Source organism: Apteryx mantelli, chromosome Z, assembly GCF_036417845.1.
Source record: "Apteryx mantelli isolate bAptMan1 chromosome Z, bAptMan1.hap1, whole genome shotgun sequence".
Lineage (NCBI taxonomy): Eukaryota > Metazoa > Chordata > Aves > Apterygiformes > Apterygidae > Apteryx > Apteryx mantelli.
In genome coordinates, this window is record NC_090020.1 from 86,419,043 (window position 1) to 86,707,400 (window position 288,358).

The window sequence follows — 288,358 nt, forward strand, 5'->3', positions numbered from 1 at the left end:
TTGCACAGACAAGCTTGCATTAGGCAATCAAACTTTTATACCCCCCCAAATCTGAGTAGATTAGGAATTAAAACATTGTCATCCAGATAGCCTTAAAGTAGATCTTTGAGAATATAGGTTGGTGGAGACTTAGGCAAGATAATTTCTGGTTGTGCCTATGTTTTAAGATCTGCTTGGCTCCCGCTGGCCTGGGCCCTATGCTGTTATGAGGGCACAGCCCAAGCTCCAATTAACTTCACTGAGTTTTGGATCAAACCCAAAAGCCGGAGCCGTCAGCTCCACTGACAGCAAGGGCCAACCCGCCTGCTTCAAAGGCACCGTGCTCCCAACCTCCATCCCGATTCCCAGTTTCTTTGCAGCATGATATTTCATCCTTTTTTTTTTTTTTTGGCAATTGTCTGTAATTTTCTTGTTATCGCTCACTCCAGAAGAAAACTCCCCGTTAATGCTTTCTGCAACCCCCAGGACACGGATGCTGGGGGAGAAGTGCCAGCCTGGCTGCACAGGGTCCTGGCCAAAGTGTTGCTCCTCCACCAAACTGACGTGAGCTTGAGCCACAGCAAAACCTCTCGCAGGCAAGGAGCTACCTAATGCTTTTCACGTGTTCCCAGGCTGTTCTTGGCGGGGGGGGAAGGAAGAAAAATACATTGCAAAGCACTGCATTATCCCCCTCCTCACACTCCCACCCCTGGAATTTGTGGTTTCTTTAACTAGATCTTTTTTCTCCACATATCCCACATGGTCGCCAGTGCTGTGATACATCTGTATGAGAATGTGTTAGTCATATTCAGCTTTTAATTACATGATATGGTATAATGCTATTCATATCCCAAGAGAGTTGTTCTTTCTACTATAAATATAGTCTCTTACATGTCTCATTTATGAAGCAATTTCTGGAGTAAAATGGTTGGAAATATCCTTGCTTATGCTATGTTTTTATGCCCACAAAAACTTCATATGATTGTAGGAGTGTCAATGTTTGATGTCAAATAGTTTTGATAAATCTCTTGAAAAGAATACTCAGTTTTTTCAGAAAACTTCTTGTGACGTGATGCGTTTGTGTGGGACTGTTCTTCGTGCAGATCCACCAACCATCAACCGAGAGAAGTGCAGTTTAGTCAAAGAGTGATTATAATTACCTTAAGCCATGACTACTGAAGAATGTTTGTTAGGCACTTTCTTTCACACATATTATCTAAAAATAAATTTAGAAAAGACGCCAAGCACAGCCAGAACAGTAGCTGTGGACAAGCAGCGTTTTAGTAAGTAACCAGACCCCCCAAAAGCGCCTTCTCTCCTCTTGGACAAAAGCCCTTTGTGCAAACAATTTTAGAAATATGCCCGTGACCTGGACACTCATGGTACGTGGGAATGGAAACCCAGCAGCCGCGGGGCATATTTTTGGTTTTGCAGACAAGCACAAAAACCAGTGCCACCCTAATTGTTCGTGCCCCTAAAGCTCTGTGTTAAAGCGTTATTAAATAAGAGATTTCATGTTCACAGCACTGGATCCAGACCTCTGGTTATATTCAGTTGGTAAAAAGTGAATCAGAGGCAGACATGTCCGGTCAAGCTCACTACTGGTTCCAATATTTCTCTGCTGAAATCAAGGGATTTGACCCAGAAGTATCTGGTATAAAGACTGAAGATTACATACTATAATCCCACCCTTGCATGTCTGTAGAGGACTGCTCATAGTCTGGAATTAGCCACTGGTCAAATCCTCATGAAAATTAACTTGGATTTCTAAATATACGTAAATAAAAAAAATCATATTTCTATATATATCCTCTTTCTAATATATTCCTGAACATAAAATACGAAGTGCATAATCAAAAAGAAATTTGCTGCTTTTGCTCCCCGACCCAGGCAAGTTTCTGGCTGCGAAGAACAGCAGTGATTTAGAAACCTCAACAGTTTCCTGCTCTGCTTGCATCTTCCTTCGGACTTCTTTGGCTGTAAAATAGGCCTTCAAACTGGGACTTCATTACAACTCCTGGCTAACACCACGTATGGCCTAGAAAAAAGCCCTGGCCACTCGCTGCCTGGCTCAGGTACAGCCGATCTCAAGGAAGGCTGGAAGTAAGGAACGAGAGATCTTCGTGACTTCAAAGGACACCACTGAGGACAAGAGGTTTTATGTCCCCAAATAGTTGATCATTTGACTTCATTCCTTTCTTTCCCTATGTTGCTTTTGGGGTAATTTCTGACAAGTATTGTCAATTTGTAATTATCTGTTAGTGTGAATGGCTGAAGCACACCCAGACAACACCACAAACTGCTGACAATGCATACATCTTCCCTTCAGAGGAACAGGCAGACACCAGTGCGGGTATTTTAAGTGACATTTAATAACATTTTCTATTTAAAATCCAACAGAAACAAAATTTTAAAGAACTTTTTTCCAGAGCTGATTGAAAAATTGCAAAAATTTGACAGACTTTTCAGAGTATTTTAAATTTAGAAAAAAAAAAACACTCCCAAATGTTCATCAAAACATTCCAAAAAACTATCCAAATTAACAGAGCTTTAATATTTGTGCAAACAGTGATGGGAGACACTTTGCTTTTAATAGAGATGATCACGTTCCTGTTTCATTTGAACTTTTGTTGTTCTTTAACTCCAGCAAGTCAGCCCTTATTCAAAAAGGACTGGATTTATGTTCTCAGGTCATTATACAACTTTCTTAGCTACTAGTTTCTAGCTATTTTGGTTAGTAGTTTCTCTAATCATTTTGCCACATGATCAAAATCAATTTACATCACGCCTGGGACATCACCAGGACGCAGTACACTTTTCATCTGAAGAAAAGCAGGCTTTTATTTAACCAGATGGCTTTGCAGAGACCTATGACTTAAGTGTGGAAACCTCCACGTGAGGAGGAAAAATGCTGCCATATCCATGCCTTAGAGGATAAAGCTGCAGAACGTGTCCAGGGTTGGGCTTCATCCCACCAAAACGCAGCGGTCTCAGAGGCAGGGGCTGGGACCAGCGAGCTGACCAGGCCTCCACCAGACCACGCCAAGCAATGGACCCCCAAGGAAATTTGTCTCGGATGTTGAATTTTGGACGGGACAAAGGATCCTTGGAAGGTGTCTGTATCTCCCCATTGACTCTGGAGACACCCTAGATGTGCTCATTTGTGCATAAGAGAAGGTAGGAGGTCGAACCTCCCACGTTCTGGCTGTAATCAGGTCATGGTGCTTCTAGCAGGTGGCCTGGCCATGGTCGTGGGTGACCGACCATGAATTATGCAAGAACTTCACGATACAGAAAGGAATACAACCCAGATGCTCAGTCTCCCACTTGCCCCCCTCATTTGGCACTGTGCATGCTCTAAATTACTCACTAGAAAGGAAGAAAAGATGTAGTTATGTAGAGAGCTATCCTTCTGATTTATATAGCTCTATCTTTGTGCCGGAAGTGCACTCTGTCAAAACCGGCCTGATAACACAGAGTGTGTCCAGTACGGCTGAGATAGCACAGGTCTGCGCCCTGATGAAAGCTCTCCTGAGGAGCAGCATCCCCGTTCAGAGAAAATCGGCTCCACGCCCAAAGGGTGAAATGTCTCAGGACCTGGGCAAAGCCGGATGATAAAGCGCTTCACCGCACTGCATACGGCCAGACACTTGTGCAGAGCAAAATGCACCGAGTGCAAGCTGGAGGGTGCTTAGAAAGCTTTGATTTCTCCCCATGGACAGACCACATGCTGGTGCCGTGCTTTGTGTAGCTTCGTCACCATATTATGTACAGAGCTGCCGGAAACCTACCCTAATTTGTACCAGACCCTAATGGCTGTAGATAGCGAGGACTGAGACAACAGGGCAACACCGCTCTTCACAGCCCTTTCCTTATTCCTCATGCTCTTCCTATTTAACAGGGATAACAGGCTGAACAAATTTTGGGTGATCTTGCACCAGGTCTGTGATGCACCTGCCAGATCCCCTTCCACAGGGCCAGTTGGGCAGAGTCGGAGACCTCAAGCGTCAGCACCGGTGCAGGGTGACTATGCCAAGCCAGGAAAGGGGTCTCCATGATAACCCAGTGCTCCGAGTCAACAGTCTCTTCCATGCTGTAATTTGTGTTGCTACTTTATATAGGTGTGTATGAGATGAGACTCCAGATGTAAGCTGGACAAATCTCTGAGCTCTAAGAACTAAACACAGGGAACAGATTTAGATAAAACAAGAACAAGCTGGGGTATTGAGCCAGAAGTTAAGACAAATGTAAGACAAACCCTTTGAATCCAGTTCTGACTCCCTCGTAAAACCCCCACTGAAATCAATGGATGTTTCGGACGGACCGTTTGTTTCCCATTAGGTTTAATTGTTGTTGAAGTTGCTGTACTCTTTGATTCCAGTGAGGACAAGAAGCAGAAGTCCTCAGTGCTGCACAGAAAGTTGTGGACAGGCTGGGGCTGCCTGGCGGTGCTGAGCCCACCAGCCTCCCGAAGCTCCCTGAGTCCTGCTCATTGGGAACGAGCCATGCATAGACTGCCAGCAAACACCTACAGGCACGCCAGCGTGGTGTGCACATCACACCTCGCTCTCTCTGCTTTAAATCAGCCCACATAATTTATGGCTTCTTCGGCTTTTTTGACCATTTTAAAAAACAGCTTGGAGAAAATTAAACATTTGGGGTTGTGGATGAAAGCAAAATCTGCTAGATAGTTTAGGACAGACTCATCTCTAGGGCTAGGAAGATTTACTCTTTGAACTGTGAATGAAGTAGTTTGGTATTAGCAGTGTGTTTTTAGCAGCTGCTTTTATTCTGAGCCTGAGCCAAGTCCCTCGGTTTTGTCCTGGGGTAACTCTTTTGACTTTAAGAGCGCTCTTCTGAACTCGCAGTGCTGGCAAATGGCAGGATCTGGTTCTGCCATTAATGACTGTGTTTGGCCCTAAACCATGAAGATTTTTTAAAAATTTACTTTGAACCTCCCTCTAAATTAGCAGGATGTAACTAAAGGGCATTTTTGTCCATACCGATTACTACAAAAATGGTCTTTTTCTGGAGGGAATGATGAAAGTGAGCTTAAAGTCTGTTGAACAACAGCTCCAGATACTCTAATTCATTAAGAGCTAAATAAGGAGCTCCAGCTCTTGGGCCAAATTTTGGCCCCCTTGGTTGTCCTCTTCCTGCAGCAGTCGCTGCCACTTCCCCTCCTCTCCTGCCCTCGTGGCCCATCCGTCTCTACTGCTCTTGCTGTCTGTCTAGCACCCCACATCGCCACTTATTTCTTCCAGCTCCTTTTGCATGACCCTCTACTGAGGTTTCTTGCCTGCACACTTCCCCAGTAATCCATCACATTGTAATGCTATTATTTGGTTTCTCCTGTCCTAGCCTTCCCAACCCATTTTACCTTTTCTTGCTCTATCTTTCAAATAGCATTTCTCTCCTACCCATGCGCTGTTCCCATTTACTCTCTGCATATCTCCTGCCCATCAGCCTTCTCAGCTGATTTCAGCCCCTAGCGCTCTCCACACAACCTTCTTCATTACCTCTGATCATGTCAGCACCAGTGACAGTGACCGGGTCAACTCTTGCACAGAGCATGTCTTGCCCTTGCACCTTCAGCTGCTGTTCAACTGCTCCCCTCCATCTGGACTTAATCTTTACAAACTGGTGCTCTCTGTTGGATCTCACAGCTGCTGATTTCTGATCCCTCGCTGGCCTTCATCTAGGCTCTTTAATATAGGGCATCAGCTTCCTACAACCCCTTTCAGTGACTCCTCCTTGACATACTGCAGGCATAGAGGAAGGGGCTGAAAGAAGAAGAAAATTTTAAAAACTCTTAAGAGACTCTTTCCCTCTGACAAACCCCACATTTCATGCTGCTCCACGCTTGCCTCTGCTGCATCTTTGCCTCTCTGGCCACCCCATGCCCTGCTTCATCCAAATGTAGTGATATTCCCTTCTTTCCCCACCTTCTGTAGGGCGTCTTGGAAAGAAATGCACGAATGTGCCTGACTCCAGCCATTACAGATCCATGCTCTCCTCCATGCTTGTCTCCCTCAACCCCTGGAAGAGTTTGCCCAGTCCATCACCCATCCCCGATGACAACCAGGTATGAACTTTATGTGGTTAAGATATTGATGCACCACCCTTTCTACCGATGCAAATTTTGGAATAAGTGGAAATCTTCTAGCCTGATGCCTTCCCTATTTTTCATTTCCTGAGTTGTTTTAAGAACTTGCACCTGTGTAATAACCGAATACTAGGTTAAAATTAATACCAGCCTTTCAGGAGGTTGCTTGACCCACCCTGACTTTAAATGCAATCTTCGAATGGATAAATTTTAGACCTTAACACATATTTTCTCCCTTGGAAATATGCCATGTGTTTCTGACACATGTGAAAATACTGAATGAAAATTAAAAATAAATAAACCTTCACCATTATCAGACTTCCTTAAAAGAGTATTTCCCAGTAAGCAAAAAGGAGACAGGGACAGGGGTAAAAGGATGGGGAGGAGAGAGAAGAGACTGAAATGATAATGCATTGAACATCCATGAACCTCAAATCAATTTTTATTACTGAGTCACAGTACAAATTGCACTGGTGGAATGAAAAACCCTAAATGCATTCCTGTTAAAATGAACGTGATGGAAAAGAAGATGTGAAGATGATTCTGCAATCTCAAAAGTCAGCGTGAAACTTCACTGGGAGCAGAGTGTGGACCATTATGAATTCAGTGCTTAATCTTTCGATGAACATGCTCCATGGGTTAAAAAGAACTGTACTTCATGAAAAAGAAACTCTTGGAGTGCTCTGAAATGCTCATCCGCTCATAATGCAAAGATTCGTGTTTGAAATAGAAAGATCATTCCATTAAAAGAGAGGGGATTGCAAATGGCGTTAATCTATTAGATATTCTGACAGCTTGCGACCACCAGGGCACGTAATCATGACCGATGGCAAACATCCTGGATTGCACCTAAACAGTACTCCCCCTTCCAGGAAAGCCACAGGACGCACAACTCTTCTGTGCTTGGTCATTAACCAGAGCTGGGATGAGTGACCTTTACGGACCTGTCAGACACTGAGGAGCGGCGCCTGCCCTGGTGGTGCGCGGGGAGAGACAGCTGGGCTCCATCAGCAGCTTGCTTTGTCCGTGACAGGCAAAGGCTAGCCAGAAGCAGAAGGTGTGTGTGGGCTTGGCCTCTCCACCACGGGGCCTGGGAAGCCCCCAAGAGTGGCAGCCAGCCAACTGCATGAGGACACCAAGAGAAGGAGAAAGGAAGTTGTTAGGTCATCCATGCAAACCCAAATATCCCCAAAGGGAGGCAGATGAAGAAACTTCCTTATTTTGTCCTTCATTGTTGTTTGTTTTTTGTTTTTTTTTCTCAAGTTTTCTAAAGAATGAGAAGTGAAAGAAGCCCGTGCTCTGCCTGCACCGGGGCCGACCAGCTCCAGCCAGCTCCAACAATCAGCGAGACAACACCGAGCTGCCAAGCGGGCTGTGGGAAGCGGCGCGGGAAGCGCGAGGGGAAGAGGCTCAGCTGGAGCATCTGCCCCTGCTTCGGCTCCCCAGCCAAGGGCTCCGTGAGGAACCCACCGCGGGTGACCCCGGCACGGAAGGGTGACTCGCTGACGGGAGCTGCTCCTCAGAGAGTGCACGGCTGCTTTCTTAAAATAGCTCCTTTGTAGCATGCAGCAACGGAGCCTACCAGATCTGCCTGAATTAACTCAAAAGCCACTGCCTCCCGAATACGCAGATTATAGCTGCCCTGCTCCAAAACAGGGCTCACTGAAGCTGCTGTAATTGGATGTGTCTAGGAGATGTCTCTTTCTGACCATGTATCTGATCAATTTATACTGCTCAGCACATGATAGCACCAAGCCCTGGCAGTGGGTTTCCAGATTTTTGGCTTACCTCCATCACAAAGCACCGGTTTGATTGGATGAGCCTATTTAAAAAGAGCTAGAATGACTAAACACAAATTAGAACTAGTATGATATAATTTCTGTTGCTAACGGTGCATCAGAAGGATGCGGGAAGAGGCTTGCTCAACACACAGGAAGGAATGTCTCTGAGAAATTAGTCAGCAGCAGCAAAATGAATACACAGTTTTCTCAATAAAAGCTGACTGCTTATTTACCCATCTGGGATGAATTTATATGCTTTGTGCAGAGGAATGAGCAGCAAGGGCCTGATTGGAGCCTGCATTCCTATGCAATATGTCTAATTTAGCTTTCTATATTGGTTTGTCCTCATGGTCGGAGAAAGAGCTTGAAGGTAGAGATACTGCGGCACAGCAGACACGGAGCTTTTCATCAAACCAAGGGAATCGGGTGCGAAGGAAAGGTGGTGGCGGGCTGAACCCGCTGTGACATGTTTCACGAGGGGAATCGGCTTCAGGTGACAGCTGTGGCCAGCTGTGGCAGCAAAGGCGCTCAGGGAAGGCATCATGGAGGGGCTGCAGGAGAGGGTGCCAGGAGCCAGCACGGCCGCAGGATCCGGGGAACAGGGCAGCTGGAGCAGCTGGTTCTGCCTTCACGATCGTGTCACTCCTTGCCCAGAGACACCTGAGCTTTAGAGATAGAAATCCTGCAAGTCTTTGCTCAACAAGTCTCTCCAGGGCCGGACACCTGGGTTGGCACTTGTTGTACGCAGGTCCTGTATACTTTGCTCAAGCTCCTCTTAAGTTTTTGCAGTAGTTTCCCCACAGAAGATTAAAACCTGAATTTTTTTAGCTAGGAACAATGATGACAAATATCTAGGCCCATTTTTCTAAGCAGACATAACCAGAATTCTGACGTTGTGCTGGAAAAATGTTCCCTTCCCTGGTGGCTCATTGCCTGCTTGCCTTTGGTCCGTCACAGCTCTAGGTCCTACAAAGTTTTGTTTCCTCAGTTCGTGTCTGAACCAGTTTGTGTTCAAACCAATGCCTTACTGCCCAAAGGCATCACTGCAAGGTCTAGCAGGAATAAAATAATCATTAAAAAAGTGCAGGGGAGAGAAGAAAGCCTGAAGAAGCTAGTGAAGTCCTTGGCTTTTGGTTGTTTTATTAATTCCTCTCATAGAAAGGTCTCAGAGGCAATAAAAATGAAAGACCAGATGAGTTGTCTGAAAACAGAGATAAAACTATTGGAAACACTTTGTATAAGTCTCCAGGTTAGTTTTTAAATTGCCCTAAAAACCACAGTGAGATTTTTATTTAAAAACAAATAAAACTGGTCTATAAGCAGCTGAATGTGCCATTTTTTTTTTATCTTTACAAATAGGCTGGCTTTCTTACTAACCGTCTCAGGAGCAAATAGTTATTTATTAAGTACCACTCATAATCCCTGTCACCCAGTCCTGACTGCTGAATAAATTGTAAAGGAGATGTTGCATTTCGGTTTGCTCCATCACGAGTACCACGGCATTTAGTAATATTAACCCCTCCTCCCAATCTGATTTTTACACCCTCAACCCAACATGTTCGGTTAGGCTGCAGCTGTTGAATACCAGCTCTGAGGTTCGGTGAGCAGTATTTCCAGTGCCGGGGTGGATTCGAGCAGGTACTGCCAATGACGAGGGTTGGGGCTGCAAGCACGAATAACCGGCTGTGGCCACCGGGCTGCTCCTGGCAGCCCCTCAGCTGGTGCAAGTTATCCTACCTCCACTGACTTCAAAGATTTGCGACTTCAATGGAGCTATGACGGTCTCCAGCCATCGCGAATCTGCCTCCAATTATGCCGGGCCTGATGCTGCAATATCCTGAGCTTCCTCAAAGCTGACCGGCTTCCGACTGACAACATCCAACAGGGTTTGGGACTGACACGGGGGACTGGCCCCGGTGCCGCAGCCCCGTGCAGCCCGCGGGAACCTGCACGGCCTCTGAACCCACCTTCTTCCCAAGTGCTGAACTGCTTGCAAAAGCAATATTAATTTTTATTTTACTTTTAGTGCAACTCTTTTAATCTGAACCACATTTTTGCAAACAAGCCGCCACATAGTTGCTGTGTTTTTCCTGAAATAAATCCTGCGCGCCAGACCCTCCTCGGATGTAACTCGCTGCGGCTCTCGCAGTGGAAGCGATCTGGCCCGGTTTACCCCCGGCGGAGCATGCAGCCCTTTGTGTTGCGCCCTCCGCAAAAACTCTGCCCCAGCTCCGCTGGGAAAAGCATGCTTTTTTGCTGATGAGCGCAGTTTTTCCAAATATTATCATTGCTGTGACAGCAAATAAGTGGTTCAGATATGCAGGCAGCTTGCATTGCTTTAATTTAGCTTCTCAGCCTCATGATAAGGTGGAGACCTTTCCTTTTCCTAAAGAAAAATGGATAATCTTGCCTCCATCTCTGTCCCTCGAGGCAATTAGATTTGGACCGGGGCAGCAGAGCGAGAGCTGGGCTCACCATCCTGCAGGCATCTACGTGCAGCGTTATACTTGTGCTTAATGATATTGTCTGTATTACCGGGCGCTTTTACAGCTGTTCAGTGCAAAGAGGCCACATCTTGCCCTTAAGGAGGTTTGTTCACATTGCTTAAAAACAATATCAGTTGGAGCCGGAGGCGCGGGAAGCCCAGCGGGGTTTGCACACTTGACACGGCCTCTTTGAGGATTTAAACAATCTTGTTTATCCTTATTATTGTGCTCCAAATCTGATAGTCTTATTGCTCAGCTAAAATAAGTTCGACTGAGAGCAGATAACATTGGCTCAGCGGTCTTGCATTTTGTTTCAGGTAATCTCTGATTAATTTTAATGATCTTTGGGTTCCCTTTATTCCACATTATTCAGGAATTGCACATAATCTTTGCATCTAAGTGTGGCTCTGTTGCCTTTAATCCACTCTGATATTTTCATCTTCGCTTGACTTCCTCCACAGCCTACCAAAAGGTTTTATTTCCATGTGCTTGCTCTCTCGCTCTCTCTCTCTCTCTCTCTCTTTTTTTTTTCAATTGGCACTGCAATGATCTTAACATACATTGTGAATTTATGATGGTTTTAGAGATTGAAGGCTAAATCCTGCTCACCTTTCATTCCCTGAAGCAGGGACTGGCATGGGATCACCCACGGTGTGGTGGGCCCAACACGTTTATGCTTGGGAAGAGGGGTCTCCCAGTGCCGTAATGCGGCGTCACACTAATCCACTCTCAGTTGCACCAAGACCAGGTGATATTTGCTAATTACACACATTTAACGTGCAGCTGAGAGGAAGGGTGCCGCTATACTGGGTGAACGCATGGCATGAACCAGCCCAGGGGACCTACAAGCACCGGCCGTGGGTGTAACTGCAACAGGGAAAGGGTCTGATATTCCTCCAGTTGTTTTTTTTTCCCTGAGGGGCCATTATTTTCCCTATTTAAGCTTAACGGCCTACTCTGAAGATCATTTTCTCTACAGCTGCCCCCGATTATTTAATTTACCTGCAATGTATTGAACATCCATCGCCTTGAGTATGCCTTGAAGCGCCAGCTCCCGGGAGACATGGCAAACCCAAGGCAGGCAGCCCTCGCTCCGCGCAACGGGCCACCAGCCCCGCGGGCTGCCGGAGGGAAATAGCATTGCCCAGAAACGTCTTTGAATGTGGTCTGTGAGGAAGCTGGAAAAGAGTTTATGAGCTTTCTCAGCTAAGGGCAATCTGAGTCATTTGTCACATCGAGTCGCACAAGGAGAAAGCATGATTGTGATTTCTCTCCGTGCCCATTCTCAACAGAGGCCCTCGGCATCTGCTCGTGGCACCACGTTGGGCCACGTGGCTTTTAGCTTGCAAGCTCTTGGGGCTTTGCAACCCCTGGGGCCAACTCCCTTGTGCAAAATGGAAGCAAAACGCACCAATTTCCTCAGAAAGCAGCTGGGAGGATAATGCTTGAAGATGCCCCAATGCTGTGGCCACAGGCACCCCGCAGGACTGGTGGTGGCCAGAGCTGCCAGGACAGGCTGATGGCCTGGGCTGGCCCCCAGCACCAAACCCCACCGTGCAGCAATGCCCCGGCCTGCCAAAATGTCCTTATTCCAGAGATACGCATTGGAAACCAGAAACATGAACTGGAAACCAGAGACACGCACTGGAAACCAGAGACACGCTGCAAACCAGAGATGGAAACCGTTGGTGCTGGTCCCATCCCCGATGAAGGTCCACCAACCCTTCCTGCGCAGGGAGCAATCACTGCTGTTCACTGAGCAAGGGAGAAGGTTTCGGTGCTCAGCTGCACTGATGGAGACCGTGGCATGGTGCTGTGCTGCTTTGGCTGGACGGCTTGATGGCCACAATTCTTACAAATACGGTTCTTCCCTGCGGATTACGGGTTATTAAGCCACGCTCCGGTTGGTGTGCCCCAGATCAGCAGCGCGCCAGGAGCGCCGTTCCCGGGGCTGGGCCACAAGGCAAGTTGGCACCTGGTTGCTTGGGGCCACCATCATCTTCCTCGGCTTCTGCAGGGAGGCCAGGGGGCTTTCCGGCGTCTTCCTCATATTTTGACAAAGTGAAAAACAACAGCGACAGAGTAGTTCTGGCCTATTTCAGATGATTTAATCCTCTTTAGCCGCCTTCAACTCTCAGGCTTACGGTTATTTAGTGCATTTCGGTAAGTATCTGAGCGCGCGCGAGCACATCTGTACCCAGGTTTTTCGGGAAGGCTCACGTTGTGCTTATCTGGGGGCACGTTTGGGCTTGGTGCCTCTGAACGGGAGGAACGGAAGGGAGCTTGCCCCGCTCCTTTCCATGCGCTCTGCGTTTTGCTGGAGACCCTGAACGCCTGACGGCAGGAAATCTCCTCCAGGGCTGTCACTCTTTCAGGTTGCAACTCGGGGTTAACGCTCGCTGGGTTCCTGGGAAAACCCCAGGAATGCACGTTCGCAGGGGAGGCGCTGAGGTGTCTCCGGATCCGCAGCAAAAGCCCCGCTGAGGCTTTCCCTGCCCCACGGCAAAGCCTTTTCCCCACGGCGTGGGCTGAGGACCCGTTTCCAAGGCGGCTGTAGGATTTCTGTTATAAATCACCATATTGGCTTAGCGGCGTAAAGAAGATAAACGATCTCTATCTCAGGCTACAGCAAAGGTATTTAGCGCTCCTGGAGCGAGGCCAGCGCTGCGAATGCGTGAGCCCCCAGCCGCCGCCGGGGTGCCTGGCCCCATCTCCCCGGGAAAAGCGGCCTTTGAGAAAAGCAGGGCAGAACATTTCCGGCGTTTCTTGCCCAGAAACGCTGTTTATGGCAAGAGAAAGCGCTCGGCGCAGGCAGCTGGACGGGGTTTCTCGCCGGGGCCAGGCGGGACGAGCTGCCGGGGCCCCAGCAGCCCCCGGCGCCCGCGTGCCCGCTGAGTCCTGCCCGGGACCGATCTGCTTGTCAGCCAGGAAAGCTCTCAGTTTCCCTCCACTGAGGGGAAGAGAAAAGTCTTGCAGACAAGACAAGCGATTTGCCACCCCCTTCCGTCGGAATTAAGAGATATTGGAGATCAAGAAACGTCGTTAACTGGGGAATGACCGCTAGCACTGACATCTCCCCAGCTGCCCCCAGTCCCATCCCCGGCCCTGTCCTCATCCCCATCTCCATCCCCATCCCTGTCCCCTTCCCTGTCCCCATCCACCATCCTCGTCCCTGTCCCCTTCCCCATCCCTGTCCCCATCCCCATCCCCATCCCCATCCCCAACTCTGTCTCCGTCCCCATCCCATCCCCATCCCTGTCCCTGTCCTCTTCTCCTTCCCCATTCCCTTCCCTGTCCCCATCTCCATCCCCATCCCAATTCCCTTCCCTGTCCCCATCCCCATGCCCATCCCCGTTCCTGTCCCTGTCCCCATCCTTGTCCCTGTCCCTATCCCCATTCCCATCTCCATCCCGGGCGGAGGCGCCGCCCCAACGCGGCTCTGCTGCTTTCGCCCACGTCCTTCGCTCCCCTGTGGTGGCCGCGGGGGCTTGGCGAGGAGCCCTCTGTGCCGCCGGAGCAGCCTTCGGGCGGCATGACGGAAGGGAAGCGTGACGGGGACGGCTGCCGAGGGCACCGCACGGCCTGGGCGCGTGGTGCAAGGCACTCGGCACGAATTTACCGGCTACCAACGCAATTGCAGCGCAACTGCATGGGAGACCACGCCGGCTTTCCCGGAGCCGTCAGCTGGCGGGGCTGGGGGCAATTCCTCACCCAACCTGCATCTCCATGGAAAAGAGGAGAAGGAAAACTATTCCTCCTCCTAGTCTTCAGCCTTTGCATTTTAGAGGCTCGTCTTCGGGGTGGACGGCACCCGCAGCAAAAGGCAAACGGAGGAGGCGCGTCCGGCCTCGGCGGGAGGCACCAAGCAGCCGCAAGCAGCAGCGGATCAGCTTGGGAAGAGCCGCCGCACCGCCTGGGAAGCTGAACACCACGGCAGCGGTAGCGCCGGCCCCTGCGGCTAAAGCGGGGAAAGACCTAGGAGAGCAGATGTGAGGGAAATTCTGTTAAACCCGGCTCGACCCGTAGCATTTGCAAAGACCGAACCGCGTGGTTCAGTAGCGATAAAATGCCGCGGAAAGGTAAAAAGTGCAGCGATGAACCGAAACGCCGTCCACGTGCAAAACTTGAACGTTGCCATCGGTCAAAGATCTTTGGAGAAGTCAGGCGCACGTCGCGTACGGCTGATTAAAGCACGTCCCCGCGTTTCGTTACCGACGGCCGCGAGCGGATGGACGGGCCCCCGGCTCCCTCCTCCGGGCGACCACGGCGGCAGCCGGCGCGCTGCTGCGGCGACACCGCGGGCGCAGGGACCGTCGGAAAGACCCCAAACGCAGCGCCGAGGAGAGATAATAACTCCTAGGTGCAGATCCGCGGCGGGTTTTAAACACACCCCGCGGGTGCTAGAGAAACGCTGCCTGCAGCCAGCCCCTGCGCCGGGCAGAAGCGAAGAGTTAAAAATAAAGCGTAAATGCAACAAAATCGTGACCGCGGCTCGCGCCACGCGGCTCGCAAGCATTAGGCATCGCGGGGCTTCGTGCCAGCTCTAACCACGGGTAGCAGCAGGGAAAGAGCTGCTGCCTGCTGCAGATGCCGCCTGTCTGGAGGCGCCCGGCTTCCCGGGAACCGGGAACCTTTTCCCGCAGGGCCGCTCGGACAACCTCCCTTCCTCGCTCTGTGAAGCGCCGTGCATCCTTCCAGCGGTTTGGGCTGCTCCGGGGCGAAATACGGGCGTTTCGCTTACGCAGCAGAACAAAACCGACACGATCGTGAGCATGAAAATGATCCTTTTTCCGGCGCTTTCTCCCACCGCGCTCCGGGTTTGCCAGAGCTTTGCGAGCATCAGCGTAAAGGGGGGGGGGGGGGGGAGGCAGGAGCCGGGCTGGCACTAAAGCCCCCGGGTCCCGCGATGCGGCCAGAGCCGGCGCCGGGACGCCTCGAAGGAGACAAAAAGTGCCGGAAACGGTTTATAAAAATGGCACATTTATTGCTACAGAACGGTCATGTACATGACGGCATCGAATAACTACAGATGAGAAACAGGTAATGGCCTACACCAAGCTGTGGTTGTTTGTTTGCAGATCTTCTCGAAGGAACTCCAGCACACAACCTGTTTGGACACTTCTACAAATCAGAAATACACCAAAAACATGAAAAAATCGAGGCACTCAGCCACACATTGAAAACAAGGTGTAACTGTTTATCTTTTTTTTTTTTTGATCTTTTTCCCTTTTTTTCGTTTTTTTCCTGTTTTTTTTTTTCCGCTTTTTACTGCTGCAGCTATGTGTATAGTCGCAAAAATTTCCCCGTTGCGACCTACAACTAAAAAAAAAAAAGCTACCATACAGTTTCATCTCAATAACACATGGTAAAATAACATCTTTTAAATAGTAAAATAAAGTAACAAACTTTTACTCAGAATGATTCCAAAAATCTACAAAGAAGAAATATTCAGAATCTGACAATTTTTTTTTTCCGTAATATTCATGGTATAAAAGGATTGCTCCTGTGAAAAATAAGCCAAATATATTTTTTATTTTTAAATTTAGTTTTTTTTTTCCTACTAGGGTGTACTACAGTCTATTTTATAGCAAAAAGAGCACTAGACAAACGAAGCTTTATAACAAAAAGCCAGGCACTGATACATGGTAAATCTCTGCTTTTTTTTTTTCTTATCTTCACTTAATTGCATCACAAGTAACAAGAATGAAAAAGGCCACAGTTCATATATTTTCACCATTACATAAGTCTATAATACTTGAAATGAGTATGGTCAAACCAGCACTGCACAAATATGAATCAACTTCAAGTCCCATGAGAAAGAACATGTTTTTAAAAAACAAACAAACAAAACAAAAACAGAACGAAAAGGTAGGGCCCCCCAAAGGCCCTGGTGCCCCTTTGTGTTGGAATTCATCATATTCCACCTTTAGGTTTTTTTTTCCAGTCAACCAGTGGACTAATTTTTTCTTTTTCTTTTTTTTTGTTTTTTTTCTCTCTTTGTGGTTTTTTTCCCTTTTTTTTTTCTTTTTTTTGTGCTTGTTTCCGCTGAAATCTCTTCATTCCTGGCAATACACTGTATTGTTCACTTTTGGACACGGACCATATCTGCCTATTGGATACGAAGATGAAGCCCTCCTCTCCCTGACCGCCCCTTTTCACTGCCTTTCCCCCCAACCCCTGAAAAAAACTAAAAAAAAAAAAAAAAACCCTAAAAAAAAAAAGCAATCGGAAGACTGAATCAGTACAAGTTGCATCACTGGTAGGACTGACAGTTGTATAAACATTAGTGTTCCTTGCAGCTACACAGAAGACAAATGGTAAAAAAGTCCTAGGTGAACAGATTCCCTATTCAGCATATTCATAAATTACTTGAATGTGGAGGTGGATCGTTTCTTAAAAAGCTGCTATTTCCGTATTTATTTCTGAAAGAGTTTCTTAGCCCGGTTTATTACCACGTAACACAGCTTTCTAAAACCCTCGTTATTTTAACTAAGTATCACCACCAGCTAAATCACCCTTGACAAAGCCAGCTCGAGATGCACGTACCTTACCTGGTTTGGGAAATAATGGAAAAAGTAAGGATTGCACGCTTGCTTTTTTTTTTAAAAAAAATCCTCCCTCGTCTAGAATGGAAAGAGAACAGGATCCTCAGCGCTTAAACCCGGCAAGGACGAATGCTTATCTCGCAGAAACTAGGAGTTTTACGCCTAGGTGGGACACACACCGTGCGATCCGCTCGCTGCACGGCGCCAAGCCCATCGGAGCGGCCGGACGCAGGCTGCAGTGCCCGCCCAATTTAAGGGAAAGCAGGATGCGAACGGAACAATAAGAGCTTTTCTCCTTAAAAAGTCCGTAAACTAAAACTTGCCGTTTATTTTCTGTCCACAGATTGGTTTAAATAAACATGAAGTTGGTCTTATAATTTTTTTTTTACATCGTTTATATCAGAAGCACGGTTCTTAAAATCGCCAGGACTCAAAGGGCTGCTCTCAGCTCCCTACAGTGAGCGTGGGGTGCCCGGGTACAGACCGAAACTCAGTATCATCCACTGCGGTACAAATTTCCTGAAAAAAAAGATATGGCTTGTTCATTGTCATTTTACTCTTAATACCATACACAGTAACAACACATATGGTACTGATAAACAGAAACCTTCATCCTGCTGAGGATACCAGCACTCAGAAACATTAGCTGTCATTAACACTGGGTGGAATTAACCTTTATTACACCCATTTTCATATAAACCAGGCCTGCTAAAAGTCCAGCATTTAAAACGTAATATGCATTTATAATTCTGAATTAAACCTTAGTGTATTCTCCTCTCCTGCATTTTTCTAGTGGTTTAATCCACCTCCACATTTGAGAAACTTATCAACAAATCAAAACATTTTAAGTTTTATCGCTACTGAACATATTTACAGTTTTCAGCACGCACACAGCTAATCAAAATGTTTATGGGTATGTAGAAGGTGATCACATGGTAACTATCATATTTGTTCTTTACGTTTTCAGAAACAAACATAAAATTCAGATTCTTGTATCTCACTATTTCATTTAAATGAGACTTTTTTTCAACCACACAGATTTTTATAAACAAAAAACTGATACAATGTATTAAAACACATAATAACAAGAGTCTACATGTAAAAATATAACTTTTACATACACAATTTCAAAATAATGATACGTTTGCCATTTGTTGCATAAAATTTACAAATGTATTTTTCATTACTATATAACTGGCAAAACAGGAGAACAGATGGAACATTTAGACCGTTTGATGGATTTATGGCATTTATTCAGTGTTGATAGGTGGAAAATCTACTTGAACAGGGAGATTTTATTTTAAATACATGCCAGGTTTGTGTGGCTGTAAAAATAGAAACTGGAATTCGAGACAAAAGGATGCTGACAAATACTTAACTAGGAGCACTATCTGTTAATTGTACTGTACACCAAAGTCAATCGTTATTAAGATTCACTATGGAAGTTGGTTCAATTGTGCCCAGACTTCAAAGCTAGTTATCTGATGAGTTGCTGTGCCATAGTTTGATCTATGTTACTATTAAATATGTTAAGTAAAAACTTCATTCATACTGGCCAGAGAAATACTGTACTACCACCCCTCCTCAAGAAAGTGCAACTTAATGCTTTAGGACTCATAAGGCTTGTTGTAATGCTGCATGATGACCGAAATTGGCATTTTTACAAAGAAAGGAGGAGGCAGCAAGTGGTCTACACTTAAATAATCCACTTAAAAACAAGAGAAGAACAAAACAAAACAAAAAAAGTCGATCAAATCTGTCACACTACTTGCAATTTTCCCACTGGATGTTCTTCCTCTCCCCCCGCCCCGCCACCCTCCCGCCACCCCCCCCCCCCTGCCCCCAAAATCTGACCATGTATTCAGAAACGCCTCACTGCACACTATTTAGGCTACACACATAGGTAACACTTTAATCGGTTTGTTAAATCACAGCCACTTTGATTATGTTATGTTTCTGATGATATAAACATTGGAAGGCACAGTGGTAACATTGTAGCATTCTAACCTTGTACCTCTGAAAATCCCAGAAAAGGGTCAACGAGAGCAACATTACGATTCGGACAAACTCCTTTTGCCAAGTCTCGGTAACGTTGCCTGTAGTATCTACACATGACGTGACTTTTTTAAGTCCTGTGTTCCCAAAAGACTGAAGAAACAACTCTCTACTTATTTATGAATGAGAAGCAACGTCAGGGTCAGCGTTTCATCCTGCACTACCCCTCCAGAGACAGAGTTGGCACTACAGGTTACAATAACAAAAACAGGGGAGAGGGACAGAAATAAGACAAAAAAATCCTTATTTACAGTAAAATCTTCTTTTTAAAAAAGTTAATCAGTACTATTTTTTTACAGGAGCAAAAAAGTCTGAAACAAATGAACAAAAGCTTACCATATTCACTAAATTTTTAATATATATTTATATATATATTTATATATATATATTTGTCATAGGTCTATAAGATCCATCTGTTCCTCCTACCCTAAGGAATGGCTAATGTCATCACTTCAGTTTTCATTAGGACGTTTGCTGGTTTTGTAAATATCTGGGCAGCAAAGCTTCCCTTTTAATATCCAGTAAGTATAAACACTAGCTGTCTAGCACACCAACAAAAACGCTCATTTTTTTTCTTCAGAAGTACACTTTTTCATTATTGCAAGTTTACAATTTTAAATTAAATATTTTTTTCAGACTTACAAATTAATTATATTTTTTTTTTTCCAAAAGAAGTTTAGGCACAAATGCATTGTCCCACAGTGTGGAGAAGATTGCCATTCAGTCTCTCGGCTGTGCACTTACAGCTCGCAACATACTGCTTTAAACATTCTGAATGATATGTTAAAGAGAGTCGTCCCTCAAGTTGCACTTTTTGTGTTTTTGTTTTTTTTCTCGCTTTTAATAATCGGGAATGCTGAAATCTCTTGCGTCTGTGATTCTTAACTACTCAGACTTGTCTTATATTACAAAAAAGGGGTTAAGGAGAAGTGTTTATGTGGGTTTAAGATAATACAGCTGTTAAGGAAGTGGTCTCTTGTTTAAATGAAGAAATGTGGCAACTTGGACCTGCGAAAGAAGCAAAAAAAAAAGGTCGCGTCAGTCAAGGATAGTTGAACACGCATGACTAGATCTGCTTTAAACAAATGAGCCGAACGCGGCCTCGGCAATCGAGCGTGCTCGCACGACAACTCAGGAACCAACCGCTTAAGGGTGGGTCTGTTACCGCTACCGAATTCACGCTTGGTCCCAGCCCTGGCTCCGAGGAACCGCGAGGAGGAGGAGGAGGAGGAGGAGGAGGAGGAGGAGGAGGAGGAGGAGGAAGAGGAGGTCCTACACACTAGCTTTGCCTCAGCCCACTGTAACGCGCTGGGTGTTTGGGAGCAGGCTGCTAGCACCTGGGCGCCGCCGGAAACCAACTTGCCTTTTTTACATCTGTCCCATGTGATTGGATGCATCTCCCATCCCGGGGTGGGGTCCCGCCAGGGAAAGCGGAGGAGGATCTGAAGATACTTTCTCTTCTTCCCTTCTTTTCAGACACGCCGCTTTAGGGTTCAGATTTCTTTCTGTTGAATTGGAGCAAAAGGCAATTTCAAATATTCACATTTTTACACCAAACCAATCTGCCGGTTGCACGTGCATTTAAAAACAATTAATGCATCGGTTACTTGTGGCCGTCTCGGTGCAAGAACTTAGAGGGCCAGAATGGATGGTAGAGCTTGGTCAGGCCACGTGCTGAACCGCACCGAGCGCACCTCAGCGCGCAAGCTCTGCAAATGCCTCCACGCTTGTGCTTTGCTAAGGAGCAGCCACCGCTTCGCACTGAACTTGGATCTTTCTAAAGAACGCAAAACGCACTGACGACGTCGAACGGCGACACGGGAAGCGCGGGGCCGCAAAGGCAGACGAGCACCTCACCGTGACTCCGGGTGCTCAGATCCAGCAGGGAGATGCCCCTGCCCCGTGTCCGCGTAACGCGGCGAGCGTGTCGGGTCTCTGAGACTCACACTGCCTTCGAGCGTGCATGGCTGCCCAGCACCCTGGTGTCCCGGCTGGGCTCTAAGGCAAGTCGGCCTCTTCGCCCCTCCAAGAGCCCAGCAGCAGCCGCGCCATGGCGCAAGCTTCTGCGTGGGGAGGAGGAGGCGTTTCTCAGACCCTCCTCGGCCCCATCTAGGGCTCCGGCGGTGTCTTGCATGCCATGAGAGCAGCCCGGACACCAAGTGTTAGCATTGCCTCCCTCCCTCCCTGGACTGATGGATTAATACGAAGGGAAGGGCTGGGAAAAACTCATCTCCAACAGCCATGGGACCTCATCAACCTTGGGTGCCCTCAGCACGGGCAAGGTGCCCAGCTACCTTCCAGCGCGAGAGCTTAGGGCTCGCCTCTCTCCTTGGGATAGGGGGCCACCAGCCAGGCGTTTCCAAATTCACAAAGGTGTGTTTCGTACGGCCGCAAACCAGGAGGAATTTGAGGAGCCCGGCTGGGACACTGACCTCTGACTTGCTGCTCTAAGCTGAGGATGACAGCCACAGCCTGGTGTAAAATCAGGAGCTTGGTCTGGGGCTTGTCGCTCTTCAGATGGAGTTGCACCATCCGGCCCAACTCCTTGAAAGCCTCGTTGATGTCGCGCACGCGCAGGCGCTCGCGAGCGTTGTTGGCCATTCTCCTCTCCTTTTCTCTCTCGGCCTTCTGCTCGGGTGTCAGGTCTTCGTCGTCGTTATTGCTGGGAAACAAAAGGAATACATCATTTTCTAATGATGTGGAAAACAAGCGATGCAAAGATTTTAAACAGACTTCACCCAAAAGCACAGCTGCAATTCACGACCAGATACCTTCTGAGTAATTCTAACTTGCCGCTTTTCTTCTGCCAAACCTCTGTGTAAAATTCACTGCCCTTAAATTTTGCACTGAGTAAAACTCCTGGGTTTGTAATGAAGCTTTACAATCTGCAAGGCAGGACAGCTTCACTTCTGATATTTAAAAGAAGCAAAAATGTAGCTTTTTTTTTTTATTAAATATTTTTTCATGGCCAGTGCTGCAAAATTTTAATCACGACAAATATGTCATGACATATTCTCTGAATTCCACCTTGTTCTGAACAACGATGGAGCGTGTCCATTTTGAATTAAAATAAACAGCATTCCAGACACTCCTAATATTCAATATTCTTCTGTAACAAACAGAAACATTGTGACTAGGAGATCTATTTAGCTCAAATCCTATAGCTATTGTATATGGTCCTTTGGATAAAGGAGGCCTCAGAAGACTGTCCTAGGCGACACAGACGAGGACTGGGAGGGAGGTCAAAATGAAAATACTAAAATATAGGGAAGCTACAGTGCGCATGTAAAGGCTCTCGTACAGCTGCAAGACCAGGGCAGAACAGGATCACGCAGCAACCTACGGTTATTTTTACCCTCCATTCCAAAGAGCATATTGGCAGCTAGTAGCATTTTTCCCACCGTCCTTGTTGCCTCTGGGTTCACTCTGGAGACCCACGGGCTTTATGCTTTTATCCCTGCTGTTTGGGCTTCTTCCATTAAGGACGTTAGCAGGCAAATCTCATGGACGCTGGGACCGCATCAATTAAGTTTCTAAGCCAGGAGGACAGCCGTGCATGTGCATACGTCCCCTTTAGCAGACTGTCACACCGGTTTCAGAACAAACATTCTCCACCCTCAGGACTGCGAGGGTGAGGGGACCCACCGCTCTCCGCGGGGACGGCCGTGGAAAGCCACCAGAGCTGCCCTGGGAAGCGCCCACACAGAGCACGGGGCAGCGAAACGCCCGCGGGCAAACAGCCACAGGAGTAATTTACAGCTGCAAAGAGCCCTACACTTAACTTCCACCTCCTTTCTGCAGCAAAACTGCTTTCCATCCAGACAAAGTGATGATTTTAAATTGAAAACATATTAACTAGTGAGTCACTGGCACTATATAATTTGAATTGGTTATGCAAATACAGTAATAAATTTTCAGCAGCCCTAACAACATGAACGTAGACATATAACTAAATATCAGGAGTAACCTTTTAAAGCTGCAAGCATGTTAAAAGCAAAAATGTTAGCCTACAAAAGCTTCAAAGCACATATAAATATGCATAAGTGACACCATATTTGTTAAATTAACTAGAACTACGATCAGCTTACATCAGCGTAAAGGTGCTTTCTTCTTACCATATCATACATGGACATGAAAGCCTCACTTATACATATGGTTATTTCAACACATTTATTGAGAGACAGTCTCAAGTGTCATATATTTTCTCCAATCATAAGAGACGTGAATGTAATTAACGTTTTAAAAATCAGTGAGTGCAGGCCTGCGAGTTCTGAAGTCTCAGCCTTTTCTCTGGAGGAAAATGTCTGCACAGCACAACTCAGATGTTTCTTATCTTGTCTCTATTTTTATACAGAGAACCAGGGGTGGAAGGAGAAAAGGCAGAATTAAATTTCCAGTCGGTTTTTAAAAACACCCCAGAAAACGAAGCAGGATTGTGCCTGGATTTCAGCTTTCTTGGCATTTTTGTTATGTAGTTTGGGACTCAACTGAGGATGAAAGGTATCTGCACTCCTGAGCTCCACCTCAGGTCCTAAGGTGAAATTCAGGTCAGAGAAGTGAAATTCAGGCCAAGAAGGACAGCAGAAAAGCCCGTCCTTCGTTCAGGTGGTGAGTGTTTGCAGTGTCCATGGACATCACTCAGGTTCACCAAGGACATGAGTTCCTGGATGATAAAACCCAACTGTGACTTCACTAGTACCTTCCAAAAACTTTTAAAGAATATGCAGAGCAAACTTTGTCCCCCTGGCAGTCCAAAAACATTCATGCATTTCACAGCCACCACCATCTCCAAGGAAGAGAGAAATCTACTGCCGTTCCTAGGACTTGGATACAACAGAAGGCCCATCTTCTTCCAGAAGATACAGAAGGGGCCAAATCCTTAGCTGCTATAACAAGGCCACTAAATCCTCCAATTGATCCTAGGAACTCCAGAGATTTACAGAAATTGAGGATCGGCTGTAACGAATTTATTTCAAAGGCAAAAGAAAAGAATACAGTTTGTTAGTTCAGGTGTAGATGTGATCAACTCTTAGGCACATTTTGAAAAGGTGGAAATATATACTGTATTCCAGTTTGCAAGCATAGGCAGAGAGGAATAACAGCCTAATAAATCCATTTTAGGGTAATGCAATTTCTTTACAGATTGAGGAGAACTTGCTCAGTGTCCAAATCTGTGAATTGTCCAAATTTGAGGAAGTCCTGGAGTACAAGTATCAGAAATGTACTTAGTACTGCCAGAATAATCATTATGTTCCACTTAGGCTGTGGTTTTACCTGCCAGGAAAAAAACTCATAGTTTCTTCCTGTTCTGTTCACTTCATCGAAATCCAGTAAAGGAATTAAATGAAGCGACACTATTATATACTGTTACCTAGATCTTGACCTAGTAATTGATTTGATATCCTTCTTGTCATCCTCTAGTTTCTTGTCCTCAGAAGACTTTGTGTCCTGGAGGTTTTCATCTCCCTCGTCATCGGACTTGATTTCGGAGCTACCTGAAGAGACGCTCTGCCCTTGCAGTCCGGTTGGCATGCCTAGGAGGAAGCACACGGGTGAGCCGTAAGGCAACGCTTCAGCAAGAGTTTGCACCAATTTGGTCTGCGTCCTCCGCAAACGGTGCCCGCAGGAGGGCCGGTGCCGCTGCCTGCCGCTCTCAGCAGCGCGGGCCCCGCCGATGGCCGCAGGGGGAAGTGCAGAGGACGCAGCTGCTGAAAGCGGTTCTCAGCTGCGGCTTTGAGGTTTAATTCTCCTCCGTAATCTTTTGGAAGAGACGGGGGCTCACCGTCTACAAAACATCAGCTAAACTGCACTGAGAACTGTAATCACAGAAACCACACGTCTTGTGCTCTGACCGAGGACCCAGTGCAAGCATTAACCATCATCCCCAGCTTCTGCACGCAAGGATTTAGGAAGAAAGTAAGGCTTTGAACTCCTATAGCAAATTTCATCCCTACATCTGAGAGAGCTCTGCGCATTCACGACCTGTTAGCCGATAAGATTATCGGCATTTTACAAAACGGGCAGCGAGCTTGTGATCTCGTCTGGCCTCACATTGCCGGCCAGTAGCTGACCATGGAAGAGGACACGGGACGCCTAGCTGCTAGTCCTCTTCAACCACTGGATAGCTTTTCCTTCATGTTAAAAAAAAATCTTTAATATGTCACTGCCATAAAATAATCAAAATACCTTAGCTGCCAAGAATGAGCAAGACCTTGTGAGACATCATAATAGAAATCAGGGATTCTTCTTCCCACATTTTAACTGCGAGACTATCAGGCTCTAGGAGGGAAGATAAACCCTAGCTGGCCTCCAGGTTCAGACAGCGTCGCACCTGCGTGATGCTTTCTACCTGCTGCTCGCGGCAATCCCGGTATCAGACCTCCCCGCCCGGAGACTGGTCGCTCGTGCACCTCTAACAGTCGGAGCGCTTCCGAAAGGCGAGCGGGATGAGCGGACAACCCCCGGCGGGCTCTGCCCCCAGACCCCCCCCGTTACTCACCCCTGTAGGGATCCTGGGGTGGGTTGAGGTCCGGGGAGGTGGCGGACTGGACGGGCAGCTGGGGGACCGGGACCTGGTTTGGCACGAGCGAGTGGCTGCCGCGCAGACTGACGCCGTCCTCGCGGTGGGCGCCGACCTGCAGGAGAGAGGCCACGGTGAGGGTCGCCCCGGCGCGGGGTGGGGGGTCCCCGCCGGCGGCTCCTTCCCCGCCGCGCTGCGCTAGAGGGCGCAGACGGACCGCGGCGCCCGCGCTCGGCGCCGGGGAAGGGAGGAAGACGCCGAGGCGCTCGGCGAGCAACGAGCCCGGCAGAGGAGCTCAGGCAGGTAAAACGTCAAAGCGTCTCCCGGGGTGCTGCAGCGGAGCGCGCTGATCCGCACCCATCTGTCTTCTATCATGTCCGCCAACAGATCTGACAATTATCTTAATGCCCATATGCTTAATTGTGGGCTTCTCAATTCCCCCATTGCTAGCGGAAATCCTGCAGGAATTTCAATTTGGCATTCGACTTTCATTTCGGGGGATGAGATTCTCAGGCCTGCCATTTCTTCCCCGCAATGCCAGCTAAGCCTCTGACAGCGGCAGCTAGAGCAGCATGTGCCACACGCAGCCCCTACCCAGGGCAAGCGCAGCAAAACGTCACCTGCCTTTTGCAAAGCGCGGAGCCCCCCCCCCCCCCCAAATCAGCGCCCGCTGCATTTCGCTAACCGCAGAGCTGCAAACCCGCAGGGGCGCCCGCCCGGCCAACGCCACGGCGCCGGGCAATGCACCGACGAAGGCTTTATTAAACGCTCTGGTAACGCCATCATCTCACTGACAGCGCGGGCACAACGGAAATACAGCCGCCACTTCCATGCACCTTGCTCACAGGCACGCTTCGCGAATCGGGGTCGTCACGGCGTTAAATAAAAGAGACCACGGAGGAGAGTTGAGTGTCTGAAGAGCCGAACTGTCAGAAGTTGCAGTAGGCTTTGAAATAAAAACGCCCAGAGTGGATAACAGGGGAATGGCGGAGAGCTGCCGCTCGGGTTTCTGCATTTCAGACACGACTCGCTGACGATCGGTGCTGTGAGTGGTATATACAATACGTCTACGTAAAATTTAGTGCTCGTTCTGGACTTTCTCAGGTGTACGTCTCCCATAACACTCAAGGAAAGTGTGCTTCCATAGAGGATAAACTCAGCAGAGAACTGTAAATCTCTCTTTATTCTCAAAAAGTTATCATAAGTACTTGTGCAGATAAAAAGATTGAGGAATGTTTCTAATCAGACTTACAAGATAATATAGTATAATTGTTAGCAGCGAGTCAAGACCGCAGTAAGAAAGATAAAAGGGAATCCTGCCAAAGGGAACTTGAGAAAATCTTTTACTACTAGACAAAACGCAAATAACCAAAAGCAAGTGTAAAACAGGAGAGACAAAAACTCTCTCCTTGTTGAGACACTTTAATTTTAAAAACATGACATACTAAGAAAAGACTGGAACTAACATTATTTGGTTGTAAGAAAGAATAGCTGTTCAGAGATATGTTTAGAGCTCTGCAGTTCTACTTCCTTAAATCTCAAAGATTCAAATGATAAAACGTAATGAAAATCATGATGACATTCTTCTGAGAAGTATTATTTAGCATCATCTACAAAGGAAAAAATACCAGTGAAACAGGCTTTCCTTCTGCACCCTCAGAGATATTCAGCTCAACTGGATATGACCCTGGGCAACCTGATCTAACTTCGAAGTTGGATCTGACTTCAAAGCTGTCCCACTTTGAGCAGGGGTTTCATCCAGATGACCTCCAGAAGTCCCTTCCAATCTAAGTTTTTCTACAATACTATGAAGGATGAAAACCATCAAATTTTGAGGTAGATGAAGACAAAGAAACATATGATACCACTTCTGTTTGGGAAACAACCACTACTCCTCAAGCAGAACTCCTGAGAGCAACTGGAAGTTGTCAGGGGACTTTCTCAGATGTAACATCTCTCCCCGAGTCCCTCCCTTTTCCTGCGCGTCTCCCTGGGCTCCTTCCAGAACCAGCGCAGAAGGACAGACAGACCCCTCTGGAAGGGGACTGGGAACGCCCCGTCTCGCTCCTGCGCCTTCAGGAGACGCCCACCACCTCCTGCGACCGTGCAGGGGACTTGGGAGACCAGCCACCTCCGTAGAGGGCCACAGGAGATGCCTCTCGTTGGGTGGCCCAGCTTGAAGATGGACAATCTTCAAGTTCCTGGATATCTGGGTTATTTGGCCTGAGCTCTCATCTCTCTTGTTTCATCCTGCACAAAAGCTGAGGTGGTAAAAACAACTGAAAGCTAATGATTTTCAAGATTTTTAAACTGAGACGTTGAACTCGGATGCAAAAAAGATAATACTACTGACATAAGGTTTTAATTACATTTTTAAAATGGGTTCCAATAATAAAAACTTTCCTCACACTTCTCTTCCTGTCGTTTCTCAAGAGATCTGGAAGATAATCACAACTGAATGCTAAATACTACCAGTCCGTATTTTCTCTTTTACAACCTACAACATTACAAATCTTGTTTGTTGAGATTTGTAACTACCATTTTTTTCCTGAAAAATGGCAAATTTCAAGCTTGTTTAGTGAACAAATCTGTCCTATGGCCATCCTTAAACTAGGGAAAAACCAGTTCCTATCCACCGTGATTTATTTTGAGCAAGACATTTTTCCCTCTCGGTGAGTGGGAGTAAGGTTTTCTGCTTAGATGTGATCTAACTTCAGGCTGGGGAATTTGCTTCACCCACAGCCCTTTGTGCGCTGCAGCGGACACAGTTTTGCTCCAGAACGTGGATCCTTTCTAACTCTCCCTACAAAAATGCCGTAATGCAACTGTCGCTCCAGAGCTTATTTCTCTGGATAATTTATTTCTACAATTACAATCACTTGCAAGAAGATTCAGGTAGCAAAATCACTTAGATATAATTTTTTATGCTTAAACAATATATTTTTGGAGATACAGAAGTCTGCCAACTACAAGCTCCATCAGGCTACAGGTCTGTTTGTGCGTGTGCAACTGATGGCTATTATGGGTAAGTTTGCCCTCAGACTTTCCCTGAAAATGGGCTGCTCATTTACTTTTCTCTTTTAAACACGATCAGCTGTTTTCACAACACCACCAGGAGCTCAGTACCTTTAGGACCACGACCACGCTGCCAAGCTCAGCTGAAAATGCCCACGTGAGTTACCAGGTATCATGATGGAGATGAGGAGCCAGACAAGGCCCTGGTGTTGGGTCTGATCTTCTCAAGAAGAAGAAAACCTGGTTGTTCTAAGCATTTCTGTCAATGAAATTTCATTGCACCAGTGGAAAAAGCAAAATTAAGCCAACACACCCACTAGAAGCACTGCAGCCTCACGGTGCTCGGTCTGATGAGCTGCATGCCAACACACCACCAGCCACCATCGCGGTGAGAGGACCAGGGGCTACAACCTCCTCCACCAGGCCACCGCTACGCACGACCACGCAGATGTCCGGTGAGTCCGGAGCGAACCCTGGTACCACCAGCCCCGCTTGGAAGGGCTGGGAAACGCTCGCGGACGATAAGGGACGGTACAAAAATGCTGTATTTTCTGCTCCTCCCTAACCAGCAAGCCATGCCGGTGTTTTGTCTATTATATAAACAACAGTTTCGCCCGGAGGTAGAGTGAAGATATGAATCATTCCCCCTAGCCCAGGAGTGTAGATGTATAAATAATACTTATCTTTAGAGAATCAAACTCACTTTGAAGTTCTAGTAATATTTTATTTATTTCCATCTCTTTAAACAGCCCCCTACTGCAACACTCAGCAGATTGGAGGGGAAAAAAACAACAAAAACCCGACCCCCAAAACAGGCACTGGAGGTATAGATGGGCTCTAAGGTTGGGGTGTGCTTCTCTGTCTTTACCTCCTCTTTGAAATCATAATCTCCCACATGCATGTACACGTGCAAGCACACACGTGCATGCTCCTGTGCAAAGTACAGTGGGCTTGAGGTAATTCAGGCAAGGGGAAAAACCATGAGAAGCCCTAATCTTGGGTTATTCTGGCTATTAAAGGCTAAAAAAGCCTCTGGAAGACAAAAAAATACAAGTACAGAGAAGGATGATCCCACGGACAGGGAGTAAGCAATGATCAAAATCAGTCTACGGGACTTTGTAGGTCTCTTTGGAGGCATTTACATACTAGGTTGGCAGAGAGCAGGAAAACCTGGCCACTGTTTGAATTTGTATTTGTGTTAGTCTTTTATGGCATTTTGAAAACTTTGAGAGCTGAAAGAAGGCTGGACCTTGTCTTCTCCTAAGTTTGCACTTTAATTTGTATACACAGTAACAGACATTCAGTATAAATGAGAGGCTTTTCAGGCTATGCTAATTCGTATGCATTTCAGGTTATCTATACAATCTATGTAGTCACCATGGATGGGAAGTGGTTTTAAAAACTACTTTAAAATTAATTCTTAAATATTCAGCATTTCCTGCGACAGATGTGTATCTGTAATCAATACAGACACACAAAAGAAGCTAAGACTTTCAGAAATATATTCCGTAAGGAGCACGAAGTGGGGAATAGCTGCATTTTGTTAAGTCACCAAACCTCCAGGTGATCCACCCGTTCCGCGGGTCCACATGGGTACGTGAAGGCACGCAACACTTCTCCATTTCCATTTTAGCATATTTACAGTAGAAAACGATGCCAATGGATGGCAAACTTGAGTATTGCTACTCAGCAAATAAAGGCCTATTTTAGTCCTTGCTAAAGAGCTAGGGAACGGGAACGTGTCAGAAGTTACAAATCGCCATTCGCATCCCCGGCTCAGAACGCGCCATGGGAGAAGGCAGCCCAACGTCTTTCCTCGGCCTTCGCGGCACGGAGCGGCCACCACCAGCGGGCCATCACACGTGGCGGGTACGTGCGAACGGGGTCCTCGTTAAACCTGACAAGGAAACCCCCCCCCGTTTAGAGCCTGCGGCAGCCAATGGGCAACGAAGATTCATTCACGGTTTTGGGCCGTTTCCAAGAAGTGAAAGGGTTTTTCTTTCTCTTTGAAAAACTAACTGTTCTGCTGTCTTTAAGACACTTATTTCCTCAATGTCAAAACGCATAGCATTGAGTTTGGCAGTTATCCAGTTCTTATTAATATTACCTCCAGAGATAAATGCCTCCAGAGCAGGCTGTTGGCCTGAGCCGCTCTTCAGTTATTTCAAGCACAAATGCATGGGAAAGCAGTGACTTTCGAAAGTGGATGATGGGGCAGGCCCTGGAAAGGACATGTGACACACTAACTTCACCTTTTTTTACAGAATAATTAAAGCATTTTTCTGCAAGAGGACAGTTTCCCTGGCTCCCTGTTGCATACGTGTAAGTCACCTCTTGAGGAGTAAAATGATGCTTTCCAAATACTCCTCCCAAAAAAGCAGCTGCCCAAACCATCAGTTATAATTAGAAGCAAAAACGAAGTATGGGGGCAGGAGGACGCAGAGAAAGGAAACGGGTTACCTACGCCGCATCGCCTATTTGTGCATGCCAGAGCACATGCGGGCTCCCAGGTCAATGCAGGTAGGTGAGGGAGAAACTCGTTTCTTCAGTAAACATGAAGAGAAAAGTTGATGTGGCTGCATGGTAATTAGACACCTATTGACACAGTGAACTGTTTTGGTGTCCTTAAATTGTAATCTCCCCATGAAATATCAATTGTACCCGACAGCCCCGAAGCGCTGCATTTAATTTTGAACCATCCTGAATTATCTATGTATCTCTTCATTGTGGCTATGAAGACGGTACCTTTTATTCTCCGAAGCAAGAAAAGCCACCATTTGACCCAGAAGTGAATCTTGAGAAGTGGTAAGAAACGGTCATACAAATGTTTCTGTTATTGCTCACAGATGGGCATCCGAAGCGCGTGACCTGTAAGGAGCAGCCATAAGCTGTAAAAACTGGGGAAAGGTCTCTGACGAAGGTGTGAGCACTGCACCCCTTTCCCTACGGTTAACTCCTCTCATACTGAGAGGCGGCCTTCATCCAAATTATTAACTTCCTAAATGCAAAGATAAAAAGGAAAAACCAACAACTAGTGTCAAATGCTCCCTGGATGGCAGTTTCCAGCTACAGTTAGGAAGAGCTTATTCCTAACTCGCTAATACAACGAACAAATGCAACAAGCAACGCGCTTTGGACTTTTAAAAATGATGACCTTGTGTCATCTAATTAGACAAATAAAAACATGAGCAAGAAAGTTGTAAGGTGATGCATGTTAACATGTGTTCAATATTGTCAAAATTTATAAGTCTGACAGAAAGCAGATTTGTGCAAAGCCCTTATAAACCTCTACTGCTATATTAAAAAGGGAACAGCACAGGGCACTTTGAAACAAATGGTCTCTCACTGTATGTGTGTATTATTCGTCCAAATTATTCACTCTTATTTAACTGCACTGAAGTCTTTCATCTCCATGCTATACAATAATAGTTTCCATATGACCGGTGGCTCAGCTATAAATAAGATCAAAAGCAAAAGAAAGGATTTAATAAAAAAAAAAAAAAAAGACATTAAGAGTGGCATTAAATCAGGAAAAAAGCAAAGTTCATTTCTTTTCCTACAGAAAAAAAGTCGTGCTGAGTACTAAGCAGCTCTCCAAATATCTTAAGAAAAGGCATTTCGCGAGCCAGTCGTATGCAAAAGCCATTTAAACACAGCTGAAAGTGGCAAAGCTGAACTTCAGTATTAAAAAAGGAGGAGGAAACCAAAAAAAAAAAAAGGGGGAAAAAGGAAAGTGCCACGTCTCAAGCAGAGGCAGGTCGGGGCAGCCCAGCGCCGCGGCGGGAACCGCGGCATCGCTCCGCGCTCAGCCCCAACCCTGCGAGCGCTGCGGAAGGAAGTCTGACTTGGCATTAAGCATTTGCTCGACGTGGAGAGCCAGCTTCCCAAACAGACTTTTTTCCAGCGCTGCAAAAATTAGGAGGTTGGTCCCTGCTCCCTGCCGGACGAACGGCCGGCAACGATCGGAGTTTTGCGGCTCGTTTCGGGCTCGTCCGGGTGCCGCCGCCCTGAGCCACCCGCGTCGGCGCCCACCGCTCCGCTCTGCTCTGCTCCCCTCCCGTGCCCCTAACCGGCAGCTCTCCCGCGCTCCGGAAGGAACTTTACGGAAGCACTTTAAGGGAAATGAACCAATTGCAACCTATTACGGAGAGAAGTGGGTCGCCGCGGCCATTGAAGCAAAGTCAGTGCAATAACCCTCGTGATTTCTTTCCAGCAGGGATGATTATTCCTTCAAGCGTTGGCTAAATCCGGCGATGTAAAGGGCTCTAAAGTGCACGATTAGGAATATTAACTGTTCCCCGTTTAACTGTTCGAGAGGGACCACGCTGCAGACCAGCAGCCGCTGCATCCCACCGGGATGCCGCGCTCCGGATTACCGGGGACCTGCACCCGGAGAGGCGGACCCGGCTCTCCCGAAGGCGGCCGCCGCGCGGGGACCGTACCCTGCAAAAAAAGAAAGGTGCCATCTACACACCCGCCAGTGGTTCCTCTCCCGGTCGAAATGTACCTTACAGCTCGAAAATAATCGAAAAATATGATAAAGGCTGTAATTGCACGGCATTAGGAATGTCAGCCAATTAGGCAGAAAATGGGGCTGTATAAAAATCTTATACTGGTGCTTGCTACATTAGATTTCATTCCAGTAAGGTCATTTTGTCCTTCCCCCCCCCCCCCCCCCCAATTTATATTATACCTGTTAACTAAAAGCCACGGTCAAACAAAACAAAGAACAGATGCAAAAGCTACAACTGTGATAAAAATTAAGACGAGAGAAAGATAATAAGAAAAAACAGCAAAAGCCAAATTTTGTCTTTTAAATAATGCCAAGTTGCTTGACTCTTTTTGTTTATGTATGAATGACATAACCGAATTACTTCATGAGCTGCTACTTTAATTCCTAGGGGTGGAAAATTCCATAAGTTAATTTAATGTGGATGTAAAAAAAATATACACGAACACGCTCTCTTCCTGTGGGCCCTCACGTGAAGCATGCAGGCAAGCTCATGGCCTTCTAAGCACTATCTTGGAAATAATGCACACCAGTTTGGGTTTTATAATGGTTTTAATCAATCCCTCCATGCACTGCTACAAAAGGAACATGTGTCTTCTAAGGCTCCTGTGTAAAAGTTGGCATTTAAATGCTGCTTTCTACAATTTAATTTAAAATGTTACTATAAAATCCCTGCAATCTACACAACCTCTGGAATAACAGGAACTACTGAAAACCAGGAAATTCACAGTTAAAGCTGCAAATACAAGCTCAGCTCATGCCCTTGAGAGATGGAGATGGGAAGGAGCAAGGAAACGACCCCAACCCCGAGCTTTCTCTCCGGACGCGCAAGGTGTGAGCTTCTGCCACAAGGGCCTTTCCAGACCCACGGATATCACGAACAGCTTTGGGACCAAAAGCTACATCGTCCTCATTCCCAAGCCATCCCTGCATCTTCGCAGCCAGCTCACTCAAATTTCTTTATGGGGGCACAGGGCTGTTCTGCGGTTGCTCTACAAGCTTCACCCGCGGCTTCCCGACCCTCCCCAGGGAGCATCCGGCCACTTCCAGTGCGGAGGCGACGGACGCAGCGGGGCCGAGGCTCGTCCTGGACTGGTATCAAATATACACCGTATTTGTGAACGGCGCGAATCAGCGCGCGTCGGGTTGCTAATATCGGGGGAGAAATTAGAAACGGGGGCATCGGCAAATTCCAGGGGCCTGCTAAAAACTAGTAATTAAAAATAAAAATTAGTAGAGCTGACGTGCTCTCCTTATCGGGCCATTAATAAAAAAGCGACAATATAAAATAAGAAGCCCCTCGTAAGAAAGCTTGCTGCAGAAAACAGCCCATGCAGCGACTAAAACCTTGCTCTTAGCTACGCAGCTGTAAATCTGGACTAATTCCATGAAAATCAGGGGACTTAATTCACATTTTCAGCAGCAGAGCGGAGGGCGGCGGCGGCATCTGACCAAGCCTCACGTTATTTTTGCCCAGGGAGCAGCAGCTCCGCGTCCGCGGTGCAGCAGGCAGCGGCGGCGGCGGCTGTCCTGGAGGAAGCGCGGCGGGACGGCGGCGCAGCCTCTCACCCCGGTCTCGCGGCGCGAAGGTGTGCGGTGGGCACGGAGACTCCCACCAGCACATTCTGTACAAGTTTCCGGCCCATACCTCCCACTGCTACTTTATTTACTGCAGCTGGCCAAAGTTTTATAGCCTGTTTCATGTATTAAAATTCAAATGTGGAAAACATTACCAGTATCCTCCTTGATTTTTTTTTCTTTTTCTTTTTTTTTTTTAAATTTTTTTCCCCCCTTCAACTTCCTTTTCAGCGTGGAATGTATCAAATGGTCAAAGGCTAACTTAAGACTGACTCTACTCAAAAACTATTTCCTTTGTTCTTGTGTTTTCACTTCAAAATTCGTACCAGTTTTCCAAAAGAAATGATCAGGCCCGACTCCTTCGCACAAGTCGCAGTTTCAGACAGTGAGTAATGCTGGTTGGGAACGCAGCAGACTCCGGTTTTTCAGAGCAACGCGCCCGCCTTGTTCGCAGAAGCGGCACGGCTCTCGGAGCAGCCTATCTTCCGCTCGGATCCTCCCGCTCAATGAGCTCTGCTCGACTGTATCCTTATCTCACACACTCCGGAAGGGAAGGAAACAGGAGCTCGTCTTCCAAACAGGAACGATAAGGCTCCGCCACCCCCCGCGCTTCCCCATCGAAACACGTGAACTTCAGAAAAAACGAGTGCCTACCTATTCCCAAAAATACGAACGCGTTTTTCAGACGCATGAGACGATCGCTCTAATTTTTCATTGTTGCTGGGTTTTTGTTTAAATCTAACTTCACCTACATCTGGCATTTAAGCGAGGAGCACATATTTATGGAACAAACTGTCTCTGAAGTGATGCCCTGGGTGCATGTTGCATCAGTTTAACATATGCAAAGCGAACAAAGCTACAAAAATTAAACTCTTTTCTCTTGATTGAGAGCAGATATGCAGAAACAGTTGTAAGTCACAGATCTGGCTTTTAATAAAGCCAGATTTCTTCATTAAAAGCAGTATTGTTTAAACACTGGAGGAAAAAATAGCTTTGCACAAACTAAAATCTTAGATTATATGTATCCCAAGTGTATTTAACATATTACCTGAGGCCAAGCTAAATTACAATCTAGAATTTCCTTTTGTGAATTCTCAGCAACTGCCACAGAGAGCAAAACAATGTCTGGTTCATGCTAATTTTATTGGGGAAGGGGAGAGGAGATGGATTTAACCGAGCTGCTGAAAAAGCATCTTTCTACCTCTCGGAGCCCTCTCGCCAGACCATTTCCAGTTAACACTTAGCAGGTTTTGCATCTACAGATGACACAAGCTCATTTGTGGCTTTTAACGATATTTCACCCACGACAGAGTCACTTTTATTAACATTTAATTTAATGAGGAGCAGAGCCTCTCACAAGGCTGCCCCAGTGAAAAAAAAACCCCTTTTTCTAGCTTCTCAGGTACTTAATTTCAACAGCTAATATTACATTTTAGCAACTTGTAGCCACAGAAACTATTTCATTCTTGCCTGGTTTACCAACTACAGTCTGGAAGAGAGACCGGTTTGGTGAAGAACACGGGGTATTTGCCAGCCAGACCTTTGCTCCCAGGGAGCGAGCAGGAGATGGGTGGGATACTCGGATTCCCACCGGCGACGGCAGGCCTCGGGCGCCGAGGTCGGAAACGGCAAGGCAACCTCGCTGGGAGCCGGGGATGGCGGGAGGCGCGGGAAAGCCCTCCGGCGCCCACGCGGGACGAGACGCCCGGGAGTGTCGCGCGAGGGCCCGGGAACCGCTGTGCTGCACGCGAGCCGAGGTCTCAGCGATGCCAGGAGGCTAATTATTTTCTGATCACCTAAGCGCAGATCACGACAGCGCCCGGCGCTGGGGCATCCCAGCGTGCGCGGCGCGCCGGCGGAGGAGGCAATTACGAAGTAATTGGCCACCAGAAGAAGCGTCTTCCTTCCCCCAGTAGTCGCCTCACACTTTGCCATCAAAGTTTTCCTTTCTCCCCCCCCCCCCCTTCTCCTTGTGAAAAAAGGAGGAATCCTGTCTGAATCCTGTCAAGTAAAACGCTAAATGTTTGCATTTTCCATATGATGCCTAATCCTATTTGGAATGCTTCTGAACATTTGGCCTTGATTACATCTTGGAGCAGTGAACTTCACAGGTCATTGTGCGTTGAATAAAAAGTATTCCTTTTTGTCAGGTTCGCTGAATGTCCCCTTGTTCTTTAATTATAAGGAAGGATGAATAGGAGAGCTAGATCTACCTTTTCTATGCTATCTATTATTCCGCATACCTCTATTATGTCTCCTCTTATTCATCTCCTTTCTAAACAAAATCACCGCAATCTGTTCAATCTCTCTTCACAGGAAAATCTTTCCATGCTTGCAATCATCTTTGGTGCTTGCCGCTGAATTCCTTCTAATTTGACTAAACTTTTTGGAGATAGAAAAAACAAAACAGAACACACAACTCCAGGTAAGGATAAATACATACATACATATATATATGTGTGTGTATATATATACACATATACATACATATATATGGAATACATTGGCATTCTATCAGTTCTGGTGTCCTTTCTCATGTGCTTTTTCAATTCAAAGGGCTTTTTTGTTTTGTTTTGGGGTGTTTTTTTTTAATGATTCTTGCACACTGAAGAGAAATTTCCATGCGACTCTCTAGCAGAGGCACATGCTTTCTTCCTGAATTGTTTAGAGCCCAATATGTATATGGTTAATTGAAATTCTTTCTTCTAATCTGCGCTGCCTTGCCCTTAGACTGTGGGATGAGAAGGGGATCAAGCCTAGTCCTCCTACAACGCCACATGGCAGCGAACTGGCCACGGATCTGTCATGTCCCTTTCTATTTCCACATACTTTCCTCCCGTCTTAATTAACCCAAATAGTTTGAACCATCTGAAAATACTGCCAGATAAATCATTGTTCCCTTTTTCCATTCCACATATGAGTAAGCAACATTATTCCTAGAATTAAATTTTAAAGTATCAAAATTATTGCCTTTTAATCTTGTGGAAAACTGAACATTTAATCCCACTCTGCACATATGTACCTTCACTTTCTAACCTAGAACTGCAGTTTCTCGCTTCGTGTGCGACAGTTGCTTTTGCATTAACTTCTTCTGAGGGACATTGTTTAAGGTTTCTATACATTCGAATGCATTTCATTAGCCGCTTCTCCAGTACTTATTATTTTGGTAACATATTTAAAAGATTAATAGATTGGAGAGACATGATTTTCCCCTGCAAGAAAGCAAGCAACTGCGAAGTATTTCCTTTCCAAAGTGCACAACGCTTGTTACGAAGATGTGAACAGTATATATATACCATACGGTAAAAGCAGAGATTCCAACAGCAAATTACGGAGCTGACTCCTTTTGTCACAGCGACATGCTGACGTGACACACGATTTACTCCGGTGGCAGTGACGGACCGGGAGCTCGGTAATGCCAGCGAGCACTGCTGAGTGCGCGGGAAGGGTGCAGGAGCAGGCTGCTGTGCACCGGGCTCCTTCGCGCTATGCGAGGGTCATTTAATCCCGCGTGAAACTCAAGCCGCAGTGAGCACACGCCGCTCTGAACCACCTTCTCTCCCCGGATTTAAGCGCATGCTTAAAATAAGCACAGGGCCCGCTTCTGGAACCCCATCCAGACCTGCGTGCCAGAATTGGGTCTTCTGCTACGAAGTGCACCCAGACCCCCGGTGCAACAGCCACCTTGCACACGAGGCGCCGTGCAAATGCAAGGGAACATCTCCCTCCCTAGGAGCATGCACAGGCCTAGGCATCTCCTTACACACCCAGGCGTGTCCTTGCACGCCCAGGCATCTCCTTGCACGCCCAGGAGTCTCCTTGCAAGCCCAGGCGTCTCCTTGCAAACCCAGGTGTCTCTTTGCATGCCCAGGTGTCTCCTTGCATGCCTAGGCATCTCCTTGCACACCCAGGCATCTCCTTGCACACCTAGGCATCTCCTTGCACACCCAGGCGTCTCCTTGCACACAAGGCGTCTCCTTGAATGCCTGTCTCCTTGCATGCCTAGGCATCTCCTTGCACACCTAGGTGTCTCCTTGCACGCCCAGGCGTCTCCTTGAACGCCTGTCTCCTTGCATGCCCAGGCATCTCCTTGCACACCTAAGTGTCTCCTTGCATGCCCAGGTGTCTCCTTGCACGCCTAGGTGTCTCCCTGCACACAAGGCGTCTCCTTGCACACCTAGGCGTCTCTTTGCACACAAGGCATCTCCTTGCATGCCCAGGCATCTCCTTGCACGCCCAGGCATCTCCTTGCACACAAAGCGTCTCCTTGCACACCTAGGTGTCTCCTTGCACACAAGGCGTCTCCTTGCACGCCCAGGCGTCTCCTTGCACGCCCGCACGTACCCCCCTTGCTCCCTCGGCTGCGGGCACGAGCGCGGCGCTTACCATGAGCGAGTGCCGATTGGCCGAGAGCAAGCCGGTGCCGTAGCCGGAGCCGAGACCTCCCATCGCTCCATTGTGCGCCGGCCCTATTAATCCGTGCATGTCGCCATGGCTCCCGGGCATGGCGGTGGACGGCCCCACGGCGTGGTTCCGCAGCACATGAATAGCGTCGTCCAGCCGCTCCAAGCGGTCCTCAATCCGGCTTTGCTGTTTGTTTGGGGAGAAACAAATCAAGGGGAGCGTCAGCGAGCGCGGAGGGCCATTTCGCCTGCGGGACGGAGCGCGCGCGCGTGCACGCAGGCACGCACGCGCGCGGATTAGGTGTGCCGCGGGTGCACGCGCGCGTGAGCGAGCCTCCCCCGTGCCCCGTGCCCCGTGCTGCTTTTCCACCCCCCATGGAGTCAAGAGCGGGTTCTGCTTCCTTAGGGACGTGTTTCGAGCTCGCGCTGGGGGGCGCGGGAGAGCGTGGTTAACACAAGTACGGCTTTGATTTTCATGGGCAAAACAGGTTCAATGATTCCTCATGAACTTAATCATTACAGTACATATGTTGCCCTCTGTGTCTTTGAAAAGTTTTAGTGATACTTAAAAAAATAAAAATAAAAAAAAATAAAAAAATAAAAAGGAGAAGGAGTAAAGAAACGAATACACCTCTAATTTTCATCAGTCTCTGACCGGGATTTTCCTCCCCCCGTCTAATTGCACACAAAGAGAAAAAGAGAAACTACCAGCTTGTAGGGTCCATCTCCACCCTTTGATTTCTCTCGTCCCTACAGGTACGCATCCTCAAGCCACTTTCGACGTATCATCGGTAAAAGCAGCAATAAATATGCTTCCTTAACTCAACAACCCAGGGCCCGCAGGGAACGTGGAAGCAGCTAGAGAGTGGAGAGGTCCTGGCCCGGCGGTGGCCGCCTTCTCCCAAGCCTCCCCCTCTGCTCCGGTGCAAATCGCTCAGCACCAAAGCCCAAATAAACCTTCCGCCACTCCCCGCAGGGCAAAAGGCTGCTATCCGGCTCCTTCTCGAATTAGCCTAAAAGCCCATCCGTATATATATATATACATATATATATAGCCCTGGTGATGACTTTGAAGAAACCTGATCGCTGCTCTGCTGAGTTACTTCCTTCCAATATCGCGTCTCTGCTAAGCCCCAAAAGCCCAGAGTCATGGTGTTGGCGAGGCGAAGAAGAGGAGAGGCAGCGGGCTGAGAAGAAATCGTGATTTCTACCCAGGCCTTCACACCGCCTTTCGCGCAAGGAGCCCAAAGCACTTTACACGAGCAAGGATGGGTGCCTGCGTCTTACGGGCGCGGGAGATTATCAGCTGAAGGAGCCGCGGCCTCGGCAGGAAGGATGGGGCAGAGCATGTCCCCGCGTGCCCCACCGCTGCCCTTGGCCCTCTCACCCCGAACCTGACCGTTTGGCTCCTCCGCGGCACACGGAAGGGGAAAGGGAAACAGGGCCGCCCCGAACCACCGGGAGCTTCAGCTGCAGAAACTCATTGGTCTCTTCAGCACATCTCTTAGCAAAACCACTCCAAAACCACTCTCCAAAAGCAACATAACGAAAAAAATCCCCCAAACCCTCCACCAGGCAGGTAACCTAGAAAATACCACAGTCAATCCTTGTTGGGGCAGAAAGACTGGTCCATACTAAGTCCTCACTCGGGCAAAATCCTAATCCAGCAGGATTTCTGCATCACTTGCTAGCAGGGGGGTCAAATGCTGTGCTCTCAGGAACTACCTGCTTGCTTGCTTTTTCAATATTAAGAAACTTTTAGACCTCAGCACTCTTTACTTTACACCCAACAAAATGCCAGGTGTTTTACACCAATTATTGAAAACTCCCAGACTCGCAAGCGAGACACGCAACAAACTGAGAGGACTGAGACGGCGGATACCGGATCCTTTAAAATCCCGCCTGTTTGTCCCAGCGAGCTAGACCTAAGGTGCTTTCGGCCAGCTTCAACTCTTACTGCATCCTTCCATTAAAAAAGATAACAAATCGTATTGACATCCTTTTAATCCTCCCTGTCATGCGAGCATTTATTCCTCGCTCAGCCCCTGACAATGCGCCCGGCAAGTTTACCCCGTCGCGCTTTCACACATGCCAGAGACGACTCCAAATCGTCGCTGACACGACACGTCTCTCCGGCGCTCGCTCGCCGAGCAAACGGAGCTGACTGACAAGGCGCCCGCGCCGCCCTGCCCAGCGGCTGCCGGGGCTTCCTGCTCAGCCTCGCCCTCCCGTACGCTCCATCTGCCCGCCTGCTCTCCGTGCCCTCCTCCCGCATCCGCTCTTCCCCCTCTGCGCTAGAGCGCGGGGCGCCCGCGGTACCCGACCGAGGGCAGGGCAAGCAAAACGAAAACCTGTGTGAGAAGAATGGATGAGAAATGGAAAGAACAGCAAGTAAAATACTGAGGCAGAGGAGGTCACTAATCAAAACATACCAAAGAGTGTAAGGGACCTTCATAATTGGGAGATGATGACGCTTGACCTCCATTTCTAGACCAAACAGCTGTGCCTGCTAATAGTAAAATTGGAATTACCATTAGAACTATGCAAACAAAAATGTCTTTCAAACTTTTTGGACAGTTTTGTAGACATGTAAATGCCGTATTCCAGATAGACTATAGAGCAGACATATGGAGAACTTCCAAAATACACACGGATGAAAAAAAAAGGGATTTTTGTAGCAAAGCACGTAGATGCAGGCCACAAAGTTCCCCCAGGCTGCTGCTCGGCATAGAGGATTTCATTGATTCAGCAGCTGTACCTGCGAGAGGCTCCAGCAGAAGGAAATGTCTCCCTGGCAAAGAGAAGGAGTGCTTTCCAGCAGTGCCGAGAGTGGACCGCCGGGCTGCTACGCCGCTCCGGCACATACTAGCCCATTATCCTCACTTGGCTTCAAGACATATTCAGTGCCACTGATCACGTCATTCAGTCACCAAATTTACAAAAATCTTAAAAAAAGAAATAAGTAGAAACACCGCACACAACATTCAGTTATACCCTGATAAGGTTTGCACTCTCTTAGGGGAGGTTATTTTGTTTGGCCCGTTCAGAATTCAAAGGGTCTAGCAGAAAAAATTCTGGTTTATATCCACTGCTCCAAATCTCTCTCTGCTGCGGGAATAAAAGGTCTCTTGGTCTTCAGCAATATTTTCTAAAGAAAAAATTTGCCCTCGTGAAAGAGGCAAGGCAAACATGGGGAAAGACGTCTTTTCAAGTATTTTCCCAACAGCTCTTATTTATAGCACAATGATGAGACAATTTATAGTGTTCTTTTTTTAAAATAAATGATCTTCTGGATGATCTTATAAAACAAGGTTAAGAATTTGGGAGGGAAATATTAGGATCTTAATGTCTGAATTGAGTGGCATTTGCTTGGACTGAGATAGGCCAGGGTGGAACTCATGGCAGTCTTTTTTAGGCTCTCTGTATGATTTTTTTCTCTTGTGAAAGTCAAAATTATGTTAATGCTAATTAAAACTTAAATCTTCTCCTTTCTGGTCCCCATGGACTTTTTATTTGAGATTTTGTGACAGCACTGAATGGAGCAATGAACAGCAATCTTTACTTTGGAAATAATTTTTAACTAGCCCTTGACGTCCTTGAGGGAAAAATGCCTTGCATGCTAAACACTTTTAGTTCTTCTCTAAATGGATGTATATTCCTTATTTTTATTTGACACTTGGCTCTTTCTATTTATCCAGCAAAACTTGTAGAAAGTAATGCAGCCCAAATTACTTAGCGCAGTATTTTCCTCCTCAGCTTGGATCCTTTTATTGGAAACCACGGCAAGGCATCGCTAAGAGAGCTGCAGCTCGCGGTGCCAGGGCACTGCTTAAGCTCAGGGATTGAGTTCAGACAAAATGTACAGGCAGAATGTCATTTTCTGCAGCGTGGGAATCCCTCCCTCCGTGGCACCTGCTCCGGGTCCCCTGCTAGCTACGGCTTTGGAGGAGGTGGAGATGCTTGTTGAATTAATTTAAGCACAACCGTTACATGCTCCTTCACGGCAAGGTGACCGTGCGGGACCTAAGTGTGGTGGCCCTCCCTCCTGGACCTCTTCCCACGGAGGCTGGGCAACCTTCTAGCTCTCATTTCTCCTTCCAGATCGCTTTCATATGTTGTCAGCTAGCACAAGCTTCACTCCCACCAATCCTTCCAAAAAGATCTCATCGCTTGAAGACTATTATTAGGTTTATGCCTCTGAGGTGGTGATACCATTTTAAAAGTTGAGGAGCACCGGAGCTCTCTCCACCTCAGTCGTACTGCTCGCCTCTCTTGGGAAACGAGATGGGGGTCCTGCCTCTTCCACGAATTAATGGCATTGCCCTACAGGAACACAACCTCAGCTGCCTTTTGAGATTTCCAAGTGAGCTTAATGTGATCCAGGGGCTCTTGGGCAAAGAGGAGGAGACCACAGGATGTTTGGTTAGCTCACGAAGTAGACCTAGCCTTAAAGAGGGAAGAGGAAGCGGACAGGCCGTATCCAAGAAGTCAACGCATGTCGCGTGGGTCGGTTATGCCGGGAGGAGAAGCTTAACACTCTAGCTGGAAAAATCTCAGTATGTTCAGAAAAACTTTCAAAATACTCGACGCTCATGAGAACTACCCTGGGCCTCTGGATCTTTTCAGTTCAGGTTTTTATTAGTACGACTGGGTTTAGTTAAAATATGCAATTATTTTAGAGAAAGTATGTGATAAATTAATTAGATTCACGGGGTCTCGGTTCGTCCAGAGACACATACATTTTTTTGGATCCAATTCTAACAGGCCCTGCGAGAGAACGGGGGAAGCGTCCGAGGACTGCCGTAAAAGTGCTCGGCGATGACGCTCACCTGGAGGCACGGCCTCGGAGCGGGGACGCGGCGGCGGTGGCTCCTGCACACCCGGCCGCCCCGCGGGGCCCAGCCGCAAGATCCCGAGGGCGCTGCAGGAAGCCGCAGCGAGGACGCATAAAAACACCGCTTTCCAGCGGTAACTGCATCCACCTGAGGGGTGTAACAACCTTCTCTCTGCGTTGGCCAAAAACACAGCTTTTAGAAAATCTCTCTGCAAGAACAATCAGCCACCTGCGGGTGTTTTACAGCAATAAGGAAATAGCCTGATGCTACTGGCTGGATGTTCATCTCACACCCAGTACCGTAGGAGTTCATTTAAGCATCTCCTACCAAAAATACGTTGAAATGTTCAGTAAAATAGAATTGTAACAACAATACCTGAGAGAGAAGGGGGAGAACCAACAGGAGTTGAAGGATTTGATGAAAAGCTGTTGTTGGTGTGATCTGGAGAATAGATCTTTAAAAGATGATAAAGAATTAATCTAAAGCCATCACAAACTGATGCAGAAAGAAATATGGAATTCTTATGCATTCAGTTCATTTAAATGAAAGCAGGACAGGTTAAAAAGCCTCTTATTTAAATATTAATATTTTTATAAAGACAACACGGTATTAGATGTAGGAAGCTAGACAACAGAATCCTTTTAACTGAGACATCTCGATGGAAACGGACACTAGGCAATTAAGCGATGGTTTCGGGCTGGCACACGGATATGCTACTGTACGTAGACACATTTGTATTTCATGGACCGCTTTACAGATGAGTGTCATCGAACAAAGCCTTAGAGCGCTTCTCAAAATTGCTTTTTTTTTTTTTTGGTTGTTTGTTTGTTTGTTTACGCTGAGATCCCCTAACGGCCAAAACAAAGCAAAGGGAAGGGAGACGGCCGCCCTGGCACAGCGGGCGGCTGGCGGCAGCGCGCACCGCGGATCTGCCCACTCGTCGGGTGCACAAGCCCGGCTGTGCCACGCGGGCGGGCGATGGGCGGCCGGCCGTGCAGCGCCGGTGCCTCCGCCGCGAGCCCGCCGGCCAGGCCGTCTGTCAGGGCACCACTCAAAAGTGGATTCTGTACTGTATCAGGTATTTCAGGCAAACTGGAGTCTTAACTTTTTTTTTGTCTTTTTCAATGAAGCATCGGAAGAATATGCAAAAAAAAAATTGACTCTCATGAGAACTCAATGGAACCCACTCTGCCCAGAAAATAACTATAGTGGTCCTTATTAAAAGCCAGGCGATGCCAGCAATCACCGCAGCGAGAGCTGGGATGCGCAGGACTCCCCTCCGCCGGGGGCTGCGTCCCGCTTTCCCGTGTACGGTAAGAGATGGTAACCACTGGCTTTTTAACAGCAACCACAGCAACTGAAGAGGTGGAAACTACCATGAAAAATACAGCATCTGGAGGCAAAGGAAACTCAAAACGAATCCTGCTTGCAGATCGCTCGGTAGTACAAAAATAATCCTGCTGTTGATTTTTTATTTTTTTTTTCAAACCTCCCTCATCTTAGTAGATGAAGCGTGTGAGAGACTGAAAGACATGGCTCATTGTCACTCAGTGAACGTGAACAGCCTAAGATTTCCAGTCTTTTCCTTTCTATTCTGCCACAAAATTAAGTCTAAAACTTTTTAAGCACCATTTTGCACTGATCGTTAAATATTTCAATTGGCAGTAACTCAAAACGGATGACCTCTGAGATCAGATCTCTCCTGTTTGCTGTTCATCTTCTTAAATTCCAGGCGTCCAATTCTGATTAAAGTTCACACTTTGAAAATGGTAAACGTGTATTCCAAAGTAAATATTTCCTTACAGAGGCAAGTGCTTTCCCCAGCGCATCACCAGTCTGCGAGCTGCCTGCTGCCCCACTTCCTCTGTTTGCTGAAAAACAAAAGACTGAATGTAAAAACAGACAGAAAGACAACACAGATTTCTATTCCTGGTCCACTTACTCATAATTTAATTGCATTTTAATGCTAATTACATCAAATTAATTGTTAATTACCATTAATTTGTTTGCCAAGGTAGATATCAAACATATTCATGTTCCATTTTTGCAGATAAAATACAAACTTGACATCCTGCTTTTTAAAAATATATTGCATATTTGATAGTACTTGGCCATATGGCTTTATTTTTTCTAAATGAAAGGTTGCTAATAGTAGAAGATGCTCAAAGGTATGAAAAATATGCAAGTTCATAACTAGACAAGCCTGCTGTAATCTGAAGCCTGGTGTGCAGAAATGGTTGCCTTCCCTCATGCCTGACCCATGCTCATATTCGGTGCCAATCAAAGGTTGCTGTGTTTGTATTTTAAGATATTCTAACTTAACTCTTCAACAAGAGCTTTCTCCTTCAAAAACTCGAAGGCACTTTTGTTACAAGGGCAACATTTCACATTTAATATGTCAAAAACTACTGGAGAGGAACATTATAAAGGTGGCAGAGATGAACCCTCTAGAGCTAGGAATGACAGAATTTGGTCTGCCTGCGGAGCTTGATTTCTCTTTCTTCTGTGTCTGTATTACAAGCTAGTTATTAACTACATGATCACTTACTATTTTTCCATGCAACCCTAGCCTCACTCACTGCAAAGCAAAGACAAAGGGCAATTAATAAGCAGCTACTCAGTATTTTGTTTTCTTCTCATTCACCCTGTGGCCCTAGTCCCTTCTGTACTTTTCAAAACGCGTTTTATAGACATTATCAATTTCCATATAGACTTTCCAAAGTGTTCCTTCTAACTGTATTTAAACATTTTATAAATATTTAATTTAATGATTTTTCACCATCTCAGATGATGGGATTGCACCTTTGATATGAGAAATTGAAGGAAAGAAAAATTAGGGTGAAACATTTCACCAATTTCTCACCCTCAAGTAATAGGATTGCAACTTTTCCATTCATACGAGAAACTGAAGGAAAGAAAAATTAGGGCGAAACATTCCACCAATTTCTCACCCTCAGATGATAGGATTGCAACTTCTCCATTCAGATGAGAAATTGAAGGAAAGAAAAATTAGGGCGAAACATTCCACCAATTTTATTTTTCCAGAATACTCAGCATCTATATATCCATTTATAAACTAAAAGCATAGCTTTGACTGACTGCTGTGAGTGATCAATACTTCTGCTTTGGTCCCGAAGGACCATAAGTCAGGCAACTAGAAAATGAGAAACAAACAGTAACCACCCAGGAAAGGTCTGGATTAATATCTTATCTGGTATCATACAGGAATGCCATGGCTAAAGCAGGAACAGGAATTTGCACCTAGGGTGGTTTCACCTGTTTTAATCACCGTTTCTCTCTCTCAAGCCCCTGCTCTGCTCCCTACGTGCTTTCCACGCGCTGCAGCATGGGCAAGAGGTCCTACACGCGCCCGACACCACCAGGGCAAACCCACCCTCCGCTCTGCTTACAGAATGACACGGAACAGGACTTTCCTTCTACTCCTTGTTTACAGCATGCATGGCATAAAATTTAAGAAAAGGAAAAACTTTACATTTAACTTGGCTACATAAAACTCTGACCTTTCAGTGTTTCTCCTACACCAGAATCCTTTATAAAGGCCTTTTCAAATTACTTTAATCCCAAACTTTTCGACAAAGTTCGTATAGTGTGGTTTGCTCATTGTCTTGCTTGCTCCTGTTTTTCATTTCCTTCAGTTATACTTTTACTATTACTATTGTACATTTGGAAAAAAGCTTATATGCCAATGATAATGTTTATTTGTTAGCTTAGTTTGAAATTAGGTCTTTGAGATATATCAAGTTTAGGATTTGCTAAACTGAGCCACTGTGGAAAACACAAAGTTATTACCCCCCCAACAGTAACCAAGAAATGCAAAGGCAAAGAAACAGAATATGCGGTGTCAGTTAGACAGGCAACTTATCAGACTAATTTAATGTTGCAAATTCTAAGCTAAAGGTTTGCGACTTGAATAATATGAGGCAGACGTCCAGAAATTGAGTTACTCGGTTCTAAAGTGAACAGAGAATCTAAATGTAAATCATGGTTTGTTTGTTTTTTTTCCTTTTTCTAAGTGACTTTAACTACATTACTCTAAAATTAAGACCTGCATTTGTCTGTCTGAAGACTGGGAGATGAGCTCTACAAGTCCTGCGGGAGCAGAAAACACAGGCACTACAGAGCCATGCCGCATGTGCTGTTATAAGCCTCTGACAGCGCTTAGCTGGGCCATGTCTTAAGATTAGTTACTGCTAAGAACAAAGGAATTCTTCAGATACACTGAATATTAAACTTTTCATGAAAGACTTTGAAGACAAATTAATACAGTAGGCCTGGAAAGCATACAAAGAAGAGGCACGAGGACGGGCCGAAGTATGCGAAGTTTCCATTCGAGGAGAAGCTCTTCGCTGAGAAAGGGATGACGAGGAATACAGCGGAGAGGTTTATGGCAGTGTGAGTAACATGGGGACGTCAAGCTGTGCATGATTATTCATGCTGCTCGCCATATTCAAAGAAAAAAAGGCATTTTTTCCCTCGGTGTCCAGTCAAATGGGGAAACTTGCTGCTTTAAGGTATGTGGAGACCAAACATACAAACAGATCAAAAAAGAACTGGAGAAATTCATGGGGAAAAGTCCATCAGTGGCAATTAAACATCAGCATCCAGATGCAGCTTCAGCTCGGGATGGCTCTGAACTGCGACAGTCAGAGCCGGGAGGAAACGCCAGGGGACGGATGGCCGCGCACACGCTTTCCTCCTCGCTGCTCTGCAAACCTCCCGCTGACGGCAGAGTGCTGGCCCCCCGGAGCCACCACCATTTTTATCGTTATGTCGCGAGAGGCAGCAGAGAAAATGGACAAGTGAGGGTAGCTAAGACACTTTCCACTTGAAAGACCAAGTCAAACACCCCCTGACGTAGATCTTTGAGACAGACTGCTAAAAGTGTTCATGTCTGGAGAATAACCAGGATACTTAAACACAGCTAACTTCTATGTATGTTTTCATTTCTTGCACCACTGATTGATCGTTTTATATGTAAACTGTAATGTAAAGGGCATGACCGAAAACTGCAGGTGCCTAGGAAAACCCCATAATTGCAAGAGGAATAGAAAAATATGGGCTTAAGAAGAGACACAGCAAGGACTGCCTACTGCAGGAGCCCAAAGATTTTGGAAGCAACAGGACAAAACTAATTTGTTATCCTGAGACTACCTAAATAGAGAATGGACCTCAAATATAGGAAAAGATAATACACAATATCACTACAGAAAAAGGCACCATACCATGCTGTTTTACATAGGGAATGACTACGGAATATTATCAAGTGTTTCTATTTATATCTAACAGTTGTTGGTCCGTCATTTCACTAGTGACTTCAATGAAACACTATTTAAATACAACTAGTGATATACTGCAGGTCGAGCAGAGATAGGCTTAGTTCTGTAAAGCATCACTGGCATCCAGAATACCACCCAGAACGGAAGAAAATTGATACGAAAAACAAGAAAGTATATTTGGACTATGCTGTGAACTGAATCGTGAAGACAAATGTAGTTTCTCAAAGCACGTCCGTGCCGACTCGACTCGTAATGCACATGTCCCTCAACCTGTTCTGCGCAGGAGGCAGGGGACGCGCCCCACGTGAAGAAGGATTGCAGAACAGACCAGCTGGCATCAGATCTGTCATCCCGCACCAGAGAGGGATACGATGAAATCTGCGGACACTGCTCCTAACAGCAGCCCCATAAATCTTGCAGGCAGGGGCACTCGCAAGGTAAGCTGTGGCAGCGCGCGAAACCCCAGCTGAATGAGCTGTGAAATAGCTTGGAGGGTCAGCACGGTGAGGTCTCAGACAGTCTAAGACCTCTTCCCGTCGCTTCTGGATAAAGGTGATCCTCAGTTTTTTTCCACAAAAATTTCAAATGCAGACTAGATACTGATCTTAAATAAATAAAAGGCTTTTTTTTTCCCCCAACCAAAATGTGCTTTTCCACTTCATTTTAGGCTTTTGGAAGAAAACCAGAAGATGTGCTGGTCGAGTAAGATGGATGATCTTAGGCAAATATTTAGTGCAACTTAAATGTAGGAACAAAAAATATTTTAAAAGAGCAACTTTTAAAAGCTAATAGTAGAAAGTTTTTCCAGCCCATCAGAACTAGGGACCAAGATACGGAGCTGGAAGGACCTGCAGATGAGCAAGATGCAACATGAAAATTCAAGGATAAAAGGTCACAGAAGAAATGCTAAGCAGACCATTTTCATCCTTTTTCATCAGCCTTGTCCATGGGACAAGTGATTTTTTACAAGGGATTAGTCAGAAAAATTGTCTCCAGCTGAAGTGTCAATGTAAAGGCTTTAAAATATACAAATAAAAAGAAAAACCAAAAAAAGAGCCAAATGATACTTCTAAAAGTTCTCAAATACAAAACTGTCTAACTTCTAATTGCACTGTGAAACCTATTGCTTAGTCCAACCTAGTACTGAAGTAAAGAAGGTGGAAAATATGACACCAATACTGAAAACAAGCTCTGTGAGTCCAAAGAGCCATGAAATTTGCTTTCTGGAGGGAAGTCACGTCTTGCAAATCTAAAGTCTTTCAAAAGGATGATGAGCACATTGATACAAGTGATCCAGTAAATATAATGTACTTGCACTCCCAGGAAGCTTGCAGCAAAATCCCCTCACAAAGGCTCTCAGATGCACTAAATTGTCTTCAGATAACAGGGAAGGGAAGATATTTCTACAGATTAAAAAATCATTAAGAGAGAGAAAAGGGTAGGAACTAACGGTTAGCTTTATAATGGAGGAATATCGCCAGCAAAACCCCAGTGCACAGATCTATACTGTTCAGCATACTCAGGTACGGCCTGAAAAAAGTGATGTATACTGAGGCTGTGATATTTGTTGAGGATAAAAATATATTCAGGATAACAAAATATAAAGTTACCCATGACGAGCAGCTCCTGCAACACTAACTTGCTGGGCAGTAAATGTCATACACAGAGCAGTGTTGACAAATACAGGGTAACAAACACGGACAAAACAAAGCCTTACGCTATAAATACGCATGGGTGGGCTCTCCGCTACCTAATAAGCACTCCAGAAAGAAATCCAGGGGCTACAGTGAATAATCCACTGAGAACATCAGCTTACTGTTAAGTAGCAGACCCCCCCCACACACACATGCTCCAAAATTAGTGTAAAAAGAAGAGACAAAACAAAACATTATGGCACTATATGCACTTATGGCACACCTATATTTTGAATACAGAGCAAAGATCTGGTAAGTCCTTCAAAAAAAGGGGCATCAAGGTCTACAGAATAGAAAAAGTGAAAAGAAGACAGAAAACCAGAGCCTTGGGATGGGCTCTGTCAGAGGAAGAACCAAATAAACAAGGGTTCTCCAGCTTGGGAAAGGGACAACGTCAGCGGGATACGATACAGGCTCCAAAATCACGATTAATGTGGAGGAGAGGCTATTTGCCGCTCATGACAGCACGAGACCGAGTGAGAACCACGTAAGATCCTGAGCAAGCAGATTCAACAAGAGGCAGAAGGAGGTTCCTTGGCACACGTGCCGAATTTAACTGCGCCAGGCAGGCGAGGAGCTCTCAGACATGACCAGGCAGCAGGTCCTGCACAAGAACAGGGCACACCAAGGAAGCTGGGAAGAGCTGGCTTCGGAGCAGAGACCAGCAGGCAATTCTTGGTGCACGGGGTCGTTGACTTGTGGGATGCCTCTCCAAGCAATGCTGTGGATGCTGCAAGTTTATGCACTTCCAAGGAGGGACTGGATCAGCTCATGGAAAAGAATGAGTTCAAGGTTCTCAAATACCCAGAACTGCACCCAGCTCAGGCAGCTCCTGAGTGGGAAATGGCTAGGAAAATACCATATATGCTTGCCCCATTTTTATATTCCTTCCGAGGAAATCCTTACCGGCTGCTGAAGACAGGACCGTGGGGTAGACGAGCTTTTGGTCTTAACACGGACAGATGTTTTTAAGTTCTTTTGCAAAACATTCCGAACAACTTAGCGCAAGGAATGCTATGAAACCCAGTCAAATTTGGAAGGGGACAGTTTATCCAAAACATTTCCGGACTGGGCTTAACTGAGTGAAGTAGTCAAACCCAGGCTTCAAGAAAGGTTTCAATTAATTAATTAATGATGGACAAAGGTTCGAGGCAAGAACCAGGGAACACTCGGTGAAACTTGCAGGACAACAAATTAAAACAGATAAATAAAGTACATCTTCACACATCAGGTAGCAAGCTTGCAGCAACTGCTTGCAAACAGCAATTTGGAAGCAGGCAATAGCAGCAGGTCCAGAAAGGGATTAGACAAACTCAGGGAGAGCAGGTCCACAGACAGACACTTGAAGAAGTAGGCAGGAATGCACCCTCTAGCCTCACTAACACAAAAATTCTGGATGCTGGGGCAGTCCGAAGGGAGCACACGACAGAAATGGCCAGGATGACATTTTGACACTGTCAAAAGCAGAATGCTAAGCTAGACGGACCACTGATCTGATGCAGTAAGGCATTTCTTACATACTTATGGTAGCTCTTAATTTCCTCAAGTTGGTCTGAATACAGATATTATCTATATACTACAACTAACTACACACATATAAGCCTGAACAACGATTTCCAGGCTTTCAGAGGGCAGCTCTCCACTGACACAGTGCGTCAGCAAATTTTGGTGGGCCACAACAGAGAGAGCGAGCTTGGAAACAGGATTCCTCTGCTGTAAAACAGGATTTGAAAACGCATCACAGGAGCTGCTACTTCTACTTCTGAGCTACTCTCCCACTCACAAAACTATTAATGTGCTGAAGACATCATGAAAGACTGTAACCTTGTGATGGATCGATTCTAACTATGCTGAAGAGCATGTTTACTGTTACACTTAATCTCCTAAAACTTTCTCAGCATGTTTCTGTGAAGAGCAATTCTGCATTGGAAGGAAAACAGACAGAATGATAAAGTATGCTTTTTTCACATCCTACTGGTGGGATTCTGATTGTAAATCTTAGATTATTGAATAAACTTCCAGGAATCTGTGTCTCAACCAGTATAATTATATCTAGCAAAGTAGCTGCTGTAACTGATAGGTTGGAGCCATCTATTAGAGAATTCCAGACAGACTTTTTATAGTTTAAATTCTAGTACAAACTCATGCTGTTCTGATGGAATACTGCTTTCTAGAACAGCAGACTGGAAATTATGTTTCTATGTAAAGAATAGTGGAAAAACTTGCACCATCTTGGTATTCCATAGCTGGTGATCTTTCCAAATTATGAGGAACTGGCACTGCTGGATAAAAGTCATATTCTTCTTATGCTGTGTGACAGTTCACCACCCTAGTGTAACTGGAAGCTTAGCATTCTTGTAAAATGCACAGTGCAGTATTATGTGACTGCTGTAGTAATAAAATTACTGTAAAACTAGTGCCTCAAGGGGAAATGCACATAATGTTTCTCCTGGAAAAGCTGCATGTCACAACGCATCATGTCATACAAACAACATGTCATTAGAAGTGAAAGCAGCAAGCAGGATTAATACATGCATCGCATAGAGACGGTACAGTGTCTTTAGCATACACTGCATGAATCGACCTCAGTAACTGGCTGCTGAAACGCTACATGGCTTCAAACCTTTGAAATCACAAGGCCAACACTTAGAGTAAGACCAACCAAATCTGCACTGCCATTTAACGAATGCAACTCGGCTGCCGAAGTCCTGCCCACTGAGCTTCGCCCTCTCCTGCTGTTGCACTTACTCTCCTAGAGCTGGCGAGACATTTTGTGGACATCGGAGGGTATGTCTTGGGACACGCTTTGCTAGGCAGCCCCCCTGCTCCGTGGGGCCGGGGTATGCCGGTGCACTTCCCGGGGAGACATCTCCAGGCACCTAGCCTGGGACCTCACCAGAGCCTACATCTGCTCCCTCCTGGTCCACGCTGACTCTCCTTGCTCTGGAAATCAGGGCACAGGGGGAGAAGACAGTGTGTGCCCAGACTTCAAGGGAGGTTCATTGACTTAGGAGGAGATTAGGACTCGCATCTAGACCCAATAGATACTTTTGCAGGCTTCAGTTTAGACACAGGCTGATGGTACTTCTTGTTGAATATTTACAGCTGTGCAAAAAAATCTGCGCGTTTGTACTGTATTTCTTCTGATTTTTATTCACATATTGGAATTTTCAGCAGACGGATCCAGAAGAAAATCTGGATAATTTTTTTACATGGGAAATTTAGACATTTACTTTTATGGGTGGCTCATTCAGGCATAGGGTCAGGAGACTGGATTCTGACTCCTACCTGTTTACATCCCTCTGCAAAATTTTGCATCCCTAAATGTTATCTGTAAGGCTTCTACATAACTGTTGCAAAAAAATGGATACATTAAATTTGACTCTATTAGGCTCCTTTTGAGAGAGAGAGAGTGATTTTTGTATGTCACGCGCACAGGAAAAGTAATACATTGAAAAGGAAGAATTCTCAATGGAATGGCAAGATTGAGCACAGAAATACTATACTGTAATGGGATACGTTTTTCTCAGACAGTGATAAATTAAGAAGAGACTGTATTTAGTTTCTTCTTTGTTCAGAGACCTTGAAAAATATGATGCCCATGTGTTAATGTTTGAACCCACCCTCCATTCTTACTGCATTAGTCCTGCTCACAGTCATTCAATACAGAATCATGTGTGTAATCTGAAACATGTGTCAAATGATGTGTTCCCTATTTACCAATTATTTAATTAGCTTTATTTGTTCTTTGAGATACAGGCAAAGCAATATTTCTTTATTTCCTGTATTTAAGTATGAACCGGTATTTGCCAAATATTTAAGAAAGTATACAGATGTATGCTATTAATTTAGAGAGCGTGTTAGAACAATATCAGTAACGTTAAATAAAGAAGGCTCTCTCCTTGTTACAGAGACATGCTGCCATCACCGGTTTCCCCCACACGATGCGGAAACCAAGCTAAAAACTGAAGGGAATGGGTGTTGTGATACAGAAGTGAAGTATCACTTCACAAGGCACTGTAGGCGATTAAATCGCTAAAGACAATAAAATTAGACTTCAAAGCCAGCAGGATCAGGCACTTAGTCGGTGTAAAATATTCCACAAAAACTTTGAAACAAAGCACTTTACTGAGTTGAATATTATGTTTTTATATTAATTCTCAAAGAGAAAAAGCATTAAATGCGTAAGCAAGGGAGGCAAAGGTCAATTATAATGTGTTTATTTACATGAAGCTTTTCCTATCTTCCTAGATCTACTGAACCAAGAAGCTAGCCTTTCTCTGTACTTCCATACACTAGGAAATAACTCTCCACCTTGATTCCAGCTATCCGGTGTTAGCACTGCAAGGCGGTAAGGAGAGCAAGGGGGGGACCACTGGGAGCCGGGGCAAGCACTCACCCATTATACTGTCCGTGCCGTTGGCCGGCGGTGTGCAAGAGGACGCGCTGTAATGGTTCGTGCCACTGCGGTGGAAGGTGGACATCGGAGGAAGACTGGAATTGATGTCTGCTGAGGAGTGCGATGGGTAGCTCTGTGGCAAGAGGGATGAAAAAAAACGGACACATTTTAAATACCGAGAACACGCAAGACAGTAGGCTACTCGCATTGCTCCAGTCTCCAATACTGCAGTAATTCACCCAATGGAGAAAAGCAGAATGTGGTCACCAGACAGAGTGATGAGCACAGTTTTCTACTTGATTTTGACAGCTTCTAGAGGGGACACAATATACCTGTGTATTGAACACGTATAACATGTACTGAGCATGTCTAAACATCTACAGTGGAAAGTGCATAACTGATGGTGGTACTGCAGAAATTACGAGAAGAAATTAAGAAAAAAGTTTTGCGATGTATCAAGTAAACCTTTGTGGCAGGGACAGCTATTTGTTGGAGGAACAGTCTTCCAAGGGAAGTGGTAGGAACCCATCCTGCTTTTGACATTTAAAACAATACCTGACGAGGTACTACAGAGCGTGCTACAAGGAGACACTGGCACAGACGGGCACACTAGATCATCTATTGCGTCAATTTTTTTCTCCTGCTGAGACGTCTCTGTGCAACAGACAATCAAAAAAGGTGATGGATCAAGTTGTCTAAGCAAGTGCAAGACAAATGTCCAGATAACACATAGAAGACATTGGTAGCTATGTGGCTGGATCCACACAGACCTTCATCACTGTGACACAACATTGCTGTGGTCAAATTTTTGCTGAATTTACATTACTCTAAACCTGGCTTCCATTAGTGCAGTTTGTCACTGTTAAAGAGTCTTTTTTTTAATCAGTGTAAGACACTGTGTGCAGACAAGTGCTAGAACATGCCCAGCTTTTATCTCCATCGCAGCACTGTTCCCAAGGGGAAGAGGTCATGCAGAAGACCTCTAGGTTTTGGAGACTCTCATACAAGAGCTCCTTGGAAATAAAGGTAGCTGGATACCAATAACCGAACAGTATCTACCCCGGGATCAAGGCATTATAACACTAGTGCAACATCATCTTTGTACCCTCTGTCTCCTTATGCGGTTCAAAGTAAGCTGGCTAAAAAGTGTCAATTCCTTCATTTCTATTATTTAATTATTTTTGCAGGATTTTTTTTAGTTCAGTACCAAATTACAGGATATTTGAAAGTTATATCAAAAAAAAGTAAACTTAAGCCAAACCCTACTTTTCTTACCCATGGAAAAACCGCCATCAACTCTGACTAAAGTCTGAATAAAGATTTTGGGCTTTGACTCATTTATAAACCACTCCAGGACTTCAACCCCAAATCCGATTGGCTGAAATCACACAGATGAACAGAATTTGTCGTATGATCGAGAAGCGAGAAAACAAACGATTGCTTCGGTCAACAGCCTAAAACCGAGCGATTCCACCTCCCCTGCTAAACTTCTGCTCCACGACACACACTGAAGCGGTGTTTTGTGATTTTTGCATTTCTCAGGGGAAGAAATCAAAACGTCATTGCCAAACATTTTAGACAAAGATCTGAGAGCTGTTCTTCGTATGCAAAGCATCTATTTAGAGAATCACTAGTATGCCTGAGAAAGTCAGAATAACAGACAACAGCTCTCCGCCTGCCCCGGCACCTCCATCTCCCCGGGACGTTGGGAACACGTGCCGGGACTGAACCACCACCACTCCAGCTTTCCTCGACAGGCTTTTCTTACAGGAGAATTACTGACCTCTCATCGATGCTCCAAGAGAAATTATGCAAAGAACACTTAGAGTGTCCTGGCCTCCCTTCCCTCCCAGCGCTACCTGAAATGCAGCAGGCTCTGCCTCTACAAACATTTACCATAAATAATTAACATGAACTTCATATTCATAGGCACTGAGCACCTACAAGTCCCACCGGTGTCAGTGAGAGATGTGAGGTCCCACCACCTCTACGACGCAGAACAAATAGTAATTCCGACATCGAAGAAACATCCTGGCGAGTCTAGGTGGGATGTCCCAGCCCTCTTTACCTCGGGGAGATATTTCAACTCTCCATGAAAACCATTATGCGTTACAAGAAATCCAGAATCAAGGTACACTTAAAAGAAATGCAAACGTGTTTTCAGACTTGCACAAGGAAGGCACTCAGTAGTCTTAACTCTACCTGAACTGACGCCACGCAAAAACCACCTAATTCTGATGAATTAGTATCAGTGTAGATAACAAATTAGATTAAATTGGGTTTTAAAGGTATGCTCAATTTTATAATATATGCTTGTCACTTCAGAGCAATGTTAAATTTGCTTAGTGCCCTAATTATGCCTTTTATAAGGACATGATTAAGCAGTTTTTGAGGCAATTTCTTTTGCTTTTGACTTCCTATTACTGTTACATAGGACTGTGCTAACCTCATTAAGTTCAAGATTTTAAAAATCTGTTTTGCAAATTAATTCTCAGTTTGCAAAACTGAATTTAATTTTTCTAATTCCTAAAAGGAAGTTTCTGCTAAACTTTAAAGCAACAGACTCCTCCCTTAAAACCAGTACTTCTTGTTACTCTCCTTTTCAATGGTCTTCCAGAACAAAAAGCGTAAGTACAAAATAGGAAAACATTACTTGTAAAATTACCTACATTTTGAGAAAAATGACTTCCATTTTAGCAGTCTGTTCATTTCTTGACCTCCTCCTTTACCAAAAGAAAAAACAAAACAAAACAAACAACCCCCCCCCCAAAACTAAACCGATGCAATACAGTTTTACTGCTACCTAATCAATTCAGCCCTGATTATTAGAATACCCCTAAGGTGTGCTCAAACCAGATTTAATTCCAATTTTATTCTGCTCGTCCGCAGGGTGACGGCCAGGTAACGAGCACCAAAGGCTGGTCAGCGCTGGTCTGCTGAAACCGCATGGAAAAGAAGGGTCTACAAAGACCTCTTTTCTCCTCTTTTCCCTTCCCAGCGACACTGGTGGAGGCTGAGAGATGTACAGAGGCAGCATAAAAGTCTGTGTTGGTTTAAACATATAGATTGGAAAAGCAATTTTTTCTTGCACTCTTTCAGTGCATTTTACACAGGGTGGCAACTGTGAAAGGAAACTTAGTTGTTTGGGTTGGTTTTTTTTTAAAAGAAAAAAAAGAAGCACCACTTGCATTATGTTGTCTTTTAGGGATTTCACTATTTCTGCATCTAATATGGATAGCTTCTGAGCCGCTGCCTTTCCAATGGGAGCCTCGTCCGCTCCCGTTCCTGAGGGCTCCCCAAACCATCACACGGTTGAGTTTAAACATCTACTTCTCTCGCAAGACGCTGAATGTCCAAACCCAATACTCAAGAGAAGGTTTTCTGTGATTCCCCAGCCACGGCTCTGCAGAACGCCTGGCGCGCTGAGACCACGCGAGGGTGCGGGGGGAACGTTTTCGTGGTGTGACCTGCCTGCGTGGCGACGGGGACGCGCTAGAGGTCCGGAGCGCCCGGCGGCCGCGCGCCCCGCTTCGCCCGCGCCCCGCAACCCCCCGGCGCCCCTCGTACCAAGCGGTCGTGGGGGTGCAGACTGCAGTAGCTACTGGACTGTGGAATATGAGACGAGTTGCCCAGCATCCCTCCGTAGCCGGGCTGGTTCATCCCGCTGGAGGAGCTCCACGGGTCACTGCTGTGATGACCATCTGCAACACAGAAAGAAGAGAGTCTTGCACAACCACTCGGTTTTGCCCTTCTGCGAACTCTGACGCCACACGGCTTTGCCCTGAAGACGTGCTCCTAAAGGAAGGATGAGGCCGGACGGAGCAGCAGCACGCAGCAGCGCCGTCCTGACAAACCTCATGCCAGTCACGTATCTTCTGCTTGGAAGTTTCCCACAGTTTTACTCCTTCTGGAGCATCTTGAACTCAAGTATATGAACTCAGTTATAACAAATTTCACCAGGGACAAAAGCCTGAGCTTGGAAATGAAATAAAGTAAGTCTATTCATTAGAATTAGTCTGGGCTAACGAGCTTGGGACAATGCCTTAAGTTGGTTAGTGATCTGATATGTCCCGAACTTTGAATTTTTCCAAATCCAGAGAGTTTTCTGAGCTGGCTTTTTTTTGTTTGTTTGTTTGGATGGTTTTGGCTTTTGGTTGTCTGGGTTCTTTATTTTTTTTTTTTAAGAAAAAAAAGTAGCACCACTTGCACTGTGTCGTCTTTTAGGGATTTCAGTGTTTCTGCATCTAACATGCATAGCACCCACCCTTCCATTGAACTCACTGTCAAGGTGCAATTTGCACTGAAAATTCTGAAACAGGGTTCCCCACATGTTACCAAGTGAAAGAGCTAGCTGTACATTTTGCGTTTAACTAGGTATTTTCTAATGGAGTTATAATGATCCAGTGAAAAATACTTTCTACTGGAAGAATGCCATGGTTTTAACATAAAAAAAAGAAAACTCTTCCATAACGATCAGCAGACCTCAAAGAAAGGCATGTGGGCTGGAAAAGTCGTCAGCTTTTTCAAACTACAAGAGTTGGTCTAATAAAAAATTATTATGCCTCAGCTTCAACCTGGCCTTATCCATATCCTTCAAACCTGCTGGCAACAGCAACACTTCTAGGATAATCTTCCCATAGTTGTTTGCACAGTCATTTAATGAGATTTATGTCATCAATACAAATCTGTGAGAAGATAACATTTAAAAATACAGAATGCATTGCAGAGTATAACTATTTGATATCATCAGAAATCTGAAATTTCATAGAAATCTTTCTAATTCTGTAGGAGTTTCGTAACAGTTTGCTCTTTAAGTGGTACTTATTTCTGTTTTAAGCCAAGAGCACCATCTTCTTTGGAGCTGCTGCTCCTGCCTCCCGGGTCGGGAAGCAGCCTAGATGTAGACTTCTGCACCAACGGAGGGGACAACGTGGGTCACCATTCCTACTGACATCCCCATCAAGCCCGTCTTGCTTCCACCCCTAATGACCCGGCAGGGTGGCAGCAGGCACGGCACTGCGACCGATTCCTCCCTTGTCCTGCGGATACTTTAGCCTCCTCAATCACACAGATTTACTCATCCGCCCAAAGCTAAGGATTTGCTTAAGTGTTTAAAAGCTAATTATTTTGCCCTAAATGTGGCAAAAGATGAGTAGCCTCATTCTAGGTGGATGCTCCCAAACTCTTGGAGGTTTATTTACAAAGTTATGCGGAATTTCATCTTACTTGCATGTAGTCATTGCAAGAAATACAACACGGTAACGGTGAATACGTAAAATCCACTAACCCATTCTCAAATGTGAGCAACTATGTGCTTAATTTTTACAAGGTTGCAGTAATTCCATACACAACATATAGACGTACTCGTAGCACTGTATGCTTTACCTAAGATAAAATCTTTCTCATTAGCATAAAAACAACAATACACAAAGTACATGCATGAATTCGAGTGCATTTAGTATATGCATAATGTATGTGCACACACATGCTGAAAAAACTGCTTCCAGTAACTCAGATGATAAGAACCTGGCAAGCTATTCATTATCCCGTTTCGCTGCAGGATCAAAACAAGATGTTCCGAGACGTAACGATCAAACGGGAACTTACGGGTCTTCATTTTAATGGTAATGTTACAGACCACAAGGTGATATTCCTGTATGTCTCGACTACACATAAACCAAAATACAAACACGGAAAATGTATGCAAAATAGATTTCTTTCTGAAAGCAGCACCTTACCTTGCATGAAGAAGGAGCTAGGAAAAGTGCTGGCTGCTGGTTTTGAGGATGGATAACCTGGTGAATCCCTATTGTAGTCGGCAGTGCTTGCTGACGGGGCATAAACCTAAGGAAAAAAGACTAATTTAGTATGCCTTTAGCAGGATGCAGGAAAGAAATACTGAGTTTTTACCTTGCTCAGTATAAATCAGTTCACAACACTACATAATTCTTCTCTCAGAATACAAAAAACTCAGTATATGTGTGACTAGAAAATAAATTTTAAGCTTCAAAAGAAACTCCAGCCTGACATTTTCCAGCTTTAAACAAGGATATTTGCAAGGTATTTGTCAAACTATATATTTCTGTAAATAAAATGAATAAACAGACGCACATATGTTCTTCCTTGAGCATTAAGGAGCTGAAAATAAACAAGAACTTGAAACAATACTTATTTTCTTATATGGAAGTATACAGACTTCACACATTTAAGAACAAAAACGAAAGCAGCGCAAGGACGTCACACTCATTATTTCCCCGACTGAAAAATGAGATTTAGGAAACAGCATTATCAGGGACACTGAAAATTATAAACATGTCTTGGGATATTAAATTCCCATGGTCCTAGCTCTTTCCCGAGAAGCTTGAAAGGACTGTTAAGAACCTGGACCTACACAGGACCACCAACGCAGCGTGTGTACACACCAGGGGAAACAGGCCGCCTTCTCCAGGACTTATTGTATTTGCGTGCGCAATAAACTTCGCACGTGTGCCAAAAAGCTAATTTACTTACATTTGTTTACTAACACACCAGAGGTTTTCTGTTAACTTGCCCTGCACAAAATCTCTGGTGGGTTCCTCGCTTGCGCTCAGATCAACTGGGACGGCATTAAAAAAAACAAAAAAACAGAAAAAACAACAAAAAAAAAGCCCGCCCGGGCTCAGAAGGCAGAGTTTAATTTATTCCCTCTCCCTATAGGCGCTCTATATTCCCCGGAATTCGGGCTCTGCGTTGGAAGTCGCTGTCTCCAGATGGTCAGGAAGACCGAGGCACTGTCATCTCCTGATGAAAATGGATACCTTCCTGCCTCCATTTTGCAGCAGGCAGCAGATCACAGAGCTGGCAGGGAGCCTGCTCCGGCATTCCCAGGTCACAGCGAAAGCCGGCAGGGCGACGCGCCGGCACGAAGCCCGCCCGGCCACCACTTTGCATCGCGGCGCTTCTCCGCCGGAAAAGCGGGACCCGCGCAGGAGCTGGGCGCTGCCTGCACCCCGTCCGCTGCCTCGTGGAGCTCCAGTGCGACGGACACGGCCGGAGCCTGGGGGGGAAATCGGCGTCGAGGAGAAATCCCAGCAGCCGCCGTGGCCTCGTGCCCAGCGGGAAGGAGGCGGCACGGCCGTGAAGGGGAGCGCTCAAGCGGCTCTACGGCAAGGTCAACGGCGGCCGACCAGGAGAGGCGGGTGGGATGATGGACATGGGGTTGCGTTCCATCAGCACGTGATGTCCTCAGACCAGTATCGCGCGAGCGAACCCCCTCCTCGAGCATCAGCGTTCAGCTGAATTAAGGTTTCGAAGGCGTAGCAAGTGAAACGACGCAACCGGACGCGCGCTGGGACAACCTAACGCCGGCCTCCTCGGCGTTGCAGTTCTCGCATCAGCCACGCTGGAGTCTCCTTCCTTGGAGATATTCGAAACCCGCCTGGACGCGATCCTGTGCAACCTGCTCTAGGTGACCCTGCTTGAGCAGCGGGGTTGGACCAGATGATCTCCAGAGGTCCCTTCCAACCTCGACCATTCTGTGAAAGTCATGCAAAAGAGCAAGGGCCATCTCTGAGGGTTTCAACCTGTGAGGGGGGGAAAAAGCATCCCCCTTGGCCTCAGGCCCTCCGCGTCCTGCAAACGCATCTCCTGCGCTCCAGCCCAGGGAGGGGGTCAGGGCAGGCGGCGAGGGGACAAGGGCCTCTCTGAAAAGCCCCAGAGACGTAGCGAGCGAGGGACGCGGGACACATTAGCCAGCCCAATGGTCAACGGCAAGGCAGAGGAACCGAGGACGGAGGACTCCCCCTTCGCACCCCCTTCCCGCTGCTTCCCGCTCTCCAGGCTGCCTCCTGGCCAGCGGGAGCGCTTCGTTTCACAAACGCTTAATGCAAGTTATCAGCAAATGACCATACAGGGGTTTTTAGAAAAGAGATCCGAACTCCAGATTTAAAGCTAAAATAACTACTGTCAAATTAAAGACGGGCAGGGATGAAAAAAATAGGTCTGATGCTTCCACATATCTACGGTATGCTAATGCAGAAGGCTAACCCACAGGTTAGGAGGAGGCACTAACATCAAAGGCAGCACGCCGATGCCTTAATAAAACATGCAGCAGGCACTTCTGGTACTTTCAAAGTGGCGTGCACGCTGGTTGCAGAACAGATGCACTGCACCGACGTATCTCGAGGAGGTGTAACGGGTGGCTTTAGGACAGCTTTACTGCATCGTGGTGTCCAATCTGGAGTACTTGCTCCATCCTGCTGTATCACGGGATGTTTAAGGGTTTGGGGCGTTTTGCTCTGCTCCTGGCGCTGGGTTTCGTCCACGGGCTGCGTGTGCCGACGGGAGCGAAAACCCAAAGGACAAGCTCCTCGCCAGCGTGACGACGATCCCAGCACGTCCAAACCGCTGCGCGGCGAGAGCCCTACCTGGGAAAAACCACGTGGCTTCTTGCCGTAAAAAGAGACGACGAGGAAGCCCGTCCTCTGCGGCGCGCCGCCCCGCCGAGCCACCCTTACGCACAGCCGCTGTTTTAAAGATTCCCACCCACCCGTCTCCCCTTCCGGCATGGCTCCTCGCTCCATCTCCCCGGAAGGGTTTCGCTCCCTTCTCCCACCTGGCCGGGCTCCGCGCAGGCTCACATGGAGTATTCCCCAGCAGCCGTCTCAGGTTGGCTCTAATACGCGAGAGCCACTGCACAGTGGTATTTCTTTGCCTCTATCTAGCGCCTGTGTTGTTTTTTTTTTTTCCTGTAGCCATTTCAGGCGTAACTCCAGCTAAGCAAAAATCGTAGCAGCAGGGAAAGGCCCCCTCCCGCCGGCGGGAGCCTGGCTTTGCACGGCAGCTTTCCGCAGTAACCGCAGAGCGCGAATTGCAAAGGTGAAACAGCCCTCCCGCGGCACCGCGAGGCGGCAAGCGGGTATTTCACGCTGCTGGTTGACTTGTCCACTAACTCATGGGTTCGCTTCGCTGTTTGCTGTCAAGCTAAGTCATAAAACTGCAGGGCCGGATCCTTAAACGCGGGTGCCCGAGCGGCAGCACCGAGGCACATGGGCACTACCGCGTTTGAGCACAGAAACCGGCTGCTTCTGCTGATGGCTCTTCTTTTGTCCCAAATTCCACAAGAGTCACAGCCCCGCTCTGCACGGCTCTGCTTTCTGAATGATTCAATAGGAAAACACTTCAGAAATAACCAGAATTCATAGAGCCAGCAGTGAAATGAATTTAAGGGAAACCATATGCCAGTGTTTCTTCGCATGCCGACGCCGAGGATTTTGCATTTCCTCGGGATGTGCTTGTTTGGAATGACCAGGCGCCCGACAGGTGTAAAAAGCACAGGCGTGTATCTACTTTCAGGTTTCACATACCAGCAGCTGTAATCAATCTTCAACGTTAGCAACAGGAAACTTGCCAGGACAAGATTGCAATTAAATCTGGGTCAAACATGTTTGGTGATTTTTTACTGTTCTTAGCAGTTGTATAAAAACGATGAATGAAAACTTTGGCAAATGCTACCCTGGGCAGCTTCTGGATGTGCAAGTCAGTTTGGAAGTTGTGAAGTAAAGGAAACAAAAACAGCAAAAGGAGAAGAAGAGGGTAGACAGATTTTAGTGGTCATGAAGTGATGGAAAAGATAGCCAAAATAAATGCCAGCTTACAAAATGTCATGTAACTGGGTGTAACTCTTCCTCGCTAAAGACAGACATTTATTTTCCCTGTTGGTTTTATAGCAAAATTCTCACAAAGTGAAAGCCTCTGGAGTCAAGCAAATTAACTCATTTTGCTGTGGCAGGCTCAGTCATAAGAATGAATTTAAGGAGCTGTAGGGTGTTTTTTTTAAATCCTGTATTTCCTTAAGAAGAGCCAGTCTTTCAATATAAATATTCATTATTGTCAGGTTTTTATCACACTAAGATTTTCATGTTATCATGACATGAGTTAAGAGCACGCATGGAAATTCCTCCGTACTAAAATGCGCAGAAGTCTACAGATTTGTTTTCCCCTGTATCATAGGGACCGTAGCATTTTCAAGAGGCAATAAAGAGAGCGCAGGAAATGATCAGCTGTATGAACATGCAATAATCTAACTGGCCCATGTCTTCTTGCCATTATTCCACAAAACGAATAACGTTTAAAAAAAAAAAACAAAAAAAAAGTATTATTTAGTCACATTGATAATCCATCCATAAATGTTTGCCAGATAATTTTACAAAGAAGGAATTGTGCCTAACTTAAACACACACATAAATGATCATGAACGAGTGTTGATAAAGAAAGACAACCCAATGACTTGATCCAGAATTGCGAAAGAGAAGCAGGTTGAGTTTATACCACGGGCAAAAATGGTAACACACCGTCTACAAAAAGAAGAAACGGAGCAAGCTGCAGATGTGTACAGCCAACTTTCTGATTTGACAGAAAATCCATTATAGATTTAAAGACGTTAATATTCTTAAAGAGAGTCTGAATTTAGCAAATGATTGTGACTCATGCTGGGAGGCTTGGAGAGATGATGAACAACAATCTGGGGAAAAACAAGCCATTCTGCAATACGACACGATGAAGAAATTACCACATTGTTTCGATTTCTGGGAGCCTGCCTGCACGTTCCCACCACCTTGTCTTCTCTAATTCTCCTGAATTCTCTCTAATTCTGCTCAGAACGCGTTTCAAAATCTTCCCGTTTCTCGCCGTTCGAGGGCTCCTGCGTGGGTCTCCAGCAGCGCTGATCTGGCAGGGATGAGCGCCGTGCGCGGAGCCGGGGGTTCCCGCACCCACACCGCGCACGGAGCCCAAGCCGGCCCCGGGGAGGGCATGCGGGGCCCCTCGCCGCCCCCTTCCTCCCTCCCGGCCGTCCGGCGACAGCTGGATGCAGGTGGCCCAGCAAAGGGACACCGGAGGTTCTCCTCTCCTATCGCATCCCTGCGCGTCTGAACGCCCCCTCTCTCCCCTCCGCTCTGCCGCTGCCGGAAGACCTCGGGTTTCCTCCCAAATTAAGATGAAGCCCCGGGAAAGGCAAGCTGGAAGGAGGCTCCTCATCCCTGCCAGGGGTCCGGCGCCCGGCGGGAACGCGACGTGCGAGCCGCGAGACCCCACAGCGATGCGGAGCCGCGCGCTTCCGGATGCGGCGCAATCCGCTTAAATAGGCACCTGCTAGAAGGAGACGCTCGTGAGGAGAATAAACCCATCAATCAACAGCCTGGAGACTTCGAGATACATGGCGAAACTCCTCTAAAATTAAGATCTCAAGGAGAACATTTATTAAATTATAAGTACGTTACCAAATGGCAAAACGTAATGGCTATCAGAGCTGTCAGGGAGAGCAAACCTGCTCGCCGAAGCAATCTGCTCCGCATTAGCAGATGTCAGCTTCGCGCAGAAGGACAAACTCTTCCAGGCGCATCCCGAGGAAGCGGGAAGCGCTCCTTGCGGGAGGCAAAAGCGAAAAGCTGGGGAGATATTACAGCCCGCACCGAGAGGTGAGACGCCTTCACCAGCAACGTCAAAGAGCATTATCCCTTCCCTATGACTTTTCCTTTCCTTTTTTTTTTTTTTTTTTGGTCTTTTTGCCCCAAGGCAATAGTCCTTCCTGGGTGCATGTGCACGTGCGGAAAGGCTGCTGCCCCCAGAGGTGGGGACACGGCCCCTGGAGCATCCTCCTTCCAGCTTTGCCACCTCACCACGCTGACTAAGGACAAACCACCCCAGCACTTAGGTTCCCACCCAAAATAAAAGTAATAATAATAATAATAATAATAATATATTTTTTTGTATTTTAATACACATTAGGAGCAGATTCCCCTCTCCCCGGACCGACCTGCCCCAGGTCACCAGCAGAAGAAGGACACTTTTTAAAATTGCAGGTCCCTAATTCAGACCACATGTTGTTGCTGCTGGTGCTTTGGAGCCGGAGGAAGAGGGAGCGGGCGGTGGGGGAGGAGGGCGATGATGAAAAGAGCAGCTCCACAAGTGAAGCACATTACCAGCCTGGAGTGGAAAGGGCCGGAAGGAAAACCCACCCACCTCACCCTGCGTTTATTCTATCAACCTGCAATTGCAGCAATCAAAACCAGATGTCGGCTCTTCCAGATCTTTCTCGCAGGACAAACATGCAAAAGGCCCAGGGCCTGGCGTTGCCATCAAATAGTAATTGATACCATATGAGCCACAAAACAGAAAAGCACATGCAAACCAACCCCTCGCCCCGTGAGAGGTATGAAATTGCAGGTCCCGCTGAGCCGTTAAGTGCACGGTGCACCATGGAAAACAAGTGTACATAGCTACGGTAACCACCTGTAAGTCACAGCCCCAGCAAGGCTTCACGGACAAAGGCGAAGCCCGAGGGGGTGGCAGGGGTCGAAGGTTGCCCAGGGTTAATGAAAAAGGTTGTTTAGTGCTGCGGAAAATGAATGCAGGTGTGAGACTGATCACAAGAAAAAAAAGAGAAAAACCCCAACGCTTGCCTCTGCACCGTGTTTTGCCCCACATTCTTCAGCGGACGCATGTGCTCCTGCGAGCACCCTATGCTGGGGACAGACACCACCAACGCCGCGCTGCGGGTCTGCCCGGGTTTATTCCTGCGATTATCCACTCTCCTGCTGGTGACAATTATTAAAAAAAAAAAAAAAAAAAAAAATTACCCAGACCTCACTGAAGGAGACTTATTTTGTGTAACCTCACACCCTGAAACGTTTTCCAGTAAAGTTCCTGAGGCTGTGGTTTTTCGGTGGATATGCTTATTGGGATTAGCCGAACAACTGCTCTTCTGGCAAGGAAGTTTTGTGCGGGGCTGGCCCAGATACCCAAAATGTCTCAATTTCCTCTTGCTTCAGCAAAGCCACCGGTAGAGCATGCTGCTGTGGACGCATGGGGGCTTCTTGGGTGTCTTTCTTACTTGCACAAACGGGATCAAGTAGAAACTTGCAGAGACTGATGTTGATTCAAAAGCTACTACAAAGTGCCAGTTTTACAAACCACAGCTCATTCTGAGGTGAAACATGGAAAGCTGGACCAAACCACTCATTTGCTGTGCACTGTCTGTTCCTGTTCCACCAGGAACCACCACTAATACCAAGAACTGCCGTACTCTAAACATACCCTAAACATTAGCTGTCTTTTTTTTCTTTCCTTATCCCACCCTATATGATCCCCTAAGTCTGGAGATCCTGCTCAGTTAAAATATTTTCCAGATGGGACTGCTGAATACTACATCTTGTGAACGCCCGAAGTTAAAAAAGGGTCAACCAAATTAAAGAAAAAAATTACAATATTACATCATCCCTGTGCAATAATATACATTCTGAAAAAGCAACAATAACATAAATAGATCTGGAGATTTTCTGTTCAGACTCTGATTTCTTTCTGCCATTTGTCTTTAACAGGCAACTTTCCTGGATCATTACCAAAGTAGCGTAAGAAGAAATACTATCATCCTCAGTCATTACTGGGGAGGCTAGGAAATTGCAGGTGAATCCTAATGACAGATCCTGCAGTTTCTTCCACTACTCCATGGTTTCCTAGTGTTGGCAGATCCATCACCAGGCAGAGTTCACCCAACGGTCCCGTCAAGTCGGAGTTGGTTCCAATGGGTTTTAGGGAAAGAAAGGGAAGGGAGAGAAGCGTGAGGAAAGGAGTACATAGAAAAGTAGGTGAAGAGATCGGGAGATGACCAAATGCAGTAGGAGAAAGCCCCAGGGACAAGGAACAAAAAGACATGAAAGCAAAGTGGAAAGAAAAGAAGAAATAAGAGAAAAATCCACAGAGAGGAAAATTTAATAACTAAGTAGAAATGTGCCAAAGTGACCGGCACAGCAGAAAGACCTAAATATTTTTACAGGTATATTACTGAAAGGACAAAGCAGATTGCTCAGCAGCAAAGAAATCCGCCAAGACAGGTAGGATCAAAGAACAGAGCCAGATACAACAGCTTCGGGACAGCGGGAGCCGAGACCACACTGCTTTCCTATTTGGTTTTTCCATTTTTAAGCTGTTATGGAGGAAGGTGTCCTTCGGCCACCAGGAGAGCGACCAAGCCTTTGTACGGAGTCCTCCAGAGACATCCTTCCTCTAGGCTCCCTTGGGGAGCAATGGGAAAGACATGGGATGAAACAGCAAAGGGGAAGCTGCAGCACGTTGCCGACTACCTGGGACACGTCACACCAGCCTGTGCGAGCCATCGTCCACGCTCACGTGGGATGAGGAGCTAAAATCCGCTCCCTTGATCTCAACGTGCACCAGGAGCAGCTCCCCCACCTTCAGGTCTCAGGGGGTGCAGCTTGTTCGAGGTAACGGGGGTTTGGCCACGGAAAATTGCTGAAATCTCTTCTGGCCACGCTTCAGGTCTGGCATGGCTCTGGTCATGCTTTTAGAGACACGAAGACTGCTGTCATTAACCCTGCAGGCATTGAGGGAGAACGCACAGGGAAGGGATGGAAAGAAACACCAGAACTGAAGATAAAACAGAGAAACAAGAGTTTCTGTAAAGAAACAAGAGAAGAGAAAACGATAGATTGAGGTCAATCTCTGCAAGAGATACTAACTCCACGAAAGCTGATGAGGAGCTGGCTCCTCAAGAGTGAAGAGAAAGGCTTGACTAATTTACCTGATTTAGTAAGAGCCACTTGCAACCCTCACTTTGGTTAGAACAGCCAACTTGGGCCAAGGTTCAGAAAAGGACCCTGAGGGTGCAGAAGTCGACACACGCAACAGGAGACGTGTCAAGAATGGAAGGAGAAGCAAAAGAGCAAACTCTGCAGAGAGCAGGCAGGAAGAAAGGACAAAGAATGGGGGGGTCTTCAGGAGAGGAAAGATGTGACAAACTTGGAAAATTAAGCTGACATCCTGCACTTGCTGTGAATTCAAAAGCTGCAGATACTCAGCAAGTCAGAACCAGACCTCAAAAAAAGCAATAAGGAGCGAGATGAGGAAAAAGAGTGGGAAAATAGAAATAAAAGTGATGATGAAAAGAACAAAGGTGCCACTTGGCAGAGTTTCAGGGGTAGTCATCGTATGTAAATTCGAATTCACATTTAATGTAAGATAGCATGTCTTCAAGCATCTTTTTTTTTTTTAAATAAAGGAGTTCCCAGAAGAGGCAGAGAAAAGGAAAAGGACTATCTCATGCATTTTCCTTTTTTTCTGGATCTGCTTTGTAACTTTCCTTTTCTCCATTCCATTCCTGAGAACCATTTTATGTTTTTTTATTTTCTATGCTCTGTTTACAAATACATGCAGAGACAGTGAATGTATCAGACATCTGCCCATATTTTTCCTCCCAAATTTCTCTGCAAGAAGAGAGCCTTAATCTTGCAGTCTTTCAGTGGTTCTGGTCATTATCCACCTAGCACAGTGTGATCAAATAATTTAAAGCATATACAACCATTAATTAGATCTTATCTGTTTGCCTAAAGTCCCCAAACAAATTCCTGATAGTCATGTTTTATATATTCAGTGGTATATCCTCACAGCTTGTGCAAATCAGCACAGTTCCACTGCCGGCAGCGGGGCTGAGATGTTTATCAGTGAAAAAAGAGAGGACTAAACTCAGCGTAGACCTAACTGGCTCAAGTTCATATGGCTACTTCAGGCAGCAGCAGAAAGCCCGTGCTGGCTTTCTGCAGGACCACGAAAGGTTGCAGGACCAGGGCTGGTCCTGCAGGCTGCAGGACCATGAGAGCTGCTCAGACTCACGTGCATTGGAGCAGGCACACGTGGGACCAATGCTGCACGCACAGGAGAGCTAGCACCTAGGTACACTGATTTAAGACGACGCCTGAAGGACTGTCCCCAAGAAACCTGCTATAACATCCGCTAATAGCTGCTAAGCTGCCAAGCCTGAAGCCCAGTGGGCCCAGGAGATCGTGGTGCCCAAGGCGCAGCAGCCTTGGTGGGACTCCACGGCAGGCGGGCTGCCTTCCCGCGGGTTGTCCCTTCGCCGGGGGATGTCAAGTCCCCCCGGCACAGAGCGCCGGGAAGCGCAGGGGTCTGAGCCCAACGTTCAGCAGGAGCCAGGAAACGGTGCTGAGAACCGAATGCTCCTAACCACCTTGGGTGGAAACGCAGGTTTCCATGATGAACGGAAACGGGCCCAAGCTGGATTACACATTCCCACAGTCTGATTTTTAGGAAGAAACAGATCCCGGTCCAAACTGGGCGTCTCAGACCTGTCTCAAGCAATGAACCTGAGTGGTAGCCCCTGCGGAAATGTCTCCATCCCTACGGGATGGCGGGGGAGCAGGGTGACAGCAGTTTCAGGTGCTGAGACGCAATAAAAACAATGAGGAAAGAAAATGTTTGCTTTTTGTGTCAGCAGAGATGTCAGTACCCATTAATAAATCTATCTGCTAAATCTACTCTTATTCATGTGGGACATCACCAAGTTAAAGTAAAATAAATTATCTTTAATTAAATGGAATTGTCGTCTTCCTCCTGCTATCATCCCCAATTATTACATCCTAATCAGCCCTTTTGGGAGAAGGCATGAGGGAAGGCTGAAAGGCACATTTACTATAAACAATTTCTCTCTCTGTCAAGAGATGGAAATTTTATTTTAATTATTGTTTAGGACTACGATTTTCACCCACTTTTTTTGATGGAAGGGATTGGAAGTTTAGAACGCCGTCGTTGACAGAAAGAGCGAAATCTGTTGGTGTCACCACGGCAGTGCAATTTCCTCGGCGGCAGAAGCGTGCAAGTCATCTGCTTCAACTTCCTTACGGTTATTTGCAGCGGGAGATTTACGTTATCAAATATTTCGACTCCAAAGCCCCGGTGAAGGCGCTGGAGCGCGCACACGCACGCGCGCGCGGGTGGCCGGAGTGGAGGAGCGGGAGCAATGGTGATCCATACCATGTCCCAACTCCGGGTTCCTCTGTGCCTGACTCAAAGCCAATCTTTGTCACGTGGACGCCGGCAACCCGAGGCAGAGAAAAACACCGCGTGGCCGAAGCCGGAACCACGACTCAACCGCACGCTCCGAAATCGCCTCGCGGCCCAGCTGCGGCCGGGCGCAGCCCTGAGAGCACGTGAACGTCCCCGGCACGAACGCGGACGGGAAGCTCTACCCAACAACCAGGAGAGCATTTAAAATCCCATCTTTCTTACAGCGCTTGGCTGTTAAATTATATTAACCGGGTATTATAAAAATACGAACACTGCAGCTTAAGTAGTTGCATTTACAAAAAAAACTCAACGTAAATACCCATATTTTGAAAATCTCAGCCTGCTTCACCTGCATGACAAAGAGAAGTCAGAGACCAAAACCTGAACATCGCTTAGAGTCTGCTTCACCCCCTGAAAATGCCGACGGCCTTACTGCTTCCTAGTGCAATTGGGCTTTTAACAACAACCGGGCGTTTTCATTTTCATCTTTAGCCCAAGCTTGCTGCCAAAATGACTGAGCCACAAAACTACCAGCAAATAGTCCAACTCTCACCCCAAATATCTTTTAGAGGACGTGTTTTTACAGCCGCTTGAACTGTAACTTTCGCTCACCGGATGCCTCCTAAGAGGTAAGCATTAAAATAATATCACAAGCAGAATTTCCAGTGATGCATCAAACCCTTTATTAAGCGATCACGGTCCAAACCCGGCTCGAGCTGCCATTTCCTAAGGAAGCTCGCGGCAGCGCTCTGCTCCCACGGCACCTTCCCCCCGGCCTGGTTCGGTCCTGCCGGCCGGTCCTGGAGCCCCGGGCAGCCCCGGAGCAACCGCTGCCCAATTAAGAAACGAGATACACGGCGGATAATAACGAAATTATTCGCTAGGGAGAAAATATAGATTATGACAAGAAATGAAACGAGGAAGAGTCACTGTATTCTGACCAATTAACGCAACTTTTTTTTTTTTTTAATGCACTTTTCAGGGTGTAGCACTGTTTTCATTTAGCGCTGCTTTGAATTGCCGCCTACAGAAGTTAAAAAAAAAAAAAAAAGGGAAAGAAAGAAACCACAGCCATACAAGCCTGCTGACTTCTTATAAAAGAACCAGTTTTAAACTTGTTTACACTACTGATTCCAAATGAATTCAAGATGGTGGCTAGTTAAAGAAAGGGAGCCCATGCCAGGGATTTTGATCAAAGAACTTCAATTCAACAATGTTCAGTTTTAATTGACCGCTAATTAAGCTACATTAGTCAAAGAAAAGTCTATATCACTTCTGAGTGATGAAGAAAAGAATTCGTTTAACCCTGTACGAGCCAGCCCGTAGCCAGCTCGCAGACGAGCAGCTTCTCGAATAGCAGCCTTGGACGCGCTTCCAATACCAATCCGCCAAAAAAGGCCTAGCGGAGAGAAAGTGACGGAGGAGGGCTGACGTCCCGGCCAGCACCCGCCTTTCCATCGGGGAAAGCTCTCCCACGGGTCCGCTCGTCCGCACGCCAAACCGGGACGCACGCCCGCAGCCCGCGGCTGCGACGCCAGGCAAAGGCAGAGCTGCAATAAAACAGGCTGGCAATAACACAGATATATAAAAAATATATATGTGTATATATAAAAAATGCATATATGTATATGTATATATGTGTGTGTGTATAAAATTTATATATAAAAATATAAATATAAAAGTAGTTTTGCCCAGCTACAGAAAACTCAAGTTCCATAAAAGGGTTCCAGCGAGCAGAGAAGTCCCTGGAGAAGCTTGCTGACACGCACGTATGCTGTGGCCCTTCTTCGATATTACCAAGCCATTTATTCACGCATGATTCTGGCTCGAGGACGCCAAAGGGAACCTACGCCTTTGCCGACTGCAAATTTCGGCTCTGAAATCCATTAGGGAATCAAATGCTGCTCTTCAGTTTGGTGTTTATGTCTTTTAGAAGTCTGCAGGATCAGATAAATTAAAGGGACCCAACAGACGCCAGTGTTGAGTTTGCTTAGAGCACTGGAGTTAGAAACACTAAGAGATGGCACAAGGACAATAAAGTTGGTTTTAAGAAATGCTAAAAGTTCACGCTCTTCCCCTTTCGCAGTAAAAGAGGGAAGTTTGCACGACACAATAAACAACGCTGTAGCTTTACAATTCCATAATGTCGTAGCACTCTTTGATGAGGGCTATACTTGTGGCCTTAACTTGCATTATATTTTATCCTAATGATTTTTGGCAACAAACTACTGCATTTCATATAATAGAATTTAATGAGTACCATATCTTTTTTTAACATTCTGCCAAATGCTCATTAAAATGCACTTGTTTTTGCAATGCAATAGCTAGCTATATGAAACCAAAATATTAATGCAAATTGGCATTTCTAAGTTTAAAGCAGTATTTGCATAACAGGAACCAAACATGGTGCAAGCTGAAAGAGAGCACACAACACAAATGCCTCTTAACACCATAATTATTGCAAGGAAAAAATGATGGCTTGTGCACACCATCATGAGCCCAAGGATAAAGCATCTGCCAGTTTGCAACACTGTTATCTCCCGATGCCCAGTCTCACCAAGAAAAGAGGGTCTGGAAAGATTCTGCACTCACTGGAGCTGATAAACAAGATAGGTACAGAATGCAATTTTTTTTAAAAAATATGAACACGTTTATGCAAATATGACTTTACTAACTAAAAATTACAAGAGGCATTTGAATGCACGGCTGCCAGCAGCAGTGAAAGATTAGCTTGGTAGCCGAGAGCCACAGGCCAAGCCAAAGGTATTCCTCTTCTAATAAAGTAGTCATTAGCTGCGGTAATCAGTGTCTTGAAGTAAATACGGCCACGAACCAGACTTCATACTCTGACACAGCAATATTTCAAAAAACATGTCTCCATCACAACTGGGAAAGGAGCTATTTAGAAAACCAATTACTCCCTACCTATTAGTAAACCGGCATCATCAGACTAAAGGACATCTCCATCGTAGAAACTAGCACTGAAATAAATCTCTGAACTTTGCAAGCGAGTGCAAAGAAGAGCGGGCAAAGTCCGTGATTTAGAACTGTTGCAGTGCGACTATTGTTAATTCTGATTTTAAAAACAAAGCCGGACAACGGCATGCTTCCTTTTTCAGTGCTACCAGAAGGAATAAAAGTCACTCAACATAATTTATCTCCTGCATCACTTGTAAAAAGTTATCTACATGCGACTTGCTACTAGAATGTCTTGTATGTTTAGGAAAAAACGTGTGTCTATCATTACAGGGGAGGGCTGTGGTCCTTCGCCCTTGTCACCCGCACGACGTGTGCGAGCGGAGCTTTTCCGTATGCAAGCAGAGCTTTCCCTGAATCCCGCCCCGAGGGAACAGAGGCGGCCGGACCGAGCCTGGGAAGCCGGCGTCTGCTAATTCCGAGTTAAACGGCTAAACCCCCACTGACTTTGGGCAAACAGGATCAAACACTAGAGGCAAGCTCGTTTCAGCGGAGACCGTCCCCAAAACGCCCCGTGCTCTTTGTCTCTCTGCACTGAGGTCTTCTATTAATTGCGTAAAGCGCCGCCGCACGCCATCTCCAGCGCCTACTTCTGTGGCTGTCGGGATTCTTCTGTCCAGTGAGGAAACCGAATCCCTAAACTTTATAATGATCCTGGAATAAACCCTGGGGTACCGCTTTCCAAAACTCGTGACCTTGCAGCGCTCCCACCTGCGTTCTGCTACCTGCAGATGCTGCCTGAGCACACGCGCCAAGATGTGCGCTTGCATCTCGCGCTTCAGCTTTGTAGCGTGTGTTTACAAGATTCTGGCCTGTGTGTCACTGAAAAACTTAAAAAAAAAATAAAATAAAATAAAAATCCCTTTCTCTGTGAATGCTGGCTTGACAGAAGGACGCAGTACCTTGCAGAACTGCACTGGCTGACTGACACCAGGCTGCACATCACATGCTATAAAAAGGTCCACGTCCATAGTCACACACAAAATACATTTAAATATATATCAAAGGGCATTCAGAAATGTAAACGGCTGAGTCAGCAGCTCAATCGCCACCGTTGCGCTCTTTTGCATGAAACGCCACGAACTTCTCTAAAACGTTTTTCGCTTGACAGCAGTAGTTCTTTGAGACCCGCTGTCATCTCTCGTTGAAACAAAACTCCGAATGTCGGCGCCCGTCGCCCGGGTGCGCGCACGTCGCCTCCCCCCGCAGCCCAAGCCGGCTCCGTGCCTCGCGGCAGGCCCACCCGATTCGCCCCAAATTAAGGGGCTTGTCCTGCTGAACTATTAGTGCGGCGTTTACCCCGGGGATCAAGCTATAGGACAGAAAAAGGATGGTTTAATTTGGCGTGATTTTATTACTGGATCTTTCTTCCTCCCCCTTCTTTTTTCCCCCCAGCACAGTAAAAGTTGCTATGAAAATTAGTTGAGGCTATAAATAAGACACTAAAACAGCGAAAGCAAATTACCATCCTATGAGCTAATAGCACACCAAATTAAAGACCTCAGCCTAGACCTTTTGAAGATCTATAAATGCAACCTCAAAAACATTGGCAGATCCCTGCGCGCAGCCAGAGCAGCCGAACCGATTTTGCACGCCGGCTTGCCCAGATCTCGGTGTGTGGCTCGGCCTGGGAGAGGCATTATCGGGAACAGGCCCCTGCCAGAAGCCATCAGCGCAGAGCCGGCTATACACGTGTAATTTTATTTCCCCCTACAAGGTGCCCTCTCCCGGCTTTGGCAGCGCCGACCGCCCTGCTTCGCGAGGCAGATGTGCGCTGGCACCGGTGCTCGCGGGCTTCATTAGCGGAGGGAGACGCGGCGCCGCGGCGCGAGGGCGGGATGAGGGTCCGCGCCGTGTGTCCGAGCGCACCGCCGTCCGACGGCTCGCGGGGACGCCCCCGGGGACCAGGTCAACCTCCGAGGCAGACAGGGAAAACAAGGGAAAAAAATAGGAAAAAAAAAAAAAAAAGAGTTGTAGGACTCGAGGTATGTTCCCTCCTTTGGCCAACTGGAGGGCTACAGACCGGCGGGGGCCCTCCGCCTGCCTTTGCCCCCCCGGGTAAATGCGCGTTCCCCCAGTGCCCATCACCGTGGCCTCCCGGCGCTTGGCGGTGTCCCGCACGCGCTGCTGCCACCTTAACCGCCCGTTACCGGCCGCCGCGTCGATACGAAACGCAGCTGTCTGCGGGGAGGACCAGGGAGCCAAACTGCGACCAAATTACTTTAAATCAAAACTCTGTTTGAAGCAGATTAGCATAAAAAGCACTGTATTCTAATCGGCTTGGAAAAACAACATGTGTTTAACTTTAAAATGGCGAACAGTTTGTAAAACACCAATTTAGCCAGGCAAACAGGCACCATGCACACCGTTTCACGGGTGCCGTCGTCTTCCCGACAAAAACAGCAGCCGCCGCGCTTTATCACAGAGCCTGTTTTTGCGCGCGCGAGCCGGAACTCAAATCGAGGGGAAAAAGGGGCACAGCACAACCCGCGGCGGGACGGCGAGTGCGCGGCGCGCCCGGGCGCCGCTTCGCCGAGCGCCGCACGCGGAGCCGGGGCCGTCCCCGCGCGGGCGACCGCTTCGGGTTTTTAACGCTGCGCGGGTCTTTTTTTTTTTTTTTTTCCAGGTGCGACTAGAAAAATCCATTCTGCATCACAGCAGCTGTGCTGGCTTTAAATGTCACAGCTGCCAGGAGCACAGGAGAGCGACCGCGAGCGGATGCGTCACGTGCGAATGGGGCCGCTCCGAACGTGCCCCCACCCCTCTCCGCCAGCCGAACTTCCGGCACCAAGCACGCGGATCTCCGGGAGTGGGTTTCGGCGTCGAACCGCGCCATCGCCATCGCGAACACGGAGGGAGGGGATTTTCTGCAACAGGCACACGCAAAGTTTACATTGGCCAGAAATTCCCACCGTTCCCTGGTTTCCTAGGTCCTAGTTTTTTCTCGCCCTCCCCGGACCACCTCTAGCATAGCTGGAGGGCGTTTTTTGTGTTTTTTTTTTTTAAATCATGGAAATAGCATTAATGCTGAAAAATCCGGCGTCAAATAGCCACTACCACCATCGAGTGCGCATTTATAAAAACCTTTGGCTGCGAAGCTAGAGGGGACGCAGGAGAGACGCAGCGCGTATCACGTGTCCGTAAATCATGGGAATTCAAACCATCCCGAAACGCCGAATCCGCGACCGCCTGAGCACCTCGTGCTCCGCCGCTTAGCAGACACCCGTAACTTCCACCGTTTCGTCCGTGACTCTTTAATTCCGCCCGTTTTTCACGGAAACACCGACACCCAGGGATAGCTAACCTGACGTAGGGCCTGCACCAGCTCCCGGCTCTGAAAACCTGGCCGGCCAGGGGCCATTTTCATCTCTCTTTTTTTTTTTTAAATAATGCATTTGATTATTTTAATTGCATCAGTGCATAACTGAATGGGTTTAAATATGCACGTTGCATCCACTCAGTTTGCTTTATTCACTGAAAGCCTTTGAGGAATGCAGTATTTTTTTTATATATATATATATATATATTTTAATAAGGCCGCATTTCACGCAAGCAGGTGGGATCCCCCCGGCTAAAGGCCTGGCCGCTCTGAAGCCCCCCGCCACCTGGCAGGACGCAGCACTGAAACCATCGCTCTGTCTGCAAAAAACCCAAAAAGCTGCAAAGCACTATAATTCTAATGAAATATTTGAGGAAAGCGAGGCCTGCCCCGAATTACTGGGGAGAAAGAGTCTCCAGCCAAAGCTCGAAGATGTTACTGACAACTCAACGTCAGGAAAAGAAGTTATATGCTAAATATTTTGAAATACCTGTTAGATCTGAAAATGTATTCACCACATTAAATCCGGGGAGGTTCATACAGAACTTTCTGCGGGGCCGGAGGATTTCTCCGCAGGAGGGAGAAGCGCGCGACGGAAGGGGCCATCGTGCTCGACGTCGCCATCCCGACCACTAGCAACAGCGCGTGTTCCGATTAACCGAGCAGCGATAAATGCAAACAGCCCCGACGCAAGAACGCCGGCTCCGCGTTAGGCAACGCTAACCAAACGCAGCTTCTTGCTGCCCGGGAGATCGCTTTCGGCAGGGATACGTTCGGATCGCTATTACTGGGCATCGGCAGCGGGATGTCAAAGCGCAGGTATGCGGCGCTGCGCTTCCGAAAGCCGGGATTTAAACTCGCCTTCGGTAGCTCCTCAGCAGCCTGTTTGCGTGGGGAAATTACGGAGGAGCCAAGAGGGACCACCTCCGCCGGAATCGAGCTCCTTTTGGCAAAAAGGGAAAGGAAAAATAAAGGAAAAGGAGCCGCCACGCAGCGGTGGGGAGCTGCTGCCCCAGGGCCCCTCGGGGCTGCAAGCAGCGTGATGAGCTGCCCGGGCCTCTGCACGGAGCGGCGGCGCTCGCCCCCGGCGCGTCCCGGGCGCAGCCAGCGGCACGAAACGTCCCGCTTTCCCGCCGGCCGTAAAAGCCGAGAGCAACCGGCCAACGCCGGCTGAAACGTTCACTTTTCAAAATAAACTCCCTGCGCAGAACAACCAAATCCCATGTCTCCCAAGCGCCACAGCAATTTTACAGTAAACCGAGTGTAATGCAAACCAGATTTATACTGAAACAGGAAACAAACAATTCTTCTGCACAATTTCCTGTAGATCAGTTGGAAAGGTATTTAAAGACTGCACCAGCTATTAGATCTTTTGTTCCCCCCCCACCCCTGCCCACAAAAAAGCAGCTCATAATACACGCGTATAAGACGTCAACACCATAATTTTTCACGTCCACCATCAGCCAGTAACCAAATAAAATGCAGTTCTATTTATAATTTCTTTTTGAGAAAAAACACGCCATAACAATGTTCAAACTGGCACAGATGAAGAGGTGAAGTTCACTGCTGATCAGCATATGCAAAGCATATTTAAGTCTAAGATTCAGCATAGCGTCCTGTAAAAATATCTTAATAATCCTTTAAATGTTTCAGCAAAATCCAGCTTTGCAAACGTAAGAGCACTTAAATTTCCATCAGGTACTGTGGAAAGAAAGTGCTCAGACCCACGAGAGCAGCTGTGAGCTGAGCACGGAGGCATCAGGGCCTTTAGCAACAGGGCTGCAGTCATTTCTGCAAAGCCACAGATATAGAATAAACTTGTTCTCTTTCTTCCCTCCCTCCAGAATGTAAAACGTGGAAACACTGATGATAACAAAATTTACATACATACGTAACAAGAAAACAAATTCTGCAAATGATATCAGTAGAGAGCTTACAAAATTATATTAATTTATGATATAAACATACAGCCCTTCCATAAAACCCACGAATACTGAAAAAGTCTCCTAGATATTTTGGCTTCTAATCACAATCCTGAAAATACTAAACACAAACCTTATATATATATATATATTTACATACATATAATTCTCAAGTCTGAGGTACTTGCCTGTAGATACAATTTGACTAAGGAGTTGTAAATTTAGTGTTATTTTGTTACAAAATCTGTTCCTAATACTTAGGAAATACTTTAAAGTATCTTCTAACTTTTGCTAATTAATATATTTTCCTATGATCTTCTGTGCCAGTACTTCAGTACTTCTAGCAAATTAAACGCTGACATTTCTTTAAACAAAGATGAATCATAAATAACATGCTGGACTACTGCAGTTTTATTCAAACAGGGAGCAAATACAAAGGTCTCTAATTTAGATTTGGTGATTTCTTTCTCCTCGTGTTCAAAAAGCAAACTTTTTCTGAAATGTTCCCAGAATGACACTAGTCTTATGCCATTCACAAGTTCTCACTTGTCATTATTAAGCGTGGTACATGGAATTATTACACTATTTGGCCTAGACTGTTAGCAGGAATGATACCATAGAGCATTCATCTTCATCTAGGAACTTTATGGAGTTGAAAAGCTTTATAATAAGAATAGCAGACAGAATGTAAACAGGAAAAACTCATTAGCATTTACTTTTTGTGATTTGATGACTTGACAAATAACTATTTCAAAACAACTAGTTTGAGAGATGGTTTGAAGCTTGTTAGGATAAAGCAAAAAGAGCAATTACAATAATTATAGGTTTCCCTATATGATTTAACACATGCGCATGGTGGGAGCTGATGATGTGATCTTAAGATACCATTAAAAGAATATTTTGCCACTTTTGTTTTCCTTTTCATTTGCAATAATTTCTTCTTTATAGTTCCACCCATTGAAGTATATTGTATATGACCAAATAATACTTTATTAAAATCTCAGCGAGATGAAATTGAAAATAAGCAATTCTGAAAATCGAATTTAGAAAGTAATACTACAGGCATCCCCTTTCAGGTAATGTGCATATCTTAAAATATCCTCTATATCTTGTGTAACATACAAGCAAGGGCTTAAAAAAATGGCTCTGGTTGTTTCATCGCTTCCAAAATCAAAATCAAAGTGTTCTTGTTAATCACAGATAATATAATACACATTTCTAAATCCCTTGCTGAAATTTCATTTTTATAATATTTTAGGAAAAAAATGTAAATCAACAGCTCAACACTTATATAATGATCATCGATGTAAACATCAAATATTGGTTATGTTTACATTTTATTATGTGACACTTCCAGTTTTGCTATTAAGATTTTCTAAAACAAATATCCTGTATTTCAAGACATGTGAAGGAAAAGATTTCTTACCGATGGACATGAGAAAAGAGTTAAAGGCAAAAAGTGCTCTCCATGGAGGATGCTCTCCTAAAACGCCCTGGGAGCGAGAAAAAAAGGCAAGTTGCAGAAAATGTGTTCTGCAAACCTTGCATTTATGGCAGTCTGATTTTTTTTCCCCACCCCCCCCAATAATTTTTGCGAGCGCTGCACCCAGCTGCACTCTTCTTCCCACAGTGACTTAGGCTCGGAGTGCTCTGGAAGGATTTTGCATTTTTCTCCTTTTGTTTATTCCCAGGGAAGACCTGCTTCCGCTGCCTCATCTCGGTTCAGAGAGTTCAAACTGAATTTAAACAAGTAAATTGACTTGTCACTGGGGAGGGGAAAAAAAAAAAAAAATTGGGGGGAATTTAGGACCGTTTCTTTCCTGCCCGGGAAAACTCGTGCGGCGAGCGGCGGTCCTCGCGGCGCGAGCAATTAATGCATGGCATCGGCAGCCTCCGCGAGATGCCTGGCACCAACTCAAGAGCTGTGCAACGCGGCGGCGGCGGCAGCGGCGGAGCCCGAACAATGCCGGCTGCACGGAAAACAAAAATCCGCTCGGCGAGCGCGCACGCAAATACTCGCTCCCCCCCGGGCCAGCGCTCGGGGGGCCGCAGCTCCCACCGCCCCCCGCGACGCCGGCAAAAATCGCTCCCCTTGGTGCTCGCGCCCGGCAAACCCCTCGGAGCAGCTCCCGCAGGCGCCTTCCCTGCGGCGGAGCCACCTCGGCTTTTACCAGTGCCACCTTCTGCAAAAAAACCCAAATAATAATAAAAAAAGTAAAAATTAAAAATAAAAAAAAAAACAACCCAAACCAAAACAAAGCCGCCGGCGCATCAGCCGCGCGACAGCACGCTCGGCGTTCTTCCGCGGGGCCGGCGAGATGCTGCCACCGGGATGCCGAGCGGGGCCGGAGGCGGCCTGGGCGCTCTGCTTCCTGGGCCAACTCAGTCACTTAAAAAAAAAAAAAAAGAAAAAGAAAAAAAGAAAACAACAACAACAAAAACCCCCAGATACCAAACTGCAAAAAAAAAATCCCCCACCCACGTCCGTGTCACTTACCAAACGCTCGGTCTCTCCCCCCCCCCGGTAAGAAAAATCCAGAGAATAATTAAGTTGTTCTAAGTGTCGAAAATTGTTTACTATAGTTCTCGAGACAGGCAAGCACTATGCATTTCTGCTTCCTGTTTATAGTGTGCTGTCTCTAGGATTTTATTACTTACTGAGGATGAATAGCAGCATTTAGGAACTTTTTCTTTTAAAGCTACCGAGGCTGGCAGGCCATGCCGTGCATGGGAATGTCAGGTAGATGCTACATGTATCCTTAACATCCCTGCAATAGGAATAACTAATTCAAAGAAAAAAAGAAAAAAAAAAAAAGCCTTGCAGTAAATTTCTGAATTTTTATTTTTTTATCATTTTAAGCATCAATTGTTTTTCCTCTGCAAATCCCACCGCTTGCTCTCCGTAACGAGTACCACGCACCACTACAACGCGTTATTTGCAGAACGCTCAAAACAAAAGACGAGGTCCACAACTCTTTGCCAATAAGCATATTAAAAAGAAAGAAAGAAAAAAAAATCACAGTTATCCAAACAGATGTTCATTCACGAGAGCGGCTTTCCTGTACGAAACAATTCAACGCGCCTATATCATAAACACACGCTGCTATATAACGCACATGCCTACACATTCACACACGGCCGTGCAGGGTAATTAGTTTGCTCCATCCACTACACGCGAAACGGGCCTTGGTTAAAACTCTAATCGTTCCCTTTGGCCTAACTGCTCTGCCCTGATTGGTATCAGATGAAACGAAGGAAAGTTGAAAGAACGCAGGCTGGAGCAGTTTGCAACAACTGATCCCCCCCCCCGCTGCCCTCCCTTCCCAGCGCTTCCAAATTTTATTTTCCTCTCCCTTCAGCAACAGTTCCCTTTACCTCGCCCTTCCCCCCTCCCCCCCCCAAATATTTTAAAATATACTGAAATACTTTTCCTTCTCAAGACCCAGCCAGAGAAAAAAAATAAACCTCCAGATGGCAAGTATAAACCTTCTGCTGGGGTTATGCACAAAATACCAGACACATTTTTTTTTTCTTAAATAAAGCGTTTCTGTTGGAAAGGGGGGAAAAAAAAAAAAAAGGATACAAGCCACCCAGCACAAATAAGTTACTACAATGTGTGCATGAATGGGTCTTTTTTGTAATTTTCCATTATCGTGTGAGCACTTTTTAGCCGGGGTCCCCGGTCCCGCGCCCTGGCTGCCGCGCAGGGCTCCCGCGGCTCGCCGCTCCCGCCGCAGCTCCGCGCTCGGGTCCCCCGGCCCGCGGGGACCCCCCAAACCACCCCCCGAGCCCCGGACCCCGCTGCCGGCACCCGAACCCAACTTCTGCAAGATGGTCAACCCCCCCCCACGCTCTCCCTCTGCCGCTCTCGCCTCCCCCCTCCTCTTTTTCGGGTTCTGCACTATTTTGACTTAATCCAAAACTTTCATGCTCTAATACACTTCCTAACACACGCAAAAAAAAAAAAAAACCAAAAAAACAAAACCAAAACAAAAAGAAAGCCCGACTTTAATTCAAAAGCAGCGCAACATCCTCCGGCCGGCCCGGCTCGGCGGGCTCGGGGAAGCCGCAGGAGCGTGGAATAATTTTCAAAGCATTAAGCCCCGCAAATGATGCTCATTCCTGCGACAATAAAACTTGTCAAAATTACACCTTTAATTACAGAGCGAGCTTACCGCTTTCCCATTATAGTAGTACATCAAAGAGTTGCCGCCCATGCCGGGGATTGTGTATGCGCAGTACATGGTCCCGGAGCCTTTTTTCCCTTCAGTCCCACTCTCACAACTTTTATTTCAAACTCGCTGTCCCTTTTTTCACAACAATTCCTGCAGTTGCATGTTCCCATATGGCCGGGCCAGGCGCGGTGAATATGCAAAGCAGGGCGAGACCATTCGCGGCGCGGGGGCGGAGGCTGCGCGCCCCCCCCACCCCCCCCCCCCGCCGCCGGCGCCCGCGCCCGCGCGCCGCCCCGCGCCCGCGCCCGCGCCCGCGCCGCCTCCCCCGGCCGCCCGCGGGCAGCGGAGCCGGGCCCGGGCCCGAGCGGAATACAAATGCGCCTAATTGCCTCCCCCTCTCCCGCGCTCCCCCGCTCCCCTTTCTTCCCTCTCGCTCGCTCTCCTTCTTTCTCTTTTTTTTTTTTCCCCTTTCCTTTCCTTTCCTTTTTTTTTTTTTTTTTTTTTGTTTTAATTTGATTAAAAAGCGAGTGGCAGGAAGGGAATCGTATGATGCACATCTAATAACTCCACCATCTGTCCCTGCTGCTGGCGCGCTCCCAGCATTGTGCGCAGCTGCCGGCGGGCCGCCCGCGCGCCGCGCAGCGCCGCGCAGCCCCGCGCTGACCCCGCGCCGCCCGCCGCGCCGCGCCCCAGCGCCCGCCGCTTCCCCCTTTTTCTCGCTCTTTTTTTTTTTCTTCCTCTTTTTTTTTTTTTTTCTTTTCTCTCTCTCTTTTTTTTTAAGGGCTTTGCAAAGTGCGCTGCCCGGGAAATATTTCTCGGAGTTGGCGTCTCTCCCGCGCTCCCCGCCTCGTCCCGCGCTGCGCTGCCGGCCGCGCAGCTCCGCGTGGCTCCGCGCTGCACCAGCCCAGGCAGAAAAGGGGGGGGGGGGTGAGAAAAAGAAAAAAGAAAAAGGGAAAAAAAAGCGGGGGGGGGGGAGAAACGTTGGGACTCACTTGTGCTTGCCAAATTCAGAGCATCACAGGAAAGGAGGGCCCCTGGGAATTGATCCCAAATGAAACTAAATCATTTGCATATGCCGAAGCAAATGCCATCCGAGCATACAGCGATTCTCTGGGCTCAACTTTAATAATTCAAAGCACCTATTTCCTTACTACTCAACGTGGTAACAAAACACATACAGTATTAATAAACGACAAAGAGATGGTGATGTCAGGCCGGAGCTGCAGTCTTGGGCGACGGCAAAGTTTCCTTTCAGACTTTCCATACAGATCTATACGGTGCGTGTGCGTGTGTGCATATGTTAAAAAAAAAAAAAAAAAAAAGAATGAGCAGAGGTTTATCTAACTCACTTGTTCTGCATTTATTCGGAAGGTCCCCAGAGGTTTGGGTAAACAGTACTTGAATTATAATCACACATTTCATTCAAATTTCATGCTTTGAGGATTTTTTCCTCATTAGAACAGTTAGTTGTCAATCTGACAAGATCACATTTGTAACCTTTAAACCACCCTCAGTGTATAATACATAAGGCCAAAATCCCAACTACTACAGGTCAACGTGCAACCAAATGTTACACCTAAAAGGGAGAGAAAACACTCCTCAAAACGGGAGGCTTGCCTTAGAAGAGCAGATAATTTAAGTAATTCCACTTTATAAAACTGATTTTCTACAAATGTAGATATTAATGCTTCAGAAGTAAAAATAATCAAGCGTTCTGATGACCTAACAGAAAAACTGAGTTATGGTATTCTGAATATGTATCTAGATATAAAGGAGATTCTAGGTTTTCAAACAGCAAAATATGGCATTTTCTTCCTTTCTCTCTTAATAAAAGCGGCAGTTTCACAGCTCCACACAAAGTTATACAACCAGCATTACATTTTAGTACAAATGTTACCACAGCATTAGATTGGATGGACTTTTAAATCATATAACTTAATCGGTTTCCTGCCACTGAAACAATCCTCTGACTCCAGCAGCGTAAGCTGCTTCTCGCTGGCACGAGGGAATTCTAAAAATGGCCCGTGTCGATGTCTGCAGAGCATGCAAATTCAGAGCGACCCGGGACTCCGAGAGGCAGGCTTTGAATCGTGACCAACATGTCATGAACATGCCGGCAGATGAGTTTAGTTTGTTTTTGCAGCCTCGGAGTGGGGCACATTCCAACTTAATTTGGATCCTGTCACATTAGTGCTTGCATTCCTCGCAATGTGAAAATTTCAGTATAAATATATTGTACATAACACGATAAGAAGTTAATACGGTTTGCAGGGAGCCAGCCCGTAACTATAACGTAATTCCTAACACATGACAATGAAAATTAATTACTTCACCATATCGTATTTGCATTCGACACCCATACTTAGATAACTTTAATGTATTTTTCCTGCCTTGCTCTGCAACCTGTGATTCTCCTGGATACTGCTTCCTTCAGAAATAGAAATATGCGTCTTACAGAAAATTCGTGTTACTAACAGGGGCCAGGAACACGATCAGAGATGATGAATGGAGACTGCAGGGAGGGCTTGCGCATCACGAAACGCAGCACCCACCGACACCCTCTGGAGGCCCCAGGTCACCCTGTCCCGGGAAGCCACCGCCGCCGCGCGGCCGGGAGCACGTCGTGCCCTGCAAGGGCCAGCGGCCGCGCCGTGCCCACCACCCTGCCCACCGCCAAGCCCGCGGCAGGTCTCCACCGCCCGGCCTCTGTAGCAAACTGCTAAAAATAGGAAGGGGGTTATCTGACCAGAAACGGACGTTTTGGAACATTCAGTCTTTGCTGGCGTTGTAACCTCCAAACGCAGCGCCGTCGCATTTGCATTGGGGCGCCCCGTCGCCGCGTGGGGGACGGTCCCGGCGGCGGCGCGAGGAGCCCCTTTGTGCCCCGGCTGGCGCTGGGGACACGGTGGGGCGCGCGGCGCACGCGTAGCCGCGCTCCCCCCCGGTTCGCACCATGCCTTCAGCATCTTCTAGGCCGCCGATAACAAGCCAGGGCGAGCAGGTGTAAGTCATCCTCGTGCTTCTTGTAGAAACACATCCCCGCAACACATGGGGGACGAAGTTGGGTCAAGATGTCACTCGTGTTCCTACGTAACCTGACATCCTAAGTGCAAGGCACCATGTCACCTGACCATGCTGTCACGATCCAGGTATTTTAGCGCTAAGTTAATCATTTGCTTTATGGGCCTCTTTTTCCATTTTCCATTTATACTGTCCTGCGACGCCAGACAAGCCACCCCGGCAAGTCAGGACGCCCTGGTGAGCAGTAAGCGAAAGCAGGGGGAGCTGCCCAGCAATGACCACCGTTCCCTAACTTCTGCAACGTAACGCCAATGCTTCGGTCTACTTGCTCCCGTCCTCCCGCACTCCTGTCTGGTCAGATCCTAGCACCCAATTCCAGAAGAGAGGGAGGAAACATCAGAGAAATCCAAGAGTAAGAAAGGAAGGAAGAAATACAAGCTTCTCCAGCTCCCACGGGAGGCCACCTCGCCTGACTCCAGGGAGTTGAGGAAGGAAAGAAGCGTTTTTTTCCCAGCAAGGTTTTGGATATGAAGTGCTCTCCAGGGCTCCCCCCGTGTGTACCTCCTCGGTGCAGCGCTGCCATGGACGGCACGCCACGGCCACGGCCATGGCCAGGGAAAATGGTAGCCAAAGGACGTTGGAAGAAAGAGAGAAGGTCCACCTGCGAATGCCGAAGCTGGAACGGAGGTCCTCAGAAAAGCAGCAAAGAAAAGGAAACTAGCAGCTAGACGACAAGCTTGCAGCAACAAATTGAAATTGATAGTGGTAAAACATCAAGTAAGATGACTAAAATAACCAGGATTCCCCCGAGTCTGGGTCGCGTGGATAATCTCATCCTTCTTACACAAATCCTGGAGCGTAGCTGTTAGAGGAGACCCTGCGTGCCCGGAGAAGCGGCCCCGGAGCCCCAGATGTGAAGCGCGAGGGAGACGGGAACTCCACGCCGCGGCGTGACCCTCCTTCTGCTCAAGTTCACCGGCGAGGACCTCAACTGACAGGTCAGCAGAACGAACGCCCCGGCATGTGCCCTACTGCCCTTTCCCAACTGGCTTCTCTCACATTCAAGGAAAACAAAATGAAGCAAAATCTGACTCTTTTCCTCAAAGTCAGATCTATTTTAGAAGATGCCAAATCTGAGCTAAAGGTTTCTTAAAGCCACCCGCTAAGTGCCGGTATATGCGACCATGCTACAGCCAGCAGAGCTCCGAGCCTGGTGCGACAGCAGCCATGCCCGGGCACATGCGGCGAGGACACGTCTTCCTGCCTGTGGCACACGCCAGCGAAACAGTGAGCTAATTCGGACGCGGAATGAACAAAAGACCAAGTTGCACCATGTTTACCTTATATAGACATAAAAACGGGACGTGTTTTCAGTAGCACATGCCACGGTCGTTGTCCAGCCCGGGTTGTGGACAACCTGCCATCAAGTTGGACAAACCTGCTGAACCAGATGCTGCAATTTGTATTTTGCTCTTTGCAGCTCTTGGGTTACGACTTGGTGGTCTCTGCTTTTGAACATTAGCGAGTCTCTCCTCTCTCCCTAGGAAGGAGCTGATATTCGGGTATTTATGTACCATAGAATGAGTACAGTATAAATGTCTAATTATACAGATGTTATATGAATAAATCGGGTCCTAAAAGCTACAACACGTAAAAAGCTACTTTCAAATAGACAAATGTGGATACACCTGCTTTAGTATTGCAGACTATCTACGGATGGGATCTCTGATCAACCTAATAACCCTCTGTCTTCCTTCCAGTCCCTCTTCCTCCTGGCGGGACAAGCCCTCTACCAGCCGTCGCAGCCGGCTGCACCTCCTGCAGCGGCACCAGCCACCGCCTGCAGCAGCAGAGCCGCCGCATCGCCGAGCTGGGACGCACGGCAGCAGCCAGTGGGCGCCTTTCGGAAGGACGCCTCCATGACGCCGCCGATCCAGGACTCTTCGTCACGAGCAATCCCTTGCACGTGAGCCAGGCCACCACCACAGGACCTAGACCTGGCCGGATTCTAAAACAACTGCAATAAAAATAATTTTGCAAGCTGATTTCTAGATGAGAATGGTCAGCCACAACACGTGGGTGTCGTTACGAGCGCTGATGCAACCGAATCCTCGCTGTGTACATCTTTACGTGTTCAAAATGCAAAAGGGCACCTCTGCTATATCTAAAGCAGTTCTCAAGCAAGTTGCCCTTTCAGCAGTGCGTGGTTTGGGGACATCATGATACGCGGCCATGCTCCCATGCGGCCAAGCACCCCAGGCCGGCCGAGGTAGTGCCGCGGCCGAGGGAGCCCTCAGCCCCTCCACCGGGCAGAGCAGCTGGGCTCGGCTTGCCCGAACAAGCCACAGGACATCTCCGCAAGCATCCACCACGTCTCATATCTGCAAAGCACCAAACTTCCCCCCGTCCGCCTGAAACGCTGCACAGACCGTATTTACTAGGTGGCACGTGAAGCCAACAACATCAGCAAACCCTCGATCAAGGCTAGCTATTCAAAACCAAAACAGGCTCAAATGTTTGCTCTGCAGACAAGCCAACTTCAGCATATGCCCAGGTGGAGCACATCCCCTCAGACTCACGGCCCGGCTGAGCACGAGCTGCCCTGAAACTGGGAGGTGGAGCTACCTCCCAAATCACTGCAGGGGCGCTAACGATGGGCACTAACGAGATGTATTCTGCCAGCCTCGTCTGCCTTCTGGGAGAAAACGGAACACCTCTATCCCCTGGTGTTATTCTGCCTCCTTCCATAAAACTTATCATCTCACAAAAAAATAAAAATTAAACATACTTTACAGTTAATCTATTTTAAACAAACTATATATCTAAAATACTCATTTGCCACTAGGTCTATTTTGGACTACATTGCTCGTGAAAAGCCAAGAGAGAAACTTAAAACACATGGGCCGGGATTTTTTGTTACACAAAGGCACTATTGCCAATTATTACCATTTCATCTCGAGTATCACAGTATTTGGTGGGGTTTCTTTTCTGGAAAGTCGGAGCTTCTTTAGTCATTGATTACAGGACGATCTCAGGTTTCATATCTTTAAAACTAAGCTTCTAACTCTGATAACTGCGGAGGAGAACTGGGAAATAGCAGCCCTGAGACACGAAACCCCGAAGGCTAATAAAAACAACCCAATCTTTATTATTTTTAAAGCCCCACGACTTATTTCATGGGCGGGAGGGCAGCTGACTCATGGTATTTGGGCCCTTGAGGTTGGCAACACGGCGATGGCCTCCCTGTCCCGCTCCGGCCCCGCTCCCAGGCCTCCGGCAGCTGGCCTTGTATTCCAGTGCCGATCGTTCCCTAATTTCTTGGTCAATTGTCCTCCATTAGCAGTAGCTGCTGCCATGAAATAAATAAATGTTTTTGAAGCAGAGGGCAATCAAGGACCTGATCTTACGTTGAGCCTTTAGGAGAAAAAAATCCACACTGTGATGTAATTATTTTCATTAGCCACAATATGTATTCTCCCAAGCGGGTTCAGTATTTTATAAAGTGATAGAACACCAAGCAGTCTGTCGGACAGAGTTTGTATATACCACGCAGCTGCACGCTGTTTTTTAAAACAATACAAGAACTCCGCATTTCTATATTCAAGGCTGTTAGTGGTGAAGACAACTTTATATGTTGGATGGGAAGACTTTCCAGAAGCCACTCACACCAGAAAGTCACCGTGCAGTTCCCTACCCGGCTCGGGGAGCCCATTTGCCATGCAAAACCAGCCCTTACAGCAAGGTCTGCAGGAGGCCACCGCGACCACTAAGCTGCACCCAGCCTTTCACCAGAGGAGACGCTGGAGATGGACACCCCCAGGACTCAGCACTGCGGACACCTCGCCTCCTCCCGCCGGCTTCGCCCTGCGGCCAATGTCCCCTGCGGCATGAGCCCGAGTATGGGGAAGAACGTGTTTTGGGGTTACGGGGGGAGGAGGGCACGCGCTGGTCCTTTCAGCACGTGGTAGGGTTTACAGCTCGATGGTGCCATGCATGAGGTCAATGTAAACAGCACGGCAAGTCTGGTACTTCTCCAATAAAAATTTGAGCATAGGCCAGTTAGGAAAAAAGTTAAAAAAAAAAAAAAGTTGTGGATGCCCCATAAGTGGGTGCATGGCTAATTTTAGGAACCGAACCTGGATATGCTTGTAGATCACATGCAGCAATGTGTCTACAAGGCAGAACGCTGAGCGAGCCGATGGAAGCGCTCAGAGCCTTCCTCGCTGCGCTGCTCCTCGCCAACGACACCGTAAGCTGGACCTGGTGGGGGGACCCTGGCCAGGGAGCCGAACACGGTGCACTTTGGGGAAAAACTGGGGAAACACAAGGTAGATCTCTTCTACAGACCGCCCAGCAGACCGCGCTCCCTGTTCCCAGCAGGCTTCACCAATGCACGAGCAGCCACCTGGGGTATGGTCCTGGTTACGGCCATGGCCACATTAGCTAATGAGTAAAGGTAGAATTAAAAGGCTTTTATAACATCTGAAAGACTTCTGCCATCACAGCTCTGGTTTTAAGATGGCAATTAAGCTAAGGTGCAGCATCTGAGATGTGCGGTCCAAAGAGGTCCATCATCTTTTTGGTCTCCTGCTGGGGCTCCTAGGCCTGACGGTAACGGAGGGACAGCTCAGGTCTAATTTATGTCTCATCACAAAAAAAGACAAAGATGTGATCTTATTTGTCAATGATCCCATGACTCGTCACACCAGAAGAGCAAAACGCTCTATGCGGCAGCTGCGTGCCGGCAGCGGGATCCGGCGTGCCGGTGGAGAAAGCCCTGGGCGCTGCGCCCGGGAAGGGGCTGCCACCGCGTGAACCACTAAACCCAAAGCAGGAAAGTTAGTCTCCATCTCCTGACTCAGTTTATAAATAACTAATATTTAATTTCAAAATCTAATGGAAAATTTGCTTCCTCTAGTATACAGTACGCATTCGAGTATTTTATCGGTTTTATGTTGCATGCTAAGAAATACGGGAGATTAGTCCAGCGTCCAAAATCTGCCTCCTGTCACAGAAAGTTTTACCTGATTTTCAGCCTACTTTTTTTTTTAAATTTGCATCCCATTACTCACAGTTACCCTTCCTACTGTACTAAACCACATCACATCTCTTCCTTTCCGCTGTTTACACTGCGCCGGCCTTTAGACCTTCTGCAAGCCACCAGCTGACTGCAGCCCTGCTGCCTCTCCAGCAAACCCAGAGCTGAACCCAGGCTGCTTGAGCCTGGGAAAGGCGGATGGACGGAGAGATGCGAATGAAGGAACATGCGGAATTTAGCTTCCAGAGCAAATTCCAACCCGTAGGATAAATAAGCCCAGATTTGGTTCTACATCCACGTAAAAAGGGACAGGCGAGCGTGCAGGTTTGGCATCGAGGCAGCATGCACAATGACTGCACCTTGCCCTTACCCTGCGCTCTGCGGATGCAAGACCGGGCTCGGGAGGTGCGCAGCCGACGGGTGGCGTGCACAGCCGTGCCAAGAACGGCCACGACGAGGACGGGAAACAAAGCGGAGCAAAGAATCTGATGACCCTCTAAACAAGGGGGCAACTCGCACCGGTTAAGCAACTCCCAAAATGGCCTGTTTCTGTCCCATGTCCACAGTATGTGCAGTATAGAGCCTGTGCCATAACTGAATCGGGTCCAGGCAATTTATTATGAGCTGCATCTGCTAACCGCAGGGTCGAGTTTACTGAATCTGACCTGGCCTTACAATTTTCTTGCTTTTGTAGATTTGTCCCCTAACGGTATTTGAGCTTTCCTTTGTGGTTTAATACTGAACTGCACAGTGCGGGAGGATAATTAGTGGTAAGTATTAAGCAGTTTATGTTCTTCTGTGATTAGAGAACATGTCTGTGAGGTCTTTGGGCACTAGTTCCACTATGTTTTATTTTTACTACGTGAAATCCTTCAGGAGAAAAGGGTGTTTGTACCTTTGATTTCACTGGGCTTTTGATGGTGAATAACGCACTAACATATATCATGCAAACTCACGAGTTGCAATACAGAGGTCAGGCTGCTCTGTCTTCTGGAAAGCAATATATGATTTTGTGAGTAATTAGGGCCAAACAGTGGTTTCATTGTGTATTTTATATTATATTAAATATGCACATTATTTATTTATAGGTACAATGCGTGCACGTGAAACACGCAGCAAACCGACTGTAAACACCCGCATACTGGAGAACAAACCCCTCTTTGAAAGGGGAGACGCTCACACTTTCCCACGAACTTTCCTTTTCGGGCCCCCCCCCCCCGTTAGCCCTCGAGAGCGCGTTTGCAATTACGAGACTCCGAACGCCGGGCTGGGACGCGCGGCGTTTCGACGCTGGAGCCGCTCCTGGCTTTGCACCAGTTTTGCAGCCGGAGCAGGGAGCAGAGGTGCTGCTCCAGGTGGGCAGCGGGCTTGGGCAGCGCGACCCACCTCCCCCAGCGTGGGAATCTAGATTTCATTGAAAACGATGGTTTCAGGCCCTCACAGCTGTGGACAACGACTGGAGATGCGACCAGAGTTCAAGCAAAAGTTCAGAAGAAAAGCAAGGGTCAAGCATAAACCTGCCACGTTTCCACATTTTCAAACGTCTCCCGAATTTTGCGAGCTGCTGAGCGTACCGGGATGCGGAGACAAGGTCGGAGGTGGGCGATGCCACCCGGGCACTGTCGAAGCCCGGTGGGGACGTGAGCTATGAGGTCCCACCAAACCCCCCGGCGCGGGCGCGGGGCTGTGGCGCTGCCGTCCGACTTTCCCGGCCGCCCCCCATGATTTTGGGCTCTACTTAGGATTACTTTAGCGAGAATTTCAGTATTTACTATTTCTGCACTTGGAACGCCCTTGGTTATTTACTGCAGTAGCCACAGCAGAGAAACCTTCAGCCGTGAATTAAGTGCGGCTCGTTTCTTCAGCCTAAATAATAAAACACAAAATGTACCTTGCATTTTAAACTCTTTCTCGAAATATCACACACTAGGAAAATCTGAAGTGATGGCTAACGTCAGGGGAAAGACAGTTCAGGAATAGTCTCTCAAATAATACAAGTTTTACTAAAAATTCAGGCGCCACAGCCCAAAGATCGGCAATGAAGTGGTTAACAGACATATGCTGTATAATTAGGAGATGCATTAATGATTATGAATAGTAAATGACTTGGTGCAAGGAAAAAATCTAGTCAAAAGGGACATGCACCTATCTTACATGTTTATTAGAAACTGTATATAACTAGAGAATTCTGCTATTAAGAATCCTGCATTATTGGTGTAAATACTTCCAAGGGTACATCAAATTGTAATCTTTCATACGACATCCATCAAACCAGGCTGGAGATTTTGACAAACATTAAACACAGTAAGGAGGCAATTATGTATGCATGATTTAATCTGCAACTAATTAATATGCAAATTTATTCATATGTTAGTTACTAAATTAAAAATGCAAAGAAGCCCTTATGGTGATTCTCAAAATTTTGCACAAACAGAACATTTAAAATATAAGAAAAATGAAGTTTTTTGGAAACCTGCTGCATACTTTAAATCTTTGGAAACCTGTTGCACGGAGACGGTTCAAAAATATTTGCTTAAATACCGCAGAATGATAAAAGGTGTGTTAATTTTATGTCAGAACGTGGTAGCAGAAAGGTTAAACACGAATCTCTGAAAGTCTTAGGAGATGTGCACTAATTATCAAACAAACTGTATTCTAGACCTAACTCCCACAGCCTGCAAAAAAAATTCAGGCTTGTCACAAACTGGTCATCTTTCCGGCATTTTGCTCCGTTTGCGGATGATTATGTGCCGCACGCAAGTCTACTTGAATACTAGCTAATATGGTAACATTTGCCCTCCGCTCTCGGAAGCACTTTGGTGGTCAGTGACACAAAAGCCCCCACTCTCCATCCACCTGCGCAGGTCTGGCGTTTTAGAAACACTCCGCAAAGACTGCAAATACGAGGTGTGAGGGAACTAATTGGGGGAAGGCAGGCAGAAGCTGCCTTTAATTCTTATCCGGACGCATCTTCAAAGAAATCAAGGAAGCAAGCAAGAAGCAGACATTTAAAATATTTCTTAGGAAACCGCCACAGCTCTGATTTGGAATAGTTTCCACTCTCCAATAGGTAAGTGAAGAACAACAATTCAATGTATTTTATAATAAGATCCTTTGCATTTTTTAAGTGTCTGCTGAGGCATTCATTTAATGTGCCAGAACTTCCTTCCCACCGCATTCCCAGGGAGAGCGCAGCTATACTAGACGCTCCGTGCACAGTACTGGCACGCAGCTCGCGTAGCCCCCCCAAAAAAACGAGGTTTGGGGTCAAACCGGCGGGGAAGCACAGTAAGTACTCGCAGGCTGCTTCCCGAGCCAGCCAACTCTCCCTGCTTCCCTTTGGATCCCCCCTGGAAGCACTGCGGGGCAGCAGCTGGCAGCGCAGGGCGGCCAGGTAGCCGGCGCGGGCGCTGCTCCGGGCCGCCGCGGCGTTCCCGGCCGCTCCGGCGCTCGGCTCCTTTGTGCTCGGCGAGAACAATGCGGCGGCAGCGGTGGCGGCGGCGCGGGAAAGCGGAGGCCCCCGGCGCGGCGGGCATCACGAGCGGGCGGGATGCGAGGCAAAAACCCGCAGAAGCGCCCCAAAAACGCGGGCGGGCTCTGCCGGACGCCTCTCTGGCCGCTTCGCCGCTCCCGCCCAGGTGACTCCCGGTTTTTTGTTTGTGCCGGCGCTGGATGTGAGGCTTTTAGAAGCTTAAACGTACACATTTATGCATTCATTACGCAGTGTTAAATCTAATTTGTTCTTTTTACTGTCACAGGAAGCACATGTTTAAAGCAATCTGTTTCCTCATATGAATGCTTTCCTGTCTGTTTGAAAAAAATTGCAACACACTTTACCCCAAGTAACCAAGAGGTGATCATAAATATCCCTAAATAGCATTAAACAGATATGAAAGACATTAACACTTCCAGAATGCCAAAGTAGTATTAAAAAAAAATTCTAACAGATGCTCCTAGGTCAAAAAGTGAAATGTGTGTTTCCTGAAAAAACACTCTCATCAGAATCATAAATGAACTGTGAGCGGAGAAATGAGGTGTTGCAGAGCAAACTAGAGGATCCTTTCGGTGAAGGGCTCTAACACACCACTGCCAAAGCGCGGCTGCGGCGCAAGGGCCCAAATTAAATGGAAGTATGCGGAAGGCCAACATCCGTCGCAACCCACGAGGTGGCAACGACAGCGAGCGCCGGCGGCGGGCCGAAGGCGAAGGCGCCCGGGCCGGCTGCAGCTCCGACGGGCGGTTGCAGGACGGGAAGGATGGGAACTTCGCAAGCACCTAGGATATTTGCTATCTGCTGGAAAAAACAGCAAACACGGAGCCGTTCCGCCTTTTCCCAGCCCACGGCGTCTCGGCCCCGCGGAGGCGGCGCTCCTCCTGCGGCTCCCGCGGCACGTGAGCGCCGGCGCCGGGAAAGCGGCTCTCAGCCCGGGCGCACGCGCCCCAGCTCCGCGGAAATGCGACGGCGACGGGAAAAACAAGCGGCCATTGTGGGCCCGCCGCGCGCCGTGCCAAGAAGCTGTCACCGGAGCCGGGCGGCGCGCTCAGCAGCGCTCAGCGTTACGGGAGCTCTTTATGCGATTGGGGTTTGTTTTTTTTCCGTATATTTTCACTATGATGGGTTTTGGTTTTTTTTTTTGCACGTTCACCGCTTCAGCTTAAATGCAAAAAAAATGCTTCGGAGCAAAAATAAATGTTCCTTTGATTAAAAAAGAAAAAGAGGAAAAAAAAAGCAGTGACTTTGTTAATAAATGTGCAAAAAGGCAAAGTGTGAACGTATCAATCCTGAGAGAATATCCCCAACTTTCACAGATAACTTCTTCAGTGACGCACCTGCCCCTTCGCACGCTGCACTGCTCTTCCTGCCCTGTCCCTGTGGCCAATCGGCTCTAAAATGGAAGAAAAATTTCAAGCAAACGAGATCAAATAAATCCCCAGCCACAGAAGCCATCCTTTCCCCAAACCAAGTTTGAAAGCCCTGATACGAGATGTGATTTAAATGCTTCTGTCTTAAATGCTGAACTGTGCTCATCAGAGATCTGAAGCCGCTGCAGCGCTTGTAATGAATACAATCTACAGATAATATTTAAAGAAAAGCTACAAAATCGAATTACTGCATAGAGAATTTATTTTCTATCTTTAAATGCCTTTTACTAACAATTATCCCCAAGTTCAAACAGAAAAATTAAGTGCTGAGTTTTACACTTGTGAAACTTAGCTTAATTCCCAACTGAAAAAAAAAGAATTATAAATTACATAGCTATATAAAGAAAGGGACTGATGGCTGGACATGAAATTGCCATTTATTTTTACATTTATTTACTGAATATAGTATATTTTCTCACCGATCCTCACAGAAGGCAAAAGAATGAAAGCAAAGAAATCCCTGGACTTAAACCTTTCCGAGCTGTCCCACTGCCCTTAGCAGCCGCCTGGCAGGACCGGATCCGTAGCTGCAATTGCCATTTAACGTGGCAACCTCGCGGCGCGCACGCTCACCGCTGGCAAAAACGCAAATCCACCTTTATTTCATTTTGTCCTGATGGGAATCTTACAATATTTATGCTCGGTCTATGCAAAGATACAGAGGCACGAAAAGCTTGAAACAAAAATACGTATCAAGTTCAGAGGGGAAAAAAGACTTTGGGTTTAAACATGCACGTCACGTCGCAGCCCAAAGAACAGAGACGAACTCGCCCCGAGGAGGGCACGCTGCTCGGGCGCCACCGCGATCCCAAACGCTGCGCGAGGAGCGACGGCCGCTCCGCGCAAACAGGGAATCCAAAAGAGCTGCCTTACACTTACTGCCGGCTCTCTGCTGGGTCTGATCTTGTCCTTTTTGCAGGCACTTAGAAATCATCGGGATTCGTTGGCCGCAACCTCGCGTCCATGGAAAAGTGCCTTGTGCACTACCTACATTACTCTGAAGAGGGAGTCTATGCTCAAGCTAAACAAAAAAACCCCAGTAATCCCACACCTCTGGTGCCAGCCGCTAAGGATGGGTCAAAACTACGCAGTACTGGATTTCTTTGAGTTCAAAACAGTTAAATACTTGGAGCTGCATGAATCTTGCATTAAGAGTTTTAACTTTTAATATAACGTAAGGCCAAGGCATAAGAAAAATACACAAATCGGACCATTTCTTTCAAATTGCTTTTTCATGTCTAAGATACCCTGCGCAATTTATTTCAAAATGAAATCTAAGCCATTTTTATCTGCATTTGCACTGCATTTTAATCTGTTGAAACCAACAGGAGCACAGCATCTCGTCTGCAAAATGACTTCTTATTCCTTCAAGTTCAGCGAGCAATTCCAGGTACAGGCTTTAACAGAAGGCCTCTAACCAATCCCCGCGCTGGTTTACGGTGGATTTAATAATCCCCTCGGTTCGACTTAATTTGCTACGTGCTAAAGACACATTTCCAATTAAAAAAAAAAAAAAAAAAAAAAAAAAAAAAAGGAAGGCAGAAAGCAGAGCTTTGTTATAACTGCTAAAAGCTCAGTGGAGTTTAATAAGGTGCAAATTTTAACATGGAAAAGCCCCAAACAGTACGGAGCCATGGGCCGGATGGGGGGACAGGTGGGGAGCCGTGTCCGGGCCAGCAGCCCCAGCCCGCCTCGAGCCCGGGCAAACTGGGCAAACTGGGCAGCGGGCACGTGCCCGCCGCTGCCGGGCTGGCGAACGCTCCGTGCCTTGCGGAGGGCTGCCCCCGGCTCAGCGGATGATGCGCTATACGGAAATTACTGCATTATACGGAAATACCGTAATGCAGCTCCTCGGAGGAGGTCCTGGTTTCCCCTCCCTGATCTGTCCCCTCCTTCCCGGTGGACCGATGGGGCCACCTGGCTCCCAGGTGGATGGAGGTCCCTGAGGCCACCGGAGCATCCCAGCACAGCCGGACAGACGCGGGAAAGGCGGGCACATCGCCCTGCTTCCAGAACCCTCCCCTCCCAGCTTGAGGGGTGCTGGAAGGGCCGGGGGACCTCGCGAGGTGGCCGTTTCGGACGCGAGGTGGGAAGCCTGCAAAACGGGCAGAGCCAGCGCCAGCAGGGCCCCCTCGCCTCTCGGCCACCTTCCCAAGGCTTCCCCTGCGGAAATCGGGATAAAGCTGTAGAAGAGCTCCAGGTGGCATTCCAGTAATATTCCTCTTTTCTTGGTTTTTGGAATAAAGCAGGTGTTTCCTAAGGACGTACAGCTGAGTCATACACTTCCTTATCTGTCTGGCTAGCAAGGTCAGAACTGCTACGCTTGTAAATACACACAACAGCAAGTGCAAATAGATGTCTTTAATCTAAGAGGAGAAACCTTAAATTAAGATGAAAGAGAGATGCTCTTGCCATTAAAACTGAGGCTCGGGAGATTTTGCCTGCTGATTCTGCAACAAAATCAATTAATTTTTCAGCTCCTCTTTTCTCTTTTAACACAACTGAGGCGACATCTGACTTCTCCCGTTCTTGATTCCGGCTGTCACATCTTCACAAGAACGCTCTCTTCTTCTCCCTGTTTGAAATAACTGGCCGTGGTTGGCACCTCTCTCTCTGTCCTGGCCCAGGTACTACCCTGGGTCCGCCTTCTCCTGGTGGGCACGCGTAGACCTCTTGGGCGAAGGGAAAGCCAAGCGCCTGCCGCAGCCGGCGGGGAGGTCTGGGCAGAGTGGGGACCTGGGACCTCTTGCCACGCCAGAGGTCACCTCCACCCCGAAGTGCTCCTCTAGACCAAGCTTCCAAGGAGACAGTTCAACCCAAGGAGTCATGACCTCCCCCTTTCCTCCACCCTTAAGCTTTTTATTGACTCGGATGCTGTTAGTTCTCATAAGCCTGAATTAACCTGGAATACCAGAAAGGCACCGCAGCGATTCCTGGTCGACTCCAAACCTCTGTGCAGCAGCGGGTCGTGGCGCAATCCGAAGCGGGGGGCGGCTCTTCCCCTCCGCAAGGAGAAGCGAAGGGGGCGGCGGGGAGGTCCCCGCCACGGCCGCCCTCCTCCCCTCTCGCTCTGTCTCTGGAAAGCAGCCCGGCTTTTCCCTCCGCTGGACCAGAACGGGAGCTCAGATGCTTGCCAGCTGCCACCGCGCCCGGGAAGAGCCGCCCGGGCGCGCGGCCGAGTGACGGGGGCAGGCACAGAGGCACCCGGGGAGCATCACGCCGCGAGCGGCCCCAGCACCGGCGTGTAACCTGGATACCCAACATTAATGCAAAAAAAAAAGGGGCCTTATAGCATCCAAAAATCAGCTCTGCGTTAGCTTTCCCGTGCACTGGCGGTGATGAAGTTAGGACAGCGAAGCCTGTGGTTTACGACTGAGACTTCACTGCAAACTGGTCTGCGCGCAAGACCAGGAGCTCCCGTTGGCAGCTCCTGCTGCCCCAAAAGGCACCGGCTTGCGCAGAGCAGCAGGGACAGAGCAGGACATGGGACTTCAGTTTGGGTTACAACTCCGAAGCCTGTCCTGAACAGGCACCAAGCAATTGCAACGCTGCTATGGAGCTAAGGGAGCAGGAGGCCTCGGAGCAACTGTAAAGGAAAAGGGTGCCCAGGTACGAAGAAAATTGAAAACGAATATATTGTACCATAATGACCGCATTTAATAATGCTGTCTACCAGACGATAATCATACCAGAAGAAAAAGCCCTGGTGATGGAGGAATCGCATGAGCAGAGCCATCTATCACGTTCATTCATGCTACCAGAAGGCTTGGCCACAGAGAAGAACAACTTACGATGCAGAAAACCTACAGAGGGATTTTGCTGGAATCAGAAACCAACCTTAATTATCAGAAGGGAAAAGCCTGACTAGACCACATAAGGGGCTCGAAGGGAACATCACAACTTCTGGCCCTCTGAGCTTCTCCCCCTCCAGCCTCCACAGCCCCTCTTTCTATTACGGACATAAATTAAGGCCCATCACACCGACTGCCTCCCTGGATGGACTTATTTGAAACCCCGTTATCCGTCATCACGTTTTCCCCCCAGACATTCTTCATTGCCTGTGTTTGAATGCCGTTACGAGGAACCTCCATTCGCATTCCTCGCTGAAGCCGACCTGCGACACAGACATTTTCGGCAATGCTTTCTCCTAACGTGTTCTCAAGGCTAAAAGATCAACCTGTCTGCTGGCACCTTCTATGCCATAACGATTTTGTTTGTGATCCAATCTGGACTTCTTTTGCTGCAGCAACAGCAGCAGCAGCAGAGACTTCTTTGAAAAGCGCAAAGGCTACGCAATGCTCTCTCAAGTACAAATGATAAAACTACTACGATGGAAAACATCCATTTCGAGCGGCCTGTTCCAAATGGGCTCACATAGAAAACGACTTTTACTCCACGAATGAAGTCAAAGCACTCAACACGTAAGAGCCCAGCCCATGGTGACATGCCCTGACTATCCATCTTGCTTCCACCAGCCAAAAGGAGGGGTGGGAATAAGAAAACGAACCAGGGCTCTGCTTGGAGCTCCCCCCTGCTAGGCAGCCATATGGCTGATTTCATCCCCTTCAGCCACGGCTACGGAGAAGACAATGTGGTCCAGTGCAGTTGGCTCGTGACTCTTAGTGGTCAAGATAAGTAGAAAATGTCAGATCACTTCGCACACACTTAATGTAAAAGGTCAGATGTGATTAAACTATCAGCAGCCAAAATGGATGAAAGCTTCAGGTCAAAGATTACAACAACAGCAAAACCTTAGTATAAAATTCGAGCTAAGGAGATAATCATACAGAAGAGTCAGGAGCCATCTGGACTGCAAGATGCTAGGGAGCACCAGCAGTTGACACTTGTAAAGGATATTTCACCAAATGACTGCAAAACCTCTCGTAAAAGCAGCGGCTACAATGACTGGATGAAGGTAGCTCCTGCCTGCGGGTCCCACTGAAGACCAAGGGTCCTCACGTTTGGTGCTGTACGAACCCACCGGCCAAACCTCCGTCCGGATACCGTCGGAGGAGGACAGCGGAGGCCGGGCAGAGACGACTCCTGCCCACCGAAGGCAATGTGGGACGAGCTCCCTCTCCTCCCGACTCGGGATCTACCTCCAGTCCTCATTATTTTTTTAATCTCTGATTATTTCCATAGTTTAATTTACTCTGTTTTCAAAACTCGTAACCATTTCTTATAATAAAGGGGAGCTGATATAACATATTTATTACCATTTATCATGGAAATTTTTATAAGACTACTTATGAATTAATCAACAATAACTGCTTTCACAAAAGCGGCTGCATTAATCTCCATATCCACTGCATAAATCACATTGAGAACAAGTTAATATACATATTTTAAAGGAAATACAGCAATATTTCCACCCTATCAGCCAAGTATATTATAATCTAGTTAGTCAGTTCATAAATGTATACACTTTATTCAGCATAATAAATCCTGGGAGTTCAATGTGACACAGTCTATCACCTAACTATAATCTGACCTTTTAAAAGATTTCTTCCTGTATTGGAGACACCTAGGTGCTCATTCTAAATCAGCGTGATTTTAAATAAAATGTAGGATTTGTAATACAGGGAGACAACAAGGCCCAGGTACATATCTATATGTACACATAAAAAAAAGGCTATACATCCCTAGAACCATACTATTCTTGCAGTCACATTACTGGACTTGTATATTAATTTACTTTTTCTTGGAAGACGGAATTGTGGGTGATTAAAATATTCAAGGAACAGTTTTTTATATTTTCTTTCCTTATGAACTGCACAGCTCGTTAAAATTATTTAAAGTATTTAAAGTGTATATTCAACTTTGAGAAAACTTGGCTTACCAAATAAAAATACTACGGAAATAGTTAAGGTATTGAGCTAAGCACTTCAGTTCTGCACAATAACTGAATTCACAAAAAACTAAAGGAAGCACACATTTGAGGCTAATCTGTGAGAAACACAAATTGCATTTTATTCTGTGGAAGCAAGAAGCTCGCCATAAAAAAAACTTTTGCAGCAGTTTTAAACTGCTAAATGTTGACATTTCCCACCTAAACGCTGCCACTCGTACCCACGCGGGGAGGGAGCCAGCAGGTACCATTTCGCTGGGAGCATCTTCCGTAACATGGATGCAAAAACACCCCGAGACGGTCACCTGCTTACAGAGAAATATCCTAAAGCCCGGCAAATTATTTCCAGGCGACGACTAAACAGAGCAGCTAGTGGTGCCTCGTGCCCTACCGCAGCTGGCGCGGCGGTTCCGGAGTCGCGCGGAACACGCTCCGGCACCCGTGGGTTCCGCTGCTCCAGAACGCGCTCCGGCACTTGCTGCTCTGCTTGGTACGGTCCCTATTATGCACAAGCTTGCCTCAAAACGTAAAGAGCTGTGACGGATATATCATGTGGAGCTGTCATAAAAACTATTAAAAGCTAAAGTTTCGTCTAAATTAAATCCACCTCTAACTTCAAGCGTAACAGTACTCATAAAAACCTTCGGGGGGGATATTGGCTATTGCTGTAAAGGAGTCCAATAAAAACCCAAACCAAAAACACATAGTGAAATAAATTTAACATACACACATGGGAACTTCTTTTTAATTAAAAATAATAGTATTATTACTTTACTAGTAACTTCCATTTCAGAATTTCCACACTGCAAGAACTTACAAAAAGATTCATGTTTGTATTTCTTTAACGCCATAAAGATTACAAGAATCTGCTCGATTAAATTTGGATCTTCATACGTGTTTCTCACTTTCAGATTATCATTTCATTATTTATAAAATGACTAGGAGTGAAACTACTGTTTAGCACATTTACTACAACAACCGAAGCTTTAAAAGTATGCTAGTTTGCAAACTGCAAATTTACTTGGATTTATGGGAAAAACATAAAACCCATCCGAGATTAACATGTCAATTTGTTCATATATTCCGCAAGATTGATCACCACTCAGCCCCTCCTAATAACCAGATTTATAGATAAAACCAATAGAGTCACCAGGTATGAAAAGAAAGCTGCCCCTTCTTGAGTGTTTTGCTTTCTGCTTGTAGATAATGCTATGAAAATATATGGAGTGTATTTTTAAAGTACCAGTGGAGACAAACTTAGAATAAAAATATCAGAAAAATGCAATTTTAGCCATATTAATCATTATGTTAGATTTACTAAAACATCATTTCTTTCTAACTGCTATTTTTTGTATATTTTAAGGCATTTTAAAAAGCATTCTCTTAAAAGATGCAGTATACCATGATAAAGCTTTTTCAGAAAAACCGCAGAGATTTTACACAATAAATGAAAAAAAGGAAAAACAACAGAATAATCATTTGCATCATGAAACAAAGGACCTTGCAGAACCAAAGAGAAATATCAACTTCTGATTGCATGATATATAGATTGCGGAATAACGTCGGGGGGGGGGAAAAAAGAAAAAAAAAATCGAGCTTATTTGGATGGCATCCATATTCCTCCTTACAAAGACTCAGAGATGTTCTTTAGAATATCTGGGAAAACCCTGGGTAATTATCAGCTGTATCATTACTTATTAAATAACCCATAATGCCTCTGGTAACAGCTGGATTCCGCTGGTTGACACCTGGCGCTGCGCACGCAGGCGGCCGCGGCTGCCGCCGCCTTCCCAGCAAATGAAGACGTTCGCCCCGCGTCCCGGGCCGAGAGCCGCGCGGACGCCTCATAAATCCTCTCCGCACATCTCCCTCTTTCAGCACGCGCGACCACAAATCGTCCCCGCGCCGACAAAGGCGGCCGCCGGCGCGCGAAGCTAGCGCTCGCCCCGCGCGGCCCCGCGGGAACGGGACGGGCGGGAACGGCCCCGATTTGGGGCAGCTTTCCGGCGCCCTCCTCCGCCCGCGCTGCCCCACGCCGACATGACCGACGACGCGCTCGTCCTCCTCGCGCAATCAATCGCTCCCAAGCCCGGATGGGATCTTGCATCCGCCCTTACCTTGCCCGCGGCTGGCACTTACCGAGGACGGCAAACCCGGAGGAACTTTCCGAACTTTCTTCGTCTGTACTTCTGCAAAAAGATGGGGAAAAAGAAAAAAACAACGGCGCCTCCGTCAGACGGGCTGTTTGCACGCTGGGTTTTTTTTTCCCCAGGAGCGCCGCTCCGCCGGCACGGCGCTGGACACTCACCCATGGAGGTGCTGTGCAGGGGCCGCCGGCGCGGGTTATTGCTGGAGTACTGGTAGTACTGCGAGCCGGGCTTGGTGGGCGAGAGCGCGCCGCCGCCGCCGCCGCTGCCGCCGCCGAGGTCCAGGTCGCCTCCGAGGAGACTTTGCTAAAAGACGAAGAACACAGAGCTGGGTCCCTGCGAGCCAGCATGCATGCACACACACGTTAAGCCTAACTCGCCTCGTCGCTAGCTATTTCTCATCCCTCCAAATAACAGAGTAAAGCAACTTTCGCGAGCCACCGGAATAGTGCAACAAGAACCTGCCAAAATTTTAAAGGAGCCATAACAAAAAAAATTCCACTTTGGCGTCTTCTCTTTAACTACAAAGTGCAAAATACAAAGTGCTTAATTTAAAATATGATTGTTTACATTTAAAGGAGACTACTGCCTACTTATTCAAATGCAATCAGTGTTTTAAAAACTTTTGGAGCTATGTTAAAGAATATATTTGAAGGTAATTTAGTTTCTTCCCTGCAAACAAGATAGTTCAGGCTACGTATCTGACAATAATAAAACTAACAAAAAAACAAATCCTGCTGTCGATAGAGCAGTTGGTTCAGTGTGCAAGAGACAGCTTCATTGTCTATCCCCACGTAAGGGAAAATTCATATCTGTGAGTTAAATATATCAGGTTTTGCAATATAAAAATCTACACAGCAGGCTGCACGTAATATGTAATTAGTATAGGAAAATAAAATTAGACATTATTAATAATTTTTGCAATGTTATCAGGAAAAAAAAAACACCTCAGAAAACCAAAAACAATTAACGCTATTGTATAGCAGCAGCAGCAGTAGCAGCAGCAAAGGACTTTCAATATATCCATTTTACGCCTCTACCACTAACTAACAAGAAGCATCCTAGTAAATGCAAAATTTACGGAGCTACGAAGGACGATGGTTTCCATGAAACAGCAGAAAACATTATCTGACCCATACTTAAAGAAAAATTAGAAATCTTTAAGAGACTATGACAGAAGAACAATTTCCTGAGTAATGCTCTATTTGCTATAAACTACATTGAAACTTACCCATAATATATAAATCCCCTGATTATACTCTGCATTGAACACATTGTTCTTTTAATTATTCTGATATGCAATAAAACAGGTGTAGATACTACCATTTATATTAAGAACAAATTTACCATTTAATAAAGAAATTTTAAAATTAAGTACCAAAAATCTAACTTTATCGTTACTTGTAATCAACTTTTACTGACTGAACTAATTACTGTACTTGATAAAGTACAGAATGTGTTTTCCCTAATCTAAATTCTAATCACCATGTCACTCACAACAGACTTAGTAATGCTTCACTAACACACTATTCACATGCAAAATACTCTAAATAGGCCAATTATGACTCTGCCCCTGTTCCCTGGTTAACCCGCTGAGAACTGAAAAATTTCACAAGGCAGTCACCAACTAAAACAAAGGCTCCTTGTTTTAAATTAAGACAGTCTTTTTGATTCCTAAATAGCTCAACAAAGTGGCATGTCTTCTCCTGAAAGCAGTTGGTCAAATATGACCCATGAGCTGGAAAATCAGAAATTAAAACATCCTTACTCCTTTACTGCGCTTCTAAAAACATCCAAAGATAACTTTTGATTCTAGAAAACTATATTACTTTTTTTCCCAGGGAAGCAAAATGAAAATCCCTGATGAGGTATCGACAACTAATCTGGGGCTGACTCCGGGCGCAACCTTTCCTTGACATGCAGCGTAGCATTTGGCTTCACAGAAATCCCACAGGCGTAAAAATATAAAAATGTTAGTCATGAGGTACTTTTCACTAATATCCTTACATTTAGCTAATGTCTAATATACACCTGCGATGACTGCGCTCCTTTTAATAAACAACACCTGCACCGACGAAAATGGTTGCAAGTCTGTTGCATAATGGCAAAGAAATATATGCAAAAACTCTTTGAAAAAAATGGTTATCATTCATTGTGAATATCCTCCGAAAATAAACGTAATTTTATTGAATGTCTTCAAGCATTTCAGAATGAAACAGTGCTAACCACAAAAATTCTATTCAGTCATATATTTTTATCACGTATACATCTTAACATAAAGACAGACCTGCTAAATCTGTGCATGGTTTATCCATATGTCGGGTAGTCTGAAAGACTTACAGCCATCAGCTGTATAAATTCCTATATCCATCCTCCTAGCTTTAATTTGATTTTAAAAAAAATGTATATAAGACAGCGTTTGCAAACTATTTTAGATTAAACACGATTCACTTTAGGAGCATAAAACATACACATACCCTATGTTGTTTTTGTTTTTTCATCCAAACATTTTTCTCTATAAAAAGATGCAGAGGTTTCTACAGAAAAAAAATCCCAAACTTGTATTATTACATTAGAAACAAACACAGGTACCAGTCTTAAAGGCTGCACAGCCTTTTTTTTTATTTAGCAGCCGAACGCTTCTCTCCCTTTGCCACCAGTTGCATCTGGCAGGGACCGCTCGCTGCTCGTGACCCTCCAGGTGGAGGATGCAACGGGGACGGGGACGGGGACGGAGCCGTGCGTCGGACGCGCGCGGGCGACCCCTGCGACGCGGGCCGCAAGGAAGAGCCCTCGGACGCGGGGGCACCTTGGGGTGATTTGCAAGGGTTTTCGCTCGCGGGGCGGATACCCGCGCCGGTGGCACGCAGGGCGCGCGGTATCTTTGTGCGCGAAGCGCGGCCGTAATTAGGACTAAATATTTTACTGTCAACAAATTCCATTCAAGTGCTGCGTACAACGGCTTTCTTCCTACGACAAAGACCAGTTTATTTAAACGTATCGCAAAAACTTTCGTCATAACTGTCACAGACTAATTTCTTTTATTCCCTCTCAGGGGAAAAAAAAAAAAGAACAGGAAAAATCCCTCCTTTGTCTTGTATCGGACAGGGAGACGTTCTGTTAAGGTAACAAAACGAGGTGGTTTTGTGCGTTTAAGGGGACCTCGCTGAGCACTCCAGGCAGGAAAACTAAGATGAAAACATATATGTACTTCTTGGGAGAGGACGCTTCTAAAAAGAACAATGGGCATTTATTACTGTTCAGCCCACATGTCACACCGCTAATGGCCTGCAACAAAGGGAAAGATAAAACGTTTACAAACCACGCTGCCATAGATTACCTAGCACTCGGAGCTTGCCTTTTCCCCAAACTGGGTCTTAAAACCTGAACGAATTATTAGGCATCAAAGTTCATATTTACCATTAAGAAATGATCAGCTTAAAAGCTAAGCGCTACATTTGTCAAACTCCTTTCCAGGCTTCAGGCAGGGGTTTAACGCATATCTATCTCCTATACAGTGGAAGCAAACGTTCTGGGGTTATCTTTGGGTGCAACCATTACACCAGGCAGGAAACAAGATGTTGCAGATCTTTGAGCTCATCCGTATAAATCCTGGAGGCATACGCTTGCAATACGGCACACACTGTGCAAACCACTCCACGCTCGCAGATCTGTACAGTTTGCAGTCTATTTGTTTTATAATAAACAAAGCACACAATATATTGAATTTGCCAGTTGAATTTTGAAGTTTGAGCTAAAAAAAAATCACAGAAGAAAATAAATGCAACATAGCAAAATCCATTTTCAAATTGAGACATGCAGCTGTATTTTTTATCAATTGCGATGCATTTGCTTTTCTTGTTGTTATATACAATCCTGACAGTATTTCCAGTAATTTGTAAAATAAGTCACTAACTATTAAGTTCTGCCTCCATAACTTGGATAACTAAGCAAAGAATTAAAACTAGGTGCAGAGAAAAAACATGCATTCACTAATACAAAACAACATCCATGTGGATATTACATTACCCCTCCCGGAAAAAACAAACCTTGTTTCCATTGTGAACTTGAAGTTTTGCTTTTCAAATGAAAATCACATGAATGCAAATAACTGTTTCACTTAAATATTTGTTTTAGACCTAATAGGTAGGAAATAGGTTTAAAAATATTATTGTATTTATCCTTTATTACCAAAACAGGTGAGATTAGTGTATGACAGAATGCTGCCTTTTTTTTAATACAACATTAATTCAGATTAAAGGTAAATGACCTTGAAGCCTGTAATCTGAAATCCCCCGCAAGCACAGATGAGGGAAAAATATCTCAGAAAAGGCCTTTTTTTGCTGACATCCTGGGTATGCTTTTTTTTTCTTCTTTTTTTTGATGTCTTCACGCTACGCCGTGACCCAGCATCAAGCCCAACACCGCGGGGGTGCTGCGGAAAGGGGGCTTCGAGGAGCACAGCCCCAGCTCCTGTCCGACCTCCGCGTCCTCCTGCGGGGACACCGTCCCCAAAAGCGTGGCTCCCTCTGTCCTCACATCGCGCGGCTGGGGGCCACAGGGCCCTTCATGGCTTTGTCCAGAGAAACGGGCTGAGGGCTAAGCATCGCTCCACAGCGAATGCTACCGAGCACCAAGTACGTGCATTTATGCATCTGCGCGTGGGTGCGTCCACCTACTCGTGTGCACGTGTGCAATCATCTACTCGTGTGCATGTGTGCATCCATCTACTCGTGTACGTGTGCATCCATCTGCTTGTGTACGTGTGCATCCATCCACTCATGTACGTGTGCATCCATCTGCTTGTGCACATGTGCATCCATCCACTCATGTACGTGTGCATCTATCTACTCGTGTATGTGTGCATCCATCTACTCATGTACATGTGCATCCATCTACTCACGTATGTGTGCATCCATCTGCTTGTGTACGTGTGCATCCATCTACTCATGTACGTGTGCATCCATCTACTCATGTATGTGTGCATCCATCTGCTTGTGTACGTGTGCGTCCATCCACTTATGTATATGTGCATCCATCTACTCATGTATGTGTGCATCCATCTACTCATGTACATGTGCATCCATCTACTCATGTATGTGTGCATCCATCTGCTTGTGTACGTGTGCGTCCATCCACTTATGTATATGTGCATCCATCTACTCATGTATGTGTGCATCCATCTACTCATGTACATGTGCATCCATCTACTCATGTATGTGTGCATCCATCTGCTTGTGTACGTGTGCATCCATCCACTTATGTATATGTGCATCCATCTACTCATGTATGTGTGCATCCATCTACTCATGTACATGTGCATCCATCTACTCATGTATGTGTGCATCCATCTGCTTGTGTACGTGTGCATCCATCCACTTATGTATATGTGCATCCATCTACTCATGTATGTGTGCATCCATCTGCTCGTGTACGTGTGCATCCATCTGCTCATGTATGTGTGCATCCATCTACTTGTGCACATGTGCATCCATCTATTTGTGTACATGTGCATCCATCTACTCATGCATGTGTGCATCCATCTACTCATGTATGTGTGCATCCATCTGCTCGTGTATGTGTGCATCCATCTGCTCGTGTACGTGTGCATCCATCTTCTCATGCATGTGGCTCATATACTTGTGGACGTGCATGTTCACACACTCAGATACACTACAGACCTTTAAACTGATATGAACACATGCACGTGTACATACTTTATATGCCTTTATCAACTCTCTTGCCAAAATGTATCCTTTCAAAAGTAAGTCTGTTTAGCAATAAATTTCCTATGCATTATGAGAGTTCGGACACTTCACCTAAAGATAAGAGTCCTGGTTTCTTTGCAACGTCACAACATTTTTTAAATTAAAACTCATTACTGTTCTAAAAACAAAAGCTCGCTTGCTTGCTTGCTTCATGTTTAGGCCTTCCTCGCCTTCCTCCCGAGCGCCAGTTCTCCCTGTGTTGCTCCTGGCATCGCCCAATGTCCTGCACCCGCCAGGGCACCGCGGCCGGGGAAGCCCTCAGGCTCGCTGCCCTCTTGCACGGCCCACGCGGCCCCTCCAGCGCCTCCCGGCACGGCACCTGCCCCCGCTCTCCTTATCCCGCAGGTTCCTTGCACCTCGTGGGGCTTTTGTGTAATCTAATTATGGTTTTCTTCAGGAAAAAAAGAGCACAAATGGTGTACTGCGATCATCGTCAACACTAAAAACTTCCATGCGCATATACGATCCAATATAATAGTCTGCAATTCTCTAAATAAAATATTAGGCCACAGTAATCGGGTTCCTCCGTGCTAGCTGGTGCCTGTCTCTCCCTTGCCAGCTACCTGGTTTGCACCACTGCTCTTCAACCATCTCCGTTCGACTTTTCAATACCTATTCTGTTGCAAATTTGCAAACAAAGCAACTTGAATTTGTTGAAATCACTCCTAAGTCATGCTGAAATGGATGAATAGGAGGTAATTTTTTCTGATTTTTTTGGGATATATATAAGAAATTTCTAAATGCAGCTGTCCTGTTCTCTTCTTCTTTAGTAAAACCACGGAATACAATATTACATCTCAACATCTAGATTTCAGCTCCTTTTACATGCTCTCTCCTCAGTTTATGAATTTTCACTTAAGTCAAGTTAACTAAGTAATGCCACATACACATCTGAATCATTTCTTGGTTATTTCCTTCTGTGATTTCAATCCTCTGCTTTTAATCAAATTATGAAACTAAATTTCCACTTATCATGTGACTATCAGGGCATCTGTTCATAATCTGTCCAATTCCTACAAATACTCCTTTCTTTGGCTAGTGGAAATTTGGCATCTCTCTGTGAAATCTTCTGTGTGTCATTTACGTCCAGTATTTTTCTCTAATGCCAAGTGTAAATTGCAAACCATTGATGGCAAACACAGAGAAACAATTTCCTCGCGTTTCACCAAGTATGTTTTCAATCTAAGGTACTGTTTTCCTTTTTCACTCAAGCAACCCTAATTCATAAAGTATTTGCAGAAGAATTTAGACCTTCAGACAGCACAGGAACTTTTCTCACAGGGATTTAATTTTTCATGAACACTCACATTAGGGAAGTGAAAGAAATTTTAGTATGTTTATTTTATTTTCTCTGTCTGATGGCAAATAACCTTTTGTTTCATTTCTTCTACCTTCTAGGGCAACATCTTCCGATAGCTGTGCACAGCGTTCAGCAGTTTTCTTTTCAGACTTTGACCTTTCCCATTAAAAAATGCTTGCAGGTATTATCAAACAATTTTTCATGTTCAACTAACCCTTGTGCATTAATGTCATTAGTATTAGTTCTCCAGCTCTTTATTTTTTCACTATTTCTTCCCCTGCATAATTTAAAATTGCTCTTTAAGTTTAAACCTTTCTGAAGTAATTTCTCCCAGTTGTGCTTTTTGAGCATTGAATATAATATCAGCACAAACCCAGGAACTTTGAAAGTTCATTTATTGGTTTAAGCGGCATTTGATGGACGTGAAGATGAACAGAGTGCTCCTAGGTACGGCTGGGGCTCAGCAGCCTCCGGACAGCGAGGATTTCACACTCGGCTGTAGGAGCTGTGTCCCTGTAATGAAGATGCTCCACGGGGACACGAAGGACTCCCTGCAGAGCCATCAGCCTCACTGTTCTGCCTCTGGTACGCCAACACAACACTTGATTTAATCCAAACAAACTGATTTTCCTGACCTATTTCAGGTGAGCAGGAGAAAAAAACAATCTGTAACTTCTTACCTAATTTTTACCACATTGATTCTTGGGGTATATTTGCTTCTTCCTATCCCTTCAATCACCATTAGGCATGATGACTGAAATTATTATATTGCTGCTTGCTTATAACTAAAGGTTAGTTATTTAATTGAGTTATTGATCCCCATCTTTCACGTTTACAGTGAATGATTTCACCATCAGTTGCACGATACTTGGCGTTCTTCTAAAGCTGTTGGTCTTAGCATCATGAGAATATTTTAATTGACAAAATTTGAGAAAAGACGGATAAAAAGTGACTCAACTGAACCAGCATAAGGCATAAAAATTTCAGCGGAAAGAAGGGACCTCCTCCTCCTCCACTAATGTGCGCGTTTTATAAAATAGAGGGTTTGCTCAATTTATGGGTTTGCGCTTGAGTGCTTGGAGTTGGAAATACCTCTACTACAGCTCAAATGAAAATATGAATGATTTCCCTGCTGCAAAGATTTGCAAAAAATGGCATCAAATATATGCTTGTATTTAACGTGCAAACTATACGTAGGGGTGGACACACACACACACACACACACACACACACACACACACACACACAAAAAAAACCAGGTGCCCCAGACACCTTGCTGACTTTCCCGGGTGCTCCTGAACTTGCAAAGTTGGGTTTCCTTTTTTTTTATAACCGCCTTTGCGACCTCCCGATATTGCGGATGACCGAGGCGCAACTCAGCATCAACGCCACCCCGTGCAAGCACCGAAGCAGACCCCCGTCCCCCTGGCTGCGAGGGCAGCATGGCTTCACCCCGCGTCCCAGCGCCTTCTCCAACGCTCCAGAAGCGGCTCCGGCCCCGGGAACCTGGGCGGCTTCGGCTTCAGACACATCAGTTGTTTCAAGATTTAGAAAAATGCACAATCTCAGAATATTAAAATATGGTGTAAAAGGTACCATAAAAGCTACCGCTGAATATAGGTTTGAATAGCAATCAGATAAAGCTTGTACTTGTGGGCACAGACGTGGGAACTGCTCAGCACGAGAAGAATCAGGCCGCCCCTCGTGTCGCTGCCTTCCACAGCGCTTCGCAGTGCACAGATATCTGTATTTCTGTGCAACGCCGAAGTTCAGAGCAGCTGTAAGCGCCCACTTTTTCAAACACCGCAAATCCGATACCATCTGGTAAGCATCAGCAATGCGGTCACTTCTTTGGGGGGAAGACAGATAAGAGGCAGAGAGGATTAATGACATGCAGAAATGAATGCTGCACAGAGAAAGACCGTTTTGCACTATTTTTCCCTGAGAAAAAAATACTGAAGACTTGCTGGCAAGCATTTCTTAGTTGGTCTCTGCTTTTTTTCAGTTGGAGTAAGCACTTCGACATGATTCAGTAAGGATGCCCTACCGCTACTCGCCTTAAAATGTTTCTTTCTGGCAAATTATTACAAACCCTAAAAAAAGCCCCGTTAACCTAACAAGTCAATTATCATCACTCATCCCTGTGTAAGCATTTGACTACGAACAGCTTGCAACAAAAATCCTGGCTCAAGTTGTCTCAGACAGGGTAAAATATCCTGACACGCCTCAGTCTTGAAAAGGTGTTTTGTGGCTGAATTCCCATTTTTAATGATATAATTATTGTTTTCCCTTTGAATATGAGAACACAGAAAAGGCTTTCGGGAAGTCCAAATGCATGGGAAACAGCATTTTTCTGAAATTACATTCGTAATATTTTTACCAAAGAAAAGTTACCGTACAAACATTTAAGAGACCAAACAAACTTCCTGTCCAAAAAAATAACCAAACCCATGCTAAATATTTAAAGTGCTCAGAGGATGTTTTTCTTAACTTACTGCTATTCATCAGTCTCAGGGATAAACAACGCCCTCCCCCTTTTTATGCCGAAGCAAGAGTTTGTAGAAAAAAATGCTCTCCACCGACTACAAGCAATTTAAATATCCTTAAATAATCTAGCATTCGGATAGGAGGCCTATGACTAAGGAGTTTCTTCCCTAGGTAAATATACACATGGCAACGCGACAAAGACAGCGGCATGCTGTTATGTTCTTGGGAAAGGACTATTAAAGACTTAAACTTAAGCAGTTCATGTATCAGATAGTGTTTGGCCTTACAGGAGGCTTCCGTTTGCAGTGTTATCAAGTCAGGCTTATTTTTTCCAGAATTATGTTATTCAAGTACACATAAAACACACTGATGCTGCTGATATGAGATTTGAAATGTTGCATCTTTTTTTTCCTCTATTTCAAATTTCCTCTGCTATTTGCAGTCTTTTTTTTCATGCAGTTAAAATACATGCTTTTCGATGGAAGCTGAGGCTGTAACCACTCTATGTTTTAACCTGGTGCGTATGTGAGGTTGAATAAAATGCAAAGCCCTATTCGTTTCAAGTGAAATCTGCAAAGCTGAAGTCACCTTGGGCTTCAGACAGGACAAAAAATTGGAGGCACCCTACAGCAACAGCAGAATTGGCAAATTCAGCTGCTATGAGAAATCTGAAAGAAGAAGAAGAAAAAAAAAAAAAAAGCACCTTTTTCTGCTGACGCAGGTAGGACTGTAACAAGCCGGCAGGCCCGTGCGTCAGAGCGGAGCGGCCCCGCGGTCGGGGCAGCGCTGCAGCAGAGCCTGCCGTGAAAAGCCGGAGCGCAGCCGCTTGCTCCAGCCGGCCCGTGCATGAAGAAACTGCCAGCAACGCTTTGCCCCGATGGTACAATTTTCACCTGTCCGTATTATCTCCATCACAAAGATTTAAAGCAGCTATAGCTAGTAAGCTGCCCAAATTCTAGCAGGAGCAAGGTGTCTGCAAGGACAGGCGCACGACCTTCGCTCAAAGCGCATGGAACCTCGCATGGTCCAAAAGGCTCTGCAGACACCTACTGTGGTTGTCTTGTCCACAAGACATCTACCGATGCATAGGGAAGACCCTCCATGCACCAGGCTTGCTGCTGGGGTTGTGCTTTTCCTCCTGCTTTTTTGCACGGCAAAGGTGCCGAGGAGCCTTGCCGCCGCAGAGGCTGCAGAGCGAAGCCTTGCTCCCGCTTCGCCGTCCTGCAGGTTGCAGAGGAACCGACAAACCCACCCAGTGGGGTGGTACGGATTTAAATAAGCCAGCAAGGGACGACGTGTAGGCATGGTCTGACTCCAGCTTGTACTCAAAGCCGTTAATACAAAATATAGTAACACTTCCATAGTCAAAAGAGGTAGAAAAGAGCTGATGTGCAAGCAGGGCTCTGAAGGAAAGGTAGCACCACTTCAGACTAGCATTAGGAACAAAAGTTGTCATAAAATGTGGGATCTGTTTGTCTGAAAGAAATAGTTGAAAAAAATCAAAGCCACTATGCTAAATTACTCGGCAGAAAAGAACCACCAGGCCGAACAGAAGCGCGGAGGAGAGCAAAGGTTCACAGATATTGTGTTGTTTTTAATCGCATTCGAGTTCCTATGGAAGTACATATCACGTACCTGGGAGCAATTGGATTGATAAAGGAAGGAATTGGAAAAGAAAGCAAAGAGACAGCAGAAGACGTATGACAAAAATTGCAAAGCCTGATAACTTCAAAATGAGATTCTAGTAACTGGAAAAAGACGGCACAGTGTCATTATTCTGCTCTCCAGGCTCGGTGGCAAGAGCGCGGGAGGAAGCAACCTCACTCGTCCTGGCTACGCTGCTTAAAAACAGCTACAACAGGCAATTTCCCGTTGCACCTTTGCAGCTCCAAAATGGACTGGCATGCTCTACACACGTACGGTTGTGGAGGTCTATCCTTAGAAACTGCCATACGTGACTCCAATATCACACTGCAGTCATGCCCTGGGATAAAGACAGATATATATGCTAAAAAATTCTTCTGATAGTGCCGAAAGAAGAGAGTGGTGATTTGCACTAATGCAAATGCTACTTTTTCACAAGTATTCCAAAGCTGGGCTACAAATCCATCATTTTACAAAGTCCATCCAAGACTGGTCTTCATGGAATAAAAACTTCTAAAAATGACCATTCTGCTCTTGATTTGACTTGGAAATATATACATGTGAAAAGGAAATAGTAAGGACTCATGGAAAATGCTCTATCACTCTTTCACGCCTAAGGCTTACAGAACGGGGAGCAATGAGCCAGGATACAACTACTGAGGACTGTTTTGGACAACAGTCACTCAAGCAACCTTAGAAAAAAGGCAGCAATTCTCTGTTCCCAGCAAGATGCAGCTGCAGGATAATGTACAGGGGACTCTTTTCGATGACTCAGGATGGCTCATGAAACCTGAGTCTGAGGTCCTTAAAATCTTCATTTTCAGGAGCAAGAAAGCAAGCAGGACTTTCAAACTGCGGAAACAACTTGCTTTGTATCTTGTTCACAAGGGATAAATTAAAGATTATGTTGGCAATCTCAAGTAGCCCATGACTCTTCCCATGTCATGGGGAAGATATGGCAGTACGATGCCATAAAGCAGTGGGCAGTTGCTTGCTTAATTTCTCTATAGATGGCTATAATATGCTCAACAGTCAATTGGGGTTTTTTTGCATTACATTAAATAAAATAAATCCCTTCCTCCAAAAATTTTGGTTTTGGACACTATCTTGTTATCCGACACATGTATTGTAAAGGTAGCCTGTATATTATAGTGGTATGTAAGAAAGGAGACAGAGAAATACCCAAGCGTATTATATTTCAGTGATACAGACCACTTTTATTAGACTTTACATGCATTTTTCCCCAGACAATTTTGAAAGATGAGGAGGTGGAAAATATCCATAATTCTACCTGAACTATAGTATAGCCTATCTTTTCCTTACTATTAATAAAAAATGTCGACAGTCGAGCAAGACCCGTTTTCAAAGAAAGAAAACAGTTAAAAAAAAAAAAAAGAAAGGCCTATAAACATGAAGACAGATGGCTATATTCTGTCATTAACTCGGAAACGAAATAAAAATATTAACTTTGCCGTTGTCGCTAAACACACTGCAGCACGGCTTGGACGCCCGGCAGCCACGCACCTCATCTGCCGCCAACGGCACGAAGGAATGAAAAAATCACCTGCCTCCCGCGCTGTGGCTATTTATTTTTGGTAAGCACCAACAACGGGGTCGGCACTTCCCAACGCCGGAGGAAAAGAAATCTTCCGGCTGCTGGCGGCTTTCGGAAGTTTTCCTCCGCTCCAAGCGATGGCCAGAAACGCTTCGGTTTTGCTCTCTGCCTGCGTAGGGTCTTTTGCCTGATAGTTTCCTTTCGGTCCCCAAACGTCCCTCAAAGGTCCCCTCCGTCGCACGCCCCCGCTCCCCGGGGGGGCCCGGATGCTCCCGCAGCCGCCCCAGGGTGGCAATTTGGCGCCCACGATCGCAGCACCCGCCGGCGGCTGCAACGAAACGCACGTCCGTTACGGGGGGAAAAGAGCTACGAAAGGGGAAGAGCGAAAACCAAGCCGAACAGGAAAGGGGAAGCAAGAAAGACACAGCGCCAGACGGTTCTGGTTCACTGGCTGACAGAAGCCGGTCTACAGATGCAGACTCCTAACTTGGGCACCGCAGCACCGAAAAACAGCTATGGATGCGCAGAAGACCCATCGGATAACTAGGGATGCACCTAACGCACTGCAGTTATGCGCAACATAGGCGGGATTTAGCACCCTAAATCCTGATGCGCGCGGAAGGCAGCGCGCTTTGCGGCCCTACAAAAATATCTTGATATCGAATTAAAGCAAGCTGAAAAATCATCTTCAGTTGTGAGAAGAGGAAGAATTCGAAAAAGAAGTAGGGGCTGCTCCATGACAACTGCAGAGCCATCTGATACTGCTGGTGTGTTTGAGGTATCTGAGGGTTTTCTTTTTTTAGGAAGGATGATAGCAGAACTTAGTCATTGTTTTTAATTATTCCATACATAAATAGATGGTAAGATTCATATTCTCATACGTTCCCTGAAATCTCTACTTGTCTGAAGTAATTGCTCCTTTCCCAAGCCAAAAAAGCAAAGGAATAAATGGCGTAACAACGGAAGCGGGGCTGGATCGTCTCTTTGAAACAAAAACTCACCCCAAGGTCAATGCTGATGCCAGCCCGGACTGATGCTTGAGGCTGGCACCATTGCGCTACCAGAAGACAATCTTTCAAATGGAGAGCAAATATGCTTCTTTTTTCTCCAGCTATTACCAAGAAGGAAGTTAAAGAGCTTTCTGTGAAAATAAAGTGGTGAGGGTCTACTGGAGTATGAAACCTCTTAAAAATATACAGATCACGGACTTGTGCTTATTTGGACCTTCCCAAAGAGTATGCACTAACACAGGCAAAAAATTTCTACTGGCTGTGCAGGATTTACAATTATTTGCTGTCTAAATGTATGTCATTTGTTTGTGAAAACACCGATTTCGCAGCGCATTCATGTACTGAACTATTTAATTATGTATTTGAATGACTTAAAATATAATTATTAGCCCAGGCAAAGTGAAAGCTAAGGAGAACTGCTAGATTTTAAAACTTGGAGGGACTTGGACAACTTTCAGATTGTTTAAACTGCAACAACAAATAAATAACGTAAAGAAGTTTGCAAAGCAAGAGAGCAATGTTGTGAATTGTAGAAAAGAATTAATAGGTGTCTTAGAAAGCACAGATCCTGACTAAATTTTACCCGCAGCGTATGTATTGAGAACAGTGATTATTTTACTAGCTAGCACCCTGTATCTGTCTGCGCTGGTAGAAGATGTTATTTCTCTGTCCTGAGCCATAGTGCGCGTGAAGGTCCTATCTCGAGCCGCAGCAGGTAGCCATGGGTCACAGCCAGGCAGCGGAGGAACAGCGCGGCTTCCAGGCAGGAGAAAGGCTGTCGGGAATGGTCTGCTGGAAAAGGGCAACGGGGCAGCATACAGCAAATGCCACAGAAATGGTCATGGGGGTTTGGGGCAACTGCAAGAGACTGGCACATTCAGAAAATATTAGGGTGACCCAAAGAAAAGCATATTAATAAAACGCCAGCATGTGACTGTGTGTTGTGTGCACGTGTTTGTACACGTGTGTGCACGCTGAACACACACGAGTGCCTTCTCCTCGCTTGACGTTCCCATAAAATTGCCAGTGAAGCTAGAGCTTTATTTAACGTTCCGGGAGTCCAGAATCCAAAACACTCAATTAACTGACCCATTCCTGAGGCTACGGGCACGAACCGAAACACAGCAAATCCCGGCTGAACACAAGGAAGCACGTGTTTACTGAGGGGGTGGTTGATCACTGGGACAGGTTGCCCAGAGAGGTGGTGGCGTCTCCATCCTTGGAGATATTCAAACCCGATGGACACAGTCCTGGGCAACCTGCTCAAGGTGACGCTGTTGGAGCAGGGCTGGACCAGGGGATCTCCAGGGCTCCCTGCCAACCCCAACCGCTCTGTGACTAAAGCTCTGAAGTTATAGTATCTTCAGCAAGACTATGTACTTGCCCTCACAACCGCCACAGCAATATGAATTTTTGTTAGTGCAAAGAGCAGTATTTTCCTTCAGCGCTTGCCTGGACTGTCATTACATTGCAACTGATGGAGCTGGAAAGCTGATGCGCCCAAGCACGCTGGTTACTGGATTTATTCAGGGTGATCACAGCTCATTAATGGGGACAGGGAAAGAACGAGGCAGGTCACCACTAAGACAGAAGCACGAGGAGGTGCAGGAGATCGTTGGCTTCACAGGAAGCAACGGATGGTTGGCGAGAGCCCCTGTCTGCACCAAGACAAGTATGCAACGAAAACGGTTTCAGCCGTTACTCCAGCAGCCCATTTCTTTACTTTCTAGGGCTTATAACACTTATATCAGCAAAATTAAAAGATGCCTATAAGCAGTGGCAGCCTATGCAGCACAGCGTATCATATATGCCAAGGACAGCACCCGCAACGATCACCCCTGGGCACTGAGGCATTCGCGGTCCCTTCTGAGTCCTGAAAACTGCCAGCGTTCGTTCCCAAAGCAGCCTCCCCCTTTGCTGGAGGTCTTCCATCAAATACCGACCGGATCCGAAGCAGGACCGTGCGGCGCAGCGCGGTGGCACCCTCGTCGCGGAAGGCTCGCAGCCGCGATAGCACGGCAAGTCAGAGCGCGGCCACCGCAAAGGCAGAGCGAGCTCCTATTAGCGCTCAACCACAGCATAAACCTATTATCGCACATTAGGAATAGCAGCGCTATTTTGTTGCCAGGTTATAAGCTCTAAAAGGGCGCCCTTGGAATGCTCACTCCCAACAAAATAGCCCTCGGTTTAACATCTGATCCAAAGGGCCTGGAGAAAAGCGCTGCCTTTTACCACTAAATTGCAGTGTTGGGTTTTAGCATTTCTTCAATTATGATATGGACAATGAAACTGTGTCTTTGTGGATGCATGAGGAATTCTGCTAAATGAGCCATTCAGACATCTGAACTTAAGTCTGTTCTTTTAATACATTTGATTAACATGGAAATTTTATCTCTTATGTCATTATTTTAGCGCTGTAACATCAAAAACATTAGTCCACAATGTCCCCATGATCACGGGAGGATAGTTTATGGGCGCTAGCACGAACTTCTGGAGCAGAAGTAATGATTCCACCTCCCAAAGCGAGATGCTTGTGCAGAAGCTAGGACAGAGGTGAATCTTCTCAAACCACAGACGGCCGCAGGAGCTGCCAAGAGAAATGCTGCTTCCCAGCCCCGCTGGCGCGAACGGGACTCAACCACTGACCTCAGAGCGTCCAGAATTTTGCTTATTAATCTTGCTCGTTCGCCCTTGGGGCAAGAATGCGTGGCCAGAGAAACCGGACTGAGACTTCACTTCCTTACCCCAAGTGCACGGTGATACCTGCACAAGAGGTTAGTACAGCCCTAACAGCTGAGGGCGAACTCTGGACCCAAGCGGCAAGGAACTACGTCTTTTTCTCTTTGAATTTAGTTTAGCCAAAGGCTATACTTATAATACGGCGTAATTTTATTTTGGCACCATATTTCTCATGGAGCATATCACATCCACACACAGCTGTGCCTGGTAAGTACATATTGCCCAGTCAAGAAGTCAGCGTGTTCAAATATTTAAAAGCAAATAAACAAAGCTCTGTAGCTTGTGTTAAGGGCACTGACACTTCATATCTAATCACAAAAAAATGGATTAGCAATAGACTTTGTAGGAGCCTAAGTTCCTTGGTACATTAGGTATCTTGTATCCTCTTAGCACAGTTTTTGTGTGCTTTTCTAGGGAGAGAGAATGAAGAAGAAATTATTACAGGTGAAGGAATCTTGCCATCAAAATGTGAGGAAATCTAGTTATTTGACTAAGCAAAAAAATACTAAGTGATTTGTAATAGAAGAATAAAATGAACTCACTGTGTCTCAAGAGGTCTGCAATATGATCTTCAGAAAAGGTAGCTTGCCAATTTAATTGAGGTAGGAGTTATTTAATTTTTTTATACACAGGTATAGTTTCCAATAAAACTACATATGCCTATAACACTGTGATGGCAGATGTGTCTCGATTATTAGAGGTGGGCTCTGGGGAATATATACAACGGATCTTGAAATCCGTAAGCAGCTGTTTGGAAGGGAGGGGTGGAACATTGTAACACACACACATGTTCCTAAAGTGCAGTAATGTTTTGTTATTTTACTGCAGGTGTATTACAGAGATGAAATTTAATAACTTATTGTATACAATACCAATAAAGCTGAAAGATTCTGTGCCCTGATGTTCATGAACAAAGTATAAATTAGCAGCGGTTCTGAACGCGGCAGCTCTGAACGCAGGCACACGCAGCACCTTTGCAGACACCTTCCCCGTCTGAAATGAGAATGTCACCGTTTCTGGTATTTACTACGAAAATGTGGTCAGGCCATTAAAAAAAAAAAAACAAAAAAAAACCCCAAAGTGCTTTACAAGATACTGGAGAAAGTGTTGCCGATCAAGTTAAAGGAAACCAAAAGCGTCTGCATGCCTGGGACAACATTCGTGCAGTCATTTTGTGAGGTCTTTGCAACGTGGGAAGCCCCCATGCGACGCTACCAGAGGCATCTTTGCAATAGTTACTCTTCAGTGGCTTAAAACAGAAGCCTGTTTTAGAATATGCATTAGTCTCGATCTCATGCTGAACGGAGCATGGAGGAAGGACCTTTCAAAAGTACCTATCAGACAAAAAGATAATCCCCCCTGCTTTTTTTCCCCCTTCTGTCTTTGCTGGACTGCTCTTCGTGTAATTAGAGATGTTGCAACAACTCAATAACTCACAGCAGAAAAAGGAAGTCCCAGTACTTCTGGAAGAAAAAAGAAAATGGGCAACAGCTATTTCTGTCCATTCCCTTCTCAGCATGAGACCACTGTTATGCAAGGATTTACACACTTATTGGACACACAGACATGGAGGCATAGGCAGCCGGGCTAAATTAATTTATATGCACTTGCCACGGAATCTGCATATCCTTTCATTTCCATTATACTCATTTTAAAGTTTTCCAGCAATATTTATACTATTTCTATACAAAAGGTGTATCATATACTCCCTCCATTATGCTCAACGAGCCTCAGACATTCAAAAATTAAAATCCAAGGCTTTCCTTCTGTTCCTTGATGGGAAAGGCTCAAAGAATCCCATTGCAACTTATGGGAAGGGAAAAGAGATGGCAGAGGGGGCATTTCCAAGTGAAGTGGAAAGCGTGTCCACCATGCTGCCACCTGCTCAGAGTGAGCAAAGCCAAAGACTTATTCCCTCTGTGTTAGCTATAGCAGAGAGCACAAAAGGCCATGTACATCTAATACGAAAACCTTCTGGGGAAGCCCCACGGTGTGCCAAAGCCTCCTCTCAGCCTCCCCAGGTTTCCACCCTTCAGGCCACTCTCACGTAGCTTCCCACCTTCCTGCCCGTGTCGCCCCACCGCAGAGGAGAAGGGAAGCAAGAAAAGGCGGAATGCAAAAGAGCAGAGAGGAGCCAAGATCATGCAGGAGAAGGGACGTCACAAAAGAGCCAAGGAGGACTGTAATGTTCAACAAATACTTGGAGCCAGATCCAACCGAAAAGAATACAGAGGAACATTATCAGCTACAAGAAGCCTTAACTCAGGTTGGGTCTATGTGAACTTTTAAGTGAGTTTCTAGAAACCTAAGCCAGAATTGGCATAGTCACTTGACCTCATAGCCTGCTATGCCCTTAACCATATGTTCTTGGAAACCGGCTGGCTCTCCTTCCGGAGGAATGGGATTTGAGACTTTGGGGTGAGAGAAGAGAGCGTAGGAACGCAAAGAGCTAGGGAAGAAAAGACTGGGGGAAAAGACGGTCAGAAAAAAGTCATTCTGTTGATCAACCTTTTCCTTTACCACAGTATCTTGAATCAAGCTTAAGGCTAGCAGGTATGTTCTCATTCTGGATGCAAGTTATTACATTATAGAAGCAGAACTTTTTTTTTTTAAGCTGGCTGAGCATGTATAACTGCACTAGCTTTCACCTTAACACTTCATTCCAGCTTCAGCTTTAAAAGTGGGATGGTTCCAGCTGGCTTCAGAGAGCATTTCTTGAGCATCAAGTAGATCAGTACATCCAAAGACAACATTTAGACTCCCTTTCCAAAAGCGTTAGTAGCAAAAACAAGTCACCTTAGGATTTTTGGATTTATTTTAAGTTAAAACACCTTGAAAACTAAATATCAGTTACTATGCATTTGCCAGAAAGGCGCAGACCAAATTTTAAAAGAACTGTCTAATTTTGTGTTGCCTTGGAAATCTAGGGAGTGTTTTCTGGCCACCAAGCTCATTTTACAGTTCTCTTTATTCATTGCTTTCTTGAATTAACTATTGCTCAGAAAAGCGCAATAGCCCCGGATTATTCAAAGTTGGTCCTATCGACTATTAGCTGATTAGTGGATCCATGGTACTCTAAGCAGCACACGTTACTATTAGTCTAATAATAGTATTTTGTATATCCAGATCCTCTTGCACCAAGGAATATCAATGTTTTATAAACACTGTAGAATTAACACAACCCCTCATTTTTATCTGTCATTTGGGAAACCAAAGCATTGTGATTTACACAAGTTTATCCTCCAGCCTGAACAATGTGCTCGCATCCCCTCGGGAGCCGTTTCGCGGTCCCTCCCTGCGAAGTCCACGCGCACCCTTGCACCGACCCATCCTTCCCGACCGCTGACGCAGCAGAGCTTTTCTTCCTTGCAATGCTTTTTGGCTTTACCAGTTTAAACTGTACTATAAAGTGCTGATTTACATTAAGCTCTCTGAATAAAGAAACAGATGTATTGCCCTTCATTATGAAGTGCAGGCTCTTATTTACAGTCTGAGTGCCAAACCAATAATACAGAATAATACAGGAAACCAGAAAAACAGTTGGAGGAATAAAATAGGCAAACTTTTTCTTTCAGTCCTACTGCCTTACTAATCCCCCCCCAAATCATCACAGTTAAAAAAAAAAATCTGATCTTTAGGGAAATGGTAAGTAGCACAGAATTAAGACAACATGCAAACTCCTGACTCTACTGAATGAAATGAGATTTTTGTCATTAACTTCAATGAAGCCAGTGTTTCAAAAGTGTCTTGACAACAACTTCAGTACATGTTTCTTAGATGACTTGTCTCTAATGGAATTTAATAGGTCCCAAGACGAGCTTTCTTCCATCCCCACTGTAATCAGTGTTGTATTTGCTATGGTTTTCAGCGAGAGCAGAATTGGGCCCTAGGCTCTGAAATAAAAATCATCTTGAAGGAAATGGGTTGCTGCGTATCTGACCTCTCCTCTCATTGGTGTGAATGAAGCACAGGAACAGAAACCTCGGATCATTGCTGCTCTTTGTGTGAAGAGAGGTTGTTGGGTTTTTTTCCTACCAAAAGATTAATAGGTAGCAAATTCAATATCGTTAGGTATTTAGTTTTCCTTAATTGTTCCAGGAACTCATCTACAGAGAGCAATGCATCACATCTGGAGGTAGCAATTTACCTTTCAGAAATCAACAAAATCTGCGCTCTCCTCTTGGGTTTAGGAAAAAGGCATGCGCACCACTATTCCTGCTACTCAGGGTCCTCCGACAACTGAACGCTTTAGGGTGTTCTGAACTACCTGTAATATTACTACCAACATTTTCTTTGGAATTCACTAAGTTTTCTTCAATATCGTCTGTCTAGATAAGCTAATTCTTCCTAATACATATGAAAACACACCCCAGAAATCTTGCAATAGACTTCTTGCTTTTCATTTTATGTTAAGCCCGAAGGTTCATACTTGTTAATAATTTGGTGGATCCTGATAGTTCTGCAGCCTGGAGAACAGACAACAGATGGCCCAACCCCAGCATTAAGCATTATTCCTCCTGTACCTTGCAGGAATTCAAGAGATTCTTATTTTAGAAATTTTTTTTTCTCCTTCCTGCCTGAGCACTGGTCATCTATTTTATCCACTTTTCCATCACATTTCAAGAACCTGCATGCATACGGCAGGAAGAAAGACCCTATTCCATGGATCGGACTATTCATTATTTGTACTTTTTGTTAATATTTTCCTAATATTTCTCAAATTTTCATGAGTGAAACCACAGAAAAGAAGAGTGAGTAGATGAAGAGTGAGTAGGCAGGGTTTTCTCCATCAAATCTTCACTGGGTCTACACAACCATGGAGCATGGTCACGGAGGTTCAGTTAGACAGCCTATACAGATAGCAAATCAATGTCCGTACGAGCTGACTCCTGCGGAAACTCCGGAATTCCTCCTTCCAAGTGCACAACATGATCATTCAGTGATGCTACTCAGGAAAAGAAACGCATGAACTCTCGCATTATAACCTCAGCTAGTGGGTCACTGCACTGCAAAAAACGATGGGTCTGTTCCAGGATCCTGGCAACACCTACTCCATTGGCACGAAGAGCATGGGAAGAGGAGCTACGGGTGCTTGCTGGGGCCTTTGCTCTCCTTCACAGTGTGCAATAGCTTGCCAAAAGGCCGAAGCTTATCAGCTTTTTAAGGTTTTGACCTCTTCTGTGCTCTGGACCAGACCCAGTGACCAGCAACAGCCACGGCCATCAACTTCATGCAGTCGGTGCTTTTTTGAACGAAAAAGAGGAACCTGGGTTTCTCCAGGCGACCGTCCTGCACGCGGCAGCGAGCCGGCAGTTCCCCTTTCGGAGCCCCATCCCGCCGCGACGTGTCAGGCAGCGCGGTCTGGGCGGACGTGCTGAGCGGAGGGCCGCATCCGAGGGCTGCAGCCGCCACCGAGTGCCCTCGGACGGGGCTGAACCCCCTCGCCCCGAGGCGGGCTCTGCCGGGCGGCCAGCGCCTTGGCGTCCCCGCGTCCCGCACGCCCCCCGTACGGCTCGCGCCGTGCGTGCCGTGACGCTGCAGCCCTACCAGCACCTCGTGATTCCTCTGTCGTTCGATATTGGGTATATTTGGACTCAGGACGCTTCTTTGATACTGATTCTAGGTCACTTGCTACTACTGCAGAGAATCTATGTGAAATGCAGGCTCACTTTGGGGTCCTGAAGCTGATGGTCCTAAAAAGAACAATCTGTTTCTGGTAAATTGTCTCCTTGAGCTTTCAGTTGCATCCCTGCCTTTAGTTTCCAAGTTTATCTTTTCACCCCCAAACCAAAGAAAACCCACCCCTGTGACCAGCAGGCATCCCTAAACACCCTGCGCACACGTGAGTCCCTGCAGACTGCAGTACGGGTCGTCTTACTGCGTACTAAGGCTTCACGCAAAACGGAGAGACCTTGCAAACTATTAAAGCTGCGGTGCCGCTTTGAACTCTGACACAATTTCTAACTTCCTTTCAGTAACACCAGAGCATTCAAACACAGTAAGATCGAAAGCAAAACTAACAGCAGAACGCAACAACGAGAAGATATGTTTTCGGAAGAGATGCAGCCCAGAAGCCCAGGGGGAACCCCGGGCGCCCGGAGCTGCAGAGAAGGGTCTCACCTGTGGGCTGGTGCGACTGCATGCGAGGCACAAATTCCCAAACGCTACGCAAGGATTGGGAAAATGAGTCATCCTGCTAGCTCTCAGCTATTGGAAGCACAGGCATGCAAGGATGTTAAAGCAAAAAGGACTAGCTGGAACTGGTTGCTAAAATTAACTGAGAATTACTGCAGTTGTTCTGAATCAGGTGAAGACAGAGCTACGTGTGTGATCTTCTGTATTCACCTGCTCTGGTTATTGCAATTTAGTCGAAATCAGTAAGTCGTTTATGGTCTCAATAAATAGTAGTGTATGGGGAGGCTAAATGCATCAATAACATGACTTTCATGGCTTGGTTTGTAAACTTCCACCGGGAGGAACCTCCACGTCCTTCTCGTCTGTTCCACGCAGAATTAAAAATTCACGGTTTTGCGTTAAACCAGGCAGAACAGCATTCCCTGGCTGCCCTTTCCCGTCCAAGCTTGGCGTCCAAAACTCTGCACGTGGAACAGCCCCAAAGGCCAGCACGCTGCGCGACGGCTCAGCGGCGAGGGCGAGGGGGCCTGCGGGGCCGCGGGGGGAGCCCGGCCCTATAAGCAGCCGAAACAGCCAAAAGTACGCCATTTCCCCAGATTATTAAAAGCACGTGGACATACAAAAGTGATGAAGGGATCGAGTATTTCCCTGTCCTGTAGGGAAATAGCATGCATTTGGGGGTTTGCTTTTCCTTTTTCCTGGCAGATTTACACAGTATAAAGACTTGAATATTAAGAAGGCTATTAAATTCTTTCAATAGTTTTCCAAAGTAAGAAGCTACTGCACTTATAAAAAGGAAAGGAAGCCTAGCGCTCTTCAAGAAAAGAAAAAAAAAGAATTTAACCATACGATTAATATTGCTGCTGAAATTAAAAAGAAAGTGTCTTTTAAGGAAATCAATTGTCTTGAAACAAAGCATAGACTTTTGGCTATTGATAGTATTTTCAGACTCAGACTTTCTCTGGAGACCTAAAAGTATGCAAATGCAAAGTGCACAGAGGCACACACGCACACATGCTATACCTTTGTATTACACTGGCATTTTATTATTTAATTAAACTACTCTTATTTTTCTAGCTCACGCATGCTTCCCTTGAGACGGCTTTGCTGTTAGCCTGCTGGCCTTGACTTCCAGCCAAAAACAATTCAGAAACAAAAAGGGACAACAAATCATATTTCCACAGACATTTTTATCCCTCAATACAACCTTGTTTTCACACAACATCGTACAGATTCCATGAAAACTACGATTTATTGCAGTAGCCGTGCAAACCTGGGGGCTGACACGGGCGCCGTGGCGTGGGCGCGCGGGAAGGCGCCCGGGGCTTGCAGAGCACCGCGAGCGGCAGCTTGCAGCAGCCTCCGCCAGGGCAGCGCCGGGTCGCCCCAGCCGCTGGGATGGCTCCGGCAGAAGTCGCAGAAGGAGCGCTTGCAAACGCCGCCTGTTCCTGAGGAATGCACGTTTGCAAGCGTCCCCATGCGCCATGGAGCCTAACTCGAGGATGAGGAAGGTTAAGAAGCAAACCTCATCCACCAGGCTATCTAGCACAAGCTCTCTGCAAAGGAGGTTTCCGCTTACCTGGTGGCAACCCTGTAAATTCGAGTCTCTTCCATACGACGAGTATGAACCCCTTTCTGTTTTACCTGTTAATAAAATAAAAAAAAAAGAGAAAATTAATTAAAATTGATATTGAAAGACGTGCATACCTCTCCTCCACGTGTTTTACACAAGTGCTGCTCACGTGTGCAAGGTGGGCACCGCTGACCGCGTACCGCACGCGGGCCCCAGCGGGGGATGAAGGCTTTTTGAAGCCACTCTGCCGACACATCTACCCAAAAAATTTACACCCCTCCCCCCAAAAAAAACGTCCGTGCATTCAGAGGCAGCATCCCCCCAACTCGGGAGGTCGAGGGAGCGAACGGGAAGCGCCAGCGGCCGTGCAGCCTCCGTGGCTGCGGCGGCGGCGGCTCCGCTCTCCCGGTGCCCCTCGCTGGGCCAGCCACGAGACAACGGTGACAGGCACAATTTTAATCACTCCCCCAATGGCGGAGGCACGCTTGAAGCGACTCTGTGAGCCTTTTCGTTAATATATGGCGGCTGTGCTTGACCTCCGGCCGGAGGCGCTACTGCTAAAGTTTGACTTTTGTGAGCGGTCTGGAGTCAAATACCGTCTTTCCCCCTCAAAGTCATTTAAGGATCCCTAGCCGGGTTTTTGTCGCGCGGTCGTGATTTTTTTTTGCCCGCAGGGCTGGGGCAAAACCCCCTCGGCGAAGGCGGCCCGCGGGGAAAGGCGCTTGGGAAGCGACCCCCCTCGCCGCACGGGCACCGGCAGCCTCCTTCCCTATCATATCAGGCACAGGCAGCCTCATCTTAATTTCAGTTGTTAAAAAATATTTATCCAGATACAAAAATAAACCCGCTGCAAATTACAAGTTGTCAGGGTTAAAATCTACTTCTATTTGTGTGGGGGAGGATAGGAGAGCAGCATAGACATGAATCATTCTCAGTAATTTGAGTGTTTCCATGACATCAATGGGCACTCGTCCAGGACTCTGCCGAAGTCTGCGAGGTACCAAAGCGGCACAGCAGCCAGCGGGAGATTGACTTTTTTTTTTTCCTTTTTTTTTTTTTTTTTTAGGATTATGCTCCTTGTAAAGATTGCATCTATAGCATCCACTTTTTACCGCCGAGCAGATAGCTCTGGAGCTCATGAGTGAACACATTTCATTCTGCGAGTGTAAGCCTTTAACTTTATTACATTTGTCGGTGCTGGGGCTGTCGTCGTTCCCGCACGCAGCTTAGAAATCTGCCTCCTCTATTAAGGACGGGTAGCAAAAAAAAAATTACGAAAAAGTCAAGAAACCGCTAAAAAGATACACACACGTAGATTTTCACTATCAACTGCAATTAGGGAATTATCGTACTTTTTGTAACGACGCTTCATTTTCTAGGGGAAAAAAATACCTTTTGTATAAACTGTCCGTTTAAAATTAGCTACAGCCTTGATGTTGATTTTCTGCTTAAAATTCACTGGCACATTCGTCTCAGATAATAAAATTTGCGAGAGCGCTGATAATATGCAAGAGTAGGCTCCTTAAGTAACTGTTTGTGCTCCCAAATACAAAAGCAGCTCGGGAAGCTCCACATGGAGCGCGCGCCGTGCCGGCATCCGGCAGCCGGGCGCTCGGGGGCTCGGCGAGCGCGGCCGGCTCTCCATCGTGCTGGGGAAAGGACGGAGCGGAGGGGAGCGGAGGGGAGCAGAGCGAGGCGGCGCGCTCACTGCGGATTTTTCGAGACAACCCTCCAGTACTAGAATGCGGCAGCCGCTGCGGATATTTTTTGGCACAAAGACAATGGTGGCAGTGCCAAGCCCCATGGCTAAAACTACTCAAAAGAGGCATAAGGGTAGCATTAATCGTTCAAGTCTTTTACTGCATGGAGTACTGCTGTCCATATTTTAAAACCTAAAAGTACCCGTTAGTAATATTTGTCGTAAGCCGGGGAGACAAAAAAAAAAAAAAAGAAGGAAGGAAGCTTGAAATACAGACGAATACCAATCTTGTCAGACATCTGATTAATTTTTCTACCTAGAGGACCAAATGTTAAAATGTGCCATTTGTTTCTAGCGCTCGGCACATGCAACAAAACATATATCCTTACGTGGCTTTATGATCTGACAATTGAAGCAAAGCTTCGTAGAAGAAGTTGACCTACAAAGGCTGGTTAATAACTTCCAAGCATACGCTTATTCTTAAAGTAATGCACAAAAAGCATCTTCATGATTAGCTGAAGTAATAACTTAGTGCGTGTGTAAATATATATATATTATATACATATATATATATACACGTACTCAATCAGTTGACACAATGCATGCCAATCAAAGGAGAGACAAAGAAAGAACTACATGCAGCTCCTGTTTCTGACAAACACACCGAGCCTGAAGACTGTGCTCTCTAAACACCTCGGGAAAAAAATACTGGTTATCTTCACCAAACTCAAATGATTGCTCCAGAAATATTTTGCTCGCATTTTTGTTTAACCGCAAAAAATAAAGCGGCATAGGATTGCCAATCAATCAATAAAGAAGCCACTCGCCTCTCCACGGTGTACTTTGAAAAATTAATCAAATTAAGTAGAAAATTTAAGCAACTTCCAGAGCACAAATGCAAGTCATCTGCTTCCCCCCTCTATTCTCCCCTGCCCTGGGAGATAGGGCACCTTGCCTCTATTCTGGGAGGCAGAATGAGAAGGCATGAGGCAACTCTTTCCATCTGCAGAGAAAAAGGAAGTGAAGCTATTTCTATAAATGATTTGAATTCAATGTTTGCATTGATTCTGTGTTTGACATATTTTTTTAGAGATGAATTCAACCAGAATATTCTAATTCAGGTTTTCAACGCCCTACATTTGGGGTCTAGTTCTTGGTTAGACTGAAAGAAGGGAAAGATGCTTAAAAAAAAGAAAAAAAAAGTAATTGCATTAGGGATTGGAATTTGAATGGCTCAGAATTTGGATCTGTTCAGGTCTGCAATTTGGCTTAAACTTATTTCTTATTTTATTATTGCATTTCTAACATTTTTCAAAATTATTTTTTATCATTCCTTCCAATGTCCTGTGTCTCAAGTGCATCCTGAAAGGAGACTGACTGGTTCCTCTGAAGAGAATGACAAATTAAGGGAGAATTCACTTCTGAAGTAAGACCAGGCAGGAGAAACACGAAGCTAAGAGCATATTTTGGAAAAAGTTCTGAGCAACTGAAGAACGGGCTAAACTTTATAGTTCCACATTCGTCTTTACACAATGCATCATTATTTACGTACTATCAGCTGTAGCAGGGTTTATTTGCATTATTAGGAGGATCATGGAGCAGTTTACTTCAATAATCTACAGTTCTTGCAATTAATTTTTTTTTTCTGCTTCTTGAGGTTTGGTCGCACAAGAAATGAAGAACTGGGCACTACGGAGAGAGAAGGACAGGAATCACCTCAGTGTTCACCAGCAGGCGTGAAGACCATCTCTGGTCTTCAGGTGCAGGCTGTAGGTGACACCTTGACCAGCTCTGCATGGTCCCTCTTCACAGTGGCACCCAGGCTATCAGTGCTAGGGGGGGTTGCCTCAGAGATTCGATAATCCAACTAATTTTAGTATAGAAATCGTGCTAAAATCTGTACAGAATTATAAATTATTCCAGGAAAAGCCCTGCTGAAATACATGAGCTATTGTACATGATATAGGCTACGCCTATAAGGAGATCGCTCTCGGAGACCTCCTGCACGCCCAGCAGGGAGTTACTTCGCTCAGCTCATTTGGCTGCCCGGGCTGGACATAGGCTTTATATACGTATTCCTCTAAACGTAATGCGCTTACCAGTATAGGATAGACGGTACAAAATGCCCCACTTATTTCAATGAGGTTTTGAACAGTATATTTTACATTACAATGAATCTTACCCGATGCTGATGGAAGTATGATGTTAATGAGCTATTTCATGCTTTGTGCTGTAGGTGAAGTACAGACAACAAGGGAAAATCCTACAGATTTTGAGCAAAGTTTACGCAGGAACATTCACAAAACAGCAACAATGACGCAGCAGCTGCTCTACGGCAGGGGCCACGAGCCGGATACAAAGCTAAAGGGAGAGTATCAGTCCCAATAATTTTAATGCCATCACACCCCAGGATGAGGCACGGTGCTAGGGGAAGGAGATCTTTTTGACATGAGAGAGGATTTTTCCACTCACACTGATGCGCAGTAAACAGTAATGGTTCTTAAACAGACATTATGATGCCACAGCAAGTGCTATTACAAAGGGAGATTTTTTTTTTATTTTTTAAAACAGTACCATCAAAATGCAAACGAAATTAAATCCTGAAACCTATATTAAAATAATGCTACAGATCTGACTTGAGCAACCTAACACAAGGAAATCCAGAGCTAAAGAGGTCCTTCATCACTGACTCACTTCATTGGTCTAGTGCTTGTGCCTAAGGGGCAAGGTTAATTCCCAGATATCCCTAAGGTCAAACCGCTTCCTTACACACATGCACACACACTGCATATATGTGTGCATGTAAATATCTATATACACATATATGTACTTTTTCACATGAATTGCAGTTGTGCAAGCTGCTGGCACGCTCTGCACGACCATGCTCCCGATGCTGCCAGCGCCTCTGCACGGCACCGGCATGGCCCGGAGCACAGATCTTGCTCCTGGCTGTGTTCAGTTGCGATATGAAAACACAAGGCCAATTTTTTGCCACTGATCTCGGTTCACGAAAACAGGACCCAAATCAAAAGACCAAGGCAAATTGCTCCATCTATTTCTGTAATCCACCCAACAATAGCATCTCTCGGAGGGCAATATGTGACTTCCCTGCTTGCGCGCCCTTAAAACGAAATAGCTGCGACCAAACTGTATTTGAAACTGTAAAAGTAAGAATGTGACGACAGTGCATCGAAGACCGTATTCTACCAGATTTAAATCAAATGGTCCTGTCGTCTCTGCCCAGTCCCACTGAAATCAATGACACTGCGCAGACTGCGATACCACCCCGTAAAAGAAACTGGGTGTTGAAGCAAAACCACCATTTCAATGCCCTTTGAAGAAATTGTATTTCATGAGTTAAAGGAATTTTAAAGAAACCCCACCATCGTGGACCTCTACATTTGTCTCACAGAGACTAACCTCAAATTAACGACCGCGTTCACCGACGGACAACGGTGCACCCAACCTCAAGAGCATTTATCCGAGTCAATCCTGTATTTAGAGTGAAGATGCATCGGACTTCATCAACGTCTTTAGTCTCCTTTCCTTTTCTTACGCGCATGGAATTTTAGTCTAAAGGAAATAATTATCATCATCTAAGTCTGAACACCTGTATAACTCTGCATAGAGACAAATTTATTTCGGAAAGAAACAAAAACTCTACGAAGTCCCACTCACCACGTGGTCGCCATTCTCGTTCTTGGAACAGACAATAGTCAAAAGATGGGCAGGGGATGAAAATAGGCATTAGAAAACAAAAAAATCCCAAAGCATTATAAAATACTAGAGAATCGGAATAATAGAAAGGGGCAACATTTTCATAAAGATACGAGACAAATAAAAGCATGTTGTACTAATATGCCAGGCCTGAAAGCAGTATGTAAGAATTGAATGTGAAATCCTGGATACTGTTTTATCCGAAGTGAGCCTCATAGGGCTATTTTAAATCGAAATACGTGGCAGGGTGATGCCTCATCACTTGCTGAGGGAGCACAGTGCAGATCTTTATCGGGTATCTGGAAACCTGGGGTTTCACTCGGGCACGCAAACAGAATCGCTTAAAACCAGGTCGATAAGGATCTAAGGCCGGGAAAGACAAAGCGTCGAAAGAGGACAATAAACCGGGATACAGCCAAAGTCTGGGCTTTAAATCTCCGGTCTGTAAACCACCCCCTATCTAGTAGCATTTATTAAAAGGCTACTAAAACAAACCATGTTGGACACGGGAAAGGATAAGGAGATCAAAAGCCTTATCGTTCCGATTGCGGCTCCAATCTACATCTAATCACGATAAACCCAATCCAGCCTTATCAGGCGGCTGCATTTCATCCAGAAGTGACAGAAAACTTGTGATCTTAGTGCTCTGCTTACACTTCGCATTCATCCAGCCCGAAGACTTCTTCCACAGCAGGAGCCCTGAAGCCACAACAAAAACTAAGCTCACAGCCCCCACTACGACCTAAAGGAGGGAGAGGAAGCAACAGTGACCACGAGCATACGCAGACGCGTTTTAAAAGTCTGACCGCGAAGACAATTTGTAACCCGCTTTTTTTGTCAAAAGCATAAATGTCTTTGTAGCTGTTTGCCTCCTGTTTTTTCCCCTGTCTTCACATGCTCTCTGCGTATGCAGACAGAACGACCTGCATACCTTGTAATGCATTACATTGAGGTTAAATACTTAATTGTACATTTCAAGAGAAATTTTATTTATTTGTAATATTGCTCAGTAAAGAAAATTTAAGAAAAATTTCCGGTGCTTATTGTTGGTATGATTTTGACCTTTTAAAAACAATTTGGATCAGATCATTTGGATTAGCTAAACAGACAAAACAAACTATGAGCTTCCAAGAGTACGGCAAAACAGCAGGAATGTTCTGGTAAATATAGTGTAACATATTATGAAATACCCAGTAGTCTCAAATCTGTAATATCCAGCAGAGGGCATGCATACCCTAATAAGATTTTTACACTTGAGAACTGACATTTCCTAAACATTTCAGAAAAAACAATTTGGGCTGAGAATACTGGCAAACTCATAGCATCAGTACACACATGCCCCAACACTGCCAGGTCAAAAATGAGAAAAGATCCATCCTGGAAACAAATCTGGGAATGCTGATTCCTACACAGAAAAAAAAAAGTCTTTGCAAGAGGGATTTTTCACCTCTACCAGACTACAATTTTGCTTAGAAGCTTTCACTCCTAAATGCAAATGCAATAACCTTTACGCAAAAAAAATCATTCCTCGATACAAACTTTACATGTGAAAGGAATGCTAAATTGAACTGTAAAATCCAGACTGATTTACAAACATGTTATTCTCTATAGGCGAAACACTGGCTGCACTAATATTAATAATAAAACTGAATATCTTTAGTGCAACCAGATTTTTATCCTAAATTCTTGAAATATTTCACAAAAGTGGGCAGTACTACCCATAGTTTTTAGTCAAAATTTCATTATTTTCTATTTTATTTAAGTCGGAGGAAATACAAAAGAATTGATCCAGGGGTGACTTTGTCACTTGTTTGTCATGTTCCTTTCAAAAATTACTTGGTGAAGTCCGTATAATGGAAAACGTTGTCAGGGCTATTCATGCTTACGAATCCACCGATGGGAGTATTTCACTCACAGCTGCTGAACGAGGTCCCCTCTTCCACGTATGCCAGAATCCCTATGTTCGAATGGGTGCAAACGCACAAAGGAAAAATGTTCATTTGTTCTGTCGTAAGGCACAAAACACCTACAACAATTAACCGTTCCTGGCCCATCCACAGAAGTGATCCCTTCCAACCTCAACCTCTGCTTTCCAGCGAGGTAACAGTGGGCATTTGGGCTTCTTATCAGATCATATATTTTTTAAGTTTCAGTAGCCTTGGGAGATGAACTTAATTTCCAAGGTCTACAAGCGAGGCAGCTTAGGTTCCATGTAGGTCACAATAAATGCGACTCATCCCTTGGCCATCGCGGGCGGCACTGTTAGTGCGTAAGTTGAAATGACAAGCCTTTATTATTCCTAAGCACTTGATTCTGAAACATTTGCACAATCTGTTAAGTCCAGACAAATTTAAATGGTTCTGACATGCAGCCTGCTAGGGTCAGTGACAGGGATAATGCCTCTTTACGTGGGGAAAATTTTGTGGCATATAGGTCACTCTCTTAAGGGGAATCAACTGTGTGTCTCTTCTTTGCATTTCCACCACAATCCTTCATCCTGCAGCCTGGAGCTGAGAGTGAAATGCAAGAAAGGAGCCGAACGCTCAAAGCAAAAATCTGCTTCCAGGACAATCCATTATATCTGACAAGTTAAATGTTCCATGGTAGACCATATGGCATCAGAGCAGGGCCGACGATGGAAGAGGGAAACTCAGCAAATGCATCACAATTAAGGAGTTTGACTATAGACTTTACTTTGATTTACTTTATTTTTTATTAAATTTTAAATATTGTAGTCTTTCAGTTTTCATATAGCCCTTCTAAAGTCCCTACCTGATCTATCAAACCAGCTTTACACGAACAGGTGGTTCACCAAAATTGTTTTCTGCGAAGTCTTATGGTCTTAGCTATTTTAAATAGTGGTCCTGATTAAACCATTTTTAAACTGGGTAACTTGGCGAAGCGCAGAACATTTCTATTATTAACGAGCATAAATATTATTAGTAGTCTATTAAAGACCGAAGAAGACATAATCAAGCAAAAAGAGAAGAAAATAGCAGAACCTCCCACAAAGCCTCAGTGATGAGCTCTTGATAGAACAGTTACCCCAAAGAAGAGCTGGGACACTTGAGACTGTACTGCATATCAGGAGAAGGAGGAATAATCCTGGAAATCACCCTGCTGAAACCCCTCAAAGTCCTCTGGCTATGTATTTAGTACAGGATCGGCCCCTTGCTGCCAGCAGTATTCCTGCACAGGCAAGGTAACAGCGCCGATGATCTAAAAGGTCTTTTCCATCTTCAAGGTCTATGACTTTATGGTGCAAAACGGTAGGAATATATGCAACCCCCGGGCTTTCGCACAGTTTAACATTACGTATATGCTGGTTTCACACACACATGCATAACTAGATCCACTTCTGAATAATTATCAGGTATGAGTCCACATCTGCCATGGTCCTTTTTTATTCTGCTTTAATTACTAAATCATATTAATGAATCAACCAAAGATGTGAATAGTAACAAAATAACCCTTTCTGTAAGACGCCCACCATCCACCATTACTTTCTTTTGAAAAGCAGAATTCTTGAGAGCTTACGAACGATCCCTGTAACCCACTGACATAGCAGTGCATTGGGAAACAGCATAAAACAGGGAAATACTCGCTTTCGTACCCCTCTGGAGACCAATCTTGAGTGACCTAAGTAACAAATGGAACTAGAAGAAAAACCACGCAAATTAACTAATATAAACTATAACTAATATAACAAATTAATTAATAATGAAATTCCTAAATTATTTGAAAATACAATGCTGAAAACAGTAACTAGTATTTCCAGAATTTCTTGCAAAGAATCTCTTTTGTAAAAGACAACAGAAAGACTTGTATAAAACTGTCATTACTCGGGTCTGATATCGAGCAGGTCTGCTATCATTCACTAATAAAATATGCAGAAATAACTGCATAGCCATTTTGGGGCAATTCCTTGGGATCAAGATGCAAAAATAAAGTAGGTAGCCTAAGCTAAGTCCTTATGGAGGCATTTAAATCATATAGTCAGGAGAACTGTAAATCCAAGCCAGTGTCACTGATTTCAGGGAAAGTTGCTGGTGGTCAACAAACCAAAACAAACCACTTATTTGGGCTCTGGAATTGGGAACCTATTTTAAGCACTTATTTTCGGAATCCTTTTTTTTTTCTTTCTTTTTTTTTCTAATTTTGACCTTGCAAATGCCAAGCCAACGTTGCTCTCAGTAAAGGCCTGTTCTGCCCAGTGCTGGAGTCCGCAGACCCTTGCCAGGGATTTTCAGCCGGATTGCCTGGTTGCATGGGGAAGGCTTTCTGGGAAACCGAAGGCAGAGGAACTCGGCATTCAGGGTTGAACGGTGCCTTCCTCAGCATAAAGTGGTATGCGGTCACTTCTTAAATATTCAGTAGGCTTGTAAACATATGATACTAATTATTTTCTACTATTAAATGTGTTCTTCTTATTCAAAATGAATATTACTCATCATTTTTAAGGCTTAACAACATTAATTTTCCAAACGACTTCCATTATACCTCTCATTAAGGCTTGGTGTAACGGCAGCGTCAGGATTTCCACCTCCCCGCCAGAACCGCACCACGCCGGGTTTGCACTCGCCGTTGCACGAGCGCCCAGCACCGCTGCCGTTGGGTCCCTCCGGGGTCTCATCGGGATCGCCGGAGCCGGCCGTGCCCCCGCAGCGGCTTCGGCACCGTCCAGCACCGGAATTTGGGTTCCCGAACGCTCCAAAATCAAGAGTAGCCAGCGGTTCCATTTCATCCCCAAATACACACAGTCGTGGCCCATTTTAGGCGCGCAACGTCTGGGGGATCCAGCTCAGCCTCGGAAGCTCCAGCTGAGGGCGTCCCAGGTGGCATCTAACCTTCTCGCCAGCACAAGGGCTATAATATAATTTCCCAAGATCCAATACGGAGTTATTTACAAATATACTTGCTTACTAAATTAAAGTTCAAATGCATAAGATTTCAAGAAACGGAGATTAAAAAATCATTAGCAGAAATACCACCTTATCGAAGCAGTCATTAATGAACTTTTAAAACACTGCTTTCAGAGGGAGAGATATTTAACCTCTTACTCCTTTCAAAAAGATATTTATTTGTTTTATCATTCTTTTCAAGAAAATGTTTTCAGATGACTTTAAACATTTCCTATTATTGTTATGTCTACGTGCTTGTCAAATCGCCGTTGCTTTTGTTACCGTGAGCAAACATTAAAGCAGAAAGAAATGATAAAGACTTTGAAATTATTGAAGCAGTTTTTGGTAGATGAGGAAGTTACCGTTTCGCAGGCGGTACCCAAGGTGCGCCGGGGCCGGGAACCAGCGCCGGGAAAGAAGCAGCTCTAGTGCTGAGGTTCCTCAGGCAGATCTTAAATTTATTATTGATTTAGCAGTTAGTACTGCAGGCACTGGAACAAAGACCCCTATGATTATGAACGCATGTTTTTGTGGCACGTGCTTTAATTTTAAAAAGGGTATTTCCCCCCCACCCAAAGATCCTACATATTAACAGGACATCATCTTCTTTACGAGTCACACTTCTCTCAAAATGTGTTTTTACAATTTAAGGTGACTGTCAGAAATGACAGAGCACGATTCCCCGGGTTGTTTGTTAGGGGGTTGTCACCAAGTGTATCACCGTATTCCCGAGGAGCTGCCACCAGCCATGGGCTTCGCTCTGCAAAGAGCCGTACGTGCACAGAAACAGGCACTGCACCGAGAACCGACCTTCTGCGTGGTCACCACGGGGCAGAGGAAGGAGTTCGTGGTCATCCTCCATCCTTCTGTGAGGGACACGCATCCGAAAACGTGCTCGAGCACACAAGAGAAGTTGGACGCAGAGGCAGGAATCGAACCTTTCCTCTCCGAAGCAAACATCTCAGGGCACCATCCTTCGCCTCTTGCTCACTTTGCGCATTTAAGGGCGATGGATTTGTATCTAATTTCACTGTTTTCCCCATACGGTTATTCAGTTTTAGAAAAATTATCAAGGACACTCACAGAAAGCATATGCCATACCCTAAACTATTTATTTTTTAATTGCCCACACATCAAATAGATCATGTCCCTTTAGAACAGTCCTCATATTCGTGAATCGCCGGGCTACTACAGGCTAAAGGCAAAAGGTTTCAAATTAATGGGTTTTTGGAATACAGCTCTGTAGGCTGTTTACCTATCTATGGAATAAACTAGTTGCTCCATGATAGTAGAGCCGATGGGACTTTATCTGTTCAGCTATCAACAGCAATGTATGCATACGCACAAACAAAGCACAGAAAGGAGATGGAAAGAGAAATGCAGTTAAATTCATACCACTAAAACCCCGTAAGATGAGGCAGATATCTGTGCTTTGTAGATTCCACCACTAAATCCAGAAAAACATTTTTATTATTAATTAAAATGTCCATATGGTAAAACAACACTCGATCCAGGGAGCTTTTAAGTACAGTAATTGTCAGTGTTGAACTCCCGCGTTTTGCTAGCAAATCTGAAATTTTGGCCTGGATTTCTTTCTATATGCGCTATTTTCTGAACCGTAAATGAAACGGAATGAAAACTTCAGCAAAGTATTCTAACGAGCGGGCTAATATACCAGTTACAGCATTTAACGTGGCTACAAATTAGTCCAAGAACAAGCCGAGCACGTTGTCAATGTCCAAAAGCCACCCAGTTCCCCGAAGCAAGTATCAGAGACCCAACACAGGGACACCCATGGCCAGGAGGACCACCACGAGGAGCCACCCGTCACTGGTGATGGACACGCTGAGGAGGTCCGCACGGGCCGTCCACCACCGGCAAGGCTGGGACGGCCCCGCAGCCACCTCACTTGGACGAGCATCCCAAGCTCTAGGAAGTCCAGGACACCCAGCAAGAGAGACGAGTTGACGGACGTCACGATCCTGTGCTGCCAGATCAGAAAGTTCCCAACACATCTAAATGGACGCTACAGCCATAGGAGCCAGTTACAACCCACCATGAGTTATTTCTAGGCCTGAGAAATAACAACTTATTTATTGTCCTGTTAAGCACCCTGACAGAAAAATTTGTTATGAATATGCTTGAATTTTCAGGAACTTTGAACTCGCACAACTCCTATTGTAGGTGATCAGTAATTCCAAATTATTAATGAGTTCTAATGAATAAATATGGTTTTCAAATATTTTCTCAGAAAGGTGCTAGCAGATTAACACAGAGAACACTGGGTATCGTTTTCACCTGTAAAATAGCTAGATTGAAGAAAGTTCCAAAAATCTTAACTTTCAGCTATCTTCAAAACCCTTAAAATACAGTGCTGTAATTCTTGTTACTAGCAACCAACTCCTGGTAAGAACAGGGTTGATTCATACTAGACTTTCCACTTTCTGCCTTAGCAACCACAGCAAATATTTCTACTTCTGACAATAAATTATCAGTTGCTTTGCTTTCCATTCCCAGGTGAATTGTTACTGGAATGATAATATTCTGGAAATGTAAGATTTTGAGCAAGGTCAGAACTTGGAATAAGGTTTGCAAGTGTTAGGAGCACTTACAAAGACATTCCAAAGGCAATTTTTTGAACGGTAAACTAGAAGTTCAAATCAGAACTTTTCTTTTGGATTGGAAAAAGGAGGTCATCTTTCATAGAAAATATTATTATGTCCCAGAAAATGGAAGAAATACTATATAGGTTTCTGGAATTAAAGCATGAAACATTCTCGTTAATTATGAAATTCCTTTTCTAAAATCCTTTTTTTTTTTTTTAATCAAACTGGGCCTGAAAAAAATCTCAAATTGGAGGGGTAAGAAGATAATCCAATCTTTTTCAGTTTTGATCCTTTACTGCAGTTTAAAAGAGCTGGAGATAATTTCTTCTTCTCCCCTGCAAAAGCACTGTGAAACCATTAATGCTTTGTATAGCTAATGCCCCCACAGCCTGCAAGGAAGGATATGGGAATGGGCTTCTCAGTATGAAATATTGCAATGATGAAAAGATTGCCCAATTTTTTTTAACATGGTTGAGCTGTTTATTTCTTCTAATCCAGTAAATTCCTTTTTCCCCTTGGAAGCAGTCACTAATTTCAGATGCATCACTTTAAGGCCTGATTGTCAGAAGAATGAAGTATTCATAACTTAAAGCAAAGTTTATGAGAGCACTCCGGCTTTCTGAAAGATCCAGAGCGTCACACAGCGCACGTGCAAGTCAGCGTTGAATGTTTCACCCCAGTGCCCTGGGATTTTGTATGATCAAAAAACACATATGAAATATATGGCGTGCTCACATACAAAGGCCCTTCATCCTCCTTCAGCCTAAGAACAAAACCATCTTCCCTCTCAGCCCATTCAACATCCCGTTGCTTTTCATTCGCCACAAATTAAAAAAAATAATGATCTTTTATTCAACTCCTCCCTAAGGAAGGACACACAAATAAGGCCTTGCAGAATCCTGTACGCCTTTTTTTTTCTTTTTTTTTGTATAAAGGAGCTTGTATGGTAGAAATGTATTTAAGCCCGATAATATATTCTCAGTTTCTTTGTAGCTTCCTGAACACAAATACTTCCCACCTTATTCCCGCCAGCAGCCCCGCTGAAGTCAAGGGGCCTCGTTGCCTAATAAGACAAGCAGGACCTGGCCCTTGCTGATGCGACCTCCCATTGCTCGCTAATACAAAATCAACTGATCTGGAGCTTATCTTTGACACCCCGGGTCCAGGTTACGATGACCTGCAGGACGCGGGTGCACCGAGGTCCCTCTGAGCACGGGGTGGGGGGGGCTCACGGTACCAAGCGCTGCGCAAAGGCAAAGGAAGGACAGTGCCCGGTCTGCAAGAGCCACGGGCGGCGGAGCGACCCGGCTGCAACCTCCCGTATCCCCGTCCGGCGCACGGGAATCCGCCCAGCACAGACCTGCCTCCAAACACCTCTCCGCAAGGACCTACGGCAATGCCCTGGTGGCCTCACCCCAGGTCCTCGCCGGCTGCCGACCCGCCGTCCGCAAAAGAGACAGCGCTGACGAGAACCGGTAGCGACTAAAAGATGCTCTTTCTAAAACCGGGCTTTTTTTTTGTTTGTTTGTCTTTTAAGCAAATATTGAGCTTGCAGAATTGAAACGCTGCGTCTCCAAACAACTCGCTGTGTTTTTACCTCGTTCCATCCCATCCTCACCTACGCTTCTCAAAAACGGCCAAGGATTTCGCATGGTGTTGTTTCAACAGCGCCAGGGAAGTTTCTTAAGTCACAGCTTTTTAACTGAGCCCAAAAATACCGTTTTGGGGGGAAAAAAAGAACCAATCGCAGCAGGAGCCTCTTTAAAAGGAAACAAAAAAGAAACACCATCTTGACAGTCTCCCAGCAATGGTCGCACCGTATATAAAGGAAATAAAAAGCCCTCTAAAATGTAAGAATGAACCTATCTATTCAGATTGCTTACAGGTGACATTACACCATCTGTTTGGGCAGTTTGCCCACGCGAAAGGAAACTATATGAAAAAGTAAAACCTGATGCGTTTTAAAGAAATAGTTACACAAAAAATACACAATTGCATTTAGCAATACAATCATATTTTTATAAGTTACGCAGTGTCGTGCTACAAAAAGTTCTTAAAAATCGAGCAATCGATGCAAAATTTATTCTCTAGTAACTTACAGGGAAAGAAAAATAGAAAGCTATTTTCCATTAACTGGGATATTTGGTATGGCTCTGGATCAAAATGCCTTAGTACACAAAGAAGCCTACAGAGAAATCGGAGTTTAAGTAACGCCACGCTTTCTGCCTCCTCTTGAGTGGGTCCATTTTTTACGCTCTTCCCAATCCTGCCCGGATGGTGGCTTTGGGGATTAAATAAATAAATAAACAGCGGCACAAAACCGGGAATTGCATTTCATGAATGCTGAAGTGCTCTGCATTAATCACCCGACGCTTAGCAGGCAGGGAACATTCCCAGTGTTCCTGCTGGATTCGGAAAGAACAGGCCCGGAGTTGGCCTTTTTTTTTTTTTTTGCCAAAAAAAAAGAAAAAAAAAAAGTCCTTGAAATTGCGGCTCAGTTCTCTCAAAACCTGCCGTGCTCCGCACCGGGGGTGTCTCCGTGCCCTCGGTGCCAAGGCTCAGGTGCCTCGCGCGGCTCCTGCTTTTCAGCGCCGCTGTCACAACAGGACTTTCGGCGGCGCCGGAGCCCGGCGGGACCCGCAGTGCCGATGCCCGGCGCCGGCCTCGGAGGGCAGCGCTCCGGCTGCGGTTCCAGCTGCTCCGCTCATCCGAAGCGCCCACAGCGGGGAGCGGGCCGGCACCCCGCAAGCAGTTCGGCGCCCGTGGGGGCCGTGCCCGCCTCTGCCGCCGCGGCGACATCCTGCCGGTGCCGACGGGTCTGCTCGAGCGTGATGGAGCCTCCGACGTGCAAACAGGCACTGGATTAACCGGGGGAGGCCAGGGTAGAGCCGACCGTGCCGCACGCCCAATTTTCTCAGACCTAAGCGCCTGGAGTTTATTAGCGCACAGGTATAATAGACAGCAAAAATAAGACGAGCAAGAAAAAAAAAAAAAAGTTTTACAGAAATTTCCATATTCTGAGAAGAAACCAGGAGCTATCCCTGCAAGACCCTTAAACTTGTATATCCAACTATTTCCGCATCATGTTTGCTGCTTTTCTTTTTCTTTCAGCGATTCGTGCTTTTGGGGGGGGGGGGCTCGGGGGATAGGACTTTAAAGAGTTAAAGGCTCCCTACCATTAATTTGCATCTGGTGCTTTTAGTGTGTGTGTGTGTTTTTTTCTTCCCTGAAAAGTTGGCAGAGCCGCCGATTTTCCATAATGCAAGCATTTGGGAATTGTGAGCGGAATGAAACCGATCCAATCTCCTGACTGCGACATGAATTTTCATTAATTACAACCTTGTCAGCAAAAGCATTATCAAAGCTGAATATGAAAATGCTAATGAGTTCTCATTTGCATATTTTTCTTTGTTGGAATGTCATTAATTATTACATTTTATGATGATGAATGCAGCTGTCGAAGCTCTCCGATGCATAATTAGCCATCAGAATGCCAGGAGCCGATCAGCATTTTTGGGTAAAAAAAAAAAAAAAAAATCACTTCAACCTCTCGCACTCCCCTCTCCCCCCGAAAGCCCCCCAAAGTTTGTGCTGATGACAACACTTCTGCCACCACCTCACTCCCAGTGAGTTGGAGAACAGGAACCGATTTCTCCTCCTTTAATAAAAAATTATTTTGTTTTTGCCGATCGTGCGCTTATACAATTGGAGCAGCTCTTAATAAAAAAAAATCGTTATTCCAGCTTAATTAATGCCACGCTTAATTATAACACCATGATGTCAGCGGTTTTAATTAAGTATTGGCTCGGTTACAAGAAAACTCCTCGCCGCAGTAAGAGTCGCTATCCGCAGCCCCGCGCAAGCCGCCTCGCCCTCGCTTTGGGGTCCCCGTCGGGGCGGCCGGGAGCCGGTGGCGCGCCGGGGTCGCGCTCCGCGGCCGCTCTTTTGGAGCAGAAGCGCGAGCGGCGGCGACAAAACCCGGCTGCGCCGCTCCCAGCCGCTGGGAACGGTGTTTATAAGTAAAAAAAGGGAAAACAGCGCGGAGCAGATGGGACCATTACACATGACCAAACCAATCAATCACAGATGAAGGGCCCAGGTGCAGCGCAGCCGCGCAACGACGCACCATTTCACAGTCTGTCACACACGCGCGCGCGGCCCCGCGACGGGGCCCCCGGGACCGCGCCGCCCCCCGCCCCCCCGACGGGGCCCCCCGGACCGCGCCGCCCCCCAACCCCCGACGGGGACCCCGCGCCGCCCCCCGCCCCCCGACGGGGCCCCCGGGACCGCGCCGCCCCCCGCACCCCCGACGGGGACCCCGCGCCGCCCCCCGACGGGGCCCCCGGGATGGCGCCACCCCCGCGCCGCACCCCGGCCCCGATGGGGCCCCCGCGACAGCACCGCCCCCCGACCCGGCCCCCGGGACCGTGCCGCCCCCCAGCCCCCGACGGGGCCCCCGGGATGGCGCCGCCCCCGTGCCACCCCCCGGCCTGCGACGGGGCCCCCCCACGCACTGCCATCAGTGCCAACCGTGCCCCACTGCACTGGGAAGGGGCTGCCGTCGGGGGGCCTCGCCCCGACCCACAGTGCCATCCGCGCCCCACAGCGCCCCCTGCACCCCACCTCACTGGGAAGGGGCTGCCGTCAAGGGGCTCGCCCCGACCCACAGTGCCCCCCGCACCCCACTGCATTGGGAAGGGGCTGCCATCAGGGAGCTCGCCCCAACCCACGGCGCCCCCTGCACCCCATTGCATTGGGAAGGGGCTGCCGTCGGGGGGCTCGCCCCGACCCACGGCGCCCCCCGCACCCCATTGCATTGGGAAGGGGCTGCCGTCGGGGGGCTTGCCCCGACCCACGGCGCCCCCCGGGGCCGGGAAGGGGCTGGGGCAGTGCCGCCCGCCGCGCTGCTCTGACGCCCAGCTGCACCGTTTTGGGCCACCCTATAGCAGCGTCGCGGGGCCGAGTTCGCGCGCCCCACGGCGTCTGCTGTCCTTGACGCGCGACACCCCCCAAGCAGAGCACCGGGACCTCGAGCCACCGCAGCTGAAGCACAGCAGCCCCCCGAAAGGGGCAGCAGGACGGCTCGTGCCTGCGAGCTCGACTGGGGGAAGCCGTTTGCAAAGGCGGAAAAAAACACATGAAGCACCAAAAGCCTCGCGACGGCGCATCGCAGCGGCGAGTTCCCGATTTCTCAGCTTTCCCCGGGATTTGGAGGTGCTAGGGAAGGTCCCCTCTCACCACTGCAAAGATGCGCTTGTCTGCAGAGACCCTCACGCGGGCCAAGCGCCGTGGAAAGGCTGTGCCCGGGCAACGGCGAGCCCGCTTCCCTTAAAACCCGGCAAGGTGCTCGAGTCGCGAGGCGTGGAAAAGACCGAATTGCAGAGCAAACAAACGCACCCTTCGCGGTTCGCCGCAGCGCTCTGCTGTCGGGCGGAATCGTCGGCTTTGCTTTGCACGTGCGCTCACGTACATCCATTTCTATTTGCGCGGCAATGCCCAACAAACTGACCACGCGCGTGTCTGGCAGGTTGTGACAGCGGCTGGGAGAAAAAGGGTCACAGGGGAAATCCTGATGGAACTTCCACCGGAGCCAAAGCGTATCTCCTACCTGCCTTTCAGTCTGGTACATCTTCTGTAAATTAGGGGGTTTTTTTTGCAAAGCCCTCAAAAACACAAGTCGCACCTTCTAAGCAGTGTTTTGGAAGTGTCTACCTTGGAGTTTGGATTGTGTTCAATTCAAAAGGTGCAACCAATTTTACAGCATGCCGGGCAGGAGCGGAGCAAGGGAAACAAGCCGTCTGTCTCCTTGGGGGCAGCACAGGCTCCTTCCATCTCTCAATCCATGCAAGTCCGCAAAACAGTTTCACAACACGCTCACTTTGTTGCTGGGTGTTTTGTTTTTTTTTAAACTGCTTATTAAGAGGAATTTTTCTCCCATTCTTTTCATTAGTACCTTGGAAATGTTCACATTCTGTATTTCCCAGAAATTTTTATGCTCCCCAAAGTGTCCTACCATTTTATGCTGTCTGCTCGCTTGCACAAAACTTTGCCTATAAACTCCATAATGGGTGTTAACCCATCATCCCTATTAAGATTTTCTAGCGCCATAAAGAAGAAGAGTCGACTTATGTTTTGAATGGGCTTCCTTCCCTTCCAACGAACAGAATCTACACATTTGCATTAATAAATTTCTATTTTCCGGCTCAAAAGAAATTGCCGTACAAAAAGCAGATGTGTACGTTGGATTCTTTCAAATTAAATTTCCAAAAGCTGAGCCTATTCTAGCTCAAGATCAAAGGCACTAAAACACGGTCTCCTCCTCCTTCCCGTATAATTACAGAGATTTCATTTCTTTTGTTACGATGAGCACAACAGGTAAATCTTAAAACCTGAAAAATAATGATCGGTTGCTGCTGCGCAGGCGGCCGGGGCTGTTGCATACCTCCGTTCGGTACCCCCGCTGCTCCGACTACCGCTCAGCAGGGAGGGGAAATATCCGCTGGAGATATTCCTCTACACTTTATTCCTGAAGGTGCCTTTCCCTCGTGAGCTTCGTGCCAAAGGCGCGAGGTCACGGCGGCGGGAGATGGGGCCCCAGGCGGGAGCCAGCCTTTAACACGGAGAAAAGGGAGGGCAGCGGGGTCTTGCAAGCTCGGATATTGTCAAAAAGTTAGGAAAATGCAGCGGTTTTGCACACGCCTCCGAGGAGAGAAGTGCACAGTCACAAAAGCGCACCAAGGATATCCAAGAATAATATTTTTTTAAAGAAAAATACATTACCTCTCTCTGATGTTGTCCACAGAACTCGCCCAAAGAATGCGTGGAATGTTACGCTGAACTTAAGGCCAAGAAACATAAAACAGAGGAAATTTCAGGACATATGCAAAGCTATCTAGGTTGGTTTGTGTTTCTGACCAACCCACTAACAAGAATATTTTATTCCACAAACAGATACGCTTCTGTTTTTAACTTTTGATAGTATCTGGTTCGAATGCTGGCCAGTAACGTGTTCCTATACGATTTTCTCCGTGTGAGAACTTCTGCATGTAATTCCTCTCACATCTGGCCTCTGCTTAGCTCAAGGCTCACAACTGATTTCATATTTGTCACCAGATCAAATGGCCCGGTAACGTCTCCCCGCTCTGCCCTTCAGGACGCGATCCTCTGCAACCTCACCCTCCCTACAGAAGACAAACACCGTTTTTTCCCTTTTTCTAAAGAACCAAGTCCTCAAAGTCCTTGTTCGTTTTAGCTGGTCTCTGTGGTATCTTCTATATTTCTGTATTATTTCTATACCATGTCTAAATTTGTACGTGTTTATCAGTGAATCATCACTGGAGAAGGTAACCAAGTAATGCATTAAGCTGGATCCACCCATCGAATGCAGCTATACAATATAGATAATTATCTCCAATAAAACCAATACAGACCTGGCTTCTTTGTAAGCGCACGCTTGCGCTCAGTGCCTCTAGTCCTGCTCTTTGGTGCAATGCTCCCCTCGTCACGCTCCGGGCAGGCCGGGGGAGTCCCGCAGGCTCGGGCACGCAGCACCTGGGGATGAGGAGGTGCCACCTGGCCGCCCGCCCTGGCCGAGAGCAGCGAGAGCTGAGTCACGCAGCACAGATGTTTCAAATCGGAGCGGCTAAAGCATGGCGGGTAATCGATACGGAGCACTTCGCTGTGCTCCTGTGGTCTTACACGGACAGAGACACCCAGCAAGAAAGACGAGGAGGAGCTGGCTCACGTACGGTACATAAAGCCTATTAGAAGGTGGGAAGGTGTAAATGTCTTCCATTAAAATTCTGGTCTCCCAATAACATAAAATTATGGAGTCGAGGACCATCATTACGCACAACTGGAATCAGGGCTTCTTGCCCTTCTTTCATTTTTGCCTTTGATCTGCTGGGTGACCTTGAGGAAGCCACAGCTTCTCTCTCTCCTTAATTTAGCAAAATGCATACAGATCATTCCACTAAGTCAGGCCAACTCTTCTTTCCCGCCAGGCGTAAGTGAGAACCCATCACCTTCTCGGTGATACTCCTGTTCCCTTTCCCTTCCCCCCATCCCATACCCACAGCAGACATGGTGAATGCCAAAGATGACAAGCTGGAACGTGGGAGGTGGACAAATCTCAGTTTCACCCAGACGGCACAGACATTTCCAGAGAAAATAAACAAAACCCTGGACTATATTATCCATTCAAAAGACCCCCTACAGCAGAAGATATTGCTGCTCAGCAGTACTGATGCTGCAGCGAGCACGTACTGATAGTGCAATGAGCAGTGCTTTCATGGAGCCTGGGTTGGGACAAGCATTCGGCTGGTGCGTGATCCAGTTCCATGGAGACACTGCTCAGGTGACTCTGGTTTGGGGGGATCTGGTGAATCAGTCTGGTTCGGAGCCACGTCCCATGGCCTACCCACGGGGAAAGCAAACCACACGCCCTTGCCCTGACGGGGCAGCGAGACCTTCAGAAAGTCTTGCGGGGCTTTCAGCTCTCAAGGAGTATAGCTCTCCCTACTCCACCTTACCTACCTATGGGATGAGGTAACATGAGCAAATAACACAATTCATGAATGGGAGTACAACACCGTTCAATCCTTACAACTCTAATCTTGCTGATTTGCAAGTACCTCAAAGTGCCTGCGCACCAGGATAGGATATGCAGACCAGGAAAGTCTTCACAGCAAGCACATGCACCAGGGGACTCGGGGGCGCAGGGAAAGATGGGAGAATAAAAGTTGATGAGAGAGACGTAAAGGGAGAAGTTTTCAAATTTTAAAAAAGTGTGAGAGCACATGCAGAGCAGGACGTAGTGGCTGGTTTTATTTAATTCTCCTAAATTCAAAGACAGCAGCGATGAAGCATGAAAGGAGAAAGAGAGGATATGTGAAGGAAGGGCTGTGGGGAAGGGAGAAAAGAAGGAATGGGATCCATATTCCTTTGTCCTTCTTTTCTTCTCTTTTTCTAGTTCCTTCCTTTCTTAGTTTTCTGCTTTCCTGACTCCTCTGTCCTTCATTATCTTCTTTCCTGTTGTTTTGCTTAAAACTGGCAAAAATTACACACTGCACAGGCGTTAAAACTGGCCTGAATTCCAAATATAAGCCCAAATCTAGGCCAGAGGTATATTTGGCAAATACAAATCCTTGCCAGATTTACACAGCTCTAATAATAAGGTGACAAGAACCGTGCACAGGATTACGGATGTGGCCTCACTCATCCCTTATAAAGTGCCAAAATAGTTTCCTTTGACTTTTATTCAACCTTTGTTCATGAATCTCAAACCATTAGCTTTGGGGAAAAAAAAAAAAAAGGAAAAGGAAAAAAAAACTGTTTTGTATTTGGGTGAAGGTTTAAGTGTACTGTTTTCCATCAACCCTCAGATCTGTCTCTCTCCATTAAACAACAACGTGAGGCTACATGGACCACGGAGGAGCCTCACCTTGCAATCCCGTACAGCCTGAAGGAGACACTGGAATCAGACCCCGCTCTCAGTTATAATGATGCATTTCGAGAACAGCTCCACGCTGGAGTCGCGAAAGCAGAACCTGGCTTCCCATTCACGCTGGGGCTTGGCTTGGCTTGGCTTGGCTTCTCCTCTGCGTAATCTAGCAGGGAAGCAGCCCGTTTCCTTCCCTGTTCGTCTCGGTAGCTGAATCAGAAAAGTCCTCTTTTCACATTTTTAAAACCTCTTTCGTCCACACCGACCTTGTTCCTATCCCAGGTCCGCTGCTGGCTGCCCTCCGTCTCCATTCAGTAGATGAGGGACTTCCCCTTGCCGCTTCCTGACATCTGGAATAATCTCACCCTATCTCCCCGAACCACCAGCTCTTTTCAGACACTTCCACCAACACACCTTCCCTTTCCTTCCCTCCCCTTTCAGTTTTACTCTCCCTCTGCATGTAAGTAATCATTTTACTCAGCATTTTAAAATCTTTAAAGCATAAAAAACCCTTCTAGCAGTAGAAACTAGCAAGCATATTTTTATTCCTTTACGGGGCCTTGTTCAAGTCAATAGGGCTCTGCACCGTTGCAGGACCCCTCCTGCATGGATCCAACTGCAGGATTGGGGCCAAAGCTGTATTTTATATTGCCTTCCTTTTAAGTGCAGCTTGCTCCCCTCAGCTTTGTATCATCAGCAACTCTCATTACATGATGGAAGAAATATGTGGACTCTTATGAGAGAACAAGTCTAGCTTCAAAGCCAAGTCCGCTCCCAACATGTTACAGGTGTGCACCACATGAGCAGGCACAGAAATTGCAACTGTTCAGGGCGTGATGACAGCTCTATATAATGTGATCAAAAACATTTCACATGTAAAAAAAAAAATCAAAGTTAGACAAAGAATAGCTCAGCCGTACAAAGAGGTGAAATCTAGTCAAACAAAACACCCTGAAAAGGTCTGGCGATTAAAATGATCAAGTTAAACAAGACACAGTTCAGTCTCCCATGCTTCACTAGCTTTTATAAGCCTACCAAACATCTCTTTACCATTGCTTTGCTAACCTGCCACTCCACCTGGCTTATCACCAGAAAGGGGATTTGGGGGATGGGTAGAAGGAAGGGAACTCCCTAAGCTGACCGAAAACCCAAGCGCAGTCTGCGAGTGGAAGCCAAAGATTGACTCTGGAGCCAATCTGAGCCTCTTGCTCTGCTCCGTCCCTCAGAAAAGTAGAAGCATTTCAGTAGTGAATTCCGGGTAAATTTTCAAAACACAGTAGGAGAGACACAACGGCTAGATCACCAGTGCCTTGAATGCAACAAGAAAAAGGTACAAAATATATTTAAGATGGCTGGAATTCTGGGTGTGTTATACATATGGAAAATTCTGCTAGTGGGCACAGGAAGCTGACTTTGGTATTAAAAACAGAAGGCCAAGGAGCCTCTGTAATGAAAGTCACCCTCACACGAACACCCCAGAAGACACCAACAGGACCCGGAAACGTGCTGGAGAACAAGGGAAAACTTTTCCGTATGACCTCTTTCTGTAGCCACTCATGCTTTGAAAGCTTTCGGGTTTCTGCAGTACCTGAAGTATTCCACTGATGGAAAACTAGGATCATATTCAGTGGACTTGAGGATATTGATTAAAACGACTAATAAGGATGCTACTCGGTCATGAACAGGAGGAGCACAGGGAGCTATACAAATTTAAATGCGGACTAGTGTTGCACTATGCTACAGCTACAGGCAACAGACTCAGGCTCTGGCTCATCTACAACATGTTCGCTCTACTACAATTCTTCCATCCATGAAACAGAGATTATGAGAGAATTCATAATCTGCTGAAAGAATCTTCTGCAATCCCTTACGTCCCAAAAGAGGCTATTTCAGAGGCTGGTGGCATAATATAAGACTACTGAAGCCAAAGTGTGTTCCCACTGTGATAAACAGGCATACAAAATGTTACCCAAGTTAGAGTGTCTCTCTAATATATTTTACTTCTTCAGAAGAAGTTGGGAGAAGATTCTTAAAAAGGAGGTCTAGATAAATTTAGGTGAAAGTTTCAAGAGATTCATCAGACTTCAAATAGATTTCCATTCTTCAGATGTTAACCTTCAGCAGTACCTCAGGTGCCACCAAAGAGGATGGGTGGAGGTAGCGGAAGGTGTGTCTCCTCAGGATGACCAGCAAAAACAAAGAAATTTTGAAGTCTGTAGGTCAAAGTGGGGGGATCAGATTAAGACAGAATTGCCTTTCCACTGGAACCTCTGCTCTGCAGCTGGTGGGACGAGAAGCCAACACTGAAAATCTGCTGGCAGCTGCATTTTGGAAGAGGGTAAGACTCCACACGGGGGAGCAGAGAAGGGGTTCGGTCTTCTGCAAAAGTTATTCAAAGGATTTGAAAGAAACTTCTGCCTGGGGGACATGAAATTTTGTTTGATCTGGATTCTATTTCTAAAGTATTACAAGGTTTTAAAAATAAAGTGTTTTGCTGAATCAGCTTGGTATCCAAATGTTAAAGATCTCTTCTGCTAGACAGACAACCTAAGTTCAGCTTCCATTTGCATTGCTTTTTTTTCCACAATCCACCAGAAATTGGAAAATTTTAATTGATGTTCTTCTAATGTATATGCTGAGGAAGATCACAAGGCTTAAGTCCACAGCCCTGCAACAACTTAGCTCTGTGTTAAATATTCTAACCCATTAACTCCATCAGTTTTTACACATTTGCTTGCTCAATGGAAATCAAGCATCTCATTTTGCCTCCAGCTTCAGTAAGAGATATTGCCTGCCAGTCACTTAGACATCATTCCTGTGGAGACAGCCAAACCTAATGAATACGAGAAGCTAATGAATTTGGACCAGGCAGAGGAATGAGAACTTCCAAAGTCAAATCTGTGAAAGCAAAAATGCCTCTGAAGAAACATGAGAGTCAGGAATAAGGTTGGCAAAATGACTATGATGAAACTCCATTGCTACATTTAAGTTGGATCTTTCATAAAAAGTGTGAAGTTCACTCAAGTTCATACACTGAAGACTGTGCTAGAAATAAAATTATTTTCATAGATCATTAGGAGGATCAGGAAGAAGACTGTAAAAACTTTAGAAATTACTGCTTGGCAGACCCAGGTCCAGACTGGCTGAGTGTCAACTCTGAACCTGGGGATAAATGCAACAGAGAAATAGAGGCATATCTGCTTCTACTCTTACATACTCCTATAGAATACTATGATGAAAATATTGCAGATGTATGACCTGAAGTATCTCATTTTAAAATGAGAACATCAGACAATGCAATATCAACACTCCCGTCAGATCAAAAATATGTTTAATCCAGCAGGACTAAAAGACATCAATTATTTTCTTCCAGGAGGCAGAATCCACTATATAGTAGAAACCATTTGGAAGCTCTTCATTTTAGATCTGTTGAACTGTGATGGTTCCTTCAAAGAAAAATTGCTCCTGAGCCAACTCTGCTATTGCTTCTGGATGGCCCTGAGTTCAGAATTTCTGTTCTATACAGGACTGCACATTTTGTGGAGAACAGAATCCTGACTGTAAAATACACTTTAAGTATTTAAAATTATTTTAAAATAAACAAAATACAAAGTCATGCACAATACCTGTCAACGCATGTCCTTAGGGGACAAAAACATTGTGGCATTCAAGTGAAACACAGAGCTCTTCTCATGGTTATCTCTGTGGAAGGCAGAGGAGACTAAGGAATGGAAGGGACATGTTTTGGGGGTTTTTTTTCATCAACATGAAATATTCCTTTATCTTTTTGATATTTAAGAATTCTGTGATGGCTTCTCTATGGAGTTTAATCCATCTACTGATGTTCTCACCCACCCTGTGATCACCCATTCTGGAATAATCCCTATTTCCTTCAATATTTCTGGCCTCTCTCCTGGGAAATTTATATCTGATTCTGGCATCTGTTCCCCATCCTCTTTTGTGAACACTGAGGCGAAAAATCCATTTATTTTTTAGCAGTGTCTACATCATCTGTCAATAAATTACCCTTTCCATCTCTAAGAGGTCCTAAAGTCTACTTTACTGACCTCCTCTTCTTTATGCATTGCAATAATCTTTCATGATTATTTATCTTAACCTCATGTACAGTCTTTTCTTTCTTCCTTTCTCTTTGCTTTCAGATTATTATTTTTTAACATTCAACCTCATTCCAGACATTCTCTGAACAGCACTTGATGTTTTATATCTTATATACTCACCTTCCTTTCTTAGGATTACTTTTTGTCCATGCTTGTTCATCTATATTAGGCTGTTAGTTTATTTTTCAACACAGTATATTCATTCTTAGCATAACTGTGTAGAATATATCTACTACATATATATTTCAGTAGGTACCAATTCCCCTTTACGTTGTGTCTTTACATGGCATCACCTCTCCTTTCTTTTGGTTTTGCTAGTAGAAATAAAGAATGACTAAGTAGATTATAGCCAAATTCTATGGACACCTGCAAACTTCTTCATATAATGATTCCTAAAATATGCTCTCTCTTCTGAGTGTTGCTCCACATACCTTGGGAGATTTGTATTCTCAGCCAATTGCAAAATCCAGGCCAAAATAGTCTTTGGAATCCATAAGATGGCTATGCAACTTACATGAAATGTAAAATTTAGGAAGGAAAAAATATATTCCTGGAAGGCATATTTGGAAAACAAAATTTGTTGGCTATCTGAACCAGCATCAGGAATCTTTCAATTCTAGTGAAATATAAAAGTAAAAATATAAATCATGGGAAGGGTATGAACATTTTGATATAGTTATCATAATTAAAAGATATTTAATCAACATAATTTAAAGATACCATTGACTAAACTCTTGCTGAACTATTTACATAGCTTTCTCATCCAAAAATTAATCAAAACATTGCTTTCACCAGATAATTCACACACACATATATAATACCACTCTTCTTAATATTTATTAGTTAGCCTAATTTCTTTTTACATATTCTTCTTATCTTCTTAATATTTAGCCGGCATATTTTCTCCCCAGAATACCTTTCCATATCACTTTTCATTCTCTATTCTTTTTAGAACTATAGAATATGTTTAGGACCACAATCACACAGTAAAAGTTTGCAGAATAAAGAAATGTATTGGAGCACTCTGATTTTAGTTAAAAAGAAATATAATCTAATTAAAGTACTGATGGTTCCTGTTAGATGCATGCTCCATGTCTTTTTATTTCACACGGTACAAGGATCAAAGCACGGACCTACTATACCATCAGCCTTGTGTAGTGTGAGAACTGGTGCTGTCCTTAATCTATACCATATGGTAAGATGCATCTATTGGCATGATGCTGTAGAGAATTGCTGTACCCTCCTGTCCTATCCCTTTTATTATTTTCACTGAAACTGGTTTATATTTGATTTTGTATTTTCTGTGCATCTGACCAAATGTACAAAATCCAGAGTAGAACTAGAGACTGAAGATTAGGGACAAGAATAGAGAAGTCACTACAGAAGCTGTCAGAAGTAGTGTCAACAAAGATAATTAAAAATATAACTACAGGAGTAAAAGTGATTTTTTGCAAGACAAGACAATCACATCTTCCTACAGACGCCAATGCTAAATTTCTTTCCTGGACGTGTGCTTTGCTACAAAGAAAAACCCTAGAAGAAATCTGTTACAGCAATACAAACAGCACTTAACTGGGCCCAAAAATACGTTGTCAAAGCTTCGCCTTTGGGTAAGCTCCACTGTAGTCCAGTGGTAAGGTTCAGTCACCTCTGAGCCCTGAAAGTTGCAGCTTTATCTATTTTTTGTAGGAGAACACGCCAAGAACTAAGAAAAGAAGTCGATCTTATTTAGCTAATGCATTATTTTGACTCAATGTCTTTATACACTGTGAAGTTTAGACTCAAGGTAAGTACAGGCTCAAAATGATTATTAATTATACAGCTAACTCTGCATTGTTTTACACATTCTGTGCCTTAACTAGAGAGCATAACAAAACCATTGTTTTTGCCTGTTTAACGGACCATGACTAGAGCAGCTATGTAAATGACCTAGTAATTCAACAAATTTGTTTTGTTTCACAGATTTTCCCACATGTATGCTATCCAGCTGTAATGCAAATCTCTTCCACATCCAGACCAGCCGTCCCCTCCAGAAGCATGCCTCTGCCTTTAAGTGCATATTCACTACTGGTGTGACCACAGACACCTCTGGAAAATATGAAGATTGTAACTAATTTGCAAACTAAAAACACTTTTTAAAAATGTGCCTGTCAGTGGCTTTCCTGGTTGAGTAAGAGTTTCTAGGAATTTTTTTTTTTCCTCTGCTATGAATATTTTAAGGAAGCCACTTACACGTTCCTTTTAATGCTCAAACAGGTGTGAGCTCAAATTCCCTCTTCCACTAATATCAGCTCCACTGGAGAACAGCAGCAAATTTCTATTTCAAAGCCGAACTAAGTTAATCTATAAAAAAGGCAGGAGCTCATTAACCACTAAAACACCTTATGCTATTTCAAAAGCCTTAAATTAAAAGCTTTAATGTTATTTTAGAAGCCATTTCTCTATTAATGTGTTTGCAATGCAGAAAAATGCAGTACCTGAGAGTACCTGAAAGCAGAGCCTTAGAGCAAGCCGTGCACAACGGAGCCCACGGGGCAGCATCAATCCTGACGGGGACGTGACCGAATCCTGCACCCTGGCCCCCCCGGGGCAGAAATCAGCTCATCCCACGCCCTCTTTGTGGCTTCAAACCCAGGGACTGCACGCCGCATACGCTGATGCCCCCTCTCCGGGGCCACCCTCCTACCTGCTCCAGCCCCACCAGCAGGCTCTGGAGTGTCTCCAGGTCTGCAGAAGGCCACCGCCAGAAGAGAGGGTTTGATTATTAGCACGAGGAACTTTCCTCCCTGTTTACTGAGAGAATAATTTCTGCCAATATTTTGCAAACTTACAATCCATTGTAATTCGCACTCCAAATACAGATCAAATACATTTGCAGTTCAAATGAGAAATTTTCACACCGCTTTAGTCTATGCCATGCTACGTAGAGTACAACTGTCGCACAAAATAACTTATTAAAAATGCTTGGACTTGTTTAAGAACAAAATACAATGGAATGTAAACTTCACTGAAAACTATGTAGTACAAAATAATATTTCAATTCTTTGCTCAGTATGCAGACATTAATTGCCACAGTCTACAGTTTCTATTTATACATCTGCTGCTCGTTCCCCAAATAAATGGAAATGTCCTTGTAATTTCTTTCCTTCAAGACCGTACAAGAGGCTTGGGTTGAATGCTGAAGTTCAGAATCCCGACTGGCAACGCGTGTGAGATTGACTTGCTGCAAAATACATTAACTCTTGATTGGGAAATGTGACATATTTATATCTACAGTTACAAAATGCTTTTCTGTGCAGATTCTTCCTGTTAATTTTGTACATTTGCAACTGGGACAGGAGAGAAGCAGCAGTCATGTGACATGACAGGAACAGCTATGGGAGCCAGTGCCTTCTACAGAGCATTTTTAAAGCATCTTCCAAGGTCCCTCTTGACAGTAAATTGTAGGAATTTCATTGTGGCTATCTTAGAAAGCTACAACGCTCCATCCAACCTCCTAGGGTCTCAGCCTTGACATGCCATGCGATTAACCTAACACTGTTGCTCAGGGTCATCCAGAAGCACTTCTACCTTGTTGTGAAGAAACCACTAAGACTAATCTAGAAGAAAAAGGCTGGAAGAAATCTGCTACAGCTCTTCCTATGCAGGATGGAACATGAATCACAGAATCACAGAACGGCTGAGGTTAGAAGGGACCTCTGGAGATCCTGTAGTCCAAGCCCCTGCTGAAGCCTTAATTTATATGTAAATTAGGTATATGTCCATTCAGGAACAGAAGAGACCAAGTCTGAAATTAGTTGCTGTTTTCTAATTTGATTATTGGAGATTTGTTTATGGTGACCTGCTCTCAGAGTTTTCAAGGGTGCACTTTTATTCCCAGATTAGCTCCGTTTTTGAATTTTGGGAACATTCATAAATGAGAGATTTTGGTTGGTGAAACAATTCTAGACTTGGCAAAAAAATTCAGCAGATCTATCTTATTGGATTCAGGTGACATTTGAAAACCCTGTCTCAGATCTTCCAGTAATCTCAGCAGAGGTCTTCTGTACTCACGAGGGGACTGGAGGAACAAATTTAGGCTGGTGGGCAGGTATCTACATAGAGCATTCAGACACAGTGGTTGGGGTGAGTTAAGTGGGTTAGACTCGCCTGGGACGGGCCATGCGGGGCCGGGGGTTAAGGAGGGCATATGCCAATGGAGAGGGATGCCTGCACACACGCACATGTAGCAGGCACACAGCCAGCCCAGGTTGACCATCAGCAGATGTACCTCCTGGGATGAGCGCTTGATGTCCCGCTTCGAGGTTTTCCCTTTATACACCAAATAGCTCAAAGTTGGCAGATGAATGCAGGTTTTCAGACCTTCCCCTTGACCCCCCAGCACCTCCCGCTCCCACCTCCTGCCGCAAGCCGGAGAGAGCTGCAGTCGCCAGGAAGCACTCATGGTGGTGGGATCTGTTTTCTCCACATCCTAGCTGAGATGTATAAAAATAGCGATGCTGCCTGTAGCACTGCACATTCTCAGCATGTTTTCCACCCATGAACGCCTGAGAAGTCAAAGGTCTTCACGAAGCCTAGCCACACCACACTGACGTTTGCTCTTTGCATTTGGCAGTCATCATAATCCATGAGGAACCGTGGCACTTGGTCCACCTCCCCTCCCTGGCAGTATTTCACCTGAACCCATACAGCGTCCATACGAAATGGCCTTCCCTACGTGGAAATGCATGTTCAGATCACTCTAAACATCTTCCGCGTAGTGGAAACATTTCTGAGCGTTCAGCAGCTGGGAGACTACTTGACAACTTAACAATTTTCTCTTTTGGGAAGCACTCTTCTGTCATGCACCATCCATTCACTGCTTTCTCCTAAAAATGCAGGTGCTCTGTTGTGTCAGGTGTACTAACATAAAACATTTGAAAAAAAAACTGGAGTTTGGGATTTCCAGTTCTTTGATTTCTTAAGCCCTTTCTTGATCTTTTTAGTTGTTATACTCAGACTTTCTGTTGTTACAACTCATCTTAGTTAATGTTATGGATAGCCAGACAGTCACAGATTTTTATGGAAAACAGTTCTGCTTGTCATTCTTGAAATTTCACCTTTGACTGATATTTAAAAAATTGTCACATTTCTTTTTATATGTCACATGTTACTTTCTTTTGCAAATGTAATAAAGTCCTGTCTTAATTCTTCTTTCCACTCTAAGTTGCCAGCTTAATAAGAGGCCAGTTGCCTCTTATTAATACTAATGAATTATATTGCTCTGAGAAGGCTTTAGGAAATTATAAGAAAAGAGCAGACGATGCTAAGATAGAGAGGTGGCTACCGCACGTGCGCTCCTATAAGGTGGGTGCCCAATACGTGCCATCACAAGCGCGATTTACCCACGTGGTGGCACTTCTGGTGTCACTGCACACAACGAGAACTGTGATGCAGGCATATAAAAATGGCCTGCGGAGGTCTAAGGCGCAATCGCAACCTTTTCTATCTCTAATCTACAACTGGAAATTACGGGACGGTTTTTGGTATTTCCCTCGTAGTTCTTCAGGCACCTTAACTTCTGCAGCTGCAAAAGGGAACTAAAGCCACCTGACATAACAGAGGTGGTGTGAAAAAGGATTAACGGTCGTGACATGCCAAACACTAACTGACAAAATCAAAAATCTGCCAGGATGAAATGTAATCTCATTTTAGGAAATGTTGAAATCATTTCTGTAGAAGGTTAAAAAAATAATAATCAGGCTGAGTCAGATACACAGCATGGAAAATTTCATCCCAAATGTTTATAGTTTAGCAATTGAAAGCAGGGCCTTATAATGCAGCGTTGGGTAAACTGAACTATCTGCACAAATTCCAGTTCTACTTATAATAACAGTAACAGAATCAAAGCTGTGCAGATTAAAAACAAATACCACAGCAGTATTCAGAGAGAGACAAGTGCTATCATAGCATTAAAAATAATATTAAAAACTGGCACGTCTACGGAGCATCCTAGGAACTCGGGATGTTCTCCAGACAGTAACTTATCACCTCTCACGATATCTGTGTGAAATACATAGTGGGTGAGCAGAAAGGCTCCGTGGCACAGGAGGACAGGACACGCGAGGGCAGGCGTCCTGAGCAAGAAGTTATCCCTGCGGCATGGCGGTGCCACGTTGGACCCGTTCTGCCTTTTGTGTTTAACCGCACAAAAAGACAATAAACACTAGCCAAGGTTTTGTCTTCGCGTACCATGTTTTCATGTTGACCAGCTCCTATAAAAATTAAGAGATGCACATCTCTTAGAGTGCAAGTCCTTTTAGAGAGTCGCAAAGCAATATCAAAAATAGAAGTTTTCGAGCCTTTTCAGTCAGTTAGTAGATTAGGGACTTTTTCAATAAGATCGATAAAATCAATACTGTGAACCCTAGAAATATTACAGGTGAAGGGGAGAAATACTCAAAGTGTCCATGCAGAAGAATAAAAAACGCCGCTGATGCTTCCTACTCTCCTTTTAACTGTATTCAGCACACTTCACCAAACCAGTTTTGTAAACCTCGGGGAAAGTTCTCCTCCAGGCCCCCCGCCGTGCCCATCCGTCGGGCGGCCGGGGCGACCCGCTCCCCAAGGTCCACCACCGCTCACGGTGGCCACGGGCAGCGCTTCGCCCTTTGCAGCGCGCCGGGCTCAATTCCGGACGGCCAGAGCGCTTTGAAGCAACACAAACCTGCATATTCCTGGTAGGCAGCAAACTGAGGAGAGGAACTGAATTATAATGAACCAGCAGCTGTCACAATATGACCACAGTAACCAAATCAAAATATCAGCCACCAACCCAGATGAGATTCAAAGGTCACCGCGTAAGCCAGCAGCTTTCTTCAACAGCGCCCGAAACCTCCGGCTAATCCTTGCAGTGAAATGCTCCATTAAGCTACGGGGGGGTTAGGAACAAGTTACTGTATATTAGCAAACGATTTAATGTACAAGCACGTAAGCAGGAGGATAAAAAAACGTTCGCAAAGAAGAAACCTGGAAACAGAGGAGAGCGTGAGAAACGACGCGCGGCTGCGACGCGCACCGTGCCCCGTGCCATCGCCGTCCCCCCGGTTTAGCTCTCGGGGCCAATAAGTGCTCTTCACTGACCCTTCGGAAAAACAAACCATACCTAGAAGAGTGCCTGGATCCAAGGATACGCAAAGAAAACTGTGTTTCGGTATACGGAAGCGGCACTTTGCGGAGGGAGAAATCCAGAGCACCGTGTGTCGCTTTGCTGGTTCTCGCAGCCAAGCGTCGTACGGCTTCGTGGGAAGACCAACGCAGAGACGCCCTGCTAGGCTCTGCCCACTTAAAAATGCATTTTTAAAATAAACAATTGAAAAACACAATGTTGAGAACGAACTGAGAACGATTTAGATTAGGCCAAAGCAAGGCAAGTGCAGATACAAGTTTATCGGGGGAAGACGGACGTGGAACCACCAAAACCCAAGGCTGCCTGGACCATGGCCAAAGAGGGCGCAGCCTCCAAGAGGCAAGCAAAGTGCCCGCAGACGAAGGCACCCGGACGAAACCTGGAGACGACGGTGGGTTTGTTAACTGCACACAACTTCTCTCAGACCAGCACGGAAAAGCACAGCACGCGGAATCGAATAAACTGTCAGCGGTAATTCTTTCCTGCAAAATGGATAATATTCATCACGTAACTATCCAGCCCGGTCCTGATTTAAGCATTAATAATAATAACGTGAAGACAGATAAGAAATACTTAATCAACATAAAAATGATGCTGTTCAAAAGCTATAAATTCAGAGGCAACGTGCTGAGGTCCTTACTCTGCCATCAGAGTTGCTGTTTTTTTTAAACCAAGCAAAACCACTGCTTGCCCTAAGTTTGGCAAAAGCAGTCACCGGCAGGAATGGGACGTTTCTTCGCAGTGAGGAGAGAGACTTTTAGGTTCTAGAGATTCAAAGCAAGGGCTGGGCTGGAAGGCCCCGGGCGGTGCGGGGGGGTTCGCAGAGGTCCGTGACTATTTGCAAGCGTCTCCGCACCCCACCGAAGCCCATGGCCTGACTTAAGAAGGGAGTGTTGAAATCGCCGTGCTTTTTTTGGCTTATGTAAGACCCTTTAAAACTGTCGTAACCATGTTTTTTTGTACGTGAATGCATACAAATGCCTACAAGCTGCAACATTGTCCCATATGTTAAACAACTCAAATATTTCCCAATATTAGAAAACAAGGCATATTTCAGGAGCATGTATTGGAGCCGAAGAGTGATATATCCCAGTTACAGCTCCATGTTTTTTTTGGCTTCCATACAACCCTTTAAAGCAAAGCATTGGCTGAGTTCATTGACGACTGCAGAAGAAGGGTGTGATGTTGGCCAAGCACAAGCATTACTAATATTTTTACATCATATATTTACTTTAACCAAACTCATTTATCAACCATAATTAAAGAAAGTGGCTATCAGCCACTTTACGAATAATTACAGCCTCTCTCCATGGAGTTGCAGCATTTGCTGCTATGGCAGACGGCGATTCGGGGGCGCCAAAGCTTCCCCGGCCTCCACGGGCACCAAGGGCTTCCGCAGCCCCTGTTCATCCCTGCCCTCCTGTGAACGCAGATTTGCAGTTCCAGCCCTCCTTTTCCACCCGGAAAGCCCTGTTCGGAGTACGCTCTTATTTTCCTTGCCAGCGGGTCACATCTTTAGAAAGAAGATGTGCGAAGACGTACAGAGAAGATGCTAAAAGGAAATGCACTTCAACCAAAAGCACGTTTACCTCTTGCAACAAACGTTGCAGTTACGACTTCCAGTGCCGCCTGCCTCTCACAACGCGCAGATACCGTCTGCTCGGCCGCCCGCACCGCGCCACTGCCCGCGTTGCAAACCGAACGGCAGCTCGGAACAGCCTCGGCCAAAATTCACGCTCCCCCCCGTCGGCTGCGGGCCGCCAACCCCAAAAACGAGGGCGAGCGGCCGAAACCCTGGGGATTCTTACTCCGGGTTCGCTTATTCTTACTCTACTTTCAAACCCACAGTCAAGGTAGGAAATGCAGTTTCTTACTTTGTATTCTGGAATTGACAAAAGGAGGAGAGAGATTGTCATGTGAGCCAAGGTCTCTGCTCGCCATATGATCATAGTGAGTCCCATCGCCATAGTTCTGTTAACAGATTGGGAAAAACACAGTTTTACAAGTTTAACAAGCACTTCGCGAAACCTACAGGCCCCTATTGCCCCTCTGAGTTCCAGACCAGCTATAAGAATTACGATTCCTTTTATTGTTTTCCTCTATTGATTCTGCTGGAAGTGATGTGTGCCAGAACATTTTTAAAGCTGTTTCAAATTTTTATTTCGTTAGTACTTGACTTTGGTTTGTTCTGGGGATAATCCTGAGCCGGTGATTGATATGAGGTTCTTGGATTTTTGTGCTGTGCAATTCAACAAAAACCTTTCCCTTAACATTGCTAATAACATCTGCAAAAACAGAAAAGAAATATTTCTTTGAAAGTTTCGCTTTTTAAATCTAGTTTTTATGTATAGATTTGCTGTCTAAATCACCTCGTTGATATACACATGGACTGACCTATAAATAAAATTTCAAAATTTGTTTCACATTGTTTGGGTGTGAAAAGTTACTTTTCACCTAAAAATAATCCTCCCTGGCGTTAGTATTTATGCATGCAATTCGGTAAGTCACTAATGAATATCACCTGCTCCTTTCGTCCCTGGACGGGGCATTTCATTCCTGCTCCTGGCAGTACTTTGCTGGGTCCCTAATTTTCGAAAGTCTTGTGCATTCAGTCACAAGATTAGCAAAATCTTAAATTTAACTACAAATATCAGCCATGCGCAGCAGTTACATAATGTTTTCTTTCTTCTCTTCAGAAGAAATCACAAGAAACTAATTCTTCCAACGTGGAAATACCATCGTCATTTTACAAAGCAGGAAATACAGAGAGGTCAAGCTGTTTGCAGCATAACTGCACAAGTTAATGCACAGTCTTGATTAAAACTTCAGAATTCTTCCCAGGCTCGTGCTCTTTCCTTTCTATCTCAAAACTTAATTGTACACTCACATTCAAGTTTTTGCATGCATAAATAATTGTGTGTGCAAATTTAGAATTTACTTTTCAAAACATTTTTCCCTAGGAAGCAATACAAGTGTCAAGTCAAAAAAAAGGGGATAAAAATAAAACTGACAGATGTGTGAAGGAATGACGTAATGGATGCTAAACAGGACGGAATAAGAAAAGGTGACGGGCTTCCCTCGCTCCCCGCCGGGGCCGGACGCTGCCCAAGCGCGCTCAAAGGTGCCGGCTGCCTTAACGCTCGCCAAAGGGCAGCGGAAAAGGGACGGAGCCGGCATGAACAACAAAACCTCATTTCACCTCCCCGGGCGGATACGCCGGGGCGCTGACCGCCAGGCAGCAACGCTTGCAAGCTCTGAGCCTCCACGCTGATTAGAAAACGATCAAAAAGCAATTTAAGGAAAGTCTTTAAGTGCGGGCATACGCCAGCGCCAAGCCACGCTCTGCCCAGCGTGAGCACGCTGCCTGAATTTGCAGGAAGCAAATGGGAATAGTCCTGATGCTGGAGCGTGGCCGGCAGCCGGTCCGGGGGCAACGCCGAGCCACGGTCCCGCGAGGGCACGGGAAGCACGCGGAACGGGGGATGCTGGGATTTCGGAAGAATTGGGATGACCGGAATGGCTGAATCCAACGGCATTGCAGGGTAAAAGTCACAGTGGACAGACCGAGCCTGAGTGAATCCCGGGCGCGCGGAGCCAGGGAGCTGGCACTTTCCTGGCGGGCTGCCGGCGCCGGCTATCCCTAAAAACCGAGCTGCGGCCACCAGGATGCCGAGCCGCCGTGGCTCCGAGGCCACCGTGCAGGGTGCTGGTGGCCGGGGCCGCCCCAACCAGCCAGACTTAGGGGTTAACTGGCACCCTGCGACCTGTTAGCGGTGCTGCAGCAGGTGCCCAATGCAATCGTGGGACCAGCTTGGAATGTAAAAAAAAAGAAGAAAAAAAAAGAAAGAAAAAAAAGCAATTTTAAAGAGAGGGCGGACTACAGCCAACTTTGCATGCCCGTTTTCCTATGCAATCAGGTGTAAAACTCATATTTAAGATTGTAAATTTACATATGCAGGAAGTCTGCTTTGGGGAAAAAGATTAGATATACTTACCCTGGATGGACTAGGATGTCCTGTATTCCCCCAGGACCCTGAGCTAGTTCTGTCTTCTACATCTAGGGACAAAAAAGTTCTTTAGGCTTTATTGCAATAATTCTTTCCTTTTGTATAGGCACTTTTAAATTAATGTTTCAAATTAATCTCCTGTTGCCTTTAATTAAGAATCAGGCACAGGGCTACTACGATGGTAGTGGCTTCTGACCCACTGCTTAAATTAACTCATTTAAATTCACAGCAGAAATGAACTGGACCCTCAGGAACCCGAGGTTTAAACACAGAAATTACTTCAGTGGCTCAGTGTTTCCTGAGAGTTTAAAAAGCGACTGTACTGTACCGGTTAAAGTTGTACCAAAACCTTCAGCACAAAAACAGGTATTCGCAAACATTAAAAAAAGAAAATATAGTAAAACAGACAAAACTTAGAAGGTAAAGTAAGGCATACGTAGGGTGAACGTAACTCGCTTTGCTTTATCGAGGCTTCCATTTCATAAAAGCACTTAAGCACGTATCCGTATCTCAGTTAAGTCAAGAAGAGAAAAGCACATTCTTAGACCTAAGCACATAGGGGATGTTGCTCTTCTTTCTTTATCGCTTAATAGCAAATTCACCGCAATCGCTGGGAGATCTTCCAGTAATTTTGGGTGGCCCGCTTCAGGGTGTTTTCACTGTTTCCCCCTCCGTTTGAGAGCGGATCCGCGGGAACGCCAGAGGCGCCGTGGCATGCCCGGGACGCAAGGCGCTAGCTGCGGACCGCAGAGGCCAACCTTCCCCAACACAAACGAGGCCAGAAAGCCACGTTGCGCATGAACGCCCTCCGCGTCTCCCAGGATCGCCCCCGCGCTCCTTCTCTGGCACCGGCATTTTTATCGCGCTCCCCCCCAAGCTCTTCCTAGCAAAGAAACGAGCTCCGCTCAGTGAAGCGGTTTTATTGCCGTTAAAACGTTCCTAGCGATGCCGCGTGTCGTTTTAAGCGCGGAGCCCCACGAAAAGTCCCAGCCTAACTTCCCGGGAAGGCGCCGCAGCTGCAAGCCGACGTGCCGCCCGCCAGCACCCGCTCGTCCCCCCAAAGCCCACGAGCTCGACTCTTCGGGCGACCACCGCCATCCCGAAAACCACCCAGGAATCTCACGCTTCTTCCCGCGCAACGGCTCAATGCAGCGGCAGCCCGGCAAGCGCGTGAGCCCGGGTTCAACCGAACCGGGAGGACAACTCCACCAAAACCATACTCGCTCCGGGGCTGATTCAAGCAAACGAGATCATTCACGCTTAAAGTTAAGCACGTCCTTTAGCGTGCTGACGGACCGGACCCTACCGGTTAAATCCATTGTGTATTTTACGTACGGCATCACGAAATTTGATTGACATCGATCTATTACAGCATTATTGTGCATTAAAGTGTTATTTCCCAACTTACTCCTAGGGATCCTCCGGCAGTTTAACGAAATAATGCCATTGCTCGCCTTTTGCCGTGCACGAGCAGTAGCTTCAATCTAATTGGAAAAAATACGTGTTTGGCCGTGACGGCTGGAGGACGGTTCGGCGCAGGTCGCCCTGCGCACGGGCACTGCCGCCGCTTGCGCCTCCCCTTCTACATCGAAACACCGGTACGGATTAGTACCTTCCCTCAGCTACAGTTCCTCCTATCGCAATAACAGATGAATGTGTTAATAGCACAAGGCACTCTTAGGTAAATATTTAATTAAGCCCCAGAAAAAGAAAGAAAATGTGTATCATTTACCTGACAGATCAGATCAACCATTCTATTAGGTTAATTAGGCATATTTTTAAAAGTCATTTGTGTTATGTAACAGGCAATTAACTCTTTAGAGCCTGGTCCACAGCCTGTTAAAAATCAGTGGATGTTACCCCATTGACTTTGATGGGCATCGCACCACCCTTGAATCCAGCTTCCAAAATTCGTATTAAAACTTTTAGAAAAAATAGCAAGAGACAAACACACACGTTAGTAAGAGGCACAGCTCCAAGCATCTCCTACAGCTTTGCTTCGTGTTGCCTCGACCGCCCGGCACCCTGCGCCCGCATCAGCCGCATCGCTCCCCGTCAGCAACTTCATTCATTAACACGCGGGTTTTATGAAAAATTAGCTTATCTGAAATCATCCATGAGGCCCCTCACACTGACTCAGGGTTAAGGCTAGGGGCAAGATTTACAGGGCAACAAAGCTTTTCAGACTGCTGTATTGCACGCTTTTATTTGTATTTTAGGAATACAGATGCTGAGGTCAATGGGGACTTTGATGAGTCACGTAGAAAAGCCCACTGCAGAGCCATGTTTGGAGCAGGAACCCTTTCCCGGCACGCGCGTGAGGGCAGCCCGTGCCGGAGCCGGGGCCACAGAGCCCCCTCGGGGTCCGTATCCTGCCTGGGCACTTCCGAGCCACCTTCCTAAACAGCCGCTGTCCATGCACGTGCGCTGAGCCCTGCAGACCGGCACCGTGCCATCCGGCACCAGGCACCCTCCAACAGCACATGGAAATACTCGCCCGACGGTCACGCCAAGTGAACCATCACGTCAAGTGAAGGGAAGTCCCTGCACGCTTATGGCCACCAGTACGATTTCATGGTTAGCCCAATTGCTGCCTAGTTGTCCTTCTTTGGTACTCTCTGGGATGCATCACAGGAGGAAAGACATGGAGAACAGCATGGAGACGTTGTTCTGCTCACCCGAGCGTACTACACCAGGCGGAGATGAGGAGACTAACCTCACGGAATAATTATAAGAGTTGCCTAGACTGCAAAAATTTTCAGCAGCCTCGAATTGGTCTGAAAACTCCTTGCCCTCTACTTTCCTTTAACTTGAGCCTATATAACACTGAAGTTCTTCCACCAAAGCCAGAAGTTCTGGGCTCTGATCGGAAAATGAAAAGCAATGACTCTTGTACCTTATCTTCAGGGGTCGTGTCTTAGCTTTCGACCAATTTTCTTTGTATTTAGACTTAAATGTGCAAACTACACTATATTACTCTGCAAAACATCAATGAGAAGGCTTAATTAAGTAACACTGACAGATAAATCCATTTCTTTCGCAGTAATCAAATCAAAGCAGGTTGACATAACACAGGAACTTAATACAGTTATTCCCTTGTAATTGGAAAAAGGCCCTTTACTTCTCATTAAAGCAATCTTCTGGGTATTGGCATAATAAGAAGGCTCAGGGCTTTAATACTGCCCTATAAAAGCCCCAAGATACAGACCCCTTAAGCAAACATGCCAGATTATCCAACTCCTTGATCACAGTGGAACATGTAGTTATTGTTTTAAACTACTAATTCTTTATCTCAGCTACAGTCAAAAAGGAGGAACTCAGTCTAAAACACACATCATGGAGCTCTATAAAAATGCAAGCTCTAGCTGGGGACAAAGATGTATTCTTTAAACAAACCCAGTTCTTCAGCTGGGAAATTGAGAGCTTATCAAGATGGAAATTATTCTTAGGCATAAACAGGTATAAAGAGTAATAAAATATAATTCGATTGCCTTTGTGAATTTGTTGAAAAATAATTTTTCCTGTATTTTTAAATGGAAATGAAACCGGTCAAAGTCTTCCCAGTGTTGCTGTGCTCCTATCACGGCCGTCTCCCCCTGCCCTCTGCTATTAGACAGAAGGCTACAACTGCCCACCAGCCCTTAGCAGGGTCCTGCTTTCCTTTCAGCCTGCAATGGAGATTTAGGGCGTCCCGGGAGCGGGGTCAGTGCTTGCGGGTTGGGTTGTTCTGTGCACGAAGCTCTCAAGCGCTGCATTGCCTGTGGCCATGAAGGGGTTACACGTTGGGGTGCAGCACCGAAGCGCTCCATGAACAGATGGGAGCCTGCACCTTGCACGCCTGTTCCTTGTCTCTTTTTATCTCCTTTATACGTATTCTTTTACTGTGACCCAGTGAGCTATCACCAGGCCAAAGACAGCTAACTTATGTCCCCCCCTAAACGTCACTCAACAGCACATTTTTCCTGCTGCAGAAAAGAAAAAAAAATCTCAGTAATTACTAAATACTTAATCTAGCTAGTTTACTAATAATTTTGCATGACACATATTGCAAGAAGGCTTGGAGGCTCCTAAGCCTAATGCTGCAAATTTATTTTGCACTCTGTGAGTATTGCCCCTTAGGTAATCGGGGCAGTGAAAACCTGATGCCACTGAAGTCAATGCAGAATCCTCCCGTGACTCCTTCTCAGTGCCAGATCCGTCCCAGGCTGCAGGAACGTGCTCAGCTACGTAGGTCACGCCAGAATCTCCCGCCTATTAACCAGCCTCACTTAAGCACAAACATTAGGCACTATGACATTACAAAAAGCAAATTATGACAGACCAATTTGGCCAGTTTTTCAGACCATGATTTGTAAATGACTAATATAATACAGCTGAAATAAGGTAACCAAGCTCCGCTCAGCATCTCAGCAATCCTATTTAAAAATAGTAAAACTGGGGTTCAAATGGGGTCAAATTTCTCCAAGCGTTTTAAGCAAAGGACGTGGGAAAAGAGCGCTGTACTGAATCTAGAAAAGCTGCTCAGTGCTGAGGACTGACATTGGCTAGATGCAACCCACGTTGTCTCTGCTAATGATCTGGAAAAGCAGAGCTGCAATCTGCATCGATTACGCGCCCCTCTTGGCAGGTACCGCGGTTTCAGGGAAGACACTGATGCCGAAGGATACGGGGACACATCCAGAGCGCTTCTTTTGGTGCCTAGAGCGGCTCTTGGGCACCATTCAGCAGCCCAAGTCCATGAAGATGCTCCAGACAGCACCCACCCCAGCCACCGCCGAACCCGCAGGTATTTCCAGGAAAGGAGAGAAGCCCAAGCTTGTGTTACCCAAAGGGCCACTTACTGCTCAATATGTGCAATTTCCCATTGCCGGCACTGTAGGCCACCATCTCCTAAGAAAGCTTTCACAACCTTGGCTGCAATGCTCAGTGCCTTGAACTTTCTTTGGTAAAAGCTGCACTGAATCCCTCGAGGTGTTCCCAAGGAGACTTTAAGACTAGAAAATGGACATTTTTTCTGGAAAAACACACACATCTGGAAAAAAAAACGAACGCCTCTTTGCAGGAACAATCCACAACAATTATTTAGAAAATCATCCAAAACTGTAGCAACAACATGAGACAACAAACTAGATGACTCTGAAGTTCAGTTCTGTTTGAACCTCCAACCACCACCAATAGCAAACTTGGGCACATACATGAAATCCGAAAATCACAGGCTGGGAAATTATATTCTCATGCTTCACCCTGGTAAATAGCATCACAGACACTACAGGCACTTCAATCTCAGAAAGAGATTTGGGAAAAAAAAAAAGGAAACAGAAGAAAACTCAAAGAGTAGCAAAAGTAATTAAGAACGGCATATCAAAATTACAAACAAACTGCTTCATAAAAGAGGTGTCACATGAAAGACGATACCTATGACAACAAGCATGTAAAAAGAAATACGTTCTTCATGTTAAGGCTGATAAAGTAATGGTCAACTAGCAGCTACAGGAGATAATAGGAGAAATGAGGGCGCAACGGCTGCTTTGCTATTTGCTAAAGCAGAGCGATCCCGGCCCCGTTCCCAGCACGTAACACTGAGCGCGTTCACCATCCCGTCCCTGCCAGGAAGTTGAGCTCGTCCTGGCCATCCCACACCGTCGGCCCTGCTCCCTACGCAAACGAAACAGCCCTACTACGACGCTCACTGGAGGGCCTAGAAAAGAGACACGCATCTATATACGCATATTTTTAAATGCTCCAGGAGCAAAGTGAGCAGGAGGAGTGAGTTCAATTTGTTTTCATTGGCCAAACCTCCTTGCTATGCAAAGGCAGAGAGCAAAAGTCCACTTCTATGGGAGCTCCGTAATTGATTTCAGTTAAGACCAGAATGTCACCTTTATTATTTGTGTTTGCTTAATCCAGAATCAAGACTATTGCACGCTTAAAATAGCAATATTCAGAGGAGCAGCAGAGTCAAAATCACGTCCACTAATGGCCGTCGTAGTACCGCTGCTGCGTAAGCAGGCTGGGCTCACAAGCGTGCTGGCGAAAAGTCTGGCCCTTCTCTGTCAGCTTCAGAACAAGAAAAATACTGACTTATGTTTATTTAACTTTTCTGTGGCTCAGTGCTAGATGATATTCTTTTAAAGGCTCTGAATAAACTGCAAGTCAAGCCAAAGATAATTCTTGACAAATTGGAATTTCATGTATGTAAGTGCAAAATAATATTTATTGTTATTTGTGTTTGTAGCTCAGAAATAGAACTGCACTATTATAATTACAAAATACTGTAACACACTTGGAAAATATTTTAACACTTAAGAGCATGAAAGTGCTTAAACTGATGACTTTTTCTCTTTTGTGAATAACTAGAATATATGCTTCAGAGATGCCGAGTGCTCTGCTCTTGAGCACGTGTTACCTGCACAGCAAAGGCAAACCGGTTGTGTAAGACCATAGTTAAAGGAAGACCTCCCAAATCCGTGTTGGTGAAGGGTGTCAAATTACTTAAGATGCCTTTCCAAGCAAAAAGGTAAAACACCGCAGTCAAAATTAATACATATGCCTTAATCTCCTTGAAAATGCTGTAATATATTTGCATTGGGAGAAGATGCCAAGGAGAATGGTGCATTAGAGCCAAAATTGTTGATGGCTTCTCCCATCTTGCAGCACCAGGTGTTCCTTCACTGACCTTAACCCACCAGGGGAAGGCGGGTCAGTGGTATGGGTCTGTCCCAGCGGGCTTGAACACGACACCCTTCCAAGGAGGTTGTTGGGAGAAAGAAGGTAATGCAAAGGGTAATGCATTAAACATACCAGCTACCTTTCTGATAATTTTAGCACGGAGAATCAAAGATCCAGTCTTATATGCCAGAAAATATGAAACATAAAAAATGTAAAAATAAAGAAAATACACCAAAATATTGAAAGTGTATGGAAAACTGTAGTCTGTTTGCAAACCAAGTATTCCACTTCTGAAGTCATCTGGCCAGTATATCTTCACCTGCATCAGTAAACCCTTTTGCATGCTGACCCTGCATATTTGCTGAGAAGAGACTGTCGACTATGTGGTGCTAACATGACCGAAAATGCATAGAATAGAAAATGGAAAGAGACAAACATCTTCTTCCCATTTGAATTTTATCTTCAAGGGGAAAAAAAAGTATATTAACCAATGTAAGTAATTGCATAGGGGATATAATAGTCAAAAATATCTTCAAATTAAAAGGAAAAGGACCAAGGTCTCTACACAACTAAAGAAACATTTTTGTACACAGAACATACTAACATTTGCTTATCATTTCTCACTGCAACAATTACAGTTGTCAAAAATGAGAAGGGTGGAAAAATCCTAGACTCTAATTATGATTATCATACTTAGACAACTATGATTAACAGATATTTGGGGACTGCTATTACCTCTTTGTGCTATGAAGCACCTTACTCAAACAGTAAGTCAGATCCTACAAATTAAGTAAAACACACCCATTTTGTGGATTGAGACCTTTTCTGTTAGTAACATGATGTTTTGCAAAAGATTTTTTTTTTTTGAGTATTATGTCTTTTAAGAACTAAATGAAAAATGAGCTCAAGAGAAGATGATCAAATACCAAAGGAGGATTAGAGATGAAGGCCAGAAGTTCAGCATCAGACCCCACAGCAGATGTGGGCCACGGAGGCTGCAGGTCCAGGGTGGTGGGATGCCGCAGGACGGTCAGGCAACGGGACAGCTCGGGCTCGGACAAGGAGCGAGGAGCACGCAAGTTGGGAAGCCGTTCAGCGGCCCCATGCAGAAAGTGCAGGTAATTATCCTTTCCGGGGCAGCAACGTAAAGACAGCACAGACTCGAAATGGGAAAATTCTCCTACTTATTTGATAAACAATTTACCACTGGTTTGCTCAAGGGATTAGATACAAAGCTTTAGTTTTTTCCAAAGAAGTCGGACCAGCTGCCAGATATATACAATACACTTCAATAGCTTCTGTTAAAGCCACAAATAATTGGAAAATTCATTTGAATCAGATGGTCATTTTATTTTATGCCTGAATTTTAAAAGTCTCTACAAATACCCATGGACGGTTTGAGGCACCGCTTGGCAGCATTTGCTGTAAAACTTCAATAGTGTAAACAAACTAAACTGTTCTCAATCTTAATTCTCATAACAAAGAATTACATTGTCCTGCCTTGGGATGAGATCATAAAACCTCACATTGTGTTTAGTTGAGTTACATAAGCTATTTTCTAATACACATATGACATAGACTTTGTGCTTGCAAGGACAGATGACTTTCACATATTCATTTCATTTGCATTTGCATAATTCCAGCATTCAATCAGTTTTCAGCAAATCTGCTGAAACTATAAGTAGGTAGTAAGAAAAAGTTTAAGGTTCTAGTCCATCCAATGCTATATTACACTTTCCAGCTTATCAGGTTACTCAAGGTTTGGTTTGGTTTTGGTTTTGGACTGGGTTGGGGAAGCACTCTGGGGGAAAGGGGCCCTGAGAAAAATGTGTCTCTTCTTGATCAGTTCAACCTGAGAGGAGAGAGAGATTAGCAGGAAAGCAACAGTTTCTTTTTCCTCTTTTTCATTCATAAATTGAATGTGATTTATAAAGTCTGGCTAATTCATTCACTAAATATTCATAATTCTATACTGATGTTAAAATGCTTGATTTTTACTTGAACCCAATAACCTAGACCACTCCAAATTCATGATCATTTATGGTCACCTGGATGCTGGGTAAGCTAAAGGACTGGCCAGTTTCGATGATGAAGGTCTCCCTCCGTATGAAGCAGAAGGACATTCCCGTTCCAAACTAGCAGCCGGGCAAAGCCAGAAGGGGATGGTGGAGGCTTTGATAGACCCACCTAAGGCCTGGCCACCCGTGAAGGTGGCTGATTAGAAGACAACCGTGGACTTGCAGGAGGGCTCCTGCGTGACCTTGTTGTTCTTCGTGTCCAACTTTGAGGACACGTCTTTCCTCCATCTGTCTACACACGTCTCCTACGGTGGCATCGCTAAGTCCCTTTGCACCATGCAAGCCCTGCAGCACTCCCCTAATCGCAGCCCCTCGTCAGTCTTTGGCTGGCATCATAAGGTTATTTTGCATGCTTTGATTTTAAAGTGTTTTTAGAGGCTCTCAAGCTGGTGCGGAAGGTGGCACCTGCCCGGTCGCGGCTCCTCCGTGCCCGCCGCGCCGCCCGCATTTTCCGTGCTCCTTTCTGGGACAATTCTGTGCTGAGCTGCTAAACAGAGAACTCGTTCTTTCTTTCTTTTTTTTCCTCTTTTTTTTTTGCTTGTGTTTGTGTAGTCTATAAAAATATGAGCTTTCTGAGGAGAAGCTGAGCGCAGTTGGAACACCCTGACTTTCTGCGAGACGCGGCCGTGTGACAAGACGTGCTGCAAACAAAACACATGCACAGGCTGAACAGCAAATCCTTCCCGAAATCCAAGTTAGGTGCCCAAAGCTGGGTGAGCAATTTCATAGTTAGCTGCCTAAAATGATCTTTTTTTTTTTTTTAAGACACCAAGCCTCTGCAAGCCTCATTAGTTAGATATATGGATGGAACTAAAGAACAAAAGTTACCTATTTTGAGAAAATAACACTCCAAAAATCATGTTGTATGAATGAATGATGTTATGCTTGAAATATTGGGAAAACCTGTGCTTTAGTAGTTAAAGCTAGATAATTAATTCCCAGCGTTTATATCCTTCACATTAACTACCTGCGCAACGACCCAAAATCTTTTTGCCAGCAGAAAGACATACACAGAGAACACAAAAGTAGCCAGAGTTACAATTTTATAGAAAACTCTGTGTGCTGTGTTTGGAAATAAGATATGGGAAGGACCTGTGAATTTCTTCAGTCTTTCCTCTACACACTAGTGGAGGATTTTTTCCTGCAGCTTATTACGAAGTACCGGGCCCAGCGTTGTTTTCAGTGACTCAGTATTTAAAATGTTGGATTTAATTTAACTCTTGATTAGCAAAAATAATACATGAAGAGTTTGATTTACGACGAGTCCCCTCCCACAAATTGCTAAAATAAGCTGAATAATCGTATGGAAGAGCATTTAATAATTTGCTACACAGTCACGCTGCATTAGTAATCTCATTAGCCGCTGGCAGCGATGCTGCAATATATCACAGCAATGCGGGGAGGGCCGGGGCCCCGCGCGGCCAGGTGAGCGCTGGCTCCCACGCGGTACGGCGGTTATCGCAGGGAATGAGCAGCTCCAAGAGCTTAGAGCCTCCCGCGGACCGCGGCACGCTCAGCGCCGCACGGGTCGCTCTCACGAAAAACCAGGCGCCCCAGTCCGAAAGGTGCCCGAAAGTGCATTCTTGAGCCCGATGCGTGCAATCACCTGCGCACCTCCGTATTTAAATGTGCAGAGCCATGGCCTCCGGGGGAAACCAGGGGAAGGAGCTGGGAGCGGAGCCCTGCAAACGTGCCGTGCGGAGGGATGCGCCCGAACGGTGCGAGCAAAACGCCGCTTCCCCTGCCTCTTTTTGAGGGGCAAACAACAAAAGCAAGGTGAACACGTCAATACCTGTTTTCTCTCGTACCTGGTTTTGCTTTGCCCTGAACCGTCCCTAAACCGCTAGCTGTTAAAGCTGACCGGCGGCTTCGAGGCTGCGCAAGCGAAGGAGATGGAGCTGGTGATCCGCGGGCCACCCTGAGCCATCGCCCCCTGAGCCGTTGCCCCCCGAGCCATCGCCCCCCGAGCCCGGGCTGAGCGCCGGATGGTTGCTTTTTTATGAACGAAACCAAACCAAAAAAAAATATATATATATATATATCAAATATAGGAAAAAGAATGCAAACTCTTTGCACTTATAGGTGGAGAGGAAACTCGGCGGTGAGCCGGCTCCGTACGCTTCAGCACCAGGCGGTCATCTGAAGCACATCTTTACAGACCACACCAGCAGCTGGGTTCTGTACCTCGCTGGCCAGTACATGACTGGTTAATTCCCAATATTTATGTTTCTTGGAAACAGAAAGATTAGTGAGGAATGTCTAGCTGGAAAAAGTTGAGGTAAAAAAAAAACAAAAAAAATCCCCCACACACAACCAAAAAACAGCCCCCACCAGTCCAGCCCGTTCTGCAACCGGCTGCTGCAAAAGTCACGAATCCTCCCAATGGCAGCAAGCAAAAGATACTGTCCCGACTGCAAACCATGCAAATCTCACGGGAAGGAAATCAAACGTAAACAGCAGAAAAATGTCCAGTAAAACTAAAGGACATTTTCTGCTAAACCTGCAGTCTTTTGAGAACAGCACTTTAATTTCAGTCTACTTCAAAATGACCTCACCTATGTTAAAATTACATTAAAGCTACCCAAGATGTGTTTGCATTTGACGTGTATTATGACAGCCCTTAGCAAACGCTTCCTCTTTGCTGGACACTTGCTCTCGTAAGACAATCCATATGTTTCGGGGCAAAGAATACGAACCGATAAGGGAAAAACCCACCAGAAACCAGCTCCGTAGTGCCACAGGATTTCCAAAGCAGGGTGTGCACTAGTTCGGCTTCCGAGGCCGTGCCGGGACGAATCCACCCGGCTTAGGGCCACTTCTGTGGGCGGATGCAAACTGTGGGGCGGCTGCTCCAAGGAGAACGAGGGGCGCCGGTGGGATGAGACGGGGGTGGGATACAGATTTGGGCTCAGAACAACTGCAGGCATCTGCAGGGCTTTTAAAAATACACTCGACACCAGTTAGTCCAAGCTGTAAATTCGAAAAGGGTGAACCTGATGGCCAAGAAGAAGCCATAGAAATGGGGCTGTCCCAACAAACAGCCTAAGTGTGGGTGCATTTTCTCACGTGCCCCCGTTGGGATGGGCATCAAGACATGAGACTTCAGACTGAGTCTGTGTTCTCCACAATTCACAGAGCAGGAACGCGCGACCCCCTGCCAAAACCTATTATTTGGGTTATTTCAGCCTTGGGGATAAAAGAGCTCCTCCCCACGGGGGACGCAGGGATACCTCGCATGCACTAAAAGAGAACGTCTCGCTTTTCTACTTACAATGAGCCATTTAATGGAGCCTCCTGCTGAAGGGCGCCAGATGTGCTCGTGCCGTGGGGCTCCGGCCAGCCACGGGAGCGCCCCGAGGAAGTGCCCCGCGCCCCCGCACACGGCCCAGCGCCGAGCCCTCGCTGCCCTGGGCCTTCTGCTTCACCGCTAGCAAAACACAGAGGAAGCAGGCAACGAGCCTGGACCTCCGGGTACCGCCACGAGCGTTTACGTGCACGTAAGCAACTTCAGACTCCTGAAATTCGGCTGAGCCAGCTCTCTTAAAAGCTACCAAAGAAAGCATCTAAATGCAAGTATTGCATCAACGTTATAAGGTGCCAAAATGCAATGTGTTCATTCTCAACAATATTCTGAGATTTGGCTTTATTTGTGATGTTACAATGCTACTAAAATGTAAATCCTTATTTTTCTCCCCAAAATGAGCTCTTCCAAAGTTTCCATGAAAGCTGTCCTAGACTTCCCCTGATCTTTGAGGGAATAACTCCTACCCAACTCATGTGCCTATTCCGAAGCTGCTCACACATCTGTTGGGCAAAGTCAGAGATCCAATAAAAACATTACTCTATTAACCCAAGGAGTTTCAAGCACCTGACACCAAGAAGACTGAACAAACCATCCCACCCTTGTCCAAGCATCCTCTCTCCTGTGTTTAATATTACCCTCTGAGACAGTGGGCTAGATTTTTCTTGAGCAGAAAAAACATCCCTTCTGAAATACATCCTCTGGTTCAACCAAAAGCTGGGGCAGGAATTAGGTCATATTATGCTGAACACAAACTGCCTCACTCCTGTTAATGAAACTTGCTTTCTTCTCTGCTTTCTTTCTGGTTTGGGGGTGGGGGGTTATGGTACATTAAGCTCAGCTCATGTTTTCTCGCTTTTCACTGCAAGCAAAACTTAGCAACTTCCTTTTGTTTGACGAGAAAAAAAAAAAACAAGTGCTGAGATAAACACGTTGTTTTTCCCCGGCCAAATAAAACATCAAACACTGAGCCTCGTGGTAAAATGTCAAACTGGCTATGTTGCATAAGAGGATCATAATGCTCCCTGTTGGCTTTATAAAACTATTACTCTCTTTCCTCTGTTTGCACCTTTTTAGGTCCAGATCACCCTAATAATTAGGCCCTTTATGAACAAGAAATTCCAAGTAACCGTCCGTGTCCATGAGGCGCCTCATTGCAGAACATCTGTAGCAAGAATTCCTCTTCTGCCTAAGATCTTAATGGACGTAGTACATGGAAAGAACTAAATATGAAAACACCCACAGTTAAAAAATATCTAAATAACAACTACAAAATATCACTCCCTGGATGTGAAAGTCCTATTTAAATACATTTCCTGCAACACCACAACGTGTCAGGCAGATCAGTTTTAAACCAGCCGTAACTGTTGCAACTCACTAGTGTGTCTCCCAGTTAATCTAAAACACTTATTTTATCAATGGAAAAGAAAATGCATTTGTAAAAGATATATTTATGCAAATACTATATTTAATATGCGATTACATTCCCTCTTTAAAAGAACAGAGAAATAGTATTATATATTTATCAACTGAGCACCTTTGGGGAGAATAAAGAAGAAAAGGAGTAAAGGACTGTACATTTCATGCCATTTTCACTATTTAATATTTACAGAAGAAAAAGTCCTTTTGTCTTCAACGATGCCACAAATTACTTACGATGCATTCTGATTTGGGCATTACACTGCAGAAATAAATGCCTTTTTCTTATCCCAGGCTGTGTGCAGGTTCCGTCACATATTGCACCCTTGGAGTTTGTTCGGGTACTTAAAAATAGGCAAAGAGAAGAGGAATGGCAACTTTCACCCCGCGTCTCGCTGCCACGCCATCCCTGCCGCGGAGACTTGCTCGCCGCCACGCAGCGAGCCTTTCTCCAGAAAATGAACACAATACGCTTGCAACATCCAGACAAGGGAACAGCATAAACAGGTTATGATGACAACTGAATCGGATGCGTAACGCTTTAAGCGTCTATTAACTAATTCTGCATTGTAATAGAAAAGCTAAAAAAAAAAGAAAGGGAAAAAAAGGCATGACATCCACATGAATGCCGAATTAATTCATTACGATCAGTGCTACCACAATGAACACCAAATTAATTCATCACTGTAGCATACGCAAAGCGCTACCCACTTGTTATACTTCCTGACGAAAAATAAAAGGATGACTGTCCTCACCAAACACGACGTACCGGGTCACAGGTACTGCTGGTCACAGGTACGGCCGCCTTGCTCACCCACAAGGCACCCTTCACTCGCATGCAACCTTCATCCATCTGCACCTGCTACACGGCGCTGCTGTTAAATATAGATTATGAGCGCTGGTCAACCTCAGCCAGTGGAGAAATGGGGCTACCTTCACCATACCCTGCACATTAGTTTCCCTAGTATATAAGCAACCATTGATGGAGCTTTCTTTCTCCAAACCAGACGATTTCATGAACTTTCCCAAAGCTTTCTGTTCTTTTTACAGGATAACAATGAATACCAAATACATCTGCTAAAACTCCTCAGCTTTCAGTATCTGTCCTACCACCTTCGTTATTTGTCCTACATGCCTTCTCGTATCAAATGTGTTCAGACCGCTAGCAGACAGAGCTCTTCTCTCTCTTTTGAGGCAATGTAAGTCAACTGTACTAGATAAAATGGAAGTCTGAGAAATTATTTGTCACTTTTGGAAAATTTCCACTCCTCCGTGAACAGCGGAGGCGCGACTGCAACCCTTGAAGCTCCTGCCAGGGGTAACTCACATAATGGCAGCATTTGATTTTGAACTGAGAGATCACTGAAGGAGGGTCTCTTGATGCCTTCTTCATCTCCCACCTTCTGAGGCTCTGCCCTGTGCTCATGCAGCAGCTGCTATTTCTCAGTCTGACCATATGCTCGTACGAAACGTAGAGGCCTTCAAGTCTCAGGCTGTTCCTGAGAAGGCCACAATTCCTTTGCAGTGGCATTCATTAGGAAAAAAAAAAGAAAAGCCACCTGTAAGCGGGAAGGATGGAAGCTGCTTCAGGTCCATCCTTCTGGACTCGGGGCCCAGTTGCCTAAAGTAAGTGGAATCACTCCTAGGAACGCTAGGGAAGGCAGAGGCGCTGGCCGGAAAAGACGGGAAAAGGCAAATTTTCAAAGTGTCGCTGAAAATGCTCTGTGCCACTAGATCATCATTTAAGTCACCTTTCCAAATAATGACTTTGGAGAACGTTGCTGAGAACGACACCTGTGAGAGAGCCCGCGGCTTTCTGAGGGGAGTTTTCAGCAAATTCCGCACTCTTCCATCTGATGGGTCATTAAGAAACAAATCGTCTTTTAAGGACAACTGCATCCTTCGAAACGAAGCTACAGCATCTCAAACCGCGGAGAAGTGAAACGGAATAAATGACGTCCTCCCGTCAAACGAACGCCTGCCCAGCAACGTCCCACGTGAGCACGCGGCACCACCTGGACGGTTTTTTCTGCTATACACCTTCACGCTGCTGGTGCTGGTGCTGGCGGCAGCAACGTGCCCGGGCCGAGAGGACGCGGCTCGAAAGCAGAGCGCGATGCCCGGCGGAGGACACGGAGGTTATTTCCAGGCCGGTGCGAGGGCGGTTCGGCACATCCTGTTTACAGCCCGCGCCGCACTCCAGCTCGCTCGGCCGCGACAATTGTTGTCCTGCTCAATATGTTAATTGTGACTATTTTTTACGCAGCTCCAGAACGCGTTTGCAGACCGCGGCTGACCAGCAGCAGCAGCGGAGTGTGCAGGCAGCAAGCCTAACCAGTGATTTTTAACCAAAATCACTATTTCTTCCATTATTTAAAGTTGCTAGTGTCTCCAAATAAAGCATTTTTTACTGGTGACATGTAAATCTAAACCTACTTTTTGTACACTAAGCAAAGGTAAAAATACAAGAGTCTGAATATTAAATACTGCCTAAAACTCTAACGTGTTATGAAGTCAGTATATTTTCTCACTTAATTCATTCAAGGTTTCTCTTAAAAAAAATCACTATAAATTTTCAGCTCTAGTGGCAAAGGGTTTATTGGTCTTTGTACTTCATTAAAGGTTTTTTATAAAGTCATGTTTGTTCTTTTGAGTAGCAAATAAAACTACTGAAAAGGGCAGGTTGGTTTTAAAAAGACACAGATATGACCTAAAGGGAACACATTTTACTGTAGTGAAATAAACTGAGGAAACAGTTTGCAGATTAAAAACCCCTTAAAAGGAAGCATCATCTCTGGAAAAAAAAAAAAAAAATCTTTGCCGAGGAAAACAGCTGGAAACAGGAAGCTTTTGTGCTTTCATCCTGCCTGCTTTGATACCACCGCATCCCCGTATCATAAAAAGGCAACGAGACTGATGTCAGCTGCATCTTATTGCATGGCGCGGGGCGCGCTGGGGGAGGCTTTGGGGAGCCTGAGCAAGGCCCTCTGCAGCCAAACATCGCCCACCCAGATACATGTGGATGGATATACACACACGTATGTACATATCTTTATAGTCTCTGAAAATTTGATTGATTAACTAAATAATAGGGAAAATGAATTAGCCCTTCCAAACGACAGAGGAGAGCCAAGGAGACCTTGCAGGCTTGTGCTCCCCAACCTCAACGTTGCTACCATTTCTTTGGGTCGTTTGGTGTTGCTTCTCCCACGTCAGTCTGATGGGGTGCAGCCACATCTTAGCACCTCGCAAGTCAGACTAAACGTCACCGGGTGCTCTCCCAAGACTCGCTCTATAACTCAAAATTGTAACCTGTCCTTTTGCTGAGAGACACCGCTGGCTCTTGGGTTAAAGTCTCTTCGGTCTCGCCGGCAGCCACAGAGAGGCTGTTTCTATACTGTTTTTACAGTGTTCTCATGTATGCCTTATTTCCCGTCCAGCTTTGCAAGCTGTTATTCATACAGGGCAAGTAAAACATAGCAGGAAAATATGACGTGAAGCCTTCCAAATCTACCCTAATCTTGGGCAAGCCAACAGCACTTTCTTACTCTTTCCAAGCAACTAACCAAGCGTATCCTTCTCTCGCAATGTTTTTAATGCTTTACCTTATGATAGCGTTTCAACACTCTGCATGATGTTTCATAAGGAAAGAAGAGGTATGTGCACAAGGACTGACAACCTTCAATTTGAAAGTTTCCATTAATGGAATTAATCATGTTTACACAACTTCCTGCTGTTAAACTTATTTCATATCCTCCTATCTTTCATCCAAGCTATTTCCCCTACCAAGAAAAGAACAAAAACTTCCCCAAGGGCACGGGATCCAGTCAATTGTTAGCAGTAAATGCTCTCTCCTGCTGTCTCTTTCTTCGTCAGCTTATTCCGACTCCTCGAGCTGCAATGAGCAAAGGTTTCTGCTACGTCGCTGCCTACCTAATCTTCTCATCTTGAGACTGTTTCTGATGCAGAGTCAGAACATGCTTCAATTGCTGGTCAGAGGTGGCTTTCCTCCCCGCAAGCAGCAGCACGGTGAACTGACATAGATACAACGAGACGAGATAGACGTCTCATCTGCGTCGCAGCTGCCCGCCTGGTGCAGATCAGCGACCATTCCCATGGCTGGGGGCCCGACCACGTTCACTCTGGGACTTCTCGGGAAGGCTGCGAGCACCCAAGGAAGAAACGCAGTCGCTTCCCTAACGGGCTCAGGAAGACAGTATGGCACTAAGCCACGCTGGGAACATGGTCTTCTCCGCTTGCGTATAAGGAAATTTTGCCATTCACAGATTGCTACAGTTTCTACAGCAGCCGAAGTCATGATGATGCCAGAAACGGGCAGCGCAGCAGTGTTCGCACATGAATGTAATTTCCTACAGGGTGACGTACCAACTTTTTGAGGCACAAAAGGACTAGTATCTTGAGTTCTGGTACTGGTCCATCACCTGTGTGCCATATATACGCTTAAATAACCACAGAACATACAAATGCAGAACATACAAAAATGCACACACAGAGAGATTAAAATAAATCCCAGGGATAACAAAATATAATTTTACATACGTTGCATAACAAGTCTACTTTATGAGTGCTGAGTTTTCAGTATTCTCCCCTAAGAACAAGCAATTATGAAGGTGAAGAAAGGTAATGGCTTTAAAACAACACGCTAATCCCAATATTAGTGCCTTGGAAAAGAAAAACTGCCAGGAATTTGGAGTAATGCCCAGTTATCTGTCTCACCTTCAGTAATAAAACTGCACTATAAACATGAACAAGAGAGTTAGCATACACTTTAACTTTGTTTGATTTTGTTTTTACTATTCTTTGTAACGCAAGTGATAATCTACTGCGCGCGCTGTCCTAAAGATGCTATATGTTGTTACAGTCCAAAGAGCTGTCCTGACTCTGTGTCACACCAAAGAGCGAGGAAAGAGCAGCAAAACAGCCACAGGCCTTAAGGAGTAGGGGGAGGAAGAGGGAGAGACACAACAAAAAAAAGTAGAAATAAAGATTAAAAAGCCAAGCAAGGAAACACTTTAAAAAAAATAAAAACAACCAAAGGGAAAGTTTTAAACTGAGAGAAAAGGAAAAGAAGGATTTCAGTCAATTGCTCCTGCTAACACTGCCTATTTCTGAAGTCATGGAAAGGGGGTATTCCTGGCAACTGTAAAAAAAATCTCTGTAAGAGAACAACGCACCCTATAGAAAACGCGGCACCTGCACTCACCAGCCTGGCAGGTACCAGGGTCAACACGCCACACCATTGGAAAAATATAAAAAATAACGACTAGCTTCAGATGCTCGTTTCCTACATATGTGACTAATCTATCACTCAATAGCTGCAAATAAAATTATAGCGGCAGTTTGTTTACAAGCAACATCACAATTGGAACAATAATAGACGAGTAACAAAAACAACAAAAATAAAATATGACTCAACTTGTTCTCTGCCAGACTGAGGTCTCAAGATGGGCTTGCTCGGCCCCTTGGGACGCCCAGCGCTATAAGCACAATAACAGCAGGACATGCCTCATTTCCTTCAACTGCTCGACATGGCTCTCGCCGAGATGTTTGTAAACTTCCTTCCTCTACGCATCAGGCTGTCAAACTGTCGTCAGTTCTCGGGACTAATAATATCCTGTTGATGTCTGCACAGACCAACTTCTTAAAAAATGTATGTGCTTTTGTGTATATGCAATGCCAGTTAAAAAGAACAGTCTAGCAAGAAACCCACGTCATCTGCCTCCGGCCGCTGATCGGCTCCATGGAGCAAGCCCAAAGAGCCAAAAACAATGGTGGAATCACGATTTCGTGATGGAGAATATATAAATTTCCTCAATAAACCAGTTCAGTCGCAATACCAACTTGGTCTGGAAGAGGACAGAATAGCGACCAGCTCATCTCATGGCCCCACACCCCAAACAAACTCGGACTTCTTCTGCCAGGAACCTGCTGACCCTCAAAGTCATCGGTGCCAGGGTAATTCCTCCGGGATGGGAAAACAGACTTCAGCTCCCCCAAAGCAATGGCAATGACAGGTTTTACAACTTCACATGAATCTCGGCTTGGAATACGAGCTTGGAAGGAAGTTTGCACACACCATAACTTGAAGCCAAACAAAAGCCATTGTGTAGAGAGGAGCGTTAACTAGAATTAATATGTTTTAGATTAATTGTTAAAACACTCTGAGACAGAACTTGAAGGATTTGGATACGAGAAAAAATAACACATTTACTGGAAAAACAGAATTGATAGGATCAGATTATCCTGCAACTTGGGGAAACGATGACTTCTTCACCCCAACCCCCATACCAAACAAAACATAAAATATTTTCATTCTCTTCTCTATGGGGAGCTGGGTCTGATCCTGATTAATTTATACAAGAGTTAATCAAGAGCGACTTCTCAAAGAACAATGTGAGCCTGCTTGCACAATCGCTCTAAAAACGACATGTTTTAGTGTTTAAATGCGGAATGAGGCTTCCGCCTGGATGTCAACATCTTTGCGCTGAACAACTTGTCTACAACCACACAGCGAGGAGATGGATGGGCTGGGGTCAGGCCGGCGGCTTTCCAGGGCTCCTCGGCTACTCCCTGCAGGGAATTCAGATCCTGCATCCCAAGACCCTGCACGTCTCGTTCTCTTCGGTGGGGTGGATGGATGATTAAGGGTCTAGGTACTGTGCTGAAGGTGCTACCAGCCGCTCTGGCTGATCTGGACCATGGCCCATGCAAGGCCAGGTGCTCCTCGACCGTGCTGGCTTCGCACCTCCCGCAGGAGCCGTGGCCCCGGGAGAGCCCGAGCCGGGTGTCCCCGGAACAGACTCGGAGAGCTGGCCCCGCCGGCGGAGGGACGCGGGAATGCCGGCCCTCGCCGCGTTCACGGCTGAGCACGGCTCCAACGTGATGCCGCTCTCCCTCATCAAACTTTCACGTCCGGGTGCCACGTCTGCACTCGCTCACAAACACACTCAAAAGCCTGAAGAATGAACCAAGCCATTAGTCCTGCAGGCCTCAAAGAACGAACGACAGCAAAATCCCGCTGCTTTTAGAATACACACCAAATCCGACCGGGAGAGGGGAGAAATAACCAGGCGTCTGGATAGTTTCCAGAGAGCTACAGAAGAGCCAGGGCTGTGAAGCTCCCCACATCCTCCTGGGCAACGTGCTCTAGTGACCCGCTCGAGCAGGGGGTTGGACCAGATGGTCTCCAGAGGTCCTTTCCAGCCTCAACCCTTCTGTGATTCTGCGATCCACATGCACGTGACACCAGGCTGGGAAGGGGACTCGGTATGGGCACAAGGCCCTCGAAGGCAGAGCCGGCCTCTCTCACACGGTTATTGCCCCAAATCTGCCCCTGCGTGCAAAACCCCCAACAAAGCTGCCGCTAGGGTAGATCCGCCCAACTTATCCACCCGATTTGAACCGATTTGTCACTTGTAAAAGCACGCAGAGCTTTCAGCTTATATCCAAGTTATCCTCATAAAACCAGAGGGTTTGTATTAAAAATAGAGCAGCAAAAGAGAAATGGAAGTGGTATGGACTCAGAATCTAAATAAAGATAGAGAAGGGTTTGCGGTTTTTCGCATCTAAAAGGTTCAATAACACATTTTTATTCCTGAATATGAACTTTGCGTTAGTATGAGCCTTTCATATTTTGTATTGTAAAAAAATTTTGCAATTCCTGCAAAGTAAATCAGTGATTCAGAAGAAAATTAAGCCCAATATAATCCAACACGGGCAAGCTTTGCAGCAGAGAGCAGAATACACAGCCATTAGTTTGCTGTGGCAACATTTATTTATTTTTTATAGGAAATCTGTATAATGGAAAACACACACAACCTCTTGGAATTTTCCTATAAATATCTAAGTACTCCCAAATCACTGAGCAGAATGCAAATACACTCTTCTTTTACTTCTTTCAGGAAATTCTCAATGACTTCCTGTCATAAAGTCCAATAATCACTGTCTCTTCTGTAACGTCTTATAATTGCCTTGCTGCTAATGTGTGTCTCAACTTTCTTTCCAGGATTAAGCAAAAAGACTTTTCTTCCCTTCCATAACTAGCCCACGTCTTTTAGCATAAACACTTCTTCAGCAGCAAGTGTTGCATTTGGTATTCTCCCAGGGGATTACATGTTATTTTATTTTACCATCATTAAGGTATACTTGAGTTTAGTCTCATCTAAGGAGATTTATACAGGTATCATATTTTCCATTATTCATGAAAGTAAATCCATAGATGCGCGTGAACGAACAGAGCCTTCTCTCAATCTTCCGGACTCACTGCTGCGAGCAGAGCGCTCCTGGCGCGCCAACACAAGACGGCTCCGCGCGCGGCATGGGCGCACCTTCGCCCCAGCACTCCCCTCCACCACGCTCGAGGGGGGAACGCCGCAAATTCCCAAGGCTCTCCCCACGGAAACGGATTCTTCCCCCTCTCTGGCTCCCGACCACATGCAATACTCCATCGCATTCGCAGCGGTTCCTTGCATTGCTGGATTTTCATAGGCTGTTCTGCAAGACGCCAGGGAAGTCCCTGAGCACACGTGGGGCGATTGCTCGGCCATGCGTCCGTCGGATCCCCCCGTGGCAGACAGCACAAGGAAGCGCAAAGCATCGTTTTTATTATTTAAAATGAAGCAATCAAGCACCACTCCCTAATAATTCCTTTCCCAGTTTTCAGTACTGTGCCTCACGCTTGGACTTTGTCCTTTCTCTATCTCCACTGAACTTTGCAAAACACCCTATAAAGTTTGCTTCTATTGCCATAAATAGGCCGTTAACTCTCAGCTGTTTTTAGGGGGTTTCATGAGGAAAGTGAATTCCAAAGGTCAGTTTTACCAGCCTGCAATACTGTAATGAATATATACTTATAAATAAAAGTAATCTATTTGCTCCCCCTTTCCTACAGTTGCCATTTTCTGCCACTCACAAGCTCCAGAAATCACGGGGAAGGGGTAAGAGGTCGGGAATACACCCCTTTTATGATATGTCTTTATTTAATAAGGAAGCTTTTTACAGAATCATTTCTATCACAACTGTCATTCTGAGGCTCGTTTTAATGTGAAATAATATTAAATTAGTTGACAGAGGTCAATAAATAGCAACAGCTCCATACCAAAATCGAGGCGATGAATCAAAATCCACGTCCTCCAGGGCATCCTCAGGCAAAGCTTTGCAGGGGCAGCTGAGCATTACGCTGCCCCGCAAAGTCAGCAGTCCTGGCGTCCTCAGAGCCGGCTCCCGTGGGACCTGGTGGGACGCGCTCCCCTGGCAGGAGCCGGCGGCTGACAAAGCAGCAGTGACCCAACGGGCGAGGCAAGCGCAGGAAAGGCAGCAGCCCTCGTCCTGGAGGTCACCAGGGAATCCACACCGCTCCCAAGGCCAGGCGCGCTCTGAGAAGTCAAGGTAAACCCTTTGCTCCGAAGAGCCATCCCTGTGTAGCCTCTGGGCCCGGAGAACAACTACCGAGCATAATTTCTACCCGATCGGCAAGCCAAATCCCACCTGGCACAGTGGCTGCCGCTAGACACCGGGACTGGAAAGTCCCCGAATAAGAGAAGATCTAATCGATGCACTTCAAAAGACAGATCCTGTCAATATTAATATACTCACATATTTTCCAGATACATTTGCACGCACTCGCAAATGACAATGCCAAACATAGCCCCAAACTCCGCCATTCTTCCAGACATTTAAAGTCACATTAAAAATAATGGCAGCCACTACTGTGCTATATGCAAGTTATAATTTACGTATAAGATATTATGCATAGGGTTTGCTATGCCAGTATTTAAGAAAGTATATAAATTATATACTCCCATATACATAGAAATAAAGAAATGAAATGCAGTATGTCTCGCTAGCATGCAACAGTAGCCCACATCTGAACATAGAGGCAAGCGTTCATCCGTAATACAGACAAACTGCTTACAGGGAGCTCCTCTTAGCTGCTAATTGCCCATGTAAAATAATTGGGTAACAAGTCTGGGCACACTGCTTACACTGGCAGATCATTACAGATTTCTGCAGATAGTCTAATAAAGTACTTTTCAAATGGAGACAATTTTTGCAAATTGATCAGAGTGCAGCTATCGTTCCTCTTGTCCTTCTTGTTGTTCCATATATTTCCTTACCGTTAACTAATTAGAGACCTCCCTGTTCTATAAAGGAAACTTCTTCCCAACCACCCTCTGATCCTGCATGAAAAACATATCTGCAATAACAACTGCTTTAATTCAGAATTAACCGAATTACTGTCTGAATTACCGGAACTACATCAGAGTAGTTTCCTCGGAAGAGAGGTGATGTCATCCCCTGGACTGTGACTTCAGCCCAGGAAATGATTAGAACAGAAACCGGGCTGGGACAGAGATGCTATTAAAAAAAACAACTCTGCACTAAAGAAAATGTGCATATTTAATTTTGCCTGAATTTTTTTCCCACAAAGGGACGAGGAGGACGAGGACGCAGCTGCCGCCAGGGCTGCCCAAGCCACCGATGCACCGTGCCGCCAGCATCGCCCTCGGGCCGAGCCCTCGCTCCGCGTCGCCGCTGCTGGAAGCACGAGAGCCGGCGGTTGCTAAACCCAAATGCCTCCGCGTGGAAATTCGCTTTCAATTTTCTTAAATCCAGGTATTATAAAGATTGACCCCGACGTAGTCTTTTAAGCTCGCTCCAGAGATTTAGATATGGTTTATGGGCTGCAACACGACTAGTTAAATCAACCTTTTAATAATCTCCCCCTCGCAGTGCTAATACATTCTGCTCCTTCGCATTTACAGTTCACGCTGGCTCCAGGGTTTGATGCTCGAAACGCATTTTATGGGGAGCAAACACCACGAGAGCTTTTTATTTCTGCAGCATGCAACCTTCCCCTTGTGCTCCCCTACCCGCACGCCGCGGTGGGGGACAAGGAGAGAGACCCAGCCCTTGGCTTGCCGCACCACCACCGCCCCGCGCGCCCGGCGGAAAGAGCAGCTTTGCCAGGCAGGCGCTAACCACGCGACGGCACCTTTGCCTGGGAAGAGAGCTCTGCTGACAGCGCGGCACGAAGGCCGTCCCCGGGCAACGCCGGCACGCGGCACCTCGCACCGTGCCGGCGCCGTGCAGCAGCTCCCTTTCCATACTCTGCAATGGGCTTTGGTTTGCAACCGTCTGGCTGGACCTATAAAAGCTGCGTGAACTAAAAAATATATATATATATATATATATATATATTTAAGACCTCAAAGGAGGAAAAAAAAAAGTTAAATTTATAATTAGTTACTTCTACCAACATTAGGAGCAATTGTCAACACCCCGAGATGCTAAGGAATGGGAGCTGCAGACTTCCTGCATCCTCTGCCAGAACGAGCTACATCCTAATTGCCATATGTTGAAAGAGCCATTCCACTTCATTCAAAATACAACGCTCATTCCAAAATTGTTCTTTTGAGCTGAAACGTCTTGTGCAGAGAGCTTCAGCACAAACACGACTCTTGGACAAGCTCTGAAATTACTGGCTGAGCCATATGATTTATGAGTTCGTAGAAAAATTATGATACATTTCTAAGCTATGATAGCACAAATGTTCAATAGCCAGCATTAATTTCGGAAAGCAAATTCAACGGAGTGAAAGGTAATGCACCTGATCAGGCACCAGCTGGCCACTATTTTATTTTTAAGATTAAGTTTTCCTGTTTTTACTGGTTGTTCTCTCCTATGGCTGCTCAGTAAAAGCAGGGATCCCAGGAGAGCCAAACATACAGTGAAAATGTCAGATATACAGAATAAACAAATTCAGTGTCAAATGTCAAATATACAGAATAAACAAACTCGAGATTTACAATTATTTTTCTCTGACCCGTGTCAGTTATAACAATTTTATATGATACCAATAACGAGAGTTGGCAGAGATTTCTTGACACAGACTCAACTCTCAAGCTCACGGTGTTCTTTTAAGTTTACACCCTGCGCTCCGTTCCAAGGGGTGTGCATGACATTAACACATTTAAATACCCTGATTCACAAATAAAAGTGTAAGTCACTGCAAAATGATGCTGGCCATGCTCGGCGCTTCCCTTTCATTACTGCTTTAGGAGAAGCAGTCCATGCTTATCTACGTCTATCTTGCATCCGATTGCATCGTTCCCAAAGAGGCTTCTCCACTTAAGAAATTCCAGGAAAGAGGGAACACTTGGCGGAAGGAATGAGCAAGAAAAAACAGCGAGCGTGAAGCAAGCAGCTCTTACTGCTAACGTGCTTATGACTGCGCTTACTAGGAGCACGGGGGAGAGGTTCCCCAGAAGCCTGCGGTCCCCGGGAGCGGCCGGCACTGCCGAGCCCCACGGCGGGATGCGCCCCGCGGCCAAGCCCCGAGCGCGGCCCCGACGGCAGAGGCACCATCCGAGGAAAATTGCACGAGACGAGATTTCCGGAATGCGCTTCGCGGCAAGCTCCCAACCGTGTGCTTCAACGGCACGGCATTTGGTGGCAACTCCTTTTTTTTTTCTCTCTTTTTTTTTTTTTTGCCCCCTCATTTGAACTATTTTGCTGCGCGCTATGAAAGAAGCAGTATATAGCCTCAGTGAATTTAATGTGCGATTTTTCTATTTAATCTTTCAACATTTAATATCTTGAAGGAGTTCTCACTGCCATTGCCTCCCACCACTTCCTTGGCTGCACTACAAAACTGAAAAATAAGGACTCTAGGGGAAAGCTAATGCCAGGGTAGGGAAAACAATTACTCTTATCAGTCAAAAATCAAACTTCAAACATTAAAATTAAATATAATTTTCTTTTCAAAATAATTCAGTGTAAATTTAAAACCTTTGACTTCTGTTAAGGCCTAAATTTGCAGTAAATAAATAAAGCAAATGAAATAAAAGTTAATATTCAAGCATTGCAAATTTGGTGTTCATGTTTCAAAGAAATAGAAACCATTAGTCTAGTGGAAATAACCAGTGCTATAGTGTGCAGAAAAACTAGCCTCTTCTCTGGACACATATGGAGTATTTCCTTCATTTTCATTCATTCTGCCAGTACAGCTCAATGGCTAATATGTTCCAAGGCTGGAGTCAAAGAATGTATGATCACTTATCTTGTTCTTACAGTCTATCAATAAAAACGGAAAGCATGAGATTCACTAGTGCTAAAACACTGAAGGACACTGTAACCAAAACCAATCAATTCAATGCACTAGCTAACACAAATAGCTAATAGTTCATATTTTTTGTGTCTCTGCTCATTTCAGTGCAGAACAATTTGGTAAACTTAGCCATCAAATTAATAAAAACTGATTTAAATTGCTGTTTTTTTCCTATTATAACTGAATTCTAAATTTCATCCAAATACAAAACTTGCTGGAAACCACAATATAAAATTGGGACTGAATAAATAGTTAAAGTTTCATTCACTCTTTTTAATGTAATACAAATATAAAGATTACTTATCTGAATTAGCAAAGTTAAAATGCAAGTGATACACAGAGAATCACTCTATTTGTTAGGAAAATATCAATAAACAGTACAAATGCAAAAGAGAGTTTAAGTTCATTATTTAAACTGAGGTCTCCTAGTGACTAACTGAAGTCAGTGATTTAACTCTCTCTCCATTAAATCCCGCCACCTGGATAAAATCTTTGCCTTTTAGGTGCTCTGAAGAGAAAAGACTTCTAGGAAAGACCATCAAACAAAAGCGATACCCGAGCGGAGTCAGACTAAAAGCAGGCTGGATGCTCTCAAGGTCTGGGAGGACCAAATGTAGAGGGAAAACAGCAGGTGACCACAAGTACCCAGCAAACAGTGCAGAAAAGGGTTGTCTTGGGTAAGCCTTCATAACCGCACAGAAAATGGCTAAATCCGTGTTTTCAAGGAGGACCAACATCAAAGGGCACCACTGAGCGACCCAGGTTCAGAAGTACAGAGGTTGAGTTCAGATAATTACTGAAAAATTTCAGATGTTTATCAAAGCTGCTTAGATGGCTGGGGCCTGGAAAAGTGAGTGGGAAACCTCATGCGAACAGTCTGTCTCATGATATTTCAGCACTTCCACTTCTGGTCCTGGCCAAAACCAGGAAGTGCAGAGGCGTGCTCAAGAGCAAAATACTGGAAAAAACGCTATCAGAACATTTTTCCACCAACTTGCAAAAAACATTTGGTTCCATGTGAATTTTGGGCACACATTTGGACTAACTCTGTGTCTGGGATCATTTATTCACCCGTATGGAAAATGTCACGAGCTCACAACTCTTCAAAAGCCTCCTGAGAAGGGGAGATGTTTGCTTGTGGTTTGGGTGTTTTCTCAGAGCAGGGCGCTGCTGGGGAAGGGAGGGGGACCAAGTAAAACCAGAGGCTATAAATAAGCGACAAACAACCTTGACTAGAGAAGTGCTCCCTTTCTCAAATAAATTAGGGTCTTTCAGAGAACAGAGAGAAGTGAAGAGATCCACAGGATTTGAATACGGTCAATACGGGTCGCGAGAAGGTGAGTACACCATGCAAGAGGCTGCAGCGGCGTTGGGCAGCGCTGGCCACCAGCAAGGAGAGGAAGGTGTCCCACCCCACGCAGGTGCCCGCCCTGTGACAAGTGATGGTGGGCAGCGATAGACACGTGCCGGGGAGCCTGGAAGAGCAGGGTGGAGAATGCAAGAGCAGGAAATCAGGAGAAATCAGCAAATTAGGAAGTTCCTTGGAGGAAGTTGATGATTCAACTTGAGGACACAAACTTCAGGTGAGGAGACTCCCTAACAATGTTCTGCAACCCCCCCCCAAGATTAACAATAATCATAAAAGTTGAAGACTCCATTTAAAAGTGAGTAATTTAGGATAAATCATGAAAAAAAAAAACCAAAAAGTTCAAAGTGGTTGAGCGTCCAAGAGACAAAATCGGTAATTCATTCACAGAACATAACCCTTGCCGCAGCAGGTGTGAACGTGCTCAAGGACCCATCGACGACGGAGTAATGAAAGGCATGAACCTGAGCAAATCTGACCATCTGTAGATCAAACGCAACTATTTCAGAGCTCTGAATAACAGGGAACAAGTAATTTGGAAACCGTCTTAAAACAGATCTTTTTAATTTCTTGGGATAATTGTTAATTAGGAAAATAAGGTACTCTGGAATTAACTAAACAGAATAAAATGTAACATGTTTGCCATTGCAGAGTACTTTTTAGGAGCATCTTTACATCTGATATTAATCTTAGAAAAGGCAACATACAACATGACTTCAGGAGTGGGATTAACAGAAGTTGCAGACCAGGAAAAGCAACCTGACAGGGAAAAACACTGTTTAACTGGTGGCAATCAAGTGATTAAAAGTAGAAACCCCAACAATCAGCCAGCCGGAAGGAATATTTCTTTGTATTTGCACAGAATACATATTTAGATGTATTTTACAGAGAATGACAGTTAAAGAGTGCTTTTAATTACCTGTCTCTCTGTTTTTGAACAGTTGTATCTGTAAAGATAGACGGCCTATTTCTACTGTGTTATTTCATATGAGTTCTGAAACCAATTTTTTTAAGTTTCAAATTTCTAAGGTTTCCATTTTATTTGTCAATATCTCTTAGGTAAAGAGACAAAAAAAAATTCTTAAAAGCATTTTAAATAAATTGAGCAGATGATCAACCAGGCCTTTAAATTAAGTAAATAATCAATAATAACCACATTATTGTTATTATTATGTGGCTGGTGACTCGAATCTAGATTGTCCTGGCAACTCAGAAGCTGTGAAAGGAGTTGTCAGGACATAGTCACTGTCTGCAAGAAATGCACAACTTCTAGGTCTTTGCAGAAAAAAAAGAATCCCTGACTGGGACCTCCGTACACTGTATTAGCCGATATAGATATCAGTATCTAAAAGTCACAACGCAGCAACTTCCGTGCAAATGGCTACAGCAAGGATGAAACAGCTAAGAATAAGGCTCAATGAGCTGTGTTTGATAAAACACTCAATGCTGTCATATTACAATTTGAATCAGAGACAGCCAGTTTTCAGCCTTCTCGGCCATTTTTGTCTCACGCCTTCATTAGCAAAGGTAGGTGCTCCCGCTCACCGAAGGAAGGAGGGCTCCATCCCCGGGGATGACAGAGATCAAGCTCTTGGAGGTACTACTCTGCTGGGAGCCCTTCTGTCAGAGCGTCCGGCACTACGCTACCCTTAGCTAACGTTTTGGCATCTCCGATTAGTCAAGTTTCCATGCTTATTCATTTCAATTTTAAAATATGACACAAGATGGAGATTAAAGCAATTTTTTGTTAAACTGAAAATGTCAACATAGGTAAATCTCCTCCCCAGCTCCAATAACAGGGAAATAGCATCACACAGGAAGGCCAAACCTAAGGCAAATTAGCTTCTTGGTCTTTTCATTGATTGTAAAGGGGAGGATGCTATTTGAGCATCTGAAAAGACAGGCAATAAAATGTATTTCTCTTGCAGGCAAATCTTGTAACAGATAGAAAAACAATCTTAGTCTCTTGCTAAAGGCACACTCACTAATTGAAACAGAAATAAAATGAGGAATAGGAAAGAGATAAAGCTACAAAGTTACGTCTTGGTCCAATTAGTAGGTAGGGAGTTAAACAAATTATCAGTTAAAGACATTCTACAAGTTTCAATGCTGAAAATTGGAACGGAAAAAACATGCTGTAAAACTGCTGCCACCTGGTCTTGATAGTACAATCCAGAACATTTTCTAGTAAACCAGTATTTCAGCCCTAGACACAGTCCAGTGACAAATGCAATTAAACACAGACGAAGATGCAGCAAAGCCTAGCAGGTCATCTAGTCCACCTCCTTGCCAGGACAGCCATGCTCCAAACAAGCTAAGAGCACTGAAACTTTGTGGTGGGGCCCCGTTCTTCTTTCCTATAATACACAGACTTTCCCCAGGCTACGTCTTGCATCAGTCTGCCCAGAATGTATCTGCATAATGTGCAACCACCTTCTGCCTGCCCTGGCAGTGCTCCACGGCCCACGGCTCGATGGTGCCTGCCGCAGATCAGTGCTCCTGCTGTGAGGACCACGTGGAGCGGGTCCCTCCTCGGGCTTTCCTCCTGTCCTTCACCAAACCGCCTTGCTTTCCCTCTGCTCTGGGGCTTCAAAGAAGGTGACATGGGCACATGGCTGGACTGTGCCTGAAGAGCACCCGAGGACGTGAGGACATCAGCTCTGCCCAGCAGCAGCTGCAGCGAGCAGTTAGCGTCTTTGAAGGGAAGACAGGGCAACCCAGAGCCAGTGAAGCCATCTACAGCCCAGAGAAGAGACAGAGCAGGGAATAACAGGATATTCTGCATGCCCCCTGCTCCTTCCAGGCAAAACCCACAGGTCCCCAAGGATTCTCCAGGTCCAAGGGTGCATCTCCCACAGTGAGAACTGCGAAGTTGAGTCACGGCATCTTCATTAGGGGCCAAGACACAGCTAATCTAACCGGGGAAATGGTGCTGAAAAAAGCTGCAAGGCACTCTTTCTACTCCTTGAGTGCAGAGTCAGTTCAGGCCTAAGGCTGGGTCTCCAGCTTCTCCTACAGTACTCACGATGGAGACCTGCAGAGCAAAGAACGGCACATAGCTGAGCCATCATCCCCCTCCCACAGGGGCTTCACGGGGCTTCGCACGGCACGAGGGCTTTTCTGCTACACCCCAGAGCTTCCCCATCCTGCAGAGCCCCGGGCGTGCAACACTGAGGCCAGAGGCTGGCCAACACCTTGGCCCACTATTATATTTTATATTCCTATAATGTCTCTCTAGAGACATCTCTTCCACTCCTTTGATCCGTCTGTTCCACGGAATTCCACATGCACTACCATATTCCCACATCCAACACATTTCTCCTTCAGTTATCCTCTACAACCATCTATCAGCCCTAGCATTGGCACTTCCACACCCTCCAGGACAGACGCAGCCCCTCTTCTCCTCATTCCCCATCAGTCACATTATAAATACTAGCTCTTTCTCAGCTATTAATCCCAACTTGCAGACCAGCCCCTTTGCCCCTCAGGGCCCTCGGGCCACTCAGAGGTGGCGTTTCCTCGCCGCTCCTGGGGGGAACGGCCACACCGCGGTGCCGTCACACCTCCAGAGCTGCCTCTTCTTCAGCTTCTTAAAAATTACTATTGAAAACCATGCTCCCATTTTAAATTCATTTCTTCTCCTGCTATTGTTCAATATATTTTTTAATTTAAACACAGTACAACAAACCAATCAAAATTGCTGGGCAGATACTTTAGGTAATCGGGTTCTGACGTTCTCCAAACGACAGGGCATGAGCACTTACCACTTACAAGTGAAATAATAACAATTAATTCACACAGTACGTTGCACTTTGTACACTAGTAAGCACTTAAATATTACTTTTAAGAGCCTCACAGTAAGCCTGTGAGGTAAGCAGATACTATCATACATCCTTGCAAGGTCCAACCCAGAAACTGAGCTTCTCCAGTTCTGCAGGTAAGGACAGACCTAGCGTTTTACTTAAAGCAGTCATGAAAGTTCTCCATCAGGATCACAGCTCCATTGTGCACGGCAAGTAAAAATAGCACAAAGCCCCGTTCCACCCCCGGCGCCTGCAGCCGCAGCAGGCCGGTCTGGCAGGGGGCTCGGCGGGGTCGAGGAGGAGCAGGGCGGCCACCCGCACCGCCTCAGCCCCGTGGGCAGCAAGCCCAGGCTTGCTCGCCGGCGCGGAGGTTTCTCACAGGTCTTTGGTAACTTTGCCCATGCGGTTTCGAACGGAGCCAGAAAAAGAAATCTTCTAGAGCTGCAACATCCTCTTTCTGCTTTCGGGTGTGCCTGGGACAAGCTCTCCAGCAATGACAAAATCAATAGCATGACTTTCTTCGGGGAGACAAAAAAAGCACGCCGTGCCATTGTCTTCCGGACACACAACTAACCAGCCTGATCGGCGCGAAAGGTCACCCAAGCAATGTCACCCAATATTCATAATAGCAGGGTGTGCTGTTCGCTTCCTACTGTCAAGCAAAAATTATTTTTGCATTGTCGCAGGCGTTGGGTGGCAGAGGCTCTGATGTGAACATAGCACACTCTGAACCCAAACGGCTTCATTAGCAAAGCTCTGCTCCTGCCAGCCAAGAGCCGCCAAGTGTCTCAATCAACAGGAGATTAGTGCTTGGTACAGCACGAACCTCAGAGCACACCACGAAATTGCCAAACTGCTTTATTTTAATGTGGAAACTTCTCCAGAACATCCACGGTCAGAGCGTGGACGGAGAGCAGCAGCAGCGCCCTGCCCCGGCGGCGACACGAGAGCCGGGAATGTGAGCCACCTCCCCTGGGGAGCTGGGCTGGGGGTCTGCAAGCCCTGGTGGCATCTCAGCAGCAATCTGCTCTTCCTCCAAGCCACCTCAACGGTGGCACACCTACCAACACCCCGAGATGAAGCCAAGATTTGGAAGACCATGCAATGCTGCAGACTCTGACTTGTTGGGTTGGGGGTTATGTCAGCGGGACTCCACAGACTCTTCTCCCACTCTAGAGATTAATGGCACTTAATGATGGTGCGAAGATGGAAAGATTGCCTGAAAATCAGGTATCATGTATGGTGGTACACACAAGGTGCTTGCACTGACAAAACGTGATGCTTCAATACTCTCCTCTGCCAGCCTCACTTATCTACCTTGCAGCTTCTCCCAGGCTTAAGACAAAAGACTTATGCTTCACGCCTGCGGAAAGACTTGCACTTTCCCATAAGAGTGACTCCCACCGCTGGCCGGGGCGGTTACCTAAGCGAAGCTCAGCCACCCTGCTAGGCACGTTCAGCCCAGGTGTGACAGCTCCAGAAAACAACCCTGAGCTGCAGCATGACACAGACCAGAAATGAACTGCTTTTATTTTCATGCTGAATAGCTGCACGAAAGCAAAAGGAAATACATTCTCTTAGTACAGCAGAAATATGCAAGTGCGTGAGTCAGTAGTTCCAAAAATACATTTCATAAGCTGCAAAACAGATACGTATGTTGCCATGGCACTTAAGCAAAATTAACAAATCTCAAGCTTGTTTCATATATGAATAAAAATCAAAGCGATCTTAGTTTCCCGTATCCTCAGCTGCTTTATTGCTTGCCTGCTAAGGTCAGTTTTGCCACTGATTTCATTTGTTTTTTCCTTATTTGGTTTTTGAGGCAAGACTTCTAAGGGGCATTTAAAGATTCAGATGGGTTCCTAGCAGGATTTTCAGAAGTGCCTGGATACCCGATTCTCAACAGGAGCTGGATGCCTATGTGCTTCTGAAAATCCTATTAGATACCTATCTGCAACTCTAGCCACCTAATGCCTTTACAAATCCGGCTGCTAGAGCGTGATCCTGCACGCTTACAATTAATGGGAGCTTTTCCACTGACTTGAACAGGAGCAGGATGGAACCAGCCCTAAATGAATGCTTTGATTAAATTATCTCTTGCACACAAAGAGCAAGGTGCACTTAGGTGGGCGTTAACAAAAAAAAAGAAAAAAGGAGAAAAAAAAACAGCGTTACTAATCTGGGATCTTATTCACATCTGTTGAAGTCTGGAGCAGCTCCAAGAAAGCTTACATTCCCGCAGCTTATGCCGGTAGGAGTAAAAGCAGAATTTGGACGAAAAGGGTGCAACAGAGGCGCGGTGGTGGTTGCGTGGACGTCAGAGAGGCTACGAAGACCCCCCTGACGCCCATCTCCTCCTGCCAGCAACTCCCGTTAACCCCGCGCTCCAGCGGCCGACCACGAAGAGCAGTGGCTCTTCGGCCCCCATCAGCTATCTGAAGGCATGCCTTATCGAAGCAACTATACATGCGCTGTGTATAGAGTTACTAACTCTGCGCGCGTACTACTTATTATACGCTTGCACAGCCGGGCACCTGCTGGCCTCAGCCACGTGCTGCTGTACCAGGGTGGTTCCCACACCCCCTTGCTGAAAACTGGTCAAGACAAGTCTCCCTGAGATGCTCCACGTGTATTTTCTGCCGCTCTGGCCGGCGGCTAAGCACGTACACCAGCAGGAGAAATGGGTCTTCAGGACTTATTAGCATCATCCCTTTAACAGAAAAAAGTCCCCGGCTGTTGGAAGGATCCAATGCTCCAAGGCCTCACTTACCAGGGCATCTGCCTGGGAGCAATCCCATCGGCAGAAGACAAAACAAACCACGTGAATCAGGATTACAGGACCCAGCTCCAAGTTTCCTCGGAGCTGGCAGAATCAGTCTTGCTATATTGAATCAATTTTCTCAGAACAAAATACGACGAGATTCTGCACTCAGTGCTCTCTTAAATGTATGCTTCTGACGGCTAATTCTTAGTTAAATCTTTCTATATATAAAGTGCTAGAGCTTTCAATATGCAGCATGCAGTAATATGAACCCAAATATGCTTCCCTTGGGAGTAAAATTAACAGCCATATCGGGTAAAGAATCCTTACTATGCATAAGATAAAACCACCTTTTGCTTGTATAGGGAAGCTATGAAAATTGAACTCCTTAGGATCTTCTTTTAGCTCAGAAGGTTTCAAATGAAAGCAAAGAACAAGAGGGGTGGGTTTTTTGGCAAATGTTAAATATAAAGTCTCATAAAAAATTTTAGCAATATGCAAATAATTTCTCAGCAATTCACTTGTTTCTGAAGATGTGTGTCACTATAATCATGCACCATAAATCAAAATTAGGTGAGAAAAATAATAAATTAGCAATTTTCAGGCATTTAATAATCTTGCCTTTATAATTCACTCCAGCATATCAGCACCATTTTTACATTAACAGCCTTACTTTCAAAAATAGACATAACACTATCATAACATTTCATGCTTTCAGTTTTTTTAAAGAATGTCAAGAAACAACTCCCAGTGAGTGTTTCCATCAATCAAAGTTGGGGAGGGTGGGGGGGGGAGGAAAGAAAGGGGGAGAAAAGAAGGAAAAAGAAGAGCAAAACACGCACTCGGCCATGCCAGGGAGGGGAATCCTGCCCCGGCCCGTTCACACGCAGCGTGCCGCACAGCAGTGCAGTTCACTTCTCCGCTGACCAATTTCTCCTCGAATCATGTGCACCGGTCACCCATGTTCGCCAAAGAAGGAGGCAAGAGACCAAGGCTATAAATGGCTCGAGACCCCACTGAACACTTCCTAAGAGCAGTTAAGCTACCAATCGCTTTCATATCTAACTCCGAATTGGTGCATGTTGAACTTTATTTTTACTGATTTTCATTACGTTTTCATTACAGGTCATTACAACGGGATAAAGGTGTCTCAAATGGTTATTTCACTCTATACACCCTCTTTATTTTAGCCCAGAAAACTCTCGAATAAAGAAAGTTCAGAGTTTCAGGAGGTGGATTTTTTTTGTGCAGATTATGATACTACGGTCACAGACGTAAGAAAACTCGGCTGAATGTTTCTTAAGTACAATAAAAAAATGTAAAAAAAACCAACTTTCTGCTTTACGTATTACAAAGCAAGAGGTGCAAGCGACAGCTACGGCCCCTGCGCCATGGGCCGCGCGCCTTCCCCGCGACACCGGCCCCCTCCAGCTCCCACCGGCCGCCAACCCAGCGGTTTGCTGCTAGCAGAGCCGGGCTGCGACTTCAGCAGCGCTGCCGGTGGCCTGAGCCCGGTCCTGCCGCCGAGCCCGGCTGGACAGACAGCAGGACACGGGGAACGCGGCGGCACCGGGCTGTTGGTGGCTGCTGACGCTGAGTATTTCTCATGATAACGCACTGTGTCGCCTTGCATCGTTTTTCTTTGTTTTCTTCTGTTTAGCGTTACTGGGTTCAGCAAGCGTGTGAATTTCTTTCTGGAAGGCAACAAAAACCTAAAAATCAGCTAAAGGACAAAGGGGGATGGAGGAAGGGAAATTACCTATGGCCAAGGATGTTATTGCTATTGACTAAAATATACTTCACAGTAGGATTTCAACTATATTCAAAACTCAGCTTCTACATGAGAGCACTCTTAATAATAAACCTATTTTTTCCCAGCAACACTTCTGCAACTCCCCCTGTGTTATCACATCGCCTCTCTCCAACCCCCATGGCTTGATTTCTTTACTCAATGTGACATCTGTCCACACTAGATTGCAATATCCTTGGGCGACCGAACATGTCTCCTTATGCATCCGCACCGTTCCTAACACAAATATGGCACTATACAAATAAATAAACAGATACTAATAAATATCTATTTAGCCACTAAAGACCTCCCAAGCTTGCAGCGCTGTTTCGCCAGCTGAGACGCAGGGGGCACATTTCCACCTCCCTGGCAAAGACAGGCCCGTTTCGGCAGGATTTGCAGCAAACGAAGCAGTCACGTGAGCCCCCTTTCAGCACATAAAGACTTCCTTGTTGAATTAAGTTTGTTCATGCTACAATCCGAACACCACATCTGGTGCTCGCGGTGACCAAAACATTCCTTGTTAGCTTCCCAGTAAATAAATTATTTTCTACAGAAACACTCCAGTGACTAAGATGAAAATAGTGTGGAAAAGGAAATGTGCCGGACCATTTATACTGTTTTTATACGTAGTTTAATGGGCAGAGCGCTGCTGAATACCAGGCTGCAGCTCAATTGAAGTGCTCCACTGTCATCACCAGCAGCTGCAGAACCCCCGAGACTGAGACACAGCCCTCCCATTCAAGCTCATTTCATCCATTGTTACTTATAATATGATCTAAAGGAACATTTGCAGGATTTCATAGAAAGTTTAAATGTTGTTTGATGAGAGCCATTAGATATTTAAATCTGAAATGAATGACATACAGTAGCAAGAGAAGCAATCACAGCACACCTAAAGTAGAGCAGTAAACTTCATGGCTGTTATCTTCACTTGTCAGTGGCTAATGTCTGCAATGGTGCGTACGGCACCATAATGGCAAGAAGATCTCTACAGAATACAACTCAGACTGACATCAGGCCTTGTTTCAGGTATCCTTTTTCCAAGGAACCATTCTTATATAAGCTGAGCATAAAACAAAAAGGAAAATACCAAGTGGAGAGGCATTTCTCACTCTTTTTCAAAGTCATCCCATTGAAACCCAGTGGATGATCTATGTTCAAAAACGAGGTGGTTACCGTTGCAGCTTTGCTACCTGAGTGTCTAACAGCCTAATCCTGCAGCACTGCTTTTCCCATCGTTCCTGGCGTTAATGTCCCTGAGGAAAGGGACTAGCCCAGGTGTCCTGCACGGCACTTCCAGCAACACGGCTATTCCGGGAGAGGGTGGCCTTCTGACTAAAGCTTTCACGCAGGTATGAAAAGATTGCAGTCATTCATAACCCATCCGTATCACATTTCTCCCAGCTCTCACAAAGACATGAGTCTTTCCCGGAGCGACCCTCCTTTATGGAGGTCTATCCTTCTCTGTCACTTTGCAGCCCAAGAAAAGATGTTGAATTTTTCCTCTCCCAGTTTTGTCCTTTCCAATCCTTACTTTATTCCCCCCTTCCTACTCTTCCTAATTTGACTGGTATTTCATAAGTACTCTTCATTTCCCCCTGCTGCTTGTTATTTGGGGGTCCTACCTCTACACTGCTTCAAATGACTTTTCCTTTTCTTATTTTTCTTCTGCTCTTCTTTAAATTCTCCACTCTCTCCTTTAGCAACTTGGGTTTCTTTCTCAACGATCCATTCGATAAAGCCAGACTGCCTCCTCTGACTCCATTTGACCCGTGATACCTCTTCAGTCCTGTGCACCAAAGAGTTGCTCATTTGGCTTGATCCTCACCAAGCTCCCTATTTGATCCCTTCCCCACCTATAACCATGCAGTCATCCTTCCTTTCTTACTCTCCAAACCAGGCAGATCGCAACTTCAGGGCAGGCATATTATCTCTTCTGCTGCCCATCTCTCTGTCCATTGCCTGGTGTCCTTCCATGCATTTTCCATGATTTTCAGCCAAAGAGCGGATGACTGACCTGTTCTCAGCCCTCTTCTTTCTATTTGTTCCTTCTTTTTTTCCATAGATACAGCTGATGGTTCTCACCACAAATAACTCTTCTCCGCCTTTGAGTCTTCTGTTGCTCTCCCGTACCACAAGGAAGTTCCTGCTGAATCTCCGTCCTGACACAGCCAGCAATTGCTCGCTTCGTTCCTCCTCTTGCAACGTGAAGCATCTGAGTGGAAATCCCGTGACCAGGCAGACTTCCTCCACCACAGACTCCTTCCCTGCTTCTTAAATTCTCTGCCCTTCCCACTGAACAGCTCTGCTACTCCAACTTAATTGAATCACACACCCACAATCCCAGCTGCCTCTTCTCTGCCTTTTACTCGCTCTTCATTCCCGTTCACTCTCCCGGCTCTAATTCTCTCTCTGTGCAGTTTTTTTGCCAGTTCCTTCCAAAGAGTAACTTATACAATAAAACATGACTTTCTCCCTTCCCTCCCTTAGCCTTCTCCTTCATCCTCTCTCAAGGACAGAAGGTCCTCCTCAGCTGGTGTCTCTATGCCCTTCGTTTTTCCCCCAGCGATCCGATCCACACCATCTCCTCATGTCCTATCTCACCACCTTCCCTGCTCTTCCCCTAAACCTCTGTTTCCTCTTCTCCCCCCGTCGCCCAGCTTTCCCCTTGCACAACTCAAAACACATCTGGAAACACCCTTGACAGCGCTGCCCGCTGTGTCCCGCTGCTGGTCCCCCGCTCCCTACCACGTCCGCCTCCGTTACGCACCAGCCTTGGTCTGGTCGGGCTGCCGGGACGAGCAGACCACAGCGATTCGTGCCAAGCAATCCCGTCTCTTTGTTCTCCTCTGCTCCCCAATCTGTCTATCCATCTGCTGTCTCTTGTTTTATACTCAAATTTTAAGCTCCTGGGGAAGGTTCCATCTTTTTGTTTTGGGCTTGTTCAGCAACAATAAGGTTGTGGGCCATGACTAGGCCACCCCTGTGTTAAGATTTTTCAAATAAATAACTAAAATCTAGATTTTAATTAATTTGTTAAAATCTTTCATTTGAATTTTGCCAAAAATAATTATTTTCAGTCAAAGCAGCAATTTTTCTCAGGAATATTTTCCTCTGTAACAGACTCTAAAAACCAAACCAGCTTTGGTTTGTGGGAAATTCACCCTAAAAACGGGGCCGGAAGGGAAGCAAACAATTACACACCATGGCGAACAGCAAGATTTTACTTGGCCAAAGGCAGAAAAAAACATGATATCCTCCTTACCAGTTTTCACTTTTTTCTCCAAGAATTTTGAAGGAAATGCGACAAAGAGGAAATTACGTTTGTCAACATTATTGTCGAGGAGAGAAAGGATTTCCTCCTTGCTTTTTGTTCTGCTCTGACACCTGGCGCTCTGCGAGCGAGGAAGGTGATGCACCGAGCCTGGGGCGAGGGGCCGCACGGAGAGCGCCGGCTCCGCATGCCGACACGCTCCTCAGAGAAGGGCTGAGGGTGTCACCGCATCAATTCAGATTATCCAGTGAAAGGTATGGAAACAGCTCCTGCTAAAAAGCAGTGCTTCAAGTAAAAGGACTTAAAAATAGATTTTCTTGGTTAGTGTTCAGCATTACTGCTTGGAAAAAAATATAGCAGTTCTGAAAAGCATCTTTAATGTTCCTTTAACGTATCACTAGTCATGAGAAATAACATGCTACAGAGGAGACATAACTTATTTATTATACACTGGATATTCACAGTCAAACAGACTATCGATGCTTCATTTGTAGCACAGCTGTGAATTTGTGGGTGAAGATCCTGGGAAACAGGTGCACTTTAAGCCCCCAAGTCTACATTTAGGTCCTCAAGGGAGCAGAAAAGCTCATTTTGAAGAGGAGCAGCGAAGCACCCTGGGGCGTTAGCGGGAACGCACGAGGTGCTCGGGGTGCGGACCAGCGCAGAATCCAAAACCGGGGCTCCCCACCCCCGGCTCACTTCTGGAAGCACTTTTCAGAACCCGGAAAGGTCATGCTGATGGCTCAGCCAGGAACCCCACGGCAGAGGGACCTGGACATTGCAACCCCCCATCGACACCCCGGGCTTTCTCCTGAGCCAGGACTGCGAACTGCTCGACAACATCAAAGAGTTGCATGGGCAAAGAGGGAAAATCCTCAATGAACAAACACTTTCATCTCCCTACTACATGTGGGCTTCTTTCCTGGAAACATACCTATCCCAGGATTTTGTTTAAATAACGCAAGGAAGAAGCAAATTGAAGAGGCCTACTCATACACTGTGTCATCTCACCGTGGTCTTGGTCTCTTCCAAAACCTGTGACTGCCTAAATCTCCTGAAATCCATCCTCTCTCCTTTCCAAAAGAGTGCACTGAGCCAAGGGTTGCACTCTAAAAACTGCCCCAAAATTAAACTAGCCAAACGATAAAGCATCTTATATTACCAAAAAAAAAAAAAAAAAAACCTATTTTTGCTGAAATATCTGTTTTAAGACAGAGATTTTTCAGTCATTTATCAGCAATGCAAACAATTTGCTTACACATGCCAAAATGCAAGATATATTCAAAGGTATCTAATCAAGGCACTTCCCAGCAGTTCAAATCTGTGATTCAGCTCACAGAGCAAAAGACTGACAACTCGGTTGAGTTTCTTATTATAGGCATCCCCAAACCCACGAAAAATGTACCCTCCATTCAGCGTGTCACTCTGTACTTATTACTGCTATTAGCCGAAGCAGGCAGGGTCAAAGAATGAATGTCCTGATCACAGTTACACCCGACACCACGATTCTGAAAAAACATGCAAAACCTTCTTTTGTTAAACCATCTTTTTGTGATTCGTAATTAATTTTTCCTTGTGAATCATTCTGCAGCAATTCTGTTAACATTTTTATTTCATAAGATTCAGAACAAGAAAATAACACAAATTACTTCATCCTGACTCATTATCTAAGCTATGTGAATTACCAATAAAAAGCAAAAAACAAACAAACAAAAAAAAGTGGTACAATATTCTAGAAATTTTTTTTAACTTTTAATATAATATTGTACTAGATGAGAAGAACATTTTCCTTTATTTTAAATAAGGTTTCTACTTGATAGGATCACATTAAATTTCATTAAAGAACAAGAATATTCCAGTTACAGGATAACATCCACTTACAATTAAGCCCCTTCCAGGCTTTGGACAAAAGGCACTATCCAAGAATATATTGATAATCATCTTTTTTTTTTTTTTTTTCCTGACATAAAAGAAAGTCCTGCGAGATCTCTGACCACCGAGCTCACAGGGCAAGGACTCGCATGCTGCTGGGAATCAAGCTGGGGCACCTCTAGGAATGACCACCTTTACTCTGCCCATGACAGTCCCTCACCCGTAGATTACTGCCACCCAGAAAGAAACCCAGAAAAAAAGAAGAAAACAGATCACGTGGAGATGATTTCAATTGCAAAAGTGATTTCTAGACAGAAAAAGCCTAGAAAAAAGATTTTCTACCTAGATTTCTCCGCCGGCTCTGGGGTCGAGCCCTGTGGCCACCAACGAAACCTGAGCAAACCGCGGTCCGCAGGATGAGCACTGGCCTCCCCGAGAGCAATTCGGAGGGGCCAGCAACCACAGTCTGCAAGAGCAGCTCCGCTCGGAGAGCTACGCCCATGCACCTCTGCAGACGGACATTTTGGAAGCTGAAAAATACTTATTTCCAGCAAAAGGAAACACGGTGACCATAACGCGCCTGCAGCCCAGGCCGTGGTCCGTACACTGGGGCTGGCGTTGGAGGAGGGCTCTTGCACGCTCGTCCGGATCTGGCACAACCGCCCATCCTCACCATGCCCGGTCCCAGCACTCGGGCCACGTCCTGCCCGCTCACTTACGGCCCCGCAAACGCAGAGAGTTTAGGAGGTTCCACAGTGTTAAATGAAAATGGAATTTAATCTTGTATATTTATATGAAAAAGGGCAAGTGAAAAAAAAAGTCCTTGTGCTTTTAGTCCCTTTTCAATAAGTTATATCAAATAATGTCTTTTGCTAACTGCATTAGAGAGCAATTATGACTTAATGGCTGTCTAAATCCATTATCAGTGTACATTTAACCTTTCAATATTTAAAGATAATATTTAATTTGAGCAAATTAATGGACTGCCTGTGAGACCAAATATATCTATTTAGTCTCTCTGGTTTTCCATCAGTGATATTTCCCTTTAGATAGCAACTTCTGTGACAAGCAAACTGGTAAAGTTGTTCTTTGTATTCATACTTCAAATAAACATTAATAATACAGTGCTACAATGACCTAAGTAAAAAATAAAATCTTGAATAACTACCAGATTTATCTGCTATCACTGTTAACGTTATTATTTTCATATCACTCCATATTTATCTTTGATCATGCACAGAAAAGATGTTTATACAGTTGTCTACTTTTTTCTTATTATTTTTCAAAACTAATTACTGTATATTAAAAATTCTACTATGAATCCTTCTTTTAATCTTTGAATTACAAATATTTTGGGAAAGCATTTTCAGTAGAAGGCACAAATTCCTTATTTTCAAGAAAGAGTGCAACGGTGTTTATGAAGTTTCAAGACTGTTTTAATTCAAAATAATTTACCTACTGAAGACAGACAATTGTACAAAAGCTTGCAGTTCAACTGCAAACAAATTTTCCCCAAAATCAAAAAAGCAAGTAAACAAACCCTGATTAGCTAAAGACCAAAGGTTTCATGAAAGATACTATTCCTTTCATATTACAGTTGCCATGGAGTCTTCCCGAAATTTCAAATTAAAATACACCCTGCTCAATACAAATTTTTGTTTCCAGTGACCAAAATAACTCATTATTTAAAATGGAGATTTAAAGCTAGGTTTCCACACCTTTATTTTGGATACCTAAAATCAATGGCCAGATTTTCAAAACCGAGAGTCGGCTTCCATCTCACTGATAACAGAATGCGAAATTCAGAGCACTTGTTTAGATGACTAATTATATAGCAAGGAAAGCTATAACTGTTTTTGAAAATGATAGACATGGAGATAGAAATTTCACAGTTTAACGAAAAAATTTGGGTCTCTATTCCAGGGACACTGCAATTCAATTTCATACATGATTCCAAAAGGAGAGAAGACGACGGAGGGAACGCATTAAAATATATATGCCTCTTCAAAATCTGCCTATGCATGTTGCTCCCATGATGTCATCTTTATAGTCTCTTTTCTCTTAAATAAAAAGGTGATAACGTTCAAAGTTTACACTATTTAAATAAACACAGGCACTTCACCAATGCAAGCATATAAGTGACTGCAAATGCATTATCATGTCAAAACCTGGTGGAGCTACAGAACTAGGTTGACATCTTATTCACATATTGAAAGGTTAGAGGTGTTCCTCTGTGAATAAGGCACTTTAAATATAGTTTGACTTTGCACATTATGCGCACTTTCGATTCCACGGTACTACTTATCAGGCTCTGTGACAAAATGCAAAAAAGTTTTTGAGTTGCACAAGCATGAGCCTGGCACGAATCCACTGAACTCATGAAGCTACGGCCAATTCATGCCGTCGTACACAAGCAGAATTTCGCCCAGTCCCCCGAACAGTGCAGCAGGTTGAACTGTAAAAGAGCCACTGATGTTATCACTCACATGTAATTTCAGACATAGAAACTACACTAAACTCAACATCCAAGAGTGGAGTCGAAGTGGATGGAAGTCAAAATGGAACGAGACAGCACTGCAAGGAAAAGGACCTGAACTGCGAACATCTACTCAACTGGGAGAGCACAGAAAACCCTAAAGGAAACGCTGGCAGGAAGGCAACACACTTCAGGCAGGTGCCCCATCACTCCGATATCCATACCAACTTCCTTATCACTGCAGCTCTACACGGCGGCGACGACGTCATGAGCCCAGGACTGGCAACCCAAGGCGAGGACCTATCTCCCAGGCTTACAGATGGACAACGGCATGGCGAGGGGCACACAAAGCGGGGCACGGGGGTCCCCACAACCCAAACGCAGAGGACTGAATACCATCACACCTGGTGGGACCATGCGGCTCTACTATGGTTCAATATTTTTATTTCAGACCAGGAGATTGGATTTAACTATCTCAGTCCTAACGATGAAATGGATTTTATCTCCTGTGAACAAAGTCCTCTTAGGAACCCATAAACATATAGACTAGGCCAGCAAGTGTATTTATCTTAGTAATAACATTTTGAAAAGAAGTGGCAAAATTCTGCTATACAGATGCACATGTACCTACGCACACAATGAATTTCCAGAAAGGCACCTTATTGTATTTTCTAGGATCAAAACAAGTGCAGAAGTATTCAATCTCATGCCACATCTGACACTTAGATTATATTCAGCACTTGAGTAAGGTCTGATGAATTCCAAGGAAAGATTTTCCGAGGAAAACCTGGGTGAAACACAGACTGCCCATGGAAAGCTCACAGAGCCCAAGCAGGGAAGGACGAGTTACATTGGGGTCTCTTTCCAAGCGCTCCCAGCATAGATCTCCTGCTTGGAGAAGCAGCAGAGGTCCAAGCTCCCTGGAAGGCGCCCACCACAGCTGCCTGCCGGGGACACGGGGACAGTGCCTCCGTTCCCTCCTCAGGAACAAATCCGGAGCAAACCCCGGGGGGCAAGTGCACACCTGCATCCGAGAAAGAAGTGTCCGGTTGACTTTCCCCATCAGAAAAGGCATGTTTGCTGGAAGCACGCTACACGTGGCGGGGAGGGGGACAGATGGGGAAGGGAAACATGCTATTCAAGTGCTGGAACAAGAACGAGCGAGCGTAAACTGGCTGTATTGAAATTTTGTCAAAACATTACAATAAGACTTCTGGCCATCAGGGCTGAGATGCTGCAACATTAGTCCAAGATGATTTTTCGATCAAAAAAACTTAAAATTTTTAAGACAAAGCATGGCAATTTGAGCAATAGCAGGCAACTAGACCAGCTAATCCAAAATGTCCCTTCCAGTCCTAACTTCCTCTTTCAAACATTTTAATAAACAGGATTGATATACAGCCCTATGTTTATAGACACCAAAGAAATACTTTGCAATACAAATCTTAATGTAAGATTTATTATAAGATTCAGTTGCCAATAACTGGCAACTGAAGACACACGGGAGTGATTAACCGCGAGCAGCCAGCCACTAATCTATGGAAAGAACTGGCTGGGAATGTGGGATTACCTGTTTTTAACAAGTCCATTAGATAAGAGACTGTATTTTTTTTTTTCTGCTATTACTTCTAAGACACAACCGGTATGCCAGCTGTTAATGGGATCCGATACTACAGTATCTCACATTTCATATTAATCACGCTGGAACTCAAAGGGACCCACCAGCCATCGCAGGACTCACCAGCACGGCATCAGAAAGAAGAGCGTAATTCCTGTTCAGTCTTTCCACCTGAGTTCAGCTTGAACCAAGCATCAACTGAACAGCTTTAAAATGGCCAACGATGACCATTTTTTACTATATATATTTTTTTTCAAAAGAGTTTTTATCCAATAAAGACATTGTAATCGTTTTTCTTAAATAGCCACAACTGTAGTCCCAACAAGAGCAGAAAGGAAATAGCGGAAAACTAATGACCTCGTAGATGTGAATGGTTTTCAGCTTTTTTTTTTTTTTTTTTTTTGCAAAGTGCTGGTTATGACTTAAGAAACCATTCCAGTCTGAAAACCGTGCATCTCACAAAAAAATAAATACTTTCTCCTTATATGCCCAAAGCCGGACAACCAGCAGTGCTCGAGACAGGGCTCAGTCCCTGCACAGAGACTCACGCATTTCAAGGCCAGAAGGGACTGGGATGCTCCCGCCCGAGCTCACACGTGAGGCTTCGCAGAGCCCTCCTCGCCCTATCAAGCTGACCATCGCTGACCTCGGAGGAGCGCTGGCCATTTGAACGTTTCCTCAGGCTTTTTTTGAATTCCTCTGAGTGCAACTGGAGTATTTCTCGTGCTTTCCAAGGAAGCGATTCTGTTTGCAAAATAATGTTTTATAACAGCTATGGATAGCCAGGTTTGGGGGGGTTGTGAATGCATTCGGTCAGTGGCAGAGGAGACGCTTACAGCTAGCTTGAAACGTTAGGAACCAGCATAAGGCCTCTACTTGCTGGGCAGCACATAGCACCAGGGAGCCTGATCTCTCCCTGGAGGACGTCTGCACGTCGCTCAGCTCTGGCCAGGGAAAACGCCATCCAGGCTTGCTCGGGAGCGAGCTCCTGGTAAGCTGCTTAGGTCCAAACTTGGAGCCAAAATTAATCCCAAGACAACCAGATTCAACTCTACCCAGCAGCAGACAGCGTCCCCAAAGCTGCAGGACACCAGCGAAAGCGAGCTCTCACGATCCTCCCCACTAAAGGAAGGGAACGAAAGGACGTTTGCATGGGCCAGGTACTCCACAAGGGCTGGACGTTTGGAAGATCAGGTTTATGCAGGGGCCCTCTGGCGAATACCAGAATCGGAGAGAGAAAAACAAACAAATATTGTTATGCCTCAGCAAACCTTATTAATTTCAGAAATTACAACCTCTCAAACCAATGCCAACAATTAGGAACTCAGAGATTGTCCTTTGGTTGTCATCTTAAAAGCCCAAAGAGGACTGTATCTACAGACCTGAAAAAAGATAATTGTTGGTTAGACTTCTGTTTGTGACCATCAGAAATGTTACCTTAATTTGGCCTTAATGACCTATAATCTCTTTTAGCATATGGCTTTTAGAATGGTTATTTTTCAGCTTGATCTATGGCTATAATGGAGCAGAACAGAACTGTGGGTATAATTAAAATAAGTTCCTGTAAAAGTGGAATATGTAGTACATTGCTAATGTGTAAATGACTAAATAACTTAATTAGGTGAAATGAAGTGCACTTATAACCACAGATGCTTAAGCCGAATCATGATAATGTTGTGTATGTGAATATATTTTTTTAAATATGTTTATAACCCAAACAGTAGGACAAGGAAATACAAAGCATACACTAGTTATAAGGATGGCAGTTAATTTTTTAAAGAGAAGTTTCATTGCAAATTAATGTGAAGCTGGTAGGGAAAAATAATTTTTAAATCACTTTAAAATACTGAAAGAAAACAACTTTTCAATAGGCTGTTCCAGTCCCTGAAAACATCATCTTCCAGCAAAATCTCAAGCAGAATATATGAGAAAATTATTCTTCTGGGCCAGCGTAAAACACTAAATAAATAAACAGAGCCCTCGTTTCCCAAGCCCACCTATTCGTATCATGCCTCCCCATTCCCGTACCCATCTCGTTCATTAGCATGAGTACGCAGGGCAATGAAATGGGTACGTCTGCAGAACACAGGCACGCAGAACGCCCAGTCCTTCCCACAGGGAAGTCAGTAGGAAAATTCCCACTGCTTTCAACATGGAACAACAGGCTTCCAGCTCTGGGGGAAAGCGCACAGAGTGCACTTGACGATTCAAAACATAGGCCTGATCTCGACAGTCTTCCATCCGAGAGTGTCAAACTGAATACGAGGAGCTCTAAAAATCACTTACAGCACTTGTATTCATTGATTCATCCATATTCATTCTTCCTCTCTTTATCACTGAATCCTTACGGTAGGTGAATGTATCATAACCATGAGCATGATGAGGAGATGAATAAGACAAATTATTGAATGTGTACTTGAAGGAGGCTTCAGCCAAATAAGCAACCAGGAAATGCGTACTTTAATTTTACAATGGAGGATAAAAAGGAAGGGTACAAGGCGATATCTTCAGAAGTACCTAAAGAGCTGTAGCATGTCTTCCTTCCAGAAAGCAATGATTCTCCTCACTGCCCTCACTAAAATAAAAGCTATTTTAGACTTTATCCCATTAGTTTCCTAGCAGAGCACTAGATCCTCAGATAGCGTAGAATAGCACAACTCTGGGTGTTTGTAGAGCTATGCTGATTTATTCCAGTTTTGGATCTGATAGATTATATAAATCCACCACCACTTCCTTCTGCATGTTATCTATTATTTTTTATTACTCAAAAGAAAGTCAAGGTTACCAAGTCATAGGGCCCAGATAACATTTTCCCATCAGTTGTTCAACTTTTTCGTATTTATTAATTCACTGCCTCCAAAGAGAAAGAGAAGTGTCATGTTTGCAGTACTGCTGAATGAGCTAGCAACACAAAGTGTGAATACCCCCCAGAAAAACTGTTCTTACTACATTTTCAATACAGTTTATAAATCCAGGATTAGACAGCAAGCATCTAGAATTTGTGGTGCTTCTCTATGAGGAATTTTCCCAGGATTATCCATCAGTAAATGAGATGTCCTTCCTTCTTAAATAAGTTCTCTCAGGAAGCTCTGATTAGATTAGGAAAAAAAAGAAATCAAAAACCTTTCAAGTTGAAAATAATTCAAAAATGCAACAATAAATGCAGGAGAGCAAAACAGCTCTTGTATGTAAGCAAACCCATTTTAAGGCAAAATTTGGACTGAGTCAAAAGCCTCAGAATAACTATTTGGACTCACTTGCTATTAGTCATTTAGTTGGATTAAAATCAAAAGATGCTAATAAGGGAGATGTGCATTCACGGCTGGGTAGACACCCTGCCACTCAGGAGAAGGCATTTTACGGGACCCACCATTAAGAATGGGATGAAACGGCAATGCAGAGAAAATTTGCTCTCCTAAGGTGCAAGGAAGAAATTGCACCTCCCAAGAAGGAGGGAGGAGGTAGGTCTCCTTCTCCGAGGAGCGTCACCCACGAAGGAGGGTCCATTTTACGCCTCATCTTCAGGAGCCAACTGAAATCAATTAACTCTGTAGCTGGAACCAATTAACCCTCTAAAACGTACAACGTCAGAGTGGCAGTCTTTAATAAACATAATAAATACATAAATAATAACATAAAACACTGCAGTAAGAGAAGAGTTTTCAAGTCTATATGATGTGGTCCCTTGATTCTTCAGTCACATAAGAATGAAGGATTTTGCGTTCTTAAAAAAGACTCGAGTAGACCCAGGGGACCATTAAAATAGGATTCATCTCATTTAACTTTAACCATCTAAAAAAGCAGGCATCAAGTCACCAAGCTCTCTTTATAGCCAGCATGAGGAGATGGGTGCCTTGAAAGAGCCATTTTAAGGCATTATCTTAAAAAGGGATGAGCTTTCCTATCTCTTTCCAGACACCCGTCTCCCGGCACTGGCATCGCGGGAGCGGGATGCCAGCCCCCGGGGAGGCTCGCAGGAGGCAGGGCGATGCCCCCTGCCCGCGCACGAGCGCCCAGCGGCCTCGTCCCTATTCCCGCCATGCTGGCTTACGGCCGCCGGAGAACCCCACGCTCCCGCGCAAGCCAGAGACACCACGAAGGCTGCTATTTCTCAGAGAAGTTTTTCCATGCTTTGACTTTGGCTTTTTAAATCCACTTCAATTTTTATTCATGACTGTTATTTTTCAAATTCACTTTTTCTCAAATTGGCCTTAATATATTTGTCGCTATTCTGCAGATTATCCATGTCTGCTCTTAATTTCCAGTTTAACTAGGCCTTTTGGACAGCCATAGATGGGGAAGAGGCTTAAATAGAAAAATGTGACTGTAAAAATATTACCCAAATAGGCAAGGGGACTCCAGAGCATGCATAGTGCTGGTAACCCAACGCGAAGATACGGCATTAGAAGGTGATGGTCAGTGCAATGGGTTTCATCCTTCCTCTGCAGAGGCCACCAGAAGTTTATTTTTTCCAGAACTGGGAACATGACTGTGCTGAGTAAGAGGAAACTGCTTTATATTAAGAAGAATAAAGCCGCTTCTTTTATAATCCTGCACTTTCTATTTAAGCTCTTTCTATTTTGGATTAAGAAAATAACAACTCTCCATTAGGCATAGCATTAGACATAGTCCTGCTTTCAAATGCATCACAATTTCACCTGATGGTGAAGAGGCAGAAGACTTTACAGACAAAAATAAATTAAAAATCAGTTAAAATACATTTTTAAAATTTGAAAATATCATACTTTAATACAATAAATCTTCTCCTTGTGCTCAGATACTATGGGTGTGACAGCCACATAAAGCGCTTTGGCAATAATAGGCAGTGGGTCTTCTAAAAGTATGAAAATGCAAGTAATAATCTCCTTATCTGCTGTCTGCTTAAATTCTGGATTACATTGTTTTCAATCCTGCCTCCATTCTTATGCCTTGACTTGTAAATTTTAAACAGATAACCTTTTCTCCACCCTAAGCAAGAAGCTCTGGTAGAAAATGGGGAGAATTTTGGAACTAAGGCCCAAGTCAAGTTTAAGACCAAGCAGTATCGTGGCCGTTCGTCCTGGACTTAGGGGATCCTGTTGCTGAAACGAAATCCTTGGGAAGGCGTTTTGCCCCTGCCTCGGTGGAGCTCCCTGGCCAGGACTCGCACTGCAGAACACCAGACCTTGCCCCAGAGCGCTCAGGTAACGAGGGGTTAGTGAACTGCAGTGTTTCTCCTGTCCTGCAGAGCTGGCATTCACAAGTCCCAGGAACGAATAAAAGCAAGTCGGTAAGGGGAAGAAATAGAGAAAATGAGACGACAAACATCTGGACAAGCTGGGACCCATGTAAAGGTGGGAAGTGACCACGTTACTGACCCACTACTGCTGACGCAACCTGGACTTGGCTGCATTTTCAAGAAAGATTTAAAAAGTAAAATTTGGGTTGTTATAACGTTTTTTGAAGGTGGTAATGTTCTTACGCTTCAGCTAAACTGGGTTTGGGGTTATAATGAGAATGATCATTTAATTTTTTTACTGTCGAGACTCTATGTGTTAACTAGGAAACCAACTTTCCCGTGGAGAGAGGGCATCTACTGAAGAACGCACACCACGAGCCTGCGCGGGGACCAAAGCCATCCTGAACCCTGAACTGCGCATTCACTGCCTGCTAATTGACAGCATTGCCATCTTAATTTCCTAATTGGATATCAGCACATTTTCAGCATCTTTGCATGTTTCAGTCACAGACGGGGATACATGAAGGAGCATCACCATTTCACATTGACCACACCGCTTAATCGAATCTCAACATGAGCATGATCCTGAAGCTCTCTCTCCACTATGCTGCCACTAGTGCCAATTAACTGCTTCAGTTTTAAAAGACAGAGATAAAGCAAAAAGAAAAATTGAATATAAATGAGAAAATTAGGAGAGGGAAAAAGACAATGTCCATTAGTTAATAAGCTAGTTCATAAATTAAAAGCTCTAATTTGTGGCGTTTACAAAATACCTAATTTTAGGAACATGAATTTTCCTCTGTTTATACAGCAAGACACAGTATTTCCTACGTAAGTAAATCTTTCCAAAGAGTAAAAATCAACAAAGTGATTAGACGCAGAAAACAAAAGTTAAGCAATGGGTTTGCTAAGAACTCTGATTCTGCAGAATAAAGCGTTATCTAGTCTCTAATCAGGACTTAACACATAATTTTTCCCAAAGGACTACAATGGACAAAATACCGTTTAATAAAGTTGGCTTAGGAGAGCCCAGATTAGCACAAAGAACACAAGTAGGTCCCGAACAATTCAAATTTAAGACAAACCAAAACCAACAACTAGTAGGTGACACTAGTTAGTCAAAGCACAGGAAAACCTATTTGTAAGGTCTGATTAAACAAATGGCATCAGTAATACTCAAGCAAAACGAAGGCATGCCCGACAGGGAACTATCGCACCAGAAATCACAGAACATCGCATCTGCTTTCATTTAAAAGATCGGGAAAAAGTATTTTCCAAATCTTTGCTTCCATTTCTCCTTCAAATCTCTGTCACAAGCATCTAGACGCTACTGCAAAAGTGTCCTAGGTCTGGAAAAACCCAGTAACACGTTTCCTTCAAAGCCAGGGGAAGTCACGCAGCAGGATGCAGCACTAATTCCCGTGCAGGGACCATTCCAAACTCTGTCCCAACTACACAGTGCGGTCAAGGGACAGATTTGGGGATCTGTCTAAATTTCTGGGAGACGTGAGTTACGCTACACGAGACGATGTGCGAGGGAGGTTTTGCAGTATTATTACGTCTTTAGAGCCCAAATCACCTCCCCTGTGCGCAGCCTCAGCCGAACAGGCAACGTTGGGTCGAATCCAGCATTTGCTACCATGGTCTCACAATTTCAAAACCTAATCAAGCTATTAGACTCCTTTCTTTCCTTTCGGGAGGTTTGGTGGTAAATCTACTTTATCATCAACTCAGCAGTCTCAGCCTTGCGCTTCTCTCAAAATATCCCCAGCATTAAAACAGTTATGGGGCCTAATGGACAACAGTCATCTAAGGATAAGAAGCATTTTCTCCTAATGCAGTGCACCTCGGCCAGCACGGCGCGGCGTATTTACCGTGCCTTTCGGGGTCAACCTCTTATGTGCAGTCCCAACAATTAAGAATGCAATCTGTAAGTATCTAAAAATAATTTAATACAGTTGTTAGCACTGTATTATAGCAGCACACGCCAGCTTCGCTGCTGTCACCTCTCCCCCTTTACTGAGAATCCCTTCACAAACGAAGATGCCTGCAGGATGACTTGTGGGCATGGAGAGATAGTCCCAAGCAAGACAGAAGTCCACCCAACCAGCCCTGGGGCACTGCAATTGCAGAGATAAAATACATCCCAGCCTTAGCTCAGCATGTCTTTGCTTCTAAAATATCACAGCAACCCCCTTTCACGCAGCTGCATTAGACACCAGAGCTGCAGTCCTTCCTCCGCCGGATCTCAGCGGCTTCCGCGAGGAACGTTGCCCAGGTAGGACACGCAGCACCAGCTCTTCACCGAGGGAAGACCACGGAGGGGAGCGCTGTGCACGTGGAGCGCGGCCCCGGCTCGTCGGAAGCGCTGGCGGAGCCCCAGCCAACGGCGCTGGCAGGTGCTCCCGCAGCACACGGGCATAATTCAATCAAGCTCCCGGCTGACGTCACGAAGCACAAAACAACTCAAATGCTTTATGAACAGTGCCAGAGCCCCCGAGATTCAATTAGGGCCCTGATATTCGATCAGGAGTCATACTTAGCTGTTTTTAATATAACAAAACCTTTGTACCAGTTATTTATCAAATAGGTTGATCGTATTTAAATGTGCAGTCGGAGGAAAAGGGGCATCGTGCCGTGTTAACCTGACGATCCCAAACCTTCAGGAAGGAGACAGGCTTTTATTTGAGAAAGCCCAGCACCAAAACTGGCTCGGGAGAGGGTCCAGTTCACCCCCTAGAGAACAGAAGCAACCGAATCCCTGTTTCCTCATGGATGATACACACGCCCGTGATGCAACTGATTCCAAATGCAACCATTTCCAATCTTTTTCATTTGTGCTCTCCTAAAATTATTTGGGCAGAGGTATTGATTGCTGCATAGTGAATGCAATATGCAATAGGCTTTTTTTTTTTATTAAGGTAAACTTCACCGAATCCCTTAGGAATAGCTCCTGAGCCTTCAGAATGTGACATACTAGATGAGAACCAGTAGGTAATACCCTTTCCCTGCCTGAAGTCCCCCTTGTTATGCATTCGCACCCCTCCAGCACCCGACCCGAAAGGCTGATCCGTGCAGGGTCACCTCCCGTGCAGGGATAAGCGGAGCACCAGGCTGATTCCCACCCAGAGTGCCCTGGCCCAGCCGGCACCGGCAAGGCTCCTTGCCAAAGCCACCTCCGCCTGCAGCACGGACATCCCTGCTGACAGCAAATGCAAGGAAAAAGCCAAGAAAAAAAAGAAAAACACAAAAACCCACCATCCTGAAGGCCAGCTCCTGCTGCAGCCGGCTGGAAAGCTGCACGGGCTCTCAGCCGCCACCGACCGCGCAGCGCCAGTGGCCAGCACTTCTCCTTCCCTTTCTCTAAGCCATTGAGATATCAAAGTCGAATGCACCCTAAGAGTGCCAGATACCTTATCTTACCCTCAGACGCCTTTTCACCAGGTGAAAAGAAAATCATTACGTTAAACAAATCAATTCTTCGGGGATTAGACAAATTCCACCAGAGTACTCTGCAAATACAGCAGCGCATGTGAAGTGTTGTTTCCAAAACAGATCAATACCCAGCGCAGACAACAATAGAGCGCAGCTCCGTATTGTCACTACTACCAAGAGTTGGCGTGAAAGACATCATTAAGTGGTGGCTGTCACAATAGCACTCGCGAGAACAATGGTGTCACTGCACCTTTACAGAAAATACTTTCTCACAGCTCCAAATTCCGCCAAGACAAACTGATTTTTAAATACACCTGCTTGCTCGATACGCAGCTCAACAGCACTAGCATTTACCATGGCAAAAAGGGTAAATACGCCAACCCTCCTCAACGCTCCTGCTACCTCTGCAGGTTTGCTAAGAAAAAAAGATTACGTATTAGTCTTGGAAAACGTTAGAAGAATTATCTAAGCACGTGGTCGCTACTGTCCCTCCGCTTTGCCAACGAAGACAAGAACAGGTCAAAGCGGGAGCTTCAGCAGGCGGCTGCTGCAGGGCCACGGCTGAAGCCCAGGCCCAAACCCCAGCACTATGGGTCCCACAACCCTGGAGCATCGCCAGCGGTGATGGACCCGGGGAGGTCCACAACGCCCCGAAGGGCCAGCAAAGCCGCGGGCCCCATCGGGGGTGCACGTGCACGCGCGTGCTGGGGATGAGGTCTGGTCAACAGCATGGAATAAGTAGCACCAAATCAAGTTCTTCAAGGGGTTCGTTTTAAGGGTTTTATCCCTGCTGCCTTTGGAGATGCACGGGGAACTCCGTGCACAGGCGGTCCAGAGCGCGCACGCTGATGTTCCTCCTGCGCACCCACCTTCAGCGGGACGCGCACCACGCTCCCACGCCGGGCCAAGCCTCGGCGAAGCAACGGGCACCTCCAGGAACAGGCCAGGGTCCCGGGGCAACCTCTCCCTGCCGGCCGCGAGCGGAGGTGGGAGATGCGGCCACCCGAGCGCCGTGAGCCTGCACCTTAGCAGCCTCCAAACAACGGGCTGCCTGAGCTAGTGTGAAATAAAAAAATAACGCGCACTTCTTGAAATGCAATCTCTGTCCCGTTTTTAGTTCTACTTCTGACTATGTCCACCTCCCCGGCATCGTTTATCCGGGAAAATTTTGGTAGAAGACCTTCAAACCATTATGAATCCATACCCTGCTCCTTACTAAACAATTGCAGATCCATTATCTCGGCTTGTGGGAACCGATCTAAATAACGTCATGACATCAAACACCAAAAACCACAGGCCTGGGGCCACCGGGGCTCCACGCTTTTCTAGGCCTCGCTAAGAAACAAATTTCCAGATACAAAACGTAGTTTACCATTAGGAGTAAATGTTTGATCTGTAAAGCTACAAAATGACTGTGTTTATCATAGTAGAGGAAAGGAAAAAAAAAAAGGGAATAATTTTAAGCTCAAAACAAAACTGTTTATATGACAGCTTTTAGTGCTCCACGATTCTGTGCATTTAAGAGAGATTCAAGCAATTAACAGCATAAACTTTCATTACATAGTTCTATTATATATGCTTATGTGACTTAGTTGTTCATCTGTTATTTAAGTGATTTCCTCATTACAATAGTACGGTAAAGATATTTGCTGATGTTGTCAAAAAGCGCGGAGCGGCGCAACCGCAGCACTCCTTGCAACCCGCAGCGTGCGTCTCTGAAACCTTTCACTTAGCAGGCAGGTAAAGCAGCGAAGCGATTCCAAATTCAGGAAAGGTTTAAATCATGGAAGAAATAAAAAATAAATAAATAATAATAATAAATAAAAACACACACACAGACGTTCTTTCTGCAATAGCCAAAAGATAAGTGCGAGTGGCACAGCAGTGTAATTCGTGCAGCCCGGTGCTCCAGCGACGCACCGAACTCGCTTCCCTTTGTCTAAGCACCAAGCCGGGAACCTCGCTTCCCGCGTCCAAGTGCACGGGAACAACCGTGGGCGGCTGCGCCTTGGGCACCTCCTCCGTGGGACGGGTCCCGGCTCGGGCTGTCCCGAGGCCCCGATCCGCCCCGCCGCGCTCCCTTCGGCACGGCACCGAGAGGAGGAGGAGGAGGAGGATGCAACTCTCCGCGAGGAAGCGTAGCCGGGAGCAGGGGAGGCGACCAGCATTCCTCCTCTCCTTAATCATAATTACGAAACATCAGGGATGAGCAACATGGAAGCCGTCGCCTCTGCGCGTCTACGCGGCTAAACCCTCGAGCGTGCTGCACGCGGCGGGGCGAGCGCGGCGCGACACGCGAGCGGAGCCAACACCCAGGCGCCCGCGCGTTCTCCGCCTCTGCTGCCGTAAACCCTCCGGAATCACCCATGTAGCTGCAAAACACGGCTGCCTCCCAACTCTCCCTTTCCTTCATCACTAAAGCTACGTTACCCATCCATGTGCTTGCAATTCCTCATATTTAATTTTTTTCCTTTCCATTTGCAATTCTGCATTATAACCCCCCAAGATAAGTTGCATCCTTCCAAAAATCTCCCGGTAAAGGGTACACTCCTCCCCAGCACGCACGCGCCAGCATCGCTCCTGCTGCCACCAAAGGCATCTGTGCACACACACTAAGGTGTGCCCAGCCCGAGTGGCTATCAAAACATTTGCAACATAAAGATTACATCTAGCATAAGCTTTTCTGCTGATCGACCAATAATGGCAAAAATACGCGCCCTTCCCAGAAGGCCACACTCCAAAAAACGAGCAGCACTTAAATATCTGTGTTTTGCAGTGATTCGCTTAATAGACACACCAAAAGTAAAAAAGCACTTCAAAGCCAAGCTGAATTTGTGATTTCCTAGATTAAGATATATTAATTCGTAATCACTGTTATTCTAATGCTGCACAAGCCTTAATCAAACTAATGGCAAAATTAAAAGCAAGCCTTTAAATCCTTTAATTTGTTTTAGTTTTATTCAGCGATGCCTGTGCTAGCAAAGGTTTTTTGTGCAATAGGAATGGCCAATCATAAGAACTCGGTTGTTCTGCTGCTGCTCACACCCACACAAGATTCAAACACATACATAGTGGGCAATCTATAACAGATGCTTGAAAACTTAGGTAAAATTAAATACTCAAAATAGAAGAAGCAAAAACTGAACATAATCAGGAAGATGTGGGATTTCATTAGCAGTTCAAAAACTGAAATATGCCAAATGTGACAGACCTAGCAAATTCTTTAGCACCACAATAGCTGAAAAGCTACTTCAAAAATCCATTCTCAAAATCCAGCACCAGCGATCATCATCTTCCCCTTCTCTGACAACGGCTCACATGCAGCTTGTGACAAATGTTTCTACTGCAGAAGCAAAGGTAAACTATTCAGCAAATTTTAGAACACCTAGGAAAATTAATTTTATTTTGGCAACTTTCTTAAAAAAAAATAAGAAAAGGCGTCTTGATTCTAATGGATGTATATTGTTCAATTTAAGTAACAGGTATGAAATCACTTTACAAATACAGTATGTATTTGAGGTAACTCGAGGGAGGTTTTCTTAAAAAAAATAATTTCAGCCTTCCCCAATTCCCCCGGTTAAGGTCACAGTCTCTAGACCAGCATGGCTGAATTGTTTTAGTGCTCTCTGCTGAACACCTGCAAACATCAAACAAAAACTCCTGGTCCTTTACGGGGCTGACAAAAGCCTTTCATGTGAAAAATGCTCCATGGGAATGTCACGGCTGTGGCTCAGGTTACATTCCTTTCTCCCTTGCAGCCCTCACCATTTCTTAGCATGGTAAGAAGCCATGTTTGTGAAATTAAAGATTAAAAGGAAATGTGGCTTTACTTTATTTTCCTTCACACATTACAAATCACAATAGAGCATCATATATTAGATGAGTAAAAAGCTATTAAGATGACTTTAAGCATGAAATATTACCACACTTCCTAAAAGTACAGTTAGTTTCACTTCACTGCTTGGGATTACTTTGCTTTGGGGTCTTTTTTTTTTTAATATATATTTTATATATATATATATATAAGAGAAGTTTCAGGTTAATAGTGAGGAATGACATTTGTGCTTCCCCATCATGGTAAATATAAAATTTAGAAGGGGACCATAAAGATAAGGTAAGCTGCAGCTTGTAAAGGGCATCTGTCCAGTAGGAAGAACATGCAACACACTGATTGCTAAAATTCCATATTAGCAATAGGTATAATGAGAACAACAAACTGTGTTCTTGTGTTATTAATGGAGTTATTTTTAATCCTTCCACACACTTATCTAAAACATCTCTTGAAACAGCCGCCTGGGTGCTATCATATAAAATCCGAAATTCTCAAGTCCTGCCTCATTACAGCAGCGCACAGCAAATATTTTTAGAAAGCAAGAGCATCTCACACCGCTAGCTGACCAGCACGGGCACGCGAGCCAAGAGCCACGCTTCTGCCTGCAGCCGCATCCTCCAGCCACGCACCTACCCCTTAGCGAGGCTCAGCTAGGGGCGACTCACCCCTGCGTGGGTTTTGACAACTTTTGCGAAATCACTGCTCGCTCGCTACAAAATTCCACGTCTAATAACCGAGTAACAGATATTCACATAGTAAATTGAAAAATTATTTACCCTGAGAAGAGCGTACCCTGTGCTGCATATCATTGTGGGGGGGGGGAAATAAATAAATAAATATATAAAAATCTACCCACATGCAGGAGAGGTTCCTTTATCAAACAGGGCACCTCATCCTCCAACATCAGCGAGCGGTGTATTGAAGCATGCACAAGTTATTACACAGCCTGAGATTTAAGTCTGCATTTCAAGATCAGGTGTTATTTTCAGTGGTCCATATCTTAATATTACTAACTTACTTCAGCTTGTTAAATTATTTGCACATCTAAAATGATGCATCAAAGTTACTGTAATGCCTTCTGGCTTAGAGATGATAAAAAAAACAAATAAAAAACATTGATTTCGCCCGCTGTTCAGATTTTCTATCCTATGCTGTTTCTGATCAAACTGACTTCATAGACGAGGTTTACGAAGCATTTATTAAACACAACCATCTAGCTAATTGCTGTTAGACCAAGTGCTAGCTGCTGCACTGACTGGTATATAAGCATGACAAATTGATTTGCCTGGCAAATACTTTACATTTCTCTCCAACAAAAACAAATATAACAGATATTACATATTCACTTAAATGAGTTATTAAAATTATATAATTTGGAAAATGATAAAAACAGGATTAAAATCTTTAGCTTGTGAGATATAAGGCAAATTATGAGTGGAAAGTTGTTCAAACCTAACAATAAAATTCTCCAAGTCACTATATTCAAAATCTAACCAAGTTTATGAAGGTAAAACAAAATCCTGTAATTATTTTGAAAGTCTGAATGGAATAAAATGCATAAAATGAGGGCTTAACAATTGTAGGGTGGCACTTGATAAATATCTTAAAAATAGATATTACAGACTACCTTCAAATTAAGTAGTCTTGCTTTGGAAATAAAAAGTTAGTTAACATACCTAGTGCATTTAATAAAAATGACTGCACTGAACACACGGAAGAGGTTCCTTTAATTGACTGCAAACTGCAAATACCAGGCATGAAACTATATGCAATGACGTGTTTATATCTAGATATCCACTGGCAGTTTGCAGTGAAGACTTGTCCAAATTTGCCATCTGATTTAGAGCAGCGCTCCGTATATAACAATACTACGTACAGTGTGCTGGTATGTGCAATTGCCTGCGTTTTTAAAGCGCAGCGACTCTCGCCCCGCCGATGCATGTGTCCCCTGCCCCAAGCCCCCGTGCACTGGGCAGGGAGCCCTCCGAAACGGGACTTCATGGACGAGCAAGGAAATTCCCAAAGCGCAAGTATCTCTGCTGGTTTTACCTCTAATCTGTCAGGCATATAAAAACCTCTGCATAAAACTTTAGCTGCCAGACAATTGTTGTGTACATATGTCGTACCGCAGAGGACTCGGATATTTCTTTTGTCATCGGGCAGGACTCCTGTTTTTATGGAACGCACAAGTTGCCCCTGCAGCACTACTACAGCCAAATAAATAAACAAACAAACAAATTCTCCAGCTAAATTCCACGGACCCTTCCAAAGCTGCCAAATATTTTGAAGGAAAACGCCCCGCTTTAAACCAGAAAAAGCCCTAGCCTGAAGATGTTAATTCGACGAAAAATATTCCATCAGCAGCAAACACCGATCTCTAACACTCTGAGTTCCTTTCCTGGAAGAGCTTGGTGTTTATACTATGATACTTATTTATTTATTTAATTTAAGCAGCCTTCATTCTTATTCACAAAATTAATTCTCACACAAGATGTTTTGATTATCATTTCTCACATACAAAGATAGCATCTGAAATTGTAAATAAAAATCTCCAATGCTTAATCTAAAAAAAAAAGAAAGAAAGAAAAAGAAAAATAAAAGGGAAAAAGATTTAAACTAGCTCACCTTGAGCTACTATACAGAGCAGAAGTTTTTAAAAAAATCATAAATGCACGGAAATATTGCGAAAATGCCCCAGTCTTGTGGAAATAATAATAATAGCCAGCACTTAGGGATAATTCCACTCGAATCTCAACGAATCCGCTCCCCAAAAGAGATTAACACCACCAAAACAAAGGTAATGCCTATGGATAAATAACTGCGAACAGTATAACTATATATTAAACAAGAATTTTTTTTACATACTTGAGCCAGTAAAATGTCCACTTGCCAAAGAAGTTGGTCCATTTTTCCCACTGCTCACAGGAGGTGAAAACATCTAAAAAAAAAAAAACAAAACAAAAAAACACAAAAAACAAAGAGACATTACTGCTGGAAAAGGAGCGGTTCCTGAGCGCCCGCTCGGCACAAGTTCCTTCCCCGGCGCCCCCCAACTCGGGCGGCAGCTTGCCTCCCGCGAGGCATCGCCCCCCCGGACCCGGGGCGCCTTCGGCAGCGCTGCGAGCCCCCGGCACCGCCGCCCCGGCGCTGCCCCCCGCTCCCCGCGCCGCCGAGCAGCCCGAGTGGGCATCGCTCCCCGCCCCGACTCCACTCGCGTTGGTCGCGAAGGCGAAAAAAAAAAAAAAAGTTTTTTTTCTGTTTTTTTTTTTTTTTGTCGAAACCTTGGCCATGAACGTAGCAATGTCCATTTCCATCCCGATTTAGGGTTTGCCTGTCATATGTGAACCCGAATAAGAATAATGCAAAGTGCCACCTGCCCTAAATTCTCATTTCGTCTCTAACACGAGAGCAATTGGAAGCAAGGCTCTCTCCCTCTCCCCCTCTCTCTCGCGCTCCCTCTCTCTCTCCCTCTCTCTCTCCCTAGCATTTATTTCGACCCTAATTGGTTTCTCTCTTCTTCGACGTGTCTAGTGGATAATACGCACCTTCCCTGAGTCAGAGCCTGCAAAAAGCGAGGGAACAAATGGAAAAAGTGCAACAAGCGCGGAGGGGGCCGCGCAGCTGCCTGCGGCGGCCCGGGGCCCCCGCCCGCCCGCCCGTCCGCCCCGCGCTCGGGGGGCTCGGCCACCCCCGGCCCGCGCGGGGGGTCGGCGTGTCCCCCCCCCCAAAAAAAATAAAATAAATAAATAAATAAAGAGCTGGGAATAAAATAAATAATTAAAGAAATGAATAGCGAGGTGGCTCGGCAGCGCTGGCCCCCGGGGGGGAAGGGAGGGAGAGGAAGGAAGGGGCCGGGGGAGGGGAAGAAGGCCCCGCCGCCCCGGACAAGTGCACGCGTGCGGCTGCACGGCGGGGCCCGCGCCCACGCCGCGCCCGCGGCCGCCCCGCGCTGCCCCGCGCCGCGCCGCGCTGCCCCCCGCGGCCCCCCGGCAGCCTCCGTGACAGCGGAAGCCCGGCGAGATGGCAGTGAAAACTTTAAACTGAGACAGTCATGGATTTCTTTGCACTTTCCGTGTGCCAAGAAACGAAACAAGGGAAGAACGAAAAACAGAATATAAGTCACTGATCAGCAATTAATTAGCTCATGTGCCAGCAACACCGTAAAATGTAAAGCACAGCAAAAGTGCTAGATAATATTATTGTTATTAACTAATGATGAGAAATGTTCGTTTTAGGGGCGTCTATTTTTGTAAAAATTATTTTAGACATCCAAGACATTAAAATAAGCTGCGAACAAGATTGCATCTCCCATCACATACAATAAGAAATAATAAAAAGACTCTAATTTTTGTTTTTCTTTTTTTTTTTTTTTTTTTAAAGCGAAAAGATATTTACCGTGGTTCTAGCTGCTGATTAAAAATTACCCAATGTACTTAGATCACAGTTTGGTTTTGTTTTGCTTTTGTTGGGTTTTTTTTTAGTTTAACAGATCAGCTAGAAGATATTTTTTTACAGCTGTTGTTAATTTCCACCGTTGTTTCTTACCGCACTGAAATCCAGTAAATCACTCAGTTCTTTGTCCGTCCCTAAGGCAGCCATTCGCTGTTGGTGATGCATTTTAGCAAAATCACACAAACCTAGAAACATGGAAATAACCGCAATCAGAAACCCAGTCCCGAGCCTTGCAGGAAGCACAAGCGGGTTTTGGGGGTGGGGGCGGGGGTGGGTAGCTGAGAAGAAGGGAGGGAAAAAAGATGGAGGGGCAGCAAAAACAACAACAAAAAAAAAGGCGATATTGTATTTCCAAAGAGGCGATCGAAACCCGGTAACATCCACTCTAAACCCAGATCCGAAGGAGCAAAAAAAAGAGAAAGCCTCGCTCCCGGAGCATCATTTATGCAACAGGAGGTTCAGCGAGGAATGAATGAGGATCCCAGAGAAGAAACTACAGCCATCCGCTCCCAACTTTTTCCCTTCTCCTTCTTCCACGCAAAGTAGCGTTGAAAGACAGAAACGAAAAATAATGAGGATAACGATGGAAAAAAAGGTGCAAAGTCGCGGGGTGGAGCGGCGCCCGGCGCCGCGGGGAGCGGGGCGGGGGGGCGCGCAGGGAGCCGCGAGCAGCCCCGGACAATTAGCCCCGTTTCTAATTTGCGGCGAGCAGGGCGCTTAATGACAACAGCCCGCGCCCGGGCGGCTCGGGCCTGTGCGGAGCCGGCGGCTCCTCCGAGCGCCGGGGGAGGGGAGGGAGGAAGGGGGGGGGGGAAGGCGGCGGGGCCCCGCGCAGCCCCTCCGCGCCGCGCAGCCCCGCGCAGCGCCGCGCCGCTACCCACCGCCCGCCCGCGCGCGCGGAGCCGCCGCCGCCGCGGCGCTCCGGGGCCGCCGCCGCCGAGCGCGCCCGGCTGCGCGGGGAGGGGGGGGGGGAGCGGCGCGCGCAGCTCCGCGCCCGCCCCGCGCAGCGCCGCGCAGCGCAGCCGGGCCCCGCGGCCGCCTCCGTACCCGCCGCGCACGGAGCCGCAGCCGCCGCCGCCGCGCCGGGCCCGCCGCCGCCGCCGCCTCCCTCCTTCCCTCCCTCCCTCCCCGCGCCGCACTTTTGCGCCGATTATACTTTAAATTTCCCCAGCTCGCGCACATACACATGGCAAAGCAAGTTTATACGAGGCTGCAAACGCACGTGATGCGCAGACTTTGCCAAGAGGAACAATATTTTTCCCCTTGTATTATCCAGTCCTGCTTTTCTTTTTTCTTTTTTTTTAATTCTGCTTTGTTTTGGTTTGTTTGTGATCCCCCCCACACACACACACACACCAGTGCCTAAAGCTAAATTTCAAAAGCGAGGTTTCCAATTTACAGAGAGCATTGCTGCAAACTTTGCAAAATCAACCGTTTGATTTGCTTTACGCTCAAGTTTCTGGGGACGATGCCAGCGGCCCCCTCCCCCCACTCCGCCCTGCAGCACGTTATACTTTTATTTTACGTTTGGCTATCGCAGGCCGAGCATACTCCACACAAACTAGTTCGACTTCATTTTCCAGTAGGAAATAAAGCACCAAGTTATCACACTTATCGCTTGCACGTTATTGTATAACTCACACATGTAATTACACTGTGTATATATTACATATATTTATACACACGAGCAATTATGTGTGCACAGATACAGTGTATTTCCTATTTGCATTTATACATTGAATAAGTTGCACCTCTTTTTAAATAACACATTGGGATCAACAATTAAAAAAAAAAACATACAAGTTACTCTAACAGCAAATTGTAACTTTACCTTAAATGGCCACAAATATGTTCACAATATTCCAAGGGAGAAAAAAAAGAACAAAAAATAAAAACAAAAAAAAAAAAGAAGAGAGAAATCTTCTGCCAAAGTGCTTTATTATCTCACACGTGTGTGACCCTCCAAAACCACGAAAAAGTACTGTAAGTGTCAGTCCTGCTCCAGGGTACTCCACAGCTTTACAGGCACCCTACACCTGGCTTTGTGGGGTTTGGGGGTTACCAACCACCGAACGACCGCCACGAGATCCCCCACCCAGACACAACAAAAATCACAGCCGGCCGGGAAAAAAAAAAAAAAAAAAAAACACACAACAACAAAAAAAAAGGCAAAAAGAAAAAGGAGGTCCGACAACTTTTCCCTCTATTGTTTTTACAAACACATGGTGACTGACAAACTACGAGCACCGAGGTGGCTCTGGGACTTTCCCCTCTGCCCTTCCTTTAACCAAAAAAAAAAGATAAAATAAAATAAAAAAAGGCGCACACACACACGCACACAGAGAAAAGCGGCCAGTCCCAAACTTGCTCCAAGTTTACAGCTCCCCGCTCCTCAGCACCGCGGCCTCCCCCATGGAGACGGGGATAATAGCATGTTTCCCGGGAAGACACATTGTAATCCGCTCACATCCGGGCAACGCCGCGCGCCTTATAAAGCGCCGCCGCCGCGCTCGCACACAATGACGAGGGGGGCGGCGCGCGCCCACCGACCGACCGACGGATGCACCGACCGACGGACAGACCGACCGACCGACGGACGCGCAAGATGGAGGGGCTGCGCTGTGCCGCGCCGCGCGCGCGGCCTCCCCCCGACGCCTGCGCGGCCGCGGAGCCGCCCCCCCTCTTCTTCTTCCTCCTCCTCCTCTTCCTCCCCTTGCGCGGGGACGCGCTCCCGCTTCAGCCGCGCGGCCCCCGGCTGCGCCCCGCGCTGTCTCCGCCCTCAGCACGCATCTTCTTCCCCCCCCCCCTATACACACACCCACACACTTCTTCGCTGCGCGGCCGCGCAGGGCGCTTTGTGCGCGCGGCCGCGCCGCGGAGCAGGCGGCCCCCCCGGCCGGATCCTGCGGAGGAATTTGGGGAGCGATTTGCAGGCGTGCTGCTGAAATCACACACTGCCGGGCTGCTTGGGATTGCTGTATTTCCCCTTTTTGCCTTTTTTTCTTTTTTTTTAAGGAAATGTAGTCTGAGCACATAATTTAGATGGTGCGCAAACACTTCTTGAAAATTAAATTGCACACGTGAACGGCAGCGAAGGGGGAAAGGCCAGGAGAGCAAGCGGAGTGGAGGAAACGGGGAGGGGGCCACCCGGGAAGGAGGCCGTGCAGGTGGGGGACAAACCGCCGGGGGTGGCAGGAGAAGGCACAGGCACCCAAGGCTGAAACGGGTGGCCACCAGGGGAAACGGAAGAGAAGCGGGAGGCCGGCTGGGGTGGCAGGGCAGGCAGGGGAGCCGAGGGGCCCTGCCTCTGGCGAACGGCAGTCTGGCACCCGCCTTGCTGCCTGGGCCTGGAGGTACAAGCCCAAACCTCTAAAGGCTGTGATGGAAGGGGAAAGGTGCCACGAACTTAAATTTTTTTGAACCGGGGAACAGCAAGGTGCCTGGGAGTGAAGGTACCAGGGCTTATGGAGGTACCTGCCATGCTGCTCCTTGTCCCTGCTCCCACGTCGAGTCCTCTCAGGCTGGGTCCTCCTGGAAGGTGGGGCCTTCCCAGCCTTGGTGGGCCGACAGAGCTCCAGTAAAGGCTGCCTGGAAAAGTGAGTCACCACAGGCACCTGTCCCCTGCAGGAGGGTTTTTAGGCCTTGCATTTAGGCCTGGCTTTGAGATTTTAATCCCTCCCCCACACTCCTTCCCCTCCCTTCTTCAGGTGATTTCCACCTGACCCTCCCAGGTTTGCGCTCCTCTCTGGAGAGCGTCCTCCCTCTGTTGTGACCGTGCGTAGCGGCCCGGGCCTGGTGGCCAGCCTGGGCTGCACCTCACCCGTCTCCTCACAGCTGTCTCCTTAATGGAGTCCTTCCCTGGACTTTCTACTTCAAAAAGTCCCTCGTCAGCCTAGGAAACGTGCTCTCCAGGCTCGGTTTGGGTGGGATGACCACACGCAAACGCGCACCGACACAGGCGCGTGTGTACTCTGCCGTGGCATCCATCATTGCCGAGATAGATACCTTCTGCCGTCACAGCTCCTGTCTTGGGTCCTGGTGGGGGAAAAAGGGCTAGGAGGCCATTTTGGTTCTGCTCAGTGCCCGCGGCATGGCAGGGTGGGAAGTGGCTCGTACAGCTGCCGAGTCCTGAGGCCTGTTTGGGAGGGGCCTGTAAAACTCCTTGCTCTCTAGGTCCTGGGCCTCCTCTCCACTGGCCTGTGTATTCCCCCGTCCCCTCCTAGACTTGAAAATACCCTCTTCCTCATGATGGATAACGCACTCGCTCCAGGATGTTTAGGAGTTGCTTTCGGATGAGGATGTGTGGTCATTTGCGTCCCCACAGTGGAATAGGTGAGAGGAAAGGAATAGCAGAGATAAGGGCCTTCCCAGAGGGCGCTGAGTGCAGAGAGCAGGCGTATTGTATAATCCAAAAATACACCATTGCTGTCAAGTGTGGAAACTTTATCAGTTATTGAGTGCTGGTCCTCACTTAACAGTGCTCTAGACCTGACTTTCCACTGAAGACCAGGGCAACCAACAGGCCGTGTTCTAGTTTGGTCTTAAAAGCCACTGAGAGGCAGGAGGGCTAAACTGGCCACCTGGGATGTGGGATGCCTATGCCAACTCAGAGGCTGTTTTAAATCAGTGTGAGGCTACCTGCTCTAGCAGTGGGATGGACTCCTTCTTTGGCTGCAGGATGAGTTTGTGTTCTCGAGTCAGAACTACCAATACCCAAAAGCGTCTTCCCTCAGAAACCCCAAAGCCACCAGTACTCCCATTTCTCATCATTTTTTTATGGCTCATAGAGCATTCATCTGCTCGTCACATTTTTAGCTGAGCCACCATCCTCTTTGGAAGCAAAGCCGGAGTCTCAGGTAGCACCCCTAGTGTCTTCCCTTTCCTGCCGTTCCCAGTGAGGCTTGTTCCTCTGAATTTAACATCATGTTTGGTGCCTCTGCCAAGGGCTCCATGGCACGTTGTGCTGGGGTTAGCAATGCCATTTCCTGTAGCTGTTTCTTGAGCATGAGCAGCTTGGATTTTGTCAGCGCTGCAGGCTAACAAGCCCCTGGTTTCAGAATCACTTTCAAAGGTATTGTGTGTTTTGCCCGCAGAGAAAGTTGGCACAGGCATCTTCCCAAAATGAGGTGGCACCCACTGCTGCAAGGGCTCCGTCTTCTGCCTGGGCCGTGACGTTTTGGAAGAGGGAATTTCTTCACAGACCCTGCCACACAGAGCGAAGGTACAGTAATATGGGTGATGCTGCATGGGACGTATAGAGTTGACAATGGTCTTTGCAGGTGTAGGTCACCCAGGCAATACAGGCATCATGGGATGCTTTGGGTGCCAAAGAGGTGCAAAGCACAGATAATGTGGGCAGTCAGGGATTTTGGCCTCAGGGAACTGATGGGAACATTTAAGGGACAGTGTGCACAGTCATTATTACTTAGCACTATTAGCATATCAACTTCGACTTGTCTTCAACAACTGCTTAAATGACCAGAATATTGAGTTTAATGAGACTCAAAACCTTAAAACTATGAAATATGAATACAACTGTTCCTAAGCAAAAGCATTAATAGCCACAGGGAACTAGCTGCACATATTTCAACGGTGCTCTTTGTGTTAGATGTTGTTTTGAAAGCACTGTTGCAGAGAAAAGTAGATGTCAGGGAGCTGGAAGAGCAGGGCTGCTCCATGGAGGAAGGCCAGCGGGGAGCCCAGCACAGCCGTGCCCTTGCTGGCGTGGTGCAGCCCCCAGCACCCGAGCGGGGCGAGCAGAGCAGAGTGGTGATGGCCACAGCTCCCATGACAGTCCAGTAATCCCCAGACAAAGGCAAGGTGATGAGTCAGGTCTGAGGTCCATCTAGGAAATCCAAATAACAATTCAGGAACAGCAGGGGATAGGGACAGGCATGCCTTTAGTGCAGCTCAGGGAATGACTGGAGCCTGGGGCCTGAGCCTAAATGGAACTCCTGGGCCCACAGGCTGAGGTTGGGGGTGGGTATCACAGGTGAGGCTGGTCAAGCCAATTAAGGCTTATTGGTGCACTCAGGGCCCTGACAGCAGCCTCTCCTCCCATCAGGGGGTGCCCCACACCTTACAAAGGCCTGGGTTTGGAGGGGGACTTGCTGTGAGAAGGTCTGGTCTTAACTGTAGTATGTGTATTGTCTGCTGCTCCCCAGGAGTGCTCCTCAACTGGTGGGGCTACAGACCTGATGAAGTAATGAAGCTTCCCCTGAATGTTGATGGAAAGGTTATGGGTGATGAAGCTTCAGGAGAAAAAAATGAAAGATAAGATGAATCCTCATGAATCATGAGCTCCAAACGGTAAGTAACTGAGTTGATTTGATCTACAGTGGTGAAAGGCCCTGGGTAGCAATGGTGCAGCTTGGCAAATAGTCAGGTGGTCTGGATGTGCTTGCTGGAAAGCCAAATCCCATCACTGATGGAAAAAGCTCTGTTGGGCGATGCTGCCTGCCTGCCTTTTGTAGGTACTTTTGGCTTTGGCCGGCTGAGTTATGAGGAGGGCATGGACCTGCTGGAGTTGTGCAAATCATTTGCTAGCTGAAGGTACATGGGGAGCAGCTGGTGTGGCTAGGTGATTTCAGGGCTAGAAACTAGAGTTAGCAAAAAATGGGATCAGCTGTGTGGATGCATGGACGTTATAACTGTGAGCACACCTGCTAGTGGGAGGAAGGTGGCCCAGTTGCCTTGGAGAAAGCTGCTGTAATGCTAGAGGTATTGCTGACTCGCTCTTCCTGTCTGCCCATTTGCCTGGTTGTAGTGTGAGGAGAGATGGATTTGCTCTTGGTAGAGGCTTATGAGTTCCTTCAAAACTCTGGCTGTGAACTAGGCCTCTCAGTCAGTAATAATGTTGTGCAGGAGACCACGGCATTGAAAAACATGCTGCAGTCTCTGGGGCTGGAGGCAACTTCCTGAGGGTCACCAGCAGACCCAGGTGGGGGTCTACCAGTGTCTTCTAGGGCTCCCTATGTCCAGGTCCATCATGGCATCAGCGGAGGACCTGTGCTTGCAGTGGTCTTTGCACATGTGCAGCAACCTGCTTGCTAGAGGGCAGCTGCCTCGTTCTTGCAGGCTGGAGGAGGCTGTGCCACCATGATGCCATGTCAGGAGTGTGCCACTTACAGTGGCCTGGTGAACTTCTGCAGGGAGATTCTCCTCTCCCACGTCTGCAGTGAAGTGCTCTGGAAACAAGAGGACTGGGGTGTATACATGAGGTGCGTGCCCAAATCTGAGCCCCCCTCCCACGCCAAGGCATTTGTCTTGCCATTCATCTCCACTGGACAGTATGTCAAAGTGAAGGGGAAGCACAAAAGGGAGGCCCAGCAGGCAAGCTGTGGTGAGGGACATTTCATCTCTCAGGGGTGTCACAGGTCCTGGTGATTGCACAGTCCTGCTGTTGGTCTTCTGCTCCCTCGAGGACATGCTGCCAGTCCTTGTAACCACATGCCGTGCTGAGGGCCCAGCCATGGTCTGGGGGTGTCATGCTTGGCACAGCTATTGTGTGACTATGTTCCCTGGTCTCCATCCTCCGGGGGTTTGTTGTAGACCTCTTGGCAGCAAACGTGATCGTGGCGGTTGTGGTTTTAAAGGGCGAAAGGCTGTAAAACTACCAAGGATGGAGCTCTTTCTGGATGAGTATTCGTGTCTAAAACAGATCTATGTAGCTCCTTTACTGTAGCTACCGGGACGCAACTTTTCCTTAGTAAAGCGAGGGTTTTAGAAACATGCTGTAGTTACCTGTTCCTCAGGTTGCACATGTTGCAAATGCAGTGTGACCACACGTTTGGGACAGCTGATGATCATGTAAACAGGGAAGAGCTAAGGCTTCGTTGGTGAGTGATCCCAGTTTCCTCTGTCTAGAGGCTTGTGTGTCACGGAACTCAGCAGTCTGGTAGGATGCAAAACACAGTCATTTCCCTGTATTATTGAAGCTTTTTATCTATGAATTACGATTCCTTTGGCACCAGCAATGGTCTTAGCACTATACATTGTACAAAGAAAAGACAGTTCCTGTGCCAGAATACTTATTGTTTGAAATGCAGATGTCTAGTAATAATAATAATAACAAAAAAAGTAAATACAGAGAAAACCAGAGGGGAAAAATAATATGAGGCCACAGATGAGAGACGAGGATTTATTTAATTATTTAAACCAGTAGCGTGTTCAGGATCTACAGATATCCCCGAAGAAATGAAACATGAGCAGAGATTAGACTGCAAACAGGATGGTCTTGTCACCACCCTGGTTTGGGTGATGTTCACGAGGGCATGAACCTGGAGGCGGAAGGGAAAAGGAGAGCAAATGCTCCTAATGCTCATGGTCCGTTTTGTGCCCACCGGCTCTTGCTCTGGTGGTGGTCTTCCACAGACAGAGGTTCATAAATCCTCCTACAGAGTATTAGGGAATCTCTGCAAATTATAAGCCTTTATGATGTACAGGGTTCTCCAAGTCCAGTTTTGCATTTTCTGAAGGTTTCATTGGTATAATTTCTGGTATTGTGCTTAGATATTTTGATGCGCTGCCTACCTTACTGCAGACTGCTACACTTCCTGGCCTGCTGGTGCTCTTCATGATTGCACTGGGCATGTCACTTCAGTGTTTCAGAAGAAAGAAATTGTTAATATAGTAATTAGGGATGTAAATTACACCTGATTTTTGCCTGGCCTGTTCAGATATCAACCATGTTTTAGTTTTGGATTAATCAAATCATAATTAAATTCATTTTTAATATTAGCAATAACAGAAACATTAGTTGTATTAAAATAATTTAATAAATACCTCTATTTTCCCTGAAAGTAGTGTAAATGTAATTATTCACCTCACAGAAGTGAAATGTTAATAAAACATAAAATGTAAATTTGCAGTGACATGTAAGACTTCACACATAGTAACAAAAGCGAAGCTAGTTTCTGTAGCAAAACCCTGTCTTTCTGGAGTACACTAGGTTGGCAGACTGAAAATTAATGCAGAAGCTGCACTTAATAATGGGTTTTGGTTTTTTGTTTTTAAATTAAATGGGAAAAGGAATAACACAACTGCCATACTGGCCCCAGTATTATTTATTTTGAGATTTAATCCACTGTATTTTATACTGTCCCCATATGTTCAGTTTTCAATGTGCCACAGAATTTTGTATTGACAATTCACAAGTGCAGATGTTGTTGCGGGCCAGCAGCAGCTATTGGCAGTTGGGTCTTTTACCACCTCAGAAGATATGTGAAGCAATTTGGAGTTATGTAATATTAGTTGAATTGCTCTGTTAACATAAGCAGTGTTACAAGTAAGAGCGTTAATATAAATTCACGTCTTTAGGTTCTGAATGTCTGTTAACTATATGTTTCCACATACGTTTTTTCGCTGTATCTGTGGACTTTAATAGCAGGACAACGAAGTACTAGGCTGCATTTTGTTCAGGTTTTGGGCTATATGTGCACCCTTTTTCATTCCTACAGAAATCCAACAAAATCTGGCCATATCATAATCCTGTAAAAAAAAAAGTTTTAATATGCACATGTTCGGTAGGTACTCTTTATGGATTTGCAGATAAAGTCTTTGGAAATTTTACCAGGGTATTTTGAAAATAAATCAATTAATGTTATGAAGCCCCGTGTCACTACGATGACTGGTGCTGCAGAAGAGCCCATGTGGCAATTGCTGGTTCTGGCTGCATGGCATTCCCAGCCTGCGGACTGGGCCATTAGCGAGTCTTAGCACCATGCACCAAACGACAGCGGCGAAACAGGGACCACTGGCAAAATGGCATGTGATAAGGTAATTAATTCCTGTGTCGTAAAGTTATATTGAAGTTGGCTGCCGCAGCAGTGTTGATGCTGTCCTGTCCAATAGCACAAGTGGTGCTAATGGAAGGGCAACTGCTGCCTGTATGTCCACGTCCACATGTCTGGTAGAGTTGCACAGGCAATGTAAAATGCACATCCAAACTTGCCAGTGCTGGGTTTGCAGTTTCCCAGCACGTTCCCGGCCTTGCTTCGGGGCTTTCTCCTCCTCCTGGCACAGTGCTGGCCACCTGGGAGCAGAGGGAGACAGGCACAGATCTGCTCTTCAGCAAATCCCCACGTAGCGACTCTGCGTGAGCAGATAAAAAGACCCACATTAGAGCCAGGACAATAACTATGACAGAGGTCTTTGAGTTCTTGCTGGTGAGTCATTTTTAAAGGAATGAGGCGGAAACCACAAAATTATTGCTAATGACTACTTCCATAGATGTTGCCTTTCTTTGCTTGGATTTGCTTTAAGTAATTTGTAGTGATAGCCAGTTTTCAAAAACTGGGGATTTTTGGCAGTGACTCTGGAACATATCTGTGTTCTGCCCAAGGATAACACCTTTCATTTGGGTTTCTTTTTTTTTTTCTTCTTCACTTATTTGCCATTTTAAAGCTGAAAGTGGGTAAAGGACTGTAGACCACACACATCTGTAAAATTTAACACCTCAGTTTATTCATACCAGTGTTTCAGATACTGAATGCTAAACCACTAGAATAAAAAATCAAAGTATGTAGTTTTCACAAGGTGAGAAATAAGAAGACAAGAACTGATGAGTTACCTTTAAAATAATCTAATGCAGGGATTCCTAGCCTGTGCTCTGTGAGCTGGCGGAGCCATGTTAAGCTATATCACGTATGAACTCATCACTTCCATGAAAAAGCCAGTGAGATAGTGGTTGAGACAACCAGGCTAGGCCAAGCTAGTCTATCTTCCCCCCTTGCTAATCTGGGTGATCAAAGAGATGTAATCCAGAGCTGCCGTGTTAGGTTTTGTGATGATGTAGGGATGGACCAAAGTCATACTTAATAAAATCTGTAGAATAAACAAAAAAAACCCCCAACCCACTGAGCTGCTTGGCTCTTTTCCCATCACCACCATGGAAACATGAAGCACATCAAAAAGTTGTATTATGTTTATGCAGCCTCTAACATATCCCTTTGTGTTTCCTTTTGTTATATTCTGCTTCATTCAGGAAATTGGGCAAAAAACAAGGGGACAGAACTAAGGTTGAAAGTGCTTGACTTTGCAACATTGGTAACTGTTTTTGTGGGTTAATTATATAGTTACTATATTTTTTTTCTATAGTTTGCAGTTTATTTTATACTTATAGAAGCTACAGTTATAGGAGTCTTTTGCCTCGCAAAGATGCGTGGGTTAATTTGCATTTGCAAGGAACTTTGAATCTGTAGTATGCTGTGTAAATGGTAAATATTTTTAGTGGTTTAATCCCAAAGTCTTTGTGTCAAAACTCCCATTAGAATCAATGGGAGATTTAAGTAAGGGCTTAAAACTTTCCCGTGGTAAAAATTCTGGGGACAAAGAAAGAAGAACCAAGATATTCCTTGTGAGGAACCTCAAAAACCATGCTGCAAACTTTAGTGACAGAGAGGATGAATGGGAGGTAGAAATTTGGGGTAGGACTAAATGAGACATTGAGGGATGTTTCCTATGAGCCATCCTGGAGCTGCACAGGAGGCCCACACTGTAGCAAGTTAAATCACTGTGAATTTTTACTGCTGACTTTGATGGGGATAAATAGGCTTTAAACCAAAATAATCTTTCCTGGATCTCAGCTTAAAGGTCTGTGAGCCAGTGAGAAAAGCATGCTGCTCTCGGGAGAGTGGGGACGTTGCACGACCATCACCTTGTACCTCTGGCACCTTGTTTTAACTTTAGTGACCCTTCAGTGCTCTACAGGTGATGTTTCTTTGCCAAATTTTTCTCTTGACATTACTCTGCTCTTTTTTGTGGTTGAAATATTTTAGGTTTCCTTGTACATTTATCAGTGTGTCCCTTTAATAACAAAGGGAAGACCTATTTCCCTTTCTGTTCTTCAGTACCACCTGGATAGTCCTCTCTGCTCAAATAGGACATGTTCCTTCCAGAAAGCTGTACCTGAATTTTTGGGTTGTGGTTGGAGATGAGGTTTAAAAGTGTGATAATAAACAGTTATCAAGGTCTGGACCTTACTACTTTCAAGCTGAGGTTGTTGTACCCTTCCTCAAGTCCCTCAAGTGGGATTCCAGTGCACGCTGAGCAGAGGAGGTTGCACAAACCATCGTGGTGTTGTCAGTGGTTTCAGAAAACAGTCTAGTTATGGAAATTAATATTGACTATTGAATGGCTGATGCATCGCATTTTCTGTCACAAGCAATCTCCATTGCAAGATGAGGTCTGAGGACTGAAAAACATGAATGACAGGAATATAGTGTAAAATGTGGATATTATGGACTGACTAAGATCAGTAGGAATGTCATAGGATTTTGTGTTTTCCTGAGAGGAAGGTACGGGGGGAGGGGAGGGGGTGGGGAGGTACAAAACAAAAATAGTTTTTAGTTAACCTTGGTAACTGAAGTTCTGAGTGTACACTCGGAATTGCACTTGTGACACATTTTCTACTGTACATGACATCCAACAAGTAGTGACTGAGCCCTTAGCTGGCTCACAACCTTTTTTTCCAGCAGAACATATTCCCAATTTCATTTTAGCAAGAAGTAGTTCAAATCCTGGCTCTGGATGTAAACAGTCTCACAAGTAGTCACCGTGTATGATATTGTCCATTTACGAAGATGTTCTGGGATGATATCAGTCAACTGATTATTCCTCTGTAGGATCCCAAGTTCTTGACCAACGCAATCTCTGTTGCTCTTGTGTCCTGCTATTCCTAGCATTCAGCAGGGGCCCAGTGTCCACATCTCTCCGAAGCCCAGGAGGGTGGGAGGTGACGATTGCTGTGATACCGATGCAGCTCACTCACCCGATCATCCTTTTTTTTCTGGCAAAAGTTTGACGTTTTGCAGTTCCTGAGCGCCTTGCACACAGGCAGTCTCCTTATGCCCAGCCCATCCACAGAAACAAAAATTGTGCCTTTGCCTTTCTTCCGTTTTCAAACACACCTGGTTTTGGAGCTGGTGGCTTGCGAGTTTGGAGAGAAATGCTGAGAGGACAATGCCGTGGTATCTGAGGTGTTGTATTGGGATTTATGGAAGCAGGAAATTTTGTTCAGGGTAAAACGTCATGTGACTGTAAAGAGGAATTGTGAGCCCAGAACGACGTTCTGTGGGAGTGCTTTTTTACAGAAGAGAGGTGTCTCTTTCTGGCTTATCTGAACTCATTTTTACAGTAGATAAAGCAAATTTGGAAAATAGCACTCTTCCTCCAGAATAACAACATTCACACATAAGTTACTCTGGAGTAGGTCTTCTAGAATAACTCCATTTATCCATATATATCCATATTTTTTTGGAGCCTAAAACTGGTAGATACATACTATGAAGTTTATTAGAAGTAGTATATTTTATCAAACATGTATCCAGTACAGTTTCATTACCACAGAAACAAACAACACCAAATTAGTGCTTAGCACAACTTCACTAATTTCAGTAGAGTTTAACTAAGAATAGTTTTCACCTATTACCTCAGAAATGTTTGTTTTTGGATTTCCAGGGAAAGACACTGTATGAGGGAGAAAAATTTCTTCTATACTTCTGTGGATTCCTATTAAAATTTGGTTTACTTTCTTATTCCCTAGTGGAAGAGTATATTTGATTTCAATTAAGATGAAATGTCATCATTTTAGGACATACTGCGTAGTTTTAACAGATATGCATTACTGCAGTCTGTCGGGGAGAAGAGAGTGGGTTTGGAAAAAGGCCGATGGGGACAGAGCAGAGTTTTGTTGCACATTTGCAGTGAAAATCCATGCGTGCACATGTTTTGCAAGCGCGCTATTTGGGTGAACTCGGCAGGGGTAGAGTCTTTCTATTGCTGCTACCCTTCACAGCTTCAGTTTTTTAGGGCTACCTTTTTTGGACCTTTCTGAAGATGAATTTCCTAAATTATACAGCCTTATCAGTTTGATGGTTCAGTGATCCCGCCTGAAACTCAGGTGGGGTGAGCCTCCGTCATGTTCGTGGCAGCAGCGGTGGTCAGTGCTCAGCAGGAGACACTTGCTTCTTAATAGGACTCTACGGTTAGCTTCTGCAACTGAGGAAAGACAGCACAAGTGAACTTCATCGTACAAAAGTCTCTTTTTAAGAAATAGCGTACTCCATTCAAACATCATCCTCTACTCTTAATTCAAATGAGGTTTGAATACAGGTATTTAGGGGTTTGGGGGTTTTTTGCAGGGGTGGTATTTGGTTTTTTTAGATTTTTCATGTAAAAAAAAAAATTCATTTGTGGTCAAACTGCAGCTGAGTTAGTTCTGTCAGTTTACTTCACTCAAGTAACTGGGCATATGCAGGTGGTTATGGAAATTCAGCTCCCCAGGACAGGACCGACATGGCCCTAGTGGAGCAGGTCCAGCGAAGGGCCACGAAGATGGTGAAGGGACTGGAGCATCTCACATATGAGGAGAGGCTGAGAGAGCTGGGACCACCCAGCCTGGAGACGGGAAGGCTGGGAGTGTCTCGCCAATGTTCATAGATATCTGCTCTCTGGGGGTGTAAGGATACCAGGGCCAGGATCTTCTCAGTGGTGCCTGGTGACGGGACAGGAGGCAACAGGCACAGACTGAAACACAGAAAATCCTGTCTGAACGCAAGAAAACACTTCTGTGCTGTGAGAGGGGTTGAGCACTGGAACAGCAATTTCTTAAAAAGATTTCAAAAGATCTCTTTAATATTTTCTAAAGAAGCAACATCTGGGAACAGTGTTTTTCTTCTGAAAACTTTTTTTTTAATTTTTTTTTTTTCCCCAAGAAGAGCTAGGATAATGTGATTTGGAGCTATATCATAGCTTACTGATAAGTTAGTAAAACCATAAATATTATTGCTTGTCTACTCCTTTTATCTACTTTTAATGACTAAAGTACAGCAAAATATTCTACTTACAATAATATAATAATTTTTGGCTTTCCTCACAAAGCTGATCAATGAAGGTAAGAGATGTTCGGAACGAGCCCTTGCACCTAAGGTGTCTGTTTCATAGAAGCTAGTTATTCTATAAAGCAGAAATAAAAATATATGTGAAGGGTCCAGGCTTCGCAATGAGCTCAGCATGCTGATGAGTGTCTTGGGTGACAACCTGTATGGGTTGTCATTGTGCAGGACCAGCTCATTTGTTTGTAGTAAAACAAACTTCTGGTTAATAGAGGTTTTTTCTTTTTAGATTTTGAACCGAAACAACATAGTGTATGTGTGAAAGAGACTAGGTTTTTTTCTTTGGGCTCTCTTTCTTTTTCAAATTAGAGGAAAGAACAGAATTTGTGAGTAGTCATAAAATATAATTATATGGATACCAGAATTACCGGTTTAAATATAATTCAATTGTAATGTTTGAAGACAAATGGTATTTTCTAAGTAAGGGAAAAAGCTTTGAGCAATGAGATAACATAACTTTTCATAAATAGTATATTTGAAAAGGTGAATTCTGAGTGTTTGGGGAAAACTTTTAATGCCCTTATTCTTATATTAAAATTTCAACAACTCTTTTAATTCTATTTTACATTTTCAATTCAAATATGGAATGTAAAATTTCTTAATCAGCCCTCTACTGCATCAGAAAAACACACCATGTAATTTATTCCATAAAGGTGTGAGATCCACCTTAAAACTACATGGGATTTTAACCATACTGCTCTATTTTTGGAAGTGTACTTCAGAAACTCAGTCCTTTGATTTAAAAATCTTTTAATTCCTGGTGTAAATAGAGCATGACCATATTTTTGGTTTTAGTATCATCCTTTACCTTAGGTAGTGCTTTTTCCCTTGTTTGCTTCTGGATGTGTTTATAGGCAATAACACTAATGATTTTGCCAGGATAGAAGATAAGTCTCTAACATGATCTTTCATAAGCCATTCTCCTGTTTATGTCTATGTGCTTAATCGTTCTTTTCTTCAAAATTTTTTCTTAAGCTTTGTATATTAAAGTCTAGCTAATGGTTCAGAGACTGCTAAGGTTGCTTTCCCCCCATTTTCTTTAAAGATGACTACATTTGTTGTGCTTCAGTAGTATATCTGCACTCCTTGACTGGTGGACTGATGACTTACTATGCAAGCTCTTTAAGTATTCGGGGCTGGAGATCATCCCCAGATTGAGCACATTAAAGTCTTTAAGCACCGCTTCTATCTCAGATGTGATCATTTAAATTTCTATGAATTCATTCTCATTAGCAGTTCTGTCTATATTTCTGGCATTCAACTAATATTTATTTTCATCTGTGCGGAGGTAGGGCAAAGCTTGCAAAATCCACCCGTCATATTGCTGTGGTTTCAAGCCTATTTTTGTCACATAAATAATGCCATGTGAATGGAGGCTTAAGATTCGGAAGGCTTTTCATTGATTCTGACAGATACTGAATTACAGACCTTTTTCTAGGAGGCACGTGGACCTTGAATCATGTCGAGATCTAAGGCAGGGATGAGTGTTATGGAAGGTTTTGGCATCTTGTGGCAATAGTCAATGGGAGTGTCTACAGGCATTTGCCAAGTGTCACAGAAAATGAAACATGAATTTATTTCAATATTTCAAAAAGTTATCATTTTTCTTAGTATCTACAGAACAGATATATACCACTATCTTCTGAACAATCTAAATCAAGAGAAAAAAAAAAAGTGTAAAGAAACACTAAAAGAACAGATGGAATATGAAACCTGGGCTCAGGTCCTCGGCACCTGTAAGCGCACGGTAGCTGGGTGGTGGTGACGTGCCGCAGCGAATGCATTCAGAGAGATAGGACAAGTGTCACAGTTCCTACAGCAGCAGCTTTGCTGAATCAATAATGGAAGAATGGTGAAGAAAATGTATCCACTTTGAGATTTTTTTTTTCTATATTCTTTCTTCCTAGAATTTCATAGAACAAGAATAACTTAGTTACTTGTTTTCACTGAAATCGAATATGCTTGTTCTTCACTTGCAGAAATAGGGAACTTCTTTCTAAGTGACACTCTTCATGAAAGAATACAAGTGTGCAGCTGCTGTGTGACTAAGTGATTAAAAACCTGGTGGCTAACTCTTTGGAGGTGATATGTTTGCACTCAAGGCCAAGCATCATAAAAATAGTTGCTCAGCTCTTCTTTTAGACTGCGTGTGAGATAAACCACCAAATAGTTTTGAGTAGATCTGTGAGAGTTTTCATATAGTTTTACCCAGCTGAAGTCAGACTGTGACAACCAGAATTGTTTTCTGTCTCATATTCCTCTTTTATACAGTCTCCAATCTCATAGTTTTTAGAAGAAAAATGATTTTAAACTATCTAAGGCCAAGGAGAAAGTTCACAACGTTTTAAAGAGCTTGCTTAGAAAATGCCAAGATGGCATTTTCTTGGCTCATACATCATGTGCAGGGACTCTTTTACAGAGTTTACAAGATTTAATACTGTATTCACCCAAACAGTCTTATTTAACATATTGAACATTACTGGAAGGCTCTATAGTGATGGAGAAAATATCTTGTCGTTGTTATATTACATTTGTTGTAGATCCCAGATGCATAGAAGATCATTAGAGATCCTTGGTTCTGGGATCTGTGCACTGACATACATTGCTTGTCCCTATAATCTAATTAAAAGATGATATAAAAATACATGGGAATAAGAATAGAAAAGGGATGAAGAAAATGATGAAAGGACTACATGCTGGTTGGATCAGTTATTTGCACAATTAGCTACTTGAATTAGCTACTTGACAAGAGATATAGAAGAAAGAATAAAGGGCTATCTCTGACAAGGACAGTTTTTATTGAAGCTGCTACTGTAAGTGTATTATGATTCAAATATAAAGAGCTTCAGGTTTCAGTTAAATGGATTTTGATTCTGCTTATTTTTCTAATGCTAGATTTGTTTCATTTCCATATTAAGCCCCTTTTATTAAGCCACAAAATGAATGATAGAAATTTCAACCTTTGTTTCAAATGTACCACCCAGTTTTCTGGGAACAGCCTAAGATATTGCCTAACTTTTTTTAAAAACAGATATCTGTACTTAATATAGAGATTAAATATTAAATCTCAGGTTTTATTTAAATACTGTGACCTGGAGACATAGGTACATTATTTCTAGATATAGGAGAAGGCCTGCTTTCCCATCAATCAACTCATAATTTTACCACTGTTTCTGTGACACGGTCATCAGGGGTTTGATTATATCAATCTATCTCTGTTTAGCTAGGTAGAATTGCCATCTCAGCTGGAGAAAACAAAGAGAATAGCTATGTGAAAACTGCCAAAAAATCTATTAGTATTTGGTCAAAATTAAATTGATTGGTTTGGGATGAATATGAGGGAAAAAATTTCTACTATAAATATTTTTTGTGGAAAACTAGTTTCAACTTCTTTTTGTGGGGAACCATATTCCATATTAAACTGAGGTTGGAACTGTTCATTTGTCCAGTCAGGAAGAGGAAAGATAACACCAGATATATGTAACCAGTCAAAATTAGTGACACAACTGAAATCGCAGATAGGGTATGTGCGATACTCTTTCACAGATTAACTGAATAAAAATTTTCTAATAATAAATATTACATAAACAATCACACACTTTATTTTGCCTTACAAAAAGTGTGAGAGCTGTTAGAAGAATAATCATTACAAAGTGTTCTGTTGATGGTTTTAAAAGTTTTTGGGAAAAAAAAATCAGAGCTTAAGACATCTGTGGCTTTATGCTGACAGCAAGTGAGTATCTCTACAGGACAGTTTCTACATGTAGAGTGGGAAACCACCTAGCACTGGCCTAAGTCAGGCAACACCTGATTTAGAACGCTACAGTAGATGCTCAAATGCATATCTAAAATGCTAAGTGTTCTTTGGGAAACAATAGCACAACTTAGGTGATCTCATTATGGCCCAAACAGGCCAATGCATTCAAATCAGGGAGTCTGGGTAATCTTCATATTACTGGCATGTCAAGTCATTAGTCTGGAATTTTTTTAGCTGGTTGACTTTCAAGGATCACCTCCTCCAAGCTCAAGAATGGTCCATCCCAACGTGCGGGAAGTCGATCAAGGGTGACAGGAGGCCAGCATGGGTGAGCAAGGAGCTCCTGACTGAACTCAGACACAAAAAGGAAGCGTAACAGAGGAGGAAGCAGGGGCAGGTGACCCAGGAGGAAGATAGAGACACCATCCGAGCATGCAGATATGGGGTTAGGAAAGCCAAAGCCCACCTGGAGTTGAATCTATTGAGGAACTTTAAGCGCCAGCAAGAAAGGCTTCTACAGGTGTGTCATCAGCAAAAGGAAGACTAGGGAAGATGTGGGTCTGCTGGTGAACGGGGCAGGAGCCCTGGTGACAAAGGACATGGAAAATGCCTTTTTGCCTCAGTTTTTACAGGTGAGATTTGCTTTCAGGAATCCCAGGCCCCTGAGACCAGAGCCATCAGGAGAGATGCCTGAGGACTGGAAGAGAGTAAATGTCACCCCTGTCTTTGAGAAGAGCAAGAAGGAGGATCCAGGGAATGACAACCTGATCAGCCTCACCTCAGTACCTTTTCCAAAGAAACAAAAACCAACAACAACAAAAGCAAAGACACCCATTGCGTAAAATCATTTGCATTCTTCAGGTCACCTAGAAGTATCACATCAAGAATTAAGGTAATCAGAGCCTGTCAAATTTCTATTTAATACAACAAAAATATCAAGTAAAACAGAGGAATTTATCTGGAACATGCTTTTGCACAACATAAATGAATTTTTCTTAGCTGAAGGAAATAGTAAATATAGTTGAAGGCAACAGGAAGATTTCTGGGAGGTCATTGCAGTGACAGATAAGTAGTTTTCATGAGAACCTTGCTGGAAATTAAAGATGCCTACAGAAACAATTTAAGTAACTTCTCATAAGAATTGTAAGAAAGTCTATTAAAGGAAAAACAGAAAAATGGAAGCACTATTCAAACAGGTTGATGTAAAGATTCAGTAACGATGTTAAAAATTTGAATTAAGCTTGTCAATGTTATGCAATAGAACAGCTTCTCATTTTCATGGAGGGCTGATCTCGCCTTCAGCATTTCAGTAAATGTGAGCTGACTTTGTGGGGGACCAGTTTGAAATAATGCCTCTATTTTGAAAATCATCCACAAAGTGTACCAAAACGCCACCTTCCACCTACCTTCCACCACAATGGGATGTAGTTGTGCTTTTGTACCTTGTTTCCTGTAAATTACCCCTGATTATATGTTCTGCTCTTACGGGCCGTCGTGTACAGGGCAATCCATGCCTGTGAAATGTGAGAGTCCGCGGGACTTCAAATGCTGCCAAATTAGAGTCTTAGCACTTACGCACAGTCGATGCACTTATTTGTGCAGTGTTTCAGTAAGCATATATTTGCAAGGAAACAGATCAGTCTGACAGCTGCTAGCATTCTTGAAAACAACAGCGCACAGAGGCAATTCATATGCTTGAGGAGTAAATATATATACATCTTTCACATCACACTTTGAATATTTTTAAAGGCAGTAGAATAGCTTTCAGTGATTTTTTTCAGTACTCTGTGAAAAACTAAAGGACTTCGTGGGACTCTACAAACAATATTGTGCTTCCTACTACACAGCTGGTCAGAATGTTTTAGTGAGTTATGCTCCGTTTCAGAAAGCTTGGGCCAGGAAAAGCAGATATCGGGACTAAATCAGTGAAGTGAACTGAGAAGAAAAAAGGACTCTACTGGGAAGCTTTGTAAATCTTTTTTGAATATATGAACAGGCCATCACAGAGTTAAGTATGAAACAGGCATATGTAAACCAGCTATATATTACAAATGTAGGATTTTTCATTCTGGTACAGTTAATGAAAAAACTTCATGTGAAGAGAAAATTAAATCCTCATGGAATCTTCCTTATAAGGCCAAAATGTTTGGGGAAGAACTACACCAAGGCCATGTACTGGCTTTCAGGAAGCACATTTAGGTCTATTTTCTGGATTCTTGATTTAAACTAACTGTTCTTGCTAGTAACATAAAGGAAAATGCTACATCAAATTTGGCAGTAGATATTTGAATGACCAGTGAGGCAGTTCAGAGAGCTGCAAGACAATCTGTTCAGCTGTCTTTGGCTACTGCTGTTCTGGCTTCTGGTAAGTCCACCATTTCACCCAAAGCATCTGGATTTAGTAAAGCAAGAGCAGCATGAACATGCAGCCATTGCTAACCAAACAACAGCAGCAAAGTCTATTGTAACCGCATATCTTCCTGAACCCGCAATAAATCACAGGTCTGAGCCTCTTGACTATTTGGAATCCAAAGAAACCATCTGGCCAACATTCACACTTTTGGCTAATAAGTACCTTGGAAACTCTCCCACTATTGTGTCATGTGGATGAATATATAATGCGGGAGGATTATATTCTTATGTCCTGCAGTCTCACTCTACCACCTCTCCCCTGGTTAAATTTCAAGTCAGTTCAGCAGCTTATCACTGTCAACTTTGAAGCATCCATCCGTGGTTACCAGTATCACCATCCCTGCTGACAAAAGACTGACTTTGCATGGCTGCGTTGAGTTTTCGATTTCCCACTTCGCGCAGTGTCTGCTGTCACTACTAATCGCCCAACGTCCTCAGAGGTCCCATCAAACACGGCGCTGTTTCTGCAGTAGTGTCCTGAGCAGGCGTCCTTCCTCGCAGGATGTCTCCTCCGCTCCTCGAAACCCTTTGCTCTCGCGGCTGGCTGCTGCGGTCAGGTTCTCCTTTTGTAGGCCGCCTTTTCAGGATTTGAAGTTGGAAGAAAATTTATCTCCTTGTAGGAATGCATTCAGATATGAAAACAGATGCTTGCTTCCTTCCATCTATTTTCCCCACCCCAGGCTTTACTTCAGAGGGTTGCAATGAAACACGCACTCTAAGCAGATGTCTTCAGACCACTGCGGTGCTTTCTGTGGCAGCGGAGCAGCCTTTGCTGTAACAAAACACTCAATTTTCTTATGCACAATGACAGGAAGACACTTAAATGCATGCGCAGACGTGGGCACACCAGCAGTTCTATCCCTGTGTTCTTAAGCACACACGTATGTGCTTAACTCTGAGGGCATATTTTTAAATCCTGGTTAAGCGTGTGCTTTGTGCTTAAACATTGTGTTGAATCAAGACGGGAACACACATCTGGTTAAAATTAAAGATGTATTTAATGCTTTTTTGGAGTCAAAACCTAAATGGCTATTTTTAGGCTCTGCCTCAGGACCTGTACCCTCTTTCCTTCCTATGACTTCATCACTAAAAAAACCTCTTCTGTCAAAAAGTATTTTTCTTTATCTCCTTGTGGATTGCAGACATGCTCAATTTGATAGCAGTAGCCTCAGATGTGAGGTAAAGGAGAAATACCCCAAGTCTTTACGAAGTTCAAGCTATTTTCACCAGGTAATTAGACAACGAGCTCACACCCCTGGATAGATGCATAGCAAGCAGCTCACTGCATTGCATTGTAGCTGTGCGTCCGGTAAAAACTTACGCTATCTATGAATGAATATAGAAAACCTTTTTTCTCATGTCCTGCCCTGCATATATCCTGCCCTGAACTATTCACTTTCATGAGTAATCGTTTTTGGAAAAAATAAATAGTTTATGGCCATAGCATATTTGATGAAAAGCATAGTTCATGTAATCTCTACTTTGTGGAGCTACGCTGCAGAAAAGACTGGCTTGCAGAAAGAGTCACAGTAGCTAGACCTTAGTTGTTTTACCAGAAGAGATTGCCTTGGTACAGAAGTAGTCAAAAAGCTGAAATGTACCTGTAGTTCCCAAAATAAGATGATGTGGTATTTTGCTGCTATTCTAGGCAAACTGAACTCTTCTTTCAACGCTTGTGTTTTTTATATATTTGGAAAAATTCAGTATTATGTTTCTCAGCTATTCAAAAAATCCAGTATTCTGTGCAATGCAACAGCTTGCCATCTGGTAAAGAGAAGTTAATGATTTCTTCACATTATGCAGAAACAGAGGTTTATGATTTTGAAATCATGGTAGCTTCCTAGTATCCTAGTGTACATACATCCAGGAAATAGTCATAAAATATTCATAGGCTTCATGGCTCATCACAAGATTTTAGAGAACTATTTCAATTTGATATTAATGGTTTACAATTTTAGAAAGTAGGTGTTCTTTTCACACATTGGTTGCAAATTACCCTTGGCAAATAGTTGGCTAACTTTGATATTCTTTGGCTGTGATAATTTCTGAAGAAGAAAGTTTCCAGTTACAAGCATAGGTTTTCCTCCTGAAGAATAAACTGGATCTTCCTCAACCTCTAAAACAACATGATGCATGTCAATGTTATAATTTTGTGATGCTCATCATCGAATCGCGTTTTCCTTTGGACTGTCCAAGCCGCCCATCCCCAAGAGACCTCCCTGAGCACCCACCAAGCGAGGACAGCAGGAGAGCGACACCATGGTGATTTGGATTTAGATCAGCTTAAAATGATGCAAAACCACACCTTTCTTGGTTTTCCTCACTGGCTCCCATTTCATTTCCAAAGGCAGCTTAAGGGTTTATAGCTCTAGCGACATACATGATTTAGGCTCAAGGCATCTGGGACCTGTTTTCCTGCATGATCTAACGCAACGTGAGAGATGAGCTAGCACATCTGAACTGACGTTTTCTAGTCTGATAGGTTTATAGATGGGGACAGGGAATTCTCAGCTGAGTGCCCTTCACACTGGAGCTTCTTTCTCCATTTTTTTCCTCTTGAGCTTCTTTGAGTGTTTAAAAATCTTTCAGTCTCCTTAGAAAGCTTTTCTTGGAGAGACAGGAAAGATGGGGAAGTCTTCAAAGATGATTTTTAGCAGTATATTTATAAAACTTTTTGCATCAGTTTTAGATTTAAAAGTTTAAGCTGTATGCAATTGAAGAAGTGGTGAAAGTCTTGGTATTCCTTTCACTTTCTCCCTCAGCTTGTGTAACATCTCGACCAAACATTTAATGCCACTGAGCCATGGTTTCTATTAAGTAATATTTTCCTACAAATATAAAAAGACGGTAAACTTATTCATGACTGTGAGGTGCTAAAATACCACAAATCAGAAGACTAATACAATTTCATAGTGGTGTTGTAGTCATGATTGTGTCAGGAAAAAAGAAAAGCAAGCTTTCAGGCACATAGTCCTTTCACCAAATCTGCTATCTCAGTTTCTTCCCCGCTTTACTTACAGTGAGGAAGCAACATGATAAAGAGATTTTGTCTAAAAGGATATGTTTTTTTTTGTCAAGTTGTCTGAATTTAAAAATATATACTCTTTTTCTGTATTGCCTTGCCTTTCCCAGAACTGCCAGGGCAAAGAGACAGATTTTGGTAGCACTCCGTACAAATTAAAAGTCCAGAATGTGTAGGACAAGAAGGGCTGAGCAATGGTTGTTAATGTCACCGGAACGGTTGTCTGCAAGATGATAGCAAGGTTTACAAGGACAGCCCTAAACATCATGCTTTGCAGTAACATTGGTAATAGTGGCATGGAGCACTGTAACAAAGAGGGAAAAATGAGTTTCTCAGCGTGTAACCCGCATGCCAAAGGCCGTGCAATGGTGTCAGGTGTCATATATTCAGCATATGAGACCATGCTAGATTATTTTCTCCGCAAAATGCAGTGAAATACACAGTTATTTTACTGACATAAGGTTCTCCTCTGCTGTGTTTAGAAGTTCAGTGACTTGCTGTTTGCTCAAAGCTTCTGAAAACTCAGTGTAATTATGTATGTATAAACTGGTGTAGAGGAAAGGAAGATTCTGACCTTTGTTTAGTGGTTTTCCAAAGAAGTTTTTGCTTTGTTTTGTTTTGTTGCTGTGTTTTTAAATTGATATCAAGGTTGTTACAGTAATAAGACTGTGGCTTTCTCTGGTGAATGATTTAATACATGAAATTCAGGTTAATTCCCCCTTAATTGTCAGTAAGTCTTCAAGTTTTGCTTTATATTTGGGTGCTGTAAAAAATCCACGCTCCTAACTTGTGATACATGGGTAAGCTATCACACGGTTGCTGTGGTTGGACTATCTGTGAAAATTAAACCCGAAACTTTGGAGCACAGTACTTGGGTTGAGAGACCTGCCTTTGGATCCTGCATCGCTCTTGTCAGTCTCAGGTCCTGGCATTGCCAACGGAGGGTGACAACTGGTTCTATTTTAATGTGCATTTTTTCTGCACATGCACGAGGCTGGTAGGCTCCAGGTGCCTTGCAGCAAGCTAGACTTAAATTCCACAGCTCCATCCTCTTGGAAATTCAACTTAAGGTGAATTTTAGTACTGAAATTTTACCTTTAGAACTTAAGTTTTAAGTTCTTCTTGAAGTAAGTGTGACAACAAATGGTATAGCTATTTCACTTGTGCCCGTGTTATACGTTATAAGATTAGGCGTGATTTACTTTACTCATCCCAGCACTTGTACTTTTCAATAGACTACAGATTTTTGAGCACGGTAAACCTGAATGTCCAGTCGCATGTGCTTCGTGGCAAAATCTTGATTTATCTGGGGTGAGTGTTTCTTAAACCTCAGGAGAAATGCAAAACACACAAGAGACGCATGAAAATGAACAGATTTTGTCACGATGTAGTGGAGCTAAAGGCTGTAAAATTTACTTTTAGTTTCCTGAAAGGAGGCTCAGCTTTCGAAAGCTGATTTATCTTTATGTTGTAATAAAAAACTTACTGGTATATTTAGGGCAAGAGATGACTAGCTGAAGTTGCAATTAGGTATTACAGATAGAAATTTAAAGTTATTCCTCAATTCTACCTGCACAGGGGAGTCCAGCAGTTCTGCTCTTTCAGATTACTTACTTTGCTGTAGAGTGCACCCCAGCTGAGTGATACTTGTGCCAATATTTCTTTTTCTTTTGGATAATCCATTGTGTGGGATGAAATCTCTATTTCTGCAAATGTTTTAAGGATTAGAAATTCAGTCAGCACAAGGTTTTAAAAGTAGCTCTTCTGAAAAGAAGAGATACCGCGCAAACAGAGCTCTAAGTCTAGCCGTGGTGCGGCAGGAGCTGGGTGAGCAGAGAATAGCGCAATCTGAGCAAATCCGAGTGCCAGGTCATGCAGTAAAGCCTAACAAGGACTGAAATAATGAACCAAACACACCGAGATCAATCAATCTCCATCGCAGCCTCTCGGATTTGGAGAGGTAGCGTGGACGTGAACGTGGCTCGCCGTGGCCTGGTTGGTTCGTACTAGGTTGCCACCCAGGAGAAGCTAGAAGAGATCAGTGTGGCTCCAAGCCCCAAGCGGTGAGGAGAGACCGGCTGGGCAGGAGGCTACGGGGCGCTCAGCGCGCTCGACCTTCTTGGTCCTTCTCAAGCGTTGGCTTCGGGCGGTCGGACGTAGTGTCCCTTGCTTCTGCCCCAGGTGGGATGTCCTGGGCCAGCTTCTTCGTAGAGGCTCTCTGCATGGGGGCTCTCTGCTTCCCAGTTATTTCATCACAACTTATCCACCAATATTTGGCACCCAGAAAGTATTTTTTATATGGGGCCTCTGACCTATGAGTCAATTAAAATGACTGTCAAGCAACTCCTTCAAAACAAAGCAGTGCTTATTCACCAAAATTCATAGGGAAGGGGTAAGCAAGTTCAGCTGCCCGGCTCTCACCCCTTTTTTGCAAATTTTGCTAAATTCCGCTCAGCCCCAATATCTTCTCTGTGCACAGAGAAGCAGTACATGCCTCTGCAGGATGCTCCCTCCGGCTTTCCCTGGCAGCGGCCCTGCTGCTGCTGCTTTCTCCTCGACTTGGTCACACAAAGATTTTGGTGTTCTCTCTGTCCTAGGTTTAGACCTTGGATGTATCAACATTGCGAGTTTAGCTGGGGCCACGAAATAAGTCTCCCTTAAAGAAATACCTTCTTTTCTGTTTCCTCAGTGAGCCTTCATTCAGCTGCTTCTGTATCTTGCTTTGCTTCGTGCAAAAAGCATTCTCTCCCTAAGATCCTCTTTGATTTATACATATGTATGAAGTTAGGCAGAGTAAAAACTGTAATGCACACATGATATTTTAAAAAAATTTATTCACATACATGTGAGACATACATATATATGTATATATATTCATTCAGTGTTCACATAAAACATCTCTTAATTATTTGAAAAATTATTTAAATCTGAACAAATTTGTCTTTCTCTTAATTTTGCCTGTTTAAAATTATTTAAGATACATTGTACCAAAATGCTTAGGTACCTTAACAGCTCAGCTTTCATGGGCTTATTCTTGAATTTATCCTCGTAAATCACTTGTGCACTTTTACAAAACTCATCCACCCAAAATAAATAATCTTGAACAAAAACACATTTAAAAAAAGCCTTTTTTGAAGCTGTTTCCAAGTAACTTTAATGTACTGCATTATATAAAGCATAATGATTAAATGTCTTATTTAAAATAAAATATTCTTGTGTGCTACCATCTATTCATTCAATGATTCAGTGGAGTTTTAAACAATCAAACCTAAAAAATGAAGGCATGAATAGAATGATATTGCAAATGCACTAACTTCTCTATGTGGCCTTCATTATAATAGTCAAGAATAAAATTTACATAAATGGAGAATAATTTTTTTGTTTTGTTTTTTAATGTTCCAAGATGACTATTTTTCTCTGCAATGTAATCTTGGAAACCAAAGTAATTGAAAACATCAGAATACCATCAGGGTGAATACAGTGTATCATACAAAAATGTTCATTTTGTACCTTTTATATTGTTGTAAAAGGAAACACTGAAATAATTGTCCGAATAGTTGTTTCATTTACTGTTACTGAATTCCAAGAATATTAACAACAGAAAGGAAGGGCTGGTACTTTGTCTTCTTCTCCTGACCTCTTCCTGTGTATGTGTTCACAGATGATGAATATTGACTAAAATCTTTATTAATCAAAATGGATTGCACTTATCTAATGTCCCAACAAACTAAAGGGACTGTAGTGTGTTCTGACCTGAAATTATTATATGGAAGGAAAGGAAAGACTTTCATGGCTATGGAAAAAAGCTTGTACACTTGAACTTTTAGCATTCCAACATTGGGAGAAAAATTAGAAGATCCGTAATATTTGGAATTTTTTTATATTATGCTGCTGAAGTCTATGTCATTTGGCAGAATAGGGAGGAAGAAAGTCAAGGCTTAAAATGTTTATAGCAACATGATTCCAAAGTAAAATTATTTTTAGTATTTTGTGTAGCAAAAATATAGATTATAGTCAGTGTGTATGGCTGGGACTCGCGTGCACCTCCGTAGCTTGGTGGGATTATTCAGGAATTGTTATCATATAGAGGGTGGGACACTGTTCCCTGGTGCATGATTCTTGTAAAGAAAGGGAAATCCAACATCCAAAATGGGGTGATGTTCCCATGGAGACAGGGCAGGCGCTGGGAAATAGTGTGGGAGACCTGTGCTTGAGAGAGAGGCGGCACAGATATTCATGGGTCTTGCTTTTACATCCTTAGAGGAATGAATATATGGGAGTATAAGAAGAATCATTTGGAAAATGGGCAGCCGGAAAGGCAGGGAATTTTCCTTCAGAATAAATGTGCTGTATCGTGCTTGGTGCTCCTTCCTTGCAGCCCACAACAGCACACCCTCTTTCGGTTTTGTAGAGTAGCTTAAGATGCATGGAGGTAAGCACATCAGGTGCTTCATCTTCCAGGTCTTTTGGCCATTGGAGCACCACTCGTCCCAGAGACACCCAACACATTCGTGCCAACAGACTTGCCCCACTTTCCTCTAATGGCTCATTCCTGTAGACCCTTTAAAATTGAACGGCATTAAGGATAGGTGCTTCTGAGAGGAGGACAGCTGAAGAAGACTGAGTTACAGCGTGCAACATGTTGAGCACACTGTTTTTCATAAACATGTCATGAGGAGGGATTCAGGAGCTGGAAATGAGCTGTGAGTGCAATTGCAATGTGTTGCTTTCTTCCTGGGTTTTGCTGGAATACTGTAGCTAAATCAACCTGCTCCTTTTTCTCAGAGAGCTTTGTTTGTCTGTGTGTTTGTTTTTCTGGATTTTTAATAGTGCCAGTGAAGAAGAATTAGGGACAAAAGCAGCAGCCTTTGTTCTCTGCAGATTTTCTCTATTAATGGAGATGTGGAAGAATGAAGGATGCCTGTGGCAGATAGGAAGGGGCAGTAAGGGAATGACCAATGCATGAACCCTTAACACAAGGGGCGTGGAAACTGTTGAGAGGGGACATCTCACTTCAGAATCATGTTATGCTTCTGGCAAAGCAGCTGGAATAATCTTTTTGATTGATACCATCCCAGAAATTATTGTTTGTCTTATCTAAAATAATGTGCTGTAATCTCAGGCCAGATCATTGCACTGATTTTGTGATCCCCAAATGGTGAAAACATAAGATTCTTTAACCAAGTGAGAATATGAGTTGTTCTTGTTCGAAGCCAGACCTGTGACGGGTTTCCAGCTTCTTGTGTGGGCACAGCCGTTCAGTCTGCATCTCCTTTGCCAGGAAACAGTCAGTCTGGTACCTTCTGCTTTATATTTGCAAAACATTTTTTCATCCACTCTTCAACCTACTTCTGAAGTTTCGAGGTGCAGCATCTAACAATGCATAGCTTTTCTGAAGATGTAGCTTGCTCAAGAAGAGCGGGTCAATTATAGATTACCTTTTAAAAGTTATTATTAACTTGGTATCATTCAACAAGTGATCAGGACCAGCGAATAAGAACAAGTTCTTCATGCGAGCCAATTCATAAACCTTTACATTTCTGTTGAGAGAGTAGAGTTATAACAGGATTAGTGGATCGGCTCCTGCTGAACTGTGGGATTCAAGTTCCCCTGCTCTGTTGTTATTTTTATTCACAAGTTGTAAGGACAGCTGGTTTGTATTCCGCTGTGCAATTATTGCACGGCCCTAGGAGCAGCTTAACTTTCATCTTCATGATTTTGGAAAGGCAACAATAACATCAAGAGCAGAAAACTCATAGCGGCGTGAGTTTTCTAGCATCAAACCTCTGTTGGACTTGGATCTCAATGAAGTGCTTTTTATCATTGCAGGGGAGATTGACTCAGATATCTAAATTTAGTCTGTCTACACTGTAGAAGTTTATGAGTGAGCTACGTGTCTATGCTCACCCGACCATAGACACCTATGTTTGGCCAGCTGACACCCACATATCTCCACTGACTCTGAAAGGGACCTTAAACATCTAGCTTACAGCCCGATGACAGGGTTGGGCAGGCTTGATGGCCTCAGCATAGGCTGATGTGGAAGTGGCTGAGAGGTGACGCTGTAGCTGCATGGGTTTAAGATGAGCTCGAGCAAGTTTTGTCACGTTAAATATAAGACTTTAAAAGAAAATACGTGTCCTTATCTCTGTTCCTAATAACTTCCCAGCTGTGACTCCAAACGAAACAACTCTCAAATTCCATGATCTAATTTGGTTTTCTTCACTCCTAACATCTGTTTACTTTTTGCACCTCACTCACGACCGAATCCTCAATGCCTTTCAACCCTAATGTCCAATGTGAGGAAGTGCAAGAGAGAAACTTCCTCGGGCGATGAGAAATCATAAAAGACATCAAAGCCATCTCAGCAGACGGCAGTGAGTAGACACAGTGCCTCAGCCCAGCCTGGGACAAGGGGAAGAGGTGGGAGAGCACGATATAAGCCCGCAGATCAGGAAGAAATAGTTCTGGCAAATGGCACAAAATCAGACCCAAGTGTGTTATCACCATATTTGCTGAATTTCCTTATCTGGAAAAAGTCTGGGGGTTGGTTCCTGCACTTCGGTAGCGTTTCTGTAGCTGGTGGACTGAGAGGGGAAACGGATGGTGCTGTTTGCCTGCAACAACGGGGAGCACTCGGATTTGAACTGAAACCACCAACTGCTAGGAAAACAGGCTGTCTGCAAGTACCCGGGAGAGGGAGAATAACCCGACTGGAGCAAACTGTGTAGGAGCTGCAGGTGCACAGCACCCCTCCGGACTTGCCTCTCTGCTTGGAGGCTGGAAATCATACTTTCATATGCTTAAAATTAGTGTTCTTGTAATGCAATTAGCAGCCGGCAAGAAAGAGATCGAGCAGCCTGTGGTTTGTCATTTCGGCACAGATCAGTAGCAAGCCCTCCGTGGGCTAACACAGCATTGCAGGGCGGTGGTTAAATGCAATACAAACATTATTTCAAGCAATGATTCCAAAAAGGCATAAAGATATTTGTATTAGAAATGAGATCAAATGCCAAAGTCTTTTCCTGTCCTTAACTGGGCAAATTTTCCATTGAAACAAGGGATAGGGGTAAGATATCAAGAAAAGTCTTTCACTAATAGGGAGTGAACAAGAGTTTGGCTTTTGTAGAGTGTTTTGGTTTTCATAAAAAGTTAAATTTTGAACCTAAACTGCCTGACATCATCCCTTTAACATGATGAAATTGCAGTAGTACTGCACTTCTAGGTTACATTTTTATTAAGATTCCCCCTTTCTTTTTTAAAAATAAGCTAGACAAATTTTTGGCTATTCTTTAACAGTTCTGCTTGGATAGTTAATGTGATTTGGCTAATAGGACTCTCTGGAATCTTGAAAAAACAGTTATATTTAATGTTGAAACCTATTTTCATGTTTTCCAACAAGTAGGATTATGATGTGCCTTTTTTTACTGACCTAGTCAGCATCACACAATGGGATGAACTTTCTCATGCTCAGCACAGGTAATTTGGGGGGGGGAAGTATAAACAAAAGAAATTGCGTTGGTGAGCTGGGGGAAAGCAGAACTGCCTGTTCACGGGAATTAGTGTGGTTTGGATAGCTGAAGGCCAGGTTTAAATTTCCTGCAGGTTAAGTCACTAAGGAAAACCAGTGCTGTTGATCCATTGGAAAAAAAGCAGTTTATAAAAATCACTGAAGTAATTACTGGCAAGCCCAGCACTTTTGAATGCTGGCTTTTGAAAAAGCAGGGTGGAGGATGAGATCTGTATCTGCACTCGAGTAATGCAAGGTTTTATTGAGGGTATGTGACTCAGAAGAGTATAAACTGACTTCTTAGCCTCAGAAAATCTTCCAGTCTTCTGCTTTCCATCTTCCTCTGGTTTATGGCACGGTGCCGCTTGCTGTGGTCTGTGCTGGTTGTGCGTTCCCTTTTTCTGTTGCCTGATTCTGGTTCACGTGGGCTCTGGCAACGTGCGTTTGCCAGCGCATACCCGGGTTTTCGCTGGGGTCCGTAACAGACAACCCTACTGCTACCAACACCACGGTGGCAAAGCCCCCGTGCTAATAGCGGCGTGTGTCCGTGTAGCTGTCTGTCACCCTGCGCAGTGTCTGGGTGCCGATCCACCCCTTCGCCATCCCCGGTGCGAAAGGATAGGAATCTTGAGACACAGTTCTTCAGCATCTGCTGCTTGTCTACGAGATCTGTGTTTGCGCTACTTCTTCTTACCTAGTATAACCCTGCAGGTTTGTTTTCCCATAACCTTCAGTGCCATGCCCATTTGTTGTCTGCATGAGGACCCGACCTGGAGAAGGTGCTTCTGCCCCCATTCTGTCACTGTGTCATCTGAGAGGGGTTTTGTGGAGGCCAAAAGCTCTTGGGTGGCATCAGAAACAGTAGGATCAGGATGTGATTTTTGGGGGGGGGGGGGGCCTAAGCTCTCCTTCCTGAAAAATAAGATCTCTTTCATTTTTCTCCCATAACTCAATTCAGAAAAACAAGTTTTGGCCCATTCCCCCACACTTCCCAGTCCTTTTGGGACCAAACCCAAAAAGGGGCAGGTATGTTTTACGGATAGCATATTTTATGTTGAACATTGGACCCGGCAGCATAAGCCCATTATAAGGTCAGAAATATTTGAATCCGTGTAATTTACCTGAAGCTGTCGCCTTCGTTAGGAGCCTGTGTCATCGATAGTATTGAGACTTGGAAAGCGGAGAAAACTTGGTGGGTGTCGGCCGCAGGGTGGAGTTGGTCGGTGCCAACTGAAACTGGAAAACTCTGCACAGCAGAAATTACATGAGGAGAGACCAGGCGAGGGAATAGGTAGAGCAGGATGTAGTCCGAGTACGTTGCCCCAGAGCTGTTGTTTATATGTTTATGTGTTGTTTATACCCTTAGAACAAGAGCAGAACTGTGGTCAGTGCTTCAGGACACCACGGCCAGACCGTGAGAGGTGCAGGGGTGGTTCAGTGCTGTCTCTAGGGCCACCTCCCATACGTGACTCAGAAAAAGGGGAATTTCCAGAAGACCTCTGCCTTGTGCTTGGTCTGAAGGTCTGACAAATGCAAACTCAGAACTTGCTGATTGTAGCGCGTATATCATTTACAGTGCAAAGTTCCTCTGCTGCTTAATATGCATTAAATGTAAATAAGTATCTTAAGATTGGTTCAGAAAGACTGGTAGAAATGTGTGAAGTTATCCCCCAAATGTAATAATCTCCTGTTCCCCAGCAGAAACTCTAGGGCCTTGTTGTTCAGATACATTGATTGTGCTGTCTGTACAACTAGAGAGAGAGCTTAGAAAAGTTTAAAAGAAATGAGGATTATGAAAAAAAAGCACTAGAGGGAGGAAACACAAAGCCAAACTGCATCTGGCTAGTGTAAATGAATAGGTTTTTGCATATTAAATGTTCTCATTGTTATTGTTAATATTGAGTCACAAGTGAAATATTTTAAATAAAAGCAACAATGCTCAACTGGCTCATTTCAACAACTGTTTAACCTCACAGCGACTATTTATCATCTCCTGGTGGCCCGTGAGCTTTGCAGCGAGCCGCTGGGTGCGAGGGGGGCTGGCGGGGGCGCAGCTGGTGCGCACATTTTGCAGGGGACCGCGGGGCCGGGGCCGCGGATGTGGATGCGGATGCGGCTGGCTCCTCCGCCACCCTTGCTGCACCTCCTGGAGAGCCGCCTTACCCCGGGGCTGAGAAGGCAGGTCACCCATCCAGACAGGGAAGGCTACCCAGATCTGCAGCAACTGAGTATCCAGTGCAGCCCACCTCGAGCTTTTTCTCCTTTTCTATTTGTGCTCGGGATGGGCAGGGGCTGTTAAGTAAATCACTTTAAATGGCAAGTCTGGGATGACTAATGCAGCAAACAGAGAAGTGAGACTCTCGGTGTTGCTTTCACTCCCCCGTTTGGTCAGTACCGCAAGCAGCTCTTGCTGCTACATTTCCGAAAGGGCTTGAGAGCACCCCAGGGCGATGCTGACCCCAGAGGCGGGCAGTCCCTGCTCTCCGCTCCCCGGCTCCATTGCCACCTTCCTGTGAGCTGGCTCGTTCCAGCAGCGAGCTTCCAGGGCAGCTCCGAGCGTCTGCACCGAGACGGATGCACGAGTGAAGGGGTTCCTAGGTGGTGCCTTTACAACTCCTTCCCAAAGACGCTGAAGCTGATGTTCCTGGGCTTCATCCTGAGTCAGTAACAACAGGTGAGATGCCTCCAGCAGGCAAGGCAAAGCACCCAGGCAAGGTTCCTGCTCTTCACCCACCGTAAGAAAGCATCCGTCTCCGCTGGGCGCACAGAGATCCCACCCTTTAGCTGAGATGCCTGCCGTCAGATGAGGTCCTTCCCAGAACGGTCCAGCTTTTGCAACCAAGAGTGGAGGCAGCTCGAGAAGCTGGGTGCCTCTACGTTGGTAAGCTGAAGGTTAAACCCGTTACGTCCCAGAGCGATGGGAGCGTTGGGAAGTGGAAAGTATCCTCCTCTCCACCAACTTCAGCCCTCAGTGTTCCCCCGCACAGGGGCAATGGGTCCTGTAGTAAATATGCTCGATGGCTGAGCTTTCGCTTGGAACAGCGCTTCAGAAATGACACCATCAAAATCACTAGCATCGTTCTATTTTTTTTTAGTAGATTAACAAAATTACCAGTCCGATTATCCTACTGTTTATACCCGTTTTACTCTACGCCGTGCCAGATCTGCAGCTAGCCCGCGAGCTGGTCCTGCTCCGCAGAGCCGTGCCGATTTACACCGTCGCAAGGCCTGGCGTGTCGGCTTCGCTGAAGGTGTGTTTGATTTACATCCGGATAACCAAGAGAGAGTCAAACCATGCTCTCTGCTCCAAGCTTATTATCATCAAACGAGTTATTTGCTAAGTAGAAACAAGAAGCAATCTTGCTTTTTATTTCATCGGCAGGAAACATCAGAAATGCAAAGGGTCAGTGAAGGAATAGGAGGGTAAGGAGAAAAGTAGAATGTCTCAAGGAAAGATGTGTTTCTTGCATGAATAACTTGCTAACAATCTGCTGAAGGAGTGATTTTGTATCAGCCTGAAACCCCAAACCAGCATCATTTTAATTTGCCAAGCACCTGTGAAAGAATGCAGCTGCAAGACCATGGGAAAACAATGGGAACTGTGACAGTTCATTAATATAAACCAGCAACTAGATTTATTTGGAAAAGTCATTGATACAGAATTACACTGGAGGACACAGTGGCATTCCTGAAGTATGCCAGCAAGCAGCTAACTAGGATTATAGATGTGTGTACATCATTTGAACTTGAATGGTTATTTGGTAACTGTTACAATTTATTGTGTATGTCAAACAGTAAAACAAATGTATAAAGAGGAGTGATTGCTTCAGCATTTCTTTGTTTCTTTGTTTTTTATTCGTTATTCGTTTTCATTTGGGTTTTGTTGATTTTTTTTTTTCCCCCTGTAGTTTGTTCTATTTTTTTTCTGGTGAAGCAAGAGTTTGGAAAGTGCAAGTTGTATTTAAAATCATGATAGGCACAGACAGGAACCAAAAAACATCTTCATGCAAAAAAATTGTTCTTGGATGCATTTTGATCTAAGCAGATACATCTCTGTCCTAGGCGCAAGGTCCTGATTTTGGTCCGCGAGGTGCTCGGAGGGTGCAGCCGCAGCAGACCCCAATGCCAGTCTGCAGCCGCGGGGATACAAGGCGATGAGTTGTTGCAGTGGGCGGTGGGAGAGCTGGTGGCCCATGGAAAGAGCCATCCGTGTCCATGCGAGGAAATCCGGGCCACCGGGACCTGTGGGCAGCAAGAGGAGAAGGCGCAGCGCTGGTGGTGGAGAGGGTGTTGGTTCCCCTGAGAAACTTGTTCAGGATCTAACCAGCTAGGCGGTTAGCTGCTTCTGGTGTTTTGTCCTTAAAAGTTTCCTGCTTTTAATGAGTTTAAGGGCATATCTCTATCCTGTGGCGTGATTAAGAGTTTCTGTCACTGCAAACAGCAGTTACAAATTGCCGGTTGGGCAACGATGTTCTAGGTAAATCCGAAACAATTCACTTTGCATAGATTAGAGGCTACTAAAGAGATATGAGACTATAGGCATTAATCTGTTAAAGATTTTCATGGGGTCGAGGGTACAATGTCAGAGAGATGCTTCACCGCCCATCTCTCTGGAAACAGTAAAATGTACCAAGAGAGTCGGGAGTAAAAATGGCATCCAGCTTTCACATATTAAGAGTTTTGGGGAAAATCTCTGTGGTTAGATGAAGCCAAATGAGCAACTGAACATGTCCAATGTTCTAACTTGCTCCAATTTATTCTCTTTTTTTCTCACTTTCCTCCTCTCTGCTCTGCTCCCCTATCTCTCCCTTTCTCATTTTTAAAACGGAATTTTCTGATTTCCAGATGCAACTGCAATATAAAGTAGAAATAAAACAAGGCAGTTAAATTCTTGAAACCCATAATCTCATCATATAACCCCTAAGAAAAAAGGGTATATCATCCGGTATATTTACCAGTTATGGGTCCCTGTTGCTGTACTATCTGTAAATACAAGAGCAGCTCAGCTTATGAAATTTTTAAGTGTAGGAGAAGCAAAAGAAGCTTGACGGTATCTCTGGAACCATTGAAAAAGCTTGTGGCTTTGGTCAAAACCAGCTTATTTCTTAAAGACGTACAGCATATAGAGACTGCAAATATTTCCTCTCGCAGGAAGCCCACGTAGCCTGCAAGCTTGCGACTCCTGCAGAGAAGACCATTTATCTTCCCATTATTCCCTTCTGTCTTCCTCACCTCAAGGGTTTATTTCCACATAAACATGCCCTTTTAATGACCATTTGCATATGGTGCTGACAACCTCTGATCTTTTATAGACCTCCCTCTTGTAGCAGTGGGTTTTCTGGACATGCCGCATCTTCTGCACATGGAGAGCAGGGCATGCATGGATGTGGATGCTGTTACTGCCTCCCCAAATCTCCACCTCCACAAAATCTCCTGCATGGGGTTATTACTGCCAACCCATAGGTAACTCCTTCCCCAGTCCTCTCGTCCACCCGTGTGCAGCAGCAAGCTCTCCACTGGTATAATATACCTAGGAAATTTCTGTTTAATTGGAATGTAAAAACAGGAACTGGGTCTTCCTCTGTGCTGTACGGACTCATGGCATTTAATTAATAACTTGAATTCACATATGGTGCTGCGGTCAGAAATGTCTCTGCAGTGCATGGGATGGAAATATGAAACAATATGGCTATTTGTCTGATGGCAGCAGAATGAGTCACAGGTATGTCCATAGAGTGGTGCATTCATGGTAATGACGTTAGGTGTTGAGAAGGGAGGAGTACTTGAACAAGATCTATTGCATAGTAGTTATACATGGTAAGCTTTGGACACGCTTATCTAGCACCTTTCTTTTAAGACTTTCACCTGTTTCCTTTCTATCCAGAATCTCCCGGGTTTCTCAAGAGTTCTTGGCGATGAGGTGTAGACAACTCACCTTTCATCATGTATTTCACTTGATATCTGCTTTCCTTGTGTTCCTCTGAACCTTGAATTTTGTTTTCCTTCTCTCAGGGAATGGCTTAGCAATGCTTATCCCTAAGTAATAGTCAGTAAAGGCAAATTACCTTAAATCAAGCCAGGTTTATTTAATTTAGAAAATAGGAAATAGAGAGAAAATCAAACTAAATGAAATGAAAATGGAATAATTCATATCTAATCTGAGGTCCCGCTCAACAGAATAATTCTTTTAGTTACGCCCTTATGGTTGAGTAGCCATACTTTTTACATGTTAGGGTCATTTGTCCCAAACTGACTACCTCTTTAGGTCCTGCACTCACAAGGGCTTTAGCGAATGGCTTAAGCTCAACTAACTCACATCCATTTTTGCAGGACGTTTGCTTTTGTTGCAACGCCTCCAGCTCAGCCCCCCTTTCCTCAGTTACCCTTACTGCCTTTTTTCTCTTATTGGTGCATGCTGTCCTATTTGTGTTGTTTGATAAGCATGCGGGTATCAGCTAGTGCCAGGTTAGACTTTTTTTACCACATCATATTGACAGTATATTTCTCAATTAAATCACCCTTTAATTATCTTAGTCTGCCTTTTTATCTTAATATGCAATTCACCACTGCACCCCATATTAATGAAGCTTGTTATAGGATCCTGATAGAAAGCTTTCCAACTTTCTTCCAGTTAACATGCAGTGCTTTAGAGAAATCCTCTGAATCTGGCTAGCTATTTGGCAATTGCACATAACCTTTTTTTGCAGACAGCTTCACTTAAGATGTTCATGTTATATTAAAGGCTCCTCAAATGCCGATTGCCCCCTCCAGTTGGCCTCTTCTTTGTTTTCCAGACAGAGTAGTTGCTTTCATATATTTTCTTTAGGTTAAGGCTTAAAATGATCATCTTGGTTTAACGCTTTCAATTTATGTTAAACAAGCTAGTCTTAGATTGTCACGTGAACACCAAAGATTCTTAATTAAATGCATAACTAGGCTACAGGCAAGAATTTTAGGTCGTCATTGAGCAGGTGAGAATACTGCAATGGTAGAGGCTGTCAGGTGCCTCTCGGGGAATGAAAATTTGGCAGCAGACAGGGCATTGTATTTACACAGAGAACAAATAGGAATGGAGAATTGTTTCTTCTTCTCAAACTTCATGCTCTTAATTTGAAGTGGTGGGACAGAACTGATTTTTAATGGTCAGGCTTTATTAGTAACCCAGGTAAGACTTCTGGGAGCTGTAACCATCTCCAAGTAAGTCGTAAGGAACCTTGAGGCCTGGCGCGCATATCATTTAAGCTTCATCATAGTGCATGCAATGATTCTCATCCTCCAAGAGGGGAGAACAATTCTGCCTCCAAAAATAGAAATAAAAAAATTTGGGAACACATTGGTGATTCCCTCCCTTCTTGAAAAGGCCATCTTCAGGCTCTATAGTAAATGGAATAATAAAACATAGCTGGAGAAAATGGACTAGAAGTTTTTAAAATGCTGGTTTCCAGCTAGAGAAAAACTGTCATCCTTTGTGATGAATCCTGGCACATTTTGGTAATATAACAAAGGAGAATGTTTATGCTGGTGCAGCTGCAGCGTTTCACCTGCTGCTGAGCTGCTTTCTGCGTGCACTTTAGGAAGCGTTGCCTAACAGTTAGACTGGTAAATGGAGAAGAGTCATCGCTATGACTGTGCTGGGTTCGAACACCACTGGGCTGCACAGCTCATGAAAGCCCTGAGGTTTTGAACATAACCCCAGGCCTGGAAATGTTCGTGCATGTAGCACAACTGCACAACAAAATTTTCGAACACAGTTTCCCATGTAAATACTTGCTTTTTGTAGCAATTCCCTGTGCAAATTATACACAATGTCTGTGTATATCCTACCCTGAAGTAGTGTCCTTAGCACCAAAATCATCAGCTCTCCGTGCTGTCTAACCACAAGAGTGCCCTCAGGCTTCCCTTTGGGGTGCATCAGCTGACAAGCCTCGGAGGAAATCTTGAGTATGTCAAAACATCACAAATCCAGGGATTTATAAGCCTTCCCCTGGGTGGGATGGATGCCCTGCCTTTGAAACCTCTCCCACCTGGAGCACCTTGAGGCAGGGAATACCAGTCACAGCAAATTTTATGGCATAGGATATATCACCTCACGCTTAAGCCAGACTCTTGTGTTGCTATGTCCCCATCCACGGAAAGCCTCTTAACAAACTTCACGGCATGAGGCACACTAGAAAAATGCATGGACTGCTTTGCCCATGCTGCCGCAGCAGCATCACGTACCTGTCAGTCTGTCCACCAGGGAAGGTGGTGGAGCTTCCCTACAGGAGGTTCTGCAGAACTTGTGCAGCCAGGCTTCCGACCAGGATGCTCGTGGACCTGTGAGATCCATAGGAAGCACAGCACGACTACAACCACACCAAGAACATCCAGACTAGGCAGTCAATCCAGTTCCAGAAAGCCCTCCACAGAGGGATCATCACTAAATCCTTGGCAGTACGTGTTGTCCCATCAGGAGCTGGCTTACTCACCAGTAAGGCATAGACTTGCCCCCCGAGACCTCAAAGTCAGCTGCACCATTGGGCCACTCTCCTGTGCAAGGACTGCGTTGCAAGTATCTTGGGAACGGGACTGGTGAACGTACTAGCTTGAGGGTGAGCAGGAGCCTGAGGAGCTTCCTTTGTTCATGAGACTCCCCTAATCCCAGTTTACCTTCTAGACCAGCCAGTGTGGAGTTTATTGCCAGCCGTGTGCAAGCAAGGAGGAGGAATAAAGGATGGGTAAAAAGAGAGGAAGGAGGACTTTACCTGCCTGAGGGACTATGAGGTTTCTTGTGGAATAGGATTGCGGCTCTAGTGACTTTGTAGACCTCGTAATCATGAAGGGACTAAGGGATAGGCTATGGGATGCCTAGAAGGGGATAGGGGCACAACTGAGCCACTGGTAGAGGAGGTGTGTCAGAAGAGGAAAGGACCAGAATATTTTCCTAGATTCGTCTTAGACCCAAACCCCAAGGAAATATTCTTGTACCTCTCTTGCTTCATCCCTTTTCCCATCTATCTATGCCTTATTTCAGTTAATCTTAACTGTGCAAAAAAAACCCAAGACACAACCGATGTGTTTTGTGCAGGAAGATATTACTTATAGGAGTGGGCTGCAGACTATGTGAGCAGTTGTTTAAGGTTACAACAGAGGCGTGAGTCAGCTGTCTGCATGGGTTGTGTGAGGGGAATAGGGCTGGAGGAAAGGCAAGGAAAACCCAGAAAGTGAAGCCCACTCCGAGGAGAGTGTGTGAGCCAAAGCAGCTGGAGTCAAAATGCCTGAAGGGCACAACTGTGCCCTTCTCAGCTGTGGAAGAGTTCACAACCATGACCCCGCAGTTACTGATTTGAATCCTTTGATGCAGATAACTTCTGGCACCTTGACTGGGCCTACAAGTTGGTGCTTCTGACAAGGAACTAAAAGCTGTCCAAGATGCTGTGTATCTGCTCATCATCATTAGCATTTATCAGCCAGTCTGTGCTTTGGTATCGCTGCAATGGTATGGCCTCTGTTGCATGGAAGATGTCATGGAAGTGCATGGGTTATAGGTGTGTTGTCTGGTCTAGCAGTATAGGATATGTATGACCCTCAGCTTTGCCTCTCTTGCATCCTGTCTCCCTCCTTCCTCCTCTCCCCCAGCTAGCAACAGTTTGCTGATGAGTTAGACACGGAGCTAAGGGTGCCTGTGGCTTGGGATGACCTACAGGTTCATGGAATCTGCATAGTGCAAACAGTCATGCCCTGTGCAGATGTTAGCAGGACCTTGCCGGATGGGGTAAGGGCTCATGAGGCGGTTGGCTTCACATGAGATGTTCCTATGGCATGCAGAAGGGATGCACCTGATCTGCACTTGGGAGCTATTTGCCCGGCGTAGGGGGGCAGCTCTTGGACGTTGTTAGGTGTCTCAGCCTCTGGTATCATCTGGGAGCAAGTCTTAGAAGCACCCTGGCAGAGACATAACCATCTTGCTATGAAGTTAAAGTTTCTTGATATTGGAGCTCTAACTGTTTTGTGCCCAAATTTGCCTCTCTCTAAAATGGCTATACTGGCATTTTCCTTGGCAGAATATGAGGCATTTTAATAGTGTTTACAAGGCATTTGAATTATACCAAAAGCATATTAGATGCTATGAAGGCAGCACTGTGAAGCTTTATGTTTATGAAACATTTCAAACCTATAGGTTTCATATTTTAGATGTATTTTTATCATCCAAAAATGAAATGTAAGAGTGTGCTGTCACTGTTGCATCTCTACTGAGAGCTGTAGCCACGGAGTTATTTATGCTACTGCATTCTTGGCTGCAGCTTTTGTTAGAGCTTTACTTGCAACCATGCTGACTTCTCACACTGGTATCTGTCAAAACCCTTCCCTCCGGTATGGTGAGAAAGCTTGTCAGTGTGAAATGAACGGATTTTGTTGCTGCTCAGAACTACCCGCCTAATGATTTAGACATTTGTGTGCTGTGTGGTGGCCTAGGTGCATTTTGTGGTCCACGCAGTGGTTAGGCTGTTGCTAGGAGTCTCAGCAAAACAGAGAGCGAGATCCTTGCATGATGTTAATCAACAGAGTTCTTTTGAATTCAGTAGAGATTTAACCAGTTGAGGATCTGACTTAAGATGCACAACTCATATGCCTCCCTCAGTGAACAAAATATTAGATAAATAAATTATAACAATATATTCCTGTGGGATTATTCTGCATCCAATTCCAGGATTATTACCAAGTAGTAATAATTAGTACAATGTCATCATCATACTAATTTGTTTTGTTCTTACTTTTCTGCACAAATAAACACAGTCTTGGTCCTAAAGAACTTAAAACAACTGCTTCTGTGAACACCGATGCACACTGTCATGTTGGAAGCATGTCAATGGCCCTCCTGACTTGGAGGAGTTATTGATTTTGGTAAGACTTCTCACAAGCTCAAGACTGAGTAGAGAGAGTGTGTGCTGGATCTAGAAGATACAAACTGGTGAAAGATGACACTGTGAAACTCAAGAGATAGTGCTGCCTTGCTCTTTTGTTGGCTTTACAGATTAAAGTCTAATGGACCGGATATAAGTCAGCACTGCTTCGTAGGCCATAGAATGAAAAACAAAACAAAGTAAAAGCATGAATGCAGAAATCGTAGAAGGAAACCAAAAGCTGTAACAGGCTGGTAGCATCAATGGTTGAGAAAAGGGCAGCAGGAGCAAACAGAAAGGGTCAAAGCAGAGAGGTGGTTGATGTCTGGGTTGGCCCCAGCAGCTCGGCTGCCCTGGGCCAGTTGGTTCTGCCGTGCATTTCCCAAGGCCTGGACAGCCGTTCGTCCGGAGGGATGCCACCCCACTCCCGTCACTGAGCAAGAGCCCCCTTTATCCATGGGAACTGCGTGCTGGTCCTGATCACCCTGGAGTCCTAGGCAGCCTTAAAGACAACATTCAGAAACTCAGAGGTGACTCAGTGGTCCAGGATGAATCAGTGAAGGTATCTGTGGTGGGCTTAATTCCTTTTAGTGTCAGCGCCTGCGAGGAAGCGACAGGGTAAAGCTGGAGGGATGGAGCCACAGCGGAGAGCGGCCAGGACATGGGTGAGCCCTTTAGTGGTTCAGGGGTACGTCTGAGTGCAGCTGAGTCCGCTCGGTGCATGTTCCCGGGCAGCCAGAGGGGAGCCAGCTCTGAACTGGAGGCCGTGTAGCTGCATTAGCGTTATTTACTTAAGACCATACTGTCACCAAACTCTATGGGCGGGCACAGACTGGGGGAGACCTGAAAAAGCTGTTCTCCATCTCTGGGCTCCCATCCAGAGCAGTTGTTCGCCTGAACAGAAGAGCTGTAGAAATTAGAGGAAGACCATGGTCTCATGTCTTTTCACACTAGCCAGGTGGGGTGGTGACATAAATGACCTGCACTTTCTGGAGATGTGATTTAGGTGTGTGGTTAGGAGCATAGCTTTTATAAATCTGCTTCATCTGTTCTCATAGCTAGCTGGTTGCAGCGTTGGTTCAGAAGTCACGCACTGCAGCATTTGCACAGTGTTGTGTCGCTGCTGGTAGACCCTGACGTGTGGACACCAGACCACACAGACCTGCCACTGCTGGCTGCAGGTCAGAAGTGCTAGACCAATCTACAGCACTTCTCAAAGAATGTCATCTGTGTCTCCAGCCCTAGCTATCACCATCTACTAATGGCTAGTGTCATGGCTTCAGACCACTAAGACCAGTATCGTGATGGTGTGATGCTTCTTTGTGCACCAGCAGCCTGGGTTATGGTATATCCCCATAGTTCCTCCTTCCCCTAGGAAATGCATCAGGAGCACTAAACCTACTGCAAGAGGCAGTGAGTTTGGTTGGGTGAAGAAGCCAGCCATGGAATGGAGAAGGAAAGCCGAGAGAGAAAGGCTGCTCTTCACTATCATTCCCCTAACCCCAGCTCTTTTGCATGGAGTTCAGTGCAAAGATTTCCTCGACAGATCTGATCTTGATGGCTGAAATCCTCAGCAGAGAGCTGGGGCCAGTGAGTAGAAGAAGATTTTTCTCTTCAGAGTACTTTGAGATCCCCCAGTGAGAAACACAACTTGTGGACTATATGTTGCTGTTATCAGTAGCATGGCTGTGTCAAGCACTGCATGCTGCTGGTGAGACACCCTGCTACGTGATGCAGAAACAGTGCTTTGCCACATGAATCCCTTGCATGCGGCTCTTTAATTCAGCTGGCAAAACACAGGAAAACTGAGCTCATGGCTTCAGGAGACCCAGTGAGTTGTCCTAGAGGATTATCATAGCCAACAGGGGTAAATCCTACTCCCTTCCTCCCTGCTTTGCTGCATACACTGCTTGCTTTTTGCTGCTTCTGCTGCTCGCCAGATCTTTCTGTGAGCCCACACAATCTGCAGCGGATGTAGAAAGTCAGTGCAGAAAAAAACACCGCCAGGATTGCTTTATGCTGTGTTGGTGAGCGGATTGACGGACAGAGGGGCCACACGTGCACCTGAGCCGGGAGGGGAGTGTGCAACTCCCCATGCCGATGGCCGGGAGCTGTCAGAGTGGGCTTTTTGCCCGTGATCAGCAACCTGAGTGATGGCATCCCGATGTCCTAGCGAGCCCAATCCATCCTGGCACAGGAGACAGCTGCTAATGATTTTGGCCAGGGTAGGACCTTGGGGTGCAGCCCCGGGTGCTCTCCAGTGGCAGCAGGGTTGTCTCCTGCATGCTCCTTGCAGACTCGGCCAAGGCAGGTCACATGCACCGTACAGAGCTCGGTTGTCTCCAGCTGGGACAAAGGACCGTATTTCCATATGAGTGTGTATAAGTAATGGAAATATATGCAACTTTTTAGGCGGTTTTGTTTACAAGGCTGAATTAGAAGGCAACAACAGGTGAAGAGAAGTTGGTTTGAAAGGGCTGGACATACGAGAGTCAACCGTAGAGGGCAAAGAGAGTGCTGAAGCAAGAGGGGAAATTGCAAGAATAACAGCAGGAAAGATTTTTGGTATTTCACATAGAACTGAGACTCAAAACTCCTGGTCCCTTTTCCAGCCCAGTTACTCCTCTTAGCTCCTTGAGCCTCAGTTTGTGTCTGCTGCTAAAATGAGGATAATACCGGCTTCCCCTTCATGTAGATGGAGGTGTCTGACATTCAGACGGCGAGCACGAAGCTGTCCCTGGGCTCCTGAGCTTCTCACTGGGATGCCCAAGGTGACTCACATGAGCACAGCCCTGCCTCGGGGTGGCTCACGACGGCAGCTCGGTGCATTGGTGGGCTTCGTCCCTGACCGCCCGCCCTGGCTCCGCAGACCCATTATCTGTTCAACACATAAAGCACGCAACTCCGTCCCTGGCAAAGTCTGTGGTGCAGCTCCCCTTATCTTCCACGAGGCAGGTTTTGTTCCCCTTCCCCCAGTTTTTGCACGGTAGCTTTTAAGAATTCAGACTGATTCCTTTGCCGGTTAAACACTAACAATAAGAGCCTTTCAAGGTTAGCGAGACAATTTGTGAAAATGAACAAACTGTTGGGAAGGCTTCACTCCACCGTCTAAATTAATAAGACGTAGTATCAGCAGGTCACATCTTGCTTTCAGTGCATCAGTAGCTATTTTGCCATTGACTTTGCAAGAAGTAAGATTGGGTCTGTGCTCGCTATTTAAAACAAACAAAACTATATATTAAATTAGACTTCCACTGCTGCAGAATGTTACGGGAAAGTAAAACCGATACTGCCAAATTACAGATAAAGGGGAGAGTCCAAAATCTCCAAAATGCTCTCTTTTTCTTTTTTAACGACTGTCATTATATTTTGATGTGTTTAATAATACAGCAGAGGTTAAATGAAACATGAAAAAGGGATGTACATTAAAATTGAGATAACTCTTCCTTCAGTGAAGTGGAACCCAGCAGATGTAGCTGCACACTGTAATTGCTGCCTGTTTCCTGTCAGTCTGATTAAGTTGCATTGTCCCTGCTCCAAGTGTAAGAATCAGTGGCTTCCCATAGGGCACAGCATGGGACAACTGGCTTATGCAGTCAAATGACTATGCGCACCTCCTGCTTGTCCTGTTAATAGTATAGACAGACAATATACATTGATGACTTATAAAATCAATAGGCTGTGTAGTGTGGTAGAAACACAGTGTCTTTCATCTTCCCAACACTCCAGTCATTTTTTGGTAAATTCCGTAGTTCAGCGGACCAAATAACCCCAGTGTCTGCTTGTTCAAGCTTTATTATGTAAAATCTGTTTCTTAGGCGTTATTATGCACCTCCTAAAATTATTCTTTTACTCTTTTTAAAATATGACATTGTACATTCTGTTTACAGTTATTCATATTTTCCTTTCTGTAATAAATCCCTACTTATAGGATTAAGCTGTTGATGGTAAAATCCAGTACCTATCTGTGGAGTATAAGGCCAGATTCCCAGCTGCTATAAATTGCAGTAGATCCACTGAAGCCAGTGGGGCTACTATGATTTACAACAGCTGTTGGACTTGCCTGAAAGGTCCATGAAGTGAAATTCTGTTTTATTCCATTCAAAAAGAATGTAATGTGCCTCATTCAGCACTGCATTGCCCTACTTTTGCTTTAGAGTAATTCTGCTGCTTTCAGTGGCATTACATCAGTGAAAAACTGTGGTAGCATGGAGGTGAGTCAGGCCTGTTATTTATAATTAATAGCTATTTTTTACAAGTGGCCTCCAATTACTTGCTGCTAAATTGTATGTGCTACAGCACATTTGTGTGTTTGCATTTAACCGTAAGAGCAAAATTGTGCTTAAGCAGAGAAAGATAAACCGAGGTTGCACTTACAGAGACCCAGACAAGAAAAGGAGTGCGGGTGACACCCTGCTAAGCGGTGCAGTACCTGCTCTTCAGGCACGTGGCTACCCAAATGAAAGCCTGAACTCCGACTTAGGCGTTTTGGTTAATATAAAAAAGACGAGGAGCTCCAGAAGGGGACCAACCAAAGCAGCGTCCTGAATAGGGAACCACCCAGTACGGCAAAGGTGCCTGAAATCCCAGCCCCCTGGGGTGCAGAGAACTGCGCCTGGAGTCGTAGTCCAGAACTCAACCGAGGGAAAGTTTCTGTTGAAAACACAGCGGAAATCAGTGTTTGACACCAAGCAGGACAAGCTGCCCTGCCAATGTGCCGAAACAGCCGCTCTGTGGGGAAAGCTGAGTTCTCACCCCTGAAAAGGTTAATAAAGCATTGGAGAGCGAGGAGAAGAAGCCTGATCACCTTCTGAAGGAATGTGGTGGCATGTCCTGGTGTGCCCATTGGCATGACTTCATTAAATGGAGGGAAGCACACAGGTGAATACCTCAATTACGGAGAATTTTTGGCGGCCGAGCAACTTAAATGCTTCACAGGCCGAGTCAACAAATGAGCTTGGTTGCCTTCAGGGTTAGCAAAAGCTGAGCAGAAGGGTTGCGGACTGCAATTTTGGATTTAGGCATCTCTCCCATTTAAAGTCTCACTTTGGCTCTCTAATCCGTAGTTGGATCTGGGACCTTACTTTCTAAAAATGGAAATTAATATTAGAAGTCTTGCCTTAACACATGTTTATTTTCCAATTTATAGAATGTACCTATTACACTCTCCAGACACATGTGCTTGATTATAATGATTATCATATGTATTTCTAAGGCACTCATCACCGTAATATCAAATGTCATTATAGAAATTATGAAAGAGCTTCAGCATTTCTTCCAAGGAAGAAGCCAGTTTCCTCTTTTCCCACCACATTAGTAAAAGCACAGAAATTAAGCTGACTTTATGCCACTTTTGTTTCAGTTCAAGACAAAACAGCCAACTCCCGAGTGAAATGTGCAATGTGCACCTGAAGCCAAACCCTCTGCAAAACTCTGTGTAAAAGGGCCTGCAGATATGCAGAGGAAGCCTGCTCCAAGATACAGGGCTGCCCACTGAGTTCTTCTTTCTCCCCCCAGCCAACGCATGTGCTCACGGCTGATCTTATTTGTCAAGATAAGGATGCAGGAGCCGCACGATTAGGAACGAACAAGGAAAGGGAAGTCTTGAACTCAGCTGTCGAGGTCACAGGTCCTGACTTGAATCCTGGTTGCTGCTCCCAGGGGCATTTTTTGTTCTCATATAAAGACTCATCAGTGAAAAATATAAAGAACTGCTACAGCAAAACCCAACGTAGAGACTTGTCTAAACTCAGGGCTCTAATCGCTTGGGCTAGGGTCACACTTGCTTTTCCCTTTCTGCTTCAAAAATTCTTGCATATTTGGCTTAGCTTAGAAAGAAGGAAAGATGCCAGTATATTTTCTTACTTGACACTGCATCTGTTTTCCTAGAGGTGGAACATGGAGATCTGGATTGCTTTGGAAGAGCCAAGATCTTCTATTTCCTGGGTAAAAGTCCTACTGGTCTCAGGAGCTACCAGGAGACCAGGCTGCCGAGTTGGCTGTCATGCAGAAGACATGATGCTAGCAGTGTTTGTGAGGTTTCTTCAGATCCACATCCTCCAAGGACAACGTGGACATCTTGCGCTGCTCCAGGAGAATTTGCTGGACAGTCCTGAAGACATGTATGAAGTTATAGTCCAGCCTGCGTGCATCAGGGCTGCTCCGTGATGGGGACAAGCAGGAGCCACGGCTCCAGGGATGGCCAAGCTGAGCTGGGGTCAGACCTGGGCAGGGACTGGTGCCCAGGGAGGCTGCTCAGGGCATCTAAGACCCGTCAGTGCCCTCAGCTGCTGTCATGTCTATTTTCCAGTACTACTTACTTTCGTCCTTAATGCATAAAAAATGCATGTTATGTGTTCAGTTCTTTGTGAATGGCATCATAACCTGCCTAAATCTCAAGGTTTTCACCAAGATCCAACTTCCCAAAGTCCATAGGGATTTAAGATCTTGGTTTAGGCCACTACTAAGTAGGACAGCCTGCTGAAATCCAGACTTCAATGTCATCTTCCTGTAAAGTAGGAGCAAAGCAGCAGGGAGCGAGGATACCATATCTGAAATGCTGACTTAGACTAATATCTTTTTTTTTCCTTTGCACCATTTATGTGATTATTTTTGTGCTTCATATGTTCGAAAATCCCTGGGAAAAAATAATCTTTTTTCATTTTTGCTTTGCAAGTCACTTTGTAAAGAACCACTTTGGTGTCTTTAGAGGGCTTTAAGCCCACCTGTTTCCTCTGTAAAGCACAGATGAGGAAACACGAGTGAAAGGCTAGCCCGGCATCGACCGTAGAATTCAGGAACCTTAAGTGAAACTAAATATATTGGTCCCACATCTGGGAAGAGTTTTTTTAAGAAGGATTTTCGCTATCAAAGTAAAAGATTTGTTTCACTTATAAAAAAATAGACAGAACCTGAAGAAAGTAACGTTCCTCTTGTTCTGGCGGTAGCAGAAACCCTGCAATTACCCGTGTTGGGGAAATCAGCATTTCTGAACTCTGCCTCCGTGCGGATTAAAATCAAAATGTCAGCAGTGCTTGAGGGAAGGAGTTACTCTGAAACGCAAGGGACCAAACCCAAGAGGCGAATCAACTGACAGGACTCTTGCATTGCTGCCTGCTCCTTCCTATCTCGATGTGCTTATGTGGACACTTGAATGCCTCTAAGGTCACTTGGATAATCTAATACTGCTCAGGATGATATCTAGCTCAGGCAGGAACTCTTACAAGGATTTAAACAACATTTATCTTCATTATTTTACACCCTCATGTCTGTATGATTGATTTGTGCTAAATTTTGTTTAATTGCTCAGAAGGTCTTAAGGACTGACATTTGGAGTGAGCCAAATGGGATGTCTGAGCTCCCCCTGCTGCTCCGCCGCACGCAGCGAACGCCACGGCTGGCGTCCCCGGCCGCGGGCCACGCACCGCAGTGCACGCGCAGGGGAGCGCAGAGCCCACCGCGGGCTCTCCTGCCGAAAAGAGCGAAAAACGAGAAGGAATAGCACGTTTGCCAGGTGCAGAAGAACCAGGACAGGTTTAACAAATGCTGCCAGCTTTCTGATAGGGTATCACAAAGACCGGAGAGCAGCGGCTCCCGCGCTGGAGAGATGCCGAAGCTTCACTTTTACGGGTGCAACCTTTTAGTTCAACTGTGTACACAATGCTCTTTGGACACCCAGTTAGTCCAGTGGCGAAGGAGTTGATTCTCCAGTGGGAACACACTCATGCTGGTGGGTCTGACCCCAGCTGGAGGACCCAGCGCCTGGGGAGGTACCTAGAGCAAGACGAGGACTGGCTGGCTCCGTCCTCCTGAATTGCATAAGGCCAAGGGCTCGTGCAGATGAGCTGCAGAAAGCAGGGAAGGGAAGGAGGCTGTATGAGCTCTTAGGTTGTGCTAGGTAGGTTGATGGTCTGGTGGCTGACTAGTGGCTTGCACTTGAGTCCTGCTGCCGCAGGTGGGCTTGGAGAGCTCACTTGTTATTCCTTGCAGAGAGCTATTTCATCTGTGTTAGTGGCTGCTCTTTTCCCTCCTGGAACAGTTTAAGGTGCCAGTGCTATAAATCCTGGATTGTTTGGGGATTTGTATCTATTATGCTTCAGTCTGGCTACTAAAGATATAGTTCTAGTAATACAAAAATGTGTGCTTCAGCTGAATTTAGGTGCTTAAAAGCAAGATAGCAAGCTGCAGAACTTCATCTTTTCTGCATAAACCCTGGAGAGGTTGTAGGCCCCTGGCTCATGACACAAAGCATGAATAAGTCCCTGGGGCTCCTCTGTCATGTGCGTCCTGCAGCAGTGGTGCTGGGGCTTGCCTGAGCGTCCAAGGTCATCCAAGGTCACTTGTGGTTTGTGGTGCAGGCGGCATCTTGCCAATGTTCCCGACAGGGTTTGACCAGAGGGGTTGGTCTGACCTGCTGGAGGCACCCAATGCCTGGGGGCAGCGCTCAGCACATCACCACAGCCCTTGCTGTAAGGACCACGGTGATGGTGACCCATTGTCCACAGTGGTGGCCAGCCCAGGAGGTCAGCTAAGGAGCTGCTCAGGTTCCTCCTTGGTCATGCAGGGCTTTCGCCCGCTCCTTCCACCTCCCAGCCGAACAGCACGCCGGCTGGTCTAGCCCTCCATGGTCCTGCACCAAGCTGCACTGATTTACAAGAGGGCATGGCTCAGTTTTCACCACTGGCCTCCACGGTTTCTGCTTTTTATCTAATGATAAATAACCACATGGTCTTGGAGTTGCCTTGTGGATCGGGGCCTAGGTGTTAATCAGTGGAGTTGCTTAAGCTTGTATCTCCCTTGTTCAAAGGGGAATGAAATGATACTAAATCTCCAAAGCAGAATCTCAGCTTTCAAACTCTTCATCTTCTGTGCAAACCCTTGTTGTTTTTTTTTAATGCAGTGCATGCTTGAGAATGGTAGTTGCTGTTACTGTTTTGAACTAGTACTGTATTTTCCTGAACAGATGTGGTTATCTGGCAAGTATTTAATGGATTTTATTTTTGCTCTTTTTCATAGTTTGACTTTAGTTAAAAACATCTGGATGTTTTAATTGTGGATGGGTGCTGCTTGTCAAAAAAGAAGTACTAATAAGAAAAATACTAAAATCATTTAAATTATTTTAAAATTTAAATGAATTATAGAAGGTTTCATTTGAAATGGGAGTCCTAGTACCATATGTTATTCAAAGACCTAATACTAGATGTGGCCTTGAGAAATTCATGCATGTTTGATTTGACAGATAGATTATTTTTCTTTTTATTGTTTACTTAGGCTGTGGTCCAAGGAAAGGTATATATGCACTTGACTTACCTCAAGCAATGTAAGGTTTCATTAATTTCTAGGGAACAGCCCTGAAGTTTAGAACAAGCATATCCTTGAAAAGCTAAGAGAAAGGAGGGGTCTTTGTGCTGAACAGCGTCTAGAGCACGGTCTGCATCGTTAGAGATCCACTGGTCCTATACTCCGTATGCCCCAGCACCTACACACATTTCCCTGCAGAAATCCCAGTGTCAGCTGTGTCTGAGGTCTACGAGGGATTCCTGAAATTGTTGCCCCATGCGATTGTGAACCTCGCCCATTCTCTTACATCTGAATTCACATCTATTTGAAAGAAAACGTGTTGTGATCAGGTTGCCTTTCTGGGATGGCTCAGGACTTCAGTTTTCCCCAAACCCGAAGAGGTTAATGTGCTGATGAGCAAGGTCCCTGGTGCTCCTCATTGTGCAGAGAGCTCAGTGATAGGCGGCTATTGCCAACCACATGAGCCGTGCTGGGGACACTGGGTCCAGCTCTGTCACTGTGCTTGCCGATGTTGAACAGCACAGTCCAGCCCAGGTCAAAAGCAAGACTCCAGCTCTCTGGGTGCAGCTACGCTGACATTTTAGCTCACTTAATAGGGTGCTTTTGAAGTGAATCGTCCAGTTGTGCTGGACATTTATGCATTGTGATTTGCACTGCTGAGTGACCTTGGAGCATGAAAACTGGATTCTTGCAGATTTAAATAAAAGATGTGCTCCAGGAGCACAGCTAGGGCACTCCAGTCACTCCAGTGGGTATTTAGTCCACAGCACCATATTAAAGGTAATCCAAGTAAACCAGTAATGTGTACAGTGTGGATACTGAATCCTCAGCACCAACTATTTCGATCTATGGATACATTCTATTATGCCACAAAACATCCTGTTATTGCACACTACATAGGTATAGCCTCTGAATACTAACACAGAGTCATGGCAGTCTTAATTTGCCGTGAATGTCTGCAACCCATCTTCAGGTCCCGTACTGAAAGGACCAACGTGACATGTCAGAGCAGCATAGCCCCATGGAGATGTGAAGAATGATTTTCAACTACAGCAACCAAAAAATTCTTTGGGGCCATGAAGCTCCACTGTTTTCTTTGCTTGGTTGGTGTCAGTGGGCAAAGCCGAACCGGTTCTGGCCTCGTCTCCGTTGATTTACAGCTGCTCTTCACGGATGAGGCAGCACAGCAATCTGCACTGCAGCTACACACAAGTGCATGGCAAGTGTCACTGGAGACTGTCCCCAGCTGAGACCTCGTGGTGGGTAACAATCGGAAACACTGCCAGTGAAGTAGATGTCATTTAGCATAGCAAGTTAAGCTGAGGTCATTAAGTTCGCAAGATAGAATTAATCAATATCTTTATTTGCCGAAAGTGAGCAGAGTTATAGATAAATGAAATTCTTTTTCTTACATAAAAAATAAAAGAAAGCATGCCAGCCATGCACCACAAAGTTGAAGCAGAACTTTGGCAGGGATTTCTTTGAGTCTCTTTTACAACTGCTATTCTTGTGAATCACATTTCTGTGGCAGGTATTCTTCATACAGCTATAGAAAGAAAAAATACCTCGTTTCATTGGGATTCTAATCAAGGATCTTTCTGGATTAAATCCAGCAGATCGGGGCAGTTCCTCAGGGTCCGAGATACCATGAAACTTCTGTGAAACAGCAACTCCTCCATCATTTTGAAACAACAACTCAAGAGTTACTCAGTTTGTGCAATTCTCAACCTATATTTTACTGGAGAGAAAGTCTAGTAAGTCTTGTGCTTCTAACAGCGATGCATGTGGACTTCTGCAGCATCAGCCCTAGTTTTCCTAGGTGTAAGTAGGGCAGCAGAGAGGGGCCTGGCCTGGCTTTATTAACAGGCCCAGAGGACATAGAAATGTTTGGAAAGCATTGTGCTACAACGAGGAGGAGAAGGAGAAAGGAGCCTCAGAGGAGGACGGGTGCTTGCAATGGCAGGCAAAAATGATTTTTTTCCTTTTGCTTCGGGGTCTGGAACATCATTCAGTTGCCCTGGATGGAGGTGAGGGGAGAGGGACGCCTAAGGTGGAAATAAGTATGTATCCGTGCCAATGGATGAGTAGATAAATAGACAGAAAGACACAGGGTAAAGCAGTATTGCAAGACAAATATGCTACAGGCTCTCGACATTAACTAGTCATTATTTACACACTCAAATATCTATGATCCGGTGCATGGACACAAAAGCTGTGGAAAATATCTCCATTTTCAAACAGAGTTTTAATTATTTGTAAAGACTTCAATTGTTCAATAGATAATGTCATGGATTGGTCCTCACAGTGTGAAGTGCAACCGTCCAGAACCCCCACAGTATTATAAATAGGCTTCGAAGCTGGGATTGATTGATGTTTGGCATAAAATCTATTCCTCTGAGCATGTATATTCCTTCTGTTCACCAGTTTCATACAAATATACTTGGGCTGATTTTTTATTCAAATCTCCAATTTATGTAGGGTTTAAACTGTTAAATATTTAAAGCCTTTTTCATCTTTTTTTTTTCTCTTTTCTGTTAGAGGTAACTAAATCTTTTGCCTAACACAAACAAGACTCGGAGATTTAGCACGTTCCTGTGGGGGAGAGAAAGGGTTTATTAATTATATTGAGACTCAAATAATATGCTTCCTTGACACTAATGTTCCATCAGTTCCAACCGCAAGTATCCTATGGGATAACTTTAAAGCCTTTATCAGGATCTAGATTACTGCATTTATGGCTCCATAGAAGAAAGAATTTAATGAACGGCATTCTGAGTTTGAAAAGAGAATCTGAGATAGAGAGATATCAAGGTATAAAAACTATAACAATGAGAAGTTATTTCAGTGGAATCTCTGGGACTCCATAATGAAACATCAAATAAAGGTAAGTATAATGTACCTTTTCAAGAATCTACATAAATATCCAAGACTCCTCAAATTGAGGATTTGTCCTTGTTGAACCTTGTCTGCATCTGACAGGGAAGATCTCAGTGGAGTTGTGCCTTTTGGAAAATTTCTTTTCCAAAGTCTTATTTAAGTTTTCACTTAGCAAATCAATACTCCCAAATAATTTTATTTTTGAGTTTTAATGACATCAGTACTTTTACTTCGTCCACCCCTTCTTTTTCCTCTCCTAAGCTAATGTATTTACATACCTTCACTGTTGTGGTTATTATTAATTCATTTATGCATGCCTTTGTATTGCAGCAGAAGCATAGTCATGAGGCAAGACCCCATTATGTCTTATTTATTCTTTATTATTATTTGTATTACAGTAAAATCTGGAGACATAGCTGAAGTAATGGCCATATTGTATTAGTTACTTTGTCTACACATACAGAAAAAATAACATCCTTAATTCATAGATGAGAACTGCCAGAGAGAAAAATTAAATAACTTGATGTGTCTGTCATGAAAGCAGACACACCAAGATGTACTTAGGTCTCCTGAGCTGCCGGTCATTCAGTACCTTAATTTTGAGCACATTCTTCATTTCTTAAATCAATATCTTGTGTCCCACCCTGCATGCTGTGTAGCTCCAAAGCTGAAGTAAACCTGGGTAAACTGCCTGTCTGTTGGCAAAGAGCTTCAGGGAGGCTGTTACACCACAGATACCAGCAATTTCCTTGCACCGGGTGATTCAGGGTGTTGCTTTTGATCTTTCCGACTCTCTCTGCTTTGGGACCTGATTTCCAGTGAAATACTCTATCTCAGTGCAGTGCATTTGGAAGCAGCCAATACTTGAAAATATTTGGTGAAAACATGCGCAATGAGCTTGTTGTACATAGTGTCAGTATGTCCTGCAGAGTCAGGATACACTGCAAAATAACTTATTTAGAGGTTGGTGTTCAGGATGGGTTTTGTGGGACTATGGTACCCATCAGACATGAAATATCACTCACTAAGTAAAGAGACTCTTCCTTTTTATCCTTGGATTAAAATAGTTTTAAAGTGTCTATCAAACTCAGTCCTCAATGGAGCTGGAAAGCTTCAACTCGTTGGCTTCAGTAGGGACCCATCTGATCCTGCATGAGACCAGCATCTAGCAAAGGCTCTGTTCCAGGAAACCTCTTGAGCATAAGCATTGTTTTAAGACTATGTCAAATTCTGTGGGGCTACTTATGATGGGACATTAAACATGAAGTTAACTGTGACTTAGTCTTCTGCTGGATTCCGGCCAGGATAAGAAATTTTGCTTTCTGTATGTGTTTTGCTGTTGCCAGAACTCATCCTTAATTTGACCTCCAATTGCGAGACACTTATGGATGAGTTCTCTGGAGCAAGCCGATGCTCCAGAAGCCCTTTCCTGAGGAAAGCATGTGGTGACACACAGCGGGCCATGTAACTCGCTATTTCTAACGCTGGCCTTAGGGGCCAGATTCGATGAGGCTCTGAGCACACTTCACACAGTCAGACAAAACACTGTATTTTCCTCCTAGACCAGAATAAACAACTCTGAAATGAAATTTAACATTGAAAAGGAATAATATGGCATTCAGAAAAGTTAGGCTTTGAGAAGATGCATCTTTACACCTTACTTTCATTAGTAGTGTGATCAGTCTAAGGGACCAGATTTGTACTCTCATAAACTAGTTTTACAGTAATGCAACTTTTCTCATTTAATTACTCCCCATTTATATCAGCATAAGTGGAAAGAAGAACAGGTCCTAAGTTGCTAATACGCCTCCTCTTTGTAATGCGACTCACTGTCTCAACCAGACCATTGCCTATGGGTGATGACTGCTCAGAAGAAGACAGCTGGGGTAGGGCATAATGCTAAACGCCATCAGTGCACATCCTCCTCAGTGCCTGCTTCCCAGGTGCTGGGATCATCCCAGCAGCTGCAAAACCTGCAGACTTAGCTCCTGTGGTAGCTCATCAAACCTTCCAGCACTGGGCCCACTGGTCCTCTCCTGAGTGCTGATGACCATGATGCAGAGACCTGCACTTGAACTTCTGAGGACTTCAGAAGCTTTGGACAAGTTTCTCCAGTCCAGTGGAGACCTGTGACCCAAGCTGCTCTCCTTCCCGTGCTCCTGCTTTGTCTCTGAGCTGCCCAGCAGGAGTTTGTCATGGAAATGCCTCTGTGAGCCTGTGCTCTTGAGCTGTGGAGCCTTGCACTTGCAGCTCTAGTGGTCCTTATTTCACTTCTTGCTAATAGCCAACATCGCGACTGATGTCAAAAACTCATCTCGCCATTTCACTCACCACAGACGGCTGTAGCTCAGGTCTGTGCTGTGTGCTGGGGCCTTTGAGGGCCTGAAAGCAGAGTTAATGAGCAGTGCAACGTACAAGCCACGTCAGGCTTTCTTTAGAAACGTTCCTTGCAGTTGGAGGAGAGGGCTGGATCCCCTGTGCCTCGCTGTACCCTGCCATTGCGAACAGCATCGGCAGCACGGGACGACATGTCCACGGCATCCAGGGCAAAGTGCTCGGGACGTTGCAGAGCTCAAAGCAGTAGAGAAGCAGGACTAATGAAAAACATGCAAAGCATGTAAATAATAATATCAGAAATTTAAAAACAAACAATATTAGGGTTTACAAGCCATCAAGCTTTTAAAATTGCATTGCTTAAAGCCCATTAAACAAAGCAAAACTCCTCTCCAAATCAGTAAATATAAGTTGTTTACAGCAAACAGAATATCATTGGAAATTCTAATTTCTGAACTTTTCACAGATAAAAAAACCCACAGCTTATCAGTTATTCAAACATCAGCATTATTCCAGATTGATTCAGGGATGGCTGCTAGACACATTTGTAACATAAGAGGAACAAAATAGGGTCAGACCTGAAGAAATGGTGGAGGAGCGTTGGAGAGGGACCAAGGTTGCTGCTTTTAAAACTTTTGCCTAAAATCAGGCTTCAGGGTTCCTCTTTTGGCATTCAGATAATGAGCCTGAATTTAAAAAGTGCTGAGTATTCAAAGGAACTGAAAAATGCTCCCCTTTTGATGGATACTAGACCATCATCAGGTGTCTAGCTTCAAATGACTTACTTACCATCAGTAAATTGCTGCATCATTTAGTGCCGAAAACACATATATAATTTTAATCTTAAGGATATAGATTGCTCATGCACAGTATTTCTCTGTGTATGAAACCTTTGCAAGGTCAGCTAACCATTCAGTAACCAGCAGCAGGGCAAAATAGATGTTCCAATACTCAGTGGAAGCTTAAACTAGGAATTAATTTATATATTGTAGCATTTGACAAACCTCAGCTCCTGATGTCTCACGCTCAGCCTTACTTTATAGTCACATCTGTTAGTTTAAAGCATTTTTAGTTTATTGAAGAAGCCTTTACAAAGAAAAAACAGATGATGAAAATCTCATCTGTCAAAACTGTTATTAAAACCGGTAACAGTGTGAGGTTTTGTTTAAATTGAAAGCATCATTTATTTTTTATCAAACATTTTATAAACAATAACATTTGAGAAGGATTTGGGGGACCTGGAGAGCCCTCAACAAAATGCAGCTCATTATGTTGCTTTGTTTAATGTGCTGCTCAGAGATAAGCAGTGGATGCTTTCCATTACCTCGATGGGAGGTTTACTAGCTGGTGTGACTAGAGAGGTGGAAAAATCACCTGTGCACAAATGCACATTTATCAATCACAAAGAGAGTGGGGAATAGCAAATGCCTGGGAAGTGCTCACATGAGCTGAGAGGGAAAATGGGCAGAGGCAGATTCTCCGACCTCAGGTCTTAAAGCTTTTTTTGGCCCAGTTGAGAGCCAAATTTGCATTTTAATTACCACAATGGGAGATGATGATTAAAGAAGGAGAGATC

General features: G+C 45.3%; 1 protein-coding gene across 12 annotated transcripts; it reads right to left on the reverse strand.

Annotated features, from left to right (window-relative positions):
* Window positions 1-15,315: 15,315 nt before the first annotated feature.
* On the reverse strand, window positions 15,316-232,284 carry TCF4 (transcription factor 4). 12 transcript variants are annotated; one of them, XR_010886998.1, is made up of 20 exons: window positions 229,887-230,365; window positions 228,207-228,279; window positions 167,287-167,348; window positions 165,166-165,262; window positions 129,647-129,711; window positions 105,591-105,735; window positions 105,422-105,471; window positions 60,942-61,047; window positions 58,771-58,904; window positions 55,204-55,336; window positions 45,617-45,684; window positions 44,189-44,267; window positions 41,411-41,487; window positions 38,962-39,165; window positions 25,452-25,587; window positions 24,324-24,486; window positions 21,385-21,614; window positions 20,316-20,457; window positions 19,595-19,960; window positions 15,316-17,416 (listed from the first exon to the last, which is right to left on the reverse strand). XR_010886998.1 is itself a non-coding variant. In XM_067316317.1 (20 exons), exons 2-19 carry the CDS (start codon window positions 229,956-229,958, stop codon window positions 20,321-20,323), a joined length of 2,031 nt encoding a protein of 676 aa, XP_067172418.1. In that variant the 5' UTR covers window positions 229,959-229,978; window positions 232,132-232,284; the 3' UTR covers window positions 19,541-19,960; window positions 20,316-20,320. The 12 variants fall into 12 exon arrangements, 11 of the variants coding, with proteins under 11 accessions (XP_067172418.1, XP_067172417.1, XP_067172416.1 ...); XM_067316317.1 differs by lacking the exon at window positions 15,316-17,416 and adding an exon at window positions 232,132-232,284 and having other exon boundaries at window positions 19,541-19,960; window positions 229,887-229,978; XM_067316316.1 differs by lacking the exon at window positions 15,316-17,416 and adding an exon at window positions 232,126-232,284 and having other exon boundaries at window positions 19,541-19,960; window positions 229,887-229,978.
* Between the last annotated feature and the right edge of the window lie 56,074 nt (window positions 232,285-288,358).

What these genes read in the sequence shown, in the direction of transcription:
- TCF4 (XM_067316310.1), bottom strand. Translation starts at nt 229,988, where the DNA reads ATGTTTCTAGGTTTGTGTGATTTTGCTAAAATGCATCACCAACAGCGA. An exon ending in TGGACATTTTACTGGCTCAA is followed by an intron (nt 167,349 to 228,206) that starts GTATGTAAAAAA and finishes TTTTGTCCCTAG; the next exon opens with ATGTAGAAGACAGAACTAGC. An exon ending in ATTACTAGGTCAAGATCTAG is followed by an intron (nt 21,615 to 24,323) that starts GTAACAGTATAT and finishes TTTGTTTCCCAG; the next exon opens with CAATAACGACGACGAAGACC.